The sequence below is a fragment of the Bubalus kerabau genome, chromosome 11 (genome assembly GCF_029407905.1).
Source record: "Bubalus kerabau isolate K-KA32 ecotype Philippines breed swamp buffalo chromosome 11, PCC_UOA_SB_1v2, whole genome shotgun sequence".
NCBI classification, from domain to species: Eukaryota; Metazoa; Chordata; class Mammalia; order Artiodactyla; family Bovidae; genus Bubalus; species Bubalus kerabau.
In genome coordinates this window covers 71,600,419-71,888,776 of record NC_073634.1, presented here as the reverse complement: position 1 = coordinate 71,888,776, position 288,358 = coordinate 71,600,419, and the positions used below count along the sequence as shown (strand labels likewise).

The 288,358-nt window shown below is 47.4% G+C and overlaps 1 protein-coding gene, 2 long non-coding RNA genes and 1 other non-coding gene across 5 annotated transcripts; 3 read left to right on the top strand and 1 right to left on the bottom strand.

The window, feature by feature from the left end:
* Nucleotides 1-63,468: 63,468 nt before the first annotated feature.
* Nucleotides 63,469-280,310, bottom strand: GALNT14 (polypeptide N-acetylgalactosaminyltransferase 14). 2 transcript variants are annotated; one of them, XM_055540587.1, is made up of 15 exons: nt 280,156-280,310; nt 139,642-139,811; nt 117,339-117,437; nt 108,685-108,752; nt 106,270-106,335; nt 106,022-106,143; nt 98,092-98,179; nt 97,289-97,373; nt 94,056-94,159; nt 83,008-83,134; nt 80,822-80,914; nt 75,884-75,967; nt 75,257-75,401; nt 65,229-65,348; nt 63,469-64,040 (listed from the first exon to the last, which is right to left on the bottom strand). In XM_055540587.1, the coding sequence occupies exons 1-15, from the start codon at nt 280,282-280,284 to the stop codon at nt 63,882-63,884; spliced, it is 1,659 nt and encodes a 552-aa protein (XP_055396562.1). In that variant the 5' UTR covers nt 280,285-280,310; the 3' UTR covers nt 63,469-63,881. The 2 variants fall into 2 exon arrangements, with proteins under 2 accessions (XP_055396562.1, XP_055396563.1); XM_055540588.1 differs by lacking the exon at nt 280,156-280,310 and adding an exon at nt 182,084-182,197.
* On the top strand, nt 232,674-235,090 carry LOC129623302 (uncharacterized). Its single transcript, XR_008700474.1, has 3 exons — nt 232,674-232,752; nt 234,426-234,589; nt 234,964-235,090. It is a non-coding gene; the product is annotated as an uncharacterized LOC129623302 (long non-coding RNA).
* Nucleotides 240,786-240,857, top strand: TRNAW-CCA (transfer RNA tryptophan (anticodon CCA)). The gene has a single exon. It is a non-coding gene; the product is annotated as a tRNA-Trp (tRNA).
* On the top strand, nt 272,572-275,490 carry LOC129623301 (uncharacterized). Its single transcript, XR_008700473.1, has 2 exons — nt 272,572-273,292; nt 275,184-275,490. It is a non-coding gene; the product is annotated as an uncharacterized LOC129623301 (long non-coding RNA).
* Nucleotides 280,311-288,358: the final 8,048 nt, after the last annotated feature.

Below are 288,358 nucleotides of genomic sequence, written 5' to 3'. Positions count from 1 at the left end.
ACAGGAGACAGGGATCAAGACCATCCCCATGGAAAATAAATGCAAAAAAGCAAAATGGCTGTCTGGGGAGGCCTTTAAAATAGCTATGAAAAGAAGAGAAGCGAAAAGCAAAGGAGAAAAGGAAAGATATAAGCATCTGAATGCAGAGTTCCAAAGAAGAGCAAGAAGAGATAAGAAAGCCTTCCTCAGCGATCAATGCAAAGAAATAGAGGAAAACAACAGAAAGGGAAAGACTAGGGATCTCTTCAAGAAAGTTAGAGATACCAAGGGAACATTTCATGCAAAGATGGGCTCAATAAAGGACAGACATGGTATGGACCTAAGAGAAGCAGAAGATATTAAAAGAGGTGGCAAGAATACACAGAAAAACTGTACAAAAAAGATCTTCACGACCAAGATAATTATGATGGTATGATCACTCACCTAGAGCCAGACATCCTGGAACATGATGTCAAGTGGACCTTAGAAAGCATCACTACTAACAAAGCTAATGGAGGTGATGGAATTCCAGTTGAGCTATTTCAAATCCTGAAAGATGATGCTGTGAAAGTGCTTCACTCAATATGCCAGCAAATTTGGAAAACTCAGCAGTGGCCACAGGACTGGAAAAGGTCAGTTTTCATTCCAATCTGAAAGAAAGGCAATGCCAAAGAATGCTCAAACTACCGCACAATTGCACTCATCTCACATGCTAGTAAAGTAATGCTCAAAATTCTTCAAGCCAGGCTTCAGCAATATGTGAACCGTGAACTTCCTGATGTTCAAGCTGGTTTTAGAAAAGGCAGAGGAACCAGAGATCAAATTGTCAACATCCACTGGATCATGGAAAAAGCAAGAGAGTTCCAGGAAAACATCTATTTCTGCTTTATTGACTACGCCAAAGCCTTTGACTGTGTGGATCACAATAAACTGTGGAAAATTCTTCAAGAGATGGGAATACCAGACCACCTGACCTGCCTCTTGAGAAACCTGTATGCAGGTCAGGAAGCAATAGTTAGAACTGGACATGGATCAACAGACTGGTTCCAAATAGGAAAAGGAGTCTGTCAAGGCTGTATATTGTCACCCTGCTTATTTAACTTCTATGCAGAGTACATCATGAGAAACTCTGGGCTAGAAGAAGCACAAGCTGGAATCAAGATTGCCAGGAGAAATATCAATAACCTCAGATATGCAGATGACACCACCCTTATGCTAGAAAGTGAAGAGGAACTAAAAAGCCTCTTGATGAAGGTGAAAGAGGAGAGTGAAAAAGTTGGCTTAAAGCTCAACATTCAGAAAACTAAGATCATGGCATCTGGTCCCATCACTTCATGGGAAATAGATGGAGAAACAGTGGAAACAGTGTCAGACTTTATTTTTGGGGGCTTCAAAATCACTGCAGATGGTGACTGCAGCCATGAAATTAAAAGATGCTTACTCCTTGGAAGAAAAGTTATGACCAACCTAGATAGCATATTGAAAAGAAGAGACATTACTTTGCCAACAAAGTCTAGTCAAGTCTAGTCCGTCTAGTCAAGGCTATGATTTTTCCAGTGGTCATGTATGGATGTGAGAGTTGGACTGTGAAGAAAGCTGAGTGCCGAAGAATTGATGCCTTTGAACTGTGGTGTTGGAGAGGAGTCTTGAGAGTCCCCTGGACTGCAAGGAGATCCAACCAGTCCATCCTAAAGGAGATCAGCCCTGGGTGTTCTTTGGAAGGAATGATGCTAAAGCTGAAACTCCAGTACTTTGGCCACCTCATGCGAAGAGCTGACTCATTGGAAAAGACTCTGAAGCTGGGAGGGACTACGGGCAGGAGGAGAAGGGGACAACAGAGGATGAGATGGCTGGATGGCATTACTGACTCGATGGACATGAGTTTGAATGAACTCTGGTAGATGGTGATGGACAGGGAGGCCTCCGTGCTGCAATTCATGGGGTCGCAAAGAGTCAGACACGACTGAGCGACTGAACTGAAGTGAATCCTTCTCACAATCTTTCGAAAAACAGAAGAAAAGGGAACATTTCCAAACTCATTTTACAAGTCCAGCATTAAAATGTAACCAGATTATCTTTGAATGGTGGTGCTATGAATAATTTTCATTTTCTTTTACAGTCATTTCCAAATCATTCATAAAGCGTGTATATTAGTCTTAAAATTAAGGAAGATATTTTAAAACCATTTTTGCCACTATGGAAAACTATATGGTAGATCCTCAAAATTTTAAATATAATATTACCATATGATCCAGTAATTTCATTCTACGTACATGCCCAAAAGAATTGAAAGCAAGGCCTCAAGCAGAAGTTAGCACACCCATATTCACAGCATTATTTGACAACAGTCAAAAGTGGAAGCAACCCAAGTATCTATTGATGGAAGAATGGATAAACAGAATGTAGTATAAACATACAACTGAATAATATTCATCCTTAAAAGGAAGGAAATCTGTCACTTGTTACAACATGAATGAACCTTGAGGACATTGTGCTAAGTGAAATAAGCCAGTCACAGGAGGACAAATACTGTACATTTCCACTGATATGAGGAAACTCCACTAGTGAAATTCATAGAAACAGAAAACAAAATGCTGGTTACCTAGAACTAGGGGAGAGGGCTCTGGGGAATTGCTCTTTAATGGGCACAGAGTTGCAGTTTTGCAAGATGAAAAGAGTTCTGGAGTTGGATGGTGGCGATGGTTGCACAGTCGTGTGAATGTATGCAACATCACTGAATTGCATACTTAAAGTTAAAATGGTAAATTTCACGTTATATTTTGTTGGTTAGTCGCTAAGTCGTGTCTGACTCTTTTGCAACCCCATGGGTTGTAGCCCACTGGGCTCTTCTGTCCATGGGATTTCCCAGGCACGAATACTGGAGTGGGTTGCTGTTTCCATCTCCAGGGGATCCTCTCGACCCAGGGATCTAAACTGTATCTCCTATATGGGCAGGCAGATTCTTTACTACTGAGCCACCAGGGAAGCCCCATGTTTATATATATATATATATATATATATATATATATATATATATATATATTTATGTATATTTATTTAATATATTTATATATATATATATTTTAACCACAATTTTTAAATGTTTATTTTCATCTGACTTGAATTAAAATCCAGATAATGCCAGGTCCTTCCTCGATAAAGTGATAAAGTTAGTGATAAAGTTGGAAGGCAGGGGGCCACATGGGCCTCGATATCGCAGCTGAGCTGTGATGTCAGAGGAGTCATGGAAAAGAGACATGGAGAGTATGGAACTGCAGGAGAGCCAGTCTGGCAGTCACGCTCAGGATGAACTAAGTAGGGGGAGGAGGAGGAGAGAAGTAAGGCAAAAGTCATCCAAAGCCTCATATTCTGGATGCTCTGCATATGCCTCTGCATTGATCTAAAGAGAGAAAGGCCAAGAGAGACTCACCCAGGGTCCCAAAAGCAGCAGGTGGCAGATCCCTGGCTTGAGCTCAGATGTCATGGATTCTACATCTCAACTTTTTTCTTTACATCATGCTACTTCTTACATATTTTGTAAGTGAAAGAAACAATAAGGAATGGGGGAAGAGGAGAAGAGGACATGGGAATAAGAAGAAAGTAGGGAAAAAGAGAGAAAAGAAAGGAAATGCCAGGAGAAAGGAAGAGGAACATCAAAGCTGCAAATAAGAGCAAACTTTTAAATAAGGCCCTGAGTCTGCATTGAACTTTTGACAATTATGGTTTGTCAGCATGGTGACTGATTCGTAATTATTTTATGGAATTTTAGCAACTCTCTGTGTAACTGTCTCAGAGCAGTTGCAGAGCTGTTAATCCCGAATGTTTATTACCCACCATTCAATAAATAGCTTAATAAATCTAAAGAAGTCCAATTTATGGGGATGGTTATAGCATGCTATTCAAATTCCAAACAGTTAAAATAAAACCACATCTATTAATGGTAATGCACTTTTAAAAATTTGATATTGGAGGATGCTGGAGCTTGACATCCCTTTGAGCTATTCCTTGCTCTGTGTTTGAGCCATGAGGGTCAGAGCAGGACAGAGGTCAGAGGCTTTCGCTGGGTTGCTATCTGCCAAGGCGATGGAGTGAGATGGGTCATGGGTTTATCAATGTCCATAATTTCTAGGGATCTGGGTTCTGAGTGACAGTGACATGTCAAGGCTGTGTGTCTGTGTGAGCCATTCAGGGCTCACCTCTGACCCTGCTGTGGTAGAGAGTGCCAGAGCCCAGGTTGGGTGGGCTTTAGGTATCTTTTTAGAAGGTGAGTGATTTGGGAAGAGCCAGGAGTGACGACTTCTCTCCTCACAGATCCTGTCAAGATCAGAGACTTCTCTGCTCATTTCCAGGAGCCTGATTGCAGCCACACAGAGGGCTATGCATAGAGTATAAAGGAGGGAAACACACACACACACACACACACACACACGATGGGCCCCATGGCCTATGGATTTCCTTTCACTCCCTGACACTTTCCCTTACACCGTCTCCCATTAGGGAGGCATCTGAAAGAAGGTGGTATAAAGAGGGAGCAGACAGAGAGTCAAGTGGGAAAGATACTGTCCTTAAGAAAGTGGATCTGGCCTTGGCCTTGGCTCTTTGCCATATGGCCTTAGACAAGTCACTCCAACTGTGGGGCCTCAGTTTCCCTTTTCAGTTCTGACATTCTGTGGCTCTATACTTCAATAAAACGGAATGGCAGGTGAACTAAAGAGACAGACAGAAGAAGTGCTCCACAGAGGAGGAGCCCCGTGTGAATGGGGGACAAGATTTTATATCATTTATAACCTCACGCCTGTTAGAATAGCTATCATCAAGAAAGACAAGGGATAACAAATGCTGGCAAGGATGTGGAGAAAAGGAAACTCTTGTGCACTGTGGGTGGGATTGTAAACTGGTACAGCCACTGTGGAAAACAGCATGGATGAGCCTCAAAAAATTTTCCATCTGTCCCCATAGGAATGCATGAAGCCATTCAGAAAAGAATGAAGACGACGACTAAGCTACATGGATGAAACTTGTTTAGAAGCAGCTAAATGAAGCAATTTAAAATATATGCTTAGGGAGAATGCAGTCCATGGGGTCGCTAAGAGTCAGACACAACTGAGCGACTTCACTTTCACTTTTCACTTTCACGCATTGGAGAAGGAAATGGCAACCCACTCCAGTACTCTTGCCTGGAGAATCCCAGGGACGGGGGAGCCATCTATGGGGTCGCACAGAGTCGGACACGACTGAAGCGACTTAGCAGCAGCAGGGAGAATGCTGCCCTACAATCAAAGGAGGGAAGAATCAAAAAGAAGGGGTTTTACAGGAGAAATGCTACTTGAAGGCCAAACAAGACCTGGGGAAAAGGAGGGTCACTGAATAATTCAGTAGCAAGAAGGCTGTTGGAGATTTTGGGTTAAGCCATTTTATTCAAATGATGGGAGCAGAATGTATTATGTAAAAGATTATGAGGAATCAAATGTACAGAAAGTAGAAAAAGCAAATATATAAAACACCGTGATAGAGTATTCCAGCAAACAAGGACTTTGAATGATTGGATATTACAGTCACGGCTTTCATTGACTCATTCAATAAATAGTTTTCAAGCTGATAATACTTTCCAGGTACTGAACTGGGAGTCATTAGAGAACCCAGTAAAATATAATTCCTGCCTTCAAGGTGCTCCTAGTCTCATAAAGAGGCAGATGCAAACACTGTACAAAATTAACAGTGAAGATATATACAGGCAGAGGTGGAGCTCAGAAGAAGAAAATTTTTTTTTTATCTGGTGGAGAAGCTGGGGATACTTCCTACCGAGATGCCATAAAGCTGGATTTTGAAAGATTAAAAGGAGCTTGCCAGGTGGAAGAAGATGGGAAGTTCATTCCACAGAACTAGGATAAAATGCAATAAAATAAAGGCAAGGAAGAGAATGTATTTGGGAATTCAGGCAACTAGGTATTGTTGAAGCCTGAATTGTGTTGGAGAGTGCCATCTGATGGGGCTAAGAGGTAAATAGGTACTAGATGATGTGACTTTAGGTGCCATGCTTTATGCTAAGAACCTGGTCTTATCTTTTACCCCTTGTAGGTAGAGATAAAACATATAAGCAAGGAAGAACCAGAATTGAAAGATCTCTTTGATTTTAACTTTTGTCTTTATTGATTCTTTTTTTCCTGATTGCTTGGTTTATTTCACTGTTATAGTTTAAAGTGAGCCCTTGGTTCCTTTATTTTTCAGTGTTCTTTAATAACTAAGTACTGCTTTTATAGCATCTTGTATTATTTTGTATGAAGTGTTATATTTTTCACTCGTATATAGCTATGAAGTGATTTCTTTTTAAATTTCCTCTTTGAAATCAGTGAAATGGAAATTTTAAAATGGAAAGGATAAATAAATCCAAAATCTGATTTTCTTAAAAAGAAAAACAATAAAACAGATATACTTCTTGCAAGTCTCATTAACGGGGAAAAAATAAAGCGTAAACATAGACAAGATTGGAAATAAAAAGGAGACATGGCACTGCTACATTCTTGAACTTTACACCAGCAATATTTAAAACAGAGTAAATGTATTAATTCTAGGTAAAACACTCCCCATTAGAATTGATTTAAGAGGAAATGAAAATCTTGATTTGCTCAATTACTAGAGAAGAAATAGACAAACTGATTAGTGAATTATATTTTAAAAAATCACTAGGAGATTTTATGTAACTTAAGAAAGGTAATTTCCATTTAACTGTTTCAGATGATAAAAAAAGAAACTTGATAAAGACAACAAGGAATATAAACTATATCCCAATATTGCTTATAAGCATAGGTACAAAATTCAAATGGAAATATTAGCAAATAGAATCTGGCAATGATCTAAAGAAAAATATATTGTGATTAAGCAAATTTTATACTAAAGGTAGTCCCATATGAGAGTATCTATTAAAACAATTCATTACATCATTATATCGATATATACAATTATATAAATTGAATATGTATGTTGTTTGCACAAAACCATGATGCATATCTTTGAATGTATTATGTACATGCATAATATATACACACTTTTATTATATATGGTATTTATCTATCTCCAGGTCTCCTGGCTTGCAGGCAGATTCTTTACCATCTGAGCCACCAGGGAAGCCCCATACATTAACCTAGAAGACTACAGTCTAAGGTTGAGGAGACTTTGCTAATGAACAGTGGACACCAGGAATAAATAAAGTATAGACATATTTAACTGCATACAAATTTAAAAAGCAAACCTTTACAGAAAATACACATTAATATGACTTTTTATGGGGAAAAAAGATGTTACAAAGACATCAGTGAAATTGACAGAGTAAGAACCTTCAAAAATTCACTCCTCCATAAAGGCAATGATAACACTAGCAAAAATGTTTGGAACAAACTTTTTCAGAACTCTGAAAATTAACCAAAGTGTTGAAGAAATCCAAGGGGCATTTATACAAGAAAAGTGGCTGAATTTTGATAAGAACAGTGGACACATGACTTTTTAGCTCGTCCTATTTTCATCTCCCTCTCACCAGCTCTGCAGTAGCCCTGAAGATCAATAGCTCACAATCTCTGTGAAAACCAGCAGCCTGGCAGCCACCAGGGCAGCTACTTAGAAAATAACTAAAAAATATAGATAGTAAAAGAAGTGACAAAGGACTTAATTAAGGTATACTACTAGGAAATATTTAACACAAATGACACAGTAATGGAGGACTGGAGTAACAAAAAAGACATGTAAAAACAAACAGTATAAAGGCAAATGTAAATAATACCTCTTTAGTAATTGCATTAAATGCAAACAGATTTAGCGTTAAATATAATTATTAAACTCCAATCAAAAGGCAGAGACTGGCAGAATCCATAACATATAATCCCACCATATGCTGCCTACAACAGACTCACTTTAGATTCAAAGACATACATAGGTTGAAAGTTTAAGGATGGAAAAGATATATCATCACACAAACAGTAATCAAAAGACAGCTGGAATAGCTATACAGATATACGTGTCTTATTGTGCTTCATTTTATTGCACTTTGCAGATGCTGCATTTTTTACAAATCAAAGGTTAGCGGCAACCCTGCATTGAGTATGTCTATTGGCATCATTTTCCCAATAGCATTTGCTCACTTTGTGTATGTTTTACATTTTGGTAATACTTGCAGCACTTCAAACTTCTATTGTTATATTTGTTATGGTGACCTGTGATCAGTGATCTTTGATGTTACCATTGTAATCGTTTTCGGGTGCCATGGACTGTTCCCATGTAAGATGGCAAACTTAATTGATTGCTGAAATGACAGCAAAGGATTTAGAATATTACATAAACTTAGCTGGTAAAGCAGCAGCAGGGTTTCAGAGGATTGACTCCAATTTTGAAAGAAGTCCTACTGTAAGTAAAATGTTGTTAAACAGCATCGCATGCTACAGAGAAATCATTCATGAAAGGAGAAGGTATTCATGAAAGCAAGTCAAGCAACACAGCAAACCTCACCAGTGTCTTATCAGTATTTTAAAAAATTGCCACAGTCACCCAACCTTTAGCAACCACCACCCTGATCAGCCAGTAGCCATCAACACTGAAGCAAGACCTTGCATCAGCAAAACGATTATGATTTACTGAAGGCTCAGATGATGTTTAGCATTTTTTAGTAATAAAGTATTTTTAAATTAAGATATGTACATTTTTAGACATAAATCTGTCACACACTTAATAGGCTGCTGCTGCTGCTGCTAAGTCACTTTAGTCGTGTCCAACTCTGTGCGACCCCATAGGCGGCAGCCCACCAGGCTCCTCTGTCCCTGGGATTCTCCAGGCAAGAACACTGGAGTGGGTTGCCATTTCCTCCTCCAATGCATGAAAGTGAAAAGTGAAAGTGAAGTCGCTCAGTCGTGTCCAACTCTTTGCGACCCCGTGGACTGAAGCCTACCAGGCTCCTCTGTCCATGGGATTTTCCAGGCAAGAGTGCTGGAGTGGGTTGCCATTGCCTTCTCTACTTAATAGGCTACAGTTTACTATAAAAATAACTTTTATATGCAGTGGAAAACCAAAAAAATTGTGTGACTCATATTACTGGGATATTTGCTTTATTGTGGTAGCCTGCAACCAATCCTGAAATATCTCTGAGGTGTACCTATACCTCTTAATTTTTTTAAAACTTCAGTCAGTCAGTTCAGTTGCTCAGTGATGTCTGACTCTGCAACTTCATGGACCACAGCATGCCAGGTGTCCCTTAAAACTTAATTTTATTTTATTCTTTTTGGCCACACCACTTTCCTGACCAGGGATTTAACCTGGGCCACCACAGTGAAAGCCCCAAATTCTAACCACTATGCCCCAAGGGAAGTCTGAGTTATGTCTGTACCAATATCAGAAAATAGACTTTAAAACAAAAATTGTTACAAGAGACAATGAAGGACATTGAAATATAAACACATATGTACCTAACAAAAGAGTTCCCAAATGCATGAAGCAAAATACATGACAAATTGAAGGGAAAAGTAGACACTTTAATAACAGTTGGAATCTTCAATATCCTACTTTTAATAATGGATAGAACATCTAGACAGAAAATCAATTAAAAAAATAGAATACTTCCCTACATAGAACAGCACTACAGCCAACTAGACCCAACAGATATCTACAGAACTTTCTACCCAGCAAGAGCTGCATAGACATTCTCAAGTACATATAGACATTCTCCACGATAGACCATATGTTAGGCCACAATACCAGCCTTAATAAATTTAAAAGGATTAAAATCACACAGAGTTTGTTCTTTATCCACATAGAATGAAATTAGAAATCAATACAAAAGGAAATTTGATAAATTAACAAGTGCATGAAAATTAAACAACAAACTCCTAAATAACCAATGAGTCTAAGAAGAAGTCATGAGGAAAATTAGAAAACTGGGAAGAAGGAAAATGAAGATATAATTTTCTAAAGCCTATGTGATACAGCAAAAGTGATGCTTGATAGAAAATTTATAGCTGTAAACTACTATATGAAAAAAGAAGAAAGATTTCAAAACAAAATCCTGTCTACCCTAATTAAGAAACTAGACAAATAAGAGTAAATTAAACTTCAAGAAAGGAGAAGGAAGGAAATAATAAAGATTTGAATGGAAACAAATAAAACATAAAATAGAAAATACTAGAGAAAGTCAATACAATAAAAATTTGATTCTTTGAAAAAAAATCAACAAATTGATTAATTTTTAACCAGACTGGTAAAAAAGAAAGAAGACTCAAATTACTAAAATTAGGAGGTATTGCTATTGATCTTATAATAAAGAGAATTATGAGAATACTATCAATAAGTGTGGGCCAACAAGCCAAAAAACAGAAAAAATGAACATGTTTCTAGAAAGATACACATTAATTAAGGAGAAATAGAAAAATCTGAATGACTTATAATGACTAAACAGACTGAGTTAATAACAGAAAAATTTCTGCAAAGAAAAGCCTAGAACCAAGTGGTTTCACTGGTGAATTCTAAATATTTTGAGAGAAGAATTAGCACTAACCCTTTTATAAAAGTTCTTCCACATAATAGGAGGGGAAACTGGAAGGTTCATACATTACTGGGAAATGTAAAATGATGCAGCTTCTTGGGAAAATAACTAGTCTGTCAGTTTCTCAGAGGTTAAACATTGAGACACCATGTGACTCTGCAGCTACACTCTTAAGTAAAGACAGAAGAGAAATGAAAACATCTTTGTACAAAAACTTGTATACGAATGTTCACAGCAGCACTGTTCACAATAGACCACAGGTAGAAGCAACCCGAATATCCATCAGCCGATGAATGGTTAAACAAAATATGGTGTATCCATACAAGGGAATCGGAGAAGCAATGGCACCCCACTCCAGTACTCTTGCCTGGAAAATACCATGGATGGAGGAGCCTGGTGGGCTACACAGTCCATGGGGTCGCTAAGAGTCGGACATGACTGAGCGACTTCACTTTCACTTTTCATTTTCACGCACTGGAGAAGGAAATGGCAACCCACTCCAGTGTTCTTGCCTGGAGAATCCCAGGGACGGGGGAGCCTGGTGGGCTGCCGTCTACAGGGTCGCACAGAGTCGGACACGACTGAAGTGACTTAGCAGTACCAGCATACAAGAGAATATTGAGCCATGACAGGGAATGAAGTTCTGATGCATGCTACAACGTTGACGGACCTTGAGAACATTATGCCAAGAGAATGAAGCAGACACAAGAGGCCACATATTACATGATTCCATGCAAGTTATAGAAAATGTCAAGAATAGGCAAATTCATAAAGACAGAAATCAGATTTGTGGTTGTCAGGGACTTGGGAAAGAGAGACATGGGGAGCGACTGCTAATGGATACAGGGCCTCTTCAGGGGGATGACTATGTCCCAGAATTAGATAGGACTAATGGTTGTACAACCTGTGAATACACTGAAAACCAATGAATTGTACACTTTAAAAGGTATATTTTATGACATGCAAATTTTACCTCAATAAAAAATTTCATTTATGCATTCTGACAAAAAAAAGACAGAACAAAGATAATAAGAAGACAATACAGGTTTTGTAATTCAGATGGTAAAGTGTCAATTCTTCTACCACACAAAGAGAAATTATAAATTGACAAAAAACTAAATCACAATAAACAGAAAAATTGTATCAAAATACAATTCATAGAAGGGCATATGCAGATGGCACAAAATGTACTCAGTTCACTGATAGTCATAAATTAAAATAACAATGAAGTATCTTTTTGTACCCGCCAGACTGGTGAAAATTAAAAAGAACTATCATATGTATTGCTGGCAGGGGTGCAGAGAATAAAGAGTGTCCTCAGACACTGCTGGTTAGGATAGTGATAAATTTACAGCTTCTTGGAAGCTAGAAAGCAACAATCATTAGTATAAGTACATATATTCTTTGACCTAGCAGTCTAACTTCTGTGAACCTAGCTTATATAAATAAAAAGAAAAGTTTCTAAGGACACAGACACAAAAGGAATATATATATATATATATATATATACACACACACATGTGTTTACTGAATTGGTTATTGCTGTTTACAGTGATCCCAAGCTGAATAGGCTGGTACATCTATCCTGTGGATTATTATGCAACAAAAATTGTGAATTGCAGAACTACTAGAAAACTTAGAGGAAATTCTATGTGTTTGGCTGAATGATAAAGGAAAGATACAGAAGGATGTGTATAACATAATCAATCCCCTTTTAATAAAATAATTACAAAGAACAATATATATACATATGCATATATTAGATACATAAATCTGTATATGATTATAATTTTAACATACCTATAATGCAGAGGGGAAAAGATCACTTTGGTGGTACTAGTGGGGAACATAACTTGAAGTAGATGTTAAGGAGACTCATTGGGAGGCTCCTGCAATAGTCCAGGAGCCACATGATGAAGTAGTTTAGCAGTTTAGTCGCTAAGTTGTATCCAGCTCTTGCAACGTCACAGACTGTAGCCTGTGGGGTTCCTCTGTCCATGGGATTCTCCAGACAAGAATACTGGAGTGGGAAGGCCTTGACTAAATCAAGGTCAGAGCCCAGAGTTACAGAGCACATCTCAAAAGCTCTGCTGGGACATCCTCTCTGGGGCTGTCTTTTGGATATTATAGCCCCTCCTGGCCTTTTCTCCTGCAGACCATGTAACAAGCCTTCTTGGTTCCTGCTCCACAGCCACCACCTACTCCATCTTAGATTTTCTTTTTTCCACCAGGCCAGTGGGAATGAAAGCATCTTCCTAGCTTCTCCCTCCCCCACATCCTGCACCCTCATGGTCCTGAGCATGCCCTCACATACTTCTAATGCACTCCATGAATTTGGACCATAGAATTACCCCAAAACACACAAGGTCTTCAATAAGACATTCAGGATCATAGCCTTGGACTTTTCTCTATATTTATCCTCGGTCTACGTGGATAATAAAACATCCAGCGGTGACTTCCCTTTACCTCTTCCCTGCCCTCTGAACGTTTTCTGTCTTCATTCTCCTGGGAGTCAGCATCACTCCTTTTTCAGCTTCACTCCTTTTTAAAAAAATTATCTAGAACTTCTGAGTTCTCCCAGAACACCATATACTCCTCCATTCCAACCCAATTCTCTTGTGTTCAGACCTAAACTAAAGAGTCTCATGTTGGGGGTGGGAGAGAATATCAGAATCTCGTGGAAAGATTTTCAAAAGACATGCCTACCACTCACCACTCTGCTTCCCTCCTCCATGTGTCATAGGTTCTTGAAAAATGAGCTTTTCTTTTTTTTTTTTAAGTGATAGTATTAAGATGCTACATCTGCTGTTTTCATTTTGCAGATTAGGAAACTAAAGGCCAATGAGAGTAAGTGGTCTTCCTGACACCTTCCTTAGTAGTAATAGCACATACTATTCTATCACACTCCTAGCTTTTTAGGGGAATTCATCAAAGGCTCTGAGGAGGTACCTTTACTTCTCAGAGGAACTCTTGGGAATCTAATGCCCAATAGCTTGTTTGGGTTTTCACTTTTTTGCAAACGATTGTTGAGTTTTTAATATATGTCAGGCATTATAGAAGGTGACTGCTGTTGGAGGTGAGGGAGTTCCAGGAGAGATACAGAAATAGAAACATGAATGAAACAGGTCAGATGCCTTTGATGAGCTTTCAGCAAGTGTAAGAGTAGATCAGTGCTTAAGAGAGGCAGTTAAAATCAGTGTGATTCGTGTTTTTAACGGAGAAGGCAATGGCACCCCACTCCAGTACTCTTGCCTGGAAAATCCCAAGGATGGAGGAGCCTGGTGGGCTGCAGTCCATGGGGTCGCTAAGAGTTGGACACGACTGAGTGACTTCACTTTCACTTTTCACTTTCATGCATTGGCCAAGGAAATGGCAACCCACTCCAGTGTTCTTGCCTTGAGAATCCCAGGGATGGGGGAACCTGGTGGGCTGCCATCTATGGGGTCGCACAGAGTCGGACATGACTGAAGCGACTTAGCAGCAGCCACAGCAGTGTCTTTACAGGCTAGAGGAATTTGGAATTTATCCCACCTCTGGGTGCCTGAGTGCCTGAGAAGGGTGGCCAGTGAGCAGGTGTCAATCCACTTTATGCAAATGGATCTGCTTACATTTAGCTGTTTGTGAAAGGCAGAAATCCCGTCCTCCCTCAGGTAAGGGTTACCTCCTTGGGACCCATCGTGTTTCACCCCCAACTTGGGAGCAAGACAAGGTAGAACGAAGCCTGCCATTTGGCCACAGAGTGACGGCAAGAGAAACACACATCTGACATGAGCTGAAGCACATCTCTCTCCAAAGCAGAGTGGAACCCGGAGAAGGAGGGAGGTATTCCAGGTTGTGGGGGTGGGGGGTGGGCACGGTGGCCCGCAAAGCCAATGCTTGCACAGTTTCTGCCTTTCGGGCCCAAGAACTTCTGAAACCTCTGCTCTCCCTCTGCGTTTTCAACCTATAAAAACTGCCCCTTTGATCTAAAATGAAAAAATGGATTCAGCCTCTAGGTTAATACTGTTGGCTAAGTACTTCAGATAGGCTGTATGACTTAAGCACAGAGAACCAGGCATCAGAAGCAGCAGCTGTGGAATAAAGGCAATCCACTTAAAATCTATGAATCACAGCGTTCTCATCTATAAAATGGGAGATATAACCCCTTTCCCACACTCCTTCCCAAGGAGGGGACACAGAAGGTCACACAAGGCAAGTCTCTCCATCACTTATCTGTTGCCACATTAGCGGTGTTGAACAAAACCCTCAGAAACCACAGCGGCGTACAATGGTAAACACTGAATTAGCTCAGAAGCCTGTGGAGTTCAGCTGATTTGCGCTTGGCTACTCCCACTGTGCTTGCTTATATGACTGTGATCACCTTCAGGTCACAGCTAAATGGCTCTGCTGATATGAATGAGCTCATTCATATTCTTGGGAATTGGCTAGCCACTGCTGACCTATGATGGTCTTAGGACAACTTGGCTCTGTTCCACAGGTATATTCTTCTAAAGGCGATGGCAGAGGGTAGGGCTGGATGAATGGAAATGAGCCTCTGTTTATGTCACGTCTTCTGACAACTCATTAGCCAAAGCAAATCACATGGTTAAGCCCAACATGCAAAGTACAAAGGCATAAGGTGAAGATTCAGGAAGTGGTGAAGAATTGCGGCCATTTCTTGCCATCTACTATGGCCTCTATAAACCATAAGCTATGCAAATAAATGTAAGGTAATATTACTATCCAAACACAATTTAATCAGTGTGTGCTTGTTGAATTGATTTATATGGCCATTGGCTTGTCTCAGACCTGATTACCTCCACAAGTTTTCCCAATTGCCTCATAGTTTTCGTAGCTAGAATAAAACTCCATTTAAAAACTATCTGTAAATTTTTCTTGGACAGCTGAAGCTCTCTGCTTTCTCTCTGTCTGATATTACAGTGCGGGTATGTGTATGTGCGGGGGTGGTGGGTGTTAGTGGTGATTTTCTGTTTCCATTTAGCTTAAGTCATCAGCGATAACTTTAACTTGGCAGTTTCATCAGGGCTCTTTCTAAATGTGCTGACATTTCAATTAAATGTCAGTGGCATCATTCTGTTTACCAGCTGGAAAGATTTGTAATGGGGACTATTGGTAGTGCCAGGGACTAGAGATTTCCATTTGGTGAAATGCCAGCCAATGTCTTTGCCTCTGCTGTACCCTGAGGGTCCTCTCCACATGTGTTTGACAGACTGATTGTTCCTTCAATATGTCCCTGGTGCTCTGGGTCAGGAATTTCAAACTATTTCCCAAATCCTAATGGGAGTGCTTTAGGGGCTTGGTTATCTATTATTTTTTGTTAGAACAGGGAATAAGACTTCTCTGCCCTCCCAGTTTAATTAAGGTATAGCCCAAGTTTGCAGGGCAGGCAATTAAAATTTATTCTCTACAACTACATACTTTTATATATATATATATATATGGCTTTTTACTGGGAGCTGCATAAGAAACTAGTTATTCCAACCCTGGATTATGGATCTAGATTATCTGGATTCGAAACCCAGCTCTGGCCACTCCCCAGCTATGTGATCTTGGGTCACTAACCAAGTGTTAACCAAGTCTCTGGGTCTCTATTTCCTCCCCTGGGAATGATAATATAATCTGTTAAGAGTCCCGAGGCTTAAATGAGTTAAAATGCTTGAAGTACTCAGAGCCGTGCTGAAGTATTAGTTGTTATGCATTATTAATACAATACAACTTGAATAAAATACAGATATAAATCAGATACTGAAGTTGATATAAAAATGCAACTATCATCCGCGGTTCCTGATTTAATCTTATTTGTTAATCAAAACAATCTCAGTGTTGTCACTGATTGACTTTGAAAAAAAGTATTATTAATTAGAAATTATAAAGTAAACACATACGTTCCAAACTTGATTTCATTTGGGGAAAAAAAATCCTCTGCTGCTTAGAAATTTGGAAATCCCTGTTCTTCGCCATCTCACATGATTCTGAGTTAGAGGCTTAAAAAGCAAATCAGATAAGCAGTCAGCTCCCAACCTACGTGGCCCTGGAGGACAGATTCCAGGTCAGTGCTGAAGTATAACAGTACAGGGCTGAAATCATTCCACCATGGCTTCTACCAGCACACCCAGTTGAACCAAACAATTTGTAAGAACATTTGTCGACAATAATCTTCTATGGAAATACATAGTAGTAATTGCCTTGTGCACTGACCAGGGTCTGGAAATAGTCCTCTAAACGGTTGCTAAAGCATGAGAAGCCCCGAAGGTATGTGCAGCTATTACCATCATAGCTAGGCCAAGTTTTAATATTCTGGTTCAGTAGAACCCACAAATACAGCAGGACTCCAGGGGGAGCCATGGCGGGTTCCTGACTCCCCATGCCTGCCACCTTGTGGACAAACGGCTGCATAACAACTTGATTCTTCAGGTTAAGGCCGAACCTGGTGGGTGGGCAAATCCAAGCGGTAGTGGTTGGCCGCCTTTTCAGCCTGGCTGTCATGTGGAAGCTGCCCTAACTCTCCCTGTGCTTGGAGAAAGCCCTGAACAATGGAACAGCAGGGAGACACACTCCAGGGAATGCTAATAGCTACCCGTTTTGCTCAAGGCAGCTCCTCAGTACATGGAATCCCCCCCCATTTAACAGATGGGCACCCTGAAGTCTCAGTGACCCAGCTGGGCCTTCAACTAACGGTTTCTGACTCTAAGCGCATTGTGGTTTTTTATTCTCCCAGCTACCCTGAGGGACCGCTTCAAGGAGAAGCTGGCAAGTACTGGAAACTTTAACTTAAAAATGAATGCAAAGCTTGATTAGCTCACATTTTCACTGCTTTTGTTGTTATTATTATCCTGGGGTCCATTTCAGCCATTTCTGGTTTTGCTCAATGCTGTATATGCCAACGATGCCTCAGGGAGATAGACTCTCTCCTCTTTTAGCTGTGCCCATTGTGGGAAGCCACATGCTCCCCTGTCATGGGCTCCTATTTGCCTTTCAGTGGCTTTATATTAATCTACAGAGTAGAAATTCTTCATTCTTAACATTTCTGTTATGGTGACCGTGTATGTTGTTTTTACTTTTTACTGTAATGTATATTGCTATAATAAGCATCTTTGTGTTTAATGCCAAAACACCTTTGTCAGTATACAGGTATGTAATTTTTGTGTGTGTATGTATATGTATATATTCACTGTGGCAAGAAAAGCAGCTCAATTCTGAGAGTATAGAAGGAATGCAAGCACTGAACTTGCTCAGACGCCTTCTTGACTGAGCGGGGATGAGGGATGGTGCATGGAAGGTTGGTACCAAACTGGGTCGGTGGGGCTTGGATGGCAAATGAAGGCATTGTTACTTTTTATGGGAGAAGGGGTGACACGTACAAGCTGAGTGTGGGTGGGACTGTAAATCTGAGGTCAGAGGGTGGAACTGAATGGAACACAAAAACAAAGGGTCAGGCCCTTACCCCTGGAGTTCTGACAACTCTCTGGGTCTCCGTGTCCTTGTCCAAGAAATGATTGGAAAGGTTAAGGTCCAGAGGAAGAGTCCCACTCTCAGAGCCAGGTAGGCCTTGATAGAAATGCTAGCTCAGCTCCTTACCCATCTGTAAAATGGGGAGAATTTTATATATCCGTACAATTATGGTGGAGAGAACACAATCCAGTGGTTGCATAAACCTGGATAAGTGTTAACTCTTTGATCCCGTCAATTTTAAGGACTGGAGGTTGCCTAAACTGTTTTCTAGGTCAGATGTGCCTTGGTTCTATTATGTGATGAGAAAATAATTTAAAAGAATAAGGGCTTAGAAATTAAATCACTGCTTAATGGATTCATGGTTTAATCTATTAAAAAAAAAAAATCCTCTGCTGGCAAGAACCCAAAGAGAAAGAATAGTTAGTAAAGGTCCAAACATTTCACTGAGGAAAAACTAATGTTGACTAGAGAGGTTTTCTTTAAAGTGTGTTTAATTCATATCACTTGATGCCATCCAGGCCTTACACGTCAGTTCTCACCATTTCCAGGAGAGGAATGCCATGACATGAGGAATACACCTTGAACTTCTTAGACGATAAAAAAAAAAAGGATTAAAAATCAATAGGCTTTCTGCTTCAAGTCGTCCAATTTTGTTTTCATCTCCCTTCTGTAGAAAGAAGCATAGCCACTGAAGAATAACTGGTGCATCTGGGGGTACCTGGTGTGTTTTGCCAAGATTATAAGAAAGTTTCTCTGAGCATCACCAACAGCAAACTTCCACTGCATCCCTATTTGGCAGAGGCTGTGATGCTGTACCCTGGGGAAGAGAACATGCCGGAGCTGTGCTGTCTGACATGGTCACCACTAGCTGCGTGAATTAAAACCTCTGCTCCTCAGTCACACTAGCACATGGCCACATGTGGCTAGTGGCTATTGTATATTACAGAGCAGGTAGAGCATTTCCACCATTGCAGAATGTCCTGCTGCCTAGCACTGCCCCATAGACTTATTTGCTGGTCCAGAACCCAAGTGTCCAGCTACTGGGGAGCCCAGAGGGCTGGTAGACATGGTCCAGTCCTGCCCCAGACCAGAGTAGGAGGCAGAAGACAGAGTTCCAGTCCCAGCTCTGCTGTTAACTCATAGGTGGTCTTGGTCTTCAACTGGGGGATCACCTAACTTGGTTTACTCATCTATAAAATGGGTTTAAGCACTCATTGAGTCCCTCAGTGAATTATTCTTTTAGCATCTACTAAGATGAGGCCCTATGATACCTATCTGTTGGATTTCTAGCAGCTGATTGAAAGACTGCTGTGTTACAGCTCTGCGAGTGAGAACCGCCCAGATAAAGTGCATGAAGTGCCTTCCCCTGGCCTAGCACAGAGGAGGGCTCAGAGTGCTGGTTGTGCCACCAGAAACCACTGAAATCAAGTGGTCTTTTCAGAGAGAACTTTTCAGTTCCCTGCTTCACGTTGTGCTGGTCTTCTCCATAGTTTACAAGCTGAAAAAGCTTAAGAGAAGAGACAGAGCAGGGCTACAGAAGCTGTGTGTCTGGCCAAGGTGTGGCTTTAATCTCAGACTACCTCCCCACCTTCCCACCCCCATCTAGCCAGGTTACAGGCTCCAGGAGCCCATGGTAAGAAGCAGTCATTCAGGTTCCCACTAGAGTATCTGATATAGAGGGAGAAGCTGGAGGAAGAGTCTTCATTTTTCATCTTGGCCCAACAGCATCCTAACCATTCCAGCATCTTCTGTTTGTAGGCCATAGGAGGTGGATGGAAGAAGTGAAACCCAGGCAGGAGAGATGACCCACAACACTCAGAGTCCTTGGAATTGCTGGCACTCAAGCCTCCTATGGTACCCAGCATGAGGACAACGCTTCAGGTATCTGACCCTCATGCCCATCTCAGTACTGTCTCCATCACATGTATGCCCAGATGAGGACACCTGAGCCCCACAGCCCTGTGCTTCCAGAGGAACATTCTGGGCTGCAAGACCGGAGACCCAAGGTCCCATCTCAACCCTACCATCACCCTAACTGTGTGATCTTGGGTAAGTCAACAAACCTCTCAGGTATGTGTATCAGTAAAATGATGATGCCCATCTCACTTGTGTGTTTTAATGAGAACCAGAGTTTGGAAGCTAAAAGGAAAGACTGTGCACAAATTAAAGCCTCAGGCAAAGGTATAGATACTTTGTGTATAGGATGGGTACACTGGAGAAGGAGTGGGGATGCCTGGAGTAAGATCTCAAGTAAGGAATCTGCAGCTTCAGGACCACAGAGAGAAAGCCAAGAGCTAGGATAAGGCTCTCAAACCTTTCCCCTATCGCTAATTTGCAGCTTGCATGAGTACCCCAGCTCTCTTCCCGATCCCTCTGTGGTCATGAAATCTCGGGGACAGTTGGATCCCAACCTTCACCTGTGGTCGAATATCCCAGATAGCATCTCTGCAGGTCACATAGCCTATGCTTGGATACCACCAGTGACCGAGAGCTCACTACCTTACAAGTCTGCCCATTTCAACTCTGGGCAGTCCTAGCTGATAAAACAGCAGCACAAAAGGGGTTCTTTTTGAGAGCTGTCTCTAATTTATTGTTAGTAACTTCCTGGACAGTCAAGTTAAGGAGGATGCTGAGGCTGTCCAGGTTCAGTGGTAGTGTGATTAATTAACCTTGTCTGCCATGGGTATCAAAGAGGGCAGCTATGGAATGGATGCAACACATCTGCCCCCAGTCCTAAAAGCTCTTCTTTTTATGAGTCATTTCTTCCTCTACTATTGGTCCTTGTTTTTCTCTATAGCAAACAATGTCTGTGGTCTTTAGTTTTGTTGTTGTTTGGTTGCTAACTCATGTCCAACTCTTTTGTGACCCCATGGACTATAGCCCTCCAGGCTTCTCTGTCCATGGGATTCTCCAGGTAAGAATACTGGAGTGGCTTGCCATTTCTTCTCCAGGGAATCTTCCTGACTTTGGAATTGAACCTGAGTCTCCTGCATTGGCAGGTGGATTCCTTACTGTCTGTGGCCTTGCCAAATGTCAATCCCCTTCCTTCCTTCCCGGTCCTGCCATGAATTTCTCCCTGATATCTCAGAAGAAGCTGACCTCTCAGCAGCTCCAGGTGGACCATGATTCGCCTTAACTAACCAGAGTAATCCCATCCTCCCTACACAGTAAGTAGTTTACAAATGAGCATGTGGCCCAGTTCCAGTCAATGAGATCAGAGATATTTGCTGAAGGCTTCTAAGAGCTTTCCTCATTTTCATGAGAGTTAGAGGAGGTCAGCCCTTGCTTTCCTATTGGAAGAGAATAAGAGAGCATACAGCCCATAATGCTACTGGCATCCGTCATAAACATTCTGGAGTCACCAATTTAGGGCAAGGCTGCTAAAGAATGGAGTGGAGGAACGGAAAGTACATGAGGCCTAGATTATATCATTGAGCCCATGAATCAACCACCCTCAAAGCCCATCTATTTCTGCACCTCCAATAATGCAAACTACTGTATGCCCTAGTTATGGGAACCTGTTAGAGTTGGGTGTTCTGTTGCTTGCACCAAATTCATCTCCCTTGGGCCATGTAGATGTAACACATCGACTTCATCTTGGAATATCCAGCAATGGCCACTCTGCTCCCATCTTTTTCCCAGGTTCAGCTTCTTTAATTCCTTCATCTGCTCCTCACATGGAATGAATAAGAGAGTGATACTCGCTCAGTCATGTCCAACTCTGCGAACCCATAGACGGTAGCCTGCCCAGCTCCTTTGTCCATGGAACTCTCCAGGCAAGAATACTGGAGTGGGTTGCCATTTCATATGGAATGACTGAGAATATTTCAGCGTTTTGGAGACTCTCTTCTGAGTACATTCATATTATTTTAAGTAATTCTTCCCTGGTGGTGAAAATGGTAAAGAATCCGCCTACAACGCAGGAGATGGAGGCAGGAGACTGGGGTTCGATCCCTGGCTAGGGAAGTTCCACTGGAGAAGGGAATGGCAACCCACTCCAGTATTCTTGCCTGGGAAATCCCACGGACAGAGGAGCCTGGAGGGCTACAGCCCATGGGGTTGCAAAGAATCAGACACGACTGAGCACACAGTACACATTAACGTAACACTTGATGCTAGTTTCTGTTTTCCATACCTAGGCATCTGTGAGGCCAGTAGAAAAGTGAGCACCAGCTGTATACTCTGCCACTCTGCCTCCTGCCACAGCCCCAGGAACCTGCGTGCTGCTAGTGGTCACATGGGGTTTCTCTTTGCTTGGCTCGGCTGAGGCAGCCAAGTTCTTCCTGGCTTCTGGGTAAATAACTCATGTTCTCGTCACTGCGCGTCACAGATAGAGAGTTTTCAGTGGGGTTCAATGTAATTGCTACCATCTATCACTTTAATAGCCTAATGAAGGTGAGATGTAATTAGAAAGGGTGCCAGTGGAATATGGAGTTTGTTTTACAATTATCTATACAGCCAGGGGGACCATCGGCACAGAACATTGCCTTTTAAAAGCCCGAGAAACATGTGGCATAAATGTGCTTTGTTGAGTGACTTAAAGGGACCTGTGGTTTTTCTTGTAGCTCCTCTGAATACTGATGTAGGTTTGTTTGCTTTGGACAATAGATGGGCTCAGAAGAAAGTTGCATAAAAAGTGAGAGTGAGTTTTACGGAATCAAATCTTCATTTCCTATTGAGTTACATTAACACTGCAAAGCTGTTTCACTTGCCCTGTCGTCTCTTGAGTGTCTTGGCTGCCCCTTCTTTGATGAGCAGTTAATGATTTCTAAACAAACGTGCTGACAAACCTAGACAGCATATTAAAAAGCAGAGACATTACTTTACCAACAAAGGTCCATCTAGTCAAAGCTATGGTTTTTCCAGTAGGCGTGTATGAATGTGAGAGTTATAAAGAAAGCTGAGCACCAAAGAATTGATGCCTTTGAATTGTGGGGCTGGAGAAGACTCTTGAGAGTCCCTTGGACAGCAAGGAGATCAAACCAGTCAATGCTAAAGGAAATCAGTCCTGAATATTCATTGGAAGGACTCATGCTGAAGCTGAAGCTCCAATAGTTTGGCCACTTGAAGAATTGATGCTTTTGAACTGTGGTGTTGGAGAAGACTCTTGAGAGTCCCTTGGACTGCAAGGACATCCAACCAGTCCATTCTGAAGGAGATCAGCCCTGGGATTTCTTTGGAAGGAATGATGCTAAAGCTGAAACTCCAGTACTTTGGCCACCTCATGTGAAGAGTTGACTCATTGGAAAAGACTCTGATGCTGGGAGGGATTGGGGGCAGGAAGAGAAGGGGACGACAGAGGATGAGATGGCTGGATGGCATCACTGACTCGATGGATGTGGGTCTGAGTGAACTCCGGGAGTTGGTGATGGACAGGGAGGCCTGGCGTGCTGCGATTCATGGGGTCGCAAAGAGTCGGACACAACTGAGCGACTGAACTGAACTGAACTGAACTATGCAGAACTGACTCATTGGAAAAGACCCTGATGCTAGGAAAGACTGAAGGCAGGAGAAGGGGATGACAGAGGATGAGATGGTTGGATGACATCACTGACTCAATGTACATGAGTTTGAGCAAGCTCCAGGAGTTGGTGATGGATAGGGAAGCCTGGCATGCTGTGGTCCATGGGGTCATAAAGAATCAGACATGACTGAGCAACTGAACTGAAACAAATATTATCATCACTTAGACTCACTAGTGAAAGGAACTGGTAGCATAAATTCCTTTTCTTCAAGTGAAGCATTTCTCCCTGAGGGCTTTTTTTTTATTGTCATAAAATATACATTTTATTACTATACCTTTATAGTAGTAAATACACATTTACTACTATAGGGAGGCCTGGTGTGCTGCAGTCCATGGGGTCGCAGAGAGTTGGACATGACTGAGTGACTGAACTGAACTGAAAATATACATAACATAGGATTTACCATTTTAATCATTTTAAGTGTACAATTCAAAGGCATTAAGTATATTCACAGTGTTGTGGAAATGGCACTATGATCAATTCCAGAAACTTTTTATCATCCCAATCAGAAATTCTATCTGTAAAACAGTAACTCCCATTTGCCTCCCCCTTAGTCCTTGGTTACCTGCATTCTACTTCCTGTCCTTATGAATTTGATGTTCTTGGTACATCACAGAAGTGGAATCTATAGTATTTGTCCCTTTGTGTCTGGCTTCTTTCACTTAGCATAATGTCATCAAAATTTATTCATGTTGTAGCATGTGTTCCGATTTCCTTCCTTTTCGGGGCTGCGTAATATTCCACTGTGGGTATACACCAGCTTTTGTTTATCCATTCATCCATCAATGGACACTGGGGTTGCTTCTACTTTTTTTGGTTATTGTGAATAATACTACTATGAACATGGTATACAAATGTGTTTTAGTCCCTGCTTTTAATTTTTGGGGGTATGAATCCAGAAGGGGGATTGCTGGATCATATAATTCTATGTTTAACTTTATGAGAAACTGCCATATGGTTTTCCACAGTCACCACACCATTTTACATTCCTATCAGCAATGCACAAAAGCTCTAATTTGTCCACACTCTCACCGACACATATTATTTTCCATTTTTTAAAACAATAATCATCCTAGTGAGTATGAAGTAGTAATCTCATGTGGTTTTGATTTGCAATTCTCCTCTGGGTTTTCAATCTCCAAGTCCCTCAAAAGGAGCTTACGGGTAATAGTACCCAATGGTAGCAAGGCCTCAGAATTGGAAGCAACGAGAATCAATGCATAGGAGCCTCCCAGAGCCTCAGCTGCCTGGAATGCAAGCCAGGGATTTTCACTTCTCCGTATGAGACGGGTTAAAGCACCACACTAAGAATTGATGCTTTTGAACTGTGGTGTTGGAGAAGACTCTTGAGAGTCCCTTGGACTGCAAGGACATCCAACCAGTCCGTTCTGAAGGAGATCAGCCCTGGGATTTCTTTGGAAGGACTGATGCTAAAGCTGAAACTCCAATACTTTGGCCACCTCATGCAAAGAGTTGACTCATTGGAAGACTCTGATGCTGGGAGGAATTGGGGGCAGGAGGAGAAGGGGATGACAGAGGATGAGATGGCTGGATGGCATCACCGACTTGATGCACATGAGTTTGGGTGAACTCCGGGAGTTGGTGATGGACAGGGAGGCCTGGTGTGCTGTGATTCATGGGGTCGCAAAGAGTCGGACACGACTGAGAGACTGAACTGAACTGATACTCTAATTGGAATAGGAGAGAGAGCCCCAGACTGGAGAATAACCAGACATGGCCCTCACCGCTGTCCTGTCATCAGGGTGGTCTTGGGTTGGTCATTCAACCTCTCCAAATAGCAGTTTTTCATCTGTAAAATGTGGACGCCTTCCTCTCAGATTGGTTGTAGAGTGTTAAACAGCATAATGATATGGAAGCACCTGGCACCATTTAGCACATGTAAGGCCCTCAGTAAATAGAATCCACCTACAGAGCAGTTCATGATTGTACCTTGACTTCTCCTGGGCTCAATCTGTCCAAAAGTGAACCTTAGTAAATCCCACGAGGGCACAGACTGAATCACACATCCTCTCAAATCCCCACAGGCTAGTACAGCCTCAGCTATATAGGACTCTCGGTTGCCAAGACTCATTACTTGGACCATAGCTTTCAATCTAAGACCAAAAGAGGCAAAGTAATAGAAAGAAGGGGCTTCCCTGGTCTTTCCGTGGTAAAGAAACTGCCTGCCAATGCAGGAGACGTGAGCTTGATCCCTGGGTAGAGAAGATCCTCTGGAGAAGGAAACGGCAACCCACTCCAGTCTTCTTGCCGGGGAAATTGCAAGGAGCCTAATGGGCTACAGTCTATGGGGTCGCAAAGAGTTGGACACGAGAGAGACTAAAAAACAGCAACAACAACAATAGAAAAAAGGCTAGCCTCTAAGTCAACAGGACGGGTATGGGGGACAGTGTAGGGCAAGCAACCTGACATCAACCAAACCCTAGACCCGAAGAGGGACAGCAGTAGCTCGCATGTGAAAAGCACTGCATGGTCACAACGGCGTCTCTAAGACACGGTATTATAATCTCCCCCAAGCCTCACAGCAGCCCCTGAGAAAGGGGTCATTCCCATTCTCATTAGGCAGGTGAACCAATCAAAGTTCAGAGAAGTTTAGAGACTTTCCTGAGGTCCAGGATCCTGGAGTCGGTGGGGTCTTCTGATGCAGGGGGCCAGGACCAGCTGATGATAGTTCATTCTGAGCTCCTCAATCGAAACCCATTTCTGATTCCAGTCTGATGACAGGAAGGCAAGCAACAGAGATCAAGAGGCTTTCACATTCCTCATACCCAGAACTTCATTATCCAGAGAATTTCCTGGATGGCCTGTTCCATTTATGTATAGAAGTTTGCTAAAGTGGCAATGAGGGTTCTGTATCCTCCCAAACATTTGTCAGAGTCAAAGCTCAGGGCAGTTTCTCTGGCTCAGCTGTGAGAATGACTCCTCCTTAATCACCTTCTGTCTCTCCCACCCCCACCCAGTGCCCCTGCTGCCTTGGGTTTGATTGTGGTTCAACCCCCAGGAAGAAATCAGCAGCAGACAGACCCCTGGATAGCTGACCCTTATTTAAAAGATACTGTCAGAGGGAAGAACATCACTACCAGATAACAATCGCCACAGCTAGATAAATGCCAGGGCTTGTCTCCTGATGGATGCTGTGTGAGGAAATAACAATCACTCACCCTAGCTTTGTCAGATTGCTGCAGGCTCACCCTTGCCAAGGGGCATAGGCACCCTATGGGGACTGAGCCACTGGGGACCAAGAACAGCCTGTTTGATACCCAGTAGCCCAGACCATGGAGAAGGCAATGGCACCCCACTCCAGTACTCTTGCCTGGAAAATCCCATGGACAGAGGAGCCTGGTGGGCTGCAGTCTATAGGGTCGCTAAGAGTCGGACGCGACTGAGTGACTTCACTTTCACTTTTCACTTTCATGCATTGGAGGAAGAAATGGCAACCCACTCCAGTGTTCTTGCCTGGAGAATCCCAGGGACGGCGGGGCCTGGTGGGCTGCCATCTATGGGGTCGCAGAGTCGGACACAACTGAAGTGACTTAGCAGCAGCAGGGGGTTAGATAATAAACTCCTAAGGTAACATAAAAGAAACAGTGGCTGTTCCAGCATTGAAAGAATGGCATATACGTTGATGATGTTCCAAAACAACTTATACCAACATTGTCTTCTGAGTGCTGCCTATTATGAAATCTGTTGTAAAGAAGAGCCTAATATTTATAATATTAGAAGAAAATAAACCTTTATTGATTAAAAAAAAAAAAAAAGAAAATCCCATGGACAGAGGAGCATGGTAGGCTGCAGTCCATAGGGTCTCTACGAGTCTGACACGACTGAGCAACTTCACTTTCACTTTTCACTTTCATGCACTGGAGAAGGAAATGGCAACCCACTCCAGTGTTCTTGCCTGGAGAATCCCAGGGACAGGGGAGCCTGGTGGGCTGCCATCTATGGGGTCGCACAGAGTCGGACACGACTCAAGCGATTTAGCAGCAGCAGCAGCCCAGACCAGGAGGCTGGAGATGCTAAATGGGCAACGGGGAGGGAAAGAGACTCCAGCTCCAAACTGCTGTGTGACTGTGGGGTGCTTTGCTGATCTGACAGTGCCTCAGTTTCTCCAGCCTTGACTACCATGGTTGTCACTTGCCACCCCAGGCTGTTTCAGGTGTTCGAGAAACACTTGAAACCAACATTAGGATGTCAAACGGCATTCCCAGCACTGGTGAAGCACCTACATCAGCTCTGTTTTCACAGCTGGCAGGTAGCAGGGGCAGGAGGGTTGGAAGGAGAGATGATGGGGTTGGAGAGAGGCTTGAAACAGGGTTGAGAGGTGATACCCCCCTCTCAACCAAGTGTGAGGATACTGGCAATAAAGTAACTCCCAGGACAAAAAGCCCAGTTTTCCTTTCTGGATAAAAGAACACTAGATTTGGAGTCAGATGGTCTTGGATTCCATTCATTAACTGTGTGACTATGAGCCAGACAGTCCTGTTGACTTTCAATATCCTGATTTTAAAATGGGAATATGACCCTGCCCAAGACACGATTATTGTTGTAGCCTCCTAACTGGTGTCCTGGTTTCTGCTCCACCTGTCTTCAGTCAATTTTTAAAAGCTCTGATCAGATCTTACATCTGTGTACTTCACTCCCCCTGTGGTTACAGCTTCTGTTCCATACAGGGTAAAACTCAGTCTTCACGCTGACCTAAAAGGCCTCCTAGGATTGGGTCCCATGTTCCCCCTCTGACCTTACCTCCTTTTACTCATTCCGTGCAGCTTCCATAGCTCCTCACTGCAGCTCAGCACCTTTGCACTGGTTGTTCCCACTACTTGGAAAACCCTTGCCCAGATATTTGTCTGACTCACTCCTTCATCCTCCTCAAGTGTTTGCTCAAAAGTTTCCTTTATAAGAACACCCACTCTCATCAACCTTTTGTGCTCAATCCCCTGCATCCTGCAAGCTCAACCCCTTCTCACTTTCCCAATTCACCTTATCTCACTGTATTTTTCTTTAGTATCTACTACCTTCAACCACACTAGATACTTACTGTTAACTCCTTAAATTACAGATATTCATTAGGTTTATTGCTTGTCTCTTCTAAGAACATTTTACTACAGAAGGTGCTGGGGTTTTTGTCATTTTTATTCAGTGCTGTATCCCCAGCATCTAGAAAAGTGCTTGGCATGTAGTAGATGATCAGTGAATATGTATTAAATAAAGTGAGTGTTGAATTATGCATGTTTTTCTGGGCTTTGTATAGGCTCAGAAATAACAGATATAAAGCACACCGCACAGGACTGTCCCCAGACTATGTTCTATCATCATTAGTATTAAATGTGCATGCAAGGGGTGTGGATGTGGTGTGTGTGATGCTTTAAACTCTGCCTGCTTCATGGATCAACACCCAAGACTTCTAGGGACTCATATGAGAATATGTATATCAGCACAGAAGGTCTTACAAATGCTCACAATGACTCTTTGCACAATGTAATATTATAATAATTCTCATTGGAGATGAGATAAAAACCTCATTTTGTCAAAGTTACACAGCTGGGCTTCTAATGGAACCACTCCCCACCCTCTAGCTCCCAGTAAGGGGAATAATTATATCTATTTTTCACAATTGGTGGCTCACATTTTAAAAAATGTTTCTTGTTGAAACATTTGAAAATGAACATAAAGAAAATTAAAATCTTCCAAGCACTACCACCCAAAGCAAGTAGGATCAACATTTTAGTATGCACCCTTCAGGCATTTGTTTTATATATGTATAAATAAAATTAATATTAATAAAGTGTGTTCTGTACTATAAATATTATGTATCAACTTGCTCTTAAAAAACTATATTACAGATATTTTTTCATGTCTTTGCATTCAGATTGACTTCATCCTTTTTCCTGACTATGTAGTATTCCACAATCTTAACCAATCTATTGATAGAATTTCGTTTTTCTCCAGTTTTTTTCCATTACAGATAATGCTGCAGTGATCATCCTTGTACATATTACTATTTTTGTGGGCTAGAAACCTTGAAGAAGATATTCTGGATTGAAGTATAGGCATATTTTAAATTTTGGTTAATAGTCTTATTCTCAATTAGTGAACCACTAAAGTACCTGGACCAATGAACAAAGTTTCTGTCCAAACTCACCATTCATGGGGAATTTCTTCACACACTTCTCTCTTCAGTTTGAAGAGGAGGCAAACACTTTAGCCTGAGAACATATGTTTAGAACATTTTCCCTGCAGTCTCAGATAACTAACCAATAAATGCCCCATGACCCATTAGGTTCCTACTAGAAAAGCTCCCTGTATAGCAGCAGATTCTAATGCTTAATAAGCATCCAACATTTACAACCAAGTATAATGTAAACCATAAAGTTTTACCCAGCTTTTTTTTTTTTTTAATCCAAAAGAAGTTCCTTTCCCTGGGTATTATTTCATTTTCTCAAATTCTTTTTCAACATCTGCTGAGATGATCATATTATTTTTCTCCTCTGTTCAGTTAATGTGATGAAATATATTGATTTTAAAATGTTGAAATAACCTTGCATTCCTGGGACAAACTCCACTTAGTCAAGATGGATTATCTTTTTTTCTGGATGTGACTTGCTATATTTTGTTTATGATTTTTGTCCCTGTGTTCAAGAGGGCTATCATCTGTAATTTTTGTAGAAGCTTTGTCAGATTTTTGTATGAGGCTTATGATGACCTCATGAAATACAGTGGGGCATGTTCCTCCTCTATTCTTTGAAAGTGTTCATGTAAGATTGGTGATAAAACGAACAATAAAACCACCTGGATTTAGGGAGTTTATTGTGATTTAATTGATGCTTTTGAACTGTGGTGTTGGAGAAGACTCTTGAGAGTCCCTTGGACTGCAAGGACATCCAACCAGTCCATTCTGAAGGAGATCAGCCCTGGGATTTCTTTGGAAGGAATGATGCTAAAGCTGAAACTCCAGTACTTTGGCCACCTCATGCGAAGAGTCGACTCATTGGAAAAGACTCTGATGCTGGGAGGGATTGGGGGCAGGAGGAGAAGGGGACGACAGAGGATGAGATGGCTGGATGGCATCACTGACTCGATGGACGTGAGTCTCAGTGAACTCTGGGAGTTGGTGATGGACAAGGAGGCCTGGCATGCTGCGATTCATGGGGTTGCAAAGAGTCGGACACGACTGAGCGACTGATCTGATCTGATCTGAATGACTTTAATACAGGGCTACTCAGATTCTCTAATTTGTGTCAGTTTTAGCAAACTTGCATTTTTTAAGAAGTTCATTCATTTCATCTAAGTTATCAAATTTATAGGCATAAACTTGTTTATATCTTTATTATAATTTTTATGTTTGTGAGATCTGTAGTGATAACAGACCCTAATATAGTTTGTGTTTCTCTTTTTTTGATCAATATAGCTAGAGGTTTTATTGATTGTATTAATCTTTTAAAAGGACTACATTTATGGCTCTGGTTAGTTTTCTTTATTGTCTGTTTTATATTTCATTAATTTCTGCTCAAATCTTTATTATTTTCTTTCTTCTATCTACATAGGGTTTAATTTGCTCATTTTTAAATGGTAAAAATGTAGATAATTAATTTTAAAACTTTCTTCTTTTCCATTGTGGGTATTATATCAATGAATTTCCCTCTAAGTGCTGCTTTAGCTGTATCACACAGTTTTGACATATTGTATTCTTATTATTATTTAGTATGAAATATTTTCTAATTTTCCTAGTGATTTCTTCATTGACTCATGACTGATTTAGAAATGTATTGTTTAATTTCTAATTATTTAAGCCTGTGTATATATCTTATATTAGATTTCTGATTTAATTCTGTTGATACTCTAAAAGAGTTCAATCTTTTGAAATGTATGGAAATTTATTTTGTGGCCCAGGATATGTTTTGGGCCACTGATTTAGAAATGTAGTGTTTAATTTCTAATTATTTAAGCCTTTATATATAGCTTATCTTAGATTTCTAATTTAATTCTGTTGATTCTTTAAAAGAGTTCAATCTTTTTTTAATTTATTTTTTAATTGAAGGATAATTGCTTTACAGAATTTTGTTGTTTTCTGCCAGAAGAGTTCAATCTTTTGAAATGTACTGAGATTAATTTTGTGGTCTGATGTATGTTTTACCTTGGTGACTGTTCTCTGTGCACTTGAAAAGAATCTGTATGCCGTTGTTGAGTATACTATTCTATAAATGTCAGTTCAATCAAATGGTGTGTAGTGTTGTTCAGATTTGTGTCTTTGCAGATTTTTGTGTCCATTTTTGCCAGTTCCTGAGAGTATGATATTGGATTTGTCTAGATCTCCCTTTAATTTTGATATGCTGTATTTTTGTTCCATATACATTGAAGGTCTGCAATCACAAAAAAAGGTCTGTATTTGTGCATACAAATTTATTATTGTTATGTTTTCTTGAAGAATTAATTCTTTTATCATTATGAAACATAATATTGTTTTACCGTGAACTCACTTTGTACAATATTAATAGAATGACTTCAAAGCTCTTTGATTAACAGTTTCATGCCATTCTGGACTTTTACTTTCAACCTGTTTATTAATATTTAAAATATGTCCCTTGATGGATGATGTATAATTGGGTGTTGATTTTTATCCATTCTTACAACCCCTTCCTTTTATGTTAAACCATATAATTTTAACTTATGTCAAAATTGATATCGTTGAATAAGACTACCATTTTGCTATTTTATTTTCTGTTGGTTCGATCAATTTTTTGTTTTTCTGTTTTGTCTTTCCTATCTACTTTCAGGTTAATTGAATATTTCTTATTATTTCATTTTACTATATCTACTGATTTTTAACCTGTACCTTTTGGCACAAATTTTCTAGAGATTATAACGGAATCTTTAACTGCTCACAGAGATTAAATATTGCACACTGAATGTAAAGACTTTGCAACAGTGATTTTCTTCAGTATGTGCCTCCCTCTGCCATTCTTTGACTGTATGTGTCATGTAGCATCCTGGCACTGGGTCAGTCAGTTTCAGGTATCATAGGCATTTGGTTTGTTCCAAGATGCCAGCTCTTCCTGGCTGCGTACATGCTAAGTCACTTCAGTTGTGTCTAACTCTTTGCGACCCTATGGACTGTAGCCCACCAAGGTCCTCTGTCCATGAGATTCTCCAGGCAAGAATACTGGAGTTGGTTGCCATTCCCTTTTCCATGGCCTCTTCCTGACTCAGGGATCAAACCCGCATATCCTGCATTACAGGCAGATTCTTTACTGCTGAGCCACTGGGGAAGCTCCTTTTCCTGTCTAGTAGAGATCAAGTAAGGCTTCTCCATGGAGCAGGGGGTGCCCATAAGTTTGTATTTCCTCAGGTAAAGAAAAAAACATAGAGGGAGCTGGAGATCATCTTGAAGACCCCCCAAAATATACAGGTTTCTCAGAGTCTAACAATAACCTCTGAAGGGCTGAGGACGCACATCTGAAAGTTCTGAAGAATGTGCACAGGATTAGGACCAACCTGATTGGATTTACGGAGAAGGCAATGGCACCCCACTCCAGTACTCTTGCTTGGAAAATCCCATGGGTGGAGGAGCCTGGTAGGCTGCAGTCCATGGGGTCGCTACGAGTCGGACACTACTGAGCGACTTCACTTTCACTTTTCACTTTCATGCATTGGAGAAGGAAATGGCAACCCACTCCAGTGTTCTTGCCTGGAGAATCCCAGGGATGGGGGAGCCTGGTGGGCTGCCGTCTATGGGGTTGCACAGAGTCGGACACAACTGAAGTGACTTAGCAGATCGGATTTATGAACATCCAAAATTAAAAACTAAAGGATAAGTAAGGGGGTGATTCTCTCTCTGCAGTAGGATTCCCCATAGGGTTCCTTTAAGCAGTGAACTCCTCTACTTCCATTGAAACATTATTTGGTTTGCAAAATTTTAATTAGACCTTACATTTCCAGAACACATTTACATGCCCCTGACTACTTTGATTTAATGTAGATTTCATTTGTATTTATTTGAGCATTTAATGTCAGACACTGTGCTGGGCATTGTGCTCAAGAATACTGAGGTTCATAAGACCCAGTCCCTGACCTCCAGGAGATAGTGCTTCATGGAGGAGCTGGGTGTGTGCACAGCTAGGTAGAATGCAGCAATGCAGATGTACTAAAAGGGCTCTGAGGACACAGAGTGTGAAGCAGTGACTTCTGCGGTGGTGAGAACATGTGTACTGGGAAGCTTAACAGAGGAGACGATACCTGAAAAGGAGTTTCAGTCAACTATCAAGGTCACAAATATTTAGTGAGTCCCTTCTTTGTGTCAGGCAGTATGTCAGGGTCTACAGCACCACAGGAATGACAGAGTTCCTGCCTTCATGGAGCCTACACTGCAGCTGTGGAGATAATGAACAGGTAAACAAGATAATTATAGACTGTGAAACGTGCTAAGGAAGAGGAAAAGAAGCTGGTGATCATCCATATATAGGAGAGACCTATTTTAAATCCAGCGAGTTGGGAAGTATTCTGGGAGGTAGCACTTGAGCTGAGACTTGAAGGATGACAGTAAGTCTCATACAGGAAGAGCTGGTGGAAGCTCTAGATGGAGAATCAGCCAGTGCAAAGGTCCTGGGGTGGGAAAGAGAACAGGTATCTGGCATCTGGTCTCATCACTTCATGGCAAATAGATGGGGAAACAATGGAAACAGGGCAGACTTTATTTTCTCAGGCTCTAACATCACTGCGGATGGTGACTGCAGCCATGAAATTAAAAAACGCTTGCTCCTTGGAAGAAAAGCTATGACAAACCTAGCTGCTGCTGCTGCTGCTGCTAAGTCACTTCAGTCGTGTCTGACTCTGTGCGACCCCATAGACGGCAGCCCACCAGGCTCCCCTGTCCCTGGGATTCTCCAGGCAAGAATACTGGACTGGGTTGCCATTTCCTTCTCCAGTGCATGAAAGTGAAAAGTGAAAGTGAAGTCTCTTAGTCGTGTCCAACTCGTAGCGACCCCATGGATTGCAGCCTACCAGGCTCCTCTGTCCATGGGATTTTCCAGGCAAGAGTACGGGAGTGGGGTGCCATTGTCTCTCCATGACAAACCTAGACACCATATTAAAAAGCAGAGACATTACTTTACCAATAAAGGTCTGTCCAGTCAAAGCTATGGTTTTTCCAGTAGTCATGTATGGATGTGAGAGTTGGACTATAAAGAAAGCTGAGTGCCAAAGAATTGATGCTTTTGAACTGTGGTGTTGGAGAAGACTCTTGAGAGTCCCTTGAACTGCAAGGAGATCAAACAAATCAATCCTAAAGGAAATCAGTCCTGAATATTCATTGGAAGAACTGATGCTGAAGTTGAAGCTCCAATACTTTGGCCACCTGATGCGAAGAACTGACTCATTGGAAAAGACCCAGATGCTAGGAAAGATTGAAGGCTGAAGGAGAAGGGATCGACAGAGGATGAGATGATTGGATGGCATCACTGACTCAATGGACATGAGTTTGAGCAAGCTCCTGGAGTTGGTGATGGACAGGAAAATCTGGCTTGCTGCAGTCCATGGAGTCTCAAAGAGTCAGACACGACTGAGTGAACTGACTGATCCTGGGAAGAGAAGGAGGTTGCTATGGCTAGAGTGTGCTGGGCAATGGGGAAAGCTGCAATCACAGGGTAAAGAGTTATCTTGATGCTTTTGGGAATAGGAGAGGTTTTTAAGCAGGAGGAGGAAATTCAATTGGCTTTTAGGGTTAGGGTAAAGAATTCTCCTGCAATGCAGAAGATCCCGGTTTGATTCCTGGGTCAGGAAGATCTGCTGGAGAAGCGATAGGCTACCCACTCCAGTATTCTTGGGTTTCCCTTGTGGCTCAGCTGATTAAGAGTCCGCCTGCAATGAGAGAGACCTGGGTTCGATCCATGGGTTGGAAAGATCCCCTGGAGAAGGAAAAAGCTACCCAATCCATTATTCTGGCCTCGAGAATTCCATGGACTGTATAGTTCTTGAGGTGACAAAGAGTCAGACAAAACTGAGCAACTTTCACTCTTAGGGTTAGCAAGAGGTGCATCTCCTGGGAACAACCTCAGCACTTCCCATCTAGTTCAGGGCAACTCCACAATCTGATGGATCCTATTGATAGTACCTTGACCTAAAGTTTTGACCTTTTATTCCTTGTACATTTTTGCTTGATTTTTTCACAATATTGTTTTAGAATGTGATTTCTCTTACTGAATTCTTGGCACCCCTGGAAATTTAATGCCTGAGGTGAGTGACTCACTCTCATCGTCCTAGTTCTAGCTCAGTTTTCTAAGCCCTCACCCTCTTTCTCAGAAGCAGCTCAATGGGAAGGAAGTTGGCTCAGCTTTTATTTTCCTGCCAGCAATTTTAACACCTCCCACCCTACACCTTTCTCTGGCGTATTTATCATGCAAGCACAGAGGCATGGCTCTTCTCCACCATCTAATCGTTCTCAAACTCAGAGAGGCTGGAAAACGATCAGCCATCCTCAGAAACTGGCAACCAAGGAGGGCTTCAAAGCAGACAGACTCTCAGAAACTTGGTGACAAGCCCCACTCTGCAGACCCAAAGAATTTGGCTGAAGTGCCCTCTGTTCTTTGTGGGGACCATCAGTAGTCTTAAAGAGGGGTTTCCACCTGGAAGAGATAAAGGAACCGACAGAGGTCTGGCCACCGGCAGAGAAAAATGAAAAATGTTAATGAAGTGCTTTTGGTAAGCTTTTAACTCCAAGCCAGGTAGCCACTGGCATGTGAACCTGGCACAGATTTGAATGCCTTTATCTGGCTTCCTCTGAAGCCCTGGCATAGTTTCTGATGCTTGGCTAAGTAAGATGCCCTGTGAAATCAGAGCCTGGACTTGAGAGGCTCAAATCCAGGGAGGCGCCCCGGATAGGTAAGGGGATTGGGGCTCGGTTCTATGTGACCTACTTGGCCACTCCTGTTTCATACCTCTAAGCCTCTGTGATAAAATCTCCTGTTTTTGTCATTCGGTCACTAAATTGTGTCCAACTCTTTTGTGACCCCCTGGACTGTAGCCTGCCAGGCTCCTCTGTCTATGGGGTTCTCCTGTTGGGTCTTCTTTATCCCCTACTGAACTCTGAATCCTCAAGGGCTTGAATTTGTCTTAATCAACTTTTTAAAAATCTTATCTGCAGCACACAGCATGTGGCTGGCACACGGTACACCCTTAATAAATTTGGGGTTGACTGAAATTTTGAATGATGCCTAAGATTTAAAAAGAAAATTAGCAATGGTGACATAAAGTCCTATGCCAAGGAGGGAGGGGCCAAAAGCACCCTGGGGCCCCTTTAAATTGTACTTAACCCATCAATCCTTGTCTTCTACTCTCTGCCTTCTTGACTAGATTTATTCTTACTAATGAACTCTTCCTCCCATCAGAGTCTAGATTGGAAAATTTTTCATTGGTCTTGAAGAACTTTGAATAATGTCTCAAGTACATTTATTATACTGGAGGGAAGGTTGGATTTAGGGAAGAATATGGGTTTCATGCATTTCAGACCTAGGCTTGGAAATTGCTTTTATTTAAAAAAATGATTTCTTAAGTGTGATGTGAATTTTGAGTGCAAGAGATATGCATTTACACAAATTCCTCAAACTCTTGCCACAGTCATTGTTGACCTCTTTATGGGAAATCCAGTGGGTAAGAGTTTGTGTGAAATATTTTTGTGCTACTGATTTTACAAGTCCTCTCTGAGTCTGTGGCATTACTAACTGCTCTTCCTGACACCTTCTCCTCTCCTGGTTTCCATGACTGCCTCTCCTTTCTCTGCCCCTCTCAGTCAGTCTTGGCTGTCTCTGTCTCCATTCCCTCCTGCCCCTGAAACACTGGAATTCCCTGGATTCTCTCCCAGGAGGATCTCACTGCCCTCATGCACTGTGTCAATTCCATGCCTATGGCTTCCACATCTTTCCTTCCAGCTCCCATCTCATCCCAGGGCTCTGGGTTCAAATACCCAACCTCCTTAGATCACACCACTTGGGTTCTTATTGTGCCTGAAATTAAATTTGCCTGAAAGAAAACCATTTGCCTTTCCTCTCATCTCCCCTGTGGAGAGGCGATGGCACCCCACTCCAGCACTCTTGCCTGGTAAATCTCATGGACGGAGGAGCCTGGTAGGCTGCAGTCCATGGGGTTGCTACAAGTCGGACATGAGTGAGCGACTTCACTTTCACTTTTCACTTTCATGCATTGGAGAAGGAAATGGCAATCCACTCCAGTGTTCTTGCCTGGAGAATCCCAGGGACGGGGGAGCCTGGTGGGCTGCCTTCTATGGGGTCGCACAGGGTTGGACACGACTGACGCGACTTAGCAGCAGCTGCAGCATCTCCCCTAACCTCCTCCCTGACCTGATTCTTTGTCTCCATTAATGATCTCACCACCCATTTAGACATGCAGAGCAACCTTCAAAGCTTCCTGCCCGCTCATCTCACATATAGATAAACGCTATGGGTTGTCCTTGGGAATGTTTCTTATCAGTGCCTTTGTCTCCATATCCATTATTCCTGCTCTAGTCAAACCCTCACATTTTTTTTTCTCTTGCCAAAACACTGCAAAACTGCCTAACAGGCCTTCCTCTCCTCAGTCTCCTTTACTGATCTGCCCTCCACTCCCTTGTCGGTTGCACTGCTGTTTCACTGTCTGGAACCTGCTGCTGGGATCACTGTCCTTCCCCAGCCCAGTGAGTGAACTTGGGGCCCCACAGGACTGGCGGGTGGCTGTGACAGTGCTCCCCCTCCCCGTGACAGTGCTCCCCCTCCCCGTGCCCTTGACCCACAGATTGCCTTTCCCTTACCCTGCCTAGGGAGGTGGCATAAGAGTGTATGTAGCCTGCATCCACACTGGCGTGGCAAGAGCTGACAATAAATCCTCCTTTGGTTTTTCTTTTATATATATATATTTATTTATTTATTTGGCTGTGCTGGGTCTTAGTTGCAGCATGTAAACTCTTAGTTGTGGGATGCAAACTCTTAGTTGCGGCATTTGGGATCTAGTTCCCTGATCAGGGATCGAATCTGCACTGGCAATGCAGAGTCTCTGCATTGGCAATGCGGAGTCTTAGCCACTGGACCACCAGGGAAGTCCCTCCTTTAGTTTAACTTATTACCACTGTAAGCTCCCATTCAGTGGGAAACAGAAAGCCAGCTCTTAGGTCCAGCTTCAGAAAACTAAGATCAACAATTTCCAATATATATGGAAATAGAAAAGTATAATAAACCCCAACGAACTATCATCCACCTTCACCCATTTTTAGCTCATGGCCAATCCTGTTTTTTCTCTGCTCCCTACGCCCCACCCGCTTCCCCCTTCTCAGCCTGGGTTTTGTGCTCAGTCGTGTCTGACTCTTGTGACCCCATGGACTGCAGTCCTCCAGCCTCCTCTGTGCAGCCTGTGTTATTTGGATGTAAATCCAAAAGTTGTGTTTTAACAGAGCAGTAGCACCAGGGGTAGGAGTCCTTTGTGAGTCACAGCCTCGGTGCCCACGTGGCGGCTCTTGAGGTAAGGGCTCTACCAGGGACTCTGGGACGTAGTCACGGCTAATCAAGGCTCATGACACTTGTTCCACTCTCATCCATGGTTGACACCTCCCAGTCTATGTGGAAGCTGAGAGAAGTCCTTGGGGCCTCATGCCAGGACTCCCCGCACTGTGGGTTCCTGCCAAGGCCTCCAAGCACTGCCCTCTGCTGGTGGGATCTGGAAAGAAAGTGAAAAAGAAAGTCGCTCAGTCGTGTCCAACTCTGCAACCGCATGGACTCTACAGTCCATGGAATTCTCCAGGCCAGAATACTGGAGTGGGTACGTTTTCCCTTCTCCAGGGGATCTTCCCAACCCAGGGACTGAACCCAGGTCTCCCGCATTGCAGGTGGATTCTTTACCAGCTGAGCCACAAGGGAAGCCCATGAATACTGGAGTGGGTAGCCTATCCCTTCTCCAGGGGATCTTCCCGACCCAGGAATCAAATCGGGGTCTCCTGCATTGCAGGCATATTCTTTACCAACTGAACTATCAGGGAAGCCCAGTGGGATCTGGAGCAGCCAGCAAAGCACTGCTCTCCACCTCCCCATGCGGAAGGCCTCACCAGCAGTACAGGGTGCTCAGCTGACTTCTCAGAATAAGTTAGAATCCATTCCTGAGCTTAAAGAAGGGCTGAGTGAGGAGGAACAGCAGCTTAACAAAGGGAAGGAACTCAGATTCTGGGGAGTTAAAGTAGAAAAGATGTTTTTCAGCTTCCTAGGGATCCCTCAGAGGGACCCATAAATATAGTTTGGGGCAGGAACAAGGGTGACCAGGTCACTGGTGACGCAGCAAGGCCATTGGACGAGAGGAGTGTCAGGCCGGAAACTGCAGTGGTGTGCTTCCCTGGGCCCTCAGCATAGCTTTTTTTTTTTTTTGTAATCAAAAACATTTGCAGGGCTCTGGGCTCAAGATACAAATTTGCATATTGCTTTACATAAGTCAGCATATGGAGTTCGCTCACCCCTAACACCAAGAAAGGGAAATTAAATTCAATTAGATTAATTAGTGCAACTGATTGCAAATTGTTTTCAGACCTAATATTAAGGGTGCTGCACATAGGAAATACAGAATAGATTTTTTAATTGGGAGATGGGGGAGGGTGGGAGGGAGCCAACTTGGGCAGCCCAGCCAGGTCTGCTAGAGAGGAGTGAGGGAAACAGCCAGGGTGGGGAGATGGCTTGTGCCTCTGCTTCTGTGGGACATTTTAGCCCTCTATCTCCCTGCTCCTTTCTGCCCTCCCCCTTGCACACAATGGCTTCAGACTAGGGCAGAGGTTAACTCCCCTGGGAGATGAAATTGCCAATACCCAATGCTGCATTTTCATGTTTTGAGAGAACCCCCCTCACCAAACTGAGTTTTAGGTCCCTGAAAACCTGTATCTGTCCCTGGTGAAAGTGAAAGTCGCTCAGTCATGTCCAACTCTTTGCAACCCCATGGACAGTCCATGGAATTCTCCATGCCAGAATACTGGAGTAGGTAGCTTTCCTCTTCTCCAGGGGATCTTCCCAACCCAGGGATCGAACCCAGGTCTCCCGCATTGCAGGTGGATTCTTTACCAGCTGAGCCACAAGGGAAGCCCTCTGTCCCTAGTACTTTCCTGTTATTCCCTCCCTCCCACCTTTGTTGCTTTGCTTCTCTTTTTTCCTGCCTTGTTTCTTGGAATTCAGAGTGGGAGAAAAGGGCTCAAGGGAAGAGAGGTCTTGGGGGTGAGTGTTAGGGACCGCCCCCAACCCGTGAGCCAGTCCTGATTTCCAGCCAAGCACACACTGGTCTCCAGCCCCCGCTGGGTCAGGAGTTAACTAGCCCACCCTTATCAGATATCTGCCTGGGCTGAGGGCCAATCCCATGCCTGGGACCTGTCTGTTTGGGGCCTGCCCCACCACCAAACACCTCCCTCTCCCCTCCAAACCCCGCCTCCTGCCTCCGGCCTGCTGGGGTTGCCCAGAGTATGAGGGGGTTGAGCAGCTGCTTTATGTCCTGGGCTGAGAGGGAACCCCCTGACAAGAGGCCCAGCTCACGTGGCTGGGCCCTGCCATCCTGAAAGCCCCCTGAACTACCGGTTCTGCCTGGCCTTCTGCTCAACTGGCAGGAGATGGAGCCTCCCCTTCCCTAGTGGCTGATGTTGCTGAGGTTCTCCCACCTAGGAGAAAACTGAGTCAGGTTCAGTTTTGATAAAAACAGACTTCCCTTATTTTTGCTTTCCAGGCCTGGCCCCTTTGATGAAAGAGCAGAAGGCCGGGTATCATACTTCCCAGAGCCTCTGCCCTGCTGTCTTTTCTTAATGAGATGCGATAGAAGGGCTTTCTGTGCAATTAAGTCACAGCTGGTGCACAGGGGTTCCTGGCTGGCAGAGTCCTAGACTGTCTTCCACATGACTCAGGTTAGAAAAGTTCATTCATTCATTCACTAAACATATAATCATTTTGCATGTACAAACACCCTGAGCTGGTGTGAAATGGTTCAGTGGTGAGCCCATACAGCCTAGTAAGGGAGGTCAAGACAAGTCCAGAAATAACCATGATTTGAGACAGAATAAGATAAGCCATCAAGAAAGGCGTAAAAAGGTCCTAGTCTTTTTAGGCAGGGAGGGCATATCTGGGTGGACAATCAGGAAAGACCTTGAAATGGAGACCATGTTAATGGCCTCCTGGTGGGGCAAGGGGACAACAGGTGGGGCTGGAGGGTAGGGCCCAACATGGATGGAGCAGAAGCCATCACAAGAAGAGATGATGAGAGTCTCACCTCTGGAATGGCAGCCATTCAGCTCAGCCTTAGAGTTTGGGTAGGGAGGACACGGACAAGTTTGGAGAACTTAGGAGAAAGAGAAGCCGAGGAAGGAAGAAGGGGAGGAGAGGGTGGGCACCGAGTGGTGCAGTCATCAGAGGCCTCTTGTTCCTTTTTTACAAATTCCTTTCCTTTCCAGCTACTCCTAGATGATGGCTAAGAGGGAGGTTGGAAGACCTCAACTCAAGGCACCCAAAGCTTCACTCTGCTCTATCTGGGCTGAGGCCTCCGTGCATGTTTCACGCCAGCAGCAGTGGGTTCCCGGGAGAGCCCCAAAGGTCCTTCCCTGGGCCTCGGGCTTTCTGAGCCCACTGCCTTGGGCATCTGAGCAGGGGCAGTGGCTCTCCACTCAGGCCACAACCTGTTCTGCATAATGATGCACCTGCCACGATGCTGCTTGAGGCTGGCTTCTAATAAACCCCATGCTGGTGGGTGCAGCGCTCGAGGTAATAATCGCTCTTCCTGGCTCCCTCAAGCCATAGTCAGAATTATAAAGACGCATGAATCAGAGATGGCAGCCTGTAACAAAAGCTTTACCTCCAGCTGTTTTGTTCATTTTCTGAACAACAGAACATTCCCTCCATCTCTACCCCTCCCGCCTGTTCCTTTGTGTTTGGGATCCATTATCAGCCAAATGCATTCGTCTAAGCTCCAGGCTCACACAAGTGGAGGGAGGGAGGCAGACCAGGAATGGCTGGATCACAGGGGCTGACCTCTGCGCCATAGTTTCTTGCTTTTGCCTCTCCTCACTGAAAATCGCCTTCCTGGAAAGAGGACCCCAGGTTCCTTTGTGCCCCGTTAAACACAGTCCATTTCCCCTGCTGGCTGTGCCCTTGACCCTTTCCTGGGGCTACACCTACTTGAGGAGCCCTCATTATGTGCCAAGGCTTCACCCCAGACCTCCTGGCTAATAACTCGGCTACTGCCTTGTACCAAAGACATGGCCCACATCATCGATACCCCTGTTCATGTACCCGAGAATCTGCCTTGGTCTCTGCCTGGTGCCATGGTTGTTCTAACTTCATTTTGTTGTTCAGTTGCTCAGTCATGTCTGACTCTTTGAGACTCCATGGACTGCGGCACACCAGGCTTCCCTGTCCATCACCACCTCCCAGAGCTTTCTCAAACTCATATCCATCGAGTCAGTGATGCCATCCAATCATCTCATTCTCTGTTGCCCCCTTCTCCTCCTGTCTTCAATCTTTTCCAGCATCAGGGTCTTTTTCAATGAGTCAGCTCTTCGCATCAGGTAGCCGAAGTACTGGGGCTTCAGCTTTAGCATCAATCCTTCCAATGAATATTCAGGGTCGATTTCCTTTAGGATTGACTGGTTTGATCTCCTTGCAGTCCAAGGGACTCTCAAGATCCTTCCTTATTCTTTTTTATTTGAGCTTAAATTCATATGACATAAAATTTACCATTTCAAAGTGAGCTGTTCCGCAGCACTGTTCATCCATGCATTCATAATGTTGTGCAACCACTACTCGGTTGTTCCAAAACATTTTCATCACTCCAGAAAAACAAAAACAAAACCCCGTACCCATGAAGCAGTTACGTTTCATTTCCTTCTGCCCGCAGTCCCTGGAAACCACCAAATGTCTGTCTCTATGGATTTACCTATTCTTGATATTTCACATAAATGGAATTACACAATATGGGACCTTCTGTTTCTGGCTTCTTTCACTTAGCACAATATTGTCAGGGTTCATCCACATTGCAGCATGCATCAGTACTTCATTCCTTTTTATGTCAAAATAATATCCCATTGGATGTATACACCACAATTTGTTTACCCATTCGACAGTTGGCGACCATTTGTATTGTTTCCACTTTTGGCTATGGTGAATAGCGCTGCTATGAATATGCAGATGCATGTATTTGTTTGAGTGGCTGTTTTCATTTCTTTGGGGTATATATTTAGGAGTAAAATGGCTGGTTCATGTGATTAAACTCTATGCTTAACTTTTTCAGGAACCACCAACCTGTTTTTCACGGTGGCTGAACCATTATATTTCCCGTGTGTTATATAACACAATGTACAAGTGTTCGATTTCTCCACATCCTTGTCGACACTTGTTTTCCAGGTGTTTTTTCTTTGGTATTATTCTTCTTATTATAGCCTTCCTGGTGGATATTAATTGGTATCTCATTGTGGTTTTGATTTGCATGTTTCTAATGACTAATGATGTTGAGTGTCTTTTCATGTGAAATTGGCCATTTGTGTTTCCTTTGGAGAAATGTCTACTTTACTCCTTCACCTATTTTTTAGTTAGGCTGTTTGTCCTTTTATTGTTGAGTTGTAAGAGTTCTTTATATATTCTGGATGTGTGTGAGCTAAGTCACTTCAGTCGTGTCCGATTCTTTATGATCCCATGGACTGTAGCTTACCAGGCTCCTCTGTTCATGGGATTCTCTGGGCAAGAATACTGGAGTGGGTTGTCATGCCCTTCTCCAGGTGATATTTCTGACCCATACTACACCCTTATTAGATATATGATTTCCAAATATTTTCTCCCATTCTATAAGCTAGCTTTTCACTTGCTTGATAATGTCCTTTGATCCACAAACCTTTTTAATTCTGGTGAATTATTATTTATCTGCTTTTTTCTTGTGTTGCCTGTGCTTTTGGAGTCATACTCAAGAAATCATTGTCAAATTTGAGGTCATGAAGATTTACCCCTGTGGCTCCTTCTAAGAGTTTTATGGTTTCAGCTTTTATATTTAGGCCGTCATTTCATTTTCAGTTACTTTTTGTATATTATGTGGGATAGGTATTCCTAACTGTTAACCCCAGCTCCCAAGCCCACTTCATCTTGCAAGGCAATCTGGGTCCCCTGGCCTGCTGGCAGCTACCCTTGATGCCTGCCCTGCTACATGTTTCTTGCCCTGAATTATCTGTTGGTCTGGGACACTCCTTCAGCCTATGTCATCTTCCATGACAAGCATTGCTTGTCTGGACTGTTACTTCTTGGACTGGATTCCATTAGATTGGACCTCCTCTCAGCCAATAGCTAGGTTTGTTCCTGCAGGCCATCCCTGTCATAGGTCTAACCCAGGCCCTCTCTCTCCCCTAAGACTGAGCTATCCTGAGATTGCATCATGCCACTCTAGCAGTCTTTTGCAACAAAGTCAAGTTCATCAATAAGATGCAACTGCTAAGAGCATGGACTCTGGAACTGAGATCAAATCCAAGCCCTGCCACTTACTACATGGGTGATTTCAGAGAGGTATTTACCCTTTTGTGTGCCTCAGTTTCATCATCTGCAAAACGGGGGAGATTATTACATCTGTCTCACAGGGCTGATGTGAAGTTAAGTGAGTTAATACATAAGAAGTGTTAAAAAGAGTGCCCAGGAATGGATAAAGAAGATGTGGTACATGTATATACAATGGAACATTCAGTTCAGTTCAGTACTCAGTTGTGTCCGACTCTTTGAGACTCCATGAATCGTAGCACACTAGGCCTCCCTGTCCATCACCAGCTCCAGAAGTTTACCCAAACTCATGTCTATTGAGTCAGTGATGCCATCCAGTCATCTCATCCTCTGTCGTTCCCTTCTCCTGCCCCCAATCCCTCCCAGCATCAGGGTCTTTTCCAATGAGTCAACTCTTCGCATGAGGTGGCCAAAGTATTGGAGTTTCAGCCTCAGCATCAGTCCTTCCAATGAACACCCAGGACTAATCTCCTTTAGGATGGACTGGTTGGATCTCCTTGCAGTCCAAGGGACTCTCAAGAGTCTTCTCCAACACCACAATTACTCATCCATAAAAAGGAACAAAATTGGGCCATTTGTGGAGATGTGGATGGACATAGAGACTGTCATACAGAGTGAAATAAGTCAGAAAGAGAAAAGCAAATATGGTATATCAATGCATATATGTGAAACCTAGAAAAATGGTATAGATGATCTTATCTGCAAAGCAGAAACAGAGACAGATGTAGAGAACACGGATACCAAGGGGGAAACACAGGATGGAATGAATTGGGACATTGAGATGGACACATATGCTACTGATACTATGTATAAAATAGATAGGGCTTCCCAGGTGGTGCTAGTGAACCCACCTGGCAATGCTAGTAGATGTAAGAGACCTGGGCTCGATCCCTGGGTCAGGAAAATCCCCTGGAGGAGGGCATGGCAACCACTCCAGTATTTTTGCCTGGAGAATTCCATGGACAGAGGAGCCTGGCAGGCTATAGTCCATAGGGTCGCAGAGAGTCAGATACAACTGAAGCGACTTAGCACACACACATGCATAACATTGGTAACTAAGGAGAACCTACTGTGTAACACAGAGAATGGTGGTGACCTAAATGGGAAGGGATATACGTATACATATAGCTGATTCACTTTGCTGTATAGTAGAAACAACACTGTAAAGCAACTATATGCCAATAAAAATTAATTTTAAAAAAGAGTGCCCAGTTCATGGTAAATCCTCCATGAGTGTCTGCTCTTCTTAAGAATGTCTGAAAAGACCACTGGTCACCGGGAAGGGTCTTGCAACTGATCAGAACAACATTTTAGTTTGAATGAGCTCATCGTTTTCCTAGGTCTAAGGTTAGGAGGGGTTACCTACCAGACCAAGGAGAACAATAAACCTACTCGTGCCAAAAGCCAGGGCGAGCAACCAGAAATAAGGAGGGAAGGAAAAGGGAACAAAGTGCAGGGCCCCAAATCAATCTTGCTGGTTGCAAAATTCTGTCGGTATCTCCAGGTTAGATAAAACCACAGCATATTCAATGCATGATACCTGTGATCTAATAAAAGCGGCAGGAACTGATTCTGCTGAGTTGTCCTAGGCTGTTCTGTTTTTGTTTCTTCCTCCCTGATTTGCCTGCTATTGAGCTCTGGGGTAATCTTGTTACATCCGATGTAATCACCACAGGCGGGTTTGTGTCCCGGGGCCAGAGTCACGAAGTTCCCCCAGAGTCACCTGTAAAGAGCCTGAGAGGAGGCCCCCTCCCTGTGGCCACCCCCGGGGCTGTGTCCTTTGCAGAGTTTTGGATGATTCATTCTCGGGAGGGAGGTTAGCCACCAGATTTATTGTCTGTCTGAACAGGCTATGTGCAGCGTGACCAAAATGAAAAGGGAAAAAACAGCGTTGTCTCAGCAAAATCTGCTGAATCAGAATTAACAAGAAAATCTTGTAACTAATGATCAGAGATTAAAATGTACTCGGGAGCTGCGGTGTTTAAGTGAATAGCAGGGCTGCAGGGTGAGAATGTGCAGGATAATGGGACTTGGAGTGGCTTCTGTTCTGCGGTGGGAGACTGTTCACAAGCTAATCAAACTAGGAAGGGGGCTGGTTCCCCAACAACCTGGGGTACCATCCCTGGACAGGATGGCCTTCTGCCCTCGCCCCAGCCCTCTCCTTCTATCAAAGGGGCCTCCCCTTTCTAAATATGCCTTGGTTTACAGTCTATGGCCGATTGGATTCTCATGACAACCTCGAGGGACAGGGGAAATAGCATAATCTGACATCTTGCCATTGTACAGAGATGTATACTGAGGTGCAGAGAGGTTATGCCAGGAAGTGGCAGGGCCTGACCTAGGATTCAGGTTTTCAAATTACTGCAATTCCTGCACAAAGGCATCCTGGTAAACACATAAATAATCTCCTCGAGTTTAACTTTTCTGCAAATCTAAGATTTTCATGGATTGTGCACTTATAGGGCCACTCATGCTAGCAAATATTGGTGTCTGAAGTGCAAAAGTGGGATTGTTTTCCATATTTTAAATGATAAAAATTGCTTTCATTAGAACAAAAGTTAAATCTTTTCTTGCTTGCCTAACTCTCAAAGCACTTAGTAAGTTTCCCAAAGTCATTCAGATCTGGGGCTGCATCGAACCATGAATGTTTTTAGTCTCCGGGTAAATGTCTCAGAAAGCTACGGGGAATGAAAAAGGGTGTAGAGTGAACCGGGCTTTCAGACAACTCTCAGGGCCGCCGAATTACCAAGATCACCATTAGCCACAGTTCACCTACCAGAATAATGGACGCCCTCGAGGGAGGAGCCTGCCTGCAGGTCTACAAGCTGAGGGGGTGGCGGGCAGGGGGAGACAGTGTGATTTGATTTGAGTTTTATTTGCAAAAGTCTCCCTGGGAAGACGGAGAGGAGGCTGCTGCTCCCAGAGGGGAGAGCTGCTTTCTTTAATTACAGGGAAGCAGCAGGAGCAAACTGCAAGGAGAAAAGAAATCAGTCGGCAGACTGGGCTGCCAGTTCTCCTCTTAGCACTTGGTATTCTTGGGGTCTGGAAGAACATTTCTCCTCTGTGCCTCATTTCCTACACTTCTAAAATGGGGATGGGGTCTTCCCTGGTGGTCCAGGGGCCAAGACTCCACGTTCCCAATGCAGAGGGGTCAGATTTGATCCCTGGTTGGGAAACTAAACCCCACATGCCGCAACTAAGACCCAGCACAGCCCAGCCAAATAAATAATTAAAAGAAAACATTAAAAATAAATAAGTAAAATAGGGACAACCACACCTCTCTTGTAGGGTTGTCAAAAGTCTCAAATAATATACATAAATTATACATATATATACACATACACAGATATGCAGTGCTTATCATAGACATTCATTGGTAATATATATATATTGGTAATATATATGATTATCAGCAGGAATAGTGGTAGTAGTAGTACTTGTAATAGCAGGAGACATTTGACAAGAATATCCTAGACTTGACTTCACTCTCCTCTACTGAATATGCAAAAGTATTCATCCACTAAAGGTCCAACTGAAACCCCATTTCAGTGTGATGCCTCCCTGAGATGCCAGCCTAAGGCCACCACTTCCTCTTCAGTGCTCTTTGTCTGCAGTGTTCATTAAACCAAATGGCATAATACCCAGTAGCATCCTTTCTAGTTACAGGACCCAGAGCTCAGGCAGATCCAGGTGGGCCAGGGCAGAGTGAGCAAGATACCAGACTTGGGTGTACAGAGAGTGGTGGTGGATGACAGGAAGGGAGGAAATGAGCTCTGGAAAGGGCAAATCAGCCCTCCTGAGTCCAGGAGGCCAGTGTGAGGATGGAGAACAGCCAGGTGGGAGGACCATAGCTGAAGAGGGATGCAGAGTTTAAGGTCTGGGGTTTAGGCTCTGACCAGCCAGGGCAGTGGGTTGGTAGAGGTTGGAATAGGCAGGTAGTTTGACTTAGGGACATGTGATCCAGGGACCCCACAGCTCCAAATTCAGGCATTCCTCGGGTAGGGCAAGGGTGTGCAGACCCCGTCAACCAGGTGGGCCCCAGAATCGCTTTGGAGGTTTTCTCAAAATACAGATTTTCAGGCTCCAGAGCCGGGGAGATTCTGATGGAGTAAATCGGACACGCTGTCAGAAGAGACGATGGGCCCTCCTGCTCTGTGAGTGCGTGAGCTTACCCGGTGATGACTAAATAAGCCCTCTTCACAGCAATGACCTTGAAACTCAAACGCTTGATGAAGGTTTACCAAGAGGCAGGAGGACTTCAAGGCATGTGGACCAGATGCTCAGAAAGTGAGCGTGACGAGCCCACAAATACTTAATGAAGAACATTTTTAAAAAAGAAGGGTTCCAAGAAACCAGGGTAAAATTACATAAAGAGAAAAAGGAAAACAGTCATTTCCTGAAGAAAGCTCTATGAAGAAATACCACCACTGGGATCCCAGGTTCTCTCTACGGGACAGTACATCAGACATCCCCCTTCAAACAGACCCATAAAGAGTGACAATGTTTGTATGAGAGCACAGTATGAATCAGGAAGTACTGAAGCATATATCCTGTTGGTTGGATCCATTTCCAGGCATTATAATTTCCTCCTTGTGAGAAGAGGAGGCTCAGGCTCTAAGCTAAGGCCTGGCCCCTCAGAGACTGGGGATGAGGGCAGGACCACTGGGAGGACAATAGGGTCAAGGTGCAACAGGTAACCAAACCTATTTATTTCTTCTCCTTCGTAAACATGCTCTCTGAAATGTGGCAGCTCTATTCCCTTGCCTTACTTCCAGAAAGCCAAGCCTGGCATAAATCTCCCAGGTAGGAAACCAATAGACTATTTTCTAGAGAAAATATTAAGAGTCAAGAGCAAACACCTACTGATTTTGACAACTGGGAGCCCCGCCCCCCAATGAAAAGGCCAAATCACCCTTGATTACCCTATGGTTCAGCCCAGCAGGTGGCATGCCCTGGCCACAGATACAGAATTACCAGCTGTTTTAGTCTCTCATTCTTAAATATACTGTTACATCTATAGACTGCTGGAAACTTGATGAAAATCCTCCAACCTGAATGACAAAGCAAATAAATCCAAAGAAAAATAGATAATTCCATGCGAGGGTACAAAAGAGAAGGAGACCATCTAATAATCAAAGGGATAGTATAGAGAAATCTCTAGAAACATAGGATATAACAGTCTCCAAGCTGATGTTTGAAATTTTAGAAGATGATCCAAGGGCTTCCAAGGGTGAAATAAACTACAGACAATGGCTGCGTGGATGTCAGTGGATGCTCAGGAGCAGTGTGGGGAGCTGGGAGGCAAGGAGACACTTTGCCATGTGTCTCTTGCCTTTCCGAGTGTCTGATGAGAGAGGCCCCAGCTGCCCTCTGTTTTGGATGCACTACCTTTCCAAGCATATTTGAAGAGTGAAGAGCTTTGGAAGATATAGTGTTTCTGTCCAGAGCAAAAGGCAGGACACCCATTATAAAAGATTTGGATTCCCTAAGCTCAGGGTTCCTCTCTTGTAGCACAACCACTGCCTGTGTGAGCAGGGGTCTTTTGGTCCTCTTTGTGCCCCCTATGAGAACTGGGGTTAGGAGAGTAGGTGCAAAACCAGCTGATATTCTGGCTTCTCTCACTGCTGTGAGTAATATGCTGTCCTGGTGAAACTGACAGCCAGCTGCTACCTTGCAAGGAGTGTAAAACTTGACCCTTCACAGTTCTGGACAGCGATGCCTTCAAAATTTGTAAGGAAAATAACTTTCATCTTAGGTTTGCATACAAAAACAAAGTAGAAAACAATTGTGAAGTAGAATAAAGACTTTTTCCAACTAAAAAGTATGCGTGTACAAACTCAAAATAAAAAAATACAATGCGCCCATTCTTAGGAATGTACTCTATGATGCTGTCCAGTAAAAAAAAATAAAATGGAGAAAATTAAGAAATAAGAAGATATATGACTCAGGAAAGAGGGGAACCAAAATTAGAGGCTGGAGAAAAAAGTTCCCAGCATGTCTGCTAAGCAGCATGCAATGAAATCAACGTTGGAACATTTGCACAGAGGGCTTCTAAGTGAAGACTCTTAAGGAAAACAAAGCAAAAGAAAACAAAATCAAAAAAGAAAACAAGGAAATGAGGATTTGTTTGAAATTATGAAAGTATTACTATGACATATAGAAAAAATTGAGGAAAGGGTGAAAATTCACAGAAAACCAGGTAAACTAACAACAAATGAAGCAATTATTAATTCTAGGCAAACAAGAGATTGTATGAGAAAGGAGTTTGGTTGCATTTCACCATTTGGCTCAGTGTGTCAGGGCTGATTATTGATCTTTGCCAAAAATTATTTTATAAAATATGTCAGAGGGATAAAAGGAGAGAAATGCAGGCAGCAGTGTGGAAAAATGAAATCCTTATCTACCATGGCCCAAAGTCAATAGATAATGTCTAAAACTGGTATTTCAAGAAGTAGCAGGATAATTTCAAATGACAGAGGTAAATGCCAGGGGAAAGCCCTGGAAACATGAGGCATGGTCTCTCTGAGGGGAGGGAGTGTGTATAGAATGGGGGGTTTCTGTATGTAAACATTACTTGAAGTATTACTTTGATAAAAATTAATTAACAACTATAAATTTGAGTTTTACAAAACGACATAGACAGCTGGCCCAGCCTGTCAGTGGGCTGGACCTTTTTTCAGCCCAACTAGTCATCCCATCGCAGCTTTCCTCATCATGAACAAAAATGACAATTTTTAAAATGTGCTATATTTTGAACTCCTTAGTTACACTATATACAATATCGTGTTGTGTCCAACTCTTTGCGACCCCATGGACTGTACAGTCCATGGAATTCTCCAGGGCAGAATACTGGAGTGGGTAGCCTTTCCCTTCTCCAGGGGATCTTCCCAACCCAGGGATCAAACCCAGGTCTCCTGCATTGTAGGCAGATTCTTTACCAGCTGAGCCACAAGGGAAGCCCATATACAATATCAGTTTCATGTTTTTCTTGATTAGATTTTTGGGAAAAAAAGGAAAGAGAACAGGGGGCTGGGATCTGGAGTTGAAAGAGGTGGGTCCAGCCTTGCCTGTCCACCCCCTCCCTCCTTACTTGCCGCGTGTCCTTGGGGAAGGTACTGCACTGCTCTGAAACACAGTTTCCTGCTCTGCAAACAGAGGCAAACGTCCCCCTCCTCACAAGGTGGTTACAGGCGTGCCTACATAAGTACTAGGTCGCTTCAGTTGTGTCCAACTCTGTGCAACACTACGGACCATAGCCCTCCAGGCTACCCTGTCCATGGGGATTCTCCAGGCAAGAATACTGCAGTGGGTTGCCATGCTCTCCTCCAGGGGATCTTCCCGACCCAGGGATTGAACCCACATCTCATGTCTCCTGCACTGGCAGGTGGGTTCTTTACCACTAGCGCCACCTGGGAAGCCTGGCTACAGGTGGGGAAGGGCATTTCACTTCACCCCAGCCTCAGCAAACCCTGACTTCTTGCACAAAGTAGGCACTACTGAGTATTGATTTGATTTGAGCAAATTGAGTGATTTCTGAAGGCATTTAAAAATAGAAGCAAATGGCTGCTATGATTTGGGGACAGGCCTGCCAAGAAGCTGGAGTTGGATTAGAAATGCTCTTTCAAAGTTCTTTTGTGCTCACTATGCTAGATTTTTCTTTCCTTCTGCCATGAGAATACACGATGCAAGGCAATGCAGTTGGGCTGTTGCAATTAGACTGGGTAGAGAAGAGGCACCAGTAATTGCACCATTTCCCCAGGAGTGACTTGGTTTCATACTGGAGAATTCAGGTTTGGCCTCGCCAATTCCCAGCCGATGCTTCCACATGGGAGTTTCTGGTTCTAGAATCTGAACTATGTCCTGTGGTTGGAACACGACTGCTGGTACCCACCTTGGCCTTCCTACAGGTTCCCCTTCCCAGGCATCACTTCACAGTCAGCCATTACCCTGAAGCTGAGTCGGTCTGGATGTCCCAAAGCCACCTGCAGTGGGGAGGGAGGTCAGTAGTCACCCCTCTGGGCTCTTGGCCTACTGCCCTGCCATTCTAGAAGGGCCAGTCCTGCTCAAGGCTGAATAGTCCTCAAGACCTCGGAGCTCCTGGAGACAGTTCTGAGTGTTCCAAAGCCCCTTCTGAGTCTGTATTGTCAGTCCGCAGGGCCTCAGGGCAGAGGCCCCTGAGTATCCCTCAGAGGTTTTCATCTGCCTCATGATCCAACTAGAGCCTGTCGGTGCTGCTGACGTTGCAAGGGCCTGTTCTGGACAGAAACATGTCTATGATGCTGGCCTGACTGGTGGGATACGGGACTAAACCAGGGAGCAGCTTCACATGGAAGGTCTAGTTTGGTCCATGCAGGTGGTTCAATTCAACACATACCCTGGGAGGAGCATCCAAACAAATGGGGGTGAGGGGCCAGGTACCCGTGCAGGCCATGGAGTAAGTGTTGCATCAGCTGTGCAGGTGCTGTTCCCACAGGAGGACCTGGAGACACAGAGCCTTCCATGGGGACAAAAGGTATCATGGGGACGCAGAGGAGATACCTAGTCTCCCCGAGTCCTTCCTGCTGGAGGGTCCACAAAGGTGTTCCTAGGAGATGCCTCAGCCCTCCTTCCATCCCATGTTGTCTTCCAACTTCTCAATGAAGTTCATAAGGATAATGCCCCCCTGCTTCCGTGACTGCTAGGGCTGAGCCAGGGGCTCCAAGACAGTGTGGAGATGCAAACTTGGGTTCCTGGGTCTGTAATCCCACCTTCTCTTCTTCTAGTCCCATTGGCCTCACAACTCAGCCATCCCAGCCTCTGCCAAGCCTTCTCATCCCTTCCTCTGTGCCCCTTGCCTTCAAGGGATCTCTTATAGCCATGGTCACACTGAGTCATGCACCCTTCCCGACCCTCCCCCCAACTCTCTACCCCTGCATCCTCCACTCTCTCTGAAATAAAACTCTGTTCTATCCTTCACTTGTTGTCCTTGAGGGCAAGGTCAGTGGCCAGCTCCTGGCATAGCGCCTGTCTTATGACAGGTGCCCAGTAAATATTTATTGCTTAGTGACTGTCATATGCATTTGGGGGCTGAATGGCTGTGCTTTGAAGGCAGCATGGTCACTGAGAAGAGGCAGACAGCTTTGCCACGTAACATTGGGCAACCTTGACTGGTTATTTCATTTCTGAGCCTCAAGTTCCCCATCTGTAAAAGCAAAGAATAACCTACTTCATGGGATGCTGTCAGCATTCCACAAAATAGTGACTACAGAGCCCATAAGCATATAGTTGGCACATAACTATAGCTTCTTAAGGACTTCCCTGGTAGTCAGTAGCTAAGACTCTGTGCTTTCAGTTCAGGGGGCCTGGGTTTGATCCTTGGTCAGGGAGCTAGCTCCCACATGTCACAACCAAAAAACGATCACACATGCCACAACAAAGAAAAAAAATCCTGCATGCTGTAACTAAGACCTGGGGTAGTCAAATAAATAATAAAAATAATTATAACTCCCTTAACACTAATTCCCTTCACCCATCCTACCTCGTGGAGGATGACTGATAAATGCCTGAATCCGAGGGTCAACATGGCTCACCAGGTGTTAAACATGTAGAACTACTTAGTTTGAAAACAAGTGAGCCCACTAGGGAGTTGTGCACGAGGGACTTCCCTGCATTTGTAGCCTGTTCTTTCTGGTGAGGAAAGGAATGTCTGCTATTCTGTCCCTTTAGTGAGAAGCAGCGTAGTCCTGTGGTTGGAAACCCCGAGCCCTGGAGTGGATTTCTTGGACTTGAATCTCACTTCCCCTGCTTATTAACCTTCTTGGCTCTCACGTCACTCACTTGTAAGACGGAGATAGTAATAGCTGTTATTATATTATGTCACTACTATTATCAGGAGGATTAACTAAGTTAAATTCTTTAAAGCTCTTAGAACAATGCCCAGCACAGAGGAATCGCTGTGCAAGCAGTTGCTATGCTACCAGTCTTCCTTTGTATCTGCAATGTTTTATAATTAAATAATTAAGCCTGGTTATCAGATACTCAATTAAACGTGGGCCCACAAAGGCACTTGCTCAGCAGGCAGAGCAGAATCCATCTGACATCAAGGCCCTTCTCCCGCCTTGCTCTGTCTCCTCTTCCTCCTTCTCCTCCCCTCCCACGCCCACTGCTAGAATCTCCCATAACTGTTGTCTGTTTTCCTTTCTGACCGAGAGTGACATAGCTCAGGCCTCATACTTTCTGTAGGCTACTTCTGGAATCTCCATGAGGCACCCTCTTCACAGAATCTCATCCCCAAACCATCTTACCCCAGCTCTGCCATCTGGCTTCCTCCTCTTCCACCCTGGCCAATGTTACTTCCTCGCTCCAACACCTTCAGTAGCTCACAAGTACTTACCCAGTGAAGTTTAGCATCTTCTGCCTGGCATTGGAAGCCCCCTCTCTGGCCTTAGCTGACACCCCGCTTTCCCTGGCTCTCTGCTCTCTTCCATGTCTTCTATACCAGCAGCTAGCTGACCTGCTCCACATTCTCTGAAAAAAGCCCCATCCTCTCCTGCTTCTGCGCTTTGTTCAGGCTGTTCTTATCACCCAGCACACGTTCCTGAGTCCACCATTTTGAAGTCTCAGGTATGTTTCAAGTTCATATCACATGGGCTCTTTTCTTCCTTTGAATCTCATAGTTCTTTACTGGAACCTTTTTTCAGATGCGACGTTCTGTCTGAACTGCTTTGGGCTCTTAACATCCTACCCCCTTGCTCAGAACTCAGTGTCCCATGAAGCCAGTGTGGTGAGATAGATCAGACCCCACTCCTGGAGCAGGGGACCCCACAGGAAGGCAGGTGGAAGCCCGGGGTACGGAGCACTGGCAGCCACTCTGGACACAGTGTCCAACAGCGTCTGGGGTAACACTAAAACCGAAGGCCACGCCAGGGCCAGGCGGACAAGGGAACAGGGGCAGAGTTCAGGCACGACAGCTGAACTCTCAGGGTAGAATGAAGATTCAAACAGAGGCTTGGAAGCCAAGCTGGAGACATTCCTGGGTGTTGGGGTGTGGCATGACCACCCCGCGGGGGTGGAGGGGGCTTCGGGGGTATGCGCCAGGCTGGGCTTCTTTTACCGTGCCTGCCTCACATGCCCGTCCCTGGTCCTCGTCTGTGACACTACGGGTGCTGTGCACAGCCTGGCCTCCCGCGGAAGCCACGGCACACGTGGGGCCTAGCACACGGGTGACAGAGCCATCAGTGTGCATGTGTGAACCATGAACACACAGGCTGAGGCAGCACCGGGAAAGGCAAATGGTGAACTGCAGGCAACGAACGGCTGAGTCCAGCGAGGGTGGGGGAAGCAGCGGGGGGACGGCCATTCCCTCACTGTCCTGGCCACTCCTCTTGGCTTCCTCCCCTCCTGGCCCATCACCAATTCAGAACCAAAGAGCAAGGTTGTCAAAGGGTTCTCCTGACAACCCCATAGCAGGTCTCAGGCCCCAGTTTGACTTCTAAGTGACTTCTCGAGGGCTGAGGGTCAGCCCTCCCCACTTCCAGGCCCTGCTCTGGAAACTGGTTCTCACAATTAGACCTATGACGACGACAGACACTTTTCAATATAACACGTGTCTGACACCATGCTGAGAGCATCCCACGAGTCACTTCATTTCATCTCACAATAAACATGTATGATAGACCCAACTATTAGCCCGAAGTAGAGAGGAGAAAATTGAGTTCAGAGAAGTTAAGTCATTTGCCTCTAGTCACACAGCTGGGAACTGGAAGAACCAGGATCTGAACCCAAGTCCATGGAACCAGCTACTGTGTTTTAGAGGAGCATGCTGGGCCAAGAAAAAGGGGAGACCAGGGTCAAGGAAGGCTTTTTTTCTTTATGTCAGGGTAGGAGAAACCAGGACACTATTCAGTGGATAGGGAGAGGGTGGCAGAGGTGAAGTCTTAATTGTAGGAGCAAGAAGAGAGGAGGGTCAAGGCACAAGGAGGGGTCGACAAAGACGAGGGGGAGGAGAAGCAAGGGGAGGCGGCGAGCCCTGGGGGAAAGAGGGGGACCTCAAACCCCTCCACTAGCTGAGGAGAAAGTTATGAAAAATAACTGAAAAGTGCAAGGCAGGGCAGGAACTCGGCCCTGGATGGATGGATTCAGTCTCTTGACTGTGGGGCCAGGTCTGCAGGATGGAATGAAAGGCCCAGATGAGCCAGCTGCCTCCCCGCTCTTACACCTCAAGTGTGGTAAACGAGCACAGCTTTGGCAAGAGCTTGGTCTCTCCTGTGATGCCTGTTTAGCCCCTGGCTTTCAGTTCATACAGGGAAGGGAGGGGCCTATTCTTTCCTCCATACTGGAGACGAATGAAGCCCCCTGTTAGTGCTGCCACTTTCTCTTCCAGAGGGAAGGGAGGTGCAGGGCATGCCGACGCCTCAACACCCTGCCTGGCCATCACCAGCAGCAGCCCTTCAGCCCAGCACTGTGGCTGGCCTGGGAGGGCTGCACTCTTGGAGGCTGGAATTTCTCAGGCCATTGAGCGAGCCTTTTGCAGGGGTGCTCCAGGCTCCTCACTGCGCTGGGCAGTGACTTATTGCAGCCTGTTATCTTCAGCAGCAGGTGGAACATCCTGGGCTGTGCTCCTTCCTGTGAGCGAAGCCAGGTAATATCTACTGCCTCCAATGAATAAGGTAACCAGCCCTTTCATAGCACAAAGGATGCAGCTCTCACCCAAGGTTTTTTTTTTTTTTTTCCTTTCTCCTTTCTTTCTTCATTATGTTTGTAATTTTGTTTTATTATTTCCCATTGGAAAGCTGTGAAATGAAAATGATGCAATCTACTGCTGTGAAATAATGTCGTGCTCGAGTCCTTTTCCAATAAGCCCTGAGGTTTGCTCTGTGACGGCTTCATTAAATTAGTCAGCTCCATGGCAAATGGAAAAGCGCCCGGAGCTGGGGATTTTGTTAATCTGAGCTGGGCTGCCTTAGACCACTGGGGAGCTCAGGAGGTTGGCTCTGTGTGCTCGGGGGTGGAGGCTCCCGCCCACCACGGGGGATGTCCCAGAGGCCACCACGTGTGCGCGGCTGCCAGACCTCTCCTGCAACACTTCGCTGTGCTCCTCTGTGTGCCAGACGCTGCCCAGGTGCCATCATGTGCCAAGGGAACAGATAAGTCATGGTCCTGTCTCTAGGAGCAATGTAGGGGGTGGGGAAAGGGAGGAGGCTTATCTCCCATGCAGGTAGACTAGGGTGGAGCTCAGGTAAAAGGTAAGCCTCTCCTTGAAGGCCAGTGGGACCCAGGTTACCAGATGCCAGGTGAATATACCTGAGATGCTTGCAGGGGAGACGTGAGTGCACCCCGCTTACCCTCCCACCACCATCCCCCAGAGTTTATGAGAACAGAGTCTCTCATGCCAGGCTCCACTGCAGTATTAAAGATTTCCATAACTGATAGTTCTTTCCAGTTAGGACTTTCAGTATTAAACTCTGTCATTATGAAGTAAAATATGCACGATCCCTAAATCCATGTGTATTATAACGAGATTTCATTGTTATAAATTTGTCTTCTCAGTCCTTCATTTCTGCCTTTGCTGTCTTTTTAAAACTCTAATGTCTGGTAGCTATAGCCAGGAGGTAATTGGGAAGTGGTACTAAAGAATCACTGGCTTACTCTTTCACTCACTCACAGAAATTTATGGAGTGTCTTCACTAAGATATGGTCCCAGAGCCAGTGGGAAAGACAGTGTTGACGGCTAATTACAGCATTAAGGAATTTTGGTCTGAGCTGACACACAAGCTCCCTGCCACAAACACAAATAAATATTGGATAAAATACAATAAAACAATTTGAAATCACAGCTGCATTTGAGAGGAAGAAAGGAGAAATTCCAGATTCTGAAAATGAATGGGAATTCAAAGTCAGCGTGGTGAATGAGAGCTAAAAGGGAATTGAAGCCAGATACCTATTATAACCAGGGCTGGGGCTTCAGCCCCAGCTTCACCCAAGTGGAGGCACATAGGAAGCTTCATGAGTGGCTGGGGCCAGAGATGAGACTTAGGTACATGCTTTAGAAAGTAAAAGTGTTCATCATTTAGTCATGTCTGACTCTTTGCGACCCCATGGACTGTAGCCTGCCAGGCTCCTGGGTCTGTGGGATTTCCCAGGCAAGAATGCTGGAGTGGGTTGCCATTTCCTTCTGCAAGGGATCTTCCCGACCCAGGGATCGAAGCCAGGTCTCCTGCATTGCAGGCAGATTCTTTACCATCTGAGCCACCAGGGAAGTTTTAGAAGAGCTAAACAAACCCCACCTACCTACTAGTTGGCAGGGAAGCAGGACAACAATTTGGGTAAAGAAAAGATAATCTGCAAAGGATCAAAACCCAAGCTTGTGCCAAGCTTAGATGTGGGGTTCCACATCTTTCAGTGGAAACCACAACAGGAAAAATCAGTGTACAAACTGGTTTGAATTCAATGGAAACCAATAGGGGCAAACTTGACCCTTCCCTGAGGCATACTTCCACAGCCCAGAGGAAACGACGCCCGCTGAGGTGAGCTTACACAGGGAAGTCACACAGCACATAAGAAAAGAAACTGCCAAGAGAGTGAGCCTCAGATTCAATATAGCACCCAGCTTGGCCACCTATGCTGACCCCGGAACTACTGAAAAACTCCCATTTCTGCCCATCTACTCAACACCTTCATCCCTCCAACTCTAATCCAGGTACTAGAGAGTTCCTGAAGCCCCTGCCTCTCTCAAGTTCATAAATGTATAAAATGTATGCATGAATTTCCTTTCAATTCACACACCACACCATTTACTTAGGAGCCCATATTGCTCCCATCTGTCTGCATTAGCCAGATGTGATCCCTGGTGAGGGGTTTCTGCCACACCCAGTCACCTCCTCACCTGGCAGCATAATGAGACTGTTCCAGAGCGGTGACTCTTCAAGCTCAGTTTCAGGTCTCAATCTTGCAAGCCTGGAAAATGTGAAGAGTAGGGGTCTCTTCTGTTTTCATACACTTGTTTCATTAACAAATGTTCACCCACAACCACCAGTGACCCACAAAGTGAGCTCTCCAGGTTCCTGAAATCTGATATTTAAGCTCAATAATCAGGTTGACTGAGGCCTCTAACTAACTCAGCACCTACCTCAAGACCTGGCCTCTGGGCAAAGCTTGGCCACACATGCTCTGCTGTATAATTGCAGGATGCAGGCATCTCAGACTGGGACAGGTTGCCATCCTATCCGGGTTTCATCAGCTTTGTCTTGAATCGGTGGAGCTTTGGAACTGCTGCTAGTCTTGCTTTTAAATCACAAATTACTCTTACTTTGGCTTCATCAGTATCAACTTAGTGAAGAGAGGCTGTTTGGATAACCCCACACAGTCACAGTGATATAGCTATTTATAAGCAGCTATCTGCATCAGTTTTTAAATTCTGCTTTCCACTAAGGAGGCCTTATGATGCACACCCTGCAGCTTAAATATGAACCTTTGGTATCTCCATTAGCAGATTACTCCCCAGCTCCTCCACAGTCTTTGTTATCATCCTGGAGTCTTTCACTAGGAAGAGGAAAGTAACCCAGAGACTAAGCTTTTCTGCTACATCAAAGCAGCGGAGATTTTAAAAAAATGTTTGCTCCTCTGAGATTTGATTCAGTTCAGTCACTCAGTCTTGTCCGACTCTTTGCAACCCCATGGACTGCAGCAGACCAGGTTTCCCTGTCCATCACCAATTCCCAGAGCTTACTCAAACTCATGTCCATTGAGTCGGTGATGCCATCCAACCATCTCAGCCTCTGTCATCCCTGTCTCCATCCGCCTTCAGTATTTTCCAGCATCAGGATCTTTTCCAATGAGTCAGCTCTTCACATCAGGTGGCCAAAGTATTGGAGCTACAGCTTCAGCATCAGTCCTTCCAATGAATATTCAGGACTGATTTCCCTTAGGATGGACTGGTTGGATCTCCTTGCAGTCCAAGGGACTCTCAAGGGTCTTCTCCAACACAACAGTTCAAAAGCATCAATTCTTTGGCGCTCAGCTTTCTTCATAGTCCAACTCTCACATCCATACATGACTACTGGAAAAACCATAGCCTTGACTAGATGGACCTTTGTCAGCAAAGTCTCTGCTTTTTAATATGCTGTCTAGGTTGGTCAAAACTTTTCTTCCAAGGAGCAAGCGCCTTTTAATTTCATGGCTGCAGTCAACATCTGCAGTGATTTTGGAGCCCCCCCCCCAAAAAAAGTCTGACACTGTTTCCCCTGTTTTCCCATTTATTTCCCATGAAGTGATGGGACCAGATGCCATGATCTTCGTTTACTGAATGTTGAGTTTTAAGCCAACTTTTTCACTCTCCTCTTGCACTTTCATCAAGATGTTCTTTAGTTCTTCTTCATTTTCTGCCATAAGTGTGGTATCATCTGCATATCTGAGATTATTGATATTTCTCCCAGAAATCTTGATTCCAGCTTGTGCTTCATCCAGCCCAGCATTTCTCATGATGTACTCTGCATAGAAGTTAAATAAGCAGGGTGACAATATACAGCCTTAATGTACTCCTTTCCCGATTTGGAACCAGTCTGTTGTTCCATGTCCAGTTCTAATTGTTGCTTCTTGACCCTCATACAGATTTCTCAGGAGGCAGGTCAGGTGGTCTGGTATTCCCACCTCTTGAAGAATTTTCCACAGTTTTTTGTGATCTACACAGTCAGCTTTGGCATAGTCAATAAAGCAGATGTTTTTCTGGAACTCTCTTGCTTTTTCGATGATCCAGTGGATGTTGGCAATCCTCTGGGATAGAGGCCTCCATTTCGGTGTCCCTATGTCCTTGGGTGTTTGAGAGACCTATGGTCACCTACACTGTGACTTCACAGGGTGAGTAAAAAAGTAATGTCACTTGATCTTGGACAAGAAATAATGTTTCCAATCACCATTTAGGAAGACCTTCACAGAGAGCGTGAGGTGTCAGGCCCAGTGCTGGAGCTGAAGCAAGGCACGAGTCAGCTTTCCTGGCACCAGGGAAGTCCCAGATAGCTACAGATATGGAGGGAGACAAGGACTCAGATGAGGACAGCACCAGCTCCCTTAGCTATTCTAGTGTAGAATCTGCTCCCCTGACTTAGGGGAGAGGGCGCTGGTGAAACTATCTGTTCTTCTCTGCAAGCCTGGTTTAAACCCCATGGACACATAGCTTAAGGAGCCAGTGGAACACTTCTTCTATAGATGTCTTTACTGTGGCCTTGTCTCCTTTCCACAGTGGAAAGTGACACAGCCCCATAAAAGAGCCAAATTGTAACTAAACATGGCAAACATAGGAGACAAAGCATAAACAAATCCAGTCACCAGCGGAGATGCTGGGTGTGCACTTTCAGCCCTTCACTTACCTCAGTAACAGATTTTATAATGAGGAGCTTGAACAGCATCGCGGAAGGCTTTCTGGATGAAGGGGAGACAGATACCTGTTTAGTGTATAAGATGGGAGATGGATTCTAAAACAGATCCCAGTGACCCCCACCTCCTGGCACCTGCTCTCTTGTGAGGTCCTCTCCCCTTGAGTGCGGCTGGGCCTATGACTCGCTTCTCTCAAACAGAATGTGGCACAAGTGATGGAAGGTAACTTGTGAGATGAGGCTGGAAAGGGCAGTCACTTCCATCTTGCCAGCACCCTTGCCTTCCTGGCTTGCTTGGCTCCGTTGCTGGGCTGGAGAGGCCTATATGGCAGGGAACTGAGGGCAGCTTTGGGCCAACAGTGAGGAACCAACACCCACTGCAACATCTTGATTACAACCTTTGAAGTCAGACTGAAGCAGGGAACCCAGTGAGGCCACGCCCCTTAGAAACTGTCCAATCAGAGATGTGCTTTGCTTTAAGCTGCTATGTTTTGGGGTCGTTTGTTACTTGGTGATAGACAGCTAAGACCATTACTAATTGACATGCAGTGAACTCACCTTGGCTGAGAATGTACAGGCATATTCTGGGAACTTTTAAACAATATGGGTCTGTTCTTTTCTTAAACCCTAGTTACTAAGAATGGACAACCACAGAACCAATTCCTAGACCAGACTGGGGATTTGTTAGCGGAAGAAACTCCTGAACCAATGGCCACAGACTATAAAGTCATAAGGGTTCACAGAGATGCCTAGGGCAGTGATTCCAGCCAGGGAGGAGCCTGGATCCTACCCTGGATCCACTGCAGCAGGGCCTCCCCAGGCAGAGCCTGGAGTTCCTAAATAGATGCAGCATCCCTGGATGAGAGAGACTATGCCTCCCCTGGGAGGAAACACTGCAACTCCCCTACTTGACATTATAAGAAATGAAGGGTCAGAGAAGTTCTATCTCTTTTCAAGGTTGCACAGCCTGTCGGTGGTGCAGGGTTCCATCTCCCTGTCCTCCTCTTCATCCATGAGTCCCCATCAGCCCCATGCCCCAATTCAAAGGAGAACTTAACCTAGCTCTGAGCTAACGTAAGTGGAAACAAAGTAAGAGACAGACAAAACTTCTAAGGTTCTTTATTTGTTTTGAAAACAACCTCCACTCTTCATCTTTCACTGGAGTCCTGGCCTAGTGACAAGGAAAGCTGTTCTTCTCTGGCCTCTTTAAGACAGGGGACAAACATCAACACTTTCCATCAGATCTCTTGTCTCCAGACACCACTCCAGGGCACACCCGGCCAGGACTGGAACTTAATGGCATTGAGAACACGGGGATCTGTCTTCGAGTTCCTCTCGGCTTGCATCTTTGCCTGCATCCTCCCTGAGACAACCGCTCCCATCCTGGGGGGTGGGGGGGAGCTCTGCGTCCATCTCCCCATTCAGGGCTTCTGCTAAGCATACGGCCACGTGCAGCCTGGTCTCCAGTCTGCGTCTCACCCAGGGAAGCACCGCCCCATGGCCCCTGCTCGTGCCGAGTGCTTCCTCAAGAGCTCACCAGGTCCCAGTGCTGGCTCATGAGTGAGGACTCACAAGGATTGATGACGACTTCCCTGCTAGTCTCGGTCCCATCGCCAAACATGTCTGTGTCCAGGCAGAGGTGGGACGCCATGTGCTCGATGCGGGAGCCAGTCTTGGTCCATTGCTGGAGAGTCGGAGAGGGGACAGGATTAAGCGGGATTCTCCGACTAAGGCCCTGGGTCCTAGCAACAGTATCAGGAGTTCCAGTGTTATCAAAAATGTTGACACCACAGGGCTAGGGTCATCCAGAGACTTGACTTCATGATATTAAGGAGGAAGAAAGCTGCAACTAATTGCCTTACCAGGTATTGTTGCTGGCTTTTTAAAAAATTGGATTAGAAAAAGTAAAAGCAAAATCAATATGTTTGCTAGGAAAACTCATTAGAAGGCAATAACTTTCCAAGCACTAGGCCAGAAAATGTGAAGCAAGTTAGTCACAGAAGCAATGAAAGAAATGACCCACACTCGATATCCACGCTATCATGAAGGAGTGGGCGAGAGTGGCTGGGGGGAGGGGGGCGGGTGGTGAAGCAGCAGGGATGGAAGGGCAGCTCCCTGCGCCTGAATCTCTGCTCCTCCAAAGAGCTTCAGCACACGAGGGCCCAAGCAGAGGGCGGGTCTCTTGCGGCTGCATCCCACACCTCACCACACACGACAAAGAGGGAGGGGATGGAGAGGTACGGGGGAACTACCGCTGACCAGGTGTCATGGATGGATGACTCGGTGAACTGCTTTAAACAGCAGCCCTGTATGATGTACATCACCAGCCTCATTGCACAGAGGAGGAAACTGAGGCTCAGAGATGTCCACGAACCTGCCAAGGGTCACACAGCTGGTGAGTCATAAAAATGGGCCTTCCCACCAAACAAGACCCAGTTGGTGGGAACTGGGTGAAGCCAACAACTTTGCCCCCACAGGAACCAGGCACGTCATGCATCCAGAGTGCTATGAACTCTGTGGGACGTTCTGCCAGAGCCCAAGCAAGGCCCCCGAAGGCAGAGGTTCGAGTCTTGCTTATCCTAGTGGCCTGCAGACTCTGTCCCAGCATGCTCTGGGATCCTGGCAGGCGTTTGAGCAGGACTGGGCAGTACAGAACACACGTGCAAGCAGAGGTCCAACGCGGTCAACAGGCTTTCCCGTGGCAGCTGATGGCTGCCTGGGCACCACAGATGGGACCAGAGTTCCCCTCCTCTCTCCTAGCCAGAAGGATGTCTTCTTTATCAACTCTCCCTCCTCTCTAGCCTCTTTCCCACACACAGACTCAGACCTACACAGGCGGCCACCTCCCAGGGCGGACGCACTGAGCACTTACCTGTCTCTTATCTCCATTCTTGCAAAGGACAAGAACCACCGGGGCGCCAGGGAACAAGGTGATAACTGACAGGCACAGCTCCTCCTGCAGGATCTGCTGGGTGTAGGTGAAGGCCCAGATCTGGAGAGAAGAGGCCAGGCAGGGTCACCTCAGGGTGCTTGAAAGCCACCCTGGTGGGACACTACTGTGCCAACATGTGACAACTAGCACAGCTTGGTACAAAGCACTGGGGTGGGGGTCCTAGGAGGACCCCACTGTCAACAGGTCACCTGGGAAAATGCCACTAAAGAGTCAGAGACTCTCAGGTCACACCTCCAGTGAAGTCCTCGCCCCTACTCCAATGAAGGGGACCAGCCTGGGGCAGGCAGGTCACCTCTGGGAGGCAAGGAACAATTCTGGGCTTGGGCAGGAAGCTGAACAACACCCCAGCTGAGTGTCACAGCCTCCAGTTTCTCGTTCCAATGCGTGTCTCTTCCCCACACTTGACATTTAAAGCAGCCACCTGGCACGTGACCAGGGATTCCCCCACCCCCTGCAGTTGTCTTTAAAACATCTCTTCTTTGAAAAGACGTCCAAATCGGTGCCCTGAGAACGTGAGAGCTCTGACAACAGGAAGACAGAGGGACAAAGGGAACGAGGAGGTGTTCTGACGGAGGGGTGGAAGAAGAGCAGGATGGAAGGAAGGAAGTCACAAGAAATAAAACTGTTCCAAGAAGGCGCATGCACACCAGTGCTCCACGGGAACCCAGCACTCGGCCCTGAGGCTCCCGCAGCCGGAGGAGCTGAGGAACTGGAAGGACGAGCAGAGATCTGGTGGCAGATGAAAAGGGGCATTCAGTGAGGCTCATTATGAGAAACAAGTTCCAAGTGCCACAGACCAGACAGCAACCAACAGCTGAAGCAGCCCTAGCTCTTAAATCAGGGGCAGGAATGCTGGCATAATAGTTGTCAAACTCGAACCTTCAAGAGGTTTTTTCCCCAGGTTGTAAAACAGGGATAGCATCTGTCCTTCGCCTTCATCACGGGATAGAGAAGATTTGTGAACTGGATGCCCCAAGGGGAACTGCAGAGAGGACCCCAGGAAGCGCTGTACCACTCCTCTTCCATGACACCCCCACTGTCCAGCTGGCACTCTGTTGCCATCGCAGGCCACCAGTGCCAGGAAAAGACCTAGCCCATAAACTCCTCCTGAGGAGTAGGATGGACATAGAGACGAACGAAGACTGGCTGTGAACTGAAAATTCCTGAAGCCTGGGGTGTATCCACAGGGGTTCTTCACACTCCTCCAACGAGTCCTATATCTATTCAAAACTGTTTTATAATAAAAACATTAGGAAATGCATAATACTCCTCTGGCCTTGTGAACATCACCATCTTATACGTACCATTTGCCTTCCTCCAGGGTCAGCTGAAAGGGGAAGACACCCACATGCACGGAGGTGACACCAGAACCATGACAATATAGCTAACACCAGCTCGCATTTCTTGAGCACTTATTGTGTACCAGGCGCTGTTCTGGGAGCTTACACGTGTTAACTTAATCATGCGACTCCAGTTAGGGAGGTACTGTTATCATCCCCCTTTTATAGAGGAGGAAGGTAAAGTCAGAGAGGTCACCCTAAGTCAGTTACAGGAAGCGGCCCCTGCACCCACTCTCCCCAACCTCTCTGCTGTTGTTGCCGCTGCTGCTGGAATCATGTCTGGTTCCAGGGCTCTTTTATTCAACTTAATCTCTGGAGAAGATGTCTGTCTCTGAGAGTCTCTCCTCCAGGTTGTAAATATTAAAACTACAGATCAGTTCCTCCTTGACAGGAGACAGCTGGCAGCAGGTTCTTCCTCTGGGCCAGCTTCCAACAGCAGCTGCTATGAGAAGGGAAACCAAGGTCACACCCCATGTTGGGAGCTGGGGAGGGGGGAGACCTGACATTGATGGGAATTGAGCAAGAGTAAGAATGGAGGCCTCCTCTCCACAGACCCCACAACAGACCAGGGAACCTACGCAGCTCTGGCTCCCAGCCTGGGCTGCCCACTTTTACTTCCCACCTTGCCTCTGTCCCCATCATGAACTCACAGCCTGCACCTCCCCACATGGTCACTCCCCTCTAAGGGGTCCCCTCGGGCCTGGATGTGGGTACTAAGGACACAGTCCATCCTCTGCAATGGACCCAGGGAGAGAGACCCACTCGGGTCCTGAATCAGGCTCAGCAGTGGGTTCTAGGGTCCGAAACATTTGGGGAGAGTAATGAAGAAAGTGGGCACAGGTCCTGGGTGTGAACCCAGACAATCCCCTGGCCAGTGGAGAGGGGAGAGAAGGGCCAGTATTTGTGGGCAGGGCTGCCCGGGGGCCATTTGCCTAGGCCCATGGTACAACTGGTCTCAGTGTTAGACTTCCGCATTGTCGGGAAATGAGGCTAAACACACAGTTAGAGATGCAGAAAGATGAGGCTCATTGCTCTGTCCTGTTACCCGACCACACAGCTTGCAGTGAACCATGAATTAGCATTTTAAAAATAAACCCTGTCATTATCTTATGATTACTAAAATACACTGGCTTTGTGTTTTTTTATGTTAAAAAAGTTAACTGATTAAACACAAAACTTAACATATACCACAATTTCTGGAAGCCCATATTGGCATTTGTTTTTAAGTATCTTAGGGGCTTCAAAACCCAGAAATGCTGGGGATGGCAGGCGGGAGGGTGGGGAGAGGTGGTCCTTGTGCCCCGAGACAGCTCCCATCCACAAATGTCTTTCAGGAAGGAACGCACATGGTACACTGTGGGGCTGGGGGCCGAGCCGACCACCCCCCAGGGAGGTCAGACAGGGGTTGAAGCCCTCACACCACGTGGACTCTCCATTAGCTGGTGCTTTACTGGCATCAGAATAATCCAGTCTTGCATTTCCCCAGAGGAGCGCAGAGGAGAGAGCTTAACGGGAAGCACGACACAGGAGCAGGCAGGGCAGGAAGTGAGGAGAGGGTTTCCAGTTCCCATTCTGCGGCCTGTCTGGCTTCCCAGAATGGCCGGTGATGAATGGGCTTATTAAATGAATCTCAGAGTCAGAAATGAATTCAAGAAGGCAGCACCGGTGGCTCAGGCCGGCCTGGCCTTGATCGGCAAGCACTGACAGCTTCATCTGGGGGACGAGAGAAGTCCCAGCCCCCACCCCAGTGCACACAGACAGCCGTATCCACGGGAAGACCCGAGGCCATCCTGGAGGCGATGCCCCAGAAGGGCATCTCCTCCTGGCCCTTGACCTGCTCTGCTCCTGCCCTGAAAGATGGGGACCGATGATGGGAAGGGTATGGTCCAGGCTGGACCACCTGCAGGCCTTCCGTGCTCAGAGGACATCTCTGGAGCTGCCAGTGTGAGTGGAGATGGTAGTGCCTGTCAGTGGGGAGCAGACCCCATGGCGCCCAGCCTGGGGCTCACCATCCTGCCTTGGATGGAGAAGCAGAGAGGAAACAAGTTCTCATGAGGAGATACCTGAAGGAGCAAAGTTCTGAAGGAAGTAGGCAGGAAGCTAAGTCAGGGGCTCAGCACAGGGTTTGACCCTAGAATGGTCCAGAGCCACCTCTAAAAGGTAAGAAGCAATAAGCCTCGGGTAGTATTTCTCATCTCAGGTGCTTTTGCCCCCAGCCACCTACCCAGGAAACATTGGGCAGTGTCTGAAGGCATTTTTTGACTACTATGACTAGGTTGGGGATATTACTGACTAGTAAGGTGGGGCCAGAGATGCTGTTAAACATTCTACGATGCACAGACAGTCCCTACAATGAAGAATCATCTAATACCAATGCCAATAGTGCTGTGGTTGAGAAACCCTAGCCTAGTCTAAGAGCTTGGTCTCTGGAGGCAGATGGCTTTGGCAAGATTCTCATATGACCTGGGTAGCCTTGGTCAATGTATCTAAGCCTTGCTTACACCATCTGTGAAATGGGAGTACTGACATGGTTCATGTGATTGCTGTGCAGGTGAAGTAAGAAGATGCACGTGGAACACCGACCCACGGGCCTGGCCCCTGGAGCCGAATCTCCGTGAACAATATTTTTCTGACACGTGGGAAGGAGCAGTGGTTGGGTGAGGACATAGAAACGTTCCCGGGTTGACAGAAGTTAGGGGGCTGTGTTTTCCTTTAGGCAGAAGTGCAGCTCATTTTCTGCTGGTGGTCAGTTTCCATTTCAAAAACTCCCCCGTGTGGGGAAGAATAAACAATGGAGAAGAAATAGAGGATGGGAGCCAGCCCTGCTGGCTGTTCTGTGCTTAGGCAGCCACAATTAAGTAATGCCAAGGGCTGCTCCTGTCCTAGATCTTCCACTTTCATGGTCTACGTGACCCTCACAGCCACTCTGGGAGGTAGGTCCAATTTGATGGGAGGGGGACCGAGGTCAATGGTTGCTCTGGGCAACACCAGGAGCAGAGCCCAGGGTTGACTGTGAACGTGGGACCCCCTCGGTGAGATGGGATCCGAACCTAGCACAGCCAGGGCCGTGGGCTGGCCTTGAACCTCTTAGGCCACACCGGGCATCACACTGGTCCATCAAACATGCCCTGGAAGCCCACTTCAGACAAGATGTTGGGCATGAACGGGTGGATTCAAGTGAACATTCAGTTTAGCTGACCTCTTGATGCACCTGTATAGCTGCAGGATCCCCCGAATGCACTGATCGGCTGTGCTGGGAGTCTTCATCACCCGCAAGGACAGAGCTCAGCCACACCCAGTTTGGGGCCCTCTAACCAGGGGAGGCTCTGGGACACGCTCCCCTCCTTTAGTGAAGTTGGCATCTTCACTAGACTCACTCCGGAGTCTTCGTTTCCAGTCCGTCCTGTCCTTTCCTCCCACACTGTGAGAATACACCCAGTATGTACTGTGTTGGGCCCTGGAGTGACTGCCGGGGCAGGAATTCTGGCTCGCCTGTTTATGAACCCCCAAACCTGGATGAGCTACTTAACTCTGCGCCTTGGTCTCCTCATCTGTGAAATGACGGTAACAGCAGCCCCTTACATGGAGAGTGATGTGCAGACATGTCCAGACGGTGCTGGCCACGGGCCATAAGCTCAGTTACTGCCTGTTGGTTGTGCTGGTGCAGGATGCCAACAGGAGAGATGGCCCTGGAGGTCTCCCTTTGGAAAACTATCTTTGCTTTACCTCCCAGGAGAGACATTTGAGAGGCAGTCGTGCTGGGGCCATGCCCAAGGGTGTGCTGAGAAAGCTGGGGAGGAAGGGTGGTGTCAGGTGGGGAAGTGACTGCTGGCAGCCTGTCCCACGTGTAGACTCATGGAGAGGCGCCAGTGTGAGTGTGGGTTTGGGGGGAAGGGCTTTGATCTTCATCTCCAGACCACCCAGCTGCCTGCCTGAATCCTTCACAAGCCGGTAGCCTGAACTGTTGGGCTTCCAGGTAGGAGGACACATTGAAAAGTTGTATATTTTTCCCATTTCTTTAAATTGGGATATGGCTATATTGGTACATCTGTCTTTTTCTATCCTTCACAAATATTTTTCTAGGGAATCCAATAAAATTGACAGGAAACTTATTACCCAGGAGACTCCTGGGGCTTCACATATTCACAAACTGATGGTGTACTTCTCTCACTCTCTACCCAAGGTACCAGGCTGCCATCATCTTGAAAACACACTCGGGTTAACTATTTTGTTCCCAAGGTTGACAAACAAGCGGAGAAAGGAAGGTAAGGCAGGGTGAGGGATGGGTGGACCTGGGGATAGAGCAGGGTGGTAAGCCAGCATTGGAGCCAGAAAACAGCCATGGTCATATGGACTTCTCTCAACATCATGGACACCCACGTGCCCAGGGACATGCCACCTGGGGAGTGAGTGGCCAACTGGAAGCAGAGTTCAAGGCCCCAGACCCCCATGCTCTGCTCACCAGTCAAGGACCCCAGAACCCACCACCCAAATGACCTGAGCCCAATTCAGGACCTGCATGGATCTCTCTCCCTGGGTCCATTCCAGAGGATTGACTGAGTCCCTAGTACCCACACCCAGGCCCTAAGTGGACTGTTTGGAGGGGAGTGACCACATGGTGAGATGCAGGCTGGGAGTTCACAGTGGGGACAGAGGTGAGGTGGGAAGAAAGGGGGCAGCCCAGGCTGGAAGGCAGAGCCGTGTGTGTCCCCTGGGCTGGTGCGGAGTCTGCGGAGAGTGGGCCTCCATTCACATTCTTGCTCAGTTCCCGTCGATGTCGGGTCTGCCCCTTCCCAGTTCCCTGACATGGGGTGTGACCTTGGTTTCCTTCTCACAGGGGCTGCCACTGGAAAGTAGCCAAGAGGAAGAACCTCATGCCGGCTATCTCCTGTCAAGGAGGAGCTGATCTCTAGTTTTAATATTTACAACCTGGAGGAGGGGCCTCAGAGACGGACATCTTCTCCTGAGATTCAGTGGAATAAAAGGGCCCTGGAACCAGTTATGACTCGAGCTGTGGCAGCAGCAACAGCAGATGTAGTGTGGCGGCCAGGTTTTCAAATTCTGCCTTCCTCACTTCCTAGCATCTGACCTAGGATCATCTCTCCAGACCTTAGTCTCATTATCTGTAAAATGAGGATAATATCTACTTAACTGGGTTTTTATATTACTTCCTTGACATGGCCTCTCAGAGACAGAGAGGTGGGGGCAGGAGAGAAGGTGAGAGAGTCTGGGGTCTGAGGGGCAATGCGACATCTCTGAATGGCCAAGGGGTAGGAAAAGCCAGAGATGTGGGAAGGGAGAGGAGGAAAGGAGGGTGAGTGCATCAGCAGGAGGGATTGGGAAACAGGAGGACAGCTCAGGGAGTCTACGCAGGAAGGAGGAGCAGACACTGAAAGGAAGAGAAAGGTAACCTAAGGCAATCCCACAAGGGTGTACACTCCATGCACACACAGGCTCAAACACGCACACACCCAGAAACACATGCATGCCCTCCCAGGCACACACCTGGGGGACCAGTCTGGCTGAAATAACTATGTGGATTACTCTTCATGGGTTCAACATCATCAGAATACTTGGACAGGCACCCCAGGCCTGCTGTTGGCTGTGGGCCCCGCTAGGAGAGAGCTGTGTCTAACCCGGCTTAGTCCCACCCTGTATCCCAGCACGCAGCCTGGTGCCCGGGGCACCACGCACACTCAGTAGGTGTCATCTGTTGATGAAAACGGAACATCTTCCTAACTCGTGTGTTCTTTCCATATCCCGAATTCGAACGGCTGCCGCACACACCCAACTGTTCTCTCTGAAGCAGAGAGGAGTGACAGCTTGGCAAGATCTTCTAGGAAAGAACTCTTTGCTCACTTGAAGACTGTTTCGGTGATAAGCTGTAGTTTATAACAGTGACAGCTCTTTCCTCTCCCCTTCCTCACTCCACCAGAACGTCAGCCAGAAGAGGGCCTTTCCTTCCCAGTTACATGAAGGCCTGGCAGCATCTCCCTTGGCCAGGTTACAGGAGTAGGGGGGCTCCTTCCTGAGACCCAGAGAGCCTGTGGCTACCCGCTGCCAGTTCTTACGCAACCAAAGACAGAAGAACCCCTACTCTGCTACAAACAGACAAGGCAAACTTCTGTTCCAGGGAGAGGGGGGCAATGACATTCTGGCTGTTTGCAATCCCCCACGAGCAGGGCCCACACACAGAATCAGAAGAGCGCGACGTGTGTTACCTCCTCACACATTTCATAAAACGTCATTGACAAGTGGTGTCATTCTCAGCCGCGCTGCCACACTTCAAGCACAGTCGACACCTCTGTCTCCTTCCCCCTTTCCTGTCTGACTCAGGCAGCCCCCTCCCATGTCCTGCTGGAGCAGGATGATTTTTGGAAAAATCTCGGCAATCTGGAGGCTGGGGGTGTGATGCCTCAAGTGCCAGGCCAAGGCCGTGGGTTTTTGTGGCACACACTGGGGAGCCATTGAAGGCTGCATGGGGATGGGGAACCATGGTCTGGTGGCTGCATGGGGATGGGGAACCATGGTCTGGTGACTACATGTTACTTGAGGCAGTGGCCATAATCTAACACAGCGGTTCCCAAGCAGAGTGGTCTTGTCCCCCAGGGGCCTTTGGTAAAGCCTAGAGACAGCTTTGATTGGCATGACTGGTGTGTGTTTGGGGGATGCTACTGACATCCAGTGCACAGGGACCAGGGGAGCCGCTAGACAGCCTACAGCACAGAGGATGGTCTCCATCACAGAGTGACCCGGCCCCAACTGTCAATAGTGCCGGAGGGCTGCTGATCTGGCCTGAAGAAGTGAATGCCTGGGCCGAGAACAGCTGTTCTGAGGGGAGGAGGGCTGGGCCTTGCAGGAATGGGGGATGCAGCAGAAACAGGAGCCATAGGAGATGATGGTCAGGACTGGAAACTCAAAGCCTGGGAAAGGTGACCACTCAGAGAGAATTAGTGGGATGGTGCAATGGCTGGGGAGCCTGATAGGTGCTTGGAGCCATCTGTTGGCTTGAATTTCAGAGGGGTTTGTCATGGCCGTGGACTGACTCGATCGCCCAGTGTTTGAGAAGGAGGGTCTGGGAGGGTCAGCTAAGTGTAAACCCGCCAGACTCCATCCATCTCCTGGGCTTGCACAGCTCCTACTCCTGAGGATAAAACTCAACCTCTTCAGCTGGGAAAAGAGGCTGTGATGTGCCTCCTCCTCTCCAGCCTCACCTTCGTAGCTCCCTCACATTCCACCCCTCTGACCACGTCTTGAAAGGCACTCTGCCTCCCAGGCCCAGGGCGTGGTACATGCTGGACTTCCCCGCCTGCCCTTTTTCCCCTTCCTGACCCGCATGTTTCTACTCATCTCTGAGGACACCACTCCTGCTCAGGTCCTCTGGGAAGACTTCCCAACCCTCATGCAGAGGTTGGACATCCTCGCTCTGCACTTCTACAGCATCATGGACCAAACTTTCTCCAGGGCAGAGATTAGATCACAGTGGCTGCTGACTTGTTCAAGGAACATTAGATCCCTCGAGGGGCCACCGATGCCCGCAACATGGCCTCTCGTCTGTGCATCTCCACAGTCAGCAGAGAACGTACATGTTTGTCGAGTGAATGAATGAATGAATGAGTGAGTTCATGGTTGGGTGAAGGCACTGAATTTGTGAATCAGTAAGACAGAGGAGGTTACTAAAGCTGAAAGCATGAATAAAATTTCCAAGAAACCACTCACAGAGAAAAGAACAGTGAATTGAAAACCTTGGTGAATATTCACCATAAGGGTCTGAGAGCTGGGGAGAGGAGCCAGCAGTAAAAACAAGCAGTGGAAAGAACAGAAATGCAAGATAATCGGGATCACGTAGTGTCCCCAGAGCCAGGAGGGAAGTCAGGAGATGGACAAGCTCCAGTGCATCCAGCAGGTCAAGTGTTACAGAGGTTGAGACAGGCTGTAAATGTGCCAGTGACTTTTAAAAGAGCTCGATCCTCAGAGGGCAGAACACTCACAGAGTGTTGATGAATCAGCTAAGGCACAAGGAAACCTTTCTGAGAAGGGGCGGCCGAGGTCTCTAGACCTGGGGGAAGCAGGAGAGAGCAGAGGTGGATCCATAGGCCTGTGGAGGGCAGAAGAACGATCAAGGGACCTGCCCAGAGACCGGAATGGTGGACAATGGGAAAGGCCGTACCGCCACTGATGTGACTGCCTGGAAGACAGGGTTAGATCAGCAGGGAGATTGATAGAGCAGGTATTTCATCCTGGAGGCAGTGGCTTTTCAGTTTGCATCTTATACTTTTGAGGTGGCCGTGCTGCCCACCCTGCCTGATCCAGCCCACATTTACCAGCAGCAGCTTGGACATCTTTGTTCAACTCCTGCTAATTTAATGGTTAATCCCTAGAGGTGCAAAGTTGCCCGGGGAGGCGTCTTAAGAGAAAGCCCACGCATTTGGAAACCTAGCAGAGTGAACCCAGTCCCAGAGTGAGGAGAATTGTGCTTCTCCTGTTCTGCTGCAGAGCTCCAGGTATAACTAGACATCTGGTTCATGCAAAAGCAGGAAGCAGAGGCCAAGCACGTTCATATGTTCAAGAATCCCCAGCCATTCAAGTAGTCCCAGGTTACTTTACCTGGGACTTGGCATCCTTGCCTTCGGTCTTGACACAGGGGCTTAACTTGAGGTTGGAGATCTCTTGGTCTTTCTGCTTCTGAGCCTCCAGGCACTTCTGCCTCTGTCGGATACTGCCCTTATGGATGGAAGAGTCCTTGGGCACCCTAGAGGAAGGCCACGGGAGGGATGAGAATCCACGGTTCTTAGGGTTAACAGTAACACCAGCTGTCGGACAGGTCGAACAGTGTCTGGAAAATGGCAGGGGCACGTCGCCCTGGTTGTGTTACAATGACTTGTACTACTCAGGGCCTGAGGATGGGAGAGGCGCCACTAGGAAAGAGGCAGCAAGGAATGACTCAGGAGTCTGGAGCCTGGAATCAGTGAGTCCACGCCCTGAGGTCACACTCCAGAGCTCAAACCCCAGCAGCTGAGAAATACTGCTAGAAGCCAACCTCAATCCCTCATGCCACCAATGAATAAAATTCTCTCTCTGGTTTCCGGGATAAGTGGAGCCAACTGGTCTTTTCAGAACTCCATCTAGTTAAAACCCCTCATACAGAAGGCCATGGGCAGTCCCTTCTCCAAACCAAGTTAGCAGAGGGTCTCTCTCTGCAGGCAGCAAAGGCTCAAAGCACAGGGCGGATACCTGAGTTCTGGGTAGACATTCTCCAGGTACCACTTGAAGCTCTGGCATTGCAGGTTCTTCCTCAGGTTCAGTCTGCTCTCGATGCTGGGGGTGGCAGAGGCAGGGAGACACAGAGACAAAACACAGCTGGTTGGAGACAGGTACCAGCCACATGGGCCCAGGGGCACCCACCCTCCAGGCTGGGAGGTGCCCCGTGCAGCCCGTGCCCACTCTCTGCACCCACGAATCTCTGGAGGGTGCTGGAGAAATTAACTAAGAGAGATTTTGAGAGCTCCAGAGAGACCTATGGAAACACTTGGCAATTACCTCACAGTGGAGTGGTGATGACACCAAAGATTTGTGCTTTTACTTGGAAATAGAATTTGGGGGTGTTTTTGCTTTTCATTAAAAACAAAGCTACAAGAATATTGGGTGCATTGTTAATAACTCACTGCCAGGACTCTGGGTCTGCTTACTCACAAATCCCCCTTTGAATTCTGCTTTTAATATACCACCCTTATTCCCCCACCCGCTACCGCCATCCCGGCCAAGCCAGCCTCAAAGAATTCTCTTCTTTAGCTGGTTCTGGGCTTCTGAATCACATATTTCAGTTCAGTTCAGTCGCTCAATCATGTCCAACTCTTTGCGATCCCATGAATCGCAGCACGCCAGGCCTCCCTGTCCATCACCAACTCCCGGAGTTCACTCAAACTCACGTCCATCGAGTCAGTGATGCCATCCAGCCATCTCATCCTCTGTCGTCATTTACTGAGTACCTAGTATGTGCCAGGCATTGTGCCCAAGAGGGACCTGATGGTGAGCTTTCAAGCAAGAAAGACAGGTAATGAACCAGGTGCTCACAGCCCAGGGTGGATGTGGGGTGGGTATACAGGGGCTGTGGGAGCACCTCAGAGGTGGCCCCTTGCTTGTTGGGTTGGTGGTGGTTGGGTGGTGATGTGGAAGCTGGAAGGAAAGTGGACATTGTCTAGACAAACCAGAAAGAGGGTAAAGTGGGGGCCCCTGGTAGTGCCAGGGGAACAGCAAAGAGAGATTAGTGCATGTGAAGAGGGGAGGGGTCTGTTGGGGGTAGCAGTGGTGCAGGTTAGAATGTGTGTGGGGGAAGTTGGAGAAGGGAGGTGAGTGATGGAGAGGTGAACGTGCAGTCATAAAGGTCCTGTGAAATACCAAGGAGGAGCTTGGCCTTTATTTTCAGGGCAATGGGCTGCCACGGATGGGTTTGAAACAGAGTACAGTGTGACAGTATTATTCCTTTAAGAGCATCTACCGATGGTGCCAAAGAATTGACGTTTTCAAACTGCAGTGCTGAAAAAGACTCTCGAGAGCCCCTTGGACTGCAAGGAGATCAAACCAGCCAATCCTAAAGGAAATCAGCCCTGAATATTCATTGGAAGGACTGATGCTGACGCTCCAGTACTTTGGCCACCTGATGCGAAGAAATGACTCACTGAAGACCCTGGTGCTGGGAAAGATCGAGGGCAGGAAGAGAAGGGGACGACAGGATGAGATGGTTGGATGGTATCACCAACTCAACAGACATGAGTTTGAGTGAACTCTGGGGGATAGTGAAGGACGGGGAATTCGAGTCTGTGGGGTCTCAAAGAGTTGGACACGACTGAGCGACTGACCAACAATAGCAACTGAAGGTAAATGAGATTGGTGCCCAAAGCTGGGAGAGCAGTTAGGAGATCACTGTCGAAACCTGGTGCTGACCATGCTTTCTGGCAGGGGAGTAGGGTGGGATGGGAGAGAAGGGACAGGTTTCATTCTCTCTACTCTTCCACCAGTACACCTGATTTCCACATACACCCTGTTCTTCCTGGGCAACCACACAGAACCAGCCCTGCTTTCTCAAGCCTCGCCTCCTTCCACCCCAAAGACTGGACTGGGCGCCCTCATGATACTGGAACTTCTTATACAGCATTAACTGCATCTCCTCACCAGATGCTAAGTAACATGAGGACAGGAATGACATCTTTTGAAAAAGGCTAAACGGTCAGTATTTGCAAGAATCCAGACGATCAGTGTACGAGTGAGGCAGGGTCTCTGGGACTTGGTGATTGTTTAGGTGTGGGAGGATGGGGAGGGAGAAGTCAAAGTTGACACTCGAGATTTCTGGTTTGACAACAGGATGCATGGAAGAGCTAAGGTGGGGAATATGGGGAAAGGAGCGAGTTTAGGAGCAAACAGGAAGAGTTCAGTTAGAACTTGTTGAGTCAGAGGATCCTGGGGGGCATCCAGGCAGAGATGTCCAGTTGCTATTCGGACATAAGGACTGGAGCTCAGGAGAGGTGCAGGATGTGTTTAATTGCTCAGCTGCGTCCAACTCTGAGACCTCATGGACTATAGCCCACCAGGCTTGTCTGTCCATGGGATTTTTTTAGGCAAGAATACTGGTTGGGTTGCCATTTCCTTCTCTAAGGGCTGGAGCTCAGAGGAGAGGTGCAGGAGAGGGATGGAAACATGCTTATCGGCAGCACAGAGGTGGCTGATGGCAGGGAAAACCTGGAGTAAGACAAGGGATTATGACAGGTTCTCAGGGAAGACCAACATACAAGGGTGGGCAGAGGAACCTGAGCCTGCAGAGTGGGCAGAGAGGGTGCAGCTTGAATCTCAGGATGAGAGCCAAGACTTCTGTTCTAGAAACCAAGATCAGAGGGGTGCCTGAAGGGGTTTGGGTGGGAGAAGACTCATATCAATGGAGTAATCGAGGAAGGTAAGGGTCCCAGGGGGCCATGGGTGGGCCAGGTGGGAGTGATCGTAGGGGACGGAGGCCATGGCCTCAGCTCACAGTCAGAAGCAGGGAAACGGGGAGCCACAGACAGCGACGTGGCAGCTCTTTCATGAAGCTTGGCTCTGAAGGAGCAGAAGACAAGGTAGGTGATGAGCAATGTTGGATTGAGGGAGAGTTCTTATAGTTTCTTTCCTTCTCTTTTTTATTTTTTAAAACATATGTAAGATACAGAATAAATTTAAATACTAATGGGAACCATGCAATAGAGAAGAGAGTTGGGTGATCAGGGAGTGTTAAGGCACAGGGCGGGCGAAGTCCCCTGGAACAGGGGCTCCCACACTGTCTGCAGGTTAGAGTCACCTAGTTGGGGGGGGGGGGCGCATCTTTTACAAATTCTACAGCCCAGGACACAGCCCAGACTCAGTCTACTCTCTGGGGCTGGAATAGAGGCAGCAGCAGTTTTTGAAGCTCCCCAGGTGACTGAGACTGCAGAGAGTCTGGAAACCATCACCCTGGAATTCTGCTCCTTGAGTTGAGGTCCTCAGGCCAGCAGCACAGCACCACCTGGGGCTCGCAGAAATGCATGCCTACTGAACCAACATCCACACTGTAACAAGATCGCCGGGAGATCCGTGTGCACATTAAAGTTTGAGAAGCTGAGAGGCAGGAGGAGATGAATCCAGGCAGTGGGAACTTGATCAGTGCTGATTTATGAATGAATGCAGGAGAGAAGAGTGCATCTGGGGAACAGGTAGAGGGCTGGCCTGCCACAGCGGGAGGCACCCCTTATCCTTCCAGATAAAAGAGACAGGAGGATAGTGCAGGTACAGGGTGGTCGGGCTCAGGAAGCTGGTGCTGTCTACTTCATCCATAAAACAGAGGTGTCACGTGCTGTGAGTGAAAGCAGGGTGGACTCCGCCGCTGGGGAAAATGGAAAAGGTACAAATGGAGGTTGAGGGAGAATGCCGCGGGCAAGGGGGCAGGATTAAGAGCCCCGCTGAGGGCCTCCCTGAGCCGGATGGCCACAGAGGCTTAGCAGCACCGGCTGATACTCTCAGAGCTGTTCAGCAGCCTGCCCACAGGGAGGAAAAGGCACAAAGGCAGGTTCACCCAAGGTCAAAAGGGAGGCCTGGGAGGGTGGGTAGATGCCCAACATGGCAAGAGATTCAAGGACAACGTCTTTTAAGCACTCTGCTTACGCAAGAAAGTAGAACCCAAGCTGGAGAGGGAAGGCAGTGAAGAAAGGAGGGGTGGACGGACATGGCCAATGAACCGGAAGTTAGCTGAGGACTCAGAAGAAACACTGTGGGAGGCTCTGAGGAGAAGCGGAGACCAGCGTGGGCTTTCAGTTTCAGAAATGCAAACATTTTGGCAGGCTCGTGATTTAATCCACCTGGGAGTGATGGGCTCGATCGATGGCGTGTAGGCTGCAAACATGCCATCTGCTCCACAGCCTTAGTACGACTGAGGGACATCAGATGACAAAAGCCACCAGTCACCCCCTCGCAAAAAAGATGAATATAACATCAATCAAATTGCCATTTTTCTCTACTCAAACCAGCCCTGAGTTGGGGAATGCAACATCACAAAGTTTGGGGGGATCAGACAGGTGTGTTTTGAGCTTCTCCTCCTATAATGGTGGGACCCATGGCGAGTACCTGAAGCTGTAGAAGCCTCAGGCTCCTTATCTGTAAAACAGGGGTAATTATACCCATTTCTCAGTTTGCAGAGGACTAGTGAGGCAACTCATGAAATGGCATCTGGCCCTTAACCCCTCTCCCTGTCCTCTTCCACCCACAAGAAGCTGGAGCCCTGCTCTAGACGTGGTCTACACAGTACTGTTCCTCCTAAAAAGAGGAGGATTTAGGCTTCGGTAGCTGAGAGGGAGAAGGAGGAAACTCTAATCTAGAGGGAGCAGAGCTGCTTAACCCAGCATCCCACCTTTCTGTGAAAAGCTGGAAATACCAGTCCACTGCACGGGGCATGGCTCTACCCACTGAGTGGATGGTCCAGGCTGCCAGGGTCTCCCACAGGCGTGGCCCAGGGCCCTGTGCCCAGGACGAGGCAGGAGCAAGAAGGCACAGGAAGGGAGAACAGGCCCAGCCTTGGCCCTGGAGGGGTCTGGCGGCCAGTGAGACCCTCTCGCCTCGGGCCGGTGAGCTGGGGCTCTGGGCTGTCTGCACAAACCAACCAGGGGAGACACTTACTTGCCAAAGGGCCTCTCCAGGGCGAATGGCCGGGAAGCATAATAGTACTGCTTGTATTCATCCATCCACACTTCAGCTGTCCGCTTGGTGTTCCTGGGGAGACAAGGGGTGTCAGGGACGGGCTGTCTGAGAGGACCGGGGACATATCTAGGTAAAATACACACATGTGATGAGTGGGCAGTGTCTCCCCCATGGGAGCCACCACGGTCCAGTAACTTTATTCTCCCCAGGGTACTGAGCCCACCAGTCTCCAAAGGGGCCTCTCCCCCAAGACACAGGATTTTAGTAGTCATGACATACCCTCTTCCCAAAAGGCACAGACCAGAGAAATTATACCAGAAATTGAACTTCCCATGGCTCTCAGAAAAACAGAAAAAAAGCCAGGAGAATCTGGCATGCCCCTTTGGTGCCGGTACAAGAGGGAAGAGTGTTGACCATCTCATCTCTGGTCATCCGTGGGCTCCTATTCTAGAACTCTCCCCATCAGCAAAGGGCGCAGCACTCCAAGGGGGAAGCCAGTTACACACGAGATTTGCACCGGCCATGTGATTAGCTTGGCGCAGGTGTAAAGAATGAAGTAACCAAGCCATCCTGGTCAAATGTTTGCCAGGACTCTGAAGTTTTTTTTTTTTTTTAAATAGCTATTTGCAGTGAGTCTGACCCCAAAGGTCCCAGAAAAAGAGACAGACATGGAGGATGTTGTCACTCAGCTGTCGGGGACACCAGGGTACCAGGAACAGAAGACACGGGAAAACAATCAGAAGCCTGAGCAGCATCTCCCAAGGCCTGAGTGCGTGGACTCGGGGGTGTCACTGAGAGGGCATGGCCTGCCCTTCAAGCCCGTGGACCTGAAGGAGTTTTCAACACGCAGTCCAGCTCTTGGTGCGCTGAAGACAGCTCCTTGCTGGCTCCCTCCACTGGCCTAACCATCAGCACACTGGACGCTGCCGAGACCACACTACCCCAAGTTTCCCCTCAACTCCATTGGTGGCAAACAGGGGCCAGTCTCAAATGCAAAGAACTTTCTAGAGCTTGAGGCTCTGCCCCCCACTCCACATCATAACCCCTTGACTTTCCTGCACCAGGCATTCCAGCTCACCTTTCCCTGTCAAGACCCCAGGCAGCCCTGCCTTTGTTCCAATCCCTGCTAAAGGGGTTCTCATGACCCTAACCTTCCCAGCATGAGGTCAGTTTTCTCACTGGTCAAGCCTATAGCTCCGCTACACCTGTCCACACCCACACCTGTCCACACGTGCGAGTAACCGAGGATGAGAGAACCCAGGAGAAAACACTGCAGGGGAAGAAAAACACTCAAAGAGGCGCTCTGCTCTGCCTCCCCCAAACGGACCAAACGAGGGAAAAAGGGCAAAGGAGGAATAAATGGGGAGTGAAGTTGTCAAGTGACAAGAGGACTAGAGAGAAGGGGAGAAGAAGCTGGAGGAAAAGATGAGCAGCAGGAGAAAAGGAGGTACAGAGTTATTTTTAAAGAAGAGGGAAAAGGTTGAAGGAGAAGAAATCATGAAAAGGAGACGGGTATATGGAGGGAGCAAGGAAGCAAGAATAGGCAAGTGGGCATCGCTGGGTCACTGAGACCCTACGATCTTCGACCTTCCCAGGCAGGAAGTGGCGAGCCCCAGGAAAGGAGCCCAGGGCCTCAGGGACTATACCAGCCTGGCCGTTTCTGTGCACCCGCGAGGCCCTGGAGCGGTCACCTGGGCTGTATCTACTTGTGCCTCCCCATTCCCGAATCTTCCCCAAGGGCCTTTCCCCTGGTGACCCAGCCTGAAGGTGATCCCTGCAGATCCCTGCAGGGGATCTTCTAGAACTCAGGGGCAAAAATGGCTGCCCTCCCCCTGCCCCAAAGAATGCCCAGAGCCCTGAGCCCTGCAGGAGGGTGCTGCCCAGTGATTCGAAGCCCCCGAGGCCACAGGCAGGGCCTTGCCAAGCCTGGGAGAAGTCAAGGGTGGAGAAAGGCCCCAAGGCCTCCAGCCTGGACCTGGATGGGCAGGCCTGACCTCTCTCGCCCAGGCTGTGGCCCAGCAAGCATAGCACGCAGCCCCTGTCCATTCACGACACCCAGGCAGCCGAACCTACCAGAGAACCTGGGACAGCCACAGCCCATCACCAGAAAAGCCCATGGCCACTGCCACCCCCAGGGAACCTGAACCCCCACAACACATACTCACTTTATATACGTGTTGGCGTTGCCATCTGGGAAAATATACGGGTGCTTCTTCCGGAAGACATGGCCCACTCGGCTGCAAGGGACGATCTCCAGGCTGCCCCCACACATCCATACCCTGAAGGAGATTTCTGCAAGACAGCAACGCCCCCATCACTGCTCTGCCTCCTAGACTGAGCAGCACAGGACGGCAGCACCGAGACACCAGGCGCCGGGGAATCTCAGGTCCCAGGGCAAGGGGAGGGTTGCCAGCAGCCTGCCTAGGGTGCCAACTCCACAGCCAGACTGTGTGCTCCACAGGCCTGCTACCTCGGTTTCCCTGCCCACCACGAGGATGCTGATAACTCACACCTGGGAGGGTGGCTTGCCTTAACAAGGAAACTGGCGGACACAGGGGAACACATGGAGGGCTCTGCTTGCGCCTTTGGAACACTCTCAGGGGCCAGCAGGGTGGGGCCTCTGTGTGATGCTTTGGCCTGGAACAGAGGAGCCCAGGGACTATGAGAGAACTGCTTTTGAGCATATGGAAGGTTTCAGGGTGGAATATGGATTAGACCAGCTCCTATGACCCTAGAAGGTCAGAACCAGGACCAAGGAGAAAGACTTCCATTAGAGACTATGGGAGAATTTTCTGCTGGTCAAGGTCCAGATAGAAGGGGTTGTCATAGAGTTAGTGCATTTCCCACTCTGACAGGCTGGCAAGCCACATGGCCAGGATGGGACAGACAAGACCAGTTCCAAGGAGGCTCCTGGACAAGGTGTCAATACCGAGGCCATTCTATCTCCTGCAAGGACATCTCTGAGCAATAGCCAAGAGCTGTGAACAACCATAGAAAGTGCTGGAAGCCTCGAAGCTGTTGCTGGGGTGCTCGCCTGGGTAGGGATTTGCACACAAACCCATTTTCTCCGGTTGGCTGCTGTAGCAGGGACCTCAGGGAGGGGGTGAGGTAGAGTCAGCAGAGGTGGGTGGGCTGAGACCATGCTGGCCGGTGCCCTCCTCCCTTGAAGGTGCTTCCCGCAGGCTTGGAGCAGTGGTCCTGCCCGAGAAGGAAGCGGTGCTATACCAGCATGGTGGGGGAGGACCCCGTCACTGCCTTTGTTTGGAACCGCTAAATGCTGTCAGGGCGTTTCATTACTGCTTGTAACTTTCCTACAGATGGTGCAGCCCTTTCCTGACTGCACCCAGTGCAGCTGGCCCCCTGCATCCCGCTGGATACACCACCAGTGGGAAGAGCCGGTTTCACATCTGGATGCCTGCCTGGGCCATGCTTCTATAGTCAAGCTGAAGAAAGAGGAGTTTGCTTCAGGAAACACTCAGGCTGGTGTCCACGAGCAGGGACCAAGGATGTGGGTATTCTACTACTGCCCACCACATCTGATGTGCCCCGCCCCTCCGCCCCTTGGGCCCCACCTTCCTGGGTTTCCTTACCATGGGGTCCTCTCCCTCAACCTCTGTCCTTCCCAGGTCCTGCTGTCTTTCTCCCTTCTTTTCAACCCTGCAAACAAGTGCTTGGACACCAATTCTTCATCCTGATCCTCACCTGCTCTCTCACCCTCTCCCTGTCCCCTCCTGACTCCTGCCTTGTGTCCCTGGGAAAGTTGCACGCCAAGCTTCCTCGATACCTGTCTCTACCTGCCCAGGCGCTCTCCCCAGCAGAATAGAGCTCATTCCCAGCTTGCTCAGATTTCCCTCAGAGCAGAGGCAACGTGGACACTAGGGTGAGGAAGGCACTTCTCAAGATTGCTGCCAAATGACGGCAAGAACATATGGTGGGGAGAGACTGGTAGAACTTGGCTTTGGGGTCAGTGGCCCTGAGTCTGCAGAAATCTACTAGCCCCATCCCTGGGGAAACCTAGTTGAGCCTGGGCTTCTTCGCCTGTTAAATGAAGATCATAAAAGAACACCACAGGATTGCTGTTGGTATCACTGAAGTGGAACTTCGAGAGTAAATGTGAAAACTCTTAAGTGCGATGGAAAGCTCGGTGACACAAAACACTCCTCTAAAGCCAGTTTCTTTAAGACATGGATGCCAATGACATCACCCCCTTGTGCCCACTTTCAACTTCCTAGACGGTTTGCAGCTTCCTGCTTCTGACACAGGAGGCCCTTGAAATCTGTGGACCTAACACTGGAGATTTTGACTCCCCACAAAAGTCAATGATATATGGTAACCTGGCATTTGGCTGGGGCACTGGTGGAATCGTGGGCCCCAACCTAGTGTTTGTGGGAGATGATGAGTGAGCTTAGCTGATGGCCAACATCCAGCTCTCCACCTTGTAGTGATGCTCGGAGGGGCGGGAGGGCTCAGTGCAGCGAACTGTGAAGGTATGTGTGTGAATTTAGTCTCCAGGGCTAAGATCTACTGGACTCCAATCAACTCCTCTCCAGGATCTCAAAACAGGGTTTGCTCTAGCTCCCAGAAAGGAAAACCCTCACACCCCTAAAAAGTTGAGATGGAGGCCCTGCTTATGGATATAACCTGTGAATTTTGTGCAAGCTTTCTTCCAAAAATATGCATACGTTTCTGTGGTCTCCTCCTTACTTGCATTCAAATGAGACATATGTCCCTCCTCATTTGCAAAATGAATCCCTCCAACCTATGCAGTCTCCACACCCTCAGCTCCCACTAAACCTGTTTCCCTGTGCTTCCTTCACCCACCAATTTGCTTTGCTCTGAATCTATTGCCCCCTCCCCCTTCTCCTCTGCCACCATCGTGCACAGATCCCCATCTCAGGAAGTACTGACCCCTGACCCTGGTCCTTCTCTACCTTCCATCTGGGATCCTGGCATTCTCCACCCCAAGGCTCTGGGTCTGAGTGCCTTGCTGTCCCTGCTTCCTCATCTGGCCCAACCTTCACTTGATGCTGAGGACGCATTCCCATTCTGCCAGCCCAGCTCTCCTCTGGCCTCCAGGACCAACTCCCATGGCTGCCTGTGGCTCTGTCCAGATGCACTGGATGCCCTCAGATGCAGTACATCTTCTACCCATCAGCTTCCTCTCATAGCCCCCTGTAGCCTGCCTCCTCTCCTCCACCTCCAAAACCATTGTCCCTGCTTGTTTTCCTGTGTCTGTGGTTGAAAATGTCTCAGTTCTGCAGACACAAGCCACGGGAGGAAAGGACCCCTTCATTTACTCCAGGGGTGGGCTTTGTTGGGTCCTCTCCCAGGCAGTAACTTATGAGTTGTCCCAACAAGCCCACTCGTGGTTGTGGATGTTATTTTTCAAAGCAGAAGCAGTCCTGATGGGACTGTGGGCAGCTAGCATTCAAAGCGCATCTCCCCAGGTCCAAAACTCCTGCCCCTGCCCTGATCCCATCTCCCTCAGTGTGAACACCCACCATCAGCCAATACTGCTGCAGGCACAAAGATACTGACTTCAGGGCACTCACAGATGAACAAGAGAGGCCAATCTATAACCAGCTGTCCCATTTCTACCTCATCTACTCCTTCATCCACTCCTGACAGTTGCCTGTCTCACCTCTCCTTCTGGTTAACTGATGCCCCCAGAGCCTGCAGCCTGAGATGCGGTAAGAGCGTCTCTGCTCCGGAGTCCAGAATGTCATAACCAAGATGACCTGAGCAGCGTGCCTTGCTGTACTGTGGCCAGAGTCAAGGCAGTCTGAGTGAGGAAGCTTGAAGTGTTCAGAGAGGTGTAAGGATGTTTGGGTACCACAACGTGAAGTATTTAAGACCTGGGACATCCCTCTAGTTATCCTACGCATATCTACACCACGACTGCAGGATAACGCTGTGCATCCTCCCAGGACTGGGAGCCAGGCCTGGTGACTCACAGGTTTATGCTGAAGCCTCTGGGAAAGCCTTGTGATCCCAAAGCCCCAGGCAGTGGGGGCCATAGACTGGGGCACAAAGCAGCGGGCTCTGCAGGTACCGCCCTGATCCTCCACATGTCAGCAACTCCTGCAAAGTCATCACTTTCTCGTGTGAAGGAGCAAAAAGACAATGTAGGGAGTTTGGGGGAGGAGGTGGTTCTTGCTGAGTCAGCACCCGCATAAACTCCCCGATGACAAATGTCATGCAGACCTAAATCTGCTCTGAATTCCAGGCAGGGAGATGTGTGATTATTCCATCCACACTGGGGGTGCTGTTACCTTATTTTCTTTAAACTTCAGATTAATATTTGGGAAGAAACTGCCCTCCTCACCCTCTCTCTGTTCTCAGCTCTTCCCTTCTATCTCCACATCGACCGATCAGTAGCTTTACCAGTGCTCATAAAACCCCAACCCTTCTCCAGAACCAACGTCCACCTGACAAGCTGTGATGGTGGACAGGAGTTCAGGCGAGAGGAGACAGCTCCCTCCCCCAGAATCACACCAAATCCTCTGCCACTTCTCAGCCACACAGGTCAAGGCTGGAATTTCCTTTGATAGCCTGGTTTCTGGACACAGGCAAAGGGAGCATTAGACCCGGCTCTACTTAAGGCAGTAAGCCTGTATTAAGTGGAGCCTCATGGACTGTACACAGATATCTTTTATCTAACAGCATCAGCCACTTAGCATTGGACAAAGTGAAATCTTGTGAGGACAAAGGGATTGGGGTGGATAGTGATGGGCAGAAAGAGACAGTCGCCCATAAGTCCACAGAGACAAATGCGATGACAGAGATTTTCCTTTCAAAAAATCTTTACGTTCTTTGGGCCACTTGGCCAGAAACCTCTGTTTTTATTTTTTAATGAGTCCACAGACTTGAATAGAAGCAATCTTATTGAGCCGCAAAGGATAGGCTTGAACCTGTGAGCAAAACTGTGCTTCACATCACTGGGGACAGTCAGGGCTGCAGCCAGGCTCCCGACTTCTGTGGGTAAGCACAGGCTCACCACGGTCACCACGGGCCGCCCAGCGAGTGTCACGGCACACACCCTTTACCTCTCCACCCTGCCTCTGGAAATGGGTGGTCTTAAGGGACTGCACCTGGGCCTGGGGCTTAGCAAGCAGCCCCACCTGGGGGGGAAGATGACTTTTCATCAGACCTGGATGCTCTTCTCAGATGAGGCCACTTCTCTTCTCTTGAGCCCCTGAACCTGGAAAGGGTGAGGCCAAAGCGAAAGCGGGAGGGATCCGCTGTCGCTGCGGGTCTGACAGGGCACTCCTCTGACAAGCCTGCTCACGCAGTCAAGAGAGGAGGCAGGCGGCCCTGGGTGCTTAATGGTTTCCACTGCTGCCCTAACAAATTACCACACCAGCCTGGGGGGGCAGGGGTTGGGCGGGCCCTCTGCCGAGGGTCTCCCAAGTCCCACATCAGCAGGATCGGGCTCCTGTCTGGGGGCTCTGAGGCTTTCCAGTTCACTCATCTTGTTTGCAGAACCCAGCTGCTCACAGTCATGGGACTGAGGTCCTCTCTTCCTCGCTGGCTGTAGGTCAGGAGCCCCCTTCTTCCTTTTGCACGATCCCTTCCTCATCACACCTGGACAATCCTTCCCAGGCTGTGAATCTCTCAACTGCTTCTGCTCCATCTCCTCTCTCTCCAGTCAAAGAAAGTTCTCTGCGTTAAACGGCCCACCTGATTAGACTGGGCGCCCCTGAATAATCCGGGCTGCTGGCCTAGCTTAGGATGCAGTAGCCATCTGCAAACTCAGTGAGGGAAAGTAACTTTTAAAGGGACACGCAGCCAGGGACGACCACAGGATTCACAAGTAGGCCTGTCTGACCCCACAGCCCATGTTGACACACACGTGACCCTCCAAGCCTGACACAGCCTAACGTCCCTGAATACATTCTGGGGATGGGGGAGGTGGTGGCGGCGGCTCCTCTCTGGGACCCACCTCGTCTCTCTTTCCTCAGTATTGTCTGTTGTATCTGCTATGCTTTGGAAACCACCCGCCTCCATTTTAAATCCAGAAATCCCATATTCTCCCCTCATATATGTACCAAGGCCTCCACTTTGGAAATGTACACCTCTTCCCACCATGCATGCACACACACACACACACATACATATATACACAGAGACACACACACATACACACATGCATATGCATACACACACACACACACACACACACTTCTACTGGGCAATAGGTTCTTTTCATCTCTAAGGACCAAAAGCTAAAGTGAGTAGATGTATTAGATATTTTTCATGTATCCTGTGTTATGCAAATTGGAGTTTAAACATCCAATATTAATGCAAAACAACTTCTGGGGGAAAAAAAGGCTAAAAGCCACATTTCCCTAAAGCCTGCTTCTATGCTGAACTGCAGATGTAATTATCAACACTCTTCAGTTCCTCTTAGAAACGCTTTGTGGGAATAATGGCACCAGGGTCGGCTGCTTGAGTGCATAGCAGGGCTGGCATTCAAGTGGCTGCTGAGGTCGCTCCCAGACGATGAAAGTGAGATGGGCGGGTGAGGCAGCATCCCACTGAGGATGGTCCCAGTCACCCTAGCCGGAGCCTTGTCCAGTGATCTCATGGGCTTTTGTGCTGTGAAATCAAATCGATGCAACAAAAGCAACCACATCTGGAACACACAGAAATTTCATGTCTTGGGAAAGAAGAGATATCTCTTCCTGCTGTTATTCCCCACAAAAAGAGATATATGGATCAAAGGAACAGAATGGAGAGCCCAGAAATAAACCCATACACCTATGGTCAATTAATCCTCAACAAAGGAGGCAAGAATACACAATGGAGAAAAGATAGTTTCTTCAGTAAGTGGTGTTGGGAAAGCTGGATAGCTGCATGCAGATCAATGAAGTTAGAACACATCATACACAAAAATAAACTCAAAATGGCTTAAGGACTTAAGTATAAGACATAGCACCATAAAACTCCTAGAAGAGAACATAGGCAAAACATTCTCTGCTATAAATAGTACCACTGTTTTCTTAGGTCAGTCTCCCAAGGCCAAAGAAATAAAAGCAAATACAAACAAATGGAACCTAAGCAAACTTATAAGCTTTTGCACAGCAAAGGAAACCACAAACAAAACGAAAACACAACCTGTGAACTGGGAGAAAGTATTTGCAAACAATGTAACCAACAATGGCTTAATTTCCAAAATATACAAAAAGCTCATATAACTTGATATATTAAAAAAAACCTCAATCAAAAAAGGGGCAGAAGACCTAAACAGACATTTCTCCAAAGAAAGCATACAGATGGCCAACAGGCACATGAAAAGATGCTCAATATCACTAATAATTAGAGAAATTCAAATCAAAACTACAGTGAGGTACCACCTCACACTGGTCAGAAAGGTTATCATCAAAAAGTCTGTAAATAAAAATGCTGAAGAAGGTGTGGGGAAAAGGAAACCTTCCTACACTGCTGGAAGGATTGCAAGTAGGTGCAGCCACTATGGAGAACAGTATGGAGACTTCTTAAAAAACTAATAATAGAGCTACTATATGATCTAGCAATCCCACTTCCGGACATATATCCAGAAAAGATGGAAAACTCTAATTTGAAAAGATCCATGCACTCCACATTCACAGCGGCACTATTCACAATATTCAAGACATGAAAACAACGTAAATGCCATCAATAGACAAATGGATAAAGAAGATGTGGTGCATATATGTATATACATCTATATATAGATAGAGAAAGAGATATGTATATAGATATATATACACATAATGGAATACTACTAAGCCATAAAAATAGAAGGAAATAATGCCATTTGCAGCAGCATGAATGGATCTACCGATTAACATACTAAATGAAATGTCAGACAGCAAAAGACAAACATCATATGACCACATATCATAGATGTGGAATCTAAGAAAATGATACAAATGAACTTATTTACAAAATAGAAATTGATTCACAAACATAGATAACAAACTTTTGGTTAACAAAGGGGAAAGTGGAGAGTGGGGGAAGGATAAATTAGGAATTTGAGATTAATATCTATACATAACCATATATGAAATAGATAGCCAAAAAGGACCTACCATATAGCACAGGGAACTATATTCAATATCTTACAATAAGCTATAATGGAAAAGAATCTATAGGTATATGTATATGAACCACTTTGTATATGTATATGAACCACTTTGCAGTATACCTAAAACTAACATCGAGCTTCTGTGGGTCGTGGCTCAGACGGTTAAGTGTCTGTCTACAATGTGGGAGACCCGGATTCGATCCCTGGGTCGGGAAGATCCCCTGGAGAAGGAAATGGCAATCCACTCCGGTATTATTGCCTGGAAAATCCCATGGACAGAGGAGCATGGTAGGCTACCGTCCATGGGGTCGCAAAGAGTCGGACACGACTGAGCGACATCACTTCACTTTTAAAATTAACGCAGTATTGTAAATGAACTATACTTCAATTTTTCTTAAAAAAAAAAAAAAAAAAAAAAGCATTGCTCTTTCTGGCTTGTAAAATGCTATAAAAAAAATGTCCAGAAATGACTTTTAAAGTGCTAGGAGCTGGCTCTAACAAATGGAATGTTGCAATTGGGGAAAACAGTATTTCCTGTGATAGCTGTCTGCAGGGTTCTTTTTTGTGTGTGTGGTTTAAAACATTTTGTGATGATTATAAAATGTCTCTCCCACACCTCCCCTGAAGTCTCTCTCTACTTTCCTTTCCAATCAACACTTGTTAATGCCAGGCCACTGGGAAGCCAGCTAGAGGGGATCACCCTGGATGTGAGCAGATGTGTGCCAACATTGCTATGGAGAGATGGTACTGGTAGGCTGAGGCTTCCCAGGTGGCAGTAGTAGTAAAGAATCTCTCTGCCAGGGCAGGAAACATAAGGGATGTGGGTTCGATCCCTGGGTCGGGAAGATCCCCTGGAGGAGGGCATGGCAATCCACTCTAGTATTCTTGCCTGGAGAATCCCATGGACAGAACAGTCTGGTGGGCTACAGTCCATAGCGTCACACAGAGTCAGACATGGCTGAAGCGACTTAGCACAGACGCACTGGTAGGTTGGACCAGAATGTGACATCATTGAAAATAACATGCTGCCTGCATCTACACATGGCTGCCGTGGTAAGGAAGGATCACACACACTTTGTGAGGGTCCACAGGGCAGAACAAGGCCCAGCAGGTGGAAGCTGGGCTCTGGTTTGACTTAGAAGATTTACTAACAATTCACCACAAACATTCTCAATGATAGAACTTGCCAGATTGTGAAGCAGCAAACACATCATCATAAATAGCATTCGAGCGGACACTGGATGACTGCTATCTATCAGAAGAGCTGTAGAAAGGATTTCATGAATGGGAAGAAAGGCTAGAGCACACCATGAAGAATCATGAAAGGTACTGTGACCATCAGGACATCTGATGGGCTCTGTTCAGAGAGAGAGAGAGATCTCGTCCCCATTGAGAACACCAAGGGCGTACCTGGCTCCAAGTCCTCCTGGGCTGGTGCAGGGAGATCCCACCTCAAACTCCACTCCAAAGACCCTCATGGGATCCCAGGACTGAGTCCCAGGCAGGATATTTGGTTTGTAGGAGCTGGGGTTTTCTGCTTTGTTTGCGGAGTTTCCAATCTGGCCCCCATATGGCAGGAGATGGATTTTTCTGATGGATTTCTCTACACAGCCCAGTTTGGGAGAACAGATGCCGTTGGTCAGGCCAACAGCCATAAATTTCCAGAAAATAACTCTTGGTGACTGAGGAAGAAAGCCATAAAGCAGCCTGGAGGCAGGGACAGGAGAAAACAATGGCAGAGGACAATGCATAGCATTACCGCTGAATGCCAGGACGAGCCCCATGGATCATTCTCCTGGCTCGCACCACTGCTCGGGGGTGACTGTGCCAAACACGTTCCCCGGTGTCCAGAGAGGGGGAAGGGGCCCTGACATCCCAGACTCTTACTCTTCCTCTCCTCTGGTTTATTCATCAAATAGTTACTGAAACCTCCTTCGCACTGTACGGAGCTCGCCAAGAACAAACAGACCAAGTCCCTGCTTTGTACAGCTTACATACTGGTCATCTCTTAGGTCTCACTTGCTGCAGGGAAGGAACAGTAACTAACACGAACTGTGTCCATATGGTGCTCAGAGCTTTTACAGACTTACCTGCGTGGATTTCCACAACAACCCCCAAGCACCCGTGTGTTACACTTCTAACACATGAGGAAACTGGAGGGTCAGTCAGTGTCCTCAGCAAGACGGAATGGGTGTCTGACCACTTTCTCCTGTATCTGTATATGGCAGCCCTATGCCACTGCGGCCACAACTGGCCATCTGTTTGCACAGTCCACCGTCTATGGGGTCGCACAGAGTTGGACACGACTGAAGCGACTTAGTGGCGGCAGCAGCAGAGCCTGGAACCCAGCCCCTCCATCCCCTTCACTTTGCATCACTTTGCAAGAAAAGATAAAGGCAAGTTGCCTCCAGGGCTTCTGTAGCAGTCACCCAGTTGTTCTTATTGTTCAGTCGCTCAGTCCTATCCGACTGTTTGCGACACCATGGACTGCAGCACGTCAGGCTTCCCTGTCCTTCACTATCCCCTGGAGCTTGCTCAAACTCATGTCCATTAAGTAAGTGATGCCAACCATCTCATCCTCTGTCACCTTCTCACTGTCAATCTTTCCCAGCATCAGGGTCTTTTCCAATGTGTTGGCTCTTTGCATCAGATGGCCAAAGTATTGGAGCTTCAGCTTCTGCATCAGTCCATCCAGTGAATATTCAGACCCTCCTCATTAACCCAGGCTATACCCCTAGAGCAGCCAACAGATGTGGTCCAGATGTTAGTGGCAGTGCTTTCAATCTTCCTCATACTTTTATCCCCAGTCTCCTTCCAACTCTAAATTTCCAAAGTTCAGCACTCCTAGCTCAGTTCTGCCCCCAGCCCACCCTCGGACTTGGCACTCTTCCTTGGTCTTTCTGACTTTTGCATGTCAACTTCTCCCTAAGAGTCCCCTGGGCATGTTTCCCTGGTCCTCAGCATCCACGTGGCCCCAATCTCCTTTCCTCCCCACTTCCAGCAACCACTCCTCTGATGCCCCACATGGTCTTCCCCCAAAGGAGTGACCTGCTGCCCATCTCCCTGGCCCTCATCACAGGCCCAGGTGATCCAAGGACACAGAGACCCCTGGCCAGGCCCCAAGATGCAGAACCAGCGGCTCACCAAAGTTCTCCCCGCCCCAGATGTCCATGTCCGTGTCATATTTCCCCAGGTAGTAGAACCAGGATTTGTCCATCACAAAGAGCCCTCCAGCTATGATGGGAGTCCTGTAAAGTTGGAAGGAAAAGAGAGGGTCAGTCAAGGGTGGGGGACCACGGTCATGTTCTTCGGCCCTTTCGGTCCTGACGTTGAGGCCATCCCCTGAGACCTGAGCATGAGGTTGAGGCCATATTCTTCCCGTTTCTGCTCCTCTTCAGAAAGACCCACACATGACCCACTTACCCCAAACAAGAACACGCTCTGGGACTTTTCCCATTGACTGTAAATCTACTGACCCTGCAGACAGGCTAATTGGTTCCAAATTTGCTCAGAAGTCCAGCCTTCCCTGCCTCTCTCACAGGCCCTGCCCAGTGGGGGTCTCCTGGGAGCCCCACAACAGAGGGCAGGGACTGTGGGCCACTGACAGGGCACAAAAGAGGGGCTGGGGCAGCACTGTGAACAGCACATCTGTTTCTTGAGACTGGTCTCTCTCCCCTCCCACCCCTTCCCCCCTCTGCTACAGATTGAATTATATGCCCTGAAAAATGTGTTGGGGTCTTAACCCGCAGTGGGCTTCCCAGGTAGCAAAAGTGGTAAAGAACTCGCCTGCCAATGCAGGAGATACGGGTTCAATCCCTGGGTCAGGAAGATCCCCCTGGACCCCTGGAGGAAAGCATGGCAACCCACTCCAGTATTCTTGCCTGGAGAATCCCATGGACAGGGGAACCTGGTGGGCTATACAGTCCATGGGGTCGCAAAGAGTCGGACACGACTGGAGCAACTTAGCACGGATGCAACCCCCAATACCTCAGAATGTGACCTTATTTGGAGAAAAGGTCTTCACAGAGGTGATAAAGCTAAAATGAGGTCATGGGGCTGGTCCCAATCCAATAGGACTGGTGTCCTTATAAAAAGAGATACTCAGTCACAGAGACAGACATGCACAGAAAGAAGATGAGGTGAGGAGACACAGAGAGAAAGTGGCCCTCTGCAAGCCCAGGATGGGGTCCGGCACGGCCCTCAGGAGGAAGTCACCCTGCTGACACCTCAAACTTGGACTTCTGGTCTCCAGAACTCAAGACAGCACATTTCTATGGTTTAAGCCACGCAGCCTGTGGCGCTCTGCGTGGCAGCCTTCATCTTCATTCTCTTTCTTTGGGGGCCCTCCCGACCTCCCCTGTCCTTGACTGCTGAGAGAGATTCCAAAGAAGCTACTTGGAACGGAAAGGGCTGCAGAATCCAGTCAAACAACCCAATGAGCACAAGGACGGGTATCTGGGCTGGGGGTGGAGGGCGAGCCCCTGGGACTAGGCCCCTCATTCAGTGGGTCCAGACAGAGAAGGGAGCTTTATGTCAAACAGTCAGTTGATACGGAGCAGGTCAGAAGCTTGGTCTCCCGATGCCATGACATCCTGCAGTCCTCTGACGACTGGAAACACTTGTCCTCTGCTGAGCAGAGATATTCCCACAGGAAGAGAACCGGCCCTGAGAAGCCCACCCCTGGGACAGAGAAGGGAAACCAGAGCCACCTGTCCTTGCGGAAACCAGAGCCACCTGTCCTTGCCTTGGCCTACTGCTGCATCAGGTGACTCAGGGAGTGTGGCGAGTACCCGAGGTACTGCTGTGCTGCATGGCCCTCAGGATGATCAGAAGGTTCTGCTCTCCCTCGAGGAACAAGGGCACTGTCTGGTGTGCCACGTAGCTCCCAGCTCCCTCTCAGCATCACTCCAGGTCATGAAGGCTGGAGGAGGGAGGAGGCGCCGGCTGGTGCTTGCGACAGAGGTTCCACCGCAGGGTTCTCCCAATCTCCACTGTCTGTGTCTTCATAGCCCTTTAGGTCTCTATTTGACTTAAGTCAGTTCATTGAAAGGGCTTCCCTGGTGGCTCAGATGGTAAAGAATCCGCCTGCAATGCGGATGACCCAAGGTTCAATCCTTGGGTTGGAAAGATCCCCTGGAGAAGGGAATGACAACCCACTCCAGTATTCTTGCCTGGAGAATTCCTTGGACAGAGACGTCTAGCAGGCTACAGTCCATGGGGTTGGACGCAACTGAGCAACTTACACACACACAGTTCAATGAGAATGATCGGACATTTATTCTATGCAGGCCCCGAGATGTAGAGGTGCCCCTGAGGAGCCCGGGGCATCTCTGCATTCCCCAGAAGGAGCAATTCTAGTTCCCTGGTCTTCTCGCCACATCCTCAAGCACTTGCTGGCCTCCTGAGGCTCCACTGGAGACAGATAAGTTTTGGCTTGGAGGTTCCCAACAGGCCTGGAACACACGTCCTCTCCAGTCTTAGGAATATCAAGGCCACACACATGATGCTGAGACCATTTCATGGACAGCCAAGCCCTCAGATGGGCCCGAACCCCAGGCAGCCATCCGGCCACTGTGCTGTGGGTCACAGTGAGGGCTGGAGGTGAGAATGTAGGTCAGACAGGGCCATCTACAGCACCACACAAGCAGCCCAGAGCTGACGCCCCTGTGGTGTTCTCACACGGGACACAGCAGTCATGTGTGCGAGCACGTAGCCGTGGCCACTCCTTGACAGCAGCCCCTACCCATAGCAATGGCTGACGACCCTCCTGGGCTGAATCCTGACATCCAGGACCTGGAGGCTAAGGAACCTTCTTTCCCCTTGCCAGAGGCTCAAATGGGACCACGTGGAACTCTCCAACATTTAGCAGGAAGTATAAGTACATCAAGGCTTCCCAGGTGGCGCTAGTGGTAAAGAACCCACCTTAGGAGTTCATAAGAGACATAGAAACACAGGTTTGATCCCTGGGTTGGGAAGATCCCCTGGAGGAGTGCATGGTAACCCACTCCAGTATTCTTGCCTGGAGAAGCCCATGGACAGAGGAGTCTGACGGGTTATGGTCAATAGTGTCGCAAAGAGTCGGACATGACTAAAGCGACTCAGCACACATGCACGTAAGTACGTCATGGTAGATGTGAATGATGCTGAGCCAGTCCTCAGCACGGGTCTCCACCAGCCCCCATCCCTCCAGAAGAAATCTCCATGAGGACAGAACCCTCCTAAAATAAGGGCAAAAGTGGCACTGGCCTGGCAAAAGGTCCTCTTGGTTCCTGACCAATCTTTTGAGCCTCTCCTATGGACAGCTTCCCTATAGCACACGACAGAGGGAAGGGCCAAGTGGTAATGAATCTTCCCACCCCACCCTTGCCCTGACTCACCTAATGGGCTCAGTGGGGTCCAGGCGTCGAGCCTTCTGCTCTGGTGTGAGCTGCTCCCATTGGAAGTGCAGGCTCCAGTCAAACCCTGAAACATAGCATCCACATGATTGACTCAGTCTCTCTGATGTACCTGCAAAGCTTGCTCATTCGGGCTCATGAACATATCCAGTTTCCCAGGTGGTCCTGGGATAAGACGTCTCACCCAGGCTGGTTGGCAACAGAGCTGCCTGATTTCCCTTCCACTGCTTCTTCTCTTTCTCCAGACCCTCCTGCCTCTCTGAGCCTTCTCTGCTGGGTGGACTTAGGGAAGAAGGGCAGAGGATAGAGTGGGAGTTGAGAGACCCCAAGAGTGGTACCAAAGGGGGACATGATGGACAATTCCAGAGTGAGGCCCTTGGCCATGAGTATTGGGAGTTGGAGGCGTAAGCAGGTCTGTGAGGGGTTGAATCACCCCCAGTCAGTCTTTGGGAGTCAGCGCTCAGCCCTGGGCACAATTGTGGTGGGCCTTAAGGAGAGAGAGGCACCCAGTGCTGAGGTGTCAGAACAATGCAGGCCCCACAGGGCGGGGCGGAGGGGGGCCCTGCTTCCCTCCCATCTTCAGGCCCCGGGGTGACCTACCCCCTCTCTGATCCTTCCATGCACAGTCCCCGTGGTCAGGGCCACCCTGCAGCTACTGACATTACAGGATGCAGGGCTGGAGGCTCCAGAAAAACCACTAGGAGACCTTTCCTCTCTCTCCCTTGGCAGCAATGACTAGGAGGAAAAAGTCCCTCTGGGCGAGGGCATTGGCTGGCCCCACTCACCCCCTCTGAGCTCTGAGGCCGACTCAATGTAGTTGAAGGTGTCCAGGTGAATGATGTCAATCACAGGGCACACCACCCGTGTGTAGTCCTGGAAAACAGAAGGCCTGCACTCAGATGGTGGCATCAGGAAGGCAGGCCTGGGATGCGAAGGTGGGGTGGGGGAGTGCCGGAGACTGGTTTCAGGGCCTTGACCAAGCACTTCCCTCTCTGCATTTCAACATTTCTCATGTATAAAGTGGGCCATCAGACACTGTGACCTCTCCACAATGCCTACAATGCTAAAAGCCTTTCCTGTGCTCCTGGGTGCCTTCTCATGGCCATCCAGGCGTGGTGGGGACACGGGAAGGCTGGCTGGAGTGTGCTGCTCACTGCGGAAAGGGACTCCAGGAAGAAGGGGACCCTTCAGTGCCACGGGGCTCTCAGGAGGCAGTGGACACAGTCAGCTGGGAAGGTGACCTCAACAGCTCCCCTCACAGTGGGAATTTCCCAGTACTTAACTTTTTATGCCTATGGTTCATGGGCAAGTTGAGAATAGCATCTCCAGAGATTCTTAACTTCGCTTGTCGCCTGTGATACTCGAGTCTGTAACTTCAGCCCCGACTTTGCTCCTCACTTCCCGACTCAAGCAGATCCAGTACACCAGCCGCCCCTCCATGCGGATTCACAAAGCACCGCAGTGGTGCCTTCACCAGCCTCCCCGCACATGTTCCTTCCCTTGGTTCCCTACTTCTGTCAACATGTCCCCCTTCCTCTCCAGCACTAACTTAAGAGGCCCCACCTCTGCCCATCAACTAAATCAACCCTGCTGACTGTAACTCTAAAACTGCTCTTCTTAATGGAACCTCTCTTTTATCCCCTCGCCCCTGGAGTACAAGGCAATGGCAATGAACTCCTGGCCCTCCCCCTCCCCCTTCTTACCCATTTCCCTGTCATTATACAGGTGGCTGACACAGTTGACTTTCAAATCTCACTCTGCAGCTCAACAGCTAAAAACCTGAACTGCCTTAAAAACAAGGTTCAAACTCCTTAGCCCAGCATCCAAGACCATCAATAACAGGCCTGTATCTAGTTTCTGCTGGGTTTCCCAGGTAGCTCAGTGGTAAAGAATCCACCAGCCACACTGTAGGAGATGCGGGTGCAATCTCTGGGTCTGGAAGATCCCCTGGAGAAGGAAATGGCAACGCACTCCAGTATTCTTGCCTGGGAAATCCCATGGACAGAGGAGCCTGGCGGGCTACAGTCCACGGGGTTACAAAAGAGTCTAACACAACTTAGCAACTAAACAACAATGAGCTTTCCAGCCTCGTCACTTGCTCTTTCCCCCAGGCTACCCTGCTGATAAGCAGCAAAGTCATCAAGGGGATAGTTTCAAAATGTGCAAGACAAATCTATCGGTTCTCAGGGGCCATCAAGGCATTACATGTAGTTTTAAAAAGTTCCTTACTGCTGGGGCTTCCCAGGTGGCTCAGAGGTTAAAGCATATGCCTGCAATGCGGGAGACCTGGGTTCGGTCCCTGGGTCAGGAAGATCCCCTGGAGAAGGAAATGGCAACCCACTCCAGTATTCTTGCCTGGAGAATCCCATGGATGGAGGAGCCTGGTGGGCTACAGTCCACGGGGTCACAAAGAGTCGGACACGACTGAGCAACTTCACTTTCACTTCTTTCACTTTACTGCTGGGTGAACACGCCTATACTGATGTGGAGGAGGGGAAACTGGGCCCCAAGGGCAGGATGAATGAGAGTCCCGGAGCTGGGAAGAGCCAACAGGCCTGGACCAGCCAGGCAGTACCACTTTTCCAGTCCTCTGCCCCTCCCTGTCCTGGTCAGCATGGGCAGAAACTTCTGTTTCTCTTGCAGGGATTTAATTTCCTGGTTCAATCTCTCCCCTAAATGAGGCTGTCTTCTTATTTTAAGCTCAGAATCACTGAGTACCTGCCTTGATGTTCACAGACTTAATCTAGCCTCAGTCTCCATACAGGACTCATTCCGACAGTGACAAGGTGCCTTTGAAGCCAACTGGCTCCCGTGGAAGGAGATGCTCATTTTCAGTGCATTGCTTCCCCCTCTAGGATGTGCACAGATGCTTCCAGCACAGTCAGTGTCGTATCTGACTGGCTGCCACAGTGCTCTGGGGCCACTGCCATCGTGTGTCCAAGTGGGTACACGCACTGCATGCACACACAGCCACCCCCACCCACACCACTATCTACACAGAGACACACCCCACTCCTGACTTGAAATCTGAAATGTTCTCAGAAGTTCAGAGACTGACTTTCTTCTGTGGGGCTGACAAAGTCCTCTTTTTGCCTTTGTCTGCTGAGTTTGGCCTCTGCAGCTTCACCGAATCCTTAGGTAGGCCCTTGTGCAGCAAAGGACTGACCTAAAGATACCGCTTAGCCCTTGTCTTAGCCCTTGCCCAACCCCTAAGAGGTATCTTCTAAGCCCTTGACTTGTTCTGCTTATAAGTGTCTCTGTTTACCTGGGAGCCCTGGGCTATATCAGACTCTGCTGACAAGGAGATTTGTGGTGAGAGCCTTGGGCCATGTGGTACCAACTCAATTTAACCTCTGGAGGGGCATGGAGACTGTGGAGTGATCAGTCACATCTACAGGGCTGACCTCCAATAAAAACCCTGGACACCAAGGCTGAGGTGGGCTTCCCTGTTTGGCAGTTCTCCATGTATGTTGCCACATGTCCTGGCGGCAGGAATCAAGTGCTGCCCACACACCAGCTCTAGGATGATCATGCCTGGAACTCTCCCTATGCACCTTTTCCTGCTGCAGATTTTAATCCATATCCTTCTGTGGTAATACACAGTAACCATGCATATCTAGTGAATTATTGAACATGAGGGTGGTCTTAGAAACCCCAAACTGAAATCCTGTTTTGCTTTTTTTTAAACTTTCTCCTCAATATTTGGAAAGTGAAATGCAAAATAAAATGCTGGTTGCTTACTCTGGCCACAGACTTCCCCAGAAGCCACCCATGGGCACAGCCTCTAGGGCTACGACAGGCTCTTGGGTACTCTCCTATGAGTTCTGAGGGTTTCTGCATGCATGCATGCTAACTAGCTTCAGTCATGTCCGACTCTTTGTGACCCTATAAACCATAACCTGTCAGGTTCCTCTGTCCATGGGTTTCTCCAGGCAAGACTGGAGTAAGCCGCCAGGCCCACCTTCAGGGAATCTTCCCAACCCAGGGATCAAACTTGCATCTCTTAAATCTCCTGCACTGGCAGGCAGGTTCTTTACCACTAGCGCTACCTGAGAAACTCTCTCAGAGCATTTCTGTCCTTCTATTATTCCCATCACAACTTAGCCATGGCAACTTCTTGGTTCAGACACAATGGAGGGCCATTTAGGCAGAGAGGGATGTTTAGGGCTAAGTGATGTGTGGAGCCAAGACCTTAAGAGAGAGCTGCAGGGGATGTTAGACATGACCTCTTAAAGCCAGGACACAAGCTTCTTGAATGACCTTGGGGGTCTCATCTGCTCCATTTTTGCATTCCCCAGCAGCCCCTGCCCACCCCCGAGTCCAGAGCCTACTGGGCAGCAGGTGTTCAGTTGGCACTGGATGAAAGACGGCAGCTATGAACTCCCTCTGAGGACACTGTCAGTGGCTGGAGACAGAGCAGGTGGGCCAATTATGGCTGAGCAACATGGCCTTGCCTTCTGTAGGCTCAGAGATGGATGCTGCTGCTGCTGCTAAGTCGCTTCAGTCGTGTCCGACTCTGCGACCCCATAGACAGCAGCCCATCAGGCTCCCCTGTCCCTGAGATTCTCCAGGCAAGAACACTGGAGTGGGTTGCCATTTCCTTCTCCAATGCATGAAAGTGAAAAGGGAAAGTGAAGTTGCTCAGTTGTGTCTGACTCTTAGCGACCCCATGGACTGCAGCCTACCAGGCTCCTCCATCCATGGGATTTTCCAGGCAAGAGTACTGGAGTGGGGTGCCATTGCCTTCTCCAGAGATGGATGTATTCTCCATAAAGATGCTCAGATCCTCGCAGGCTCCTGCCTGTGTGCCCAGGTGGCTATATCTTCAAGGCTAGGTCCACAGGTAAGCTCCAGCAGCATCTGGTGGAATGCCTGACAGATCCAGAACAAGGCCCTGCCCTCTCCCCTACACAAATGCAAGCCCACCCCCAACCCCCACTGAGAGCCAATGGCCATCAATCACCCCTCCAGTTATGTCTCTTCTTTCTCCACCGTAATCAAAACCACGTTGTGAATGGGCAGTCAAGGGACTTCCAGAGATGACTGTTCACTCATTGCATCCGCCAGCATTACTGGAGCAGCTACTATGGGTTAGGGACTGTGGTTGGCACAGAGATGATTAAGGCCTTGCTGTCTGGGGAAGGTGGTGCACAGGAGAGCAGAGGACGACAGTGCGGGGTCTCTGTTAGCCTGGAGGGAGGGATAGGGGAGCAGGAGCAGGGCCAGAGACCTGGGTTCCTATTCTGGTTCTGCCATGCAGGATACATTTGACCTTAAAGCAAAGCAGCATACTCTGAGGAGCTCTGCTTCTTCATCTATGAAGCAAAAACAATCTATAATTTGCAAAACTATCTTGCATTCCTCACAGGGCTTTTGGAAGAAACAAGAGAGGAAAGCATGGGAAAGGGCTTTGAAGCTTATGTAAGCCATTATTTATATCAACTTGCCAAATGCTATTGGGATGGAAATTTCTTAAAATCTTTTTTTTTCCTACTAAAGGAATATGTAGATAAGGAGAAGAGGGAAGAAGACTCTGTTTAAAGAAACCCAACAACTTGGTGCTTGCTTCAAGTATCATCAAGTAATTGAAGGGAAGGAAGGGAAATCAAGGAGATTTTCCATGTGGAAAACACCAGCTGAGGACAGCTTCTGACAGCTCGAGCCCAGCCTCTCTCTTATCTCTATTTTCGAAAATCCCAAACTCCAATTACAGCTGAAAATTTCCACTTGCGCTCACAAGATCAAATCATGTCTTACTCTGAGATGAGACACATCCAAAGACATGGAAACAGAGGCTGACACACACCCACACTCCCCATCCAGAAAGGGGTGTCTCAGCAGAACCATCTCATCATCAAGAGTCGGGGTCTGTAGGGGCAGGGTGGGACCAGTCAGGGTTTGTCTGAGCAATCCTCCACTATGAAAGTGTTAGGTCAGACAGCGATGGGGACTGGGAGCTTGGCCCTGGGAGCTGAGCTCACTCTTGGGGCTCTATGACTCCTACAGGAGGATGGCTGTGCAGGTGAAGCTGGCCAGGGATGCACAAGAGGACATTTTTCAAAGAAGGGCTTCTGAGGTGGACTCAGAGCCACAGGGAAAGGAAGGGCCTCCAGGTTCATTAAGGCTGCCTGAGGATGACATCCTGCAGGGACACATCAGCTTGGATGTGGGACATAGATCCCATGCTTAATCACCACCAACCCAGGAATTCCACTCCTTGGCATGTCCCCTAAAGAACTGAAAGCAGGTACTCAGGGGAAAACTTGCACATGAATGTTCGCAGCAGCATTATTCACAACAGTGAGAAGGCAGAAACAACCCAAATGTCCATTAGTAGATAAGTGGATAGATAAAATGCAATATACACTGTGCTGTGATATAATAAGAAATATATTTGGCCTTTGTTCCTCTTAAAACTCTTGAAAGTTCCTGACTAATTGGGGTGACAGGAGGGACTTCCCTGGTGGCTCAGAAGCTAAAGAATCTGCCTGCAGGAGACCTGGATTTGATCCCTGGGTTGGGAATATCCCCTGGAGAAGGGAATGGCAATCCTCTCAGTATTCTTGCCTGAGGAATTTCAGCAAGCTACAGAAATCCAAACAGAAGTTACAGTTCATGGGGTCGCAAAGAGTCGGACATGACTGAGCAGCCAACACTTTCACTTTCACTTGGGGTGACAGGAACCTTTTTTCTTCTCATAATGAGCCTCTTTCATTATATTAGTAAGTTTATACTAATGAGGTGACTCTCTGAAGGATGGAGGCTGGTTTATAGAGGAACCAACCCTCTGATTAAAGGGCTGGAAACTTCAGCCCCATCCCCAGACCTCTCACATTTCTTTCCCCATTGACCTCCCCTCTTTCCACCCCCAAGGAGAGGAGAGACTGAGCTCAACTATGTAAAGAAGTCTCCATAACAACCCTAAACGACAAGGTTTGAAGAGCTTCTGGATTGGGGAACTTAAGCAGGATGTAGATTCCTTTTATGTGGTCCATCCCCAATTCTTCCTCAAAACCCTGCCCAAAACAAGTGTTCAATAAATACCTGTTTGTTAATTTATAGTCAGGAAGCAAGCACATTTTCCTCCTATTCCAAGTGTATCACTTCCCACTGCATCTAGTTTCTTATTATCATTCCAAACACTTACTCTAGGATCACCAGGAGGTGATTGGTGCCCTCTTTGGGTTTGCAATCTGTTAGAAGAAAGAGAGAGCTAAACCCAGAAAAGGAAATTGTGGGGCCAAATGGACAATTCTTTCTGGGAGAGATCCTAGCTGGCCACACAGTCAGAAAAGTCTTCCTGGAGGAGAGGAGACATAGATGAGGCCCTGGAGAGCAAGGGGCAGTGAAGAGGAAGGGAAGGGCATCCAGGGACAGGAAGGACTTGGTGGGAGATGAAGCACTGGGAATGTCGGGACACAGTCAGCGGGAGAGAACAGCCCAACTTTGGAAGAGTATTAGACCCGGGAGGCTGGCTGCATTTACAGATGGAGCACAAGGGAGGGAGAGCTTGGAAGGGCCTCCAGTGCCTGGTGAGGTCCCTCAATAGACTGGTCTGCTCATAACCTACCACGTCTCCATCCAGACCTCTTCACCCTCACACATGTATATGAGCCCTCCCAACTTTAGGGAAAGTGGCCATGGGATGGGTTGTAACATCCAGGCTCATGCATGAGAACTCTGTACATCCAGCTAGGTTCTCTCATCAGATGAACAAAGTTGGAAAGGATTTCTTAGTATTCTGAGCAGTTCACGTGTCTCAATTCTTCCATTGCCTGACACTGTCATTTTGCAGGTAGGAGTCAAGGAGTCACCTCGAAGAGTGAGAAGGGAAATAACCACAGCACAAAGCACAAAGGAGATGCTGTTGAGGCGACACTGAAGGTCTCAGGGCTGGTGGTACCAGCTAGGGAATATCAGTCCAAGTTATGTCATTGTCCCTGAAGCCGTACCCTCATGTGTGAAATGGATATGTTAAAAAATACCTGGCCTCCCACTTCACAGAGCCGCTGCAGAGTCAGTAACTCGGGGGGATAATGAGCAGCATGAATGCCAGTCACAGACACTGGCATCTAAAAATGCAGGGCCTTCTGTAGATAGGGGTGGAGGGTGGATAGATTTCGGGGGATATAAAATATTGATGGGCGAATTAAAAAAAATTTTTTTCACTTTCAAGAGGAATAAGAGACACAGAGAGAGGAAGCAGACAGAGTTCTAGAATAACATAAGGGCAGACAGAGGCAAGGAATTCAGGTCTCTTGGCATCCAGCCCCCTGTGTCTTGGTCTTTGGCTGAAAGTGACATGGCTGGAGGAACAATGGAGGCCTCAGGAACTGGGTGACAAGGCCCTGTTAATTCTTCTGTCTCATTTTCACAAATGGCACTCATCGGGGCTCCCTTTCCGGAACCTTCTAACATCTGGGAAAAATTGATTTGGGCTGTTCTCTTGCCCAGGAAGCTGTGTGCGTCATGTCCCAGCTGTTGGTGCCCCACCTGCAGGGCTGCTGTAGGTGACACTGTGAGGCAAAGAAGACATCCTGGGCTTTGTTCCACCACTGTCTGCTGCGTGACCCCAGGCAGGCCACTCTCCCTCAGTCTCTTCATCTATAAAATGGGCACTGCAATCTGCCCCCCACTCCACTTCCCAAGGGGCTGTGGGTACATATGAAGTGCTGAGCTGGAGAAAGTGGGGGACACGGAACACGCCTCACTCACCTCTTTGACCCTGTGTAGCAGGGGCTGGAGCCAGTCCCTATTCACCTCACAGTGGCTGTCAAGGAAAGTCAGGGTGGTGCCCTGGGCGATGTCAGCACCCCGGATCCGGGACCGCACCAAACCTGCAGGAGGGACAATCGGCCAAGGGAGTGCCCCCACCGCTCCATCATCCAAGGAGACCACACTGAACACACACCCAAATGTGTCCCCACTCCCTGCCCCTGGCCCACTCAACAGTGCAGACCTACCTTGCCGCTCATTATTGCGTAAGCACTTCACCTTGGGCAGTTTGATGAGCTGTTTGCAGTCCTCAGCTACAAAGACAAGAGGTCACGTGATTGAGCCCCCGGGGCTGGAGGTGAACCAGCAGAGTAGGTGAGGCACCCTGCCTGTCGTCCCCACCCCCAACCACACTGCCCTGTCCTGACTCCAGGGTACTGTGGGCTTTGGAAGGTGCTGACTGACCATGGCTAGCCACATACAGTATGGCTCGGTCTCTGCAAGGGGCCTCTGGAGAAGGTGGTCACACACTGGCACTTGCGTACTTGCTAGAACGCTGCCAGATGGTCACCTGGGGACAGTTCTCCTTTTCTATAGCTTATTTGAAGCGTGAGGTGGGAGTCTTGTTCACTTTGGTAGGGTTTAGGAAAAAGATGCTGAGAGGCCGGAGAATGGATGAGACAGACTATGGCGTTTCCTTTCAGCTCACGGACTCAATACAGGAGACCCTATTTATCAGGGTATCTCTCCAGTATATCCATCACACAGAGCTGGTTCAACTCTCCACATGGGGGAAATGTGTGGGGCTGAGCAAGAGACCCATCCTAGGCACTCAGCCTGGGTTGTCCTGGCTTGCCTGCCTGCCCCAGCACTCTTCTGGCTCACCAGTTCTTGGCTCTGAACTCCATTATCATAAGTTGTGGTTTTGCTTCACTGGTTTTACCAACCTTTAGCTTCTCTGCTCAGTTCTGGACTCTACGGAGTGACCACAAAGACTTACAGGGGCTTCCTCAGAGCCAGGTACTGCTCTAAGCACACAAATGTATCAACACATTTATATCCTCATATAAACCATATATATGTTATTGTTATCTCCATTTTATATGGAAACTGATGCATGTAGAGGCTAAGAAGTTGCCCAAGGAACATAGCTGGTAAGTGAGCCAGTGACAGGTCTAGAATTTGAAGCCAGGCAGCTGGCTCCAGAGGTGATGCTCTAACCACTGAAGCTGTTCTGCTTCTAAGTAAATTCAGCAGTGTTCCCAATCTCCAGCCTGAGTACCAGCTACCTCCCGACACGATGAGTGGCTCCCTGCCTCTAACCCCTTCCACCCTGGGGAAGGGAGAGGAGATCACCGAGTTTCAGAACTCAAGTCCGATCTGATCACCTTGAATCTGGTACATGACCCACTTGTGCATAACTCCCAAGCTCCTAAGGCTATGTTAGGTGTGTGGGTTTCCAGCCTTCCGACAGTAGACCCCCGTGTGGTAGTGGCTCCTACGTCAAACTTTCAGCATCAGGGCTGGTGTGGAAAGACTCCACTCCCTTGGGACTCAGAGCTGTCCCCAGAGGCCATCACCTGCTTCCCCTGGTTCATCACTAAGAGGCGGTTCTGCCTGGATGTGGCTGACTGCCTGCAGCGGCACTCAGGCTGTGACGACAGCTCTTAGACAGGAATCAGCACTACCTGATTCCTACACACCTGAGCACTACATTCCTGAAGTGCAACAACACTTCTGCAATGATCGTCCCTGTCAAACTGAACACACAGGTATCTGAAAACTCTCACGTGCTTTTCTTGGGGAAGGTGGACTTGGACTGTGAACTTGGGTGGGACCCAGGTTCTTGGGCAGGATAGCTAGGAGATGGGTAATGACCAGTGGTTGGAAAGTTGGAAGGTAGCTGTTCACTATGTCATGGCCAAGTGATGGGATGTCCCAAAGACAGAGCCCCCTCTTCCCCCACAAGTCCTGCCATGGGAATGAGAGGAAGAGGGTAGGTGACCTTGGCTCATGCTGGTGGATTATCAGAGCACAGGAGTCGGGAATCTCTATTCATGGGTATTGCTTCAGGGCTCGGGGGCTCTTTGAAGGTGCAGTGTCTCTTCAAGTCCAGGAATGCATCAACAGGTTGGGGGCAGTGAGACACACGCATACACATACCAACTCCATTGCATGTGTGTATAAGTCTCTTCAGTCGTGTCTGACTCTTTGCGACCGTATGAACTGTAGCCCACCAAGCTCCTCTGTCCATGGGATTCTCCAGGCAAGAATATTGGAGTGGATTACTGTATCTTCCTCCGGGGGATCTTCCCAACCCAGGGATCAAACACCAGGGATCAAGCATCATTTATGTCTCCTGCATTGGCAGGCAGGTTCTTTATCACTAGCGCCACCTGGGAAGCCCACCAACCCCATTAAGAACCTACAATTCAGATCTGGTTAGGTCCTCAAAGACTCATAGCAGAGGACCTGAGACATTGTTTCCCTAACGTAAGGTTCATGTACTTCTTGACTCACAAGGACACTCCATGTCCTCCACACCTACTACAAACCCAGGCTTTCCTCCATCCCCAGGGAACTTGCAGGTTCACCTCTGCCCACGACACAGAGCCTGGGAACAGACACTTGTGTCCATAGCACAGGACAACCGTGGTACTTACGGTCATTGCTGAAGTCATCCACTAATATGATTTCCTGGATGAGATTCATAGGGGTGCGGTTTAATATGCTGTGAGATGGAAAGAGGAAAGATCACTGTGACTTTAAGAGTCAAATCTACGCAACCTGAGCTTTAAGTAGACGCCATTGTATCTGAAGAATAAAGACTCTAAGCAACCCAAAAACTTGTCCGGTCACATGCTCACCTTTGAGCCACTGGGATACAACTCTGCATTGTCTTGGTGAATATCACAGCACCCACCTAGCACCCAGAGCTCCAGAGCCACACTCAACAACCCTCCCTCTCCCCGAAATCCTGAATCACACCAGCGACCCAGAATGTGCTGGTTCTCCTTGAAAATATCATTCAGATCACCTTCACCTCTTATGCCTCCATTCTGGTTCAACCTCTTTTGCCTGGTTTTTTAAACACATATTTAAAAAATTTTTTTATTTATTGGTTTTTGGCTGTGCTGGGTCTCCTTTGCTGCAGGCAGGCATTCTCTAGTTGTGACAATCAGGGGCTACTTTTCCTTGTGGTGCACAAGCTTCACATTATGGTGGCTTCTCTGTGGAACACGAGCTCTAGAGTGCAGCAGGTTCAATAGCTGCAGCACGCGGGCTTAGCTGCTCAGTAGCATGTGGGATTCTCCTGGACCAGGGATTTGAACCCGTGTCCCCTGCACTGGCAGCCTGATTCTTAACCACTGGACCACCAGGGAGCAGACCACTGCCTGTTTATTTTGCAGTAGCCTGACCTGCTGCCAGGCCATCCTCCTGTGACCTTCAGAGTGAGCTGTCTGAAGCACAGATCTGACCTTCAATCGTGCAACTTCCCTCACTAACGCAAATAGAGAAGTTGACAAAAAGGCTCCCCACGATCTACACCCCAAACCCTCAGCACGCTCTTCAAGGCCTTTCCCAGGCTGGAGCCAGCCCCCTTTCCAGCCTCCTCACGCCCAGTGCCTTTGTCTGGAGACATCCTGCGTCTTACAGCTGAGGCCGGTTCCCCTTCTGCTGTCACAGCGTGAGATGCCCCTTGTCTGTTACAAGGACCCATTCAAACGTCACTTCCTCTCTAACAGCTTTCCAATCCACTTAGTAAGAATGAATTGCTTCCTCCTCCGGGATCCCTCAGCTGTTTGTATCTGAAGCTTCCTGCACGTCTCACTGCGGCCTGACTCTGAGGGCTGGTTTTCTGGCCCCTCCAGATGGTCACCTCCCAGGGGCAGTGGCCTCGTCAAGCTACTCTCTGTATTGCCAGAGTGCAGCTGCACCTTAGCCCATGACCGTCCCCTCCAAGGATGTTTAGTGCACACCTTCTTTGTGCTAGGCACTGCATAGGTGATGCGGATCGAGGGAGACGTGAACCCGGCCCTCAGCAGCTGCGGTCTAGGAGCTACTTACTACAAGCTGTGTGAACTTGGCCAGGTTACTTTCCTGCTCTGTGCAGTAAAGTATTCCCATCCGTGAAACGGGGATAATGAGAGTAGTACCCATCATTCATAGGGCTGTAGGGAGAATTAAAGGGGAACGTTTCTAAAGCATTCAGCACAGCGTCTGCTGATAACAGTGATAAAAAGCTGTAACAATTATTACTGTTTTCTGGATCAGCGGTGATTTTTGAACTGACTTCATCTCCCTTCCTGAGCTGGGAATCTGTTGCCTCCAGGCAAGACTAGGTTTCCGTGTTTATTCTGAGTCTCAGTCCTGACTGAGATGGCTGCATCCTGCTTCTCTAAACACACTAAACCGTGCGGTTCCTCGGAAACACTCCTGGGCCATGCCACCTGCCACAGGACACCCAGAGCCCCATGTGTAGTGGGGAGGGGTTCAGATAGGCCTGGCAGAGGCGCTCACCAAGCCCTGTTTCTGGTGAGCCGTCCTTTCAAAGCAAGATGCAGAGACTTCCCAGGAGGAGAACTTCCCCTGGAGCTACCTTTATTTATGAAGCCTTAATTCTCACCATGGCAACTAGAGTGAGGTGGAGAGAGGAACCCCAACCCCAGCCCCTGAGCCCACTGCTGTTGGGAGGTGAACACCCGGAGAGCAGGAGGTGGTGCGAGGGGAACCTCACCACCATCATCGAAAGCAAACACGCCGAACTCAACAACCAGCCCTCCAATCAGAGGGTAGGGGGAGAGGGAGGCAGAGAGAGAAGGAAAACTTGCTGGAAGAATACCCTCTAATGAGGTTTGATTACGGCTGTAGCTTCTCACGCGATCTGCGTCCCCCTCCCTCTGAATCCCTGCCCGCTCTTTGAAATTCAAGAGTTCTCTTCTGTGAACATCAAAAGGTAAATCGCGTGCAGCTCTGCGCTGGTTGAACTGAGAGATGATTAGCGAATAAAAAATGTCCAGAGTGTAAAAAAGGAAGAAAAAAAAAAAGAACGAAATCGTCAGCAGTAAGTGCTAATTAGACTATTTCCTGGTAACACCTGGCTGGTTTTTGCTCCTCTAAACAGAGCAATTGGAGTGATGGGGTGGGGGGCGGTGCCGAAAAAGTGGCTCGGGGCTGGGAGGAACTGAGATGGGCAGGGGCTTTGGGCACCTGGGGTGGCTGGAGAAGGAGAAAGGTCAAGTCCAGCCCCGGGGACCTGGCTCAGGTCCCCAGATGGTCCCCCTGGGTCCTCTCTTCTGTACACCCTACCCTCATCCCTGCCACACAGACCCTGGGGGCTTGCACCTCCGTCTCTCCTTTGGTCTTACCAGTTCTCTGTCAGGACACCTCACCAGCCCCTCTGCAGCCAAGCCAGACCTCCTTTCTCTCCAGGGCCCGGTTTTCCCCTTACTTCAACCCCACTGTGGCTGTTCTGTGCCCCTTTCTTTCACAGTCTCACAGGGAAGTGGGTGCTCATCTCACGGGCACATCCCAGTCACTGGAGCCTGGGAATTATCCAGGAAATGGGTTTCCTATCCACAGCTCACTCTCTGCCAGAAGGTAGCTGCCCGCAGGGTCTACACTTTCTGCCCACTGCACCCTAACCACAGCTGCCCCCCGCTCCAGGCCCCCGAGAGGAGGCTGGTTACGGCAGCGTGGGAGGCCACGCGGCCTCCACCATCTACCACTGTGCTGATCCTGAGCGGTACGCCGGGCAGCTCCCAGCTTTCATTTCCATCTGTAATTACATTTTCCTTGTAAAAGCAGGCGATATTAATACTTGACCTACTTCACAGGCTTTTGTGTGTATGAAATGAGGAAATGTATTTGAAATTGCTTTCTGAACTGCACGGGGCTCTATGCAGGCAGCATTTATCAGACGTTCCATAAATGCCAGCTGAATGAAGACCTGAGGCTGGTTGACAGTTGAGTTTAGTCATTCTGGAGTCAGGCCATCTTGGGTTCAAGTGCTGTGTCTGGGTTCAAGTGCTGTGTCTGTGTATCTGCCATTCACTAGCTGGAGACCTTCAGGAAGTATGGAACCATCAGCACAACCGCCTCAGCCACAGGAAACAAAGGAAATGAGCTTAGCACCCTGCTTGGCATGTAGCAGCCGCTCTTGGAATCTGGGGCTTGATAATTGTGACGATACTGTCTCCCTAGTGGCTCAGATGGTAAAGAATCTGCCTGCAGTGCAGGAGATCCAAGCCCAATCCCTGGGTCAGGAAGATTCCCTGGAGTAGGAAATAGTAACCCACCCCAGTATTCTTGCCTGGAGAATCCCAATGGACAGAGGAGCCTGGCGGGCTACAAATTGTGGGGTCGCAAAGAGTCAGACACAATTGAGCGACCAAAACTTCATACCACTTCACTTCTGGTTCTCAACGTGTGATCCTGGAACTAGCACAGACTCAGTGTCACCTGGGGACTTGTTAGAAACACAAATTCTTGGGCCCTACTCTAGATGTATTCAGTTGGAATATCTGGGGGTGGGGGCCAGGAAACTGTGTTTTGACAAGCCCTCCGATTCTGATGTCCACTCAAGCTTGGGAGCCATGGCATTAGAACCCTGCTGTCTCCCTGGGCCGGAGGTGCCTCATGGCACATGCTGTCGCCCGTCCAGGCTCACTCTGTGCCAGGCATTGTTCCAAGGCCTTTAACCACCTGAACTCCTTCACTCCTCGCCACAATCATCTGAGGCTGTTATTAACAGTATTCCTGTTATGCAGAAAAGGAAACTGAGGTAGAGAGGTGAAGAGGTACCCAGATGTCACACAGCTGGTAAGGACAGAGTGGGAATATCTTTCTGGCCCCAGCATCCAATTTCTTCACCACTTTAATCTGAGAGATTGCTCCTCTAAATCTAGATTATTATGAAAAGCCACAGCGAGGAGAATCAAGATATAAACTGGCCATGCTCCAGAGCCCCCATGGGAGGCAGGGGGCAGGAGGATGCCCCAAAAGGAAAGAGGAGGCCCTAAGTCTCATAAATATACAAGGACTCGTGGCAGCAGCAGTGAAGCGAAACTGGTGTTCAGGGCTTTTCTCTGTCCTTAAGTGAGAAAAGTGCCCTAACTCATCAAGACCATGACTCTCTCCCTCCCGCCATCGCCCACCCCATTGTGCCTCTGCCTGGCTCTGAGTGCCCCCATGTGCACCTTCCCAGCCCCCTCCCCTGGCTAATGCAGGAACTTGGGCAGGGATGGGCAGAGGGACCAAGGCCTGGCCAGGTGCTGGGTGGGAGGAACCAGAGGGCAGCTCAGTCCTCCCCACCCAGTTCCTCAAGCATCTTTCCCTTGCCAAAGCCTGGCAGCAAAGCCATCTAAATTCTAGAGAACTAAAGATGAAAAACGGGCTTCCCTGGTGGCTCAGATGGTAAAGAATCTGCCTGCAATGCGGGAGACCCAGGTTTGATCCCTGGGATTGGGAAGATCTCCTGGAGAAGGGAATGTCTACCTACACCAGTGTTCTTGCCTGGAGAATTCCAGGGGCAGAGGAACCTGGTGGGCTATAGTCCATGGGGTCACATGACTGAGCAACTTACTCACTCGAAGATGAAAAACACCTTAGAAAAGATCCTTCCATCAATGACAAAAGTGAGACAGGAAGTGCTCTTCATTCAATTCCCTCCCAGTGGCTAGTGATTTATTTGTGTGGCAGAACAGGGGATACAAGGGAAGTACGGATTCCCAAGGCAAGTGACACCTGGCTGTGGAAGTTCCCAGAAGTAATCTTCCTCGCCTCCACCCCTAAAAGTCTTCCACTCTGCCCACTGATGATGTTAAGACCATCTGTTCACACCTGGCTCTTGAGCCCCCATTCTGCAGTTTTCATGGACCACAGGGTCTGAGGCGGGAGGCTGGCTCACACTGAAGTTCCAGAGAGGCAGAAAAGAGGTCCTGGGCTCGGCCAGCAAGGCACCCAGCAGAGTGTGGCGTAGCGTCTGGCACTTCATGGGGCCTTCTGAAAAGTATGCCCTCGCCCTCCAGAGTGCAGGGCACCAGGGCCTCTGGGGAGGCCCTCCTTCAGGCTGGTGGACAGAGACACTGGGGCAGACCCCTACTGCCCCAGATTCCCCCCAGGAAACCAGAAACCTGAGTCCTGGCTCTTGCACTTCCCAGCTCTGTGGCCTTGGCCTCGGCCTCCATTCCCTATGCGCACCCTCACTTCACAGACTCTGATGGGGCTCCAAATGAAGTGAGAGATGGAATGTGTTCTGTGGACCATAAAACTCAGCATTAATATTAATATTAACATATTAATATTATTATCATAAAGTATCATTATTACTATTATAAACAGCTGGAGGAACAGCAGGAAGAAAAAGAGAAATACGTCTTAGAGCTGAAAGGGATGAGTCTGGGGGCAGTACCTGAAGTGCCCCCGAGGACATAAACACAGTGTAAGGAAACATGGGGGGTCGGGGTCCTCACATTATAACAGCCCCCAAATGTCCAAGGGTAATGTCTTCTTGTGGGAAATGTGACAGAACTTGAAACATGACTGGTATTTTTATCATCATCAATACCAATGTGGCTAATGACATGCCCAAGGTCACAAAGCTAGGAAATGGTAGAGTGGGGACTGGACACAGGTCTTCAGATCCCAGGTGGGGTGCCCCTTTAAAAGTGCTCCAGAGCCATACAGACCCAGGAATGGCTGCTCTAGGCCAGCACAGTTCTCAGTTTTTTACCCCAATTAATCAGGGCAGCTCTAAGCTGTAGGACTGATCCGGATGCCACAGGGAGGGTAGGTAAAACATGAATAGGATACAGGCCTTCATCAACAATCCTCAGTGAACTCTGAGGATTATGTCTGGGAAAATGCATTAAGTGCAAGAGTTGAGATATGCAGAGAAGGAGCCCAGAAGAGATCCCTGAAGGAGTGTGAGTGTGTGCGTGTGTGTGTGTGTTTATGTGTGTGTGTACTGAGCAGGATGGAGGTGCGTGGCCAGCCTGGAAGGTAGGAAGCCTCTCTCGGATGCTCTGGTGTCCTCATGCAAACATCCGGCAGACATGCCCAGATGCGACCTTGCATGGTGGGGCAGGCTGTAGTCTGGCACTATGGAATCACTTTCCTCTGCTCCCCATGGACCTGCTTTGTCTGCAAGGTTCAGAAACTCCATTCTCCCTTCAGCAGAAGCTGCTGCTAAGTCTCTTCAGTCGTGTCCGACTCTGTGCGACCTCATAGACGGCAGCCCACCAGGCTTCATTGTCCCTGTGATTCTCCAGGCAAGAATACTGGAGTGGGTTGCCATTTTCTTCTCCAATGCATGAAAGTGAAAAGTGAGAGTGATGTTGCTCAGTCGTGTCCGACTCTTAGCAACCCCATGGACTGTGGCCTACCAGGCTCCTCCGTCCATGGGATTTTCCAGGCAAGAGTACTGGAGTGGGGTGCCATTGCCTTCTCCCTTCAGCAGAAAAGACCTAGGTAAATCATCAGTTGAACCACCGCTGAGCCCTGTGCCCCCACACAACTGCACCAGCTCACATATCACAAAGGCAGTTTATTAATCTACGTCCAGACTCACGGTGACACCTGACGGTGACTTGGGACATTTTCTTGTCAAGAGCTTAAGCCTTGCTGGGAAATCAAATTCGAATCAGGCAGTGACTTGTGGGGTGAATACAGAAACCAGGGCAGATGGGACAAGCAGCTGGCAGGAGGAACCAGTCAGTCTGTGGCCAAGGATAGCTGGGCATGGACAGCTGCCCCCAGAGATGTGGGAAGTGCCAGGTTGAAGACAGCACATTTGGGCTGTGCCCTCTTGAGTTTTCAAGGGACACGGTGACCCTACATAGTGGACATGTATCATGAGTGACAGGTGGTGCTTAAGACACTGCCCACCATCAGAGTCAGCCTATTACTGACACCCTCCCAACACCCGGACCACCCCGCCTGCCCACAGCCATGCCCATATGAGAAGGAGAGCAGAAGGTGTGGCTTGGTGATGGAAACGGCAAGAGGTTTGGCTGTGCTTGATCGTACTCTTGGCCCACATTTAATCTCACCTCCTTCTCTCTGGGATCAGCTGACCATGTGATGGGCTAGCAGATCAGGATGGGCTGTAAGGGGCTGTGTCCCAGGGACGTGGGGCAGTTTACCCCAAGGCCAGCCCCTTGCTCTGCTGGAAGTGTGACTGGGGGCATCCCGGTGCCAACTCCTCCCCCAGAGAAGCTGAACGCCACCTCTGGGACTAGCCTTGCCCTGTCAAGCTGCTGAGAACTCTGAAGTCAGAATGCAAGGGTCGAAACTCGGCCTCACTGTTGTCAGCTGAGCAACAGTAGGCCTTAATTTAGTATCTCTGATCTCAGTTTCCTCCGCTGTGAAGCGAGCACAGCAGTGGCCAGTCCCTGAGAGCATGAGCCCAGGCGCGTCTGCCCTCCAGGGGACTCAGTGACAGTGGTGCCACCTAAGGGGCCAGTGATGCTGAGGACCTGAGTGAGGGGGGCGGCCCAGGTGATGCTGGAGGGAGGGTGGCCATGGGAGGGGCTCCAGAGGAGAGGACGGGGTGCGGCGTGGGGAAGGGGAGCCGACACAACCCAGGTCTTCTTAGAGGCAGGGGAGGCGAAGCTTTCCCAGCCAAGTCTCCAGGGGCCCGACTGTGCTCTAAGGGGAGTTCTGCTGAGGGCAGGCGCTGCATACTGAAAATCCATGCGGGCCACACACAGCGAGAAAACACCGATCAGAGCGAGGGCCTGGCCCTGACTAGGAGCTGAGGGTGGATGGAGAGGCCTGAGGGGGCCCGGAGCTGGAATACAAGGTGACGGGCAAGAAAGTGGACATCAGCTGTTCCCTTTGGGCTGATCTGACCTGCACCACGGTCCCTGGTGGGGGTGCGGGAGGCAGTGGAGGGGCAGGGGCTGGGATGGGCACACCTGGCAGACCAGAGTTCTAACCCCACTGAATGCTGGGGGTGGAGGATGTACTCAGCCTCTCGGGGCCCCAGCTCCCTCGTTGGCTGTGAAAATGTGAACTCTTGTCCTAGAGGTAACCTGTGCCGTGGTTAAGGGCAAGTGCCCTGGGGTCAAGTCCTCTGTGACTCTCAGTGACCTTCCATAAGTAGCCTAATGCCTCAGCCTCCGTCTTTCCTCCCATATAACAGGATAAAGGCCACCCCCATAGGCATGTGAGGAGTGACTACCCTAGTGGACACACATGGAGTGTGCTGAGCAGCGCCTGGCGGGTGCTTAGAAACACTTGAAGCAGTCCCCAGTAAGCAGACACAGCCTCACCGAGGGCCGGCCTGGAGGCTGACAGACAGGAAGGCTCTTACCTGCGGATGGTTCTAAGCAGAGTGGAGCGGGCCTCGTTGTGGAAGGCGATGATGATGCTGGTGGGAGGGAGGTCTGCGCAGTACACCAGCAGGGTGCATCTGGAGAAGGAAAGACAGCAGGACAGGAAGGACTTTACAGACAGAGCAGACATAAAGGGCCGGAACCGTGGGCATCGCTGGAGTGGATGATGCCTGGTGTCTGGTGGGGCCACAGCTGCACAGCACCATGTAAGACCCCAGAGCCTCACCTGGTCCTACAGCATGGAAAGGAAGCTCTGAGAATGATTACAGTGGGATCTCCTACCAACCTCGGGAAACTTGGGCTTAGAGTCAAATTAAGTGGATATACAAGCCATTTTGGGGCTTCCCTGGTGGCTCAGATGGTAAAGAATCTGCCTGCAATGCAGGAAATCCAGGTTCAATCCTTGAGCTGGGAAGATCCGCTACCCACTCCAGTATTCTTGCCTGAAGAATTCCATGGACCGAGGAGCCTGGCGGGCTATATTCAATGGGAATGCAAAGAGTCAGAGACAACTGAGTGACTAACACACAGACCCTAAAGAAGGCTGAGCGCCAAAGAATGGATGCTTTCCAACTGTGGTGCTGGAGAAGACTCTTGAGAGTTCCCTTGGACAGCAAGGAGATCCAACCAGTCAATCCTAAAGGAAATGAGTCCTGAATATTCATTGGGAGGACTGATGCTGAAGTTCCAATACTTTGGCCACCTGATGCAAACAGCTGACTCAGTGGAAAAAACCCTGATGTGGGGAAAGATGGAGGGCAGGAGGAGAAGGGGGTGACAGAGGATGAGATGGTTGGATGGCCGACTCAATGGACATGAGTTTGAGCAAACTCCAGGAGCTACTGAGGGACAGGGAAGTCTGGCATGCTGCAGCCCATGGGGTCGCAACACAGGTGAGTAACTGAACAACCACCACAGAACATCAGTGCGGGACTTCCCACACCCCTGAGGAATCGCACAGTGGTGTCTGGCAGCCGCACAAGCCCACGCTCAAACTCAGGCTCCGCAGCCCAGTCTGTGCTGATCTCAGCCTGCCGAGATCTCACCATGTTCTGGGCAAGCAGCTCCAGCCCACCACACCGTGCTGATTCCCGACCTCCTGCTGCCCCAATACCTACACCAAAATCTGGCACGTTTAAAGACACTGAGCCCTAAAACTCGGCATATGCAACAAACCTGTGTCTTGAAAAGACATTCATTTCCCCGTGTCCAGGATCGTTTTGTATGACAATTACATCTAGGGTAATTTGAATTTAATACCTCACTGCAAGTGAAAATTGTAGCCCGCAGCCTGAAAATTACTATAATAATGGAAACAAACCCACCTAGTGAGGCCGGTGCCACCAGGGGCAATCCCTGGGCAATGCCGCCTCTCTTTTCTCACTGTTCCAGGGATAGTAAATGAGGATGTAAATAAGAGATGTTCGGCGAGCCAAACATGTCCTCTGCCTGTTTTTCCATTTCTTTCCAAGTGTGGGGCTTTTGGGGTCCAGAGACCCAAGGATGGACTTCAAGGGCACTGTGAGCCCTCTGAAGTCATCTGCAAACTTGTATATGAATATGTATTTGTTTTTTCCCTGGGAAGATGGTTCATAGCGTTCAGCAGATTCTCAAAGAAGCCTGTAGACTGAAACACTTAAGAACCTCAATCCTAGGCCAATGGGCCTGACACCCATTCGGCCTCCCTGATAATTCTGAACACTTTTTCCTGTAAGATCAAACCCTGAACACAGAGGACCTGAGCAAGGCTGGACGGGCCCCTTTTTCTGCCTTGGAGGCATCCAGCTGGGAGGGAGTGTGGCCCACAGGTGCTGGGGGAGCAGAGGGAGGCGGGCCTCCTGGGGAGTAAAGAAGGCTTCATGGAGGAGGAGGTGCTGGGTCTCAGGGTGACATAGGGATGGATGGAGAGATATGGGGTACAGTATCCCCATCACAGCACTCTTTGGACCTGCATGCCAGATGCCCAGGGAAGCAGCTCACAGAATACTGACCCCAGGGGGCCTGGATCCCACTGAGCAGCTCTGTGAGATGGTGGGTCAACCACTCGCCTCTCCAGGCTGCTGTCTGCTCATCTGTAAAACAGGGCTTGGGCCCACGGCTCTCCTGCTCAAGTTTCTCCAAGCATCAGTAATCAGAAGCTTGGATTGTAGCTGACATTCAATAAGTGTGGTTGATTCGAACAAAATGCTGCAAAAACCATTCGGCAGCTGAGGCTCCACTGTGTAGCTGGACGTTCACATTTATTAATACTTTTCTAAGACTCATCTGGAACGTGGAGATAAATTTTCAGTTGTAGATTTCCCCCCCGAGATTGTGACAATGTTAGGTGCTTAGCTCGACAAATAAAAACTATCATGATGTTGAACATCACGTTGAAGGCTGCAGTCTCCTCCCATCGGGTGGAGCCAAGTCTCCCATGGGCCGGAAAGGCACCTTCGGTGAGTGGCTCTGCCCTGTCCCGCCGTGGGTGAGGGGCACTGGGAGGCAAGATGGGGAGAAGAGAGCAAAGAACATAGCGTCTGTGTTAGAGAAAGAAACCTGGGCTGTGGTGCTGATGCAAATCCTGGATCTGCTGAAAAACTGGCTGTGTGCCCTTGGACATGTCCTTTCTCTTCTCTGACCTTCAATGTTATCACCTGTGAGAAGAGGTGAAGACTGCAGAGAATGCAGGCAAAACATGTGGTATTTCACAGCTGCTGAATAAATGGTGGTGAGAATTATTACTGTTATGACTACACAGTGGCTGAACTGTCCCTCCAGGCTACGTTCAATGCCGATGGACTAGAACTGCAAACTCAAGAGTTCAGCCAAGGAAGGGGCTTGGAGACAACCCAGTCCAGCCTCCTAAGCTGGGCTGAACTTGGTGGCGTAACAGGCCTCCGTGGGCACCTGTGCTGCTGTGCTCACGGGCCTCAGCCCCCTCCAGCCTCCTGCGCCTCCAGGATAAAGGACACAGGCTCTTCCTGGAGGCAGGGCAGAAGCCCCATGCATGCCTCCTGTGTGCACAGGCTCAGGGAAGGTGAGCTCTAGGAGGGAGGTACCTTACAGCTCCTGGCACAGGGTAGTATCTTCCTCCCACCCCTGCTCACAGCTCAAGTGCCTGGACTCATCCTTTATCTCCTCTGACCCTCACAACAGCCTCTGAGAACCTCCACTCCACAGAGGACAACTGAGGCTCGGGATCTTGCTCAAAGTCCCGCATCTGGTGAGTGGCCGAGATAGGCTGCATCCACATTCCAAGACTTCTAACATGATATGTATCCCTAGCATCCTTCTGTGACCTCACCCAGGTAAAGGCGCAGGAGCCCAAGGAGCTGATGCTGGGCAGGGCCCCCCTTCCCAAGCCCTGTGCACAAGCCACCTGCCTGCCCTCCAAGGTCCAGGGGGATCTGCAGAACCACTTAGGGATGAGCCCCGGGCACGGGCAGCAACAAGGCCGAGGTGCCTGGAAAAGTCCTTAAAACTGGTTGCCGTGAGGAGAGTCAGATGGTGCCTGGGCTTTCTGTGAGAGGATCTAAAAGATTAATCAAACAGCTAGATCTATTAGGGGCACCAGGGGAATGGAGACAGCTGCCAACACTGAGATCTGGCGCCGACAGACGGACGAGAAAGCATGTTTATAATTTATTAAAGATTCAGGGGTTTTACTGGAGAGAAGAGCTGTGAGCAGCAAAGATTGGGGGTGGGGTGGAATCGGGAGAGGAAGGGCGGGACCACCGCTGTGTGTGCAGACAGATGCCAGCCCGGAGCTGCCGTCCTGAGTGCCAGCAGCTCCTGAATAATGCACGCTCCTCTGAGCTGATTTTCCACGGGTAGTTTCTTTCTTTTTTTTTTTTTTAAAGAGTCAACTGACTTCATTTCTGCAAGTTCAGGTGGGTCTCCCAGTGCATCCTAACCATCCATTTCTTGAGTGTTCACCATTAGTTATCCACTGAGGATGCTTCCAGAGAGGTGCTCTGAGATGCTAACCCCTAGCACGGGGTCAGAGCTTCTTCTTCCATCTCTTTCCATCTCTCCACCAGCCAATCACTGCTCTGCTGCCTACCCTGCCTCGTCTCTGCACCTGAACAGGTGCCAAAGTGGGGATGTTAGAAACATACCAAGCGAGGATGGCTGTCAGTTAACCCAGAAATGTAATGTGTGCACATGCCTTTTATTTTATTGCACAAGCTCATTAAACTGACAGTCACCCGTAAACAGAGTGTTCTGATGATCTTCATCCCCATTTTATCATCAGGCAGGAGGGCTCCTGCCGGGCCTGCCCACGGTGTGCCTGCCGGGGCTACGACCGTGGTCCTCTGCTTCTTGGACACATGGTCTTCCCGTGTAGGATGCCACCCTTATGGAAGAAAAGAAGTGGTCGTTAATTATAAACATTCAGGATTTTATTCTTGAGTGTAAAAGCAGGAGGGACTGACGGAGAGGCAGACTCAGTAACTCTGAAGCAGAGAGGACAGCGTAATTACTGTTACTAATATGTCCAGAACTGACAATCCTCGGTGTCCAGAAGGCAAAATCTTGAAGGGAGGCTCTAGTGTCCCAGAGGGGAGGCTGAGAGCAGTTAGAGAAAGGGGAAAGGTCACGCAAAGACGCAGAATGGCACAGTGGAAATCAAACAGGCCTGGGGTAGGACACACTGGGCCAAACCCTCATCACTTGGGAGCTGGAAAGCAACTGCTGTGATGAAATGATCCGCTTCAGGGAAGGTTTTTAAATGACCATTTAGTGATCCCTGCTCAGGCGCTGTCCTGAGCACCTGCATATTTAATGCTCACAACAGCCCTACAAGGGTAGGGGTGCAGGGTGGAGAGGCACTGTATGGATTCGCTCAGGAGACTGAGACGCAGAGATCAGGTAACTCACTGCAGCTAGTGAGCCCGGGCCTGCCGCACATCCATGTCGCCAAGCCACCACCTCTCCGTGCCGCTGGCCGCCAGCTGTCCCTGCAGTGTACTCTGTGCCCTGCAGACTGTGTGGACCGCTGGGCTCATACGCCATCACCACCCCAAGGCGCACTTTCGACCAAGCTCTAGAACCCCGCAGGGAGGGCCAGGTTGCCCGCCATTTCTGGGTAGCCACAGGAAGACCGGGACGCTGCCAACTGAGCCGCCACAGGAACATCCTGACAGAGGCTCCATAACACCCAGATGGAGCCTGAAAAGGCAGGGGCAGGGTGACTTCAGTGAGGTCCTGGGAGGCATGTGAACCTGTTTTTAAACAGAAAGCTATGGTTTGTCCCTCCAGTTTCCGAAGGTCCAGCACTCACTCCACAGACCAGATCAGGCATATAAAACAACCGGGTTCTCATCTCCACATGGGCCACTTGCCTGAACTCTAAGGTCACAAAGGCCAAGGGAACCAGGCATATGATGGAAAGCGGGGCTGGGGCTAGTTTCTGGCAGAACACGGTCCCCAAGGGAGTGATGATCTAGATTCCCATGCAGCTGGTTGGGGCACAGCCTTCCCTTGCTCCCCACTTTCATCTCTGTCCCCCGTGTCCTCCACACGAGCCCAGAAGAGGCCCCACGGGGACCACATTTCCTCCCCATCCCCCTGCCTCCAACACTTCCCCAAAACTGATGTGTGTGACAAAGCAAGGACAAAAGGGGAAGAGCTTTTGGTCCAATGACTCTTCCAGAATGTCAGCTTCCTCTACACCGAGACCAAGAACATCTACTCCATCCCCAGCTCAGTTCTATGCAAGAAAGTCCACTCTCAGCTAGGAGGAAAAGGAAGATGACCTAAACCTATGAAATGCCAAATCTGTGACTAGCCTCTAGGTTCCAACTTGACTCTTCGGAAGAGAAAAACACAAGCAGTCTAAAAAGTACGACTGCTGTAAAACCAGAAATTCCTTTTAATCTCATTTCATGGGCAACACTGATACACTGTAAGGCATGAAATTTTTATTTCATGTCAATTTCACTGGGATTTCACATGCAGATTAATTTGTTCATCCACATAAATATATACTGCTCTGACTCCTTGCCTCCACAGCCACTCTCACTTAGTGTTATAGAAATCCTGCATCTCATAAAAGACACTTAACATAACAGTGAGATCTGCAATTCCCTGACCCCGCCATGTTTTGAATTGCTGAGCACATAATTAAATTCTAGTGTCCTAGGAGGAGAAGGCAATGGCACCCCACTCCAGTACTCTTGCTTGGAAAATCCCATGGACGGAGGAGCCTGGTAGACTGCAGTCCATGGGGTCGCTAAGAGTTGGATGCGACTGAGCGACTTCACTTTCACTTTTCACTTTCATGCATTGGAGAAGGAAATGGCAACCCACTCCAGTGTTCTTGCCTGGATAATCCCAGGGACGGGGGAGCCTGGTGGGCTGCCATCTATGGGGTCGCACAGAGTCGGACACAACTAAAGTGACTTAGCAGCAGCAGCAGTGTCCTGGGAAGGAGGTAAATGGGCCAGGGCAGGAAGTGAACTGCTTAGGAACTGGACTGGGCTCTGGGCTGGGCAGCTGAAGGCCCCCAGCCCCTACCTCCTTGTGGACAAAACCTGGTGTCTTGCTTTTAAAGGACAGACTACAGTTAAAGTGATGGGATGTCACTTTTGTGATTAGGTCACAAAAGATGGTGACTTCCCTCTTTTGGGCTAATATGCTTTGCTGAAACACGCTACCATGAAGGGGAGCCTCACATGGCAAGGAACTGAAAGCGGGCTTCTGGTCCATAGCCTGTGATGGAACGAATTCTGCCAACAACCATGTCAGTGAACTTGGAAGAGGGCCCCCCACCTGAAATGTGCCCCAAGATGTGCTTTGAGATACCTGCAGCCCCAGATGACACCTTGAACACTGCCTGTGAGAGACCCACCTTGGCCATGCCTGAATTCCTGAGCCACAGAAACTCTTAAATGATAAGCATTATTATTTTTGGGGGGGCTGCACCTTATTTTTTTTTTGGCAGCATGTGGGATCTTAGTTCCCTGACCAGGGATCAAACCCACGTCCCCTGCAGTGGAAGTGCAGAGTCTTAACCACTGGACCACCAGGGAAATCCCAATAAACATTATTTTAAGGCACTAAATTTTGTGGTAATTTGTTATGTAGCAACAGACGATGAATACGGGTACCCTTAGCTCCTGAAAAACCAACTTCACCAGGGTTTCTCACTCCCTGCGGAGTCAAAGGTAAATCCCCTGGGGTACTTAGTGGAAGAGCTATGCAAAGGCATCACAATTCTCCCAGCATGGAACTCCAGAACCTCCACTGGACCCTTCATTCATGCTCTGCTGGCATCAAGATGTTGTCAGGTATGGATTCCTAGGGCCCCAGTATAGAGAGGGAAGTTCTTAAGGGGTACCTGTGGGGGCTGTTCCAATATTCATAGTTCAGCTCTTTTGCTGTTGTTCAGTAGCTCAGTTGTGTCTGACTCTTTGTGACCCCGTGCACTGAAGCACACCAGGCTTCCCTGTCCTTTAGCATCGCCTGGAGCTTGCTCAAACTGATGTCCGTTGAGTCAGTGATGCCATCCAACCATCTCATCCTCTGTCGTCCCCTTCTCTTCCTGCCTTCAATCTCTCCCAGCATCAGAGTCTTTTCTAATGAGTTGGCTCTTGGCATCAGTTGGCCAATGTACTGCAGCTTCAGCATCAGTCCTCCCAATGAATATTCAGGATTGATTTCCTTTAGGATTGACTGGTTTGATCTCCTTGCAGACCAAAGGACTCTCAAGAGTCTTCTCCAGCACCACAATTCAAAAGCATTGATTCTTCAGTGCTCAGCTTTCTTTGTGGTCCAACTCTCACATCCATACATGGCTATTAGAAAAACTATAGCTTTGACTATATAGACCTTTGTCAGCAAAGTAATGTCTCTGCTTTTAAATACATTCTCTAGGTTTGTCATAGCTTTTCTTCCAAGGAGCAAGCATCTTTTAATTTCATGGCTGCAGTCTAATTTCAGCTCTTGAGGACTTCTTAATATGAATCACAATCCATGGAAAAATTGTTGCAGTGTCTCTCTTCTTACTTCTCCCATGGATGGTGCATAACTAGTAAGTACCCTTCCATGCACAGAGGTTAATGCATTTCCTACAATGATGTCAGAAGGCTTTAAGGTGTGATTCACTTGCAGAAGTTCAGTTAAGAAAGATTGACCTAGATGGCATCACAGACATCCCTCCATTCCATGAACACAAGGCCATTTGGCAGAGCACTTGTTCTCAGGGTGGGCCTATTTAGGCCAATAAAAACATTCCCTTGTACCAACCATTGCCTTGTTCTTGGTTGAATCTATCTGTCAGGCCAGTTCGAGGTCTGCAGTTCAATTCCTGCTCCTCAGAGGACCCTCTAGATTTCTTAGCCACCTACTTCCATTAGCATCGGGTTTATAAGAAAAATCTACATCTTGACAATTCTAGAGCACTTCCACTGTCATTATTAACTGCAGGCTGTAGATCAGAATGGTGATCTCCTAAGTCAATTCTGCATTTTCCTGCCGATGTACTACAAGAATGCCCCAAAGGGTCTTTGCTGACAAACTGGGAAGCTAACTGGCGCAGGGAGTCACCAGGATGTAAAGGACATGTTGTCTGGAGGCCCTAAAGGCTCGGTCTCTGCCTCCATTTTGCAGCCCAGAGTAGATGGAAGATCTTTCCCTCTTTGGCTCCATACAAACTCCTGGACTGCTGCCGTACGGGATGGGAAAGGACCACAGAGCTCCTCTGGTGATCAGTTCCTACACTGTGAGCTGCTGGACTGTATTTCCAAGAGAAGTCTGTGCATGCTCTGTGAATAAAGTCTATTAAGAGTTGGGACTTCTCTGGTGGTCCAGTGGTTAAGAATCTGTCTTCCACTCAAGGGATGTAGGTTCTATCCCTGGTCAGGGAACCAAGATCCCACATGTCTTTGGGCAGCTAAGCCCACAAGCCACAACTACTGAACCTGTGCACTCTGGAGCCCACACTCCGCAAATAAAACCTGACACAGCCAAATAAATAAATAAATATATTTTTAGAAAGTCTACAAGAGTCAGATAAGTTTGGTGCATGAGAAATACTGGAAAACTATTAGAATACTTTTTTGGTGATTCATTCTTGTACACTGAGACTTCCATTAGCCTCTGTTAACCAAGCTTTGACCTTGCCCTGTAATCCTTCACATATAACGGGAACTCTATATTTAAGGGATATACTGAACCACCTAACATCCTACCACACAGAATTTTGTAGGACACAGATTTTAAAAAACACTGCTTCCAGCTCTCTTTTTTTTTAAGATGTGTAAACTGAGGCCCAGAACAGTGGGTGAATTGACCCGCAAAGATCATGCCACTAGGTAGTGGCCAAGCTAAGATTTCCTAGTTCTTGTCTATTGAACTGACTGCTTCCTTAAAGCACTTAGGCTTGGTTGGGGGTGTTGTTGAGGGGGGTCACGGGGTACTTTGAGATGGTTTACAGTGGCCCCAGTCCATACAGGGTTACTGGCCACTGTTTTCCAGTGGCCTTTATCAGCCTGTCCCCTCAAAACATTCCCACCAAACTCCCCATTATTTCTCTATGTCGCTCAATCTACACTTGATCTTAGTCAAAAAGCCAGGAAGTGATCCATGTTGCTAAATCTAACAGAAACTTTTCAGTCTTTATCTTGCTTGTCAACTCTGTAGTAGTTAATATTGAAGGTCACACATATCATTAAATGTTTGGTTCTTTGCCCTTGGCTTTGGTGAAATTACCCTAGCATGGCTCTCCCCTTCTTAAGCTATTTCTTGGTTTGGTTTTCCTTTTCTTTCTCCCCTCTGAAATTCTGGTGTTCCCCTCCAAAATTCTCTCCTAAGCCATTCTCTTCTCAATCTTCCTTTTCTTTAGATTATTTTACTTGTTTCTAAGCCTTCAATTTCCCATCTGTTTGCTAATGATCCCAACCCTAACCTTAACCTGATGAACATCTTCTTTTGAATGTCCCCATGTGATGACCTTTTCAGCTGCCCTCCGCCTCTCTCACCTTGTCCAAGTCTGCTGACCCTTCCATGTTTCCCAACTCACCACCTATCATGTGCCCAAACCCAAGAGAGATTCTCAAATCCTGCCTCCACCTCCCCGACATCCAATCTCACTAAACCTAGTCCTGTCAATCCTTCTTACTTATCTCCTGACCTGACTGTTTCTCTCTATTCCCCTCATGTCTTTGCTGGATTATTGCAGCCACTTCCTAGCTGACTTTATCCCTATCCAATCTCTCCTGCATGCCGCAGCTAGAATGATCATTCCAAACTGTACATCTTTAACATGTTTCAACACTGCCGAAGTGCTCACAAAATAAAGTTGAAACTCCAAATCACCGCTTACCATCCTTGGTGAGCCGGCACCACCTCTGACTCCTCCCGGCACATCCTCCAATTTTCAGCCACGTTCTGCCTGACCTGCTCTTTGTCCCTCCGGACCTCTGAAGGTGCTGGCCCCAGTCCCGTGCGTCTGGAATGCATTCTCTTCTTTTCCCAGGCCTGGCTATTTTCTCCTCTTCTAATCCTGGCTGGGAAGGTACTTCCCCCGGAAGCCTTTCTTGACATCTAAGGCTTTTCTAATGTGCTCCCCTAGGACTCTGCACTCCCCCTACCAGTGCAGTTTATGATCAGGCATTGGGAACTACTTCTCTGTCTCCTCTGCTGATTGTTAGCTGCAGTGAAACCCAGGGCTCATTTGTAGTTCTAACTTCAGTACCTGGCATGGTGACTAAACACAGTAGACATATATAATAAACATCTGAATAATGAGTGGTGGATGAGTGGGGGAGGAAGCAGGTGAGGCTTTCATGGGGTCAAAGCCAGAGGAAGAAATGTCCCTTGCCAGGTGACAGGTTACACCAGCTCAAGGAAGTTGCAGAACTGCAAGTTGGGTGAGGTGCCAAGGTGAGTCATACAGAGGAGACCAAACAAGTCCCAAAACTGAGAATGGTACCATGTGGGGAAAACAGGGAGCCTCTGGCTCATGCTGTCCAGGGAGACATCTGGGATAGTCAGCTTGTGTCTGTGGAGGTTCTGAGGCATTCTGTGTTGCAGTGAAAATACTCAGCTGTGTTTAAAACACTGGGATGTTCCCCTTGTTCAATGAGTCCTGGGGATGAACAATGCTTCCTTACATGGGAGGGAAGAGACGGAATCCTATCCAGTAGGGCTGCCAGACGTTAGCTCGGATGCTGTCTTCTCCCAGACCTGCACTGTCCAATATGGTAGCCACCAGCCACATGTGGCTATTGAGCACTTGTGATAAATCAGAATGGAGATACACTGTAAGTGTGCAATACACACAAGATTTCCAACACTGATACCAAACATAAGATACCTCATCAGTAATTTTTTGACATTGATTATATGTCAAAATGATACCATGAATGGTGGTGGTGCTGGTGGTTTAGTTGCTAAGTCGTATCTGACTCTGCAACCTCGTGGACTGTAGACCTTCAGGCTCCTCTGTCCATGGGATTTTCCAGGCAAGAACACTGGAGAGGGTTGCCATTTTCTTCTCCAGGTGATCGGGTTAAAATAATATATATTATTAAAACTAATTTCACTTAAAATTTTACTTTTTAAAATGTGACTATTAGAAAAATTTAAATTACCTACATGGCTTACATATATTTCTATTAGACACCATTGTCCTAGGTCATTACTAAAGCTTGTATATAATGCAAATTAAAATTTCAACATTAGTGTCAGACAATAGTTTCTAGATACTGGGTTCTTTCATGTGAGCAAAATAAAATTTTCAAAAATTATCAAGGCCATTATTAGACTTGCACCATTTTCTTTTGCAGCAAAAATATATTTTAAAACTCTCAGCATCTAGCATCATTGTTATTTCATCAAAGAAAGGGTGTTTAAATACTCAAAAGGCCACAACCTCAGAATAATTAAAAGCACTATAAACTGTAAAATTAAATTTTGAGAAAATCTCCCTCAGCATCTCCTGCTTTCCCCAACTCTACAGATCAGATCTGCACAGATATATCAAATGGTATCTGAACATATAGTTCAAGCATTTGTTCCACTAAATAACAATGCACCTATGTCCACCCTCCACAGACAGTGTGGACACTAAACACAGGAGACACGACATCACCACACTTGCTCTGGAACCAACATCCCCAGCTCTGTTCTTGGTGCTGCTGATATGAATGAGTTGGTATGGTTTTCCAATCTCTAGCCCCAATTTGGGCTTCCCTGGTAACTCAGCTGGTAAAGAATCTGCCTGCAATGCAGGAAACCCTGGTTCAATTCCTGAGTCCAGAAGATCCCTTGGAGACGGGATAGGCTACGCACACCAGTATTCCTGGGCTTCCCTGATGGCTCAGATGGTAAAGAATCCACCCACAATGCGGGAGACCTGAGTTCAATCCCTGAGTCGGGAAGACTCCCTGGAGGAGGGCATGGTAACCCACTCCAGTATTCTTGCCTGGAGAATCCCCATGGACAAAAGAGCCTGGCTGGCTACAGTCCATGGGGTTGCAAAGAGTGGGACATGACTAAATGACTGAGCACCACACAGCACAGCCCCAGTTTATCTCCTCACACACTGCTGCCACCCAAGCAATCACGTGCTATCTGGGCTCAAGACACACACCTGACCTGCAGAATGCGGACACCTCTGTCGCATTTAGACCTCCCAGAAATGACCACGGCTCCACTCCGCACCACTGTGTTTTCCTAGACAACTAATTTTGGCCTTTTGTTGAGCGGACCCTTTGAAGGGAGTGGAACACTGAGGTCTGGTGGAAACCACAGGGAAGTAGCCGCACCGTTTTCTCAAGGAGATCGGCTGTTCTCAGGAAGCTGCAAAGAGGCTTCTCTTGGGATGCTGCCAGGCCCCATGTCAGTTGGTACCAAGCACCACCCAGATGGTAACTGGGTGCCCGCATATGTGCATGTGTGTGCGCAGGGGAGCATGTTCTCAAAAGACAAGTGCAGAGTCTAGCCAGGACCCGGAAGTGTGGAGGTGGGCCAAGGCTTATTTTTGAAATGTTTCCTGAAAAAGATTCCTCAGTGTCTGAGACTAGGGCTTCTCCAAGTCTTATTTTAGTCCTGCTTGAATCACATTACACAGTAGTAATAATAGATAACAGTGACGAAACCCTATGTCTCAGGTATTCTTCCAAGAGCTTTAAATCTGCACAATCATTCCCTGAGGAAGGTGCTCTGAGACCATCATGGAGAAGACTGTGAGGTCACAGTCAGTAAGCAGCCACATCTCGATGTCACACCAGATGGCCTGGCTCCCAACTCTGAGCTCTCATGCTCCACTAGAATGCCCCTTGATGGTCAGCCAGCTCACTCACTTGAAAACCTTTGGTTCATATTGACCTTTCTCTCTGTCTTTGTTCTTGAAGTCTGCACACTGGAAGGTACTGGAAAGATGGAAAATCACAAGTCTGGCTGTCCAGAAGGAAGGATGTCCCCCCTTGATCTTTCTGAGCTATTTCCTGGTATTTATTAGACATTTCAGCTAAAGGATCAGAGAAGAGTCATTCCTTCCCTTTACCTGAAGGGGGAAATGTTCCTCTAACTGAAACAGTTGAGGGAAGATACCCTAGTGACTCCAGGGATGTGGTCAGACCCAGCACACTGAGATCTGGAATGATCTGCTTGAAGGCCAAGCATCTCTTATTCTCCAGGGAATTCACAGTGGTGGCCTTGTGGAAGGTCTGAGCTGAGGAGGTAAAAAGCCAAGACTTCTCATGCCTGCCCACACCCTTCTAGACGGTTGGTCCATCCCCAAGTTAGTCATGCACCAACTTTTACCTCCATCCCTTTATTCTCACTTCCCTGTGCCCAAGCCCGGCCCAACCCCATGGTCTGTGGGACTGCAACAGCCTTCTGACTGCACCTCATCTCATTCCTTCCCCCCAACCTTCCATATTAATCTTCCTAACATCCTGCTTCACATATCTAAGTCTCCCTACCTTTGGTAGTTATCTAAGCTAAACCTTGGCTGCATCCCAAAGCCCCCACCATTGTGTTAGCCCTGCCTGATAGTTCCCTCACCTGAGCCTTCTAGCCCTACTAACCCAGTCCACTCCTTGGTCATAACCGCACCATGATCTCCACATGCCTCCCTATCCAGCCATCATCCTTTATACAGCTGCCTCTATTTGTGCAACGTTCAGCCTAGGTCAGTGCCTCCATTGCACTTTTCACGGGCTCCCTGGCCTCCCTCCCACTTCTGCACAGCTGTGCCATCTTCTCCATGGGTAGTGGCCACGTTTCTACTGCTTGATGTTCCCATGGGCCAGATCGTCAACTGACTGCAGTCACTTTCCTCCTCTCTAAACCCCGGATCATAGCAAAGTTGTTGTGAGGCTTAACTGAAAGAACATATATAAGGTGCCTACCACGTGTCAGGGGAATAGTTTGATCAATAAATGTTGGCTGATTATGGTCCTGGATTTATGTGCTAACACAGAGAATTCTTTGTTGAGTGAAGGTGGTTTTAAATTTCCCGTGATTTGATTTTCTCCCTGTGCTCTGAGGATTCATTCCCACGCCTGCACTTGCAAACCCTGATGTTTTCAGATGGTTTGAGAATGAATCCAGTGGGGTGTTCTTTGAATCCATCAGTCTTCAGTTGAGACTGATGAAGCATCTGAGTGCCAGGTTCTCTGCGGGGCTCTGGAGGGGGGTGCAAAGATAAGCCAGCACGTCTGCCCAGGTCGTTCAAGGAGGGGAGAGGGAGAGCTTGAAAATGGGGTAACGGGTGCTGCTCAGAGGTGAGCATGGGAGTGGGAGGTGCTGCCCTACTTGGCCTGAGGGGGCACAATGTCTCCCTGGAGTGGAGACCCCACCCACCCGGGTTCCTGAAAGGTGAGAGAGCATCCCAAGCAGAGAGGGCTGTGAGGATGAGAAGGTGAGAAGGCATGAACCCTCGTGCACAGTCAGGCAGCTGCAAGCCTGGGCCTGGCTGTGGTGGGCGTGGCTTCAGGGGCTGGGTGAGCTGGCAGCAGGGCAGGGCTTTGGATGGGGCTCCATGCATCCGCCTCTGGGATGCTGTCCATGGAGGAGGCGTGGAGGGTGGACGGGTGTGGGACCACAGCCCAGTGGGAGGGTGGCTGGGGGCTTCTGCTGTCACCCAGGTAGAGGGGCAGCAATGAGCAGGGAGCAAAGTCAGAAGCCAAGAGCTATCCAGGAGTTAGACTCAACAAATCAAGGGTGGGCGAGGAGGGGGGCCACCAAAGGCTTGAGTTACAGGGTGGGCAGTGGGCTTGCCCTGAGACGGAGACATGAAAGCAGACTGGGTACTTGGTGTCTTGAGAGGCAGGCTCAGCAAGGCTTGCGGCAAGGGAAAAAAGGAAGTGTCTACTTAATGAATCAAGCAGGGACAGGGAGAAGCGGGAAAACCAGAGAACAGAGGTAACGATGCCTGATGGGCTGGCTTCAGGGTCACTGGGAGGGTGAGGTGAGCGCAGGAGGTGAGAGCTGTTGGATATAATCTGCTTCAGTCCAACGTAAGTGGCTCCTCTTACTGCGTCCAGGACACCCAGGACTCCGCAAGGGGCCTCTGCTGATTGTGCCCCTCGCCAGCCCAGATGGAAGCCCGGCTGCTACATGATTCCACAGGTCCCCCAGCAGAGCCCTTCTTCTGTCACATCACACATTCCTCAGTGAGTTCTCCTGGCACCCTGGGGCCCAGGGCTCATGTCACTTCATCCCACTGTCTGTCACCAGGACCACACGGGTGGCCTCCTTCCCACGGCTTCTCCCACCCACAGCTGTCATCTCCTCTCTGCTCTTTTCAGCTCTTGTCAAACACATTTTGTACTTCCTGGCCCCCAGCCCTGAAATCACTCCCTCTGCTGGCCTTGGCATCTATCCCTAGGATCTGAAAAGTGCAAATTTTACCAGATGCGGCATTGTGATTGCCTCATGGCTTGTTTCAACGTTCTCATTTTCAAAGTAAGTCTGACATTCAGGCAAGTGAAGTGTTGGGTGCTGAGAGCCAAGGCTGAGGCAGGATGCTCTCTGCACAACTTCCCTGCCCCCGTCCCCTCCACCCCTGCCTACCTAGCTCTTGGAGAACATCGTTGGGGGCAGGTGCCAAGCCAGGACCTCTCCAAACTTACCCACGTCGCCCCTTTCTCCTGGTTTCAGTCACCCTCTCCCACCTCCTGGACCTGCTTTTGCCCACAGCTGCAAAGCAGTGAAAAGACCCCAGGGTCTGAGTGCTAATGCTGGTCCTCAGACTAATACCAGTTTGCTCACGACCACAGCTAACAGTCACCACAAGCTTATGAGGGGTTAAAGACCAGGCTCTGCATTTGACATGGATGGATTTGCTTACTCCCACAGCAACCCTGGGTACCATTATTATTCCCATTTTAAAGATGAGGAAACTGAGGCTTAGGAGTTGAGTAACTCACACCAGGATCAGCTGGTAAGTGGCAAAGATGCTCTCTCTCCAAGTTCACATGGTGAGGAAACCTACCTGCCACTTAGCCAACCAGTAGCCTTGCCTGGGCCTCTCTTTCATCCACTGAGAAATCACAATGGCCCCTTCACCCAGAGGGTACTGAGGACATCAAGGGCAGGAGATGTGAGAGGGCTTAGGAAAGTCTCCTATAAATATAAGATGTGATTATCCTAATCTGAGGGACTCACCACAAGGTTCAGCCTTTCACTGAGAAATTGCGGCAGGTGTCCTGAGATCCCCTGGACCTCATCGAGCCAGTCCTGCCAGCCTTGTTTCTCTCTGCATTAGGGGCATCACACCACAAGTGTTCTTCAAAGTGTTAGTGGGTAATGGTAACTGCACATGCCAGCATCCTGGGTCTTAAAGGGAAAGAAGCCACATGTTCCAACTTCCTATACTTAGACTGAAAAACGTGGGCAGGCCAGTTTGCAGTTTGCAGTCAAGTTGCCATCCACGTGACATGTCAACTCCAGGGGCAAACAGTTTTGTTGTCATTGTGTTTAAGAGGTCCTGAGATGTTCAAATAAGTGCAAAGACTGTGTTAAACCAGCTTACATTTGGATCTCCAGTTGGGAGGGAGTCTGGTCACCTCCACTGAGGGGAAGGCATGAGAGGGAGGGGGAGGTCATGCATGGAAATGGCCATGGCAGCAAATTAAAAGGATGGTTCTACGGGTTCTGTGGGACCCTTGCCTCCTGTGTGTGAGAAGAAGGATTAATCCAGGGCTTTGAGGAGTAGGGAGGTGCTGCTAAGACAGAGGGAGTCCTGCATCTGGAAATTGCCTCCATCCTGAACCACTTTCTAAGTCACTTCTGGCATGTACTGGCAGAGTATCTTCCACCAGCAGCAGAGCTAGAGGTAACCTTATTCACAGTCTCTGAGCTACTTCTTACTTCTTGTGTGTGTGTGTGTGTGTGTGTGTGTGTGTGTGTGTGTTTGCACTCAGTTGTTCAGTCATGTCCAACTATTTGTAACCCCATGGACTGTAGTCCGCCAGGCTCCTCTGTCCATGGGATTTTCCAGGCAAGAATACTGGAGTGGGTTGCCACTTCCTTCTCCAGGAGATCTTCCTGATCCAGGAATCAAACCCATGTCTCCTGCATCAACAGGCAGATTCACACTGCATCACCTGGGAAGCTCTCTTACTTCTTACAGGTGAAGAAACATACCCAGAGAGCTGAGGAGTTGGGAAGTAACTTAGACGAAACTCTGCTCTTCTCATGCTCAGTCCAGCCGTTTCCCCCATTTTATCACGCTGCCCAGATACAGGACAAAATGCCAGAAACTAATCAGAAGAGGAGCAGATGACTGAGGACGGACTAAGAGCCAGGCTTCGTGTTTGGTTCCTGGGCAAAGGACATAGCAAGATGAACAGGGGAGGAGCAAGACCCTTGATCAAGTATACAAGTAGCTAATATGCTTAGGAAGAGGTACTCCACTTCACTGATTAGCAGGGAAAGGCAGACTTAAACCACAGTGATACACCACTGCTCAGGCTCTAGAAAGGCTAACATGAAAGAGACAGACAATAGCAAACGACTGGCAACAAAGCTGCGGAGCCGCTGGAATTCTTGCATTGCCAGTGGGGTGGAAATGGTATGACCACTTCCTTAGATGTTTGACAATATCTAGAAAAGCTGCCAGGGACACACCCTACAGGAACCTATATGCCTGTTCGCCAGGAGATAAATAAAAGGTTACTCATAGGCGCTCTATCAGAAGAATTTCACACTGGAAAAACCCTAAATAAGTATTAACAGTAGACTAGATATACAAATTGTAACATTTTCCTCCAAAGGAATACTATACAGCACGAGAATGAACAAACTGTCTTGCAAAATGTGACTGGAATTCACACATCTCTCCCATCTCACCTCCGAGTAAACTCCGAGGTCTAAGAACCAACACCCTACCCTGAAGATGTCAGAGCCTCAGAGCCAAGATCCCACACTGCACTCCACCTCCTTGGGCAGGCTCCCAATTCAGAATGAGCTTGGTCTCCCCACCAGCAGGGGCTCTCAGAATATTGTGCTGCCCAAGGATGTATTGCCTAGGGCATCTCTCAGGGTTGCTACAATGAAAAGATAGGGCCAGTGTGAAAGTGAAAGTGGTCCAATGTTTACTGAATTAACTATAAGGGAAATCTGTCTGAAACTCACAGAGCAGACAGGATTGGGGGGAGGGGGTGAGGGAAGAGCCTGCAGGGTCAGCAGGCAAGAGACATGCGACCAGAGTGGAAGGAATCCTGGCACAGAGACACCTGCTGTCTCAGCCTCTGTGGTCTTTCTTCCCCCGGACCCTGGTGAGAACCCCTTCCCGGCCCTGCAGGTGGTCCTCAGGGCAGCAGACACAATTCTCCTGCTGAGATTCCAGGCTATTGGGAAACTCCTCCCACTATTCCCCTCAAAGCTCTTTGAAACTCTGAAGTGCTCTGGAGTGAAGCGCTCTCAGAACCTCTGTCACCAGGCTCACAAACTCCTGTGCTGAAAAATGGTGCACAGGAGGGGCCAGAATGCAGTGGATGGGCGAGCCTGTTTGCAAAGCTAAGTGTCTGTGATGGGTTTCCCCTCCCCTCCCTCCACCTTGATGTGGACTCACCAATTCTGTGCTGAGCTAGTGGAATCGCCTTGACTCTGAGGGAATATGAACATTTTTTATGCTTAGCCATTCCAACCACAAAGATTTTTATCCTATTACCACTCAGTGACGAGTACAAGGAGAGAAATTATGATCATCTTCGACAGCCATTCCAACCGAGTAAATACAAGGAAGGAGAAATGCAATCCTAGACAGGGCCACAGCCCCTTCATTTCCCAGGATGGAAAAGAGCAAAGGAAAAATGTCTTCCCGGTGAGATGTATCGAAGTGTGGAATTTTCCCTCCAGGCAAGCAATAGGCATCCCACTGTTCGAACCACTTAGCACCGCACTGGACAGAGCCCAGGAGGATATGCCGAGTGGAACACTCAGACCCAGCCTGGCCAGGGGGAGGTGAACTAACGAGGCTTCCCAGCTCTCACCAACACCACCCCCCACCAGCCCATAGCTTCTGGGTGCATCCACCCTGCCACCTGCTCCCCTGCAATCAAAGCAACCCCATAGTAAGCATTGCCAGGCAACAGCAAAAATATACATGTGCTTTATCAAAATATTTTCCCCCTTCTCGAGGGGTGTGCCTCCACTTAATGGCTTCCTGTCTGCCAGACGTTTTATGTGCTACTTGGATGATGGCAAATCCAGCTGTTGTCACCAGAATGTGGTGATGGGTGGGAGCGCCTGGCCTGAGAAACGGGGACTATTTGCTGGACCAGTCAATGCTTTATAAATAGTGGAACTCCCCTGGGAAATCTTCTCAGACTCACCCCAGCTAGACACTGTCTCTTCCTCACGTTGAAATAGTTATTTACGGCACTCCACCCCCACCCCATCCCCAACACAGGCAGCCACATCTATTCATCCTTGTGACCACTAGAAATTAAGGCTCTCATCCACGTTAACAGAACTATGGGCCTTAGGGGAAAATTTGGATGCTCTGATGAAGCACCCGTGTAGTCTTCACATGAGACCAAGGCGGGTGGGAGAGCAGAGTGTATGTATGTATTTATATATGAAAAAGAGAAGGTCAACCATGGAAGAACGAACCCATCACAACTGTGTGGCACTCGGGGAGTGAGAAAGCTTCAAGGTTACCTGGTTCAAGCACAGATGAGACGACAAACCTAAGACGGGGCAGGGATGGGTGGAAGGCCATTGCTGGTCACCTTGCTCAACTCCTCTCACTGGACTTGAATCGGGGCTGAGGAGATGGAGCAGCAGCAAAGACATGACTGAAGACCCAAGACAGCAGCTTTCTGTCTCAAGATTGTGAAAATGTCAAGTGTTACATAAGGAGTGGGGTGGGCAGGGAAAGGTTGATAACCTCATAGGGTGAATGAATAGATTCACTGGAAACTGTAGTCACTCATTTCTAAACTATCCTCACGACCTACCCCATGGACTCTAAGACTCCCATAAACCCTGGAATGGGGAGTTCAAAACCTTCCCTAGTCTTATTTCTTACTCTTCAACTCAGTCATTCCAGGCTACGGGTAAACCCCACTGCCTCCCATAAAATACTATGGACTCCATGGGAAAAAGGACCAAGAGAAAGATGGTGAGTCTGATCAACTTCACACAGAGGATCAAGCCCCCTGCCCCTCTGAGGCTTCTATCACATGATGCCCCAATATGACCAGTTTCTCAGGGGTTCCATCCCTCAGTGCACTGGCTTTTCAGCCAGCACAGCGGGCTGTTGGTGAAACCCTCACAGCCTTCCTCTTTTCTCCCCTCCTCACTCCACCTGTGCAACTGTGGATTCCTAGGCCATGTCCCCCAGTGCCCACCCTCTCAGCAGCACCTGCGCTAATGCTCAGCTAATAGTTCTGGGTCTCAGGCACTGTCCTAATGCATCCTATAACTCACAATGCAATTACTGTGGTAGGGAAATTGGAAGCAAATTTAATAAGCTCAGCCCCCTCCCACATGCTGTTTCTTCACTCTTCTCTTTTCAGTAATGAGAATTCTTTAAGGGAAAAGGCCTTTTTCCCTTTAATGGAGGCTATTCTCCTGATTCCTTATCTGAAGCCCATGAGGATGGGAGGATATGGAGAAGGGGACTTCCTCTAGCTCCTTTTGTCCTGTTTACTCGTAAGGCAGATGGGAAGAGAGCAGTCAATTGTCTTTCCAGGCTTACTCTCCCTTTCATCTGCTCAGCTAACATTTATTGAATTCCTATCACACATCACAGATTTCTCCCCCTAGAGGGCAACTGGTGTTATAACTAGTTTAACCTTAGCTGCAAGGCATGATGGGAAAAGGAAGAGGTTAAATTGTGTCTATGGAGTCGGGTCCCCAGGGTGGGCCAAGAGCTATAGTAGGAGCTTCTTGGCAAAGGTGATGCCAGTTGCCAACAGGATGGCAGCATATTGACCCTTGTGGTTGAAGAAACTGAGAGGAGGGGGCAAGAAGGAACCAGAGAAGCCAGAGGTCTCCAAACAAACTGAGACAAAGCCTGTCTCCTGGACAGAGGCAGAGGGCTGCAGAGTGTAGGCAGGTAAGCATCTTTATTCCAGGGCCTACTGTCTACTCAAACCCAGGGCCTCTAAGCTGGACCCACCCACCAACCATGGACTTTATCTGATCCACAAAAGAAAGCTGCAGTGCCAGCTGATGCTCTGTGGTTTACAAATTTACGCAGGCATCAGAATCACTGGCAGTGCATGCTGAGACACAGGTCACCAGGCCCCACCCCAGAGCACCTCACTCAGTAGTTCTGGGGGGAAGCTTAGAATCTGCAGTTCTAACTGGCGATGTAGATCCTGGTCTCCTGGAGCACCTCAATCAGTAGTTATGGGGGGAAGCTTGGAACCTGCAGTTCTAACTGGTAATGCTGATGCTGGTCTCCTGGTCTGGGAAACCACATTTTGAGAACTATTGTTCTAAGCCTTTGCTATTCGATGTGAGCCCTGGACCATCCATCAGCAGAACCTGGGAGTCTGACAGGAATGGAGACTCTCAGGCCCCACCACAGACCTGCTGAATCAGTGTGACAAGAACCTCAGATTATTTAAGTTCAAGAAACACTTACCTGTGGTGGCGATTCTCAATCCTGGCTGCTCACTGGCATCACTTGGGGAGCTCAGAGAAGTGATGCTTCAGCTGGTTGGAGGCTGGCATCAGCATTTTTTAAAAGTTCCCCAAGTAATTATTAGGAGATGCCTGGATTAAGAACCGCTGGGACTCCCACTCATGACTAACACTCCACACCCATTTTTCCAGCACTGAACTTACCCCTCATGACTGTGGGGAGGGGTCGGGAGGAAGTACCTGAAAAGACGAGTATCTGGGACCACCCGGTTGCTGGCGATCCGCTCACTCTCCCGCTGGTTGAAAGCATACAGCTTATAGGGATCGTCGCCGACACGCCACTTCTTGGCATTCAGATACCGCCGCTCATCAAACTGGTCCCATAGGTCATCCCAATCACCATCCGAAATCTATGGGACATGAAGGGGAAGTCGGTGAGGACAGCTCCGGGCCCTCTCAGCTCCCTCTGTCAGTGCCCAGAGACCAAGCATGTGCCAGCAAGGTTCAATGCAAAGATGGGGCAGATGTAGGACATTAATAAAACCATCAGCAGTAATAATAAATGATGATGACGACAATGGCAGCTACCATTTAATGAGTACTGTACTCATATACCAGGCACTGGGTTAGGACCTATACACACTTATATCATGTAATTCTCATAATTTTAGGAAATGGATGTTGCTCGTATTCCCAATACGCAGACAAGGCCGTCTCAACAGTCCAAGCACCTTGCTCAAGATACCACAATTAGGAAGCAACAGGGCTGGGACTTGGATTCTAGAATACTAACCCCAGAGGCCACCTCTCTGGGGTAATTTTAGACACGTGATGGAAAGTGCCGGCACAATGGCTGACACATAGTAGGTACACAATGACTGCCATTCCCTGCTCTGCCAAAGAAGGGCAGCAATGGAAAGCAAGCGATCCATCTATAACGGGGGGGTGATACCTGCTGGACAGACACCTTGTGCGTTCCTTCCTTTCTCCAACCCAGGCTGCTGCTGCTGCTGCTAAGTCGTTTCAGTTGTGTCCGACTCTGTGCGACCCCATAGACGGCAGCCCACCAGGCTCTTCCGTCCCTGGGATTCTCCAGGCAAGAATACTGAAGTGGGTTGCCATTTCCTTCTCCAATGCATGCAGGCATGCTAAGTCACTTTAGTCGTGTCTGATTCTATGCGACCCTATGAACAGCAGCTAACCAGGCTCCTCTGTCCACAGGATTCTCTAGGCAAGAATACTGGAGTGGGTTGCCATTTCCTTCTGCAACCCAGGAATCTATAGTTATTTTTAAGAAGCCTCCAAGGGGGAGCAAGTAACAACCCTCATCATATGAGGAGACAGCACTTTAGAATGTGTAAAGCGATTTCTGCATTCATCTTTTTTGTTGTTGTTGTTGTTATTGTTTTTGTTTTTTTTATTTCCTTTTTTTTAAATTTTATTTTATTTTTAAACTTTACATAATTGTATTAGTTTTGCCAAATATCAAAATGCATTCATCATCTTGATTCATTCTCACCAAGACCCTCTGCAGGGTAGGGAAGACAAAGTTTCAGAAAGGTTACTGGCTTGTCTGAGGTCCTCCAGTGGATGGTGGCAGAGCAAGCCCAAGCAGAGCTCTGACTCTTGGACCCTCCAGTGCAGAGGAGGCAAGGAGATTCACACAGGGGGAGGCCGATTCCTGCCCAGACCCCGGCCTGCCGCCTCTGCCCTGCCCACCCAGCTCTGCAGCCACCAGAGATTCCTCACAGCCAGTAAGGGGTCTGGGCTTCAGGACCTCTGCAAGCTGGGCGCTTCCCTTGATAGTCACTGCCCAGTGGATGCTAGTACTGCCCCTACTAGGGGAGAGGCAGTCTGTATCAGCAAAGCTCAGACCTTTTAGGTTCAAGAAAGCCAAAAGAACACTGCATCTGGAAAAAACTATTGACCAGGCCCTGACATGGACCATGAGGACTGGAGCCCTGGGGCTGGCACAGTCACCAAGGATGAGATGTTCATTCATGTGTTACTGACCCCTGGCCCTGTGCACGTATCTGAAGCTGCCTGGGTACCACCCATCCCATCACTCCCAGGATGCCCTTCTGTCCTCCAGGCACCTAACAGGAGAGCCCAGGGCAGGCACCGCAGACAGCAGTGCAGGCGCTCAGCCCACACTTGGCAGGTAGAGGGGGGCCACTCGTGCCCACATGCACATTCATCTCAGGCACCCCTCCAGCTTATCAGGTAATTGATCTCTCCCTTTCACACTCTCTCTGTTATCTTCTTTTGAAACAGCATTCTCCTGCTAATAGCACAAAATGAAGCATTGGAAACCAGTGATTTTTATCCAATAATTGATTTTATTAATGTCCTGTGATATTGCTGCTACATGGGGACACTGAGGGGGGGAGTTGAAACCCCAGCCTGGGCTGTGCCATGCCATAGCCTGACAGCTGTCATCTGTGCTTGGAACATGACCTCAGGGCTACCCTGACATCCCACTCTTGCAGGAAGGGCCATGCAGCTGGCTCATGCCCAGCTGAATTTACTGCAAATCTCAAAATAATTTGTGGGCCCCTACAGTGCAGAAAGTGAAGAGGCTAAAAAGCCTCTTGATAAAAGTGAAAGAGGAGAGTGAAAAAGTTGGCTTAAAGCTCAACATTCAGAAAACTAAGATCATGGCATCTGGTCCCATCACTTCATGGGAAATAGATGGGGAAACAGCGGAAACAGTGTCAGACTTTATTTTTGGGGCTCCAAAATCACTGCAGATGGTGACTGCAGCCATGAAATTAAAAGACACTTACTCTTTGGAAGAAAAGTTATGACCAACCTAGATAGCATACTCAAAAGCAGAGACATTACTTTGTCAACAAAGGTCTGTCTAATCAAGGCTATGGTTTTTCCAGTAGTCATGTATGGATGCGAGAGTTGGACTATGAAGAAGGCTGAGCACTGAAGATTTGATGCTTTTGAACTGTGGTGTTGGAGAAGACTCTTGAGAGTCCCTTGGACTGCAAGGAGATCCAACCAGTCCATTCTAGAGGAGATCACCCCTGGGTGTTCTTTGGAAGGAATGATGCTGAAGCTGAAACTCCAGTACTTTGGCCACCTCACGCGAAGAGTTGACTTATTGGAAAAGACTCTGATGCTGGGAGGGATTGGGGACAGGAGGAGAAGGGGACAACAGAGGATGAGATGGCTGGATGGCATCACCAACTCGATGGACGTGAGTTTGAGTGAACTCCGGGAGTTGGTGATGGACAAGGAGGCCTGGCGTGCTGCGATTCATGGGGTTGCAAAGAGTCGGACATGACTGAACGACTAAACTGAACTGAGTGCAGTGTGCCAGGGAGGAGGAGATGCGGAGACGGCAGTCCCCTGCCCTCCAGCGGGTTGCAACGTTACATGAAGATGTTTATAACAGAGGAGGGACAGGAATAGGAACAGCCTCCCAGAAAAACATCAAATGAGTTAGGGCTTGAAGGATGAGCTGGGATTTTGCTTTGCTGAAGGGGAGATGGGAAGGGAAGTGTGTGCAGTGAAAATCCAGATAAGAGACACGACAGCTTAGAGCCATCGGGGAATGGCTAGCTCAGGACTGGGGAAGCCAGAGCTGAGAATGCAAAGAGAGCATGAGTGAAAGAACATTCTGGAACATAGATGGTCCTGTATGAAGCAGGTCGGGGGAAAGTGTCTGGCTACATGTTTAGGAGGGAGGGGAGGGAAGAGAGCTCTGCAAGGAGACCAGCTGAGAGGTGACCTTAGCCCTTGAGCCTGGTGGGAAGGGAAGCCTGCTGGGGTCCAGGTGGATGGTTCTACCCATTGGCTGGAGAAGTTGGTGGTGAGGCAGGCTCTTTGGGGAGGCACGGGGGCTGGAGAGATGACACTTGACCTACAGAGACAGCACTCGACCAACCTTGGCTTCATCCCCACACCCACTCTCTACTCACACCAGACCAGGCTCAAGGCCAAGAGGGCACAAGGCCGGGGGTGTTGTTCAGCAATCGCCACCCTAGGGCAGCTAAGCACCCTTGGTATCCTTGGAGATGGTGCCATGAGAACTGAGCTGGCTTCCAGAAATCCTAGAACCAGAGCAGCAGCCAGGCTGGCAAGAGAAACTGTCTGAACAGTCAGTCGAGGTGGCCTTGCAGGGGACCACTCCCTCAGATAGTCACGGGCATGGAGCGGGTTCACACTTCCCTGCACTGGATCCACTGTGGGGATCTCCCTGTCCTGGGACCTTGGTATTCCTATAGTGAAGTCTGGATGCATTAAGTAATGGTGAAGCTATGTTTAAGACAACACTACCAGTTGAGTAGCAATTTCTGTTTTACAAAGTACCTTGCAGGTGCATGGCAGAATCCCCCATTTGGAGGAGGAGGGGTCAGCTTAGAGAGGTAAGGTGGCTCATCCATGCTTGACAGCTGGTAAGTGAAGGAACCCCCGACAGAGTCTCCTCAGAGCATCCCAGCATCATGGACAGAACAAAGGTTGTCCTCTACTGAGGGTGAGTGAGCAGAGAAAGACCCCCTCTGAGGAGTAGGGTGGAGGACATGCCCAGAGAAAGGACCCCAGCCCCTTTTGCCCTACTTGTCCTCGGAATAGAGTGGACTTCTGAAGGGGCAGTGACGTCATAGGCCTGTTTTGGGGCTGATTTCCAAGCTCTTCAATCCATAAGTCCCACGTCTGGTGTCTAAGGGCCCAGAGCATGTACATTGTACCCATGCATTGGGCTCCTTGGTTCCTGGGCTCATGTGAATGCCCAGAAAGCTTCCGAACACGCATTTTCACCTTAACAAGCCTTCCCAGCCCAGGAAGTAGAATGCTGCTGCTCCAAACAAGGACACAGGAGCCCCCAGAGGGCCAACCCCAGAACTGCACCCACTCCCACGTGGCTACCCCCAGGCTGCCCTCACTCAACTTTCTGACCAAAATTTATTCAGTCCAGAGTGGGCGTGTTTCCAAAGAGGGGTATAAAGCCACAAACAGAAACAAAGATCATCTTTTAAACAGAAAATTTCTGACTAAGCCAGCCAACCCCCTGGCCAAGACCAGTGCTTAAATAACTTGGCACCAAAATCAAAAGCTCAAAAGCACATCTGTTAAGCTGCTTCATGTCTTTCCTCCCACCAGGCTTCTGTGAGAAATCTGGAACCCCTTCCCTCCATCCTTCCCTGGCCTATTTTCTCTCACTCTGTTTTCCAGCTGATTATCTGGCTCAGGAATCACGGGGGTAGCCTTCCCTTCTGTTAGGTTCTGAGGCTGCCTCTGTTCCACTAATGGTTTTGTCTCCTTCCCCTTGTTCCTGCAGCTTGGCACTGCTAGTTTTCTCTTATTGCTCTCATTCTCTTCTTCTTCAAATGGGAAAATCTCTAGCCCTTGCTAAGGCTTCCATCCTACTCTGAACTGCACCTGATCCTCAAGGAGCATCTCAGAGTCACCCTGTAACAGCTAACGCCTTGAGGGGCATCCACCATGTGTCCTAAACATTTACATTTAACCCTCACTTGATGTGTGCATTGTTTTAGTCCTGTCTGACTCTGCAACCCTATGGACTGTAGCCGCCAAGCTCCTCTGCCCATGGGATTCTCCAGGCAAGAATACTGGATTGGGTTGCCGTGCCCTCCTCCAGGGATATTCCTGACCCAGGGATTGAATCCATGTCTCTTAAGTCTCCTGCACTGACAGGCAGGTTCTTTACCACTACGCCACCCAGGAAATCCACAATACTTACTGTAATGGAATCAATAGGACTGTCCCCATCTTGTAACTGGGAAAACTGAGGCACAGAGAGATTGAGTAACTTACCCAGTGTCACACAGATAGGAGGTGTTAGAGCCAAGATTTGAACCCCAGGGTAGCCTGGCTTCAGTTCCATGTGTTCAGCCATTAGGTGACTCTGCCTGGCTTCATCTTCACTGCCATTTTCTTGGGTCTTCAAAGACTGTCTATGTGTTTCCCACCATTTTTCTAGGTCCAGTTCTTTCTTTTCTTAGAGATCTTCCTCCAAGCAAAGACATCTGTACACCCCTCTTAACCTCCCCCTGCCTGCTCCTCACTCCCCTATCTGGGCAGCTGTTCTCCTCCCAACAGTGGTCTTGGTCCTAACAGCCCAGGCCAAGAAAAGGGGGAGGGCTGCAGGCAGATTCCTGCAGGATGATGGGAATGTGATAGAACAGCACAGAGAAGGTCATCATTGAAAAAAATGATAGAACTGATCATTTAAAGACAGTACAGGGACTTCCCTGGTGGTTCAGTGGTTAAGGGTTCATGTTCCAGTCAAGGGGTGTGGGTTGATCCCTGGTCCAGAAGCTAAGATCGCATATGCCTCATGGCCAAAAATCCAAAGCATAAAACAGAAGCAATAGTGTAACAAACTCAATAAAGGCTTTTAAAATGGTCTACATCCAAAACAAAAAAAACAAAAAAAATAAAGACGATATAATTCATCTATCCAACCAATGTGTGAAACTCCAGTGTAACATTCTGCTGGATCCAATGCACATTCATCCAGTTAGGAACACAGAGGCCCCCAAGATGCCCACTCCAAGCTTCAAAGGACTATATATAACTTCTAGAAGTTTTCTTCTAATTTTGAACCAGAATTTGTCTTCTTGTAATATCTCCCTTTGGGAGCTGGTTTTTATCCCCAGGGATATTTGATGCAAATCTGACCTTCCTTTCTCATGTCCTTGACATATTGAATGACAACTATTGTGTCCTCCAGGTCTTCCAGCCCCCCATTACGTGACTTGTATCTCAGAAAAAATGACCCAGAGGAGTGCAAAGATCTACCAAAGGATCAAGAGAACACGACTAAGTGAAGTCGGGTGGGATTCATCAAGGAATTCAAATACCCTGGAAAGCCTTCCATATGTGTGGAACAAGGAGAGAGGCATTGCTCACGACAGAGTCTAGCTTTCATATGCAGATGGAAGCTGCTCTGTTAAAGTGCTGTTCCTCTGATAATGCCCACTACTTTCTGAACACATAAAACTACCCATCCCAGCTCCCCTGTCAGAACCCTAGAGGGAGGGGTCCCCCAAATGATGTCTAATCCTTACAAGCCCAATATTCCACAGAAAATTGCATCCCCAGTCTCCCAGTGAGGACACAGGCACAGGGAGGATGAATAAGTTGCCCAAGTTCACACAACTGAGAAGTGTGTCTCAAAGCCTACAGACCCAGCTTCTCGGCCAGCCATGCAGTCTGGAGTTCCCGTACCTCCCTGTACCCAGGCTACTTCCAGAACTGCAGCCTCTGCTTCCTAGCACCACCCCGGGCACTGCCCCTGCCTTTCACCCACTGCAGCTGTCTGCTTCCAGCACCATGGCAGACCAGATGCCAGGACTTCCATGCTAAACTACAGCCACATCTTGCATAATTAAAAACAAATGTGGTTTTTAATGCATTGCTGGACTTTCTAGAAGGAAAATCTTCACCATGAGATGAGGGATGAGGCCAGGGATAATATAGGGTGGTGAAGCCAGAGGTGGGATAGATGATAGTAAGTAAAGATAACATGTGAGGCTGCCCCAGGGGTAATGGTCATCGAGAAAGTAAAGCCCACCTCCTAAAAGATGGAGACACTGAACCTGAGTCTTCCATAATTAAGGCTTGGTCGTTCAGTCAGGTCTGACTCTGTGATCCCATGGACTGGTAGCCCACCAGGCTACTCTGTCTGTGGGATTTTAGGCAAGAATACTGGGTGGATTGCCATTCGTCTTCCAGGGGATTTTCCTGACCCAGGGATCAAATCCGCATCTCCTGTGTCTCCTGCACTGCGGGCAGATTCTCTACCTGATGAGCCATCAGGGAAGCCCAGTTAAGGACAAGAACAGGGACTAAATGGTCCCAGGTTAGCTGTGAGCTGGCTCATGGCAAAGGCAAACATAAACCTTATCTGGAGGAAAGCAGTCCCAAGGCAGCTCCCAGGATTCCCACGTAGCTCACCAAAAGATGAATTCACAATAAAAAATGATCATACACACAAGGAAACAAGTCACTATAAGGGAGAGTCAGTGGAAACTATAAAGAACATATTCTGATCCACCAAGAAATTCAAACACAGAAATTACAGTAACAGAATAAAACATATGCAGCTTGAAATGTGGAATGAAAAACTAGCAAAGAACAAAAGTTCTTGGAAAAAGAATCAAACAGACTTTCTAGAAACAAAAAATATATATATTAATGATTGAAAGTCAAACAAATGCTTACAATCTTCATAGCGTTTTCACAAGAACGTCTCATTTATATTATCCCTACTTGGCCCCACAAGGCCAGTTAGGTTGTTCCCATTTTGCAGATTGGAAAACTGAGGCTCACGATAGCAAAAGAACTTTCTTGAGACCACATAGATAGGAGCTCACAACTGAGACTCTAACCCAAGACTTCTGACCTCAAAACAGGTGTTCCTTCCCCATCACCAGATGTGTCACTCATTCACGGGGCCTCTTTGCTCCCCCTGCTAGGCAGTCACAAGAATACAGGAAAATCTGCCCACCTCTGTACTATTCTGCTGTCAACCTATCCAGGGAGTGACCTTGCATTTCCAGAGGGCCAGTCAAGAGAGGATAGCATGATCCCACATCAGACCAACACTGCTAGGTAAGTCCTACTTAGCCAGACTGGGTCTGTGAGAGAGTGACTGCCAGTAACAGACTCCCCACAGTGTGCAGGGTCAGCTCAAACAAAGAGGCAGGGACAAGCCAGCCCTCGTTCACCCCACCTGGGTTCACGACACAGGCAAGAGCTGCAAAATCCTTCCCCCTCATCTGGGGACAGCACATCAATTATGGATTATTAGATAAGATCTCCATTTTAATATTTCCACCATGTATTATCACCTTTCCCTCTCACTGGAATTCTGTCTGGGGAGTTATTTAACTGATGTGCAGAAATCTAAATTTAATTTATTATGATCTAACTCACTTTAGAAGCCAAATTACCCTGCACTGGAGAAGGATCAAGTCAATATCCCACTTGGCTTTCTATTTATCTTCTGCACGGTTTTCTCTTCTCTTTAGAATTCATTTTATCTCGGGTGCTGGTAATAAATTTAAATTTTCCTCAGAATTAGGCAATTGCTCCTTCAATGTTGTAGTTTAATGGTTAGTATTAATTATATGAAAGTCACTCTTAGAGAATTTGGTAGATGGAATGGACATATAATAGAGGAGGAAAGGGCAATTTCTCAGACCAAATGAGGTAGCAGATCATTCAGTAGGATGAGTTTACTTTTCTATTCTACCTCCTTCTGTCTCTTCTCCCCACTTTCTTTCTTACCCCCACTCCCTCAAGAGCCAGGTGCCAAGGGATGGGGTCTGCTGTGGCTTCTCTGAGCTGCTGGGAGGTCTGATGGCCTGGCCCCACATCAAGAGCCCCTCTGTTGCTGGATTCAGTCTCATTTGGTCTCTGACCAGAGCCACCATAGCCTAAATCTCTCCTCCCCACCACTGCCCCAAAATACACACTCAGCACATCACAGCTTTGGGAGGTGCTATGAGCCTTCTGGTAGAAGACAAGTTCTGATAATTATTATAATTGCCTGAAAACTCCAACTGTGAAATATAATGTGATTAACAGAATGGACAGAAGCCCAACTTTTGTTTCTGTAATAGGAAAAAAAAAATCTCATGCAATTTGAGCCTTATATGGAGATTAACTTGCTTGCTAATTAGCGTGATAGGGAGATGCCAGGGAAGTATAAATCAGTGTGACTGGGCAAGAAGGTCTGGTCCCCCTGCACGTGCCAGGGTGGGTGAGTTCTAATGCTATGTGTCTGCTTCCTACCCCACACCTTATACATCTACCGCCAAAGACCAAACCCAGAGCTCCTTTATGGATATCAGCATCTCAGGTCACTGGTTGTTTGCTTGAAGAACACCTCCCAGTTGCTGGTCAGCAGGAAGACAGAGAGAGAGCAGGTCTTAGCTGCAGCATTGATCCCTGCATCTTCTTTGAGTCCTAAGGTGGAACAGTAAGCAGACATGGGAACACAAGAAGCCTCGGTCCCTTCCAGCTCTGGAACCCAGGGAGCAAGAGATCAAGTGCAGAGGGAGCCAAGTAACCACCCGCGGCTCGGGAGGAAGAGGATTTGGCGGACTGCATGGTGGTGCAAAGCGGGTGGCTGTGCCCCATCACCAGGAAGCTGGCACAGGAGGACAGCAGGCGTGAAGAGATGGAACCAGTATTCAGGAGGGACCAAGGAGAGGGCCTACACCTGGGAGAGAGGACCGGAAGTAGGCTCAGGAAGGGAGGCCCCCAGTGGAACAGAACCAGACGCTGAAACTCATTGTCTCTGGAGTGGACAGCTGAGTCGTCGTGGGATCTCAAAAGACTGAGGTCTGACAGGTGACTGACACTGCAGCTATGTCCCAGGACAGGGGTGTGAGGGAAGAGGAGGCCACTTCTCCTGGGGTAGCCCAACAGCGTGGCCATAGCAGGACAGAGATAGAGCCTCACGGTCACTAGAAGCAGGAAAAAAACCAAAATGTTAAAAACAAGATTTGGATTTCCCCAGTGACAGAAGAGGTCTCCCTCTTCACCTATACAGAGCCAGGAAATATCTTGAGGCATCATCAGAAGTCTCATTAGCCTCAAGGAGTAGCTTTGGAAGGAAGCAGTTTTCAAGGGGCAGGACTGAACCACAGTGTGTGGCAGGGGCCACATGTGAACATGCCTCCAGGGACACGAGAAACAGAAATGTGAGCAGAGACCTTCCAGGAGCCACACAACACCCGCCTAGTGACGCTGCCTTAAATCTCCCCTTTGGGTGAAACAGGGCTTGCCTGGTAAAGATGGTAAAGAGTCTATCTGCAATGAGGGAGACCCAGGTTCGATCTGAGTCAGGAAGATCCCTGGAGAAGGAAATGGCAACCCACTCCAGTATTCTTGCCTGGAAAATCCCATGGATGGAGGAGCCATCCTCCATTGTTGGTGACAATATATGCCCATGGGTTGAGTTTGCAATCTACCAAATTGTGACCCAGGAACAATCATGGAATAAAAGGAAGGGGGTAAAGAAAGATAAAGGAGGGAAGAATGAAATAAAAGGAAAGGTGCTCACTCTACATATTAGGCTTTTGTGACATCTCTCTCCTTCAAGGGGCCCCTTGTACATTTCAACCCAATTTCACCCAGACAGAAATGCAGCAGAGAGTTCTGAGGTGTGGAAAGGTGGAGGTGGGCAAAGAAAGGGATGCACAGCACCAGAGAAGATCCTGCAATTCCCCTCAATGGTCCCGAGGATGCCATAAGAGAACAGGAGTCAGGCGAGCCGGCCCCGAGCCTGGTTCTGCTACCACATCCCTTCAACCTCTTATGGTAGGTTTCTCCCTCCACCCCAGGGGCAAGATGAACCTTTACCCCACACGATTTTACAGATCTGAATTAAGTCTCAGAAATAAGACAGGAAAAAGTGCTGGGCAAAACATAAGGCGAAAGTAACCCATTATTATTGTCAGCATTGCTTTGGTTACTATTATTCCTTTTGGGGACAGAATGCTAATGAGGAGAAAATTTACTATTTTACAATTTACACTCAGCTAATTTATGTTCAGCTTCTTCCTTCCTGTGGCAGAAATGGGGTCTCTGACTGCACCTCCTTCCTGTCTGCCTGTGATGAAAGGGACAGGTTGCTGATGTTGCCTGGGGCTTGGGAGGGCTCATCCACCCAAAAGCCCCATCTCAAACATGGGTCTGAACACAGAGCCATGCAAACAACACAGCCAGGAAACTACTTTTAACCAGGTCATCACCAGCTTGGAAGGCTAGAAATCTAGCTTTGCGAGGCCTCTGTGCAAACTCCCTTTATTACGTGGCTGGAGGTGGGACCTGGGGCAGGCATGGAAGCCACGCTGGGCGATTCTGGGTAGAGATCCTAGGATCTCAGAGGTGAGGTCAGAAACCAGAACCTGCTTGAGACGCCGAGGCTCCCATCAGGCTGAGGAGCCTGGGCGTCAGGGCTCCCTGCTAGAGGGCTGGCCCCTCTCCCTCTCCAACGCAGCGGCCCCGGAGGGTCTCCTGGGTACCTCCTGGGACTTGGCTTCCAAGAGCTGGGATGGCCAACCCTACCGTCGCCCTCACAAGGAGTGTGTTCACCAGGGTTTGAAGCTTCCCCAAATCTCCCTCTGGGTTCTTCTCAGGCCAAGGTGACCTTGGGGGAGCCAAGATGGAAATGGCTGTGGGAAGCCAGGGAAAGGGACCGACTTGAAGAGGTGAACAGTTCGCACACTGCACAGAGCCGCTCAGAACAGCAGCCATAGCTAACAGTTGTGTAGCATTTACTGTGTCAGGCTCTGTCCTAAAAATGTCACTCACCAAGTACTCAGGACAAACCTGAAGCAGGTGATACTACCAACCTATTTTAACTGAAGGTGAAACTGAGGTTCGAGGAACTAAAGGAACTCAGTCAAGGTGACTAAAACCAAGGCGGGTAGGCTCTGCCGTGTCCTTTACTAGGACCTACAAGGGCAGAGGGTCGTTCGTGGAAGGAGGCTTCGAAACCCAGCTCTGTCTAGAGAAGGATGAAGGAAGGAGAGGGGAGGAGGTGCCCGCCAGAAGCCTGTCATACACTCTCCACCAAGGCTATCCTACAAACACCTCCCCTAATGAACAGGTCAAAAGGTGCTAAACTGGATTTTCTGGCTAGAAATAGTTTCAGAGTTGCGTCCCTTAAGCCCTGTCATTCATTCCCCAAAGGTGACATTAGCAAGAATCCTCTAGCGCTTGACAGAGAAGAATTTGTTCCTCTCTCTTTGCCTCCGAGGTGCCGGCTAGATCTCCCCAGATACCATGTGCAGGCAGGGCCCAGAGCTTAGGGCATTTTCTATCCGCTCTGTAAATAAGGTGACACCCAGATACCCTCCAGCTCTCTCAAAACTAGGTCAGCTGCTGAATATGTAGGTATAGGGTTGGAGTAAATAACTTTAAAGGACTTTTATCTCCCAGGACTCCATGGGGGCTGCTGGCTGACTTTCAATGAAAGAGGCTCTTTTATGTCAAAAGCAGACCCAGCTTACCCGACGTCATGGCCACTGAACTAGGTGGGGGCAGGATGCCCGCCTCCGCCAAGGGCAAATTTAGTGCTGCAGGCGACACAGGGAGTGATGATGGCTGTGGGTTGAAAAACTGGGAGAAATCCTTACAAGCCTGACCTAAATACTGACCATCTTTACGGCCTGGCAGGAATCTCATCTATGATGTCTTACATGAACTATAAAGAAGGGGTTTATAAAGCACTTGCTTATGTAAATAAGACCCACGGGGGCATTTCTCCCACCCCAGGAAGCACAAATAATCACTCCCTCAACGACATGCTTGTCACTGACCGTTCTTGCCCATTCATTAAAGCGCCTGTGGCACAATCCTTTCTGCAGGTTAATCCTGAGCTGAGAGGGATGTCAAGTGCCAGAGTGATATTTAAAACATCTTCTATCCTCACGTGTCGTATTTTAGATTCCACGTGTAAGTGATGTCATATGTTATGTCTTTCTCTTTCTGACTTACTTCCCTCAGTAGGATAATCTCTAGTTGCAGCCGTGTTGCTGCAAGTGACATGACTGCGTTCTTCTTTACGGCTGAGCAGTGTTCCATTGTATACACGTGCCACATCTCCTTTATCAGTTCCTCTACCAGTGGACATTTAGGTTGCTTCCAGGTGTTGGCTATGGTAAACAGTGCTGCCCATGAACACTCGGGTGCTCGTGTCTTTTTGGATTACAGATGTGACACAAATGAACCTTATCAAGGAAACATAAATAGACTAACAGACACAGAAAGCAGACTGGTGGTCGCCAAGGGGGATGGGGTTGGGGGAGGGATGGAGTGGGAGGGCAGGGTTAGCATATATAAGCTTTTATATATAGACTGGATAAACAAGGTCCTCCTGTATAGCACAGAGAACTATATTCAATAGCACATGATAAACTATAAAGGAAAAGAATATATATATTAAAAGGATAGACCTATGCGTAAGTGAATCACTTTGCTGCACAGCAGTAATTAACACAACATTATAAATCAACTATACTTCAATAAAAATAAAACACCTCCTATCCTCTACTTCAAATTTTTAAACCCGGAGTGGTCTTCTCTTTCGCTTCTTCAGAATAAAGCTTACTCTGACTTTAACTACAAATGGGACTCTCTGGGAATCCAGATTTGCAATTCAGATACATCAGGAAGAGATTAATCACTTGGCCAGAGCTGCTTTGGTTTATGTTTTACTGCATAAGAGCACTCACTGCAAGATTCCTTTAAGTAATCCATTTCCTTGGTGCCTGAAAATTAGACTCCAGTGACAAAAGTCAGTATCTCAACTTCTCCAGAGCACTATTCTGGGAATGAGGTAAAAACCATTAAAGCCCTATTGCCCTGTGCCTCTCCACTCCCTTGCATTCTCAGCTTGGACTCGCTCTGGCCCAAGGCCCTGGGCAGGATGCTTTCCTCCTACATGCCTTTCGCTAAGTCTCATTCAATCTCTTCCCAAAAGGAAGGAGTCAAAGCCAATGGCACAAATCTGACTCTCATGTCTTTCAACACCATCCTCAGTTTTCCAGGGACCGGATTCTCTCCGCAGTGGTTCAGTGGTAAAGAATTTGCCTGCAATGCAGGAGCCACAGGAGACACGAGTTCAATCCCTGGGTCAGGAAGATCCCCTGGAGGAGGGCATGGCAATCCACTCCAAATATTCTTGCCTGGAAACTCCCATGGACAAAGCAGCCTGGTGGGCTATAGACCACTGGGTCACAAAGAGTCCAACGTGACTGAAGCGACTTAGCACAGCACACACATCCTCTCAGCAGGCTCTTCCATCATCAGGTGGGGACCCGGGGTGGGGAAGGCGGGGAAGGTGAGAGGGTGGGGTTGGGTGCTGGGATCCTCTTATCTCATTTGCTAAGTGGCTCAGCGCCAGGTTCCCCCTGGCCTGCCATCTTTGGACTCATCAAAGAGCCTCTCCAAGCACATTAAACATTAAGGCTTACCAGGCAGCAGACACGACTGTACCTTCTGGTCTGCCTCTGAAAGTGAGGCTGGGGAAAGCGGCAGCTGAGTCGGGGTGGCGGGAGTGCGGGGTATGTAGAGAAAGTAGGTCATTAGTGGTAAAGACTACAACTTTCAAGCGGTTGTTAATGCTTTGTTTATATGGATTTCTCCAATTGTGACATTTTAATGACATCATAATTGTGTGATTACAGTGCAGCTGACGCCGCTCAGGGAGGAAAGGCAACCGGGACTCTGGCGACCTGCTGGGGGAGGCGGCTCCCTGTGCCCACAGCCAGGGGGACTGTCTCGGTCCTGCTCAGGCCAGGATGCCTGATGAGCATGGCAAGTGGCTCCCTGGAGGGTCCTCTGCTGGACAGGAGCCATCGGTATCTAGGAGACTTGCGCCCAGCCTCACCCTTGGACAAAATCGATGCCCAGGGATGCAGGAGAGGAGATGAGGGGAGTTATGCCTCACCCTGGGGACCACCCATCTCACTGCCCTTGTCATTCACTTCTTCATTCAGTCATTATTTCTTGGGCTCTTACTGTCCACTGAGGGAAAAGGCGATAGATATTCAGACATATAAAAACCAATCAAGATAGAGAAAGGGATAAGGAAAAGAACCCCATGTCAATCGGGTACCCACAGGGTGCCCACCACAGAGCCAGGATTTGGCTCCTTCCTCTTCCTTGAATCCTCAGCTGCATCTGCCCCAACCAAAGTCATCCCCTTCTGGGGCTATTACCTCTTGGCTCCCAGGAGCCCTTTCTCTTGGGCTTTTCCTCATCCTCTGCCCTCTTCCCCATCTTCTTTGTTGGCTTCTCCTTCTCCCTGGTTTCTAAACATTGGAACTGCCTGTGGATTTAATCCTGCTCCCCCCTCCCACCTTCATTATATGCTCCTCACAGGTGACTTCTTCCATTCCTATGTCTTCCAAGCCTTCTGCTGCTGCTACTGCTACTGCTGCTAAGTCGCATCAGCCGTGTCCGACTCTGTGCGACCCCACAGACGGCAGCCCACCAGGCTCCCCTGTCCCTGGGATTCTCCAGGCAAGAACACTGGAGTGGGTTGCCATTTCCCTCTCCAATGCATCAAAGTGAAAAGCGAAAGTGAAGTCGCTCAGTTGTGTCCGACTCCCAGTGACCCCATGGACTGCAGCCCACCAGGCTCCTCCGTCCATGGGATCTTCCAGGCAAGAGTACTGGAGTGGGGTGCCATTGCCTTCTCCTTCCAAGCCTTCTACAGGTGGATAATTTTCACTACATCTTTCCAGTCCAGATCTCTTCTGAGCTCACATCTAGATTAAACAGATGCCTACTTGCCATGCCCACTTGATGTCTCACAAGTGTCTCACCCTGAGTAGGTCCCATATGGAACTCCTGCTCTTCCCATCACAACCAGCACCTCCTCCAGCCTGTCCCCACTGAGGAAACAGCACCACCATCTGTAAAGCTGCTCAGCCAGGAATCTGAGTCACCCTTCACACTCCTCTCTCAACATCATCTTTACTCTGATTGCTTGTTCCCCGTCCCCAACACAGAGCTAACGCTTCACCACGTCCTATAGATCCTACCTTCTCCACCCTTCCCCTCACCATTTCCGTCTCTACAACAATGCTCACCACCGCTGACTCCTTTGTGAAATACTGACTGCAATAGGCCCCAACTCCGTATTCTACTTCCAGCCCTGACGATTCATTTTTAGGAGTCACCTTCGTAAAATGACACCCAATCCCCTCTCTCCCATTCTGGCTCAAAATCCCTCCAGGGACTCCCGCTACACTGAGAACACCATCTGCAATCTGTACCATGGCCCTCCAAGCCCTTCCTGATCTAGCCCTGCAAATTCTCCAGCTTCACCCACCTCTCCCTTCCCCTCTTTATTATACTCTAGTCACACTGGCCTGACTTCAGCTTATAAAACAAGTCAAGCTCTTCCCCTTCTGAATTCTGGCTCTCCCGGATTCATCTGTTGAAGTCTCCAATACCTCAGAGCGTAACTATGTTTGGAGACAAACCTAGACAGCACATTAAAAAGCAGAGACATTACTTTACTAACAAAGGTCTGTCTAGTCAAAGCTATGGTTTTTCCAGTAGTCATGTACAGATGTGGGAATTGGACCGTAAAGAAGGTTAAGCGCTGAAGAACTGACGTTTTCAAACTGTGGTGCTGGAGACTTTTGAGAGCCCCTTGCAGACGCTTGCTCCTTAGAAGGAAAGTTATTACCAACCTAGAGAGCATATTAAAAAGCAAAGACATTACTTTGTCAACAAAGGTCCGTCTAATCAAGGCTATGGTTTTTCCAGTAGTTATGTATGGATGTGAGAGTTGGACTGTAAAGAAAGCTGAGCACTGAAGAATTGATGCTTTTGAACTGTGGTGTTGGAGAAGACTCTTGAGAGTCACTTGGACTGCAAGGAGATCCAACCAGTTCATCCTAAAGGAGATCAGTCTTGGGTGTTCATTGTAAGACTGATGTTGAAGCTGAAACTCCAGTAGTTTGGCTACCTGATGCGAAGAGTGGACTCATTTGAAAAGACCCTGATGCTGGGAAAGATTGAGGCCAGGAGGAAAAGGGGACAACAGAGGATGAGATGGTCGGATGGCATCACTGACTCAATGGACATGGGTTTGGGTAGACTCTGGCAGTTGGTGATGGACAGGGAGGCCTGGCGTGCTGCGGTTCATGGGGTCGCAAAGAGTTGGTCATGACTGAGCAAATGAACTGAACTGAACTGAACTGGACAGCAAGGAGATCAAATCAGTCAATCCTAAAGGAAATCAACCCCAAATATTCATTGGAAGGACTGATGCTGAAGCTCCAATATTTTGGCTACCAGATGCAAAGAGTGACTCATTGGAAAAGACCCTTATGCTGGGAAAGATTGAAGGCAAAAGGAGAAGAGGGGAGCAGAAGATGAGATAGTTAGATGGCATTACCGACTCAATAGACATGAATTTGAGCAAATTCCAGGAGATGATGAAGGACAGGGAAGCCTGGTGTGCTGCAGTCCATGGGATTGCAAAGGGTCAGACAAGACTGAGCAACTGAACACACACACAGGGCCTTTAGAGGTAATTTGGGCTTCCCTGGTAGCTCAGACGGTAAAGCGTCTGCCTACAATGCGGGAGGCCTGGGTTCGATCCCTGGGTTGGAAAGATCCCCCGGAGAAGGAAATAGCAACCCATTCTAGTATTCACGCCTGGAAAATCCCATGGACCAAGGAGCCTAGTGGGCTACAGTCCATGGGGTCCCAAAGAGTCAGACACGACTGAGCGATTTCACTACTACTATGGTTAAATGAGGTTATTTGGGTGTGCTCTGCTCCATGTGACTGCATTTGGAGATAGGTCCTTCAAAGAGATGATTAGGTTATAAAAGGCCATCAGAGTGGAGCTCTAATCCCATATGACTTGTGTCCTTATAAAAAGAGGTAGAGGGATTCCTTGGTGGTCCAATGGTTAAGCATCTGCCTTGCAGTGCAGGGGACACTGGTTTGATCCCTGGTCCGGAAAGATCGCACATGCTGTGCAGCAATTGAGCCTGTGAGCCGTAACTACTGCAGCCCGTGTGCCCTGGGGCCTGTGCTCTGTATCAAGGGAAGCCACCGCAATGAGAAGCCTGTGCACCACCACAGAGAGTACCCCGTCCCCCACCATAACTAGGCGAAGCTCATATGCAACAATGAAGACCCACAGCCAAAACGTTAAATAAAAAATAAATCTTAAAAAAAAAAAAAAAGGTAGAGATACCAGGTAAATCTGCCCTCCTACAGAGAAAAGACCACAATGAGAAGGCAGCCATCTACAAGCCAGGGAGACAGGCCCCAGGAAAAGCCAGCAGTCAACCCCTTGATCTTAGACCTCAGGCCTCCAGAAGTTTGAGAAAACAAACTTCTGCAATTTAAGCCTCCCAGTCTTAGGCAGTCTGCCTCCCAATTTGTTATGGCAGCTCTTGCAAAAAATACATCATCTCAGACCTCCACACCTGCCATGCTCTCTGCCTGGGATATTCTTCATCTAATCAATTCCTCTTCATCCATCGGCTCTCAAACCACGTGTTATATTTTTAAAGAGGGCTTCTGTGAATCTTGAGGTTGAAAAAACGTCCCTCCTATACTCTCCTAGAACCTTATACATCTCTTTCATAGAACTCGGAAGTCACAGCCTATATTAGGCAAAATTGTCTCATTATAATATATATCTCATGCCTGTCTCTCCGACTTGGCCACACCCTTCTTGAGAGCAGGAACTGTTTCTGTTTTGTTCACCACGGTTGGCATAGTGCATGGTACATGGTGCACATGTGTGCTCAGTCCTGTCTGACTCTGCAACACCATGGACTGTAGACTGCTAAGCTCCTCTGTCCATGGAATTTTCCAGGCAAGAATACTGGAGTGGGTTGCCATTTCTTCTTCCAGGGTGTCTTCCCAACTCAGGGACAGAACCCACAGCTCTTGCATCTCCTGCATTCGCAGGTGGATTCTCTACCACTGCGCCACCAGGGAAACCCGATACATGGTAGGTTCTCCAATATTTGTTGAATAAATGACTCAATGGATGTTAATTATCTCATTTAATCCTCTTAAAATCCCCAAGATTTGGATAGTACTATTCCCATGTCACACACAAGCAGAGCTAGGAGAGAAGTAAATATGCCCCAGGGCAGTCACCAAGGAAGTAGCAGGACCAAGAGCTGAACCAAAATCATTTACCTACGAAGAACCTGCCGTGGTCCTGTCTTCCCAGAGACAGGAAGACCAGCAAGGGCTGGGCCCATCAGAGAATGCTGCAGAGAGGGGGAAGCCCTGGTTTGGGCCCAGAGAGAAAAAGCAGACTGAGATAGGAGTCCAAAGAGAGGGGAGGTGGGGACAGGTAGAATGGATGCCCCAAAGAGTTGAGTGTGCCCTCTCTGTCCTCCAGTTACTGTCTCTGACCTCGGGCAAGCGATTAGCCTTTCCCTCTCCACTGGGAGAGCCTTGGCTGCCTAGTCTGTAAAATCATGATTCTGTTTTGTGAACAAATAGACTAAGTAAAGCACTGGGCACTGTGCTGTGCACACACGAGCACTCAGTAAATGGAAGTTACAACTTCATTTGTTAGTAAAGTGAAGACAACATGGTGACCTGTGGAGCAGGAAGTGATTGACCAGAAAGGCATCAAGAACTCCCGGAAGGAGCCAGGAGATCTGACTTTTAGATCTGCCTTGGCCACTCCCTTGCATACTTATGTAAACTGCTTCTACTCCCCGGGTCTCTGGTGAGTTTTCCTCAACTGTCAAGTGTAGGAGTTAGATAGAGCAGGCATTTCTAACTATTCTGAGGATAGACAGCCCCCTTTTCAATGTGATGGAAGCCCTTTTCCCCAGAGAAATGTCTTTACAGACATAGATACAAACTTCTGCTTATAGTATCAAGGACCCAGGGCCACCCTGGAGCCCCAGGAGGCAGCTGGCTCTCGAGACTGGTACAGAGGCGTGAGAACCTCCCTGAAGACAAGCTCACATGGGCAGACCTGGGTGACAGAGAAGGAATCAATGATTTTCTCCTCCCCACACCAACCCTGCTAAGTTGCCCTTCAGGGGGCCAAAGCCGGTTCCCCAGCTCTGTCTGCCTCTGCCCAGCCATGCTGAGCACAGTAATGAGGCCTGCTGTGCAGAGGGACCCCATAATTGGTCCCTGCTCTGTGCTGTGCTGGGAAAACACAACAACCTTGAGATCTATTATCCAGATGTGTAGCCCCTGGCCCTGGCTGGCATCTGGACAGCTCTAGAAACCATCTCCAGAAGTCCACGAGGGAACAGCAGTGGGAGGAGAAGCTGGGCATTCTTCAGCTTCCCTCAGAAGCTAAGGGTGTCTGCAGTGGGGCAGGGATAAGGAAGGGGAGGGGGTGTCAGCCTGTTTCAGAAACTGCTCTACTGCACAGCACGCCAACTCCGAGTACAAAAGACATTCCCCTGGCCTCTTTGCTGCAGTTCACGGGGTCACAAAGAGTCAGACACGACTTAGTGACCAAACAACAACATGGCCTCTTTGCAGAGCTGACCAACAGATATGCTTTGGAGATGTGTTTAATTTTCACACTGCTGCTGGAGTGACTTTTCTAAAATATAGCTGGATCCTACTGACAGAATGGGGCTTCCCAGGTGGCGCTAGTGGTAAAGAACCTGTCTGCCAATGCAGGAGACATAAGAGATTCGGATTCAATCCCTGGGTGGGGAAAACCCCCTAGAGGAGGACATGGCAACCCACTCCAGTATTCTTGCCTGGAGAGTCCCGTGAAGAGAGGAGCCTGGTGGGCTACAGTCCACAGGGTAGCAAAGAGCCGAACACGACTGAAGCAACTTAGCACCTTTGGGTAAGTCACAGAGCGCAGAGGAGGAGCGCTCAAGTTACTGAAGCAACTAGAAGAGAGAAAATAAAATACGCTGAAACGGCAAAGGTAACCCAACATCAGAAAATCAGCGAACCTGAAGCCGGAAGAACACACAAAAAGGTATTCATTCTTGTTTTTTGTTTTTTTTTAAGCCCCTGATAAGAATAAAGGGAGGCCTGGCGTGCTGCAGTTCATGGGGTCTCAAAGAGTCAGATGCGACTGAGCGACTGAACTGAACTGAACTGAAGAATAAAGAATGGCACGTGTACAACCAAGGAGTACACCACGTTCCACGAAAAACTGACGCGGAACAACTGCCCCAGAGATGCTTCTTGGTTTGGGTATTGAACATAGTCGATTGAGACAGAAATCATCAAGAACCCAGGCAGAACTAAGTCATCTTCTCATCTACAAAAGGGAAAGCACTTGCTGACCTCAAACCTCCCCAGAGCAACATTCATTGACAGCGAAGGAATAGACGCAAAGGCTGGACTCCAGGTGTGACCTGACAGCATCTCCACCTGTTCAAGCACGGAAGGCAAGAGACTGACATTCCCATCATCAAGGACCTAGGGGATCATAGCACCTCTGAGTCCATTTTGAACAATCTACTAAATCAGGGGTCCCCAACCCTGGACTGGTAACAGCCTGTGGGCTGTTGGGAGCTGGGCTGCACAGCAGGAGGTGAGCTGCAGGAGAAACCTAAAGCATTCTCCCTCACCACACCCCCCCGGCCAGGTCCATGGAAAAGATTGACTTCCATAAAAACGGCCCCTGGTGCCCAAAAGGCTGGGGACTGCTGTACTAAATGATAACATCCAGCCAATGAAGAGATGGTTCAGAATGAAAAGCCCAGGAATGGTGCATAAGAACCAGGATCACATCAAATCTATTTAACAATGAAATTAAAAAGAAACAGCTATGGGAATGTTCATATAAAACTGTGAAAATGTTATAGACTCTGACAATCTGAAAATAATAATAATGTGGATAATGGCTTTAGGCTTCTATCTCTGTAAGCAATCATAAAAGCTGCTAATAAGAACAAAAATAGACCTACATTTTCTCAAGACCTGGGCTCTGATGCTAGCTCAAACACTCACTATCTGTGCAGTTTGGAGGAATCTGTTTAACCTACTTGAGCCTCAGTTCCTTTACCTGCCAAATGGGGAGACTCATGCCTATCTCATAGAGTTTAAGGATTCAGTGAAAATGCATATAAAAAGCAGTGACTTGCGCACAATAACTGCTCCCTAAGAGGTGAAAAACTGACCTCAAAGATGAGGTCAAAACTGGGAATGAAGGTGAGCACCCCCACCCCAACCCGGTCCTCAAGAGGCAAGAAGAGGAACCACCACTCTTGGTCTGGATACTAGCGGGAGACTCTGGGTTTTCTGTCCCATGCCCCAAGACACAGCATAGGGAAGCTTTCCCCACAGCCAGACATGGGGCCCCTAGTTTACAACCAGGCAGAGACAGCAGTCCCCTTTCTCAGGACTGAGGACAAGAAGCCAGGACAGGAAGCCAGACTCCCCCACAGGTAAGGAGCAAGGTAAGAGGTGATGAGGTTCCAGGCAGCCAGTCGGCAGGGACCTCCTTCTGATCCCTGCAGGATCAGCCCCGAGGGAGAGGCCACCCTGGGGAATAGATAGCATGGAGGTCAGGAAGCCCCGTTCTAGACCCAGCTGTGGCATTCATGTATTCCTCTCCATACCTCTCTGTGTCTTTTCTCACCCGTGAAGGATGAGGGTGGGAGCTGGTGATCTCTATGTTCTCTGGTTTACTGTAAGTGTTGTCTGCAGAGTTCTGAGCAGACTGCAAGCCCCACAGGGAGTCTTTGTGGCCACAATTGATTCAACAAGCAAACCAAAGGAAGGAGGGGGAAAGGCCAGGAAACACGGGGACTGAAGTGTAAATGAACAGGGGAAGGGATGAGGAAAGGAAGTAGAAAAGGCTAATAATGTTCCCGTGACAGAACCAACCATGACTAACAGCCAGAAAGGGGTGTCAGCTGGCTGTCTGCAGGGAGGACTGGGAGGCACTGCCTTCAACCTGCACAGAGTCCCCTAAATTCCACTCCTGACCAGAGAACTGCTGAAAGAAGTCAACTCTACCTTATTAAAAGAGTCCAGGAAACAGCATAAAAACTGCATCCGTCTATCCTAAAACTAGAGTCAAATCAGGATATTTGACTCTCTCTCTCTCTCTCTCTCTCTATATATATATATACTGAAAGTATATCCCTTTAAGATTTTTATTAATTACAAAAAGGGAAAATGGTTAATTTCACAATGGAGAAAATCAGCAGGTACCACCTTAGCCAAGGGGAAAAGGTTAACACTACACTAAGCAGAAATATTGACAGCAGGTACCCTTGAAATGATGCGCCAAGAGTGGCCTCTGTAGCATCCTCACCCAAAGCACAGAACCTCAATCCAGTCAGGAGAAAACATCAGACAAACTCAATTGAGACATTCTACAAAATTACTGACTGGTACTCTTCAAAGTTGTCACGGGCACTGAAGACACAGAAAGAGAGGAACTGTCACAGACTGGAGGAGACCTAGGAGACAGAACCAATCAAAGGCAAAGTGGGATCTGGACTCGGATCCCAGAAGAGACAAAGGACATTAATGGAAAAACTGGGGAAACTTTTAAACTGCAGCCTAGTTTATATTAGGTCTGTAGCTTGGTTAACTGTATTATACCAGTGTTAATTCCCTGGTTTTGATAATTATACTATGGTTATATAAGATGCTAATATTAGGAGAAGCTGAGTAAAGGGTATAGGAGGATTCTTTTACTATTTTGCAACTTTTCTATAAATCTAAAATCATTTCAAAATAAAAGGTTGTTTTTTAAAAAGCCTTCATCTGTCCAAATTCATGGGCCACTGAACTCTCTAAAATTAACAGTCCTCCTACCTTGTTACTTAAGTCCACTCTACTAATGCCAGACACTCCTGCCCCTGATGTGCCCAGTGTGTGTGTGTGTGTGTGTGTGTGTGAGAGAGAGAGAGAGAGAGAGAGAGAAAGAGATGCAGGCCTTGGTCTGGCAGCCTGGAAAGCAGTGAACCATGACAATGATGTACATAGTCCCAAATTCAAAGAATGGAGAGTGTGGGTTCAAAGCCCAGCCTGGACACTTACTTGCTAGATGACCCCTGAAATACTACCCAATCTCTTTATGCCCCAGTTTCCTCACGGGTAAAATGAGATCAGAACAGCAGGTCCATAGAGGATCTCAGGTGCCTTTAGATGCATTAGTGTCCCACCCTGAGCCTTTTCCTGGGCTCAGGATGCTCGTCCCTCAGCTGGCTCTTGGCTGCTGATAGCCTAATGACTCAAAGCTGTCTCCTTCTCCATAGAATTCACCCCAGTGAGCAGAAGTCCGGCAGGGTCCTTTTCTGGGAGGAACCCAGAAGTTAGTGACTGATGGGCACAGGGCACCCCAGGCCAGTCCTCTTGCATGAAAGTGGGACCAACTCTGAAGCAACTCCTCATCCAGAGTTCCCTGTGGGACCAGGCTAAAGTGAGGTTTCCAAGGAGTACATCCCTGCCCTGTCCTGCTTCCCTAAGGTCCCTCCCCCGGGAAGCCCATCCCAAGTACATCACTTTCACAAGGGCCCCTGTCTCAGGCTCTGCTTCCAGGGTCAGACTCTAAGGAGATGGATAACATACTGGCTAGATAGCAACAGGACCCCAACACTGACTGCAGATGGAAGAAACTGTGTTATTTCTAACATCTGTGTGGTGGACCAGATAGGACACAGGTGGAAAGGTGTGTCCCAGCAGGTGGAATCAGGTGGCTGCAGGGGAATTAGGTGGAGAAAAAAGTTATTCCTCTTTCAAAAAGGTAACCATAGCCAGATCTCTTGAGGACCATAAATTTCAGGGTCTAATTTGTTACTGACACCTTGTGACCCAAAGTGCCATCACAGTCCCTCTGCTGGACTGGGGGCAGAGAGGGGTCAGCTGAGAAATGGAGGCCTGGCCCAATCCACAGGCCTACCTGGTGGTCATTTCTCTGATTCTTCAATACAAAACTGGAAAGGACATATGTACAATAGATAGCAGAAATACCACATTGCTTCTCTGACCTATAGTGTAAGAGCCACTGTGATAGGAAAGGACAAGTGGAAGACTCCGAAATCCTATTTCCCCTGGGAAATAAGCACCACTCACAAAGCTTTAAAAATGACAAGGCAGTGATGCCTATCAATGCTTATTTAAATCACCATCTTACCCTGGCCAAGGCAAAAACCAGATGGATTATGGCAGATGATAATAAACAACCACAGATCTAACCGGATAGTGGACACAAGAGAAGTGGCTATGCCAGAGGTGGTGTCTTCACTAGAACAGACTGATACAGCCTTGGGTCACGGCCACTGATGTGGTGATGCGTTTATTCACACCCTTCAAGGACTTCCCTGGTGGCTCAGATGGGAAAGCATCTGCCTAAAGTGCGGGAGACCTGGGTTCAATCCCTGGGTCGAGAAGATCCCCTGGAGAAGGAAATGGCAATCCACTCTAGTACTCTTGCCTGGGAAATCCCATGGACTGAGGAGCCTGGTAGGCTACAGTCCATGGGTTCACAAAGAATCTGGAGACTGAGCAACTTCACTTTAACTTTTCAAGCAGGAAGACCAGAAGTTTATTTTCATATGGAAAGGACAACAACCATACATTCACAGGCTAGCTCCAGGGCTATGTTAATTCTCTGTCACGATTTCGTCCAAAGGACCCCAGACTATCTGGACATACCTCAGAACATCACATTGGTCCATTACACTGATGACGTCATGTTAATCAAGCTAGACGAGGAGAATTAGCAAGGACCTTGGAAGTTTGGTGAGACACATGTGCTGCACAGTGTGGGAGATGCAACGCCTTGACCAATGGCTAAGGTTCTAGGGATCGCGGGACCTGGGAACTGTCAGGACATCCCCTCCAAAGTGAAAGACACAGGCGCACACCTCACACCTTCCCCCTGAAACAGAAGCACAGCACTTGCTAGGTGTCTACAGGTTTGCAATCAGCGTATTCCATACTTGGGAATACTGTTTATCAGGTAACTTCAAAGTTTACTGGTTTTAAAAAAGACCCAGAACAAAAACGGGCTCCACAGAAGATCAAAGCTACATGTCAAGCAGTTCTGACACTCAGAACATATAACCTGGAAGATCCCATGGTACTAGAGGTATCGTGGTAGAGAAAAACACTGCATTCGCTTCTGGAAGGAACCAAAAGGGGAGTTGCAACATAGAACCATAGGACTTTGTAGCAATGTTACATACACCATTGAGGCATGGAGCTATATGCAGGAGACAATTCTGGGCTCTAGTAGAAACAGAATATTAACACACACACACACACACACACCCCTAACCCTGGGAAAAGCATAGAAAAATCTAACCATGAGACGTGAAGCAACCACAGAGCCCAAACTACTCACAGTGAACTGGAGAGTGTGGGACCTAGCAAGTGATAAGGTTGAGTAGGCCCTAGAGAAGCCATCACAAAACGGAGCTGGAACACCCAGAACTAGGCTAAAGCACGTCCAGAAAGAAGACTGCCCAAACAAGTGGCCCAGACTCCTCCTCCTGGTCATCACTTACAACGACTCCACCCACGTTGCTCACTCAGCTCACCAATCTGGCCTCATGGGGAAAGGGTCGGAATTTCCCACGACAGATAAAAGGGAAAGTTTCGGTTTTATTTACAGGTTAGTTGGATCCATAGATGGATGCAAACCACAAACAGATTGTGGTTGCATTAGCCACATCCTGATGTGGCCTTAGAATGATGCCAAGGGAAATCCTCCCAGTGGGTAAAGCTTCAGACAAGGTGCCCAGTTCTGCATCTTGTGTGGAGTGGCCCAAGGAAAGGACGTCCATGGCCTGATGAGCAGTGGTGAACGGCTGAGCTGGTTGGTCAAGGGCCTGGAAGGAGCAAGATTAAAAGACTGGAGACAAGGAGGTCTGGGGTAGAAGCACGTGATAGCCTTATGGACGCTGGCACGTGTGAGGAACTCTCACATGCTCATGTCTACCAAGAACATCCATAGCAGAACAGGCAGTGGCCATGACAACTCCTCAGAAGCCAGCCAGCCTCTGTCCTCAGCCACCCTAGTGCATTCCCAACTGGCTCAGGAATGAAGCAGTAGTCATGGGGGCAAAGACAGAGGGTATGTGTGGGTTTAGCCGCTTGGGCTCTCTCTCACCAAGTCTGAGCCAGCCACAGCCACAGCCGCATGGTCAACCTGCTGACAATGGGGGCCGAGTCCAGTATAGCACCATCCATTGGCTGCTGGAGACCAACCAACCACTGGGTGCAAGTTAATTACAGTTGATCCTTAAACAATGTGCGTTTGAACTACAGAGGTCCATTCATACATGGGTGTTTTTCAATAGTAAATAAAACAGTACTACATGATCTGTGGGTGGGATCTTAGGAACTATGGATACGGAAGGCCAACCATAAGTTATATTCAGATCATTCCCTGTGTTGTTCAAGGGTGTACACTGCACCCTTCCACAATGGAAAAGGCAGCCAGAGATTCATCCTTTCCAGATGAACACACATTCCAGGTATGTGTTTGAATCTCCTGTCCACAGAGCCTCGACTAGTACCACTGCTGAGGCTCACAGAAAGTCTGACCTACCAGCAAAGGATTCCCCAAAAAGATATCATCCTATACCAAGGGACTTGCTTTATCTCAAAGGGGAAAAGCAGTGTATACAAGACTACAGATCCACTGATCCTAAAACATACTATGCCATCGAAAAGTCACAAGCCTATGAGAGCATAGCTGAGGCACCAGCATGGTCATGGTGCCCTGAGAAGACAGGACGCCAGTCCTCAGGGTGCCACCATGCTCCCATGGCCAGAATACAGCTCTATAGCCAACACTCAGAATTCACGGATGGATCTGGGAACTGAGGAGTAGGAGTGGGCCCATATGTGCATCACTCCATACAGTTATGAGCACCTGGGTGCCAATGGATGCTTCCACCCTTAAGTCCCACCTAAGTGAACAGAGCTCTTTACACTTAAAGCTACGGCTGCCACCCCTTCAGGTTTCATTCCTCTTATCAAGAGACCAGCAGGCACAGAAAATAGTTAAATAATCTGACCAGAAGGGTCACTGAGGTAAGGTGAGGGGATGGAGCTGCTACATAGCAGGGGAAGGGAGGAACAGGCTTGGCATGCAGGGTGACTCCCTGGAGCATCTCCTGGCATCCAGGTGCTCAGCCATAACTGTACAGAGTACAACCACGGACTGACAGGGTTCTAACAATACGAACATGCCTCTTTCTATTACATCTTTGCTTAGTCTCTCAGTCATGTCCAACTCTTTGCAACCCCATGGCTGTAAGCTATCAGGCTCCTCTGTCTATGGAATTTTCCAGGCCAGAATACTGGAGTGGGTAACCGTTCCCTTCTCCAGGAGGGGATCTTCCCAACCCAGGGATTGAACCCAGGTCTCCCGCTTCGCCGGCAGATTCTTTACCATCTCAGCCACCAGGGAAGCCCGTTACATCTTTAATGCAATTCGAATTTACTGTAAGTAATATATATATACACACACACACACACACACACACACACACACACACACACACATACTGCTGCTACTGCTAAGTCGCTTCGGTCGTGTCCGACTCTGTGCGACCCCATAGACGGCAGCCCACCAGGCTCCCCCATCCCTGGGATTCTCCAGGCAAGAACACTGGAGTGGGTTGCCATTTCCTTCTCCAATGCATGAAAGTGAAAAGTTAAAGTGAAATCGCTCAGTCGTGTCCAACTCTTAGTGACCCCATGGACTGCAGCCTACCAGGGTCCTCCATCCACGGGATTTTCCAGGCACGAGTACTGGAGTGGGGTGCCATTGCCTTCTCCGATATATATACATACACACACATATATGGGGCTTCCCAGGTGGCACTAGTGGTAAAGAACCTGCCTGCCAATGAGGAAGACATAAGAGACAGGTTCCATTCCTGGGTTGGGAAGAGCCCCTGGAGGAGGGCACGGCAACCCACTCCAGTATTCTTGCCTGGAGAATTCCATGGACAGAGGAGCCTGGGGGGCTACAGTCCATGGGGTTGCAAAGAGTCGGACATGACTGAAGCAACTTTGCATGCAGACATATATATATATATATATATATACTGTCTATTTTTATGACTTCCTAAATTTCCTCCTGAAAAAACACAAGATTTTAACTTTTACCTACAGGGGATCCAGGTTCTTAGACAGACTGATGCAGCAAAAGGTCTAAAGACTGGAATCATCTGCCTCAGGTACTGAGTCAGATATGGGTGAGAGATATGGGTGAGAGGAGAGTAAAGCCCATAACGCTTTCACGGTGCCCAGTTTTCACAGGGACCATTCTGCAGGGAAAAGGAGCTGGCTAGCCCCTGCCCCATGGCCTTGCAGTCCACAGAGCCCACTGGGGGAAGACCCAGAAAGCCTAGCAGCCCCTCTCACCTAGGAACATGCAGCCCTGCTGCACCGAGTGATGAAACAGTTGAGAGAGAGGGCACTTGATGAAATTAAAAAGCAACCAATTTAAAAGAGATTAAGCAGGGAAAAGGGGATTTAATGATCAGCTTTTGCCACTGTGAACTAACTGAACCCACTGGCATGGAGACTAATGGTTTAATATGTTGTTAAACAAGGGTGAGACGTGTGTGTGAGTAATAAGGGTGTCTGTAGTTATAGCAACAAGGGTGAAATTACCCTCCTGCAGGCCCTGGACCCTGGGAGTGGCTCTTTGCTTGCGTCCTGACTCAGGTCAGGACCAACAATTCAGCGGCCTCCCAGCTCCGAGAAAAGCAATTTTCCTGAGAAGAAAGGGGCCTGGGGATGTGTGAAAGGGAGAAACTCTGGAAGAGCAGGAGGGCGGGCCAGAGCTCTGGGGCTTCACTCCAGCAGAGCAGCAAGGCCTCTGGGCCAACCTGGACGATGGAAGGAGGTCAGCCATCTCAGACCCCCGGCGGCATCAGCTTCGAAGGAATAACTGCCCGGGTTTGGAGGAATAATTGCCACTTATCATTCATTTCTGCTGAACAGTCTGGAGGAGTGGACTATTTTCTTTCTTCCTTTTTTTTTTTTTAAGGTATTGGAGACAAATGATCTCCAATATTGGGCTTCCCTTGTGGTATTGGGAAGGTGTTGGGCTCCCCTGTGGTTCAGCTGGTAAAGAATCAGCCTGCAATATGGGAGACCTGGGTTTGATCCCTGGGTTGGGAAGATCCCATGGAGAAGGGAAAGGCTACCCACTCCAGTATTCTGGCCTGGAGAATTCCATGGACTGTATAGGCTGCGAGGTCACAAAGAGTTGGACACAACTCAGTGACTTTCTCTTTCACTTTTCACTTTCATTGGAGACAAATGATATCTGGAACAATGAAGACTTTTGGGGAGGGACAGAGTGAGGAGTAAGGAAATGTGTGCAGGTTCTTGGGGATGTGAGAGCATGGGGTCAGGGGTGGTGATGATAAAACACACAATTTTACTCAGCGTGTCGCCCTCAGGACCGCATGGCCTTTCACTGTGGCCTGCGGGCTCAAGGCTGTGTGGTGGACCCCTCAGCCATCTGCCTGGCCCAGGCCTGGCAGGGCAGATGGATTCTAAGCAACTGGTCATTAAATGGGTGAATGAACAGTGACCCTGGGCCCCACAAATAATTGTGTGACAGGACTGGTGATGGACGAGCTAGGCGTCTGCAGGCATGACACTTAGTGCTTTCTTGGACATCATCTTATATCATCCTCAGAACAATGCCACGAGGTAGGAAAGATTAAGTCACGTCCCCAAGGCCACAAGCTGGCAGAAGGCAGTCAGACATTCTAAATCACCACCCTGTGTGCCTCCAGGGTGGGAGGGATGGAAGCCCCAAGGATGGTACCTTCTCAGGGTGGAGGTGGCCATGACTCCACTGGGCCCTCCAACTAAAACTCTGTTGTTATTGTAGTTCAGGCCGCTAAGTCGTGTCTGACTCTTTGCGACCCCATGGACTATAGCAGTCCAGGCTCCTCTGTCCTCCACAATCTCCCAGACAGTGGAGTTTGCTCAAATTCATGTTCACTGAGCCAGTGATGCTATCTAACCATCTCACCCTCTGCCATTCCCTTCTCCTTTCGCCCTCAATCTTTCCCAGCATCAGGGTATTTTCCAATGTGTCAGCTGTTCGCATCAGGTGGCCAAAGTATTGGAGCTTCAGCTTCAGCATCAGTCCTTCCAATGAATATTTAGGACTGATTTTCTTTAGGATTAACTAATTGATCTCCTTGTAGTCCAGGGGACTTTGAACAGTCTTCTTCAGCAGCACAGTTCAAAAGCATCAATTCTTCAGTGCTCAACTTTCTTTACAGTCCAACTTTCACATCCATACATGACTAGTGGAAAAAACATAGCTTTGACTAGACAGACCTTTGTTGGCAAAGCAACGTCTCTGCTTTTTAATATACTGTCTAGGTTTGTCATAGCATTCCCTCCAAGGAGCAAGCATCTTTTAATTTCATGGCTACAGAAACTCTAGGTCAACACAAATCAGCGCAGACTTAATTTAGAATCAGGTTGAGAATTTGTTGACATCAGAGCTTACTTTGAGTGGGTGTTGCTTTAATTTTCATTTGTCAAGAATTCTTCCTTCTGGAATTATAGTTTGACACCTGATGTGTCACTTAGGAAGGGCCCAGGGTCACTTGTCCATTCACCCATTTAATGACCACTCATTGAGAATCTATCTGTGCCCTGCAGGGCCTGGGCTAGGCAGCAGGCCACACACACACACACACACACCATCTGAGTCAGGAGACAGTAGGCTGCACGGAAGGTCATGAAGGTTATGACAGGGCTGGCCTGGCAGATGCACGTGTTTCTCCCGATGTTAACCAGGGGCCTTCCCTGGTTAACCTGGCTCCCTTCCCAGGGGCCAGCACTTGGGCCCTGTGTGACCTCAAAAGTCCAAGCTTGGAGCCTCCATTAGCCCTTCTGTAAGATGGAAGTCATGATACCGGAGCTACCTAAGTCACAGGGTCACTGTGGGGATAAAGTAAAAAGGTGCATATTAAAGTGCCTTGACAACCTAAGAGCTCTCTACAAGGGTAAGAGAGTCTTACTGTGCCAGAATCTAAGCACAGGATTGTACTAGAATACAAGTGAGAGGTCCTCAAACCATCTACCCTACAAACAGCATCCCTGCTGGAGGGGCCAGTGCTGATTGATCAGGGACTGGGAAACAAACACGCTAGACAGACATGTTTCATTGCTAAAACACGCAAAGCAGCGCAGGATCATTAGCCGGGACGTGAACACAGATTCATGCTATAGATGTTATTTTAATTGTGTTCGTTAAAGGGGGATTAAACTAAAGACAACCTACAGTGAAAGCTGGTTTTTCTAAAAACAGTTTCATAAAAAAAAAAAAAATGGCTGCAGTTGTTAATACCTTCATGTGGGTCAGTGACACCCAGAAAACAGAGAGGCTTAGAGAGAAGCAGGGGACCTCCTACATCCCTTGCCCTCCCCACCATCAAATATTGTCAGAGATCCACCCCCCTGGCAGCATATAGAATTCCTACCTTTGCCTGGAGTTCAAGGCGGCCTTGTCGGTCATGCAAAGATGGTCTATTTTACAGACCCCGAAGGGCCCCAGCACCCTAGGGAAGCTACTTAATTCTCTTCTCAACAGTCATGCTGGATCTAGGAATGGTCCTCCCAGACCCACTTCTCCTGCCTCGTGCTGGGGGGATGTTGCTGCTGTGAACAACTTACCTTCTGTCTTTTCCTAACCTGCCTCTCGGCTCCCAAGCATCATACAGCCTACAAGATGAGGACAAAGTAGCCCCCACCTGCCGACCCAGAATTCATCTAGCTCATCCCTCCTCTGGGTGAGCCAGCCTCGGCCGCTCAGAAGAGAACATGGTGTGGGACAGAGACAGGCTTTTCCAGTAGCCTGCATGATTCTGAAAAGCCAATTACATGCTTATTACTCCTCTCCAGGAACAAAACCCTCGTCCCACGTGGCCGGCCCCCTTCCCCAGTACACGCTCGCTTATCTCAGCCATGCGGTCCCTCCTGCCAGCCACTGCTGTCAGAAATGTAGAGCTGGGCTCTTAATCACCTGCCAATGGGCCTAGAGGGAAGGCAGGAGTGGAAAATGCCCATACTGGAGCTAAGAGAGACGCACGCGGGAGCTGGAAAAGCCAGCAGGTGCTGCAGGCATGGGCCCGTTTGTAGACAAGGAAGGAACCCCGCAAGGGCCTCGTGAAGCTGGGGTCACAGAAGGGCGTGAAGGGAGGAGACATTGTGAAGGAGGTCTGGGGTCCTCTCTCTCGGCCCTTTGGACCAAATCCAGCCGCCACCTCCACTGATAAAGTTTTATGGAAACCCAGTCACACCCACTCATTTATACCATGTGCTGCCTTCTCACTACAGCAGCAGAGCTGAGGCCATATGGCCTGCAGAGCTTAAAATATCTACTATCTGGGCCTTTATAGGAAACATTTTCCGACCCCTGGGGTAGTAGAAAGAGCACTGGCCTGGATCCTGGAAGCCAGGAGACTGGAGGTTAACGTGTGCTCTGTCCTGTTCTGGCTGAGTGCCCTGCATAGGTTTCTTCACTTCTCTATGGATCAGTTTTTCTCGTCTATAGAATGGGGATGTCACATCCACTTTAAAGGGCATTGTCCTAATTCGTAAAAATGGGATAATCTGTGTGCACAGTGAAGCCTGGAAGGCAGACGCATCAATAGAAGAGATGAACCTTTCTTCCCCTGTGGCTCTGCAGACTATGCTCCGTGGGCTAGAATATTTTCAGAGACCCTGACTGTGTTTTGTGAATATGTGTATGGATGGATGGCAGGTGTGGGTCAGAAAGGAAAGGAAGAGAAGGGAGAAAGGAGAGCTGTTCTTTGACATCCACTTGATTTTCTCAGGAAAAATATGGATGAGCACTCTAATCAAAGCCCTTTTTCTCGTTTAATGTGGACACTGGCACACTCGAAATATGGCCACAAAGACCCCAGGGGGTCTCCTCGGAGGCAGATGCTGGGATGTGGGGTCCATTGTAACACCTGGCTTTGGTCAGCCTCCCCTTGGGCTGAGTCTATGGATCATGACCCCAGTCTCACCCCTGCAGTCCTGTTCTCCCCAGGTTCTGCAGTATGACCATTCATCACCACCACCCTACCCTTCTCAAAGTCAAAATACCATCCCACACAGGTCCTCCAGTTGCCATGTTAACACTTCTGCTAAACAGTGTTTTCACACAGAGCAAATGTATCTTTAGGAGCTAAGGAGATGCCTCAGGGGCCCCAAGACAGGTGGGCTGCAATGCATCCTCAAGGCACTCAGCCTCCTGAGGGAGGAAGGGGGTGTGAGGGTGATCCGATGAGGATCTTTAGGGGTCCTAAGGCCAGAAGAAATCGTGACACCTCCCATATATAATTCTAAATAAACACAACATGCCACAGTAAAGCTTACAAGTATATTTACAAGTATATTGGAATGGACAGTAGCTTTGTGGCTCTTCCAATACCAAAATGCTGGGTAAGCTGATGGGAACTGAATTCCCTCCCTCACTCCCTACCCACAGTGGTCCTGCTATGCTGTTGCCCTCAGCATGAACTTCATCTGCTTAGTGAAGTCAGCACTGATGATAAAAGTGCTCGAAAGCCCAGGCAGACAGCACAGATGGCCAAGAGGGACCACTTTCAGGACAGTGTGGGAATGCTACTTGCCTGCCCTCTTGCCTCAAGTTCCTTCCTTCCTGTAATTGTATCCTCTCGGTCTTATCTTACATCATCACAGTTTCCCTCTCCCCTGGATCAGCTCACTAGCACATACACCTAATAACATATTTGCCATTTTAAAAACACTCCCTTGACCCCTGGATTGCTCTCTAGCAATAATCCCCTTGTATGAAAAAAGATCCCATATTTACAGTCTCCTTCCCTTTTCTCTTGAGCCCCACCTCATCAGGCTCTCAGCCCTACTCTCTACTGAAATGGCCCTTATGGAGGTCAGCTATGATTTGTGAGTGACCCATATGGAGGTCATCCTTCCACAGAGGTTAAATCCTATAGATAAGTCCTAATTCTCAGCATGCTTCATTCAACAGCATCACTGCACAGCAGCTACAGCCCTCCCACTGGGGTGCCTTCCTCCTTCACCTCTGCAACCCCACTCTCTCCATGTCCCCTTCCACCTCTCTGACCACCCCTTCTCAGCCTCATCCTCCCAGCTAAGCACTGAAGTACCCCCATTCTGAGGCCAGTCATCCTCTCTTCTGCATCCACACACACTCCCCTCATGATCTCATCAAGTCCCAGGATTTCAATATAGAAATGACTCCTGAATTTATATCTTTATCTCCAACCTCTCTCCCTCTTCATTTCCAACTGCTTACCCAGCATCTCCACTCTAAGGTCTAAAATATATCCTGAACATACGTCCCCAGCCCAAGACCAGATTTCCTTTCTGAACATTCTCCTCTAAGCCTTCCCCGTCTCAGTATGAGGCAAATCCATCCTCCTCGATTCTCCAGCCTTCAATGCATGTGCTGCTCTTGACTCCTCTCACTGACAGGAAACCTGGAGTACATCCCAGGTGACCTCTCAGCACCCCCACCACTATCGCCAGAGCCCGAGCCAAAGTCACCCCTCATCTGAACTCTTAACTGGCCTCCCTGTTTCTCCCCTTTCTCCCTAGAGGTTATTCTGCACACATAAGTCATCAGTAGTTATCCTTTGAATATATAAGTCAAGTCATGACACACTTCTTCACCAAACCATCTCCTGGCTGAACAGCTCTCTCGGGAACAAAAACCTTTCAATGGCTCAAAGACCCCACACATTCTTATCTCCTGATCCTCCTCCTCAGTCACCCCATTCCAGTCATACTGGGGTCCTGGTTATTCCTCCACCACCCCTGCCAAGCACCTGCCACAGGGCCTTTGCATGTGCTATTACTTCCACCCGAAAGTCTTTCCCTGAGATAGCTGCATGTCTCACCTCCTCCTGCTTATATCTCACCTCGCCTTTCCAGAGGACTTCTCTGGGCTACCCTTCCCCTTATTCTGTTCTATTTCTCTGCACAGCATTTCATTAGCACCATGGAGATTTTTATACACCTATTTGCCTTCTCTCTCCTCTCACTAGAATATAACCCCCATGAGGACAGGAACTCCATTGGGTATCCTTAACACCCAGTCCAAGGCTTAGCATATAATCCTACTCAACAAATATTTGCCGAATAAGTGTCAGGTCCCAAAGTATCGATTTTATCTGGAGAAGCAATGGGGAGCCACTGAAAACTTTGGAGGAGAGCAATTCCACACAGCTGGCTCCAGAACAGCCTTCCCGGCAGTGATGGTGAGCTGTTGGAACAGGAGAGAAAGAGCCCGCGACCGGAAGTCAAAACATCTGCCAGGTGTCTCGGCTACACCACAGACTCTTGAGCAGGCCAGTCACTTCATCCCCATTTGGGTCAGTTTTTTTTTTTTTTTTTTTCTGTGATAACAATGAAACTAATATTGATCTGAGTATTAAACACTTCAAGTGGCTCACCTAACTTAATCCTTCTTATAACTTCAAGATGTAGGTGTTACTATTGTACCTACTTCAGAGATGGAAAAACTGAGACAAAAAGATTTATGGTATTGTGAGGAAGTTGACAAGCGTGGATCCAATGCAGGAGGTCTGATTCCAGAACCGATGAGCTGGAGCTCATGATCTGCAAGCCACCCTCCCACCACTAATAGTCTCTAATATGGAGAGGTGGAGAAAGAGCGCACGAGACAGGTACAGAGGCTACCACAATCGCCCTGATGCGAGAAGCTAAACAGGACCAGCTAGAGAATGCTAAGTCAGGGCTGGAAGTGAGATGGGCACTACCAAACGATAGTCCCACAGTAGTGGGAAAACCATCACAGGCTTGTGGGCCCACTGGATGTGGGTGGAGAGAAGAGGAGGCCAGAGACGAGGTCAGCTCTGAGAGCTCTAACCTGGGTGGGGAGGAGGGTGCGGGGACCTGGGACAGGAGATCTGGCGATGAGCCGAGCAAAATATTCATCAGGCTTCTCCAGAGAAACAGATCCAACAGGAGAGAGGGAGAGATGTTAAGTAATTGGCTCCAGCAAGAGTGGATGCTCGAGTCCAAAGCCTGGAAACTCTGGCAGGCTTTCTAGGATAGCATCTTGAGGAGAACTCCTTCTTCTTCAGGAAACCTCGCTTGAAGTTTTCAAATGATTGGATGGAGCCCACCCACACTCCAAAGGTCACCGGCTTAACTCCAAGTCTACTGATTTAAGTGATTATCATCTGTCTATAATACCTTCACAGCAATATCTAGACTGGTTGCTTCCAAACAACTGGGTCCCATAGCCTTGCCCAGCTGACACCTGGCATTTAACCATGGCAGTGGGCTCGTCCTCAGACATGCCAAGGGTACAGAGCCGGCCGGAGACCCAAGGGCACCTCCAGGAGGTCATTTCTCCCCAGTGAGGGGCTGGGACACTGGCTTTTCTCCAGATTTGCAAAGGTCAGACTGTCCATCCTGATTCCCCCTCTCCTCTTCTTAGTTTGCCAGGTCCCTGAGGCCTTGTAGAAACTTCTTCCTTCCCACTATTATGGCTGCTGTTATTATCCTTCTTAATCTTGGCACGAGGATGCCCTGGCTGGCTTCCAAGAAGGAGAATTACTTTCTGTCTCCCTTACACTCTCCTGTTGCTTTTAATTGGATGCAGAATATCTTGTCTTCTCTCCCCAGACAGACGCTGGAGTGTGGACTGTAATGGTGTAAGAGGCTGCCCTGCCTTGGCTCAGAGATGAATGAGGCTAAGGATGGGGTGACTCGGGGTTATCCTGGCCGTTCCATGGAGACGTTTGCTTCTAAGGAGATTCCTAATGCCCTTGTGTCTATGGCTTCTCAGAAGGGGGGCTGGGCAAGGATCACAAAGGGTTCCAGTCCTGCCTTGGTCACTAATGTGTCAGATGACGGTGGACCAGCCTTTCCCAATCTCTGGCCTTGAGTTTCCACTTGTGGTATGTGCTATGTTGCTTCAGTTGTGTCCGACTCTGTGCGACCCTATGGACTGTAACCCACCAGGCTCCTCTGCCAATGGGATTCTCCAGGCAAGAATATTGGAGTGGGTTACCATGCCCTCCTCCAAGGGATCTTCCCAACCCAGGGATTGAATCCGCATCTCTTATGTCTCCTGCATTGGCAGGAGGGTTCTTTAATACTAGCACCACCTGTTTCCACGCCAACCTGGCTTATTTCCAAGCTGTCTTATAACTGGACCATTCCACCATGCCACCGGGACCGGTAATTTCTATCATGCTCTTGTATAGACAGGGGACTGGCCTGAGTCAGGTGTGTGAACATGTGCAGAAGGACTCAAGGGCACACCTGGGAACCAAATCCAGGACCTTCAACTCCAAGTTCAGAGCCCCTTCTTCTCCAGCCATCCCGAAACTGCCCACCTGCAACTCCAGGTAAGGAATACACGACATGCTGCGGCCAGTTCACCCACACAGCACACATACCTGCAAACACAGCAAAAGCTAACATTTTATGAATGCAACTCTCCCTTTCTGCTTGTGCCTTCTCATTCAATCCTCCATGCATTAAAAAAAAAAAATACAGTTCAGGGATGCATCAAAATCCATGTTAAATGAACTCTCTGGGCTACCTCCCACTAAAGGGGACACCCACATGCTCTCACCAAGAGCTAGAGACAAGCTCTGCTCTCAGCATTCTCCTACACTGAGGTTATGACAGGGCCAAATAAAGAGAGCAAACCTGAAAACTCAGTGGTCCTAGGCCAGTGCACAAGGAGTCTAGACAAAAGGGGTTCTGGGTGAGCTCAGCTGACCGTGGCTACTTTAAGAAGAAACCTGGTACATGGATAACAGCAGCTTAACAGCGTGTCCCCAGCCTCCCTTTCGGGACTGGTATAGAGTATCTACTGCCCATTACCTGTGTGTCTCTTTCTCACCACACTTTGTGGTTAAAATAGGAACCGAAATGAAATTCACACCCACCATCGCATACCTGTGTACACTGCACACCTCCATAAATAATAGTCTTTGCCTCTAGAAGGCTTTAGGCAACAAATGCTCCCTGGGGGATGTGACACGCTAAGAGGGTTACGGTGTGCGTGTGTGCATGTGCACGTGTGGGTGTGTGGGTGTACAGGGGGGCAGGGTGTTGCATGGTGACACCCTTCTCAGATAACAGAGGTTTGCTGAGTCCATCATTCAAATGTATGCAGTGAGGCATGGAACCCACATGCACGTGCCTATGAGCCAGATGCTCTTCTTCAGTGTCTATTCTCCTCATCCTCACTGTTACCTGCGTAAACTTTTTCTCATCTTCCTCCTGCTCCCCACTGCGGAAGTCTGACCTCCTCACCCATGAGACTGCCCAGGGAGACAGGCCTGAGGGTGCCTGGCCTCTGTGAGGAGCCTTCACGACCAGCACTTAGCTGCCACGGGCTCCCCCACACTACAGTCACTTCCTTCTCCAAGATGCTGGTCCTCTACCCCCAGGACAGGATGGGCTGAAGCTGCCATTCGGCCCAGGTCTCTGTCCTCCTCTGCATCTCAGCTGGAGCCAGAGCGGGTCTGGCTCCAGGGCCCAACATGACACAGCCCCTCACTCAGCCCTGCTGGAGGGAGATTTTAACACCCCAGGGCTGTAGGACTGCTGCCCACAGCCAGGCCCGGTGACTGGGCCTCCACTGTCTGTCCTTCTCCCCCGTGTCTCCCACCCATAATAGGCTGTGTCAGAAACACTGCTCCTGTATTATAAATATGCAAAGCTTGGGAGGCAGCAGGAGACGGGGATAAAACACTAGGGATTATTTACGAGTCTCTGGCTCAAACGCTGGGGCTTTATTTGCTTAATGAATGGCCGGGGCCAGCCATCAGCCCAGGGATTTATTTGTCACTGGGACCAGAAGACACTAGGATGTGGAGATGTAAAAATGACAAATTCCCCGACTCTGCCAAGGTGGTATTTCATTGCCACGATGTCTAGCGGGGAAAGGAAGGTGAGGAGCGGGAAAGGACAGCTCACATGCTAAGTAGCAGCGGGTGGAGAGGAGCTTACGGTTGAGGGATCGGCTGTGTTAGGGAAAAAAAAAAAAAAAACGAACTGAAAGCACTGCTTTTCAGAAGGCAGGCGGGGGGCCAGGATTGAGGGCATCTGTAGCAGGTCTCATGTGTTCCTACAACCCTCAGCTCCCCTGGGCGCTCCCTATGTGCTCACACATCAAATTGTCCCACCCACGAAAACTCTAACGTGTGGGAAGGGAAGAATATTGGCCCGGAAGAGCAGAGGCCCGGCTCTGAGTTTCTCTTCAGCAACTCAAGAGGGGTGTGACCTTGAGCAAGTCACTTCAACTCTCTGGATCTGTTTTCTCATTTGCAAAATGAAGTGTTGGATAAGCTCTGTGACTCTCACACCAAGAACCAAAGTCAGGAATAGTCAGGCTGCCTGTTCACACATATTCTGCCGTGCCCCCCACCACATTCACTGCCATAGGTGCCTCTGCCGCCTCCATCACCCCCAGTGCCTCCACCACTATCATCCCAAACGCCTCCTCATAGCCACCAGCATCCGACCACCCGGCCCTCCAGTAGCACCTGCGTCCCCTGGCAGTGAAGCCATTCAGGCAAAGACTGGTCTTTGTCTCCTTGAGTCTCTCTCCACTGCATTCATTTGGAAACACAAAGTGAAAGTCGCTCAGCCCTGTCCAACTCTTTGCAACCCCATGGACTGTAGCCCACCAGGCTCCTCTATCCATGGAATTCTCAAGGCAAGAATACTGGAGTGGATAGCGGTTCTCTTCTCCCAGGATCTTCCCAATCCAGGGATCGAACTCAGGTCTCCTGCATTGCAGGCAGATTCTTTACCATCTGAGCCACCACGGATGCCTGAGAATACTAGAGTGGGTAGGTAGCCTATCCCTTCTCCAGCAGATCTTCCCAAACCAGGAATCGAACCGGGGTGTCCTCCATTGCAGGCGGATTCTTTACCAGCTGAGCTACCAGGGAACAGAACCTCTGACTTTCAGCTGGTCGTGCTCACCCAGCTAATGACTGTATTTCCCAGCCTGCCTTAGAGCTAGATGGAACCACCTAATGAATAGAAGATGAGTGGCTATTACGTGTATAACATACAGATCACAGTGTTTATAAAGGAAATGGGCAGTCCCTGCTCCTCTCCTTCCCTCTTCCCCTGCACTGGGACATGGATGGGATGGTGGTGGCCAGTCTCAGCCGTGGGGACAAGGACAACACACTAAGATGTGGAGAAGCAACACAACAGCTGGGCTCTCCATGTGAGTTCACACTGTGGATCAGGGCCCACCTTGGACCACCTCTGGACTGTTCAGAGAGAGAAGCAGCAGCGTCTATCTTGCTGGAACCACTATCATTTTTGGTGTCTTTATTACAGCAGCTCAGCCCATATCCTAATAGATACACTTACTGTTCTTCCCGGAAGAGAGTCCTTCTCTGCTCCGGGCAGCCACGGCGCACCCACACTCTGACAAGCACTCTGTAAGGGCACATCATACAGACTGTAATATGTGCGTCTTCCAAACAGTAAGCAGCTGGAGCACATGGCTGCATCCTCTTCATTCTCAACCCGTCCCAGCTTTTTGGCACACCTCTCGAAATCATAATGCATCCAAACATGGTGGAATGTAGTAAAAGGAAGTCTGCACATGCCCTGCCTGTGCCTTGAAAAGAGCTGCCACCCTTCGAATCTCAAAAGGAAATGTGCCTTTGGGTGCAGGATCTTGGCTATATATCCTGACTTGTAAGAAGGGTGGAGGCTCCCTTCCTCACCACCCGGAGAAGGAGGAGAATGTGTTCTGGGTAACATGTTCTGGCTCCAGCAAGTGTCCTCCGGTTGGGGCCTGCTGTCCCTGGCATTGCCCAGCTGTGCCCTGCCCCCTCTGCCTCCTGAGAGGAACTCCTTGGAGCTGCCATACTATCTGCTGGGGAACATCCTGCCTTTAGAAGGAGTCTTCTTCGTCCTTCAGAAAGGCCATGCTGAAGCCATGATGGCCTTGGAGAGGGATAGATGCTCAGGGCCAGACTCAGAATACAAAGAAACCCTTCAGGTCTATGATGTTGAGACCAGATTCCTAAAGTGGGTGACTAGTCAAGGGCTCAGGCCCAAACCCCTTCTCAGAAAGTCTTCTGTACCCACAGTCCCTGGGGAACTTGTGGGGCTGGCTGGTTGGGGGTTCACCCACTCGAGATGCCTCCAACCACTGACACCCCAGAACTTTCATTCCTACCTGAGCCCAGGTTGGGGAAGAGGAAGTCAGGGTGCGGGGATCAGGTAGGGAGACCACCGTGCCGGGCTCCCTTTGAACAGCAACCAAAGGAGAGGCAATGTTCATTTCCAGGCTTCAAGAAATAGATGATGCTGGCAGTTCAGGGTAGCTGAGCTTGACTTCTGCTGCTTTTACTTTTCTGGTGCCTTCTGCAGTCCAGCATATTAAGAAGCATCCTGAGATGGGAGGGGAGTTTGGGAGAGAATGGAGACATAGCCATTTGTGGCTGAGTCCCTTCACTGTTCACTTGAAACCATCACAACATTGTTAATCAGCTACACCCCAATACAAAATAGGGCTTCCCTGGTGGCTCAGATGATTAAGAATCTGCCTACAATGCAGGAGACCCGGGTTCGATCCCTGGGTTAGGAAGATCCCCTGGAGAAGGGTATGGCAACCCATTCCAGTATTCTTGCCTGGAGAATTCCACAGACAGAAGAGCCTGACAGGCTACACAGTCCATGGGGTCCCAAAGAGTTGGACAGGACTGAGCGACTACACTTTCATTTCACTTTCAATACAAAATAAAAAGTTAAAAAAAAAAAAGCATCCTGTTACACAGGAATAAAAAACTTCTTCATCCTGGGAGATGACCCAATTTTGAAAAATATTTTAAATCTATCTAACAGATATCAAATAATTTTCACTATCTATTTATTTCATGTCTACTTATCTTTGCACCTGATGTGAAGAGCCAGCTCATTGGAAAAGACTCTGATGCTGGGAAAGACTGAGGGCAGGAGGAGATCAGAACGACAGAGAATGAGATGGTTGGATGGCACCACCGACTCAAGCAACATGAGTTTGAGCAAGCTCCAGCAGATGGTGAAGGACAGGGAAGCCTGGCGTGCTGCAGTCCATGGGGTCACAGAGAGTCGGACACGACTGAACGACTGAACTGAACTGAACTGAACTTGAATTGTCATCTCCAGTAAGCAAATAAGTAGAATAAATAAGTTAAAAAGTAAATAAGTAGATTGTTGTTGTTCAGTCGCTCAGTCGTGTTCGACTCTGTGACCCCATGGACTGCAGCATGCCAGCCTTCCCTGTCCTTCACCATCTGCTGGAGTTTGCTCAAACTCCTGTCCATTGAGTTGATGATGCCATCCAACCATCTCATTCTCTGTCCTCCCCTTCTTCTTCTGCCTTCAATCTTTCCCAGCATCAGAGTCTTTAACAATGAGTCCGTTCTTCGCATCAGGTGGCCAAAGTATTAGAGCTTCAGCTTCAGCATCAGTCCTTCCAATGAATATTCAGGACTGATTTCCTTTAGGATGGACTGGTTGGATCTCTTTTCAGTCCAAGGGACTCTCAAGAGTCTTCTCCAACACCACAGTTCAAAAGCATCAATTCTTCGGTGCTCAGCTTTCTTTATAGTCCAACTCTCAGGTCCATACATGACCACTGGAAAAACCACAGCTTTGACTAGACGGACCTTTGTTGGCAAAGTAATGTCTCTGCTTTTTTTTTTTTTTTTCCAAAAAGCAGAGACAATTCAAGCTCCTCCCACATAGAAACAAAGAGATGCAAAATTATTTTTTTTTTTTTAAAAAGCATCCTGGGACTGTGAAATTACAGAAGCAGCCCAGAGGTCCATGGAAGCACAGTCACAACTTGCTTCTGTGATCTTCCAGACAAGGGAATGGAGAGAATGTTGAGAATGTTCCTCTCTGCATCCCCACCTCCACCCTCCAACTCTTTCAGGCCCAGGAAGCCCCTGCTCAGCACAGACCAGCAGCACCGCTGAGCCATTAAGGTCAGATCAACCTCCCACTGATCTGCCTTGAAGAGCAGAAGATGAGTCCTGCACTTCAAAGCCAGGAAGCCCTGCCTCAGGCAGCACTTTGCTTCACGCTGGAAAAACAGCTGGGCTCTGCCAGGCTCTGGGAGACACGGAGCCAGGAAAGGCTGCCTCCCACACCCTAAGGGCATCACTGAATCGGTTAGCTCCCAAAGGGGCCCTGAGCTGGGAGGGACATGGAGTCACACCCAGCCCAGGTTTATCTCTATACCGTGATCAGCAAGCAGTTGACTTGGGGAATGGACTGGCATCAGGGGAGGGGACAAATGGCAGTCAAGGCATCAAGTCACCAAAATGAGCACTGCTGGCCTGGGGTGAGGGTGGGTGGGTGGGGGGCTCCTTCTCCAGGTGCTCAGACAGGCCCTGAAACTTGGCATTAGGGTATCTCTAATTTGTGAGCATTTCCCTCCTGCTCCTGTGGATGAGGGTCCCCCCTCTATGTGATGTGTGGCATGGCTCCTACTTGCAAACCCGCATGCACCTGTGCTCGCTGGTGGCTCCCTCAGGACCCTGACACTTCACACAGTAGAACCACAACAGAGTTTCTATTTCAAAATAAAGAGCAATGACACCTCAGTGCAAGACTCTGAGACTGTCCCAATTCTCTCATCCAAAGCCAGGCATTTAAACGAACACTGTCTCCCATGACCTATCTTTCCTTACCCTTGATGCTCCAGCTAAAATCAGATAAGGCTGCCTTTGCTTCCATCACTTTCCACAGAAACTCCTGTGTGTAGTTCAGATACCCCATCATCCCCAAACCTGTTACCTTCTCCCTCTCACAACTCAGAGCTGAGGCTCTGGGAAACCCTGTCCCCAAGTGAGTTCCTACTTCCTTCCCACCCTGGCCTGCCTCTGCCCCTAAGGAGATCCATCTCCCAGCTGGCAGAGTCCTTGCCCACCCCACCACCACCCCACTTCTCTCTCCACTCCTCTCCCTGAGATAGGCAATAGGCAAGTCAGGCACAAACGTTGATTCTGACACCAACTTCTCTCCAGAATTCCTCCCACATTTCCAACCATTAGCTCAGCCACTTGGATGGGCTCACTACTGAAAATGCACATCAGAAACAGAACTCATGAAAACCGCAAACAAATCCTCATACTGGTCAAGAGTTTGAACGTTCACAAGTGGCTGTTACACCTCTTTTATGCCCATTATTCCATTTCAATCACACAAAAAATCCTAGAATATAGGCCAGGCAAGCACTGCTAGTCTTGTTTCATAGATGAGGGGCCTGGGGGCTCAGAAGAATAGCCTAAAGTCAAATAGCAAGTCCATGATGGAGCCAAGACTGAACTCAGTCTTGCTCGTTTCTTTACTTCTCAAAGCAAAGATCCAGACAGCCATCAAATCCTATGAAGTCTTTCTTCTGTACGAATCCATTTTATAGTAAATCTGTCCTTCCACTGCCGTGGCTTGTCCCTGGACTTCTGTCCCTGCTGCCTGGACTACTCTAGCAATCTCTAGCTTCACTTTACTGATTTCACTCCTTGGCCTTTAAAATGCACTGGACACCCCAAATAATGAACACTGACTCCAGATAATCCTTTAGAATACCTATCTCATTTTTTTGGTTACTCTTCCAGGAAAAAAGTTTCAAGGACTTCTCCCAGCCCACACTTCAAAACAGGGTGCTTATTCCAGCACCAGGACCTTCCACAAAATGGTACCCATCCTTGGCAGCCCTGCCTGGAGTGTTCCCCTGAGCCTCCTAAGGCTGGGTACTCCAATCACTGACTTGAGGTCTTTTTCTAATCTTTTGATTGCTTGTCTATTCTCTATTTGACTTATTTCTTCTTTAATCCTTATTAATTTCCTTCCATCTCTTTGATCTGCTTTTTTCTAATTTCTCAAGGTGGAAGTGGAGGTTATTGATTTGAGATCTTTCTTCTTTTTAAATATAGGCATTTGCAGCCATCAATTTCCCTCTAAGCACACTGATTTATCAGCATCCCATAGGTTTTGGTATGTTGTATTTTCATTTTCATGCTTCTCCAAGTATTTTCTAATTTCTCTGTGATTTCTTCTTTAATTCATTGGTTATTTAGAAGTATGTAGCTTAAATTCCCACATATTTGCTTATTTTCCAAATTTCCTTCTGTAATTGCTTTCCAATTTAACTCCATCATGGCTGGGGAAATATTTTGCATTATTTCAATCTTTATAAATTTATTGAGTTGTTGCATGGCCTGATACATGGTTTACCCTGGAGGATGACCCATGTGCCCTTGAGAAGAATGTCTATTCTGTTATTGTTGGGTGAAGTGTTCCATAGATATCTGTTAAGTCTAGCTGGTCTCTAGTGTCCAAGCCATTTTTCCTTGTCGGCCATCTGCTGAGTTTTCAGTTCTGTTAATTCATATATTTTGGGGTTCTGCTGTTAAGTGATTATGCTTATAATTGTTATGTCTCCCTGATCAATTGACCCTTTTATCATTATAAAATGTTCTTGGTCTCCAAAAAAAATCAAATTTTTCTATTTCTAATATGTCTGATATTAGTATAGCTGCATTTGGTTTCTGTTTGCCTGTTATAGCTTTAACTCTCCTTTTACTTCTAACTGATTTGTGTCTTTGAATAGAAAATATATCTTGTAGACAGGATTGTGTTTTTTTTTAAATCCATTTTGCCAGTGTCTGCCTTTTGATTAAAGTGTTGAGTCTATTTAAATACAGTGTAATTAGTGATAAGGTAGGATTTATGTCTGCCATTTTGCTATTTGTTTTCTATATGGATGTATTGTTCCTTTATTTCTCATTATTGACTTCTTTACGCTATATGGATGCTTTCTGGTGTACCATTTTATTACCCACTGTTTTTTCTTCTTCTTCTTTTTTTGGAACTATTTTTTTAATGAGTTCCCTGGAAATTACAATTAACATCTTAATTTATAACAATCTAGTTTGGATTAATACCAATTTATTTTCAATAGTATATAAAAACTTTGCTTCAATATAGCTCCATTCTTTCCCCTACTTCATGCTATTACTGCTAAACAAATCACATCTTTATGCATTATAAGCCTATCAACACAGCTTTATAATTATTGCTTTGTATAGTTGTCTTTTAAATCAGATAGGAAAATAAAAGAATAACAGATAAAAAGTACATTTACACTGTAAAGTAACTTTTCCTACTGCTCTTTATTTCTTTGCATGGATTTGAGTTACTTTTTTACTTTTGCCTGAAAGACTCTCCTTAGTATTTCTTGTACAGCAGGTCTTCTAATGACAAATTCTCTGTTTTGTTTATCTGAGAATGTCTTAATTTCTCCTTTACTTATTTTTTAATGAATATAAACTGCTTGGTTGACAATCCTTCTCTTTCAGCATTTTGAATATTCCAAACCACTGACTTCTGGCCTCCAAGCTTTCTGATGAGAAGTCAGCTGTAAATCTTATTGACATCCCTTGTACATGACACATCTCTCCTGCTGCTTTAAAAATCCTCTCTCTGTCTTTGACTTTCTATGGTTTGTGGTGTACCTAAGCATGGATTTCGTTGACTTACTCTACTTATAATTCATTGAGCTTTTAGGATGTGTTGATCAATGTATTTCATAAATTTGAGAAGCTTTTGCATATTATTTCTTCAAATATTCTTCATGTCACTTTCTCTTCTCTTCTTCTGGGGCCCCATTACCCACATGCTGGCATACTTTATAGCATCCCACAAGTCTCTTATATTTTGTCTATTCTTCGTCATTCTTTTTTCATTCTGTTCCTCAGACTGGATAATCTCAATTGACTTATTTTTAGTTCACTGATTCTTTCTTCTGCCAACTCAAACATACTGCTGAATTTCTCCAGTGAACTTTTCATTTTAGTTATTATACTTTTTAGCTCCAGAATGGCTATTTGGTTCTCATATATATATGTGTGTATGCATATACATATATATAGTGATATATGTATCACTATATACATATATATATATATATAATATCCCTTTACTGATATTCTCTATTTAATGAAACAATGTTCCTATACTTTCATTTAATTCTCCTATGTCTCTTAAGTCCATGATAGATCCTCAGACCTATTTCATTAGACCTGTCAAGTATGAGGTGGAAAAAGGTCCACCTTGGAGGAACTCTTTTCTCATTTATCTCCACGTTATTTCTGAAACCCTGGAGGGTAACTTAAAAGATGATGCTACAGATATGAAATAGAGGGAAAAAAAACAAAGCATATGAATTCACAGTGATTTCATCAGCACCTGTTCAAAACCAGGCATCATGAGAGACACCGGTGATTCAATGATGAAGGTAAGAGTCCCAGCTCCGATGCTCAAAGAGATTTCACAGGAGAAAAAATTGGCCAAGAGCCATCAATAACCAAAGGCAATATCAGGAGCAGAACCTACCTGCGCAGATTGGACATACCTTTGGGTTTACTTAGGTCATGATCTTTAGTAGATGTTTATTTCCACCTTTGTTCCACTTAGACTGTGGTGCGGTGATGATATCAATAATATCTGGCCATACTTAGACATGTGAATGGAAGATAAAGGTAGCAAAAGAAGGAGCCAGCGTCGGTGCTCAACGCTCCCATGTGTAGGGCCCTGGGCACACTTACACTCACAGGTGGTTGACAACAGGCAGTGGCAGTAACAGGGCCTGCATGGGAGGCCTCAGAGGCTTAGCTTCATGGCCCCTCTAATCACAAGAGAAATTTAGTTTAGAATCAAGAAACAGAAAAATCTTTGCCTCTCTTGAGAAACTGATTGTTTCTCCCTCTCTGATAATAGAGTTATGATTCCTCCTTTCTGATAACAAAGTTATGAAGCCACATCTCCCTTTTCAGTTGAACAACAGAAAGTTTAGAATCAAATGTGAAGCTTAACTATAGCAATTAGAGCTACTGGGACTTTGAGTTCTTTTCCTGGTCCAAATTTGTTATTTCTGTTTCTATACTGTCACAAAGTTATAACATGTGTGCTGAGCATAAGTCAGTTTATTGATATGTATGACAGAAAAATCACTCTGGTATTGATTTTAGGAAGGTAATACTGAAATAGGCTAAAAAGAACAAGAGGTATTTTTCCTCTCTCATGTGGAGAAATTTTTGAGAATATCCCCTGGAGTGATGGAGCCTGGTTTCTGGAGAAATCTTGAGAGGTAAAGGCTAGGGTTCTTCTCCTTGTAGTGCTGGGGGACCATGGGAGATCTCAGAAAGTACCTGAGGCTTCCAGACTGAGCCCTCCAGCTTTGTTAACACAAAAGCAGAGGAGCCACTGTTCTGCAGATCACGTGAGCTAGGATGTGACCGGTATGGACCCCAAACAAAAGGGTCCTTCCTCAGCTCCTCGGAACTAATGAGAACCCTGAGGCTTTTATACAATCCTCAAAGGGAGGATGGGAGCGGGGCCTCTCAGAAGACAGATTGAATTTCCTGCCAGCTCAGCAGGTGGAAGCTTGGCACTGATTAAATTTGATTTAGAGAAATAAAGAAATGTGACATTTCTTGCACCCTACTGTTGTGGCCTGAAATTTGTACCTTCCACGTGGGATATAAATAAATGAATGAATGAATAAACAAACCAGAGGCCAGAGTGCCTGGGATGAATTGCCAATTTGCTGTATTTCTACCATTAGGGCTATACAACCTTGAAACACAAGGGCTAATGGAAAATTCAGCACTTAGCATAATAAACACCATCTATGGGGACTGTCCCTCACAGCTCAGTTGGTAAAGAATCTGCCTGCAATGCAGGAGACGTGGGTTCGATTCCTGGGTTGGGAATTTCCTTCCCCTGAAGAAGGAAATGGCAATGCACTCCAGTATTCTAGCCTGGAGAATCCCATGGACAGAGGAGCCTGGCAGGCTACAGTCCATGGGGTCGCAAGCATTGGACATGACTTAGCGACTAAAGAGAGAGAGGGAGAGAGATGAGGACTGTAGGCTTCCCTGTTCTCAGTGGTAAAGAACCTGCCTGTCAATGCAAGAGACGCAGGTTTGATCCCTAGGTCAGGAAGATCCTCCGGAGAAGGGAATGGCTACCCACTCTGGTATTCTTGCCTGGGAAATCCCATGAACAGACAAACGGGGGGTGGAGGGGGGTGGGCTATAGTCCATGGGGTCACAAAGAACTGGACACAACTTAGTAACTGAGCATGCATGCAATGGGGATTGTACAGTAAGGATGGGCATAAAAAAACAAAGGCAGTTACAGACTTCACAAAACTTATAATTTAATGGGGGCAGCACACGTCAACAGCAAAACATGAATAAGAAAAAGGAAAAGGACAGCTGTACAGTCCTATAGCACATCTTTATTAAGCACTCACTTCACATAAGACATGAAAGAGAAAGGTGAGGATGAAGACAGCTCCCAGCAGGCAGCAAGCAAACAGGTTGGGGAGGAAGAGTAGAAGTAGTGTAAGGATGCACTAGGAGGATACTGGCTATGAGAATAATTTGCATAAAGTGTTGTGGAAAGACAGGTCATTTCCATCTGAAGAACAGACTTCTTCCAGTAGGAAAGGACGCTTGGGAGGTCTCTGAAAATGGAAAGGATTTGAGCAGAATAAGGCAGGGGTGATGAAGGTGCGTGCAGGCTGGTAAAGGTAGGGGTCTGGATGACACACTCAGATATTTAGCTGCAAGCTAGAGGCAAGGTGATGGGGAGATTACAGATCTTTGAGCAGAGAAGGATCATGATAAGAATGATGCTTTTGGCAGTTTGCTTGCGTAGCTGAATGGGAAATGATGCATTAGAGAACAAGCTAGAATTGTTACAGGGAGAAGAGTTAAGAAGGCCATGTACCTGAACTATAATAGAGGCAGAGGGTCATGGAGAGAATGCAGGAGATGCAAGGGAGTTCACAGGCATGAAGTGACAAGCCAGGGCTACGAGGGACAGACAGAAGGGCAAGGACAGACATCAAGAGATGACTCTGAGGTTTCAGGCCTGAGTGAAGCAGGGATTACAGAGGGACAAGCCTTGAGGAAGAAAATGAGGCACTCAGGTGAGAATGCACTGAGTCTGAGGTCCCAGTGGGCCCTGGAACGAGATGCCTAGCAGGTGCCTCATGTACGGAGACATATCATATAAGTGTGCAATCAGTATTATATGTCTTCAACCTGATCTTTCAAAACTGAAAATTACTGGAGATCCATAGTCATCCAACAAAAGGATTCTTCACCTTACAAAAGCATTAATAATAGAGCACTTTAAGTCATTCCCCTGGTGAACATAAGCCAGGCTTTAATGTTTTTTTTAAAGGTGACTTACACCTCTCTTTTTAAAAACTCCCCTGTTAAGTAAAACATATCTCTGTATGAATATGGAGTGAACTGGGAGACTTCAGCCAGGTAAAATTAATCAAGGTAGATGTCATAAAGGAGGGGATGAATCTTGAAGAGTTTACTGAACAGGCAGCATTTGAATTGGTGAAGAAAAAAAGATTATTGAGGGTTAAAAACAGAAGGGCGACTGTCATCTCACCGGGATGGGTGGTCTTCCACATTCTCCCCACTCCTCTTCCTTCCCAGGAAGGGAACCAGTGCAGTGGGTGGGGGAGGGGGACCCAGCTCCACCCACAGCCCTTCCATCGCCTAGATGGCAATTTCATCCCTCCATCTGCTAAGGGGAAAACCTTGGGTTCCCCAGTATCCAGTCCATCACGAAGCCCTCCTGGCCCTCCCTCTGAAACACACCCGGTATCAGAGTCTTCTCTCCACCTCTACTGTGGCTACCATCTTGATCCAAGCCACCAGCATCTTGGGGCTGGATCATTCAATAGTCTCCTAAAAGATATCGGGCTTCCCCGGTGGGTCAGCGGACAGCTTGCATTCTTGCCCTCCTAATGTCTGTTTTCAATACAACAGTCTGTTCTCTTTAAAAAACAACTCAGATCATGTCATTCCGTTCTTTGAAACCCTTCAAAGTATCTCCATACGTGCTTCATTGCTCAGTCGTGTCCAACTCTTTGTGACCCCATGGACTGTAGCCCACCAGGCTCCTCTGTCCATGGGGATTCTCCAGGCAAGAATACTGGAGTGGGTTGCCATGCCCTCCTCCAGGGGATCTTCCCAGGGGATTGAACCCAGGTCTCCCACCTTGCATGCGGAGCCTTCACCATCTGAGCCACCAGGTAAGCCCCCGACATCTCTCCATTTCCTTCCAAATCTAAGCCAAACTCCTATTTACAGTTTACAAGACTCCACTTGATATGGCTCTGGTTATCTCACATCCTACACCTCCTGCTACACTCATGCAGTCCACTCCTCTCTGCCAGCCCCTGGCTTTGAATACTCCAACCACACTCTTACCTTACAGCCTTTGCTTTAGTTCTTTTCTCAGCCAGAAACACATTTCTCCAGAGAGCAGTAGATGGAATCCCTCACCTCCTTCAAGTCTTTGCTCAAATCTCACTTTCTCACTCTCACCCCATGAAATGCTGTACTCTATTGCCAGCTTCCACCTCAGTATTTCCAAGCCCCCTTCTTGTTCTCCTGTTTCTTTCATGAAAAAAACAACCTCACATTTAGTGAATACCTAGTATTGAACAGGCACTGGGGAAAGTGCTTACACATTTTTTGGGGGGTGCTCTGTGGCACATGGGATCTTAGTTCCTCGATCAGGGCTCGAACCTGCACCCCCTGCATGAGAAGCACAGCATCCCAACCACTGGACTGCCAGGGAAATCCCTCTCCTGTTTCTTTTTTGCATAGCATGAATTCCTTCTGACATACAATATACTTTCCTTATTAACTATGTTCATTATTTATTGGCTATCTTCCTCTGCTAAAACAGAAGCTCCATTAGCATTCTTTGTCTGTTCTGTACCTAGCCCACTGTAGCTGTTCAATAAACAACATAAGAATGAATCAATGAACGAAAGTATAAAGAAGAAAAAACAGTGTAATCAAACAAGAAGGGGAAAAACCACAGCTTGACAATTCCAGCCAAAAACGTTGCAGTTGAACACAAAGCTAAAGATCCAATCTGTATGGGCCACATTCTAGATCTAGGGCTTTGGACCAGGTTTTAAAACTCTCTGGGATCATCCACCTTACCAGAAGGGATGGACCAGGTGGTTATTTTTTACTGTTTTTCCAAAATTAATGTATTCAACAAATATATACTGAGGGCCTCCTCATGTGCATGTGAAGATTAATACAACATCACACCACACTGGTCCCTCTGCACATTCCAGAGAGATCAACATGAAAACAAAGAATTATAATGCAATACAATATTGACATCTATATGAATCACAGGTGCAACACAGTTTCACAGTGGTGAAACCGGTACTGGAGTGGACAGGGGTAAAGGATGACCAGGGAAAGGGCCAGCCAGGCTACCGGGTGCCTTCCTGCATCGCAGAAATCAGTACCAGAACGACCCACCATCTGGGAACAGTGTTGAGTTTCCTGACCGCCCACTTCATGTACTGGACCCTATAGCAGCCTAGCAAAGGACCAACAACTTTTTACAAGGTCCTTTGGTTTAGATGGTAAAGAATCTGCCTGCAACGCAGGAGACCCAGGTTCGATCCCTGGATTGGGAAGATCCCCTGGAGAAGGGGGCATGGCAACCCACTCCAGTATTCTTGTCTGGAGAATCCCATGGACAGAGGAGCCTGGTGGGCTACAGTCCATGAGGCTGCAAAGAGTCAGACACTGCTGAGCGACTAACACTTTTACTTCACTTTAATCATTCAAAAATCAATTTTTTTCAATAATTGTTTCTTCATGTTCCATTAGTAAGACTTTTAAGGACATGCATTGTCGTAAAAATGCATTGTCTGTAAAAAATCAGAGTTCCCAAAAACATTTGGAAGGACTCAGCAATAGAATAATGCACCACTCATTTCATTCAGCAGTGGTTTGCAAAGTCAACACACTGCCTTCTTAAAATAAACACATTGCACAGAGCTTGCCTTCCTCTGAAAACTCAAGGTTTGCATTTAAATCAGGTATTATTTTCCTCTTGTGCTGCCCCAATTATTATCATTTACTGACACTACCCCCATCTTCATCAGGACATTGCTTTAAGTATCCTTCTGTGCATAGAATATAAATCAGAGTAAGATAAACAGATGTGTGGTCTGTGTACTCTAGAAAGCTGTACTTCAATGTTCCATATTAACAGTGCACAAACCAGAAAGGAGTCTTCTAGAAATTACATACTAGTCACATTCTCTCCTAGGAACGTTTGGGTAGTCAGAAGTATGGGGTGTCAGAACTACCAAAGGCATCAGGAACCCAAGTCAGTATGCTCACAGGAAGTCACCACCCAAAAACCTTCAGAAAAGGCCTCAAGGGCTTCCCTGGTGGCTCAGTGATAAAGAACCCACCTGCCAGCACAAGAGAGATGGTTATGATCTCTGATCCGGGAAGATTCCACATGCCAAGGGACAACTAAGCCCATGTACCACAACTACTGATCCTGTGCTCTGGAGCCCAGGAGCCACAACTGCTGAAGCCTGTGCACCCTGGAGCCCATGCTCCTCAACAAGAGAAGCCAGTGTATGAGAAGCCCGCACACCGCTACCAGAGAGCAACCCCCACTCACAGCAACTAGAGAAAAGCCCGTGCAGCAACAAAGACCCAGGACGGCCAAAACTAATAAATAACTTAATTAATTTAAAAATGTTCTATTCATTTTAAAAAAAGAAATAAAGGGCTTCAAGATGGGAGGAGAGAAGGCAGATGTCAGAGCTATTGGTGTGTCGACAAGAGAAGAATGACCAGTTTGCTGCAGGAGAGGGTTAGGTACAAGGTGCAGACAAGGACTGAAATATCTGAGCAGCGCCCGTGATCTGGCACATTCAGGAAGATGAGAACACTGGCCCAAATCTTAAACTTTGAGGCACTAGCCATGAGGGGACAATTTCTAGGCCCCAGTGTCTGAAGACCACTGAGGTTTAAAAACAACCAAGGTATTACACTGGGCTCAGACCTGCCAGTGAGGAAACACTAGTCTCCAAACTCCACACACCTATTATTCAGGTACATTCACAGTCATTTCAACCAAGGATGAAAGTTTTTTCCACTTTTTTTCTTGAACAAAAGATAAGGGTGGATCCAGAAGGAGCGTCCATGATCCCTCTTCCATTTTGATAAGAAGCTTATAACTGGCCAGAATCTCCCTGGGCTCGCTGGTTAACAGGAAGCTCAAAGTAAAACACAAACCTTCCAGAGGAACCACATGAGACCTCTGGGGTCACCCTTGTCTGCTCTTAAGTTCTGACTCTTCTTTACCACCATCTCTTATCCTGTATTACCTGTTACTACTGCATATGGCCCTCCAATCCTTTGTGCAACAAAGCAGATAAAATAACAATAACACAGCAACAACCATCATACTGGACTTTTACTTAGCAAGTTATGGGCACTCATTAGGCTAAGCTTTTCATGGATTGTCTCTCTTTTTTTTTTTTTGTCATTCCTTTTTTTTTTTTAAACTTTACAATATTGTATTGGTTTTGCCAAATATCGAAATGAATCTGCCACAGGTATACATGTGTTCTCCATTCTGAACCCTCCTCCCTCCTCCCTCCCCATACCATCCCTCTGGGTCGTCCCAGTGCACCAGCCCCAAGCATCCAGTATCGTGCATCGAACCTGGACTGGCGACTCATTTCATATATGATAGTATACGTATTTCAATGCCATTCTCCCAAATCATCCCACCCTCTACCTCTCCCACAGAGTCCAAAAGACTGTTCTATACAATAGTGTCTCTTTTGCTGTCTCATATACAGGGTTATTGTTACCATCTTTCTAAATTCCATATATATGCATTAGTATACTGTGTTGGTGTTTTTCTTTCTGGCTTACTTCACTCTATATAATAGGCTCCAGTTTCATTCACCTCATTAGAACTGATTCAAATGTATTCTTTTTAATGGCTGAGTAATACTCCATTGTGTATATGTACCACAGCTTTCTTATCCATTCATCTGCTGATGGACATCTAGGTTGCTTCCATGTCCTGGCTATTATAAACAGTGCTGCGATGAACATTGGGGTACAGGTGTCTCTTTCAATTCTGGTTTCCTCAGTGTGTATGCCCAGCAGTGGGATTGCTGGATCATAAGGCAGTTCTATTTCCAGTTTTTTAAGGAATCTCCACACTGTTCTCCATAGTGGCTGTACTAGTTTGCATTCCCACCAACAGTGTAAGAGGGTTCCCTTTTCTCCACACCCTCTTCAGCATTTATTGCTTGTAGACTTTTGGATCGCAGCCATTCTGACTGGCATGAAATGGTACCTCATAGTGGTTTTGATTTGCATTTCTCTGATAATGAGTGATGTTGAGCATCTTTTCATGTGTTTGTTAGCCATCTGTATGTCTTCTTTGGAGAAATGTCTATTTAGTTCTTTGGCCCATTTTTTGATTGGGTCATTTATTTTTCTGGAGTTGAGCTGTAGGAGTTGCTTGCATATTTTTGAGATTAGTTGTTTGTCAGTTGCTTCATTTGCTATTATCTTCTCCCATTCTGAAGGCTGTCTTTTCACCTTGCTTATAGTTTCCTTTGTTGTGCAGAAGCTTTTAAGTTTAATTAGGTCCCATTTGTTTATTTTTGCTTTTATTTCCAATATTCTGGGAGGTGGGTCATAGAGGATCCTGCTGTGATGTATGTCGGAGAGTGTTTTGCCTATGGATCTAGCTTTGGATTGTCTCATTTAATCCACATAGGATTCTAACGATGTAGGTGCTGTTATTACCCACATTTTGCACGCGTGCACACACACACACACACACACGTAAATGAGAGTAGGAAAAATAGAAACAACATAACATGTCTAAGCACCAGAGGTGAGATGGCTTTCTTGCCCTGGGTTCAGGGTAGTTCTCAGGAGGAGAGGTGCAGCTGTTTCATCCCATCCCATCACTTCAATGGCAAATAGAGGGGGAAACAATTGACAGACTTTATTTTCTTGGGCTCCAAAATCACTGCAAACGGTGACTACAGCCATGAAATTAAAAGACACTTGCTCCTTGGAAGAAAAGCTATGACAAACCTAAACAGCATATTAAAGAGATATCACTTTGCCAACAAAAGTCTGTCCAGTCAAAGCTATGGTTTTTCCAGTAGTCATGTATGAATGTGAGAGTTGAACCATAAAGAAAGCTGATCACCAAAGAACTGATGCTTTTGAATTGTGGTGTTGGAGAAGTCTCTTGAGAGTCCCTTGGACTGCAAGGAGATCAAATCAGTTAACCCTAAAGGAAATGAGTCCTGAATATTCATTGGAAGGACTGATGCTAAAACTGAAGCTCCAATACTTCGGCCACCTGATGCAAAGAACTGACTTATTGTAAAAGACCCTGATGCTGGGAAAGACTGAAGGCAGGAGGAGAAGGGGATGACAGAGGATGAGATGGTTGGATGGCATCACTGACCCAATGGACATGAGTTTGAGCGAGCTCTGGGAGGTGGTGAAGGACAGGGAAGCCTGGCATGCTGAAGTCCATGGGGTCACAAAGAGTCAGACACAACTGAGCGACTAAACTGAACTGAACTGAACTGAACTTAAGCACCAAAGACCAGATCTGAGTCTAAGCTCATCTCTTAGAGCCTCTATACACACACACACACACACACACACACACACACACGTAAACATATGGGGTTTCCCAGATGGTGCTAGTGGAGACGCAGGAGATCTGGGTTTGATCTCTGGGTCAGGAAGACCCCTTGGAGCAGGAAATGGCACCCTACTCCAGTATTCTTGCCTGGAAAATTCCATAGGCAGAGGAGCCTGGCAGGCTACAGTCCACAGGGCTGCAAAGAGCTGGACACGACTGAGCAACTGAGCACAACACAGAACATTTTATATATATAAGTCCAGGCATAAAACACTTTGCAGGGCATTGTTTACAATGCTACTATATCATAGCTGATGGACATGGTATGGAAATCTATGACAGCTACCTGACTTTTGAATAACACTTGATAGTAAAGGTGAACTTCTGGCCTGCAAAGCCAAATTTAGGTCCCATCTATGAGCTATTCAGAGCCCATAGTATTGACTTTGTCTAATTGAATCCAGTTCTGTTGCCCAGTTCCCTGCAGTTCCCGCCATTCCTCACTGCCCAGCTCACTCATTTAGTCCCAAATAGTAAGTTCATGGACTTGCTTCAGGAATTTCAAGATATTCTCCCATCTCTCAACTCATGTGGTCTTTGAAATGCTTCTCTAGAGGAGGAAAGACAGAAATCAACCCCCACCCCTTGTGCCAATGCAGCAACTAAGGCTCAGGGAGGCTGAGACCTCACCTGGGCATAGATGCTAGGAAGTGATGAGGCTGGAAATAGACTCCATCCAGGCCTCCTGCTTCCTTCTGAGGGGCTAAATCTCCCAGGACAGACTGTCCTTCCCAGTGGAACCCCACAGCACAGAGGGAGCACAGCACCAGCCACCAACCGGGCTGGAGCACTCCTCCAGGAGAGCACAGAGCAGAGTCCATCCGGCAGGAGGCAGGAGCCTCACGTAGCTGAGAGAAGCAGCGAGGAGACCCCCCAGCAGCCCTGCCTCCCCCGCCACTGGCAAGAGCCAGTCATCCTCCTTATGTTGCTCCCTACCTCAACCCTTCACTATGAGACAGGGTGTCTCCGGGGCCCAGGCTCCATTCACAGCTACTCCCTGGGCTCTGAATAGCTTCAGAATCAGGTCTTCCCAAGGACTCTATGCTCTGAAGTCTAGTGGGCACTACAGTAACATTTCCTCCCTCTGTATAACTAAAATCAAATTGGAGGAAGGCCCCAGGGTGTTTCCCAGTCTCTTTCCCACATCCAAATCTATGACAACCTGGGCTACTGACTATGAAGGGAGTCTTTCTAGGAGGGTGGACTCGAGCAAGATTTTCCAAATCTGGCGGCAGACATGTCAGGACCACCCAGGAGATCTTTGTCAAAATGCAGGCCATACCCCAGACACACTAAAACACAAACTTGGCGAGAAGTCCCTGGACTCTGCATGTCAACCTTCTGCAGATGGGACTCCCTCCCTAAGAGGACAAAGCTGGGGTGCAGTCTTCTCAGCAGCCAGGACCAGAAAGAGGACCCACCCAGCTTTGTCTCCAGGCTCATTTTCAGTGCCAGTATTTAACCTATTTGGGGGAGCGCTGGCTCGCAGCCAAGTGCCAGCCCCTTGGGGCTCCAGCTTATGGTCCATAATAGGCGGATTTAGAACATTTTAATCCAAAGCTGCTGAGCATGTGGGATGACTCCAAACGCCGGAGAGCCAGCTCCCAGCTCTCTGGGAGAAATGGCCCAGATGCAAAGACCATGAACCCAGTGGCTGTGGGCCCAGATGGGGTGATGTTCAGAGTCAGGGATAACTTCATCACCCCGAAGAGGGCTCCTGGGTGTATGCGCTGCCCATCCCAGGCCGGGGTGGGGGGCACATAGCAGGATACCTGCACTCATCTTTCTTCCTGCTTTCTGTTAGGAACTACGGACTTGATGCGTTGCTGGCTCTATGGCTTTTGGCTAAGGGGTATAGGAATGCCCAGATGTACCTTGGACCAGCCACTTCTCCCCCTGGAGACTCTGATGAGGCAGAATGGCAGAGGGAGGAGAGGGCTCGACTTCATTCACCGATTAGCTGACAGCCCTCATGGAAGCTGGACTGCAAGGCCCGGACAGGGAGCTCCAGCCTGGAGTGGGTCTTACCCCACCTTCATCCAGTTTCCAAACTCACCACTTGCCAGCCTCTGAAGGCTAAAGAAATCAATGGCCAGGTTCTTAGAAGAAAACGTGAAAGAGAGGGAGATGGAATGCTAGAGATGACCAGGCCTGGGGACAGCCTCCCCACCCTGACACCTGTCTCACCTTCCTCCCCACATCGCTCCCCCATGCTGAGCCCCCGACGTGAGCCACAGTCTCATCCTCTCTCCCTCGAGGTACCGAGAGCTCTGTACTGACTCCTTCACTTTATGCTGCTGCTATCACTCTCTTGCAGGCTTCCCTGGTGGCTCAGCAGTAAAGAATCCGCCTGCCAAGGCAGCAGATGCGGGTTTGATCCCTGAGTCGGGAAGATCCCCTGGAGAAGGAATGGCAACCCACTTCAGTATTCTTGCCTAGAAAACTTCATGGACAGAGGAGCCTAGTGGGCTATAGTCCACGGGGTTGCAAAAGAGTCAGATACGACTTAGCGACTAAACAACAACAATATCACTCTCTTGACCTTGGGCCAGGTCAGCTCTCTCCCCCAGACCCCAGACAAGCCCCTCGGTCCCTGTGATGAGGACTGAATTCCCCCACTACCAGGATTCAGGGCACTTCCCCTGACCTGCTCATTCCTACCAGGACCCTTTCACTGGACTGATGCCCCGTCCAGCCCACAGACCCCTCTTCCTTCCTTTTCCTCCCTTCCCCTCACCCTGCCCGGCCAGTCTTCCCGTACAAATGAGGGAGCATCTGGGCCATGATAAGTCTCCCCTGCTATCTTCGAACACCCTGCAGGTTCCCACAATATGTATTTCATGCAGCTACTTCTCTGCACTGTAACAGACCCATTCCCTGGCTCACTTGTTTGCTATACTCAGGGTGCAGCTGTCCGTCTGTCCACTTCAGTGCCATCTGTCGTGGGTCCCCACTTCTTAGGCTCTCAGCTTGCTCTCAGGTATCACATGCAAACGTGCACTGATGAAATGCTCAAAGTGGGAATGACTATCACTCAAAACAACTGAGAAAGAGGACCCAGGATCCTCATAAATCCCAAAATCCAGTCGGAGGCTCCTGAGTGCTCCAAGCCAGAGCCGCGCTGATCAAAGGTCCCCAGGGACATTGGGCTGGTGCCGGAACGAGGTGCCGAGGAACCAGCAGGCCGCTGACGCCCTCAGCCATGAAGGACCCGGAACTGGGTATGCACATTCCAGGGGTCAGGAGGACAAATGGGGGTGCAGGAGGAGTGCACGATGGGCCGCCAGCTGAGTAAAGGAAGCAGAAGCCACGGGGCAGAGCAGGGTGGACCAGGAGGCCAGTGCTCTCCTTAGCGTGACAAGCCAGCAGGGGATGAAACTGCAAACCTGAAGATCTGTAAGATCCGTTTCTCCTTCATTCGTGATTCCACTCAGACCTCTTTCACTGATTCCCTTGTGACTTCACATTAAACTTTACTATAAGGCACAGCTTGTAAACGGCATCAAAACAATTTACTGCAGCCTTTATGTGCCCTGGTTTAAATAATAAATATTTTTATTTCACTCGTCTGTGAAATGAAACTCCTGGGGGGCCAAATACAGAAAAACAGAGGTGGGAAAGGAGGTAGGGGTGGGGGGGCAGGAGCAGGAAATAAGGCAGTTTTGGGCAACGAGGGACTCCCAGACCCAACCGGGAGGAGAAGCCCTTTCCACTCTGTCTCTGGGCTGCATGTTGAGCACCGTCCTTCTCGTTCCAGACAAGAAAGCCAGGTCCACGGGGAAGGAGCCGTGTTGATGGGACAGCTCATCAGGGTCCCAGTAGGGCTCAGACACAATAGGCTCGGGATGACACCCCCAAGGGTACAGGCTGGGAGAGTCGGGTTGGGGAGGAGGAGGCCACAGAGAGAACTTTGAAGGAATGAGGTTTGGGGCAGGGGACACATTCTGGGACAGAATTGAGCAGGAAACCTGGCGAGGTCCCTAGTGAGTCTGAGGCTGTGGGGACCCTGGCTCCTAGGTCCTGCGGCAATCAGAGCCCTGCCCCAGACGCAGCAGAAGCCAGTCACTTCAGGGATGCTCGAGCAGCAGGCCAGCACTAAAGCTTCTTAAAGTAAAAATCATTCAAGCTCCCAGGTCTCTCGCTAAACCTGAAGCGTCAGCAACCAGCCAGCTTGTTACTGTCTTTAACGAATGCCTTTCTATTTCCTGCAAAGTAAACAACTTGATTCCATTAGATGTTGTAAAATATTTACCAAGTGGCCAGAGTGGCTTCCTTCCTCCCAGCGTGAACGAGGGAAGAAAGCTCCAGGTTAGGCCTCTGCAGAAAGATCAACAGACATGGCCACGAGCTCTGGTCAGTGACACGCATCTGCGGGGGGGCAGGGGAGACCTGTAAAAGGTGTGGTGAGAAGAAGCAAGATGCAGACAGACCCAACCCGCCTGGAAAGTGGGTGAGCGCTGAGCACAACGGGGCTCCTGGACTGGCTCCTGAACAGAACTAGTGACATCCACACAAAGCCCAGAGTTAATGCTCCCATGTTGGTTTCTTCACGCTGACAAAAGTTCCATGTGATGTAAGAGGATAACATTTGTGGGGAACTGGGTGAAGGTATGCAGGAATGCTGTCCTATGTCTGTAACTTTTCTATGAATTGAAAATTATTCTAAACTAAAAGTTTAATTAAAAAAAAAAAACAAAACTGAATGTGCTACCTTCCTGGAGGTGAGGAGTCTCCATCATGGGTGGTGGGTGCGGTTTGGGAGCAGCCCACAGTGAAGGGGCCTTCCCTGTGTGCGACCTCACCTCAGGTCCCAGTGACACCCCTCTGTGAGTCTGGAGATGGTGACTCCCCATCACTGGTGCTCCCCAGCTTCATCGTTCCCTCACTGAAATAAATAGCTCATATCGATCGCCTTAAGAGAATGCCTTTCCCTGTACTCAAAAGGGACAGGAAGTGGCAAACATTTCAGAAATAGCTTAGTGGACATCCCGCCCACCTCTCGTTTTCAACTCAAAAATAACAGCCCATCACACACAGCCACCCATAGCCACATGTGCCTGGGCTAACAGAACTCCCCCGGGGAGGAGAACAAACATGCCGGCTGCCAAGGAGATACCCTCACAGGGGCACCGGTTAGCGTGGCACAGAGCGGAACCAGCCACTGGGGTGGGCTGCTTTCCTTCTCTCAGCGTCAAGGAAACCAGTAACCTCCACAGGGCTTCCGGGAGTTGCAGGTCAGGGTGATGATGTCCCCAGCACCCCACACAGCTCACAGTCACTCACGTCCTGCGAGCCCGGCCCTCCCCACCCACGTAGTTGGGTGGATGACATCCTTGAGGTCACGTGCTAGGTGTCGCTGGAGAACACACTCAAGGACAAAGTGGGACATAGGGCATTTTCATTTTGGACAGTTTTCCAGGAAGGGGAGCAAGGAGCAGCAGCCTGGGGCCCACCGGGATATCCTTCTCCACTCGGCCCGGACACCCTTTCCCTCAGCCTCAGCCCGGCCACTCGGGCTGCTTTCCTCAGGCCAGCAGCTGACGCAGGGGCACACGTGCTCAGGAACTAGAGGAGAGGCACAGGCTCCAGCAGCCTCGACAGCCAGGCAGCCGATGTGCCAGAAATCGGCAGTTTCTTTGGGAGCATCTGTCATCTGCCTTCAAATCAGGGTTGCCAGATTGAGCAAATAAAAATACAGGATGCCCAGTTAAATGTGAGTTTCAGATCAACTACAAATACACTTCGTGTGATATCTGGGGTACACTTATAATGAAAAAATTATTTGTTGTTTCTCTGAAATTCAAATATAACTGGGCATCCTGTATCTTACCTGACAGCCCTACTTCCAGCACAGGAGAGCCGGGATCAGTGGCAGAGTGGGGAGGGGGGTGACAGAGTCAGGTCCTGCTGGTTCCCAGCCTCCATGCCTCTCATCCCATTTCCTCATAGCTGGGCCCACCCCTTAGCTGAGACAGAAAGGGTTTAAGTAGCTCCAGACACAGCAAAGCATAGCCCCAGTGCTCCCAACAGACCCTCCCTTGGCCCCAGGCCTTCGTTTTGTGATCCCCTTCTTAAGCCTGTGCTGAGGTCCAGTTCAGCCCCTCTTTGAGGCCTGTTGAGGTGAAAGTCTCTTGGTCGTGTACAAGTCTTTGTGACCCCATAGATTATACAGTCCATGGAATTCTCCAGGCCAAAATACTGAAGTGGGTAGCCTTTCCCTTCTCCAGGGGATTTTCCCAACCCAGGGATCGAACCCAGGTCTTCCATTGCAGGCAGATTCTTTACCAACTGAGCCACAAGGGAAGCCCAAGAATACTGGAGTGGATAGCCTATCCCTTCTCCAGCAGATCTTCCCGACCTAGGAATCGAACTGGGGTCTCCTGCATTGCAGGCAGATTCTTTACCAACTGAGCTATCATGGGGACCTGCCTAAAACACAGGCCCTTTGCCTGACCTTGGGTCAAGGGGCTAAAGCCGGCATACTGTGTGGAAGGCCACTTCCTCTTGGGTACCCCATCCTCCCTGACTGAAGACAGCTATAGTCCCCAAACCCTATGCTGCCTGCAGGTGTACGCTCACCCACTCTACCTGCATCAGGGTGAGCTCCCCACGCAAGGTGAGGTGAACTCTTCTCAGCCTGTTTTCCCCACCTGCCCTGCCCTCCCCTCCGGCCCATCTCCAGCTCTGATGGCCACGGATCAGATCTTAACCAGGTGTGGTGCGAGCAGGACTGCCTTTGATAGTAAGACCCACAAAAATGCCCCAGGAATCATGAAACCCGGACATCTTGTCACATCCCCTGAGGCCCCTACTACACTTGCAGCCTGAAGCCCAGGACTGTCCTCTGCTCCCATTCCCAGCCTTCCTATAGACAGGGCTGCTTCCAGGCAGCTCAAAAGTCTGATCAGATTGGCTTCTTAGCTATTCTGGCACCCATGCCTTCTTAACAAGGGGCATTAATATTTCACTAAAGACCTTTCATTTGCCTGCAGTCTTCAGACCACACTCTTCAAGGGACTAGCAAATCAGTCCCTTGAAGAAGGCTGGGAAGACCTTTCCTGACTCCACTTACCAGTTCCCACCCATCTTTGAGCCTCTGTCACTACTTGGCAAGAATGTCCCACCACAAAGCCTGAGCAAAGTGAAAATCAACACTGCCTCCCTCCCTCCCTCCCTCCATCCATCCTTCTACCCTTCCTTCCCCCACCCGCTGAATTTACTGCAGGCCTCCCCTGAGTTAGGCACAGCATCAGGCTCTGTGGCTACAGGGAAGAGCAAGTCAGGGTCCCCGTCTTCAAAGGGGTCACACATTATTTAGGGAGGGAGACAAGGAGACAGACACTTCACAGAAATGTGACAAATGCTTCGAGCCCCTGGGGTGAGCTGTCTACTTTATGGCTGTTTGGATTTTTTGGAAAAAAAAAATGCTTGGCAATAAGACTGAAGTCACATTCACACATGTGTAGACTTACTAGGCCACTCTGTCAATGAGGCCAAAGGTAACCTTGGCGTGGCTGGCTCCCTCTTGTCCTTCTTGTCTCACCTTAAATGTCTCCTCCCGCAGAGACCACCCCCAACTGCCTGATCTAAAGTGGCCCCATCTCTCTCCCTCCCAGCCTCCTGTCCTGTCATTATGATGGCATTTCTCAGGGCCTGGCCTCTCTGTTCACCGGTCCTCCTGCATTCCTGCCTGTCCCCTTTGAAGCTACACCCTCAGCACCCAGCAAGTGCTGCCTGCAGTGAAGTGTAGTGCACAAATGAAGAACAAATAAACGAACAGAAAGAACAACCACCCAGAAGCTTCCAACCTTCAGGACTCCTGTGAGTTAATTTCTTATATTCCAAAGCCTAACAGACTTCATCTATTTGCTTACCCTTGAGCCCCACAAGAGAAATAAGATGTCACCTTTTTTTTGCCTTTGACTACAAGGATCTCAACTGGGTTAGTATTACTGGCTCCCTTGCTAATCAGACACTCTAATTAGTGAATATGTTTTGACTATTAAAAGTGGGAAAACAAAAGCATTATAACATCAAAGCCGTTTATTAAGTGGAAAACATCTTTCAAAACAGGCAATCTCAGAGCAAGATTAAAAAGTATGAAAAGGTTCTTGCGGTGGAGGAGAGACTAGGAATAGCTGTCCATTTTCTGGATGGCAAGACTGAGGCCCAAGCCTTATTGAGAACAAGAAACCTGGGCCAGAGGTCTGCCTACTACACCATCAGAGCAAAAGAGGCTGAGACTTGGCCATGAAAATAATGCACATAAAAGAAATCCCGTTCTAGAAAAGAGAGTAATTTACATGAAAGCTGAAATTATTTGCAGCACAGATACTATGAATCTTCAGGCTTCCTGTTGTCAAGCGGATCATCCATATAATACTGGCAATCCTCAGAAGGGCTAATGAAAATTTGGAAAGTATGCATCCATTAGCAAGGTGCCAGTAAACTGCTTTTCATTTTCCCTAATAGTTTAAAAAGCTAAATGACATGGGCACTAACTCCTCGGAAGCTGACCTTTGAACAGCTCTTTAAATGCTGGGATTAAAGATGCTGGATAAACCACTGCCTTGTCATTTCACTTGATCCACTGACTGGCCATTGCAATGCAAAACTTTTAGAGTAGAAAGAGAACAGCCCAGGTCAGCTGAGATTCCAGCTGTTGGAGCCAAAGGGGCCATTAGACCATCACCTGCTCTCTGACTCTGATGTGCCCCTGACACCCAAATGTCTGTTCCACCCACCTGCAGGGTACTGGGTGCTGTGAGTGGCCTCCTGTTGTAATGAGAAGCTTTGAGTAGGCTCACTGCAAAGGGCAGAGACTCCCTACTGGCCAGTCCCTGGCTACGATGGCCTAAAGGTCTTGAAGGTCTCTACTTGAAGGACGGTCCAATGGATCTGTTTCTTCTTGTGGCTTCCAGAGCAGGGGAGATGAGACCCTGTTAGTGCAGTCACTGGTTGCCTTATTTCTCTTATGAAAAATGGTCCAGCCAGAGAGGAGCTGGAGCCACAGTTGAACCTGATAAGAAGACCCTGAGTTACGCTGGACAGGAGCCAGACAGACCAGCACAATTTGAGAAGCCATGAATCTCTTCCCATGCACACTTGCCTCCAACTGGACTGGAACTTCGTTTAGAAGTTAGATGTGTTCTTGAAGACCCAGTTAAAATCTTGAACTTTAGGTCAAATTAAAAGCCCCAGGGCACAGCCAATCAAAGCAGCAGTTCTGGGTCTCAAATATCAGCATGCCCTCAAACCACAATAAAAACCCCATGAAATGTAGATTCCCAGGTTCTGCTCCCCAAATTCTGATTCAGGAGGTCTGGAGTGGGAATCTACATTTTAATAAGCTTCCCAAGTGATCCTGAGGACGGCAGGGGATGAACAGACCACACACTGAGGAAACTCTTGAGTTGAAGGTAATGAGCTGGTTTACCCTTGTCTACTCAGTAGGCTTATCCATTCCCATTTTCCCTCCTCAGGACACTTGTATCAGAAGTGTGATCCTGAGAAAGGATCGGTGTTTGCATCAGTACATCCAGAGGCAGAAAGAGCCAGAACCATCCCAGAACACTCCTGATTCTTGGCCCCGGGCTCTCAACCTCGGGACCTGGGGAGCCCCTGGCTGGGTCCTATGACCTAAACCTCCGAAGCATCACCACAATCCAGTTGCAAGACCTATTGCTGCAACAACTTAGGTAGGGTCCAGACCATCCAGAGGTTCTGAGCCTTTGGCTGGGGCTACGTGCTGTGGGGAAGCCCTTCTCAGAAAAAGGCTTATACATGCACAAAATTAAATGCATGGTGTTACAGAAGAAACATTCTATTCAAATATGGTTTTTCAACAAATCTTAAGTTGATATAGCATATATGTGTTTCTTTATTAATGCATTCAACAAAATCTAGCAGTGGTTTAAGAACTACTATAATTTCAAGGCAGTAACAAGAGGGAAAAGGGCTTCCCAGGTGGCTCAGATGGTAAAGAATCCACCTGCAATTCAGGAGACCTGGGTTCAATCCCTGGGATGGGAAGAGCACCTGGAGAAGGGAATAGCATTGCACTCCAGTATTCTTGCCTGGAAAATTCCATGGAGACTGGTGGGCTATAGTCCATGGGGTTGCAGAGTCGGACACAACTGAGCAACTAACCTTTCAACAAGATGGAAAAAAAGTTCAAAAGAGCTGTAGCAGCTGCATCGTGTTAAGTGTAAAGCTAGTTAAGAATCCCCATTCAGGTACTGAGGCACCAGGTCTGGCTCCAGGAGCAAAGGACAGGTAACAGCCCTCTTTTGTCAGGAAGGACAGTCACCAGGAGTTTCACTTTTGTGTCATCACATGACAACTACAGGCTACCTGAGAGGACATGTAACACTTAGCTGAGCTGAGTGACAGGGTAACGAGGCCTGATTTTGATGCCTGAGAATCAGGTTGCTGCAGCTGTTGCTAAGTCACTTCAGTCGTGTCTGACTCTGTGCGACCCCATAGACGGCAGCCCACCAATCTCCCCCGTCCCTGGGATTCTCCAGGCAAGAACACTGGAGTGGGTTGCCATTTCCTTCTCCAGTGCATGAAAGTGAAAAGTGAAAGTGAAGTCACTCAGTCGTGTACGACTCCCAGCGATCCCATGGACCGCAGCCTACCAGGCTCCTCCGTCCATGGGATTTTCCAGGCAAGAGTACTGGAGTGGGGTGCCATTGCCTTCTCCGAAGAATCAGGTTGGCATGCTGTTATTCTCCATCTGCCCTCAGATATATATTCTTTGACCATTCCCACCCTGCTCTGCACCCTGGGAGCTGACCCCTGCAGACCCATCCTGTGCCTGGGCACCTGCTCTAGTAACACTACCCCTCTCCTGCCCCTCCAGCCCTAGAGAGTAACTGCTTCCTACTGGTGCTGGCCCCTGGGGGGTTCTCTGTCCCCTGCTGGCTTCCTTACCCCTGCCTACAGCTCTTTACAATGAAACAATACTGTCAAAAAAGAACGAATTTGAGTCAGTTGACCTGAGATGAATGAACCTAGAGCCTGTAATACAGAGTGAATTAAGTCAGAAACAGAAAACAAATATCATATAGTAACACATAAATATGGAATTTAGAAAGATGGTACTGATGAACCTATTTGCAGGGCAGGAATAGAGACTCAGAGAAGAGAATCAACTTGTGAACACAGTGGGGGAAGTTCAGTTCAGTCTCTCAGTTGTGTCCGACTCTTTGCGACTCCATGAACCGCAGCATGCCAGGCCTCCCTGTCCATCACCAACTCCCGGAGTTTACTCAAACTCATGTCCATTGAGTCAGTGATGCCATCCAGCCATCTCATCCTCTGTCGTCCCCTTCTCCTCCTGTCCTCAATCATTCCCAGCATCAGGGTCTTTTCAAATGAGTCAGCTCTTCCCATCAGGTGGCCAAAGTATTGGAGTTTCAGCTTCAACATCAGTCCTTCCAATGAACACCCAGGACTGATCTCCTTTAGGATGGACTGGTTGGATCTCCTTGCGGTCCTAGGGACTCTCAAGAGTCTTCTCCAACACCACAGTTCAAAAGCATCAATTCTTCTGTGCTCAGCTTCTTTTGGAGAAGGCAATGGCACTCCACTCCAGTACTCTTGCCTGGAAAATCCCATGGACAGAGGAGCCTGGTAGGCTGCAGTCCATGGGGTCTCTAAGAGTCGGACATGACTGAGCGACTTCACTTTCACTTTTCACTTTCATGCATTGGAGAAGGAAATGGCAACCCACTCCAGTGTTCTTGCCTGGAGAATCCCAGGGACGGGGGAGCCTGGTGGGCTGCCGTCTATGGGGTCGCACAGAGTCGGACACGACTGAAGTGACTTAGCAGCAGCTTTCTTTATAGTCCAACTCTCACATCCATACATGACTACTGAAAAAAACATAGCCTTGACTAGATGGACCTTTGTTGACAAAGTAATATCTCTGCTTTTTAATATGCTATCTAGGTTGGTCATAGCTTTTCTTCCAAGGAGCAAGCATCTTTTAATTTCATGGCTGCAATCACCATCTGCAGTGATTTTGGAGCCCCAAAAAATAAGCCACTGTTTCCACTGTTTCCCTATCTATTTGCCATGAAGTGATGGGACCAGATGCCATGATCTTCGTTTTCTGAATGTTGAGTTTTAAGCCAACCTTCTCACTCTCCTCTTTCACTTTCATCAAGAGGCTCTTTAGTTCTTCACTTTCTGCCATAAGGGTGGTGTCATCTGCATATCTGAGGTTATTGATATTTCTCCTGGCAATCTTGATTCCAGCTTGTGCTTCTTCCAGCCCAGCGTTTCTCATGATATACTCTGCATAGAAGTTAAATAAGCAGGGTGACAATATACGGCCTTGACGTACTCCTTTTCCTATTTGGAACCAGTCTGTTGTTCCATGTCCAGTTCTAACTGTTGCTTCCTGACCTGCATATAGGTTTTTCAAGGGACAGGTCAGGTGGTCTGATATTCCCATCTCTTTCAGAATTTTCCACAGTTTATTGTGATCCACACAGTCAAAGGCTTTGGCATAGTCAATAAAGCAGAAATAGATGTTTTCTGGAACTCTCTTGCCTTTTCGATGATCCAGAAGATGTTGGCAATTTGATCTCTGGCTCCTCTGCCTTTTCTAAAACCAGCTTGAACATCTGGAAGTTGTAAAATAGATAGCTAGCAGGAAGTCACTACATAGCACAGAGAGCTCAGCCTGGTGCTCTGTGATTACCCAGATGGGTGGGATTGGGGAGGGAGGTAGAAGGGAGGATCAAGAGGGAGGGGATGTATGTATACCTATAGCTGATTCATGTTGTTGTATGGCAGAAACCAACACAACATTGTAAAGCAATTATCCTCCAAGATCCTCTGAGCCACAGTGTGTGCCAGCTGTTTCTTGCCAGCTGATACATCCCTGCCCTGCTATATGACCTTAAACAAGGCACCCAACCAATATGAGCCTCTTAATCCATGGAAGGGGAATTGCAGCACCCAATCCTATGGGGGGCTGTGTGGATGAAGCAGGATGGTGTGTATGGAGAGTCTAGCAGGATGCTGGCTGGAGAAGCTCCTGGTAAGTCATCTTCATATTAGAGCCAGCAAGGTGCTCCAAGGAGAGGTGACCCTGCTGCTTGTTCCAGGTAAACAGACCTAGTGGATCTCCAGTCCAGAATGGCCAGAAGCACTCCGGGAGAGGTCTCTTGGAGACACACAGGGGCCTCTTGCTTCTCAGAGCACTCAGCAACCAGGGGACCATTCCCCATGGGAGGAAGAGGAGGAGGGCAGGCTGGGTGCTGGGGAGCCATCTGGCTTAGGGGGTGACACCCCTAGATTTCCTCTTCATTTTCCCTCTTCTTCCCACTTCAGTAATACATCCCCACACCTGACAGGTGCATGGAGCTTTCAGAGATGATGCTCATTTGATCTTCACAATATTATAAAGTGAGCCTTACTACCCTACATATTTGGGAGTTGAGACAAAGTTCAGGGATATGGAAGACTTGTCCAGCATCATACACCTCCTGAAAATCAAAACCAGGCCTCATCCTTAAAGTTTCTTTACCAATGTTTCAATTGCTTTCCCACAGAAAGAGCTCAGATGGACTCAACAAAACCCCCATGCTTCAGTAAGTCTTTGGGCTGGAAAGACAGCCTCTTGCACTGAGAAACATAAATGTATCAAAGAGACAGGGCTGTCTGTCTACTAGTCATTGAGTGTTTATGGTTTGAATGTGTAATTTAGTGAAAATACCGTCAGGAAAAAGCAGAGAGATAGAAGAAGCATCTTGGTGATGGGATGGTTTAGTCACTCAATCGGGTTCAACTCTTTGCGACCCCATGGACTGTAGCCCACCAGGTTCCTCTGTACTGGAGTAAGTTGCCATTCCCTTCTCCAGGGGATCTTCCTGACCCAGGGATCGAACCTGGGTCTCCTGCATTGCAGGCAGTCTCTTTACTGACTGAGCCACCAGGGAAGTCCTCAAAGGAAGTATCTTACATTTAAGTAGAAGTTGGAGAGTTTAAAGTCCTAATTATTTTATTTTATTTCCCAAGGGACAACATTTTCTTAACCTTTGTTTTAAGGGCGAGTGAGCCTGCCTGGAGTCTCTGCCTTCTTCCTCACCCATCCAGCACTAAGGAGAAAACAGTGGTAGTTTTCTTGGGTTAAAAGCAGACATTGCAGCCCACTTCTTCCTGAACAGAAACAATCCAGTGTTTTCTGTGCCTCTCGTAAAATGTAACTTGGCCTGAATAAATATTACCAGAAATTCAATTTAATGTATGATGTATTGGCGATGCCAAATTATATTCCACCCCCTCACCCCCACCCCCGGCTTTCAACAGGAATTCCCAACACTCCTTGAACACTTAGCAAGGACGCCACCCCCAGCCCTCTCCCCTCCCCAGTGCTTGAGATGCTTCATGGTCACTAATCCCTACAGCACACCCGAGAGGGTGAGAGGTGTTATTAGCTGTACTTCACAGATGAGGAGAGCAGAGGCAGAGAGGAGCTAAATGGCTCCACCAAGAGTGATGAGGAAACTAGCCTTGTAGCTGGGACTAGAGGCGGGGGGGCCCAGGTCAGGGGATTTTCTATCAGGCTGGGGAGATGCTGTTATGATCATGCAGTTATTCCAGCAGCCCCTCTCTGCCCAGCATCAATCAGTCCTTCAAGCCTCCGCTTTGCCAACAATCCACACGAGACCTACAGAAACACCTGCCTCCCACCCAGGGCCTCCTACTGAACTTGGACAGGACCAGTGCTAAAGAGGCCCCACCTCTGCAAGGGAGAAAGCCCTTTGGTGGAGGGAAGGAGCTGATTACACACTCTGGAGCTTAACAGGGGAAAGCAAATCCATTCTGAATAAATTGAATCTGCCTTTACAGAGCACGAGGAATCTGTTCATAAAACATTTGCTAACCATTAACTACAGTCTGGCTATTAAATGCTGTTCATAGCAGCACCTCAGGGGGGTGCCTCCCCAGTCTCGATGCACCTTTAACAGGCCCACAGCTGTCAGCATGGTTCCTGGGGGCCAGCTGCACATCCCACAGCCGGGGTTGGGTGATGCGTCTAAGCTAAAGAGCTCTCCCAGTGAGTCTCGGCATTGGGGCCCAGTGGGGTCACCTCTCTCCAAGGGAAGCCGGGGTGGCCCAGGAGACACTCAGTTCTGCAGAACCAGCTGACTCTTCCTGGAGTCTGATTGCACTCCACCTCCCCAGCCAGGACTCCCGTGGGGAAGTCCAGGACACAGCAGGCCCCAGGACAGATATGAGATGAACAGGCTGCAGGAATCACAGATTTCTTCCCAGTAGGCTTTTAAGAACAGACAGGTCTTCTCCTGGCTCTTTGTCCTGCATTTCTTCTCATCTTCCTTTCCATTTCCTTCTTAAGTGTTGGTGTTTCTCTTCCCAGCTTTCAAGTGACCCCCTCAACCCCTGCAGTGGCCATCCTACTCAGGCAGTCAGCCATCATCCAAATGCCAAACTCCACCAGGGCTCTCTTCTGAGCTGCAGACTCCCTACCAGGGGTCCCGCTTGGACATGCCATCAACCCTGCAAACCCAGCCTGGTTCCAGCCTTATCTCCACCTCCCAAGCCCAACATGCTCTTTCTCCACCCAGCTCCAAACTCAGCTGCAAGTTCTTTCCTCCATTCAGTTTCTCAAACCAGACATTTGGTCTCTTCCTTAATTTCTCTTCCTCAACCTTCACAAACGGGTTTATTAATTCTGCTTCCAAAGATGTCCAGAATCTGCCTCCTTCCTCACTCCCATTCCAAATAAAATCATCCCATCCCAGTCTGGACTCCCATGATCCCTCCTTAGGACAACTGAGTGCCTCTTGCTCCTCACTCCAATTTGCTTCCTCAAAAATGTCATCAGGATGGTTTCCCCAAAACTAAGGAATGACCACAAATGTCCCCTTCTGGAAACAAACTCTTCAAATTTCCCCCTTGGCACCCAAACTCTCTGGCCAGTCTCACCTCCAAAGACCCTCCCCACTTACCCCAGAGTACTGTGCACCCAAACCCTCTGGCCAGTCTCACCTCCAAAGACCCTCCCCACTTACCCCAGAGTACCGTGCGACCTTGAGAGCTCCAGCATCGTGATACATGAAGGGTTCACTCATGCTATTTCCCCTTCCTGGACTGTTCTTTCCTTTATCGCTCATACTTTCAGCCCAGTTTCCTGGCCCTTTCAGAATAAAGTCTTACAACTGACTCTAAACCTGCTTCTTTTCTGAGTATTCATCACTACATCTTATAAACCTGCCCCCATGTACCTACTGTCCCCACTCACACTGAACAGTCCTTGAAGACAAGATCTAAGTTTAAGTTCATTCCTACTCCTAACATTTCATACAGTGCCTGAACCAAACAGGTTCAATAAAATCTTAAAAATGAACTGAATTCCTCCCCAGTAGTACATGAGAATACTCTTTCCTGGAAGCAAAAGATTTGAAAAGACAGGAGGGGACTTCCAAGATGAGAATTTCATTCTCATTTCAACCCTATTGGGCAGAGTCCTTTTTCACAGATGCCAAGAGAGGAAAACAGCAAGTTTCCTAGCCAGGTCCATCAGAACATGGAACGGATGTCACATCTACATTGGTGCAGAGTGGCTCTCTCCTCCAAAGAACCTGCTGCAAACCCTTGATTCCAGTGGCAACAGAGATTGAGACTCCAGTGGGCACTAATCTGTTTTTGTGCTCCTACTGTGTGCACAAATCAAATGAAGGTAGTGTCTGCCCGCAAGGCTTTCAGGCTCTGTGGAGAGTCTAGACACAACTGAGAGAGTAGGATAATGTAAGTTAGTTTCTAGATTATCAGAGCTAGTGACAACCTTCGGGGCCAACTCCTCCAGTGCTTTCCCCTACCGCCCTCAGAGACCCAGATTCTATAGGAGCATGGAGGGGAAACTGGGGCTGTAGAGTCTGTCCCAAACCCTGGTCCCCTAAAACCAAAGCTACACTTTAATCTGGTTCCTATCTGTGACACGGCAGACATCAATCCTACGAAAAGGATTCACCAAGGGTAACATGTGAAAGTTAACATCCATTCTAATTCCCTAGATCATTCAATTAACTTATAGAGTAGTCAAGACTGTATGTTTACATGCCAGAATCCATGGTTCAGGGGAAACTGATTTCTATTAGACTGGCAGATTTCAGATCATCCAACAGGATCTTGTCAGACACCTCTGCCCCTTCAGATCTGAAGCCAAGAGGGTACTTACGTCTCGCTCCCCACCCAGCATGGGTCTTCTGCCTTTGCAGTGCTTTCCCACCAAGGCTCTGGCTCAGGAAGCGAACGTCTCTGTCTTAAGGAAAGAGCTGTGCTCCTTGTGCTAGGTATCCCTCAGACCTAGGCTTCCGGGTCCTCCACTGGCCCTGCAAGGCCCAGGCTGCAGTAGTTAGAGTGCTCAGGTCCCACACCAAACCCAGTGCTGCTTCTCAGAAATGGCTCTGCTCTGAATAAACGCGGTGGCGGAAGGCAAGCAGGACCAGGAAATAAGGACTCAGGATATTTTTGAAAACTACACAGCCAGGTCCTCTCCAGGGAATAACTTTTCCTTTGTCTGTATTGATCTCCAGAATAAACAGAGGAGAAGGGAGAGAGCAGTGAAAAACCGTTAGCACGGTTAAAGAGATTCATCTCCTTCTTCATTCCCGGCAGATTAAGCGCTCACAGTCTCAGGCTGGCTGCGCTTCTCCTCGGGGATGAAAAGTGGGGGCGCTGGATAGCAAGCCCCAAACCAAATTCTTCCTTTCCAGATCAGCCCTGAAGACCCGCTCTGGGCTCCCACTGAGTTAGAAATCTATGCATCCATCTACATACTTCATCACTCACCCTTTTATTATTTTAACTATTATATGGACGCTTGAAGTCCGCCTGGAGGGCAGAGACAATGCCTGATTTTTGTTTGCTTTCTATGTTTTTGTTACTTTATATTGGAGCATAGTTGCTTTACAATGCTGTGTTAATTCTGTACAGCAAAGTGAATCAGCTATATATATGTGTGTGTGTGTGTGTGTGTGTGTGTGTATCCCCCCTTTTGTTGATTTCCTTCTCATTTAGGTCACCACAGAGCATTGAGTAGAATTTCCTGTGCTATACAGTAGGTTCTCATTAGTTATACATAGTTATACATATATCTATTTTATACATAGTAGTGCATATACGTCAATCTCCCAGTTCACCCCACCCTCCCTTCCCCTCTTGATATGATCAGTTTGTTCTGTATATTGGTGTCTCTATTTCTGCTTTGTCAGTAAGTTCATCTGTTTTACACTTCTGTTTTTAAGCCTCCCCCTTCCTCTCCCCTCCCTCCACAAAAGGCTGAGATGACCCAGGAAGAGCATCGCTATGAGTTAGTCTAGATCCCTCCCTTCTATTACAAGGTTGTGGGAACTTAGGCAAGTCCACTGATTCTCTCTGGCTCCATTTTCTGCACAGGAAAAGTAGGGGAATAATTTTCAAGAGTGGTTAGAATTAAGGTCAAGTCTAGTTCAATGTCTGATAAATCTCAGTGGACAAGATTGGCAGGGTGCGGGGTGGGGTTGCCAGCATCCCACCAGTAAGAGGCCAGGAGGAAGGCCTTGGATGCCCTAATGCTGCCACGCACCTTTCAGACCCATCAACTTGGTAATGGCCCCTCCTGAGTCTCATAGATTTCTAGGTTCTGCTCACCATCATCAGATTTAAAAAATGATGTGTGAGTCAAAGCATTGTGAAAGGACTCACATTTAAATTGCATGGGAACCTTCTGCTCTGAGAAAGACCACAATCAGCCGTTTCACACATCTTCCCCAGGTGCCCAACAAATCCTGGGTGTCCAGCAAATTTGCCCTGGGCACCCAAGGGGAGCAGAACAGCAGGGCAGAGGGAGGAGGTGGGCCTGGGTCTGGGTTCTAGCTTTGACATATTTGTGCCAAATAGCCCCACCAACTGCCCCAAAAGGCAGTAGACTGCGGTGCCCAGAGTGTATGCCTTCAGCTCAGGATTCAAATCCCTGCCCAGCCTCTCCCTAGCTGTGTGACTTAGAGCAAGTGGCTCGACTTCTCTGAGCCTTCTGTTCCTCAGCTTGCTCCCAGGGCTGCTATGTGAGAGAGATGAGATCCTAGATAAGGTACCTCCCCCAGAGCAGGACATCACATGGCAGATGCTCCCTTCCTGGGACCCCGATTCCCCTCTTCCCAACAACCCGAAGGCTCCACTCTGTGTACCCACTGTAAGATGCTTCCCACCAACAGACTCCTCAGCTGCGCCATTCTTAGGCCACCCCAGGGCACAGGGCATCACTGTCAGAAGCAGAGGGAAGCATTTATAACACCCTTCCCTGCTGTAAAGCACTTAAGAGCCTGTCAGAAGCTACAAGAGTGAGGCTGAGGCTGGGCCAGTGGCCCTGTTACTCATGGACTCTGACCAGGGCTCCCAGTGGCCGCCAGGGGGTGGAGCTAGGGGAGAGGGCATCCAGCCACCTGTTAAGGGTCTCGTTTTGCTGGTGCAAGAGAAATAAAGGGCTTCTTTATGTCCTCAGGCTGAGCAAGCAGGGAAGGAGCTGTGCAGGGAAGGCTTTAATTAGAGCTCTTCCCCTCAGAAATGCTGACACGGGCTGGACAGGAACTACCTCTCGGCCAAAACATCCTCATCCTAAAGATCTCGCCATAAAGATAAAATCGGCCACAGATACTGGTTTCTGCGCTGAGCAGAAAGGCCAAGAAGGGGGAGACTGGGAAGGGCACCAGCTGCAGGCCCACCTCACCCACGTGCAGGGATGCTCAGAACTCCAATCCCAATACCCTCCAGCAAGGGGCGCCCACACCCACCAACACCAGTGATGCGGCTGGATGGTGCCCACTTCCGGCTCAGCCAAGGACTTCTTTCTGCCCCCAGCAGCCACGGCATCATCCTTCCCTCAGGGACTACTTTATCCACTCAGACTCCCTCCCTCCAGTTCCGGGGGAGCAGACGCACCCTGTCCTTCTCACCCAGCCGCTAGACCTCCCTGGCCATCAGTTCTCAGTTCAGTCGCTCAGTCGTGTCAGACTCTTTGTGACCCCATGGACTGCAGCATGCCAGGCTTCCCTGTCCATCACCAACTCCTGGAGCTTGCTCAAACTCATGTTCATTGAGTCAGTGATGCCATCCAACCATCTCATCCTCCGTCACCCCCTTCTCCTCCTGCCTTCAATCTTTCCCAGCATCAGGGTCTTTTCCAATGAGTCAGTTCTTTGCACCAGGTGGTCAAAGTATTGGAGCTTCAGCTTCAGCATCAGAGAATGTCAGCTTCAGCATTCAGTGAATATTTAGGACTGATCTCCTTTAGGATGGCCTGGTTGGATCTCTTTGCAGTCCAAGGGACTCTCCAGAGTCTTCTCCAACACTACAGTTCAAAAGCATCAATTCTTCAGTGCTTAAGCTTTCTTTCTGGTCCAACTCTCACACCCATACATGACTATTTGTGGACAAGGGCAAGGTAAACTAGCAGGAAGAGCCCCTCCAGCCCGGATGATCCAAGCGAAGATGAGGAAGAGAATTGGGGGCCCAGCCTGGCACCCAGATAGGGAGCCCAGAGACCGGAGCAGCAGCCCCCTCTCCAAGACAAGGACAAGGGGCAGAGGCCCACGAGCTGGTGAGCACAGAGGCGCAGAATCACTGAGGCCTGGGCTGTCTCCACTGCATCCTGAGGACTTAACAGAATACTGAGCTTCTCCCCGAGAGTCCTGTGACAGGCAGACACATTTGCTCAGGAAAGTGGGGCACATGCAGGTGAGTGGATCTATTGTGTAACTGGGCAGGATCCCTAGCTCAGCCCCTAGGGGCACTAAGACTGGGGTTGCCTCCCATGCCACAGTTTACCCAGCATCAAGGGTAGGGGAGCCTGTCCTATTGCAAAAGGAGGACACAGGCACAGATCCCACTTGTGCAGTAAAAATGACCCTCTGCTACAGACGCCGCACTCTGCTTCCTCTCTCATCAGCTCACTGAATTTTCATCTACATTTTAGAAAGTGGGTGTGACTCACTCCACTTTTTAGACAAGGACTGGGGCTCAGAGGTGCTCAGTGACCAGCTCAATGTCCCCCGGTGGCTGAGCCACCTCCAGGCAATCTGGACACACTCAGCAGTCATGTTTCCACAAGTCACGTTCCAGGGGAGATGCAGGCAGAAAGGCCTCGTCCCTGAGTCTGCTCTGCCTTCCTGCAGGTGTAGATTCTCCCTGTCTAGACAGCAACAAACTTTAGGAGCCTCCACTCCCCATCTCGCCCCCAGCTCTACTCAGAAAGGGGATCCCAGTCACTCCTCAAACTGGAGCCTCTGGTCACAACTGTGGGGCCCGGCCCTGCAGGAACCTGGGTTCTGGCTGATTTTGAAGGAGAATAAAGGGCTGCACTGCAAGAAAGGCCCCTAACAGGATACTCACTTTAAGCGATCCCCCTTCTCCTCCCAGCCCCAGAGGATCCAAATCAGATGCTGAGTCACCCTGGGAGTAGCACACCGCCCCTCACCACCAGCCCCTGGCAGCCCAGGACAGGAGCGGAGCCCTTGGGTGTTTAAGAGGATGCTGGGTTAATCACAATACAATGGAAACAACCCAAGTGCCCACTGACTGAGGAACGGGCGATATTATTTCCCAATTACTTTCGCTACCATGTGGATGAACCCGGAAAACAAGTTGAGTGAAAGAAGCCAGTCCCAGAGGACCACACACTGTATGAGCTCATTTGTATCCACTGTCCAGAACAGGTGAATCCACACAGACAGAAAGTAGACTAGCGGGCATCAGGGGCTGGCGGGGTGGGGGTGGTGGGATGAAGATGCTTTAAGAGTACGATGGTTGTACGGACAGTGATGGCTGTACGCCTTGTGGATACACTGAAATACTGAATGTATACTTTCTATGAGTGGGCTTTATGGTATATAAACTATATCTCAATAAAGCTATTGAAAAATAAGTTGCTGGGTCCTGCCCTTTATCTTCCTTTCTGGAGAGGGGTAGGGAGCAAATCAGTATCTCAGAAACAGCATTAAACATCCTCATGATTATTTACCCCCAGGCCACATCAGGAAGGCCAGAGGGTCTGTGTTCATTGGAGTGTATTTGCCTATGGACAGGTTAGATGCCAGCATCTACCCTACAATCATCACGCTTATCACTGCCTGCATCCTGGTTCCATCCTAAGCACTCTGCTTGTATCCCCTCATTTATCCTTCATGATTGCCCTGTAAAGGAAATACTTTTATTACCCACACTGGACAAACGAGGAAATGGACTTCCGAGAGGTTAAATGTGCTGTCTTGCCCGAGGACAGGCAGACCCAGTGTGAACCGGGAGGTGCATCTCCGGAGCCCTCCCTCTTCCCCCTGACCCTGGGAGAGCTCGCCGCAGGAGCTGACCCCCCACAATAAAAACCAAACTCGCGATAGGAAGATGTCTTTTTCTTCCCGAGAGGCCTCGGGCAACAACAAGATGGATCTCCTTTTAAATGACTGTCCACTGTTGTGTGTGATAGCTCCTTGGTTTTATCTAATCCTCCTCAGCTCACGTTACTGCTGTCATTTGTCTCCCCCATCCCGATGGGCTGATGAACAGCCTTGCTTGGTGAGAAGCCGGCACTGTGACAAGGAGGAGAGAGATCCATCAACACTGGCCCAGACCCGGTGAAGGAACGGAGAACAGCTTAATCACTCAGCCCACAGCCAAGCCACACTCTCCTCCATCCACCTACACCTCTCCCCGGAGTTCCACAAAGCATCTTCCAAGAGCCTCTGGAAGGAAAGAGACAAACCACCTGAACGGAGTCCCAGGATGTTCAACGCAATTGTGCATTCAAGCCTGCTTCCCATGTTCTCACCCACTTGCCAAGTACCAGCTGGAAATCCAGCCAGTGTTTGTCTACCATCCCAAAAGGAGCCCAGAAACAAACCTAGGATGTCAGTTTGAGGGCTATAAAGGGGACACTCTAGGTCCTAAACATTCTTCTAAACACAAAAGGATTGTAGAAATCTTGCCCAGGAGGTCCTGTCCTCAGACACAGAGGTGTTTCTGTCCCCCTGTTAGGGCTCTGACTCATAGGCCGTCTACTTCCACCTGCCATTTCACACTGAACTTACACAATCTTGCAGTTAGGCTCCACAAGCCCTGTGATTCATTCATTTTCTACCAGCCCGAAAACTGCTCAGCAGCAATTTATCAGTGTGCCCAAGGGGAGGCGGCTGACAGCCATGAGCCGGTGCAGCCGAAACAAGCAATGCTGTGAACCACACTTCTAATTTTACTTTGAAATCCTATATCCTGGAGCTTGAATTTTTTTTCAGGTGCATCCAAATTCCAGTGTGTAGCAAATGCCCAAACCACTGAGTGGGTGGAACAATCCAAGATCCTTTGCCCAATTGCAAAACTGCAGATTTGGAAGTGTGGGTTCAATGTTTGCAGGACAGAGGGAGGTGGCCCTACTCGGGCTTGGGCACACGCTTGCAGGAGCAGTAAGGGCCGTCTTTACTGGCAGAGAGATGCCAGGGCCTTCCTTGAACCTGGAGAAAAGTAGAACCAAGGTCAACCAAGGATGCTTATCATGAACCTGAGTCCTCCTCGGACTTGTGCTTCCGCAGCTGTTTCTTGAACAATGTCCAAAGGACAGTGGAGCATAACGGAGAGCCAGAGGCTTCAAGGAGTCACCTGGATCTAAAACCAAAGGTGGACAGAGAAGCTTCATTCAGAAACTGGTGAAGAGTGACATCTTCTTCCTCATCACAGCTGTTCCAGGTTCTTTCATTGCCCAGCCACACAGAGTCAGAGCCCAGGAGCTTCTGACTCTGAGTGTCCCTACTGGCCTGTCCTGTCTTACAGAATTGATAGGCTCATCTGGCCCCAGGAACTTGCCCCACAGCTTCGGAGCTGCTCCCAGGCCCTCCCCCTCACCTGGCCTGGTGTGTCTGGGCCTCCCTTGCTCGCACCTCTGTCCTTCTCTCAGTTCTGGTGTCTCTCCCATCCTCCAGACCCCTCGGTGAGCTTCTACTCTCTGAGGCAGGACTGGCTTCATCACTGGTAGGTCCCAGTGCAAACAAAAGTGCAGTTTGTTCTGCTCCTTGTTCAAAAAATCATTAAGAATTTCAAGAGCAGACTTAAAGCCAAGCACAGAGCCATGTGCGGCTACATGAACTGCAGGCCCAGAAAGCCGGCCATGCTGTGGGAGCTGCCCTGAATCAGACATCTGGACTGGAGGTGCTGAGCACCCCCAGAAGGAGCTGTCACCCTGGGACAGTGTGGACTGTGGGGTATAGAGTTCATTTGTGTGAGCAAAGAGGGAATCGGGAGGGGCAGAAAGGGAAGTGACAGAGACACATGGAAGAAGAGACGAACCTGGGGAAAGAGAAGCATTTCAGGATGGGAGGATGGAATGGAGGGCATGATCACCTTGTGCTGGGTGGACGGGGGGTAGGGGGAGCCTAGGGTGGCCCCGGCTCAGGGGTGCTCACTCCCCTCCCCTGCTCTAGTTTGCCTGAACAGTTCTGCCTTCCTCGGCTTGCCCCTTAGTGGACCCACTGACCCACAGACTCCTGCAGCTGAAGCAGACCTGGAGGACATCCTGTCCCATAACAGACGATGTCCCTGCAGGACTCCTCACAGTGCATGGGGACCAGCAGACTTCCCCTCCCCTTGCAGATGGGGCCAGAGGGTGAGGGAAGCCATTCACACTAGGACCCCAGGCAGAAGAGTGCCGAATAGGGTGGCCTGGCCACCAGACTCCAAACTTGTGCTCCTGCGCTCTGCTCTGGCCTTGCTAATTGTCTGTGTATCTTAAGCCCTACTTTCTCAACATATGATGATAAACTGTCTTGTGCACTTAAACACCTGAGTGTTGGATACATGGAAGAAGATGTGGGTAAGGAAAATACCCGGGTTCAGAGGAAACACCAGGAATCAAAGAGGCCAGGCAATCTCTGCTGGGAAAATCACCTCTTCTTGGTGATCGGAGCTAGTGGTCGCCTGGGAATAGCACCTTAAGGGCTCTAACTGTAATCTAACAGCCTGGACCCAACACTCAGCAGCTCTAGGATCTCGGACAAAAGATGTAACTATTCTATGCAGAGTGTGACTCAGAACAGGGCTTCCACCATCCCCATGCATCTTTCACACACAAATCTGGCTCAACCATCCTTGAGCCTCCCCCCTGGTCCCCACCCAGAAGTGGCTCCAAAAAGACCTCTTGATTGACCTGCAGACAATTAGAAACAATCTTGGGATGGTAGAGACACGTGTTGGAAAAGTGTTTCTTAACTGGTACAGGATGCATGTCACAGCTGGTTCTCACAGCGCTTCCGAGAAATAGAGACAAACATCAGAGAGAGGTCTGGCTGGACCGCGCCCAAGCCCAAGAGTGACAGCATGTTTACAAGAGCTATTAGGGGCTGCTGCTCTTCGTATGCTTACGGGGTGATTTATTCCACCAGGGCTGGCAGGCTGCTCCTTTGCCTTTCACTGTTGAATTGATTATTGAATCACAAATATCCCGTTTGCATAACATGAGTGAACTTCAAGGCAAGCAGGAAGTACCAAGCCCACGGTAGGAAGACCTCTCCCTAACACTGGGCTCTGAGACTCTGGCAGGTTCTACACATGTGTTCATGAATCTGGGAGAGAAGTCTCTAAAGTACTCCAGAACTCCAACAGCCATGTGAACTGACCTGTCTGTCAATCCGGCCAGAAACTGTCTTCTCACAAGCAGACCCAGGTCACCCATGGACCAGAAGCCACAATATAGAAGGAACAGCTGGGAGAAGTGGAGGAAAGACTGAGAAGTAGCAAGCAGGGACATGATGCTGTCCATGTGTATTTAGAGGGCTGTCCTGCTCAGGGTTCCCATTTATTGAGCATCCTCTACGGTCAGGCACCATGCAATGCAATCCTTCCAACAAACCTTCCAGGTTGCTCACTCTTCTATATGAGCAAACGGAGACTTGAAGAAGTTCAGTGACTGACCCAGGAGAAGTTGAGGGTGCAAACCCATCAGTCCACAGTTCATTTAGAACCAACTCTGCTTCCCTTGTAGCTCAGATGGCAAAGAATCCTACAAGGCAGGAGACCTGGGTTTGATCCCTGGGTCAGGAAGATCCCCTGGAAGATCCCCTGGAGAAGGGAATGGCAACCCACTAAAGTATTCTTGCCTAGAGAGTTCCACGGACAGACCATGGGGTTGCAAACAGTCGGACATGACTGAGCAACTAACCCTGCTCCTATGAACACTCTGTCTCCACGTCTCCTCATACCCGATGTCCTCTGATGACTCCCTCTGAGCAATGAGGGAGGGCCTCATAAAGCAGTAACAGTGGGAGGGGAGGGTCTTAGAGAGATGACCACTTAGAATGAGGGCACGACCTCTCTGTCTGATGAGCACTGTTAAAGCACTGATGCAAATACAGAAGAAGTACTAAATTGTGTGTGTGTGTACCTGTGTGGATATATACACACAGACTTACACATACGCATATAAAGAGTGGCCTCAAGAAACTCATAATCCATTTGAGAAAATAGGAAACAATGAATAATACAATAACACTGTCTAACTGATTTAGACAGTAAGAACCACATGTAGGATAACTATATGATTTGTCATCCACACTGGAATGCTCTCAAGAATGAAAGGAGACACTGCTAATAATTGCACTGGGAAAAAGATATAAATGGAACTGGCCAAGGTGAACCAGGATGTAAGGTCACCTCAGGTAGCTAGATGGTCATAAACCCCAGCCAGACATACACAGAGTGCCCTTTCAAGTGTCCTATACAAGTGCTGAGTTCTGCACAGTACCACCCCACCACATCCTTGTCCCTGTGACAAGGCACTGAATCCTGTTATTATTTATATTATTATAGTAACAATCCTTTTAATAAATGCAGTTTTGCTGATTAGGTATGCCTGACACTGTGCTAAGCCATTAGACATCAGCTTGTTTGAGTCTCACGATAAGAGAGGGGCATTATTTAGACCCATTTTATAGATAGTAAAACAGGGAACAAAGAGTTTTGGTTCAGTGACATGCCCAGTGGCCACAACAGTGAGTACTCCCGCACTGCCTGAATATAAAGGGCATTGTCTTAATTACAAAGTGTAGGTTCTGACCTATATTCCTCAAGGAGGTTATGAAATCCAATATGCACACCCATCTTTCACCACCCTCAGCTCAGCTCCTGCCATTTCAGACAGTTTTCTTCCCTCCATTATAACATCTGTTTCCCTACTTAACATCTGTCCTTGCTTTCCCTTCAGTTATCTCAGGAAATAATACTCTTTCCTTCTCTCTAAATATCACTTTCTCCGTTTCCATTCCTGTTACAAATCTCCAAAGATGCTCACTAATCTTGTTTGATAAGCCTGAGTTCCTTCATGAAGGCAAATGAAAGTCTAAGTCGTAAAATAAAATTTAAAATACTAAACAGTTATATCATCCAATAATGACACCGAAAGTGCCCAGAAGTTCCCTTGTACAATCCCCAGAAATCTCTATTTACCTCTTCATCTGTCTTTAATTAAACCGACTTTTCCCTAGGTACCAGCAAAATACATACCTTTCTCACTCACTTTCATCACCTCTGGGTTTCATCCTCTGATGAGGTGGGCAGCCACAGCACTGCCTAGTTTCCCTTGCACATGCATCGCACGTCAGCGTAGGTCTACACTGAAAGGCTATGGTGGACGGGCCGAGGAACGTAAGATTCCTCCTGTTGTATCCACGGGGAAGTGTGTACCAGGTCACAGATGGAGTTGGTTCAGTACCACCCTGGGGACAAGAGCAACCAGGGGAGGCCACAAGGCTCAGGTTGGGAGCTAAGGACATTGCTACGTCATGCCAGAAGTGACAACGCAGGAGCAAAAGTGCAGAGATACAGGAAATCTTAAGAAAAGACTGGCTCCAGCACAGACTGTGCTGGGTCTGAAATGAGTAGGCTGGAAAAAAGGCCACGACCAATTATGTTCATTAGTCAGTAGGGACAACCATCAAAAGTATCAGGTTCTGCTGTGGCAGAGAAAGTTCAGGCTTGTTAAGGAGGAGAAAACTTGAATGGTAATGATCCTGCTCAACAACTTGCGCGTTTCAGCCAGGCTTTGAAGATGGTAATTAGGTATGATAACATTAGACACATAAGTTCACCAGGTTTGCTGCTCCATTCCTGACTTAATCAGCCCTTCCCTTATTAAAGGAACACAGATTGATAAGAAAACCCTATTGTTTTAAAGGTTACCAGAAAATTGCACCCAGAGTTAAAGCCAACTAAATGACTTTAGAAGAAAGGGTCAAGATTGGAATTTCTCATCAAAGCAATCCTGGGAGGATTTGGCCTACTAAAGGTTTCTCTTTCCACTCCCTGGGCCCGGGTCAAACCAGCCCACTTACCCTGCTGACGTGAGCTGTCTTGGGGCCAGCCTTGCTGCAGTGCCAGGACCAGGGAGCCCCTAGGCTCTGGCTCCTGCCCACTCAGGACAGTGTTCACTCATGGCAAAGATTCAGAAGCTGGGCAGCCTGGTGAGGCCACCAAGATGATCAACAAAGAGACGGGTAAGTGAGGTCAAGGCACGGGACAAGATACAGGCTGGGAGAAAGCGGGTGCCAGAAAGACAGGGCAAAGCAGGGTTAGTGTATAGATCAGAGGAGCACAGGGCTGCAGACTCAGACACTTCGGGTCCACAGGAGCAGGAAGCTGCATGGGCAGGTCTTCCACTGTGCACGCCCATCCCAGGCCCTTGGAGGGAGAGCAAGGGAGCTTCATAGCGGGCCCAGGGTTGGATTCAGAGATGAGGGGCCCAGATTCTCAGCTGTAGACCATTTTTAATTTACGAAAACATCAAGCAACAAGAAACAGAAATGCATGCTCTGCTTTTTGGCTCAAGTGACCATATCTTTGGGAAACCAGCTTGTCTGAACCAAGAGCCATAGCCCAGGCACCACATCCAGAGGGAAGATGATGGCCAGGAAGAGCTGCTCCTGCAAACAGTCACACGTGCTCATGTGTATGCTTAGAAACAGCATGGGAAACCAAATAAAATATATTACCCTGAATAATAGGGAGAATAGGACCGCCAGGTAAAATACAGGAGCCCAGTTAAGTTTTGGTATAAGTAAAACATACATTGCCCCATGCAATATCTGGGACATACTTACACTAAAAAAGTATTCATTGCTTATCTGAACTCCAAATTTACCTGGGCATCCCCTATCTTCATTTGCTAAATCTGGCATCCAGAAAACCATGTAATATCCATTCTATACCTAAACTCTAAGTGCACTTCTGTGAAAGTCCAGCAAAGGACAGCTATAAATAAACAAAAGTTAGATGTTTGTATATGGAAATTAGTTTTTAAAAACCATTACTTTCCAGAAGAGGGAGACTAAGAGGAGAAATTACTCAAACCCAAGCATGAATTATTACAGGAAACACTGTGCTAGGAGACTCAGAGGACACGGTTTCTCGTCCCAGGCTTGTGACCTACACAAGTCACATACAATAATTTTTACACTAAAGAATTAGTTTGAGGATGGACTAGGAAATGTGTATTTTCTTTCCAATCCTAAAATGTTATGATTCAATTCAATTAGAACTATAGCAACAGGGTGAAACAAAGGTATTTATGTTCCAAGTCCTAGAAAAACAAAACTAGAGGGCACCCGTTTCAGCTTAAAAGATGCAGGTTCTTTCTTTGCAGGTCTCTTCTTTCTATTTTAACGTATCCTTCATCTCACATAGTTACTTTGGGGGGAGGGTAAGAACAATTAAGTTTACCCTCTTAGTAAATTCCAAGTATATAATCTAATTAACTAGAGTCATCATGCTATATATTAGATCTCCAGAATTTCTTCATCTTTCATAATTAAAACTTTGTACCCTTTGACCAACATCTCCCCATTCCCACGCCCCCTGTAATCACCATTCCACTTTCTGCTCCTATGAGTGTAACTGTTTTAGATTCCACATATAAATGAGATCATGCAGTGTTGCTCTTTCTATGTCTGGCTTATTTCACTTAGCATAATGTCCTCCAGGTTCATCCACGTTCTCACAGATGATAGGATTTCCAACTTTCTTATGGCTGAATAACATTCCATTCCATATATAAGCCACATTTTCTTTATCCATTCATCTACTGGTAGACACTTGATTTCCCAGCAGGCACAGAATTCATGTGGTCCTGCGCTAAGAGAAAATGTCATGAGTTGAGGACAGAAATAGGATCAGAAAAGATGAACCCAAGTAAGTTACCTGGACCTCTACTACCGTATGGGGGTCCATCCCAAAACCTTCCCAGGCTGATAAAAGGAAAGAGAATAGCCCTTCCATAAACAGCCCTATTAAGGCTGTATCCAATTCCAAAGGTATGTCTTAAAAGATTTTGTTGTTGTGAAAATACTTTCTGAAAATAAAATCCACTGATCCTCATGAAGACAATTTGTTTCAGACAGGGTAAAGCTCAATTAATCACGAAAGATGCTGACAAAGCTTCATGAAGGTCGTACCAAAGGCTGGCAGAAGTCAAGCACTGGATTCTCAACAATGATTAGGACAAATATCAAGTTTGTGTGATCATAGCTATTTCTTCTCTACAGGTTCAAGTTCAGTTCAGTCACTCAGTCATGTCTGACTCTTTACGACCCCACGGACTGTAGCACGCCAGGCTTCCCTGTCCATAACCAACTCCCAGAGCTTGCTCAAACTCATGTCTATCAAGTCAATGATGCCATCCAACCATTTCATCCTCTGTCATCCCCTTCCCCTCCTGCCTTCAAATCTTTCCCAGCATCAGGGTCTTTTCCAATCAGTCATTCTTCAAATCAGGTGGCCAAAATATTGGAGCTTCAGCTTCAGCATCAGTCCTTCAATAAATATTCAGGACTGATTTCCTTTAGGACTGACAGGTTCAAGAGTGCCTCCCAAAGAAGACAAATTCAGTCTAAATTTTAAAATCACTTGGGAACCACAAAAGTAGAAAAGCTTACCCTTTCTTTCCTAATATGCACGTAAGCAGAAAGGAAAGGTAAAGACTGAGTTAACTCCAACTATAAAAAGTGTTTTGGGGTTGGATCTGCCCAAAACAGCCTAATTTCATCTCAGCAAAGACACATTTTTACATTTACAGAAAAAAACAGTTAAACATTCAAAAGTGCACATGCTTATTTTGTTGGGAAAATTATACACATTTGTTTGATTAGCTTTGGTAAATAAAATAACCAAGTCATCACTCAAGACTCAGACGTGGCTGCAAAATTGATTCAACGAAATGTCAAAATAAATCACAGCTTAAAAATGCATGGTATGTAACTTCTAAAAATGAAAACCACATCTATCTCTGTCAGAGTTGTGAAGGCTGTGCATTAAAATTATATCAAAAACGAATGCATTTTTGAAGGGAAAATATTGATTTAATCGACTCTTCCTGACTAGTGATTCAAATCATGATTTGAATCAATTTGATTTTAATCGAGCCCACCCTTTCCAAAAGTCATTTATACATGCCTTTGGAGTGCATGATGTTATTTCCAGTGGTCTATTTGTCTCTCTAGTTATAGGATATTCAGAGTGATATGAAAAGGGCTGTGTTCCCCACACCTTGCCAACACAGCAAGAGCGCAGCCTTCTGCAAGCCCAGACCAGTTGCAGATAATTCCAGAAAGGCCAACCAAGCACCAACGATAATCACTAAGTGACAAGCAGGCAGCCCCATGGGATCTAAGTGCAGGTATAAAGGCCAAGCCTCAGCGGTAGAAGTTCAAGTGTGACAATTCAGGCTTTTGTTCAGTTCCAGGATGGAAGTCAGGAACAAGGCTGACCTTGGTCCTGGGGGACTGCAGTACTCAGCAGATGTCAGCCATAGCAGGGGCTGAGAGCCAGAGACCGGGACAAGGCAGGATTTTAGGGGGAACCAGAGGATTAGAGAAGTCCTTGCAGGAGGCTGACCTGCTGCTAAGAACATGAATTAGGGGTTTGGGGAAACAGAGTCATGCAGAAACTGACCAGGTAAATTAACTGTCACCCGGTCTCAGCTTCCTGAAGGGGATTATCGACTTTCTAAAGATTTAGAATATGTGGCACAGGTCAACTTGGTACATGGGAAGTGCTCAATGTTAGTTATTGCTGATGAGGAGGCGGATGAAATCATCCCTGCTAGTGTAACCAACTGTCCAGTTTGCCCAAAACTGACCATTTCCCAAGATGTGGTTTATCCAGTACTAAACCAGGCAAACCAGGATGGCTGGTCCTTCTCGCCCTTCAAACTGATCACAGAGCCTGGGGTGGGGCAGAAGCTGCAGGTGGGCTTAAGTGCCTTCAGCTGTGGCCATCAGAGGCCAGCAGGGTCAGGGAGGCAGGTACTGCATCTTCCTGTGGGGAAAACTGAGTTTTCTTATTTGCGGATCATGGTCTGGCCTTTCCCGTCACAGCACCTGGTGAAGTGAACGTGGTGAATCAATGATCGCTAACGAGCTGCCCGGTCTAATCATTTCCTCCCGTCAGTTCCAGTTAAAGAAAACAGAACAAGAGGATGGGAGGCAATGGTAGGAAGCCGGGTCTGGCTGCTCCTGGGATCATTGAGTTTCAGCTGGTCTCCCAACCCTTCACTGGGTACCGACAGAGCCTCACTCACTGCATGAACCTGGAGGGTGGTGGGCACTCAGCCTCATGCATGGCATCTGAATAAGTGGTGTGACGAGCCCAGAGTTCTGATCTGCTGCCTTCTGGGATGTGTCTATGCAGAGAGGCCTAGGCTCTCAGCTGGGGTTACTGTCAGGGAGCCCTGGTTCAGTGCGCAGGCCCTGGTCTCCTGGGTCAGGGGCCAAGGCCTAAGGCCTTCCCTATAATCCGTCACCAGACCCTAAATGCAACCCAACAAGAGGGCAGTTATTCAACCTCAGAGGCTTCCCTGGTGGTTCAAATGTAAAGAATCTCCCTGCAATGCAGGAGTCGCGACTTCGATCCCTGGGTCAGGAAGATGGCCTGGAGAACAGAATGGCTACCTACTCTAGTATTCTTGCCTGGAGAATTCCATGGACAGAGAGCCTGGTGGGCTGCAGTCCATGGGGTGGCAAAGTGTAGGATATGACTGAGCAATGGAGCTCCAACTCCCTGTCCTGCCGCTGATGAATCCCACAACAGGGGAAACAAGTCTCTCCTGGAGGATGCTTGGTGAGAGGCTGTTGGTGGGAGAAGCTGCCAGGAACCGCTCGGTTCCCTGAGGTTTTAGGGATGGGCTTAGGAACACGATTCCTAGAGGCTGCTGCTATATAGTAAATCCGGAAAAAGCACCCTTGACAGACAGAACTGCACTTTTGCTGCTGTGCTCTGCCGTGTCCCACTCTTTGTGACCCCATGGACTGTAGCCTGCCAGGCTCCTCTGTCCATAGAATTCTCCAGGCAAGAATACTGGAGTGGGTTCCATTTAATTCTCTAGGAGATCTTCTTAACCCAGGGATCGAACCCACATCTCTTGCGTCTCCAGCATTGGCAGGCAGGTTCTTTGCCACTGCACCACCCGGGAACCCCAAACTGCATGTTTATCACCCTCCAAATTCAGCCTGAGCTAACACACGCCAGACAGGCACTGGGAGCAGCCACCACACAAGGCTATTTTGCAAATTTTACCCTCATTTAATTCTCAGCATAAGACTCCAAAATAAGCATTACTATGTCTCTTTTTTTTTTTTGATGAGGAAGCAATCTCAGTGAGGTGGAATTCGAGGCTAAGAGAAGTGAGCTGTTCATGCAACGAAGCTTCTGAGGAGCTGGGTGTGCTGGCTGAAGCAAAACCAGTTGATTCTGGAACTTTAAAGATGTGGGTGGGGATGGGGATTAGGAACATGCTCCCAACTGATGGTGGCTGATGTGAGGACCCAGGGACCTGGGGCTGGAGGAAGTCTTCCCTGGGCCAGCCATCCTGTGTGGTGTTCGAAGCCTCGTGGTTGATGTATCCAGCTCCTCTATGTTTATTAAGCTCTTTGACACCCTGACCTGATGCTCAGCTTCACTGGGTCCTGGGGGGTGGGATGGACAGGGGGTTCCTCTTTGGAAACACTGCTGTGGTGCCTACTGAAGGAGAAGCATGGCTTCATACACCCCACAGGTTAGGACTGGAATCATGGCTCTGCCCCTTGGTAACTAGGCAGCCTTCAGCAAGTCACTTAACCTCCCTGAACCTCAGTCTCTTCATCTATAACCTGGCTCACCCATAGCTGGTGTGACTATTAAAAAATAGCACGTTTGGCATGCTTAGCATGCATGCAGTACAGAGTAGCCCTCCATACATAGGGAAGATTATTTTGAGCAACATTTGCTAACCCACCCGGGTGCCAGGCCATTAAGCCAAACAGAATCGATGGGCATCCCCCCATTAACAGCTTTTAACCATGCCAGACTGACCTGTCTAGCTAGGAGCCTGACTTGAAGCCACCATTCCTCACTCCTGGTCTTGCAGTCATCCCAAAAGGCAAACCAGGATCAGAACAACAAGAAGGGCTTCCAGACAGAGAGAGGGGAGCCAGTGCTCAGACATAAACTTCAGAGTCTCTAAAAGATGCTCGCAAGCACAGCCGCAGAGTCTGCCTCTGCAGTACCGGGCCTGACTACTGGTAGCCCCACCATGAAAACCCAAGCTGCACCCTGACTTCCGCCACCTCCATCACACTTTCTCCATCTCCCTGTCATTGCTCCCCCACCGCCTTCTAATGAGATCATTGGAAGTCACTCCACTTCCTTTCTGTGCACTGCTGTGGCCCCTCAGCTCAGCTGTGCCTTCTCATCACTTCTCTCATTGAAATGCTCAGTTCCTGCCCGTGGGTGACACTCACTCTGTCTCGTCCCACCCTGGCCATCAGGCCTTCACTATGTTCCAAGACCTCTGGACACACCACACTATTCCAGGCTAAAGTGTGATTTCTGGGCACATAGACTTGTCACCTCGTCAACCCTTTCACCTGCTACTACCCTCCAAGTCATTGTCTTTTAGTCTCATACGTCAGCCCAGGCCCACGGGCCCGCCTGCCTGCAGAAGCAGATCCCTCCAGAGCATCTGCTCACAGCATGCTCTTAATCAGCAGGCTGCATGGCTCCCCAGGCCCCTGACCTTTACTTCCCATCCCCCTCCAGACCTTCCTACTGCTGCAGAATGTGACCTTGAGAAAGTAACTTCAACCCTCTGGAGCTGGGTTTGCAGCTCTAAGGACAGAGTTCTATGAATTATGTTAGAAGGTAAGATAAAAAGACCCTGTGAATGTAGTAATACCTTCAGATGAATTTGTACCTTATTCATTACAACACCATCATCCGAAAAGCAGTAGTACATCGATGAGTGAGGTCTATTATTACTGGCACACTGTGGCTTCCTGGACCCAGGGTAATAATTCCACAGTCCTCCAGGGATCCACAGCCTGTAGGTTGGCAAACAGAGGACTAGATAATCTCCGAGGGCCTTTCAAGGTCATTAATTCAACAAATACTTACTGAGTGCCTGCCAGGAAGTGTACATTCTAGTTAGAGTGACAGAAAAAAATCCAAGAGAACAAATGAGTTTGAAAGAATGACTAATTACGGTAACTGGTAGGAAACACAGGACATAAAGAATGAGCAGTGTGAGGGGAGTGGCCTCCTTTAGAGAGAACAGTTAAGGAAGGCTTCTTGGGGGTAGTAACACTGGACCATATGGTCTGGACAAAGGCAAGACACCAGCCAGGAGAAGGGGTGGGGTGTGGAGAAGGAGGGCAGAAAGCTTTCCAGGAAGAAGAAACAGCTCTTCCAAAGGCTCTGAGGCAGGTGCCAATGCAGTCTGTTTAAGATCTTTATGGCTGTAGATGGGGACATTAAAGGGGCACATTATAGAGAAAAACAATTCCATTTGGATGTACCGACTCCAAGGGTTGTGCATGGCATCCCAACAGCACCATCAAGACAGCTGAATAGAGAGGAGGCGAACACCCAGTCCCTGAGCCAGACACCCACCTCCAGGAGTCATCAGCACAGAGATAGCACCTCAAACTCTGTGAACAGTGATGGAGTTTAGAGAAAGAAAACAAGAGTGGCTTCAGATCCATCCTGAGAAACACCACCCCTGAGCTGGTGGAGAGAAGAGGGAGCTGAGGAGGGGCAGTCATGGAGGGAGAGTAAAACCAGGACCCAGTGGAGCCATGAACTCCCAAAGAGAAAGGAGTTCTGGAAGGAGGGAGCAGCTTCCTGGGTGGAATGCTGCTGAGCGATGGAGAAAGTAAGATGAGGGTAGAAACACATCATTGGCTTTGACAATGTGGACGGTGTTGGTGACCTTGACCAGAGGGGCCTTGACCAGAGTGGAGTGGTTGTGGCAGAAGCCACTGGAAGAGACGGAAGGCAGAACAGGAGGTGAGGAACTGGGGACACCCATGTGCAGGCAAACCCCTTCCAGAGGTCTGGCTATCAGTAGGAACAGAGCAAAGGCACTGACGATGAAAGACTGTGGTAGATCTCTCTCCCACCACCCACAGGAGAGGAGCGTGTTTCCCACTCCACTAACGTTGGACCTGGACACCTGACGTGATCTGGCCAATGAGATGTGCAGATATGCCCTGAACAAGGGCTTTAAACGCGCTTGCCTGATGGGGCCCACTCTCTGTGGCTCCTGCCTTTCTCAACAAGAAGAACACACCTTGGGTAGCTTCTGGATGAAGGAGGATGAATGACATGTGGAACAGACTAGGACACAACCCACAACCTGAAACCCAGCTTAGATCTGTGGACTCCTAGCCACAACACAAAGGCCAATGAGCAAAACACAAACACTTATTATACGAATGCCTGAGACACTGTGTTTATTTGTTATGCAGCATGATTACAGACATGACTGAGTGATACAAGGGGAAGTATGTGTTCAAATATTTTTATTTTTTTTTAAGATAGGTGATACTAGAGTATGTGTGTATACCAATGGGAAAATGATCTACTGACATGAAAGAGGATTTTGCTGCCTGGGAGATGTGAGATAGCTTTGGAAGGGCATCATCCATGAGAAAGCAAGAAGGAAGGAGGTCCTGAGAACAAGTGGAAACATTGGCCTAAGGTAAGTGGAGGGTGATATAGCCTCCATTATAATAACAGAGAAAAAAATGGGTACAGACATCAGAAGATTTAAAAGTCTGGTCGAGGGATGATGAGGAGCTCAGGTTGGATGGACTCGAACTTCTCAAGGAATAAAGATGCAAGGTCATTTGTAGGACGTGTCCTTGGTGGTGGGGGGGTGGGCCTTTTTGCCTGCTATATGCCTTTCCTTAAATGTCTAATTTTCTCCACTGATTTAGATTCTAATAAGCCCTGCTCTCTCCTTGAAACCTTTTCCTAACTACCCTAGATTACTATGACACCTTGCTTGTCCTCCAGCATCTGTAATCTCAACCCCCGTCCAATACTGATTAGCCTTCTCAATGCTTCCTGCAGGACTAATGCCTCCCCTTCACTCTGCTGGACCTGAGCCTGATAAGACACGTGGGCCATGCTGTCTGCTTACCAATGACATAGTGATGTCATTGGTCATGCTGAGGAGGCTTAATAATTACATGTTAACCAGCTTAAGAAGAAAAAGTATTTGTCTGTCACTGTTGCATCTTCTAGAATAGCTGAGTTGGACCAAAACAAATCAGGCAAGGCCAGCTGTTAAAGAGTTACCCACTAGAACTACTGTTTTTGGAGACAGACACATTTTCTGGTTTGGGGTTATTTTATTTCTCACTTCTTATGCCAACTTCCCTGAAGCCTGATCCGTCTTTTTTTTTTTCTGGACTGCTTCAAAAATTCCTTCATCAATCCTGCCTCAGACGTACTGACATCTTCCCTGGGAAAGCAGAAGGGTTATTTTCCAGATGCGCTTTAATGCCATTGCTTAGAGGGTTTTCTGTTTTATTTTTAATGAAACAAAGGGCAGCAGATCTGACAGGTGATGCTTGGGAGCCTGTATTTCATACAAGGGGTCCCAGAAATAACAAGCAGCCGGACTGCTTCCTGCATCCCAGTTATGCAGATCTTATTTATACCTGGGAGAGATCAGAGGGAGCTAGCTCTCGAGGGCCTTTCTAGCCTGAGCCAGGGTAGCAGAGTGTGCCTTGAAGTCTCGGTTCAAGGAGCCTGACAGTTTCACAAGGTCCCTCAACACCCACCAGTTATATGTGGAGGAAACAGGACTGGTCCAGAGAACACCCCAGGCTGCAGGGCTACCACAGCAAACATGTAAAGTTGGGGAGGCTGCTCACGTTCCATCCCCTAGAGGGGTTCAATCTACCCTCCCAAGTTCCCCTCATTTCCAGACGCCAGAATCATCAAGCCAGCCCACCTTCCCTTCTCTACTGGAGCAAAGCATCCCTCAAGAAGGCTTCCCAGATGGCTCTAATAGTGAAGAATTCACCTGCAGTGCAGAAGACAGAAGAGATGTGGATTGACCCCTGGGTCAGGAAGATCCTCTGGAGGAGGAAATGGCAGCCCACTCCAGTATTCTTGCCTGGAGAATTCCACGGACAGAGGAGCCTGGCGGGTTACAGTTCATGGGGTCGCAGAGTCATACACGACTGAAGAGACTTAGCATGAACACATGCAGGTCCCTCAAGAAGCCCTCCAGTCTATGGCTGGGCTGGGTGAAGGTCCCCTCTACTGAGACTCCAGAAGCACCCTACTCTTACCTTCTAGCCAAACAATGACAATAACATTAGGTATCTAAAGATCTAAGATACCTGAGCCTGAGTATTTAAGGCTCTAAGCTCTCTGGGTCTGGGGCTGTGTCTTACCACCTGTATTTCCTTCTCTAGCAGTGTGCTAGACACAGGTGGGTGCTGAGTAAATGCTTTGCTATGGCCTAACAGTGGAGGCAGCAGAGAATTCAACCTGCCTGGACTAAGCCTCAGTTCTGCCTGAACCATGGAGCCCGAGGCAGTCACTTCATCTTTAAGGGATTTCCGCCTCTACTGTGAAGCTAGATATTTTAATATACACCTCACAGGTTCCGTGAGGATAGAATTAAATAATGTATGTTCATGAACTGGCAAGCGTTTTACAAGGTAAGTCATTAATAGTGATTCATACTAAAGACTGTAAAGATTGGAGTCCCTCACCCCAAAATATTTTCACTTTTAAACAGACCCTCTGACCTTCCTTCCCTTTTGCATGGAGGGCAATGTTTCCATCTTCATCAATGGTGGTATTTCCAGCATGGATGAAATACCATGAATTGTATTTTTTTTGACTGAAGGAGATCCCCAGATCTTAAATACAGACATAGACCAGAGGTCAGCAAGCTATGGTCCACTGCCCAAATCTGACCCACCACCTATTTTTGTATGAAAGATGAGCTAAGAACAGTTTTTACATTTTTAAACAGTTGGAAAAACAAGTCAAAAGATGAGTATTTTGTGACACACGAAAGTTATATGAAATTCAAATTAATGTCCATAAATAAAGATTTATTGAAACACATCCATGCTCTCTTGTTTACATATTATCTGCGGCTGCCTTCAAGCTACACCAGCAGAGCAGAGTAGCTGCAACAGAGACCATATGGCCTGTAAAGCCAAATTATTTACTAACTGTTCTTCAATGGAAAAGTCTGCCAACTTCCAATATAGACTTCTTTCTACTTCAGTTCAGTTCAATCGCTCAGTCATGTCCGACTCTTTGCGACCCCATGAATAGCAGCACGCCAGGCCTCCCTGTCCATCACCAGCTCCCGGAGCTCACCCAGACTCACGTCCATCGAGTCAGCGATGCCATCCAGCCATCTCATCCTCTGTCGTCCCCTTCTCCTCTTGCCCCCAATCCCTCCCAGCATCAGAGTCTTTTCGAATGAGTCAACTCTTCGCATGAGGTGGCCAAAGTACTGGAGTTTCAGCTTTAGCATCATTCCTTCCAAAGAAATCCCAGGGCTGATCTCCTTCAGAATGGACTACCCCAAGGCTACTCCAGAAAAAGATCTAGAATGAGTCTCGATTTGACTCTGGGAATTCTACTTTAATAGAGGTATGGGCAAAATGGATCACATTCAGGTAGTCAACCGGGAATGTCCAGGGACTCAGACACATGTCACAGGAAGAATGGCTAGAGACATAATTAAAGGGGAGCTTCAATTATCCAAAACACTATTAGGAAGAAGGAAGATAAGGATCTTTCTCCGTGGCTGTAAGAAGTAAATGAGAGACTGAAGACCCATTTCAGCTCAACCTAAAGAAGCATCCTGGCTATCAGTGCTGCCTCAAGCAATGAGTTCCCCATCACTACATATTCTCCAAGTAGTGAATATACAATGTTGTGAATATAAAATGCAGTGATCAGTGACCAGCATCTGTTCATCTTTTAGAAGACTGCTCGTCTTACAGAGGCTTCCTTAACTACACCACAAGCATCCACAGGGTAGAATATTCCCAGAGGCCATGTTTGTACAGCTGAGAAGGCCATGCTACTTCTAGAAGCAGTGCCTGGGAACTCCGGGCTGCACATCCTGAGCAGGAACCAAAGACATGGTATGTTGATTCCCACACACCAGGCCTCTGTCTCTCCTCTTTAGGAGGAAGATAACGCGAATCTATCATACCACACTGCTGCAAAGAATAATGAATAGCAGCGTTAACAAATGACAAGTGCTACATTTCTTATTATTATCTATCATGTATACATCACTTTATTTCTGTAGCATCCAGCAGGTGTTGAATGCAAATGGACTGAAAAACCCTTTTGCAGACTTGCAACCTCTTGTAAAGAAAAACAGCCAGGAGCATAACAGTAAGGCTGCCAGGTTATTCCAAGACCTACGCTGAGCAGGACTTGAGAAGTCCCTCCCGAGCATGTTGATGGGATGGAAGCCCACTGAATTCAGGTCAGTCACATTTGTTTATGGTGCAATAAGATCTACCCTGGCTGCAAGCTTTAACCTGGTCCCTTCAGAGACCAAAGCTATCTGTGAAAGTGGCCGTGGGCAACACGTGGCCAGAAGCACTTGATCACTCTCTTTGCAATAGGATGTCCTTGAGCTTCCCTTGATTCATTTTTATTGCACATGCCAGACTTTACCACTCCCCAGATATCTCTCAGCTTCTTCTCTGCTCTCTCCATTTTGCTTATGGAGAATGGAGGTTTATGATTAAGTAATTTTCCCATAGAACACAAGGCTGGTCTTGAGACTGGAAGGCACAGGCTGCCTCTGGTCCAGCAATGATGTCCCCATAGAGACACTAGGCAATGTGCTGGTGAGGGGCAAAGACTGGAGTAGAGGCAAGTGGGCTCTGGTTCCACTGCTGCCCCAATAACATGGGACCCCACGTGGGTCATTTCTCCTCTCTGCCCTTAGTAGCTCATCTGTCCAAGGAACGGATTGGGCCAGAAGTCAGGTTAGAGGCACGGGGGAGGAGTATCAAGATCAAAATGAGAAACAGAGTCGGACACTGATACAAAAGAACCACCAGGCAAATGTCAAGTCTTGCGTGGAATCAATGAACATATTCTGGCTGAGTCACTGAGAGTACAAATAATGTGCTGAACTAAAGAGGGATGAACAGCAGAACAGTCATGGATGGGGAGGGAGGTAGGGGGGGAGCAGTTCAAGAGAGAGGGGACATGTATGCCTATGGCCAAGTCATGTTGACATATGGCAAAACCCATCACAATAATGTAAAGTATTTATCCTCCAATTTAAATAAATTTTTTTAACTCAAATAAAAAGTATTTGAAAATAAGTTTAATTATATTATTATAAATCAAGCTGCCATAAAATGTTTGAATAAACCAAGAAAACTACAAAAGAAAAAAGAACAATCATGGAAACAACTGGGAGTGGAAAAAGAAAGGTGGCAAAACCAGAGATGACTGCATCGTGGCAGACATCTGTCACTGCAACAGCTTAATGTCATCAACACGAAACAAGGTAGGGTAACCACTCGGATCCCACCCAGAACTCAGTGTCCTTGTTCCAGGTGTGCTAACAAAGATGCCTCAGCTTGGACAACAGAGCAGGCTGAGTATCTGCCTCAGCACGGGCCCTGCATTAAGATACTCCTTCCCTGTGTGCGTGCTCAGTGGCTTCAGCCATGTCCGACTCTTTGTGACCCCATGGATTGTAGCCCATCTGGCTCCTCTGTCCATGGGGATTCTCCAGGCAAGAACACTGGAATGGGTTGTCCTGCCCTCCTCCAGGGGATCTTCCCAACCCAGGGATTGAACCCGCATATCCTACCTCTCCTGCATTGGCAGGCGGGTTCTTTACCATGAGCACCACCTGAGAAGCCCACTCCTTTCCTACCTAGGCTAACTGAATACAGGGTAAATCATCCTAAAAAAAAAAAAGTGCATATGCCAAAGTCCCCACTTCCATTTATACGAAAATGGTTTCTGCCTCAACTTCCTATGTTTTACCTTTCACCAAGATGTTCTTTGGTCCTGAGAAGGTCAACCTGCCAGCTCATCAGGACAAGCAATGATTACATCAGGTCACTGAAAATTTTTACAGCTCTTGACCCTCCATAGAGGGAATGCAAGCTAGCTAAAAAGAGAGGAAATTTTATTTCTGAGACTAGCTATTTAATATCCTAAGCTTTCCCAGGTTATCTCCCATAGTATTTATGGAATATTTTCAGCATGGCAACTCCTTTATCTAAAACAAGTTCCCAAAGTAGCTGACACTTATGACCTAGAAAAAGTCCCTCTTCCTTTCTGTGCCTAGTTAAATGTGAGGGATGGGACCTGTATTCCTTCTCTATGGCTGCCGTAACAAATTGCCATAAATTAGTGGCTTAAAACAATGTTTAATTTATTCTCCTTCAGTTCTCCAGGTTAGAAAGCTAACACAAGTCAGTGAGCTAAAATCAAGGTGTCTGCAATGGTATGGTCCCTCCAGAGCCCCTAGGGGAGAATGGGTTCCCTTCTCTTCTCCAGCTTACAGAGACCTCCTGTATTTCTTGACTTTGACTTCTATCTCAGCTGTCCCCAACCTTTTTGACACCAGGGACCGATTTTGTAGAAGACGATTTTTCCACGGACTGGGGGTGGGGTGAGGGGTGGTTTCAGGATGATTCAAGGGCATTACATTTATTGCACACTTTCTTTCTAACCTAATGCCACTGCTGATCTGACAGGAGGTACTGGTCTGCGGCCTGGAGGTTGGGGACCCCTGCTAAAGCTAGGCACACTGGATTAGTCCTTCTCACACCATCACTCTGACCTCTCCTGCCTCCTTCTTCCCCTTTAAGGACTCTTGTATTGATATTTACATTGGACTCACCTAGATAGCTTCCCTGGTAGCTCAGACGGTAAAGCGTCTGCCTCCAATGCAGGAGACCCAGGTTCGATCCCTGGGTCGGGAAGATCCCCTGGAGAAGGAAATGGCAACCCACTCCAGTATTCTTGCCTGGAAAATCCCATGGACTAAGGATTTTGGTAGGCTACAGTCCATGGCGTCGCAGAGTTGGACACGACTGAGCAACTTCACTTTCACTTTCACCTAGATAACCCAGGATAATCTCCTTATTTTAAGGTCAACTGATCAGCAATTTAACTCCCCTTTGTAACCTAATATACATATTAGTATGTAACCTAACATACTCACAGCTTCTAGGAATCAAGACATCTTTGGATTTCAGTCCTCTGTCTGGCTGTGTCCCACTGAAAGTTCATTCCTAAAACCATACTCCTCTTTTCTTGCTGTTAGACTCCACACCATCAAGTTAGTTCTGGGTCTAGATCAAGGAGAAGCAGTCAGGATCCTCTAGCTGGGGAAGGATTGGGGAGAGTCCCACGGTGCAGTGTGAGTATTAAGTGGTGTGCGAGGTGCCTATCACCATTATGGAAGCTTCTCCCCATCCTCTTGAGTCAAATCCAACAAAAGGGAAAACATGTTTTCCTTGTGCCCTAAAAATGTCAAGACATTGCTTCGGGCACAAGGAAGGAGAAGAGAACTAAAGATTACCTGAAAGTCTTTGAGGTAGGGTGGACATTTGTTATATTTCAGTGGACATTTGTTACAGTTTGGCCTCATGCCAAAATTTATTATACTTTGGCATCTATTTGTCACCTCTCAATGTCTTTTGGGGACAATTCCTCTCCGCACACTTAGACCACATGTTTGCTCCATCCTCCGTTGTCTACTCCAAGGGCAGAGAACTAACTGCTCCCATGAGTAATTATTGAGCACCTGGGATGAGTTCTTGGCATCAGAGATACAGGAGTAGACAAGCCAGATGAGGACTCTTCAGTCACAGAACTAAAAAATAAACAAACGAACAGCAACAACAATCCAGAAAGATCTTTCTGAGAGTGTTATGGGCTATGAGAAAATAAAATAGGGTTTTTGTTACAGAGCGAGACCAAGGGTATTACCTGGACTTTGAGTTTATCTTCGCTTAATTCTTGTTTCCTGTAGTCCACGTGCAAGTGCCCTAACACAAGGGGCATTCATCCTCCAGTACTAAGCCTCCTTCATTCTGTCCACAGAGACACACTGTACTGACCCAGCCATGGGGAAGAGGGAGATAGGAAAGAACCCAGAACTGGCAGGTTCCAGCTCAGAACCTCAAGGCTTTTGTTCTAGCTCAGCACTGACTAGCCGAGTGCCTTCCATGATGACCAGTGAATTCAATGATCCATTCCACGCCTGCCAGTTTACATCCTAGGCTGTCTTATGGTCAAGACTGCTATTAGTCATTATTGCACATCTCTATTAAAAACCTGCAAAACAAGCATCTAACACTTGATCCACATCCATACCAAACTGTCAAGGGAGATGCAAACCGCACACTCAGCAAATGCACTGCATTCTGCAAACAAACCCTCCAGTGCCTTGTAAAAGTCAGTCATTCGAGATGATGCTGACGTTACCTGAATAACAGTGGACTCAGAGACGCTCTGCCTCTATCTTCAAGACTTATTAAGGGGGAAATGTTTAGGCAAATTACATCTTGTTGGAGTAGAAGCAGATGTAACTGTTCTGTAGGTAGGGGATAAGAGGATGTGCATTTTGTGATATAAATCTATCAGTGAATATGTCATAATCCTATTAGTATAATAATCCCTTTTAAAATGAATGCATTTACATGTTGGGGGAAAAAAGGCACACAATGAAAAGTTTCCCTCCACCCCTGTCCACCCTTAGTTCACATCAGCACCCCTAAATGCAAACCACTGTTAGTCTGTTACATATCCTCCCAGAATTTTCCATGCATATAGAAGCAAATGTAAATACATATCAAGTTATATCAGATTTTTCTTCTACAGCTTCTAGGTTTAAATCTTGGTTAGAAAAGCCTTCTCTGTGTTTTCTTTTAACATCTTTATAGTTTTGTTTTTACATTTAAATCTTATTTTTGTTTTGAATTTTATCCTGGCATATCTATGGTGTTCCAATTTTATTCTTCTCCCATAGGGATCTCTTTAAACTTTTAAACTTTTCTCCAGTGACTTGATATGCTACCTTTATCAAATACTGAATAATCACATGTATTTGAGTCTATTTCTAAACTATCCATTCTGTTTCACTATTTGTGCATGTGCCTACAACGCTGTTTCAATGAATGAGTGCAAGTGTGCAGTGCACGCTCGGTTGTGTCCAACTCTTTGAGACTCGCCAGGCTGTAGTCCGCCAGGCTCCTCGGTCCATGGGATCTTCCAGTCAAGAATACTGGAGTGGGTTGCCATTTCCTCTTTCAGGGGATATTCCTGACCCAGGGATCAAAACTGCATCTCCTGAGTCTCCTGCATTGGCAGGCAGATTCTTTACGACTGAGCCACCAGGGAAGTCCCTCAATAAATGAGGCATTATGTTAATTCTAATATCTGGTAGAGAGAGTCTTCCCAAACGGTTTTTCTTTTTCAGAATTTTCCTGACTATTCTTATTCATTTTTTATGTGAATTTTAAAATAAACTCACCTATTTTTTTAAAAAAAGGGATCTACTGGTACTTTTATTTAGATTGTATTAAATTTATAAGGAGAATGACATCTATTGTTTTTCTATCAGTGAACATGAGCTATCTCTCCATTTGCTCAAGGTTCCTTTTGTAACCTTCTGTAATATTTTAAAAGTCTTTTTATATACCCTATATATCTTCTTGCCAAGTTTTATTACCATTTTATGTTTTTTGTTGTTATTATAACTGAGGGCTTTTCCAAAGTACATTCTGTTTGACGTCTGTATATATGCAAGGTATTGATTTCTGTTTACTAATTTTTGTACCTTGCCATCTCATGGGATTCTTTTACTGTCTGAAATAGTTTTACAGTGATTTCTTACATGTTCTCCAGTCATGCAGCCACAGGATCTCACATAGTGACTATTGGCTCCTCCCCATTTCTCTCTTCTACTTGTTTTCTCTTATCTAGTTGCATAGGAAGGTATCACCAGCTCAGTGATGAATAACAGTACTAATAGTAGAGATCCTTGTTCTTTTCTTTACTAAGAATTCCTGTAGCATTTCCCCATTAAGAATGAGGCTGGCATTTAGTCTGAAATAAATGTATTTTTAGCATGTTAAGAAAGTACCCAGCTGTTCCTGTTTTCTTATATATATGTATTTTTAATAAAACATGATGAATGAACTTTCTCCAAGGCCTTTCAACATCTGTGAAGATAACCATATCTTTTTTATTGGAATATAATGCTTTACAAAGTTGTGTTAGTTTCTGCCGTACAATGTGAATCAGCTATATGTATACATATCACCCCTCCCTCTTCAGCCTTCCTCCCACCACCCCCACCCCATCTAGGTCATCACAGAGCACAGAGCTGAGCTCCCTAAGCTATACAGCAGCTTCCCACCAGCCATCTATTTTACACATGGTAATGTATATATGGAAGGAAAGTTATGACCAACCTAGATAGCATATTCAAAAGCAGAGAGGTTACTTTGCCAATGAAGGTCCGTCTGGTCAAGGCTATGGTTTTTCCAGTAGTCATGTATGGATGTGATAGTTGGACTGTGAAGAAAGCTGAGCGCCAAAGAATTGATGCTTTTGAACTGTGGTGCTGGAGAAGACTCTTGAGAGTCCCTTGGACTGCAAGGAGGTTCAACCAGTCCATTCTAAAGGAGATCAGTCCTGGGTGGTCTGTGGAAGGAATGATGCTAAAGCTGAAACTCCAATATTTTGGCAACCTCATGCGAAGAGTTGACTCATTGGAAAAAACTCTGATGCTGGGAGGGATTAGGGGCAGGAGGAGAAGGGGATGACAGAGGATGAGATGGCTAGATGGCATCACCGACTCGATGACCTGAGTCTGAGTGAACTCCGGGAGTTGGTAATGGACAGGGAGGCCTGGCGTGCTGCAATTCATGGGGTCGCAAAGAGTCAGACACGACTGAGCGACTGAACTGAACTGAACTGAATGTATATATGTATGTCAGTGCTACTCTCTCAAGATAACCATATCATTTTTCTGCTAATGTTCACTCATGTAAAACTATATCTTCATTCCAAGACTAAAACTCTCTTGATTATGATTTATTAGTCTTCAACTGTATTGCTGAAATTGCTTTGCCATTTTCCCCAGGATTTTTGAATTGATATCATAAGTGGGATTAGTCTTTGTCTTTCTACTTGTGCCTTCTTTGTTAGATTTTGGTAACTATTTATCTTGCTTGCTTATGCTCTGGGATGTACTGGAATTGCCTGTTTATTCAAGGTTTGATAAAATTTCCTCTGTAAAACCATCTGCATTGTTTTTTTCTTTGGGGTGGAGTATCCCCATTTGAAAAGGAATTTTTGTTTGTTTTTTGTGTTCTGCCTTAGACATTTTGGATTCTTTTCTGAGGTCAGTTTAGTGAATTTTATTTTCTTGGAAAATAATACAGTACATTCAGACTTTCAGATACATCTACATAAATCTGAGCAAAGTAGCATTTGTGGTTCCTTTAACTTCCTTTTTTTGTCACTATTTCCCACATATCATTTTTATTTGATATCTCTGCACTTGCTCCCACAAACTAGCAATTTATCCATTTCATGGTTTTTTCCCCAAAACCAGGTATGAAATTTATTCCAACTGCTTTGTTTTCTAACTCCTTAATTTTTACTTTTAACTACTTCTTCCTTCTGCTTTCCCTCTACTATAATCTTTTTATTCTGTTATAACTCCTTGACTTAGATGACTTTATTCATGTGTTTTCATTCTTTTGTGTAAATATTTAAAGTCATTATTTTCCCTCTGAGTTCTGCTTTAGCTTTATCACATCTGTCCTGATTTTAGTGTTTATATCAGTTGCTGTTTTCCAGAAAATCTGAAATTTCAGTTTCTATTTTTCTCTTTGAGCCATACATTGAAGGGGTCTTTTTGTTCTGATTTGATTTTACTTTTAATGGAATGGCCTTTTGATTTTCTGAGTTAGTATTATTTTCTAGCTTAATGCTGCTTAATCAGAAAATACTGTGTGCATTTTTTCTTCAATTTGGGGGATTTATTGAGGTTAACTTTGCCTGCTAATACATGGTCAATATCTGTGAGTGTTTCATGGGCCCTTGAAAGGTGCATTGTCTTCACTTAATCTACTGGGTTTGCTATTTATCAATCAGATCTGCTTTATTACTTATGTTAATTAGGTCTTCAATATTGATTTTTATTCTTGTCCAGCTATCTGGAGACTAAAACATGCAAATTAAAGTGATCTGTTACTAGTGTGCTTTGGTCTATTTCTTGCATCTCCTGACATTTCTTTTTTCTCAGTATTGCTGGGTTTTTTTCATTGTGAAATGTACAATTTAGCATAATGAAATTCCTTTATTTCATTTAATGCATTTTAACTTGGGCTTCCCTGATGGCTCAGGAGGTAAAGAATCTGCCTGCAATGCAGGAGACCCTGGTTCGATTCCTGGGTCGGGAAGATCCCCTGGAGAAGAGATAGGTTACTCACTCCAGTATTCTTGGGCTTCCCTGGTGGCTCAGATGGTAAAGAATCTGCCTTCAATGTGGGAGACCTGGGTATGATCCCTGGGTTGGGAAGATCCCCGGAGGAGGGCCTGGCAACCCTTTCCAGTATCTTGCCTGGAGAATTCCACGGACAGAGGAGCCTGGCAGGCTACAGTCCATGGGGTCACAAAGAGTCGGACACAACTGAGCAACTAAGCACAGCACACACTACTTTTTCTGATGCAAGCCTGTGATTATTACTTTAGTTTTATGCTTACTTTTTATTAACCACTTTAAGCATTTTCCTGGTGCTCCTTTATGCATTCTTCCTGTAGTTTCAGCCTTTCTATATCACTTTCCTTAGGGATGTCACTCTAAACAACACAGAATTGGGTTGTGATTTGTTATCCTATCTGAAAATCTTTTTTTAAATGTGAGTTAAATTCATTTATATTTAGCAATATGACAAATGGGTTTGTTCCTCATTCTCATTTTATATCATGTTTCTTGGCTTCTTGGCATTATTTTTAGTCTTTCTGTGACTGTTTATCCTGTAGGATTCTTCTGGGAAGGTTCATGTTTTTATTCTAGTGGTTACATTTCATAACTACAACATTATATAATAATCTTAATCTATGTCTTTAGATGTGATTTATGAGTCCTATAGTACAAGCAAAGATAAAATTGGTGTATTTCCTCCTTTCCCCTTCACTTCCCTTTCCACAGAGGCAGAATAGCAAAGACGTGGTTGGGGTGGGAAGAGAAAAAGATACAAATCCCTGGATGCCGGTTATAAAAATTCACTGAGATTTCACACAGTGGCAGCCGCACACAGGGCGGGAGATGACAAGCACGTTACAGAGCCCCTTGGCACCACGGACTCTGGCTAGGCTGTGTTTCTCTTCCATCACCCGATTTTAGTCAATAATATTATCTTTCGTAATGTTTACCATTTATTGTTAAATATAATTATGCTTATATTACTCCATTTGTCAGCTCTAAATTTTATTATTTGACTCCCTGCTAGTATTGAATGAGGCAGACAACTAACTTTTACCCCTTCCCCTTCCAGTATTTTTTGGCTGTATTATTTCTGCATTATCAGGACACAGAACATTTACATTCTCCTCTGTCGCTCTAATCCTTATATTTGTTTTTGCTTTAGTATAGATTGACAGTTGGAACTACTCATTGTTCACCCTCTGTCTTCTCTTTGTTGGCTGAAGTTCATCCTCTACTAGTTTGCTCAGGAAGCGCTCACGGGAACAATATTCCCTGAGTTATCACATGCTCAAAACTGTCTTTATACATAAAAGACAGCTAGGATGGATGTAAATTTTGGCTCATATCCTTTTCCCTTGCTTATCTTGTACACGTTTCACTGACTTCCAGGAGTTTAATGCTTCTGCAGAGGAAACTGGGGGCAACCTGCTATTTTTCTCCTCCTAAGTGACTTGATTTCTTTGCCCAGATTCTCTATGAATTCCTTTTTCCTATCTTTTTTCCCTTGTCCTTCATTCCTTTCTACCTTTCTTTTCTTTTATTTCTTCCTTTGTTCTCTCCTTCCTTCTTTGCAACTGTGTTTTTCATGGTCCTTTCGTTAATTTTGAAGTAATCTCAAACCTTGAGCATTCCTGGTGGCTCAGATAGTGAAGAATCTGCCTGCAATGCAGGAGACCCAGGCTCCTGGGGGGTCAGGAAGATCCCCTGGAGATGGGAATGGCTGCCCACTCCAGTATTCTTTCCTAGAGAATTCCATGGACAGAGGAGTCTGGCAAGCTATAGTCCATGGGATCACAAAGACACAACTGAGTGACTGACACTTTCACTTTTCACTTTTTCAAACATTAAAAAAAAAAAAAGCTACAAGAACAATACAAACTGTTATACCCTCTCCACACAAATTATCTAAATGAGAATATTTTACTGTAATTTTCCCATCTGTGGAGAGAGATTTTTCTTTTGACATGGTGTTTATCACCTCTAAATACATGTATGCATCCCCAAAATAAGGATCCTTCTCCTAAGTATAACCACCATACAAACCCTTCCAGTAAAAAATTCAACACTGATATGGTACAGCCTGATCCACAGGCCCGATCAAATTTCTCCAGCTGTCCTAACAAAGTCTCCTTTCCCTTCCCAGTCTAGGATTCTATCCATCAACATGTATTCCACTTAATTGTCAAGTCTTATCAGTTTCCTCCAATCTGGAACAATCCCTCAGTCTTTCTTTGTTTCTCAAGTCCTTCAAAGCTTCAGTTTCAGGCCTTTCATTCTGAAGGGCGACGGTACATTCAGTGCTTCCCCATGACCAAAGACCATGCACTCTTGGCAGGAATACAAGAGAAATGATGCCGTGTTCTCAGCGCATCACATCCAGGGTGCCCTAGGTCAACCCACTCCACCACTAGAAATGCTAACTTTGATCATCTGGCCTAGGCAGTGTCTGCCAGGTTTTGCCACTGACAATTTACCATGATTCCTCTGTATTTGATTACAACTTGGGGGGAAGCTATTCCAGTTTGCCAGAAACACTGAGTCTTACGAAATCTCCATCCACAAGACTTAGCATTCATTGACAACTCCTGCCTGTTTAAACTATCATTATGATAGCTGTCAAGTGATGAATATCTATTTCCATCATTCCTTCTGTTTCTCAGTTGGCATTCTGCTATAAGGAAAACTTTTCCCCTCCCCCCCCACTTATCTCTTTATCTGTATATTGACTGATTCATCCATCCATCCATTCATTCATCTATTCATTCATTTATCACATGGATTCCTATTTTACACAATAGGTTGTAATCTGATAATCATTATTTACTTTGATGCTCATACTGTCCTCAATTTGGCCCGTAGATACTCCAAACTGGTTTCTGTGTCCTTCTGACATGTTACAATCTTTTCCAGACTTTCTGCAAAACAATATTTCAGGTTCATTTTACACTTTCTCTGCCCCATCTCTTAAATCAGCCATTTCTCTGAGGAGCTCCAGTAATTCCTAGAGGAAAATAGTACTTAGAGACCAGGATCTGAGTATTCAGCGTGCATTCACTGCTGCTGCAGTTCTACTGCCTCCAGACCATCTCAGAAGAATGAGTTAGGAAATATATGTATGTATGTACACACATTGGAGAAGGCGTGGCACCCCACTCCAGTACTCTTGCCTGGAAAATCCCATGGACGGAGGACCCTGGTGGGCCGCAGTCCATGGGCTCGCTAAGAGTCAGACACGACTGAGCGACTGAGCGACTTCACTTCACTTTTCACTTTCATGCATTGGAGAAGGAAATGGCAACCCACTCCAGTGTTCTTGCCTGGAAAATCCCAGGGACGGGGGAGCCTGGTGGGCTGTCATCTCTGGGGTCGCACAGAGTCGGACACGACTAAAGTGACTTAGCAGCAGCAGCAGCAGCAGCACACACATATATACACATACACATGGATACTTCTAATTCCATCCCAGCACCCCAGGTTCTTTCTAGCCCTCCCTCATTACTTGTTTATAAATCTTCTCACAAACAGTGAAAAACCTGGATCCAATTAGCCTCTCTCTATATATTTACTTGCTCAGTAAATTAATTCATTTGCCCCATAACTAATCTCCCAATCATCCAGCCAGCTTCTGTGCCTGCCAGCTCCACACCTACTCTCTACTCTGCTGTGAAGGGGAAGAGAGGACACAGAAGAGAGGGGGAGGAGAGAAAGAAGGAAAGAAGGGACTGATCTCCTTTCTATAATGCCTATAACTTTCTAAGGCTATATCTTGGTATTAACTTTTCTGGGTAATTTTCCCCCAAAAGCCCAAGTTTGTGTTCTTTCAACATTTAGATGTTAAATCTTCTTGTATATCATGAAAGCTTTCTTAATCTATATTTTAAATATTTATTCAATTGTTTGTGTTTTCCTTCAGGAACTTAAATGATGCTTCTGTTGGATTTCCTACATGTCTTCTACATTTACCATTTTTTTTCCCGAATCTTTATGAGCACTTCCCTTATTTCAATTGCATTATTCACTGTCCTCATTTCTATTATCTGTGTTCTGCACTGAATTTTCTAGTGTCTATTTTCCCTTGAGGTCCTTCCAACTTGATCTTCATTTCTGAGATAGATTTGCCTTTTTTCTCCTATTTCCTCCTTGAGTTCTGACAGCTCGTGTTTCACCACCTCTTGCCATCTTGTCATCCGTTCCAGAATTCTTGTTTCTGCTTTGTAGTTTTCTTTCATAGAAATGATTGCTTCATTGGGTTCTTTAAATTCATGGTGAAATACTTCATTGCAATTATTTTCATCTCCTCCTTACATTTACCTGGGAATGTTCCTTATTTGGGGTACTTTTTATGGCTACTGTTGATATTTTTTCACTGTAAAATATTTGCTTCTATTCTACCAATACTCTCAATTTCTCATTTCTCTTTTACTACTTACTATTGTATGAGTGGACTTTCTCAGACCAGCTTTTTTGCAGGAAGTCCTTGAGGGACAGACAGAAGAACCAGGGTAACCCTTCACTATTATTTAAAAAAAAAAAAAAAAAAACAGCTCTTTGTGGGAAGGGGTAATGACTGGATGACTAGGAAGAGATGCAAGGAGATTTCTCAGGTGCTGAAAATGCCCTAGATCATGAACTGGGAGATGGTTACACAGTGTACACATGTATAAAATTTCGTCAAGCTAAAAAATAGTTACATGTTTTATTGCATATATGTTATATCTCAAAAAAAATGTAGGTAAGAAGGAAGGGAGGGAGGGAGAAATGATGTTTTTCTGCTGCACACAGACATTACTTTCTGCAAATAGGTCTTTCTGGAGGATCCTTTGTATCAACCCACCTCCTCTGCTTTTCTAAAGCAAAACAGAGGACCAAGAGGCACCGTCCTTCAGTTGGCTCATGCCAGTCCCTGCCCAATATTTGCAAATAAGGGACACAGCTGGGGCTCTTTGGGATGCCCTCGCACCTCCAGGACACATATCTTGCTGACACTCTCTGCCATCTGCTGCCCTGAGGCCCTCCCGCTGCTCTTCGACACCTCTTCATATCTGCCAGTGGCCTCTTCCGAAGCCAGCTGCCTGGGTAGCCCTTGCACATATTTCAGATTTCACAGATTTCAGACTATACCTATTCTCTAATTCCACCTGAAATGACACTTTGCAGTTTTAAGTTATTCTTTTTGTTGCTTTTGTAGAATATCCAAGAATGGAAAGCAAAAGAGGGTGCCTTACACAAACAATTATATGCTGGAAGTTCCACCTGCCTGTTCTACTGGGTCACCACATCTTACACAAACAATCATATGCTGAAAGTTCCACCTGCCTGTTTTACTGGGTCATCACAGCATCTCAAACCTGTCACCCCGTGAGCCTCAGTGTCCCTGTCAGCAGAATGGGCAGAAGGAACAGCTGTCCTTCTCCCAGCTCCTTCTGAAGATGATGAAAGCAGAGTATGGGAGGTGCAAATGTGAGGCAAGTCTCCTGTGGTTAGGAAGGATGCTTTCCATGGTGCTGATCGTCTTACCTCCCATCCTACGTCCCCTTCAGCACCAGCTCTTCTGTAGACCACCAGCCAGGAAACAGCTGGTTCTTTAGGACTAGACTCCAGACTCTCACCACCTCCCGAACACCACCCACACTCACACCCACAGACATAGCAGGTTCTTCAAAATACGAATTTGCTGGCTGCCTTGTCTCATCTCCCTGGCTGGCTGCAAAAGGAGCAGTAGGAATGTGCCACTACTTGGCACCATCCTCCTGGCTGGGAGCAAACACGGGCTCCCTCAGCCAGGTGGGGTGATTCAGGAAATACCAAACTCATGACCCCACATGAACCCCAAAGTTTCAGCTACAGACGAGCAATGTCAAATCACCAAGGCCTCAGGACTCTGCCGTCACCGTATCAGTCACAAACATCACCCTTAGTAATAGAAGTGGCAGATGGGAACATAAATTCTTCAAAAGCAATTCGCTTGCCAAGGACTAGGGAACATATGAATGAAGTGTGAAGGCAGTAAATTTTTTCAAGTTGGGAGGCTGGACACGTCACCCGCTCAGCTATACAAACAGGCTCTAGAAGACCTGACCCAGGTTTCCGTCCAGCTGAAAACCTTCCTCACTGATTTCAAGGCAGATATAAAGGTTTGCTCTCTCTTCTTTCTGCTACCCTTCAAGAAAGGCTCAGAACTACAAGCATGAAATGAAAGCCAGGCAACATGGGGAGGAACGCTGGGCATACCATTTCTCCAAAAGAAGGAGGATTAAAACAACCCTTTGATAAAATAATCCTTTGAAATCATATGCCCTCATTCAGAAGGCTCTGTGGAAGGGGAAGAGTTTCCTTGGGGAACGAGAACTACACAAGTGTTCATTGTCTGCATGCTCCATGATGGTTTTCATGGCTGGAGGGTGCAGCGGGCCCCCCAACATCCCCCTCAGCTGCTCCCACCTCCCCACTGAGCTCTACACTAGATGAAGGCCTATGTACCCAGCTTGAAACAGGCAGCATGCAAAGAGCTTGGACTCAGTGCCAAGAGGCCAGGTTCCAGGTAAGTTCCACCACCAACTAGTGAGTCCTCTTGTGCTGTGCTTAGCTGCTCAGTCATGTCTGACTTTGTGACCCCATTGACTGTAGCCCGCCAGGCTCCTCTGTCCATGGGGATTCTCCAGGCAAGAATACTGGAGTGGGTTGCCCTGTCCTCCTTCAGGGGAACTTCCCAACCCAGGGATTGAACCCAGGTCTCCCACATTGCAGGTGGATTCTTTACTAGCTGAGCCACCAGGGAAGCCCAAGAACACTGGAGTAGGTAGCCTTTCCCTTCTCCAGGGGATCTTCCCAATCCAGGAATCAAATCTAGGTCTCCTGCATTGCAAGTGGATTCTTTACCAACTGAGCTACCAGGGAAGCCCCGAGTACTATTGCGAGGGTACCATCTCTCTAGTCCCAACATCTTCAGATGTAAGATGAGCAAGTGGGTCTGATAAACCCAAAGGCTCCCTGCTTCAACATGTGAGAATTCCAGTTTACCCTCCAGAGCCTGTCTGTTATGTCATTCCCAGCTCTGATCCCCCTAACCCCACACTGCAAGGGAAGGCCTTACGCTTTCTGAACCAGCCACGACTTCTCCCAGGCCTGGAATGCAGCTGTCGCTGTGGCAAAATGCAGTCATTACTTCAAAACCGACAGAGATGGCAAATGGCAGAGAAAATAAAATTCAGCAAACTCTTACTGCAAAACCAAACCCATAGATGTAAGAGTGGAGGAAGTGACTGCCTAAGTAGCATTTCTCTAAATTGCCCACCTTTTGCTTCTCCATGAGAAACAGACAACAGAAGAAAACCACCCATGGAGTCGGAAAACACATCACCCCTTGTTCTCAGATGAATTCAGGCAGCTAATAGCTCCAATACTTTTAGAAAACTGAAGACAAGGAATCTCAGGCTTAAAAGGAGCCTGTCAGGTTGTGAAATGATGCCCTTTCTCCCTCCTTGAAAGTGTAAACTGGTTTGGCCCGAATTATGTCCAATTAGGGCACAGTGAAAATGAAATACACATAAGAACACGTACACAGAGATGCTCGCGCCCCGGCCTGGCCCCTCCGTCCTCTGGCAGTGCGGACAGATTGGAATGGACGCGATGCGGTACAATCATTAAACATCTCTCCAGCTTATTTGTGTGCAGTGTGTCTCAATAATGTGTTATGAGGTGTGTTTGTAATTGGCTACTGCTGATAGCGGTCCTTGAGAGGGAAATGGAGTGTGTCTAAATGCAGACAAAGCTACTTAGCGCGCCAGGACAAGATGGGACGCTCCTCACAAGGTCCAAATGGGATACTCAGGGTTTCTTCCACCCATAGCTGGGGAGAGAGAAGAAGGAATAATCTGTCTCAATTTTCTCAGCTCCAGAAACAATATTTATAAAATAGAAGGTGATTTCAGAGCTCATTTATTTTCCTGGTTCACAGTCCCCACTCTCTGCTGACATCATTTTCTAACCAATTTTATTTCCAACAATTGCAGGAACAGCCTCAATTCTACTTGAAATCGTTAAAAACAAATCCATTCTTTCCTTGTCTTTGTGCCCCATCTCTTTAAAAAAAAAAGTGGTTTAATTTCTGCACTGCCTGTCTTTGAAACAATAATCCAGGTGTCTGAATTGCCAGACTCAATCCTTCTCTCTCCCCTTCTTACTTCCTCAATCTCTTTAGTCACTATAAATACAAAGAAGTACACAAATACCTCCTCCTGGCCCCCATTTTCAGATACTCCATTCATTGGCTCATCAAGTCAGAGGCTGTCTACCTGCACTGACCCCAAAGAACAAGTCTTCCACACACTGGGCATCTTGGAAATTAAACAGGCCAAGGATTTAAAAAGTCACACAAAGAAAGAAAGAACCCTGCTTCTTACCCAGAAGGCAGTCTTTAATGAGCAAAACAAAAGCAGAACAGGAGATACCAAGCCTGGCGCTGGCTCCCATGAATACTGTGGCCGTATGCTGGCAGAGGGGACCGTTAGCACTGTCTCCCCTGGGCTGAGTGCTGGGAAGGAGTGGCTGCACCCGGGCTAGATGCTGGCCCTCACTTGCTGTGTCTTTGCCCTGACCCCCACAGAATGGCCACAGGAAGGAAGACATGCTTTGTCCTGAGAAGAGCCATGTTAGCCCTGGCAACCATCACGTTTTTTTTCTTAAGTGCTCAGAAAACCATCTGCTTGAAAATCTGGGGGGATTAATGTCAAGCTGATTGGTCTTTTTCTCTGAATGGGAAAACTGACTCACATCAACTCTCCCATAGGCACTCGATTCATAAGGGGAAAAAAATCTCCAAGTCAGATTTTCAAAGATGTGACTCAACCCAACTCATGTGGGTTAAGGAAACTTGGACTGTAACTCCAAACCCCTGAATGACTTGGAGTCAAAGACTTTAGTCCTCCCTGGTGTATGCAGGCCATTTGTAAGACGCAGCTAGACAAACCATCCCCTCTCCCAGCAGAGCAAGAGAACTGAAACCCATGGGTGCTCCAAAGTCTCAAAGGAACAAGCCGGGGTGAGGCAGAAAACACACGCAGGCCCCCTGCTTCCTTTCTGAAGCCCCAGGGAACCGTCTAGGCTGCAGATGTGGAAATGCTATCGCTGAGCTCCCAAAAGGCAGACCCCAGGACTCTGCAGAAGCGATCCCCAAGGACATGCGGGCCTCCCAGGGTGGCCACCCTGCAAGACTTCACAAGTCTCCAGGGATAAGGACCAGGGCTAAACTTTTATTCCCACAAGGCTGAGTTCCTCCCTGGACACACAGCAGATGTTCATCTAAACGTTTGTAGAATTTAATCTGTTCACTAAATCAATGGCAGGAAAGCCCCTCTCTGCTGGCTTCCAAGCTGGTTTGACTAGGACAGCTTTCCTGTCCACCCCCTGTGTGGCTTTCATCCAGGACTTCAAACCACAGCCCATCAAACCGAAAATAAACTATCATAGACTACCCAAAGCTCACCCTTAAACCTAGCCCTCTGGAGACTCCTGAAGTGTACCTTGAGAGCCTCTGTTTCTTTTTAAAATGAGGTGAGTTGAGGCAGGTAAGTTGACATTTGCTTAAGACTTTTTTCAAAGGTCCTTATCAGCTTTTGTCATTTTTTTCTATGCAAGAGGGAGTTTCAATTTGATTTTCTCTTCCTTTGACTACATCTGTTTTGCTTCTTTCTTCTATCTTATTTGCTTTTTATTTTTAAACTAGGCCACCAGAAGTGCCATTAGCAACAGGACAGTCCCCCACGTAGCTGTTGCCTCTACCAACGAAGCTGGGCACCTTCTCTCTTTCCAGCTCTGTGTGTTTCTTCATCTTTTCTTCTTTGTAGGCCTCCTTGTTTCACAGAGGACCTCATCTACTATTTCGAGCCAATTCTGTAAAAGGCTGTCCTTGGGGAGACCGCCAGTGGTCACACTCCTGCCCATACAGCAGAAGGTCCTTGAAACATTCCTCACAGAGGGCCAGCACAGGGCACAGGGTAACCAATGTACCACGGTTGCTTTCTTATTCCGACCACCGTTTGAGTAAATTCTGGGCAAAAACCTATGCTTTTCAACCACTCTATCACATGCGAGTTGGGCCTCCTGCCCAGCAAATAAATCATGCCAGGCATTTATTGACCTGTGACCTTGAACTAGTCACTTCACTTCTCATTCTTGCTCTTTAGGTAAACTGGGGAAACATCGCTTAACATAGATCACTGGGTGAAGAGTAAACCAGATGTGTGGGAGGGCATTAGGCACAATTTTTTGTATGGAACCAATGTTTAATAAATTCTGAAAAACACGAGGATCTCTTGAATTCTTCGTAAGGTAGGCTTTGTGACAGGTCACGGTCTTCAAGGGAAAACGGCCAACATTCATGACCTAGGTCATATTCCAGTTCTCCCAACCTAAAAGGACATCTGATAACATCTTGACCGAAGAATTTTCTAGTGACCCAGGGTCCACTTGGCATCCTGTCCACTCTATGGAACATTCTCATTATCTACAACACCATTGAGTCTGGCCCTGATTCTACTTCAAACCTTCTACTTCCTGCCAGCCCCAATCACTCCTCTTTGATCCTCAGGCTACACCAAGTCCTCCTTCCTCTGATTTGAGAATCCCACCGCCATATGCTTCTGGAACTCTTACTTTGTGGTGGGCTAAACGACTCCATAAGGAAGTAATTTTGGTCCAGATAAATTCGGCCAATCCAGTGGTATTATCTATGCAGCTACTATAAAATCACAGTAACATTTTCCAATGCATAGACATTCTTTCAAAACTAAAGTAAAACCCCCTCTCCTTGAAGGTGTGGGTGTGGGGGGGGGGGCGGTGTTCAGTCCCGTCCAACTCTCTGTGACCCTATGGACTGTAGGCACCTCTGTCCATGGAATTTTCCAGGCAAGAATACTGGAGTAGGGTTGCCATTTCCTCCTTGAGGGGATCTTTCCAACCCAGGGATCAAACCTGAGTCTTTTGCATTGGCAAGCAAATTCTTTACCACTGAGCCAACAGGGAAGCCCCTCCTTGAAGATGGCAAGATACAAAAGTCGAGGCAAAGACTGTCTTCTCATCTTCCTCCTAGAACTCAACTGCTTCACAAAGAGATCTAAATTTCAAAACAATGTGCTGGAAAGTTTCTGAAAACTCACTGCTGAAAATTCAGGAGTTGATGGAGCAATTTTAGACAATGGTCTTGAACATGCCCTTGCTGACAGTTGGAGTTATCTCTCTCAATGCCAATCTGAATAACTGCAGGCTGCTGTTGTGAGCCTGGCAGTCGCTGAAGCCAGCACGCAGGTGTGGTCTGGAGTCTACGATGAGAGAGACCTCAGGTCCTGCAGAGCTGGATGGAAAAAGTGATGCAGGGTTGAAAGAGAGCCTGGAGAGCAGCAGAAGAGAGGCCAGAGTGAACTTGGAGCTCCCAAAATCCTGTGGGCAGCCTAGCCCAGAGCGGGATGGACCCCAGGAGCAAGGCAGCTCAGTTGGTGTGAGTGTTCAGAGAGGACCTCCTGCTCTGTGGCCCAGAGGAAGGGCTGGAAGCTGGATAATCCTGCTAAGTCCCCTCTAGCCTGGAGCCAGAGCAGTTCAGGAGTTCCTTCTGGTATTTCCAAGAACTGGCTACCTGCCAGGTGGAACCACTCCAAAGTACAGGAGCCAAGACTGTAATCCCATCACCACCCTCTGCTGCTCTCACCTGAAGGCAGCGAATCATCCAACAAAGGAAAAGAGTTGCCCACAGAGAAGACCAGAAGCCAGAGAGATGAATGAGCAGAACACAGAAGGGGAAGTCTGCTGATGAAACAGAGATGCTGGAGAGGGCAAGTGAAAGTTGCTCAGTTGTGTCCAACTCTTTGCGACCCCATGGACTGTAGCCTGCCAGACTCTTCTGTCCATGGAGTTCTCCAGGCAAGAATACTAGAGTTGGTAGCCGTTCCCTTCTCCAAGGGAATCTTCCCAACCCAGGGATCAAACTCAGGCCTCCCTCATCACAGTCAGATTCTTTACCAACTGAGCCACTGAAGCCAAAGAACAACACGAACAAAAATAACAGCACTTACTGATTCATGGGGTCGCAAAGAGTCGGACACGACTGAGCGACTGAACTGAACTGAACTGATGTTCCAACAACACGAAAAAGAGAAGACTTTTTAGAACAAAAAATCATGATTTTCAAAGTAAAAATCTCATCAGATGAATGAGTAAGGAATGGTTACAGTACTGACCAGAATTGGTGGCTCAGAAGATCAAATAGAAAAAATAAAAAATAAATAAGAGCAAACATACAAAGAAATAATAATTAGGGAAAAGAAAAATTTGGATAGCAGATCTACTCTGAAGACCTAATTTGTGAATAGGAATAATCCCAGAAGGAGAAAAAGGAACAAGTAAAAGAATAGACAAGAATTAAACAAATGAAAGAAGAGGGTTTCCCTTGATGTCTGCAAATGGAATTGGGCTTCTTGCAGGAGTCTCGGGAAAGGACTTAACCCAAAGTATGTTAAGTTCTGAAGGTAAGAAGGAAATCTCACAGGCTTCCAGACAGAAAGAACAAGTAACTTATAAAGGAAATGTAATTAGCTATTAATTACCTGCCATCTGCAAACTGGGAACCTAGAAGACAGTGGAAAGCCATCCACAGACGGCCAGACAGGTAAGCCAGAGGTTACCCCACCTGTCTGACTGGTAGGATATATGTGGATATGCAAGCATTTGTAGAAAATATAACCAACATACCCCATTTCAGGAAGATACTCAGGTCAAAAAATGAATGAATTCAAACAAAAATCTCAAGATAAATGAGATGAAGAGAAAACAGTGGTGAGTGATGAACTGTGTAATTTGCACAGTTGACTCTAAACAGATAATATAAAGTAACAAAAATGACAAGAATACTTGAAAAAGAGACACTCCGCAAAGAGAAAACTAACATTTAGTTCTAGAAATGTTAAATTATCTTAGCAAAACCTAGAAATTAGTGGCAGTGGGGGGAGGGTGAGTAAAAATCTTGTAAAGGTCCCCCCTATTTAAGTGTAAGACAGAGTAAAGAAGTACAAGTACCCTAAAAAGCCTGATGTATTAGATTGATAATAAATGAGTGAAACATTTTTGTGGGGAAAACTCGGTATCTTGTTTTTATAGAAGTACTTATTTGAACGCCCTGAAAAAGAAGGTAACAGTCAGTGTTGATGGTAAAGTAAGATGTCCAGATTCAAAAAGGAAACAGAAATTGAAATAACAACTGGCTAAAATAGTGACAATAATAAAAAGAAGAAAGAAAAATAAGAAGTAAATATTCAATATATCAATTATTTCACTAATTATGATATGTTCAATATTCCTATTAAGATACTAACATTTTCAGATTGGATTGAAAAATGAAAATAGGTATTCAAAGGAATCAATGGCTACCACTTAAGAAGTTAACAGCTTCAGAGCTGAGTTTTTATGTATGTCAGATATGTCAAAGTTATTTAAACTATTATGTTAACTATTTAACATTTAAAAAGACACAAATCTGTCTACTCAACTTTATGGAAGCAGTATACTCTTAAATTTAAAACCTGATAGAGTACCAAAAAAACTATAAATCAATCTAATTCATGAACATAGCTGTTAAACTTCCAAATAAATGCCAACAAATAAAATCCAGCAGCATAAATAAAAATAAACTATAATTATGAAGGGTTTATTCCATGAAAGCAAGGATGGTTCAGAAATAAAGAAGTCAAAATAATTCACTGCATCAATAAAACAGAAAAAGTATATGATTCAATAAAAATGTAATTAAAAATCCAAAAATATTTCTAATAAAAACCTAAAGTAATGCAGGAAATGAAAGGAAACTACTACAGTATGATAAAGAATATTTCATAAATGTGAAGTAGTAAATAATAAAATACTATAGCCATGTGCATCAAAATCAAGAGTCTTATATGCCTGGGTATTTCATTTTGAATGTCCTCATGAATGTGACAAAACAAAATAATGAAATAATCAAGATCAATATTCAAAAAGAAGAGATAATTTAATTCATTTTGATAAATATATGATTTTATGCCTAGAAAATCTAATGGAACTAATTAACACGTAACCTCTAGGTTTACTAAGAAAATTCTAGTAAAAAGTATGATATTGGTATAGTAAGATAAATAGATCAATAGAGCCAAGTAGAGTTCCTAGAGTTAAAACTCAATGTTTAGTGGAGAAAACGATGACATTTAATTAATGATACTGACACAAATAACTATCCATTTGGAAGAAAACGGAGTTAAATCCCTACTGCAAACTAGAAATTAAAATCCAGATGCACTTAAGATTCAAAAGTTTTTTTTTTTAATTCATATAGAAGAGGAAATTTAGGATGTTCTATATACAACTTAGTAGTTAGGAAGATCTTTCTAATGAAAAAACAAGACAGAACACTCATTAACTACTTTTAAAGACATATTTAACTATCTAAAAACAGGCAAAAATTATATGGTAATATATACTATAAACAAAGTCAAGAGTTTAACAATTAACTAGAAACAAATCTGCACTACATATGACTGATAAAAAGCTATCTGTAACTTTCATGCATTGGAGAAGGAAATGGCAACCCACTCCAATGTTCTTGCCTGGAGAATCCCAGGGACGGGGGAGTCTGGTGGGCTGCCGTCTATGGCATTTCCTGCCATTTCCTTCTCCAGGGGATCTTCCCCATCCAGGGATTGAATCCAGGTCTCCTGTGTTGCAGGTGAATTCTTTACCATCTGAGCCACCAGGGAAGCCCATGTATTTCTCATTGCTGTCTATTTATTGACTGATTGATTTAGGTTTATCTTCCCCCTAATGCCCTCTACTCATCTCTCCCCTCCACTCTAAAATAAGCAAACTAACAACCTGGATGCAAGAAAGTTCCAGAAAAACATCTATTTCTGCTTAATTGACATGCCAAAGCCTTTGACTGTGTGGATCACAATAAACTGTGGAAAATTCTGAAAAGATGGGAATATCAGACCACCTGACCTGCCTCTTGAGAAACCTGTATGCAGGTCAGGAAGCAACAGTTAGAACTGGACATGGAACAACAAACTGGTTTCAAATAGGAAAAGGAGTATGTCAAGGCTGTATATTGTCACCCTGTTTATTTAACTTATATGCAGAGTACATCATGAGAAACGCTGGGCTGGAGGAAGCACAAGCTAGACTCAAGGTTGCCAGGAGAAATATCAATAACCTCAGATATGCAGATGACACCACCCTGATGGCAGAAAGTGAAGAAGAACTAAAGAGCCTCTTGATGAAAGTGAAAGAGGAGAGTGAAAAGGTTGGCTTAAGGTTCAACATTCAGAAAACTAAGATCATGGCATCTGGTCCCATCACTTCATGGCAGATAGATGGGGAAACAGTGGCTGACTTTATATTTCTGGGCTCCAAAATCACTGTAGATGGTGATTGCAGCCATGAAATTAAAAGACGCTTACTCCTTGGAAGGAAAGTTATGACCAACCTAGACAGCATATTCAAAAGCAGAGACATTACTTTGCCAACAAAAGTCCATCTAGTCAAGGCTATGGTTTTTCCAGTAGTCATGTATGGATGTGAGAGTTGGACTATAAAGAAAGCTGAACGCAGAAGAATTGATGCTTTTGAATTGTGGTGTTGGAGAAGACTCTTAAGAGTCCCTAGGACTGCAAGGAGATCCAACTGGTCCATCCTAAAGGAGATCAGTCCTGGGTGTTCATTGGAAGGACTGATGTTGAAGCTGAAACTCCAATACTTTGGACACCTGATGCGAAGAGCGGACTCATTTGAAAAGACCCTGATGTTGGGAAAGATTGAAGGCAGGAGGAGAAGGGGACGACAGAGGATGAGATGGCTGGGTGGCATCACCGACTGGATGAACATGGGTTTGGGTGAACTCTGGGAGTTGGTGATGGACAGGGAGGCCTAGTGTGCTGCTCTGGGGGTTGGTGATGGACAGGGAAGCCTGGCATGCTGCAGTCCATGGGGTCGCAAAGAGTCGGACACAACTGAGCAACTGGACTGAACTGATCTTGCTTTTAACAAAATAGGATTCTACTATGGACAAAACTTTGAATCCTTTTTTTTAAGTTTGGCACATCACATGTCCACTGTGTTAGGTCCTCCTCTAGTCTAGTTTCCCAAGAAGATAATTTGGAGAGAGATACAGTGGATTAGCCATACATTTCAGCAAATGCCAGCAGGGAAGGCACCAGCCTTTGGGTTACCTGGTATATATAAGAAGAATGAAATCTCCCTGGCCTTGATCTCAATCCATCCTTCTGGTAACACCAGCCAGGATGTCTTCACTCCTTGATCCATCAATGAATACACACAGACTCAGGTCTTCTGAACTCAGAAGACTTCACTATTCTAGGTAACTTTTGGCCATGGCCCTGCCAAGACCTCATTCAAGATGGAAAAAATGACTTCTCCATGAGGCGTTTCACTAAGAGCAGCTACATAAACTAAAGAGGAAAATAGGTGGTCAAGAAAAACCAGAATCAGCCTTGACGAGAAATGCAGAACACAGCAGCTCTCATTTAGGCCAGGGAGTAAAAGAAAGGGAATGCCATGTCCAAGTTTCACGGAATTGCCCCTTTAAGAGCAATTAATGTACTCCAAGCAGTTAAAAATTCTTAAATTATAAAACATTTCTTGAACAAAGTCCCAGTGAGTAGACTATAACATTCCCAACTGAAGAGATCCATTTACTTTCATACACATTCACATCTGAGAACAAAAATAAGCAAATGGCTTTATTTTCAGACTCTTCCGCCATCTGGGCTGCTCCTGGTTTGCATGGACCTCTGGCCACTCTTGCTGAGTCCCACTAACTTAGGAAGAACTTCTCCACTCCTGCCACCCACACAATCGCCCTTTCTCTAAATTCCTTCAGAATTTCTTCCTGTTCTGCAGAAAGATATCCTAGATTTGCCACTGCATTGCACTGGTCATGTCCCCCAGCCACACCCTAACACACTACAGTGGTAGAATAATGCACCAGGATCCTCATTTGTATTCATCCTCACTGCATTCCACCCACTCACTCTCACCCCAGCCCTGTACCAGCCCCCAACCTCAGCATATAACCCGGACAGGACACTCCCTCCCTCCCAGGGAAACGGTACATAAAAGCTTAGGTATGTTGAAAGAATGAGTAGCCCAGAAGGTGATGGAAAAAGGGAATTCCTCCAGCTTAGCAAGATAGCAAAGGTAGCCAGTCCTGAAAGTGGTGGGTACCCCCGGGACATCAGGGTCCAAGAGGAAAGGCTCTGTGGTGCCCCTAGGGAGGCTGGGCCCTGGGCTCCAGGCTCCCGGCATCACAAGGAACCCACCAGCCTGAGAGCATTAAAATGATGATGTTACAGACATGACCATGATGCTAAAAGGGTCCAGGCTCTTCCCATGTCACCAGGCAATGAGGAAGCCTTCTCGACCCTTGTGAACCTGTGATAGATGTGGAATCCCCACCTCAACCCAGGGGAATGGGAGCTCAGAATCAGGCTGAATTCAATAAATAGGGAAATGTGGCACTGACCACCTGAGCATCTTGTCAAGATGCAGATTTTCAATCAGTAGCTGTGGAGTGGCCAGAGAAACTGCATTTCTAACAAACTACCACCAAAACACACTTTGAGAAGCAAAGGTCTAATGCCGCTGCTGCTGCCACTAAGTCGCATCAGTCGTGTCCGACTCTGTGCGACCCCATAGACGGCAGCCCAACAGGCTCCTCTGTCCCTGGGATTCTCCAGGCAAGAACACTGGAGTGGGTTGCCATTTCCTTCTCCAATGCATGAAAGTGAAAAGTGAAAGTGAAGTTGCTCAGTCGTGTCCGACTCTTAGCGACCCCATGGATTATGGCCTACCAGGCTCCCCCATCCCTGGGATTCTCCAGGCAAGAACACTGGAGTGGGTTGCCATTTCCTTCTCCAATGCATGAAAGTGAAAAGTGAAAGTGAAGTTGCTCAGTCGTGTCCGACTCTTAGCGACCCCACGGATTATAGCCTACCAGGCTCCCCCATCCCTGGGATTCTCCAGGCAAGAACACTGGAGTGGGATGCCATTTCCTTCTCCAATGCATGAAAGTGAAACGTGAAAGCGAAGTCGCTCAGTTGTGTCCGACTCTTAGCGACCCCATGGATTATAGCCTACCAGGCTCCTCCATCCATGGGATTCTCGAGGCAAGAGTACTGGAGTGGGTTGCCTTTGCCTTCTCCGAAGGTCTAAGGCAGGGGTTAGCAAACTTTTCCTAAAAAGACAGCAAAAATTTCAGCTTCGTGGGCCACCTAGTCTCCATCTCAGCTATCATCTCCGCCACCCACAGGAGGGTGAGAGCAGCCACAGACAACACAGAATTGCGGGTGATGGTTCCCATAAGACTATATTTATGGACACTGAAATTTGAATTTCAGATAATGTTCATGTGTCACAAAATATTTTCCTTTCTAGTTTTTTTTTTTCCAACCACTAAAAATATCTTTAAAAAAACATTCTTAGCCCACAGACTAAGCAGAGGAGGAGGTAGAGTCTGAATTTGGCCCATGGGCCAACCCCGGTCTACAGTGTCCAAAACAGTATAAAAGCCACAATAGGCATCCTTGACTAAATTAAAGTGGGTTGCTCAGTTAGCCTATTTTTCTATCCCGAGACTGGTTTTCCTTTCCCATTATCTTTCCACTAGTGCTGTGCTTTTCAAAGACCAGACACTTTGGGGACAAGTGGGTCCTGGCAAATGGACTTCTTCAAAACTCACTGAACTGACTTTAAAAGGCCACCCTAAATCCTTCTACTTCTAATAAGAGGCCCTGTGGAATAACAGGTTCCTGTTTTAGTGAAAAAGCTTTAAGGAGGAGATTAAACTTCAACCACAGTTTTCTGAGCTAACAGCAGACTGACATGATCAGGGGAAGAAATTCAACCTTGCAGAACAACTGCTAGTAAATTCAAAAGCAATTGTCTCAAACTTCCATCTGACGAACCCGTGTAAAGATTCTCTCCATTTCCCTTGGCCTTACATCCCATTTTAACTCAAAGCACAGAAAAGACTTCCAGCCATCTTGCAGCCCCTTTCACCATTAAACAGCCATCCCAGGGCCACAGTTCTATCTTTCCAGGAATAAAGCAACACACCTTAAAGTCCAAGAAGGAGTCAGGGCTCTAGAGACAGAAATAGCCAGGCACCAGCTAGGGGCCACAGGGCCACACTCTACTGTTCTCTAAGAATTCATCCAGGGCAAGGCAGGCAGAATCAGGCTCAGTCATCTCCCACGTCCTGCACGGCACTTCACACCCAACAATGCCCATATAGGTTTGCTGGATGAACAGATGAGCTTGACCCCATGGCCTGGTGCAGGGGAACTGGCCCACTCTGTCTCCCCGTGTTTGACAAGCCTCTCTCCCCACGCTGAATGGGTGCTCAAAGGGAGATACTCCTTCAAAGAGATCACTGTCTTTCTCACTTGCTGACTCCCTCACTGGCACCCCAGCATCAACCAGACCTGTCTTGGCTCCAACACTTTTGAGCTCTGTAGACTTAGGCAAGTTCCCACTGGATGCTATAAAACCTCAAGTTCTTCAATGGTAAAATAAGAGTAATCAATACATCATCCAGAGATAATATTCAAAAGAGAACATCTGAACAATCTATATGGCTCAGACACTATTTAATCAGAAAGGTGCCAGTCTTAAACACCAAGTATGACTGTACTGGCAAGTACCAGCTAAATCTCGCCTGCCTGTCTTGTGGTAGGCCTTGGAAAGAACGAATACTTAACACAGATAGAGCAACTTGCATTTCTCCTGATAGGCAGCTGTTCACCCCTCTCCCCAAGGAAGCTTCTCCCTCCTAGCTTATAATGGTGGTCACAAACAAGTTCCATCACTAGCACTTCCTGCAGGACTCCTGACAGTCTCTTTCACCACTTATTGAGGGTGTGGCCAGAGCTGCCCTCTGACTCCTACCATAGCCAGCTGCTCCCTGCAGACATCCCAGGGGGCTCCCAAGGGCTCTTCCCACATGGTCCTACCCACAGAACACACATCTGCCCTGGGCAGAAGATAGCTAGACTCTCATTCTACTGGGAATGCATTGTCAACCTACTTGTAGGAAGATGGCTTACTTGCCGGGGAGGGTGGGAGCAGACACTCAAAGCACCCAAATGCCCATCCCATCTCCTCAGATCGGGAAGACAAGGACCAAGCCTCAAAGTGCCACAAAAAAAGCAACTGGGTCATTTCTTTGGCAATTAACTCCAGCACGTATTTGACAGGGAAAAACGTACAATCCCTTGTGAAAAGAAAGTGTGAAAGTGAAAGTCGCTCAGTCGTGTCTGACTCTTTGTGACCCCGTGGACTGTAGCCCACGAGGCTCTCTGTCCATGGAATTCTTTAGGCAAGAATACTGGAGTGCGTAGCCATTCCTTTCTCCAGGATCTTCTCAACCCAGGTCTCCCACATTGCAGGCGGATTCTTTACCATCTGAGCCACTAGGGAAGTCCATACATCCCCATACCCCTTATAAAGATGTTGTGCTCCTTGGGAAAGACCTGGATCCTGCTCTGGAATAACCCTGACTTCTCCCCTGAAAACACCTAGCACGTCTCACATAGGGTCTGACATGTGACACTCAATTCGTCAGCATTCTCAGCCCCTTTTGAGAGACTGGAAGGAAACAAGAAAACCACTTGGTTACAGCTGAACAGACAACGATGCTTAATATGACTGGGGAAAATGGGAAGTCTTGGCACAAAAAGGGAAGAAAGGAAATTGCACATTATAAAAAGGAATATATATTTAAAAGTAGGAAATATCATAAATGTGGCTTATTCATGGTTAATAGCAGGTATTTGTTTTTGGTGCTAATAATCTAATTAGTAGTCAATCCAGAGCATCCTTTATTATCAGCTGATCCATAATTACTGCTCCATGCTGAGTATTTTCCCGGCACATGATAGCTTTCAACTCCTCAGTACAAACAACCAAATAATTGGTGCTATTATGCTGAATACAGGACTATTCCTCTCCGAGGGGTGCTGTGGGGGAGGGGTTGTTTTCAATTCACGACGGCCTTTGCATTTTCAGCATCTGTTGATTAAGTCCATGCCATCCCCTCTTTAATCAGTCTGGAGGCATACCGAAAGCTCCTTCACACTCTCAAGAATGTGACAGCTTGAAGACATCCTTTTTTAAAGTTTAACCCTGGGACCAGAAACATCTCCAGTCCTCTATAGGTTGGACGTGTTCACAAGGGATAGCAAACAAAGCTGAAAGCACAGTATATTTCTCTTTGAAAGTGTTGTAAAGTTTCTCCTTGCCTATTGTTTTAAAATGACTTGTCCTGGAAGAGATAGCTTCTGATATAAACTATTTCATTCAACCGCTTCTGGTCACAACAAGATGTGTGTAATTCTAGGAAGCAGAACAGAGGCCAGCTATAACGACAGGTTGCTAAGGGGAAAATATATTCAGCATCTCTTTTAGGAGACCAGATTCAGTGTGACTGTGAGGGGAGAGAAAGAAGCCGGGGTGAGCATGGTGAAGTGGGAAGAGGTGGGTTCTGGAGCCAGACAGATCTGGGTTGGAATCCACTTCCTCCACTGGTAAGTGGCATGACCTTGGGAAAGTCACCTAACTTCCCTAAGCCTTGATGTTGCTCACCTGAAGAACAAAGCTACCGATGCCTACTGCATAGGGCTGTTAGGACAGATGTCTGACACAGGAAGCACCTGGCACTCACAGGAGCTCGAGTTCTTAGTTCTCTGCTCTTTTGCTGGATGGGGGGTGGTAGGGAAAACTGGTTTTCTACAAGCCAGTTGCTGCTGCTGCTAAGTTGCTTCAGTCGTGTCCGACTCTGTGCGACCCCAGAGATGGCAGCCCACCAAGCTCCCCTGTCCCTGGGATTCTCAAGGCAAGAACACTGGAGTGGGTTGCCATTTCCTTCTCCAGTGCATGAAAGTGAAAAGTGAAAGTGAAGTTGCTCAGTCGTGTCCGACTCCTAGCGACCCCATAGACTGCAGCCTACCAGGCTCCTCCATCCATGGGATTTTCTAGGCAAGAGTACTGGAGTGGGGTGCCATTGCTTTCTCCGACAAGCCAGTAGCTTATGCCATATAATTCCATTCACTGTAAGTAGGGCTTCCCTGGTGGTTCGACAATATAGAGTCCACCTCCCAATGCAGGAGACATGGGTTCGATCCCTGGGTCAGGAAGATCCTGACCACTCCAGTATTCTTGCCTGGGAAATCACATGGACAGAGAAGCCTAGCGGGCTGCTGGGCTGTCCATGGGGTCGCAAAGAGTCGGACAGGACTGAGCAACTAACCAACAACAAATGTAACTAAGCCTCCACATCTTAACAATAAAAAGGTAGATTTCAGCCCAGATTCACTATGGAGCAGCTCCAACAGCCGAATTCCTACTGGCAGTTCCCACTGCCTGGGTCTCCTTTAGAATTCCCCTCCCTTATCCATCTTCCTATGATTCAGCAACTAAAAGGTTAACTCTTCCAGGTATGGTATTTTGGGTGGCTGGTACCTGTACCACACTAGCTGTGAAACATCTCCCTGTATGTAAAAGAGAATAGGAATTGGGAAATTAGGAAGATCTATCAAGACAGTTCTCCGTTCAGAAACAGAAGCCAGTGGCTACAAGAATGAAAACTTCTGTACCCTGACCTCAAAGGAGTTGCTAACACCCGGAGTCAGAAGCCACCCACTCAGTTCATTCTTTTCTTTTCAAAAGCCTTATTGAGGTGGCATATGCAAACAGAAAAGAGTAAGCATTCAGTGAATTTCCACAAAGCGAACATACTTTGTGCAAGTTACAAGCACCCAGATCAAGAAACTAACAGGGTACCAATTCCCCAAACACGCCCTCCCCACTCCCCCGCCCCACAGTTTCCCTTCTGGTCACTGAGGCCAACCAAGGGTCACCATGAAGCTGACTCCAAACACCGAAGATTAGTTTGGCCTGTTCTTGTACTTTAAGTAGAATTCCACAGCCAATTCATCAGTCGGGAAGATCCACTGGGGAAGGGAGAGGCTACCCACTCCAGTATTCTTGGGCTTCCCTGGTGGCTCAGCTGTTAAGAATCCTCCTGCAATGCAGGAGATCTGGGTTAAATCCCTGGGTTGGGAAGATCCCCTGGAGAAGGGAAAGGCTACCCACTCCAGTATTCTGGCCTGGAGAATTCCATGGACTGTACAGTGCATGGGGTCGCAAAGAGTCGGACATGACTGAGCACTTTTACTTTCTTTCCACAGCCTGAAGGCCAAATCTGGCCTGCCACCTGTCTTAGGACACCCTGCAAACTAAGAATGGCTTTTACATTTGTAAATCTTTGACAATCACACCAAGAGAGATCCATTTCATGAGACGGGAAAAACTACATGAAACTCAAATTTCAGGGTCCATAAATAAAGTTTTACTGGAACACAGCCACACTCATTTCATTTACATAATGTCTTTCACTCTACAATATCAGAGTCGAATAGTTACAACAGAAACCATATGATCTAAAAAAAAAAAAAAAGATTCTGAGTACATCCCCAACATATGAACCTTCAAATTGCAAACTTTCAAAGATGCAAACGTGCATTCCATCAATGTCAGGCATGAGTGAAACGGCAGCTTGCCCTCTGTCTCCTATTGCTGACGGTCCTTCAGCTCTACCTTCTCCCACCTCCTCTCCCTCCTCCAGCCAGTAAATCTTCTTGCCTGTTCACTTGATGCCAGCCCCTGTATGCCAGTTTTTGTATACTGTGCTTTTCAAAGTACTGTACTGTAAGATTCTCTGTCTCTTTGGTCGCTAAGTTGTGTCCGACTCCTGTGACCCCAGAGGACCCCTGCCAGGCTCCTCTGTCCGTGGGATTCTCCAGGCAAGAACAGTGGAGTGGGTTGTCATTTCCTTTTCCAAATTAAAAATGTTTTATTTTTTTGTTTTTTATGTATTATTTGTGTGAGAACTATTATAAACCTATTATAGTACAATACTATATAGCTGATTATGTTAGTTGGGTACCTAGGCCAACGTTGTTGGACTTAGCGATCAAACTGGACTTGCGAATGTGCTCTCAGAATGGAACTTGTTTCTATATGGGGGACTTACTGTATCTGACCCTTTACAGAAAAAAATGCTGACTTTAATTGGAATGCAAGGCGTTCGTTGAAATACGAATGCATTTCTTCGGGGTTTATGGCTAGGAGTGACATTGCAGGGTTATAGGAATATTAATATATTATACATATGTTCAGCTTAGAAGACACTGCTTCCAAAATCACACTCAGTTTTAGCAGAAAAGCTAAAACCTGAAGCAAAAGCCATAATCTCAGTGTTAAGAGAGGCAGAGAGAATTACAGAGAGTTTATCTGATCCAGAATTAAACAAATGATTAGAAAACCATCAGGACTTTTGAGCAGAGAGGGAAAATATCAGAGTTCACTAGGTTTACGTTTCCTTCCATTCTTACTCCAAGCATATCCTTAAAAAATATTGTCCCCATTAATGTTGCCACGCTCTGCAGAAATGCACAAGAGTGGAAAAGTCATGCTTCTGCCCAGGATCCCGCAATACAGACTGTGACATTCAGGCCACATCACAAAAGCATTACCATGAGCTCTCTAGGAGCTCACCAGAATTGCAGACAAAAATACCAGGACGATATCAGCAACCTCCTGATTTTATGCTGTCATAACTTTAAGCATATACATGGGCAGCAACTCCCTTACTCACACCCAACCCCCAAAGCAGCCACAAATGGCTGAACCCTGGCCCTTCAAGGCTGAAGAGCACGACGCAGCGGGGCGCCCTCTCTGAGTCGGGAGGCTCTCTCAGGTGATGCTGGGTACCTTCCAAAGTCACTTCCCTGGAGTCACTCCCCCATTTACCTGCCTCGCATTTCAAATAAGATATACATCTTAGGTTCTTTCAAATGACATTTTTCCTCTTAGAGGGGAATTGCTTCTGATTGTTTAAGAACCACATTCATCACGAAACGGATACAGATCAACAGTTTCCGTCTTAATTGCAGGATCCCATTGACTTCTGCATTGAGCAGCCTCTTGAATGACAGCAGAGCTTCATTTCCTGCTGTCAAACCTTGCCAATCCTGGGTGGGGGCTTGGGTGGGGGGCGGTCACTAATAGAAAGACAGAGCCAGTACCGACAACAGGACTGAAGGGGCACGAAAGCCTCTCTCCACTTCTCCCAGGACCACGAGTCTGCCAGTCCAGCCCAGGATCTTCCCCAAATCACCCGTAGCATGTTTCTGCTGGGTCTGAGACTGAGTTAAACTCGCCTGTCCTGGGAGAAAACACAAAGTCCTGGTGGCCCTTCAGAGACAGGTTGTACAGTTCCCTTAACCTGACCCACCATTCCCCTTTACGTGCGGAAAAGCAATGCTGGTGTTTTATCAGAGGTAGAGAGATCATTTCTCAGCAACAGCATGAGCTTTTTGTCCAGATGAAAATATACACAAAGCACATACACATATAAAAGAACTGCCACTTTCCCTGGAAAAGGAAGCTAGCCGGACATTGAGCACAGCCATGATAGAAACAGCACAGGCTTTACAGTTCAGAAGAGTGAGTTCAAGGCCACGTAACGGTTGGGCGAGCTTGCCTGTCTCCTCCCTATTGTAACCTCAGTTTTCATCCTACTTCAGAGAACGAGGGTAACAATAACACCCACCACATGCGGTTGCAGGAAGAATCAAAGGAGGCATTTGTGAATAAAAATGCTCTGTAAACTCGGTAACATCACATGAAGAGGAGGAGGGAGGAAGGTCTCTCTTATCCTCCAGTTTCTGATTCACCTTTAATCATTCAGGTCTTCGAGCAGTCCCTCTGCAGGTGAAGACCACCAGCCCACCACAATCAGGACCTGTCAATTCAGCACTCAGCTGGCAGCTATCAACTGCCCGTCTATTAACAGCCAATTATCTGGGTGGCTTAGTTAATCCATGGACCACGTGGTCTGATCTCCCAGAGATCCTAGAAAACAATGAGCCTGAAACACGAATGCCAGCTAATTTCTCAATGACCATCAAGGAGTTTGGCCTCCACTGTGCCTACACACTGCAGCTGCAAGTGATGGGAGCATAAATATTGATCGGCTCAGTCTCTCTGTGGCTGGGGGGGGGGGGGGCGGAAATTAACGATTAGAGTGCTCTCAGAGGAACAACAGGAGCTACATAAATCCTCAGCCTGGGCCATTAGAGGAAAAAATCCTAATTTCCAAACCTTAGTGAGGACTGAGGAAAGGGACTGATTGCCTCTTGGGAAAGAGCGTGTCAAGATGGGGTGGTCCTACCCACCCTGGAGACGTTCCTCATGCTCTCCTGGCCGTGAATGAGATGCAAATTGGGTTCAAACAACGTGATCATTAGAAAGAGGCAGCTGGGTGGTGGCTCTCTTTGGCTGGGCACTCAGACCCAGTGGCAGGAACAAGTGCCTGTGCTGCTCGCCCCTGCATTTCCTTGAAAGATCTCTGTAGTGCTCACAGTTAAGAAGACAAGTGATATGAGGAGAATTTAATTATTTTTTTTAAGTGCCTAATCTCGTCTGTGGGAAATGGTAGGCAGAAGAGACTCTATACTTGAAATCAGTATTGTCTGAAGGCAGTGGTCCACTGGCCCCTTAATTCCAGCCAAGAGGGCTTGTGCTGATAAAGGGCATCTGAGCAGAATGGATCAGGGTGGCCAGAGCAGACACATCCCTCCTTCGGAAAGAACTGCCTTTGCATCCAGACCAGCAGCTAGGCAAGCCGCTCCTGACCTTGGTCGGAGCCTGCAGGGAGGTACTAGGCTCCCAGGCCTCCAGACTTCTTTCCGGGACTCCTGACCAAGTGCCCTGTGCCTCTCTGCTCCAGGGCCCTCTTGCTTCCCAGAAAATGTGAGTAAGAGAAGGAGGAAGAATGTGGTAAAGGGAGGAGGGAAGTGATGGAAAGGAAAGCAGGAGGAAAGAGGACTCCCTGGGAGGCATATACATTCCTCTCACTGTAGACGTATCTCCCTTCCTCTTGCCATCAGCTTCCTAGTGTCCATTAGGTCCTCTGATGGCGGCAGCTGCTACCGAATGCAAAGGCTGCTGCCCCAGAAGGTCATCTCAGGCCATTTATCCTCAAATACCAAAATGCCAGAGCCAGCAAATTTCAGGAGCTTCTGCAGAATTCCCCAGGGTGCCAGTGTACACGTGTGTGTGCATGCACGTGTTTTTCACTGTCCCAAAGGGGTTCTTTCTTAATCAGCTCAACATCTCAGGACTCAGAAACTGATTTAGTGTTTGGTTAATCTAGCGTTTCTGGTAAAATAATTAAAAGATAAGTAATAGACTCAGAGTATCCGTGGTATAATTATTTAAAGCCATGAGGTTTCACTTCAAGAGTTATTCACAAGTAACGCAAAATGACTCAGACTGCTGGCAAGGCAAGTGGGAGATGGATAGACAGGGCTGTAGTGTGCTGCTCCCATTTCACAGATGGGGAGACTAAGCCCAGAAAAGACTATCTGAGTGATCCCTGGCACCACCAATGGCAGAAAGAGACACCTGGGCTCCCAGGCATATTAGAAAAAACAGAAGGCAAACCCACACTTGATTATGACATGATGGGAGCTGCCACGAGAGGGCTGGGGTCTCCATTTTTTGACCCTGGTGCACAGTTTGAGTCTCTGAGGTCCAGACAAGGAAGAAGGACAACTACCCAGCTCCGGGTCACTGTGGGCAAGCAGGAAGAGGCAGCAGTCAGCTGTAGAGACTCACTTCCCCAAACAGATGGCAGGTCTATAACACTGATCTCAAGTGGAATGTGCAAAAGTCATAGCAGGGTTCACAGACACCCCCAGAGAGGGGAGCCGGGAGTTTGTCCCTACTTTCTAATTCAGATTCCTTTTCCGAAAAATACATCAGGGACTTCAAAATGCTCTGGAAGAATGACATAACTGTAAACGTTAGAAACAAAACAGAGGCACAGAAACACATTTCTTTAACTTCAAAATTTGTTCCTGGGTGCCTGATAATGCATAAGACTATTTTGGAAATTTGGGATGGGAGAGGTGTGGGAAAGGATGCAGGCAGAGGAAGCAGATGAGATGGCATGTGAACCTGGCCCTGTAAAGATCCTGGGCCTTAGGCATCAGCCAAGGGCAACCTCATTCTGTCCCTGTTGAGCTAATAAATGACCTCTTATGAGTGGAGATTAGCACTTTTAAATGATACAAACAGATGAGCAACCTTGGAAAAGGGTAGTCTCTAGACAGGCTGGGGAAGCTTGTGACAGGGACATTAATTTCTCTTTCCTTTCTGGTTTTGTCCCTGTGTCTTCTCTGATTGCAGCAAGTATCATTCTGGGCCTCTGGGAAATCTTGAGATGGGGATTCCTGGTCTTTGTTTCCAAAAGCACCAGGCAACTTAGGAGAACAAGGGTTTAGGGACAGAGAGGGAGAGACAGGTCCCCAGATTGACTCAAAGAGATTCCCTTAAAATAGATCTGTGGGTCCCTGGGATACAGCCTGGGGGAGCATACCAGCTGGGACAAGGGTACAACCCCAGGCAGGCCAAAAATGACCCAGGGAAGAGAAATTCCCACCAGCATGATGGGGCTGATCAAGGCAAGAGAGGAATACAAGGGAGCTCAGGGTTTGGTTTCTTTTTGGGGAGGTGGGCGGAGGGGGGGGCGGTGGTTTGTTTTGTTCTGTTTTGCTTTAAGCTTGTTAATATCTAGAAAGCAAGGCATGCCATTTCTTGAATACCTGGAGTTTTAAACTGCTAGTCTCATATTTCCCAGCTTCTCATGGTAGCCACATCTGGGCCACGAAGGCAGCATCATCCCCGCCACCTTCTCCAGGAATTGCCTTAGATGTGAAATCAGCACAGTGCCCAGCATGGGCACCAGCACACACAGGCACGAATGTTCACGAAGGATGAAGGTTCATCTGAAAACGGGCTGTTTCTGGTCGTGCCAGAGTTGAAATTCCCTGAACAGAATCTAAAATATGCCCTCGGAGCTTCAGCGGATTATTAGGGCCTCTCTCTAAAACTGATGAATTTGTGTGTGTGTGTGGAAGAAATTATCTAATAAATGAGGAATACAATGACGGTGCTATATACATAAAGCGTGTGCAGTATGCAAATATTACAGAAAACAAGCTCCTTTCTGACAGCGTTTGCCATATTTCTAGCACAGCACAAATACATTTACACGCGCCCGAGGCACTTTACTCAAAGCCTTTACATTTCCAATACCTTCCTCCAAAAGTACCCTCAGGCCTCACATTCTTCTTTTACTAAGCCCTAAGCCCCTGGCCTCGGAGAAGGCAATGGTACCCCACTCCAGTGTTCTTGCCTGGAGAATCCCAGGGACGGAGGACCCTGGTGGGCTGCCGTCTATGGGGTCGCACAGAGTCAGACACGACTGAAGCGACTTAGCAGCAGCAGCAGCAACAAGCCCCTGACCTAAATTTTAGTTTCTTGAAAATGAGAAAAATATGCTGTTTAAAAAAAAAAAAAACCTCTGTCAGTTATTGAATAATTCTCCAAATGGCAAACAAATGATAGAGGAGAGAAGAAATGGAAACATTTTTCTTTCTTTTTTTTTTTTTAGTGGTACAGTAGTACTTATTGCTAAAATCCTGTTAAAATGAAAGCATCAAGCTTGTTACATGATTTTCAATTAGGAATTAGAGCTTTGCTGAATTTGGGGGTGGGACTCCCCATAAAAATCAAATCAACATTGAAAAGTCAAACTTAAATCTTTATTTGAGCTATTAATAGAACCAGCCCTTCTTGAAACTAAGAAAAAAACCCAATTAATTTTCTTAAACCAAGAGTGCAGCCTGGCTTCTCCGTATCACTTGGATTGTGACGGGGCATAGGTTTTATTTTATTATCAGGCCCACTTTGGAGATCCCACTGCCAGGTGAGTGAGGATATTTCCTACATTGAGGAAGAGAGTCAGGGCCTGGTCCCCAGCAAAGGCAACTGGCTGCATGGAATGGACAAGCTGGGAAGTCCCCAGCCAAGGAGCCCTGGCTGCAGCCCTCTCCTGTCCAATCCCTCCACCATTTCAACTTCTCTAAATATTTCAGAGGGAAGGGAGCCCACTGCTCTTGCTTTGGAAAATAAACTGACCCCTCTACCACACTGGGAAGAGCCCTAGGCAGAGTCCCCATGGCTTCAGACACATCCAAGGCAAGAGCTCTCCCCAGGACTGGGCAGAAGCATCATCTAGAGAAACCTGGGATACTGACCTCACCCAACAACCAAATTTTTTGCCCTACAATAGACAAATGTCCCTGGATAATTCTTACTGTTGAGGAAACAATCTCTGTCCTGGCAAATGATTCCTAGACCAAGGGTGCTGCAACCACCCAATGACGATGCAGCCTCCCATTGGACCCGTCCCAGCAGGGTTCACTCTGTCCAGCCAGAAGTGCTTCCACGGTCCCAGATGGCCTCCTCCATGGGTAGGGCAGGACTCCCTCTGAGATGGTTTGCCCACAGATTGCACCAACCTCCCTGGAGCTCCACAAAGACCAGCACCTAGGGATGAGTCATGAAGTGCTTGGAAAGTAGGTGGGCACCATGCAGCTGTAAACATCCCTGACCTCACCCCATCATCCCCTAGCAAAGACCCAGGCATCCGGGTGGCTTGTGGCAAGGAAGGAGCACAGGCTGTGGGTGGTTGCCAGGATGATCCATTTCCATTCTTGTGCTGATGCTGCCACTTAATAATAGCCCTGCTATCTTGGGCCAATTGTTTAACCTCATTACTCAATCTCATGTGCATTAAAGTATGATCTGCCTTATTGTTTGTGGTCATTGTGAAGCTTAAATGAGCTAATACATGTGAAATGGAGTTTGTGAATTTGTGAGATCCAATGCAAATGCTAGCTATTGTTATTTCACATGAATGCACATGCTCACACAAGCTTGGACCACCAGGAACTCAAGAAGAATGAAATTATTCGGCCATATTTACACAGGGCCCACTGAACCACAAAAGACCCCATAGACTTGGTATTCTTCATCTAGCTTCCAAAACCACCCATCAATAGGCTACTTCAGATTCATATGGAGCCCTTGTAAAAAAAAAAAAAAAAAAATACTGATTCTAGGACCTTCTGCCAAAACCCACAGAATCATAATCTCTGCAGTAAATATAAAAACATGTATATTAAACGAGCTCTCTTAGTTGGTTCTGACATGGAGTCAGGTTTGGAATCCTACTGCACTCCTTGGGACCCGACATGCAAATTTCCTGATAGATCAGTGATGGGAACAACTGTTGTGGCACTGAGAAGGCCCTCTCTCTGTCTCTCCATCCCTCGCCTCAGATACATATGCACCAAGATGCAGAGGGGTGCTCATCCACCAGACACAAAATACACCCACGAATATACACAACATATATAAGTAGACACACAAAGTCATAATACAGGTGAAAGAAAGAAGAAATAGACTAACAAGAAAGGGTGACCAACAATAAGAAGTATCAAGATTGTTAAAGTCTAAAAAATTCATGGTTATAAAGGAGACAGAAAATGGGGGAGAAAGAAGATGTTAAGACAATGAGCAAGTGGTCAAAACTAGGAGACCCCTGTTCCGTGACTGCACAGCACTATATCTGACATGAGACCCCTGCTCCCACCCCATCCCACTACTCATTTGTTTGCAATTCTGCCTCAACCAGGAAGTCGTGAGAGCCACCCCCAGACGGCAGAGGCAGAGTGTGCTCCTCATAGCAATGCCCAAACCCAGCACAGAACCTGGCCTGTGGCTGCACTGGGTAAATGTGTGCTCAACGCACGGCGGGATGAGAAGAAGCAGGTAAGGAAGAACAACAAAGTGCACAAAGGGAGAAACAGACCTCTGGTCCCAGCTCCCTGGAGTAAACTAGAATAAGCAAGCTTAAGGTAATGAAGTTCAACACAAAACAGAGAGAGTTCATGTCCCCGCAGGCATCATTAACTGCATCACAAGGAGCAGAACCACCCAGGGAAAAAGAGGAAAAGCTCCCCAGATCTATGGGCGGGTCCGAAGTGAGTGAGAAAATCGATCCAGTGTGATGAAGGCTGTTGGAAGGCATCCATCTGACCTTGTCACTCCCCTGCTTAATGCAGCCTCAAGGCCCCCTGGAACCCTCAAGGTCCTACCCACAGGACTCTTACACATTACCCCCAAGCTCATCCCCGCCATCAGCCACATGCTTTGATGCTCGAATTGTGCCAAACTCACCCAGCATGCTGTGTCATTCCTCTCAGCCTGTTTGGTGCGATTAACCTCTACCTGGAATGCCCTCCCTACCTAGTGCCAAACCTACTGTTCTTCCTTCTCTACTCAGTTCCCTGTGCCCTCCTCCTCCTCCTCCATTAAGTCCCCAGGCCCCCATGACACCTACGGCACACTGAATGGTCCTGGTCCATTCCTGAGCAAATCCCCTGCCCGCAGAGAATACGTTCTGCATCTCTGTACCCACAGCAGCTAGCACACTGCCTGGCACACAGCAGATCATCAATAAATGCTTGGGGAATTCAATCGAGCATTGGCAAGATTTCAGAATGTAAGTGCCCAAAGACAGTTAAAAGGCAATCTCAGAGGCAACTTGATACAGTGGAAAGATCCTGAATATCAGAGGTCTGAGTTCAAATCAGTAGCATAATAAGGCAAGCCTGAATCAGTTTCCTAATATATGGAATAAGGAGAATCCCACCCAACTCCTACAACTATTTATGAAGCACCCACATGTACCTGGCACCTAGTCGGTCCTCTGCGCTGTACTTACTCCCCTCTCTCCCCATTATTTTCAGTCTCCTGCTTGGGACCATAAGCTTCTCCAAGGGCTCTTTCACAGTTACTGGATGACCTCTCTGGACCCTGTTCATAAATGTTGCCTGGCTGGTCAGGAAACCCCCCTGAGGCCCCCTTCTGTGTCCCACGGCCAGGTCTGTGGAAGAAGAGACCGAGGAATGGGGGCTCTGAGTAAAGGTAAGACTGAGCCTGCAGGGAGAGCCCAGTGGCTCCGCTCAGATGAACCGCCTGGGCAGGAGTTGGAAAAGCCACTTAGACTCTCATTTTCCCAACTCCCCACCAATACCAAGGCGTCTTTTTTTACAGGCTCTTTAGTGATGTTCAGGGCACATTCATTTCAACTTCCAATGCAGATGAAGAGATCGAAGACAATTATAAAGCAAGGGTTGCGACAGGCTGGGTGGGCCCGGGCGCCAGCCGCCCGGGACGCTGCAGGGCGCTCCCCCGCGCCGCACACGCGCGCGCGGAGCACCCCCGGGCCTCCGGCCTCCCCTGCTCCGGCCTGGCAGCTGCAGGAAGGAAGCAGGTCAGCGCGGCCGCCAGACTTCTCTCGGGCGCCAAGCGCCGGCCGGCCCTGCCACCCGACCCCCACCAGCTACTATCTCGCAGAGTCCATGGACCACCAACCCCCGGGCGGCTCGACCGCTGCGCCCCCGCCGCCCCGGGACCCAGGCGAGCTGTACCCAAGTTAAGAGCCCCGCTCCGCAAGCCAGCTCGCGCCCGCCACCCACACCCACTCCCACTTCCACACAGCCCGGGGCCGGGGATGCCCCCTGAGCTTTTGTAAAATCCAGAAATATCACACAGTAGCCGCATCCGGCGCCGGGTTACCTGCTCGCAGCGCCCAGACCCCCGCCCTGGCTTCCCGGGAGCCCGCAAACCCCGCGCGCGAGCTGCGCGCCCTCCTGCCAACCACTGCCCCGCGCCTGGCGCGCAGCCAAACCCCGTACCTTGGGGGTCTGCACTTCGGGTCCGGTCGGCACCTCCAACTTCTTCTTGGTTACCCAGAAGAACAGCAGCACGGTGATCCAGAGCACCCCGAAGATTGGCAGCACCAGGCGGCGACTCAGGCGCCGCATGGTCCCGCTTGCCTTCTCCTCTGGGCGTCACTGCGCCCCGGGGGCACCCCCTGGCGGTCAGGGTCGGCGGGGCAGGTGTCCTGGAGAGTGCCCTGCTCCCGCGAGCGCTAGCCCCGGAATCCGGAGCGGGAGAGGACCGGCGGGAGCCTGCCAGGCGCCCCGCCTGCTCGGGAGAGCAGCGAGCAGAAGCGGGGACCACGCGGTGCCCCGAGGCGCGGCAGGCGAGGGCGGAGGGGCCGTCAAGCTGGACGACCGCTCCAGCCGGAGAAGCGCGGTGGCCGCCGAGATGCTCCCCGCGCTGCCGCCGCCGCCGCCGCGAGGGAAACTGACTCGAGCTGCGGGGAGGGAAGAATCCGAGGCTGTGCCCGGCACCCCGCGAGGAGCTCCAGCGGGGAGTGGAGGGAGGGAGAGACGGGGGAGGGAGGAAGGGAGGACCGACAGACAGACCGACTCCGAAGGGGAATCCGGGCGGGAGCGAGCTGGGCTCTAAGAGCGGACGCTACCGCCGCCTGCCCACCGAGACACCGCCGCGTGCTGTTCTGGGGCCGCCCGCGCCGAGCCCCGCGCGCAGCTTGGGGGTCATCCTGGGATGGGGCGGGGCGGGGCTGGAACGGTGCGTCCGCGAGACCCGCAGCCCCCAGCTGCACGCCGGGACCCAAAGGCCAGCCGGTGCCTGGAGGAGCGGTGTCTGGGAGGACTTTCCCGCTCGCCGCGGGGGTCTGCACGTGGCGCTCGCAGCCTGGTCCCGCTCTCTGTGCACCCACCCTAGGGGAGCTGGCGCTGGGACCTTAGGACGCTGGCAGGCCTGCTGCCTCACCCGAGGGTCACTCTCCTGGCCATTCAGGGCCAAGGCCAGTTCAGCCAACTCCCCAGGGTGTTTCTCTGCCTGCCTGCAGGTGCCTGGCAACTTTTTCTGCTTAATGGAACGCTGAGTTGGTCTAAATTTAACTTTAAAGAAATCCTTTTAAAAATTAAGGTGCAATTACCTCCCTTAAGAGTTTTCTCTCCCTGAGGATCAGGGCTCTGTGTTTGCAGAAAGGGGGTGGGGTGGGGTCCAAAGTTGGGTCAACCATGTGGTTGACACTGCAAAGTCAACACTGCAAAGTGACTTGGAGGGAGGTGGATAGTGGGTGCAGAGGGCTATCTTTCAAAAGCCCTTTTCCCCAAATGCCTTTTGGAAGTGCATCCTTCTTCCTCTTGAAGATTAAAACTACTTGGGTCCAGAGGCAGAGCACAGTCTGAACCGGATTGCTACATGGGCCTCAGCTAGGCTGGAATGACGCTGATAACACTGGATGAGGGGTTCCTGGCCCCAGTCAGCCGCAATAGCTGTGTGAATCATGGAGACCTCAGGAGGCTTAGATTCCTCATCTGTGAAATGGGCACGATTTACAAGTGAATGAATAGTTGTGAAAGCTAAGTGCAAGGTGCTGGTGTTACTTGATCATCTGATCCCTGAAAGAGGGGGAGAACGACACCTTGCTCTCCCTGGGGAACAGTGCCATCTTATATGTGAGCCTGACTTGGAAGAATGCTTATCTCATCAAGTTGTTGGTGAGGTGAAAGTGATGCACCTCCTACTGTAGCCATCATCCTCTTTGCCTCTCCCCACAGGGCCCAGCATAGGAGGCAGGGCAGGTGTAAAGTAGGGCTCCAGAATTCACTCTTCAGGAAGACAAAGCCAGCAAAAAAGTGGAGTCAAAAATGGAGGCATCTGCTCCTGTATTTGGTACATTGTCTTTCAGTCACAGGACAGTCTTTCCTCCTAGCTCCATCGTGTTTTTGGCTAAGCTGTAGATAAGAAGTTTTGGGTGGGAACAAAGATAGAAAATAAAACAGCCCAGAAAAGCTGAGCACTCTTGCCAGCCCATCTCAAGATTCAGCTGAGCTCTCAGACCATCACACAGAACCATTTGCCTTTATTAGAACTCTGTACTCTGAAAGATTGGGGTAGGCTCCCCAGCCACTGCTTTGGCTGGGCAGAGGTCCAGGTAGATCACGGTCTGGGAGGGCTGGGGGCAGCAGCAAGAGAACCCCTCTCTGCAGTATCATGAGCTTCCTGGATCCCTTCCAGCAGCCTTGCCCTGGACCTGCGGTCTGGAGCCTGCAAAGTGTTCTGCGGCAGGCTCTGCAGGGGACCCCCAGGCAAGTCGCTGAGATGCTGTCAGCTCCAGGCAGGAGCCGCAGCTCCGTAGTCCATTGCTCAAGGCTTTGTGGTGCTGCTTCTGAGTAACAGATGGCAAACAGTTACACAACACCACCGCCAAGCTTTCGAGATGGTCGCAGCAGCACACACCGCCTGCTGCTGAGGCTGTAAGGTGCTGCGTGCTGTCTGGCATCTGGGGAACTGAGGCCCTGGTTTCCCCATGGCAGCTCCATCCGGGGCCTGTGATGCCTGGGAGTGCGGTTATCAACTTTCAAGGTGCTTGCTTCTTGATTACTACTTTGTCCTCCATTCAAGTGGAGGAGATTCCCTGGGCCTATGAAAGCTGTCAAGGGAATCCAGTTTTGCCAAGTGTCATTACCTGATCCAGCCAAAAGCCATATTAGTTTGGGTTATCAAGCCAGTCACTGTCATTAGGTTTGAAATTGATTTCGGATGGGACTTCGAACATCTGGAAGCCAGGTTGAGTCTCCATGCAGGGCCCAGCCCTTTAAGTCTCTCCCAGCCTCCAGCCTATCCAGGCATTCCCCCAAATATTTAAAACTTTAATAACCATCTTAAGTAATGCAGAACACAGTTGATCCCAGTGGGGGATTAGCTATCATTGGTGATTAATCCAAGTGACTTTTTTCTCATCACAGTCTATATGGGGAAGAAAAGTTCCTAGCAAAAGATTTAACATGACAGGGGAATAAGAAAAATAAGTACATTCAGGTCTTGATAGTCTGGAGCAAATTCCTTGTTTCCCAGGGTCTGTTTCCCATCCCTAAAGTCTTGCCCTCTCAAAGGCCTTCCAGCTCACACCTATGGGGTGGTAACCTTCCTTATCCCTGAATTGAAGCTTTTTTTTTTTTTTTTTTAATGCCACTCCTGTCAATTGGCAAGTTCTCTCCTAGCAGCCGAAGACATTAGAGACTGAATTGGGTATTGGAGCAGATGTGAGTCATCCGCGTTCGTATAAAAACTATGGAATAAAACCCATTATGGCCCGGGAACGCTATGTGAAGCAGCATATGGAGCCAATGTAAGCTGGGAAGAGGAGGAAGCCTTGAAGTCCAGGGCATATGCTCCCCAGCGCCTTTGGCTGTGGGTTTTCACACTTTGCTTCTGGTTGCCTTTCACTGTCTTCCTGTCACTCTCACTCAGCTCACTGCAGAGACTGCAGCCTTTTGTTCCTTTTGGATCCGATTCCCCGCATCCCTCCTCTCTGCCCACTGCGTGACTTCAGTGAGAGTGTGTGTGTGCGCGTGTGTCTTCCATCTGCATGCTTATTAGACCTGCCACTACCAGCGAGATGCCCTCTGTGCCCAGCCTAATGAGACTGCACCTACAGAGGCCCAGCAGCTTCCTGGTGAGAACTTTACCCCTTCCGGGCCGCAGGGAAATGTAACCAAAAGCAGGGCAGATTGGAGCACAGCAATGAGCTGACACACAGGCATGCCGGCCCAGCACTGACAGAGGTCTCCAGCAGCAAAAGGTACAGCAGCAAGAATTCAGAGGTGTCTGCCTTTATCCCACAGTCGTACAAACATGAGTCTTTGGGCCTGTTTTTGCATCCTGCTTTGTTCAAGTTCTCTATCTGTAAATAATACATCAGCTCCCTTTTTCTCTGTTCCTCTTCTTTTTCCTTGCCGCTGTAGATTCTGTCAAACTGTATGTCCCGTGTCTCCTGCAACTCCTTTTTATAGAGTGAGTGATAGGATAGTTCAGTGGTAAATGAGAATGAGCTGTCACCAACCCTCTTCCTTCCTCTCTCTGCCACGTTGGTACATCTTTGTCAAAAGAATAAAGCCAACCAGCTTTTCCTCTTATCTTCGCTGAGTAGATGGGTGGCTTTATCTGAGGGATCTGAGCCTCACCTTTCTGGATCTTTCTCTATCCATTAAACACCTCCTTTCACCACCCTACTCCCCTCAACCCCTCCTTCCCTTTCTTTTCCCTTCTGTTCCACTGTATAATTTGCCTCCTGGAAAGGGATTTATATCTTTGCATTTCAAAAGCCTGCTCCTTTCTATCATTATTTGAAATGCCCCCAAACTTTCTTTGTTCCTCACCCAAATGCCAAGTATAAAACTCACTATTGCTGCAATGATATGCCTTTGCTGGTTGTGAAAATGGTGTGATCTTCAGAGCTGGTGTCCTGCAGGGACCTGAGCCAGGGACCACCCCTCCCCCCATGGAAAATGTAAAGTTCTAGCAGCATGAACGGATGACCCAATTAGCTTAAAGAAAAGTAGAGGGAAATTCTTTAACCTGAATTACCTAGCAGGGTCTCTGAAAGAGGGGAACAGGAGCAGGAAAAAAATGGAGAGATCCAAACAGAGATTTCATCCATTCCGCAGGACCCAAATTTCAGAGAGCCACATCTAATGGTCACGTGCATCATCTCTGAGCGTCAAAGACAGTCTTGTTGTTGTTTAGTTGCCAAGTTGTGTCCGACTCATTGCAACCCCATGGACTGCAGCACATCAGGCTTCCCTGTCCTTCACTATCTCCCTGAGTTTGCTCAAACTCATGTCCATTGAGTCAGTGATGCCATATTAAGTTTAGAGCATCAGAGAAAGGTAGAAGTGGACAGGAGAGTTCAATTCCTGGAAGAAATGGAAACAGGATGAGTCCTCTCCAATCTGGAATTTCAACAATGAGAGGAGCCACACAGGCCCCAGGGGTGGAAATGGGACGAACCTGGCTCCCAAGACAACCTGCTGCGGCCAATGGCAGCTTTTTGTAATCAAGTCATTAGTGGGTGTTGCACATTGAGCAGGGTGACCACATGCCCCAGTTTGTTTAGGGAAGTATTTTCCTGGCATAATTATTAATAGTGCCCCCTTTCACTTTTAATAAATTTCTATTTTAGGCAATAAATTAGATGGCCACTCTAATGGACAAGGGGATTCCACTGATGTTGCTAAAAGAGGATTGATCATTTTAGGTGACAAAAGGGTCTTTTCTGTTCAAATTCTTTTGTGTATGTGCTGAGTTTGGGGTAGCCTCAGTGTTCCTGCGGGGCACTATTCTGAGTGAATGATATTTACAACATTTGTTCAAAGGAGAGAGACAATGTGGACATACTGAGCTGGCTTTAAATGGGAAATCATTGTGCTACCCATATCAGTCAATGGATGTCTGATCCTATCCACCCAACTGAAGGCACTTTATCCACCTAGAAACTCACACATCTCAAGAAGCATCCTGGCACAGATGTCTCTTCAAAGGACAGGAGGTTCCTGACATTGGACTCTAATTATTCCTTAAATTCTCTTTTCCTCTACCCACATGCCTCTATGGGCCATGAATGAGTGAAGTGGGATGAGGTCAGGAACAGCATAAACACAATGAAAGCAATGGGACTGACATTCAGCTTGTTGGAGACATAGTGGGAAGTGGTGGGGTCCATTTAGGACTCACAAGAAAGTAATCCTAATTGATCATTGAGCGTGAAGATGAAGCAGTACCAAAATTTTCCAACATCTCAACAGAAACACAAGTCCAACTTCAGGATATATCTTGGATTTTAACTGTTGTAAACTAATTCAATTCCCACCCTTCCTCCAAAATAAATATTAGGTAGGCTAAACTAAACAGATCTGCAGACTGGATCCAGGCTGCTGCTTGCCAGTTTACAATCCGTACTCAGGCAGAAATGTTCCAATAAGCACTGAGATTTCCTGTGTACCATCAGTCCACTAACTTAGAACAGACACACCCAGTGAAGACAAAGGAGAAATAGTGGATCAAACTATGTTAGAACCAGAAGGGATCTTGGAGACCATCTACTCCAAGGCTTCTTATTTTGTAATTGAGGAAAGTGGAGCTTAGAGAAGCTACCTGATCTATTTCCAGCAAGACAAGTTCTTCAGTAGAGCCTGCATTATAATGCCTCTACCCCAAACCCCTAATTCTCCCAAGTGACACCCCTCATTAGGTTCAACAGACCAAGTGAAACAGGGAACTGAGATGTTTTGGGGACTAATAAGCCCAGAAGTTTCAGGTAATCAGCCAAGCAATCAACAAAGATATTGTGGGCCCAGATTCTGGGCAATTTGCTGTAAGGAATACCAATAAATACCAGCCTTTTCTCATCTCCTCAAGAAAGTGTAAGCTGATGATTAGGATGCAGGCTTGAGTGCTGAAAGATCTAGTCCATCCTCTCAGTTTCCACTCAGTTCCCACTGAGTAATGATAGGAACTCCAGGTGGAGGTGCTTCAGTCTGCCTGAGAATTGCAACAGTAAAATCATTTTTGTAGCCATACTCTGCACCTGTCTTCAGATACCCTTGCTAAGTGCTGTACAAATATTAATTAAACATAGATTATTTGAAAAGTGCTTTTAACATTTGAACTCAACAGGGCTGCCTCAGAGGATGATATTAAAACTAACTCCCTGTTGGCAGGATGCTGTTTATAAAAAAAAATAAAATCTCTTTCCTTTTTGCAGTTTTCCCCAACACAGACAATTTATTTTGCCCATCCTCTGGCTAGTTCACCTTTTGTGTCATCATTTTCATGAGACAAGTGAAAATAATATTTCCCTTGTGCTCCTTAGAGCCAAATCCCTTTTTTTTTTCTGGCTTGATCCAAAGAAGGTGGGTTTGAGCAGTAATAGATGCCTGATGTACCGTCCAAGCACAAATCCTCAGGGAGAAATAATGCATCTCTTGGAAAAAAAAAATAGCTTATACTTATGAGGTAGGAGATTTTCAATTTATAATGGTTTTATATTTCCTTCAATTGCCAGGATAACTGCATAACAGAAAGGTTAGGCTTTCCATATATAAGGCAGACCCGCCTCTTGGATCTGGAAGGTAGATTCAAAAGTGATGAGTGATAAGCATCCCTCTGCCTCCTCCTGGACCACTGTCCCTGGGATTTTGATGCAATGCAGATCAAAGGGTTAAAATCCATTACCCAGAGAGATGGCAAAGTTCCTTTCAGTGACTTCTTCCCCCATCACTGCTCTCAGGCCTGAATTCCAAATTGATTTCCTTAATAACTATTAAAGATCTTTTTAATTAAACCAGGCATCCTCTTCCTTGGCAAACTTTTCTCGATGACATCTCTGGTTAATTAAAGGTTTAAGCTGCAAAGACGTATTACATAAGAACACAGGAAGCTGCTTTGTGGCATGCCTGTGAAAGACCCTGCTGGTTCCTGCTGCAGAAACCAGGGCTGCGGGGAGATTCCTGGCTTCTTTGAGGGTGGTGTAAGGCGTCCAGGAAGTGTTCATAAGAAAAGTAGTTGGGTGAAGGGGGAGTGTTCTTTTTGTTTGTTTCTCAAGGTTCAATTTCTCCTTCTAGGCTTGCCATGTAAGTGTCCATCAAATGTTTTTCATTAAAAGCATGGTTCATTTGGATCATAGTTCACTGATTCTAACAAGAGATTTTTTTACCTTTTCATCCAAAATTCTTGAGGTAGGAATATACTTGGTAATCAGAGAACAACAAATAAAGCCTCTTTTCTCCCACCAACAAAATGCAGCCACCTCTACGATAGACTGCATCAGGTCCTCATAAGAAGGGGAATAAATTGTGCATGTGTTTACAATAGTAAATTGCTCTGATCCATTCACCTTCTTTGTCCTGTTTCTTTTTTATTTTTCACTTTTTCCCACCAGGACCCCTATTTAAAAAATGATAGAATAGAGTGAGATGTGCAGGATATCATTAAGGAACACAACTTTGCTTCCTGCAAAATTAAATAGCTCTTCAGTTTGGAATCAAACCCATGAACTTGGCTTTAAGATCATTGTAGTCTAAAATATGGCTCTCAAATATAGATGTATCAGAATTGCCTCTGATGGCTGTTAAATCAGATGCCTGTGTCTCATCCTAAGCCTGCTGAAATTCTCTGGGTAGTGTTCCTCGGCACCTTGGTTTGGGAACCACTGTTCTAATCAGTACCTTCAAGTTG

Coding starts and splice junctions, on each gene's coding strand:
- GALNT14 (XM_055540587.1), bottom strand. CDS start 280,284: ATGCGGCGCCTGAGTCGCCGCCTGGTGCTGCCAATCTTCGGGGTGCTC. Junction 97,374..98,091: donor GGCCTCAGAGCTCAGAGGGG/GTGAGTGGGGCC, acceptor GCTATGTTTCAG/GGTTTGACTGGAGCCTGCAC. Junction 65,349..75,256: donor GCAAGGATGCCAAGTCCCAG/GTAAAGTAACCT, acceptor TCTTCTCTCCAG/ATCTGGGCCTTCACCTACAC.